General features: G+C 38.3%; 6 protein-coding genes and 1 pseudogene across 10 annotated transcripts; 3 read left to right on the top strand and 4 right to left on the bottom strand.

The window, feature by feature from the left end:
* The first annotated feature begins 8,596 nt into the window (after positions 1-8,596).
* Positions 8,597-13,686, top strand: LOC121314892 (protein MAL2-like). The gene is made up of 4 exons (XM_041248634.1): positions 8,597-8,764; positions 9,315-9,485; positions 11,244-11,453; positions 13,364-13,686. Exons 1-4 carry the CDS (start codon positions 8,654-8,656, stop codon positions 13,433-13,435), a joined length of 564 nt encoding a protein of 187 aa, XP_041104568.1. The 5' UTR covers positions 8,597-8,653; the 3' UTR covers positions 13,436-13,686.
* Positions 13,687-38,540: 24,854 nt separating this feature from the next.
* LOC121314891 (CCN family member 3-like) lies at positions 38,541-43,094 on the top strand. The gene is made up of 5 exons (XM_041248633.1): positions 38,541-38,723; positions 39,159-39,387; positions 40,532-40,783; positions 41,152-41,366; positions 41,975-43,094. The coding sequence occupies exons 1-5, from the start codon at positions 38,667-38,669 to the stop codon at positions 42,266-42,268; spliced, it is 1,047 nt and encodes a 348-aa protein (XP_041104567.1). The 5' UTR covers positions 38,541-38,666; the 3' UTR covers positions 42,269-43,094.
* A 977-nt stretch (positions 43,095-44,071) lies between these two features.
* On the bottom strand, positions 44,072-62,601 carry LOC121314890 (ectonucleotide pyrophosphatase/phosphodiesterase family member 3). The gene is made up of 25 exons (XM_041248631.1): positions 62,521-62,601; positions 61,092-61,179; positions 59,877-60,011; positions 59,273-59,398; positions 58,659-58,719; positions 57,918-58,015; positions 57,486-57,565; positions 55,885-56,004; positions 54,328-54,437; positions 54,177-54,242; positions 52,893-52,965; positions 51,977-52,085; positions 51,640-51,768; positions 50,881-50,912; positions 50,503-50,630; positions 49,977-50,046; positions 48,602-48,689; positions 48,335-48,507; positions 47,844-47,889; positions 47,581-47,735; positions 46,932-47,067; positions 46,569-46,646; positions 45,860-45,992; positions 45,246-45,402; positions 44,072-44,586 (listed from the first exon to the last, which is right to left on the bottom strand). Exons 1-25 carry the CDS (start codon positions 62,572-62,574, stop codon positions 44,413-44,415), a joined length of 2,619 nt encoding a protein of 872 aa, XP_041104565.1. The 5' UTR covers positions 62,575-62,601; the 3' UTR covers positions 44,072-44,412.
* Positions 62,602-78,624: 16,023 nt separating this feature from the next.
* Positions 78,625-105,944, bottom strand: LOC121314889 (ectonucleotide pyrophosphatase/phosphodiesterase family member 2-like). Its single transcript, XM_041248630.1, has 25 exons — positions 105,633-105,944; positions 105,265-105,379; positions 103,349-103,516; positions 102,578-102,691; positions 100,758-100,818; positions 100,337-100,434; positions 99,754-99,833; positions 99,262-99,381; positions 98,191-98,246; positions 97,500-97,565; positions 92,133-92,205; positions 90,655-90,763; positions 90,354-90,479; positions 90,199-90,230; positions 89,645-89,772; positions 88,604-88,688; positions 88,213-88,300; positions 87,600-87,769; positions 87,295-87,343; positions 86,104-86,243; positions 84,635-84,770; positions 84,285-84,362; positions 79,929-80,061; positions 79,386-79,539; positions 78,625-78,914 (listed from the first exon to the last, which is right to left on the bottom strand). The coding sequence occupies exons 1-25, from the start codon at positions 105,663-105,665 to the stop codon at positions 78,744-78,746; spliced, it is 2,583 nt and encodes an 860-aa protein (XP_041104564.1). The 5' UTR covers positions 105,666-105,944; the 3' UTR covers positions 78,625-78,743.
* An 18,840-nt stretch (positions 105,945-124,784) lies between these two features.
* LOC121313975 lies at positions 124,785-166,471 on the bottom strand (annotated as a pseudogene).
* Positions 166,472-171,487: 5,016 nt separating this feature from the next.
* Positions 171,488-181,272, bottom strand: dscc1 (DNA replication and sister chromatid cohesion 1). Of its 2 annotated transcripts, none has more exons than XM_041248628.1 (9): positions 180,808-181,272; positions 180,023-180,191; positions 178,773-178,907; positions 176,810-176,900; positions 176,521-176,659; positions 174,430-174,482; positions 173,816-173,976; positions 172,179-172,327; positions 171,488-171,877 (listed from the first exon to the last, which is right to left on the bottom strand). In XM_041248628.1, exons 1-9 carry the CDS (start codon positions 180,975-180,977, stop codon positions 171,766-171,768), a joined length of 1,179 nt encoding a protein of 392 aa, XP_041104562.1. In that variant the 5' UTR covers positions 180,978-181,272; the 3' UTR covers positions 171,488-171,765. The 2 variants fall into 2 exon arrangements, with proteins under 2 accessions (XP_041104562.1, XP_041104563.1); XM_041248629.1 differs by having other exon boundaries at positions 173,816-173,973.
* An 8,010-nt stretch (positions 181,273-189,282) lies between these two features.
* LOC121314887 (DEP domain-containing mTOR-interacting protein-like) lies at positions 189,283-266,079 on the top strand. Of its 4 annotated transcripts, none has more exons than XM_041248626.1 (12): positions 189,283-189,403; positions 189,902-189,953; positions 190,334-190,449; positions 209,247-209,378; positions 210,027-210,205; positions 210,951-211,074; positions 222,235-222,413; positions 230,950-231,132; positions 240,052-240,189; positions 246,214-246,284; positions 247,174-247,278; positions 251,584-251,780. In XM_041248626.1, exons 3-12 carry the CDS (start codon positions 190,364-190,366, stop codon positions 251,599-251,601), a joined length of 1,215 nt encoding a protein of 404 aa, XP_041104560.1. In that variant the 5' UTR covers positions 189,283-189,403; positions 189,902-189,953; positions 190,334-190,363; the 3' UTR covers positions 251,602-251,780. The 4 variants fall into 4 exon arrangements, with proteins under 4 accessions (XP_041104560.1, XP_041104558.1, XP_041104561.1 ...); XM_041248624.1 differs by lacking the exon at positions 251,584-251,780 and adding an exon at positions 264,610-266,079 and having other exon boundaries at positions 189,284-189,403; XM_041248627.1 differs by lacking the exons at positions 209,247-209,378; positions 251,584-251,780 and adding an exon at positions 264,610-266,079 and having other exon boundaries at positions 189,285-189,403.
* The last annotated feature ends 1,115 nt before the right edge of the window (positions 266,080-267,194 follow it).

Below are 267,194 nucleotides of genomic sequence, written 5' to 3'. Positions count from 1 at the left end.
TATTAGTTGAGGACTTGCCATAACAAGATTGATTCAGTCTCCCCAGGAGCTCATTTCCTGACAGGGAGGTTTTTAAAAGGAGCTTGGTGGCTTCGGTCACCTATGAAGGACATTGTCCCTCGTTGGAGGCTTAATGTGGTGCTTGAAGCACTTATGAAGCCCTCTTTTGAGCCCTTGCATTCAGCTGAGCTAAAATACTTATTGCTGAAAGTGGCCTTCTTGCTTGCAATCACGTCCGCTTAGCAGGTGGGTGAGATGCAAGCATTTATGATTGCAAATGCCTGCTTACCTTTTGCAGAAGCCAGGACAAAGGTTACGCTTTGTACTAATCCTGCTTTTTTGCCAAAAAACCATCTCTTTTTAAAATGTCTGCTCTAGTGCACTGAGGTTTGAGTTCGGTCTTCTAAATCACTGCAGGAAGAGCGATAATAAAATTTAAAACATAAAATGTGATCTTGCTTTTCTGTTCCGTACCACATCATGGATCGTTATTGCTGTGTTACCTGTTTGACAATGTGGGCAATAATCCTTGCACTTATCAGTGCAGTACAGGAAACATTTTGAAAAGAGCTTTAAAAACAGACTTTAAAGTTATACGTGTAAAAAGGTGTCAGAATTTTAGCAATGAAAAGAAAAATGACAGGTACACTATTTAAACAGTTGTAGCAACATGTGGAGACGTATAATGCTATATTTTTTGGAACCCCGCCATTTAATTGCTGCAACAGGTAGATATATCTAGGTAATCAGTACTAAGAAAGCAAATGAGTTGGATCGGAATCATATCCATCAACGTTTAGAATTGAACCTTATTCTTTGTATGTAATTGTTTGAATTAACATATTTTTCATATATAATCTGTTGACAACTCACTGACAGTTCCAGCTGGTATGATTAAAATTCTGTCAAAAAATATAGAACATGTCTAAAATATTTGTAATACCGGTACTGTATTATAATGCTTACTTCTATGCATCTGTTCATTTTAAAGCACTATATTTCATAATATCATTCAATCAACTCTATGTTTTAATATTAGACTGAAAGGTATTTATTTTTCAGTTAATCTGGATATCAGGGTTTCCCTTGTCTTTGGTTCCCTCTAGTGCTAGTTTAGGCTTATTGCTTTTCAAGAATCTTTTAATTTATTATTATTAATTTATTTTCCCACCAGGTTTAGTGTACAGTGGTGTTTCGTCACCTCTGATGCAGGTCACTGGATGCGACCTGATCCCTCGAATTGTCTCGTTACACCCAAGTGCTTGACACATATTAGCAGGCTCCTCTCAGCAGGCCAAGGAAAAAAAGACAGGCCAAGACAAATGTTTTTTTCTCAAGCTAATCTTGATGAAAAAAGTCGTACGCACAGGTAATCATGAAATACGTGTTTTCGATGTCACAAAAGTGCTTTTCTTTTGCTCCGATTAACAGATTACTCGGACCGATTAATCAACTAAAGAGTTGGTTACAGATTTTCTTTTTTTTTTTTTTTTTTTTTTTTTTACAATTTAAATCGGGCGATTTAAATTGGCTGGGCATTGTGAACATTGTTGAAGCTGACACCCTGGGATCCTTCAAGAAGCTGCTTGATGAGATTTTGGGATCAATAAGCTACTAACAACCAAACAAGCAAGATGGGCCGAATGGCTTCCTCTCGTTTGTAAACTTTCTTATGTTCTTATGTTCTAACTCCATTTCCCAACATCCCCTGCTGGGAAGGATTCCGGCGCCAGTTCGTATCTGGTTTGTTGTTGTTGCTTGTGGCAAAGTGGTGAATACGTGCAGGTGAGTGGAGTGCAGAGTGGATAAATGACACAGACGATGATGTACAGGTGCAAGGGTGTTTATTAAATTAATTCTATGTCCACAGCCTTATAGCCAACCTGCAAATAATAATAATGTTGGAAGTGGTACAGCGGCGTGTATCACTTCTGATTATAATCCCACGCGTTTGACCCGTAACCCAAAGTCCAGTCCTTTCACCAACACAAAACACAAAACACTGACACAATTCCGACAGTGCGTGATTTTAGTGCTCCTGGTGCAAAAGACAGTTCCTGTAGTGGAAATGGTGAGTGGTGATATCCGGGTTTTACGCTTGCCTGCGTATCGTGCTCAGTATTCTTGGTGAGAAATGACACACAAGACAAGCAGAACACTCACAGTTTTCGTATAAACAAGACGGGCTCCTTCTTGGTTATTTGGCTTTTTGGCTTAACCGTATGCAAAGGAACAGATCACAAAGCGACGCCCCCCTATTTATACCCTCGCCCATAACCCCTAGGTTAACGAGTGCATCCGCTCCTCCAATCCTACGCCATTTACCGTCCGGGTCAGTGAGCTTGGGTGCCGTAGCTCCGCCCCTTTCCTAAATGGTCGACTTCCACCTACCCTTCGGAATAAATTGTCTTGCCATTTGTTTAAAGTTACTCTGTTCCTTCTTTCTAGTGCCCTCACCGGTCGGGAAGGAGATCTAACACCAAGCGTCATTCGATCTCTGTCACATTGCTACACACACACACACACGTCCATTACATTTTCTGCCACATCCAGAGCAATTATTTTCTGCTGCCAGCTTGGAAAAATCAGTCTGCATTTACTACCATTAGAGCAGATTTTATTCATTTTAAAACTGTGTTGGTGAAAAGGGAGTTTTTACGTTTAAGTTGGATGCACAAAGTTCATTTCAGTGGAGTTGACTGTGTAGTGCAGCATTTATTTTTCACGATTCCTTTATTTGGCCTGGCATAGTTGAAGGTGAGAGTAAATCCTTTTACTATTGATGTTAGTACTGTTAATATTACATTAGTGTGCAAGTTGTCCATGTATACTGATTTTTACTACTTTATATTGTGGAACATGAGTAGGAGAGTTGTTTTAACTGATGTTTAACTGTTTTGTGGTCCTGATTTTTTATTTATTTATTTATTTATTTTTGTAGTGCCGAAAACCCTAAACATAACGTAAAATATACTTTGCTATTAAACTTTCATGGATTGACATTGTTCTGTGAAAATGTGTTATACTTACTAAAATAAAAACTCTTTTAAAACGACCAAATTCCCATTCGGCTTATTCTATTTTAGATTCTGTTGATTTTATTTTTATGTATTACTGTGCAGGACAGCCACTATAAGATCTTTACCTTCCTTAAATTACCAACTGGACCAAAAGATACTTTCCAAGTATTACAATCCCTTTCTTTCAGGTTCCCTTCACACAGTCTCTCCTCAGGCCTTACTTACCATGAACCAGACCAAACATTTCGACCTGCCTGCAAATTATAGGCATTTGTGCATAACTGAATTAGAGCCAAGTGATCATGATCCTGGATCAATGAAACAATGAAACAATTAAATAAAATCCATTAAACACAAGGCTGTGTTAAAACAGCCACAAAACACACATTCCCTAGTGTGCAGCACGCACTGGCATTCCACAGCCCTGCACGCTGTAAAGCAATACCAATTAGTCTTTTCTAGGTATTCTTAATCCCTTATTTGTGGCTTTGACAGCCAGCCTGCCCCCACTGACTCTTAGGAAGTGTAGTCTTAATGGTCTCTTCGAACTACATAGGACAGAAATTATGGGTGATTCTTGGACCCACGTACCTCCCTTCTATCTCGCTCCCATACGCTCTGCCACATATCGTCCCCCTCAGCTCAAACGCCCTAGGCGGAGCAACCTGTAAGAAAAGAGTGTGTGCAAGAGAGAGAGTCTGCATTTCCTTGTTTACACCCGCTCTGTGCTCGATTGTGAAGCTAAAAGACTGTACTCAAAAACCACCTGCTGACCCGTGCATTCCTCTCCTTATTTTGTTGCATCCAACTCAACGGTGCATGATCGGTAATTAACTTAAAATGTCTTCCCAAGATGAGTCTAAGGCCCATTTAGTGAGTATAGGGCTCACTTAATCTCTAAACACTCTTTTTCCACCGTGGCGTAATTTTTCTCTTATGGTTTGAGTTTCCAAATGACAAACAGGACTGGGTGTTCTTCACCTCGTATTTCCTGTGATAAGACAGCTCCTAAACCCACCTCAGATGTGTCTCTCTGTAGAATAAATTCTCTAGAAAAGTCAGTGGTGATTAACACAGGTTGATTAGACAAGGCTGTTTTGTAATCGTGCAGTTATATTTTTGTAAATAAAATAAAATCAACCAATAGAAGATCTGTATTTTCTCCACAGCAGTCCAATCATAAATGAGTGGAGGCGGGACATAAACAGTTGAAGGTCTTTGGTAGGTTTATCCAATGGGAGAGTCAAAGAAAGTGATCTTTAATATGCCAGCAAGCCATCACAACAAAATGAAACAGAGCAATGACCTATGATCTGTCTATTTTTTTAATCTAAATACCAGTAGTGACTCCTTACTTTAATAGGTAGTGAGGCTATATATATATATATATATATATATATATATTATTATAAGATATATATAGTATATATAATATATATATATATATATATATATATATATATATATATATATATATGATATATATATATATATATATATATATATATATATATATATATATATATATATATAAAGATATGTAATATAAGAAATGTAATATAGTATAAGCATCACATAAGGCAGGCAACAGAATATAAGAATATAAGAAAGTTTACAAACGAGAGGAGGCCATTCAGCCCATCTTGCTCGTTTAGTTGTTAGTAACTTATTGATCCCAAAATCTCATCAAGTAGCTTCTTGAACGATCATAGGGTTTCAGCTTCAACAAAATTACTGGAGTTGGTTCCAGATACCCACAATTACCTGTGTAAACAAGTGCCTTCTATTTACTGTTCTGTTCGTGACCCCTGGTCCTTGTTTCGTTTTTTCAGGTCGAAAAAGTCCCTTGGGTCGACATTGTCAATACCTTTTAGAATTGTGAATGCTTGAATCAGATTGCCGCGAACTGCAGGCAGGCCCATGGAGAACGCAAGGGAGCTCTGGGAGCTGACATCAACCCGCTTGGCCAGGAGAGCATACTGCAGTGAAGACAGCAGCTTAATCCGCTGCATCGCGCTAGACGCATTCTAGAACCTGCAGAACTACGCTACCAGATCCCTGCCACTCTGGATGAGGCCATCAACTGTACAACCACCATCGAGGCTGTACCCTTGGACCAGCCCTCCGAACACCACACTACCAGCCTCCCAGCCTTCAGGACTGTTGGAGGACCAGGGTGAAATGCAACAGGTTCCGGGACTCCATAGAGGGGAAGACGCAGACCCCACTTACCGATTCCCCAAATGCTACAGCTGCCGCCGTGGGACACACTGGAGAGGGAGCTTTCTTATACACACCGGTCAAGATCGAAGGCGTGTCGTGTACTGCTCTCATTGACACAGGCTCGTCCATCACCGTCGTCCACCGTGATGTCATCTACCAAGCCCGCACTGACTGGAAGACCTGGGTAACCGACACCCTGGTCGAGCTGTGACTGATGAGCTCACCTTAATAGAAGGAAGAGGCCATCTAGGGATTGAGCACGTAGGCTGCCTCTACCATCACTCGGTCCAAGATGCCTGTATCCTCGTCTGGATGTCCTCCAGTGTGTAGGCTTGTTGTTAGACCTGCAATACGGCAACATCAGTCAGTACTGCCCGAGGCCTGGTAAAAACCCTCTTCAAGTTCCTGTCACCACCTCTTCTACTGCTGAAACTGTGACCAGAGCTGACACACCTCCTTGCCCACCAGTGCGCCCCCCCTGTACCGGCCCTGAAGACGCCACTTGTCCCCAAGAACAAGTCCGCGGTGGAGAGTGCCTGGGAACAGAGCTGTGAAGGGCTAGATGGCAGTCAATGTGACCAGCTGCGGCAGCTATTAACGGAGTTTCCAGACATCTTCACCTTCCAGTCAGAATAGACAGGATGCACTCACCTTGTGCAGCACTCAATCGATACAGAGAACGCCATACCCATTCGTCAACCTTCACATCAAGAAGTTGCAGACCGGATCCAAAACAAGATGCTGGCCGCTGATGTGATCCAGCCCTCCAGCAGTCCTTGCGTATCCATGGCTGTTCTGGTTAAAAAAAAAAGACCGGGTGGAGGTTTTGTGCTGACTACTGCCACCTCAACGACCAAAAAAGACTCTTATCCACTGCCCCAAATTTGACAGCCCCTGGGTCGGCCCTTGCTTGGTCCTGGAGCAGGTAGGCGGGATGGTCTACCGGGTCCAATTGCCTTTCCCCGGTCGGAAGGTAGTGCTGTAACAGGATCGCTTAGCTCCCTACCTAGGCAAACAGTCAGCAAGAGCCGAGGCTGGTGCAGGTGAACCTGGGGAGAGCTGCCCCTCACCTCCCTCCACCTCAACAGCCCCAAGTTCATGTCACCAGGGGTCCACTCCTGCCTCTGTCCCCCCTGCACCTTCCCCGTCCGGTCTATACTCCACACCAGAGAGAGAGGGACAACGCATGACATCACCTACCAATCAGCCCCCAATGGCTGGGGAGTTGCCTAGCCCACGGATCATCACCAGATGCCTAGTAAGGCAGCACCGCTTGCCCCTTTGCTACCGGACTGAAGCAGGTTCTTCCCGGGCCAGGAAGTGTTTAAGCGGGGGGCAGTGTAGCATCGAGTCTCGCGGACCCACTGAAGAGAATTTGTTGCTGTTGCAGTCTGGTTCCAACGAGGCTCGCTCTTTGCCGCCTGTGGACCCTATATAAAGCCGCAATCTGCGCGCTGACATTTTTCAAGCTAAACCAACGGCACTTATAAGAGCCATTTCATTCCAAAATAAACGGCCTTCCAGCGCCAAAAGAATCTTTCGAAGTGTTTCCTTTCCTCCCACTGGAACCCGCATCATGCCGCTACCACAATACTTTTAATTCCAAAAACATTTAAATAAATATTTACTTGATTAAATATGTTATAGCATCTACAATGCAACCCTCTGACTGGTGCGGTGGAAGTATTATTGGCGATCCAATTAAAATAACCAATAAAGCCCAAATAAAGTATCCGCCTATTATGCTGTATAGCCTAGGTTAAGATGTGAGCTGTAATTAATTTTTTTTTTTAAATACAAAAATAAAATAAAAAACCCTTAACTTTTTAATTGAGAGCTGTTTTATACATTATTTTTCCAACATATATTATAGAACATATCTGTTTGAAAAAGCATCTAAAGTTTGGAATAAGCATGATTGATACATAATTAATTTCAGTTATTTCCCTTTAATAAAGGCTGTTTTATTTGAGGCTTCAGATAGCAGTGCTGAGAGCAAGAGTTCCTGGTTCTGATTGATTTATGTTTACGTAAAGGCATATTTTCAAAGCTTTCATTATTTTGTGTATTTTTAAAGGAACAATCCATTTTGCAAAACTGTAAATTTGTCATATTTTATGAAGTCAAGTTTGCAAATTGAAAGATAAAACACAATACCTTTGCATTGTCTATATAATATTTTTTCTGTTAAATTGTTTTCAAAAAGTATACTGAGCATCAAAAGAAATGTATCACTTGTATTTGAGCATCAAAAGAAACTGATCACTTATATTTGGATAAAATTCCTTAAATGTGATCGAAAAAATGACAAACGCTGTTTTAGTGCATGTGTAGTAACTTTTTAGTGTGCTGATTAACAATTGGCATTTTACTGTCTAAAGTTATCGGGGGACTGTGAAAGTCACAGGCTAGTAGCGTGTGTGGCCACCGTTGGAAGCAATACCAGCAGAGCATCTGTGAGGCATGCTTTGCACCAGGTTTCGGATGTTGTCTTGTGGAATCCTGGCCCATTCCTCTTGTAGTGTCTGGATAAACATCTATCTGTTCAGTGGTCTCCGAGTCCTAGAAGCCACGTGTCTCCCAGTTCGTGGCCTGTCATTGACAGACTTAGCTATACCGTCTCGCCAGGTTTGAAATTGGCATATTGGTGTTTTTCTCTGATTTTCTTTATTGCCTTTATTCAAGCTTGCAATTCAACAGCTGAAATCTCTCCATATCCAGTGTCAATCAACTGTCTCACTGATTAGGTTTTTAAATGCTTCAGTCATAGTCACTCAAGCCTGTCATGGTCAAGGATGAATGATCAAGTGATTAAAAAGAAACCAAAAACATTTCGTCAATGTCCATCATTTACATACCTTATTTATTTTCGGAAATAAATGTGTCATAACAGAGATGTTTCTTTTGATGCTCAGTATATTTCAATCTTTAAATAACATAGCAGTCTAGATTTTATTATATTCCATCAGTTCATGGTCTTATCACATAGTATGAAACCAGTTTTTCAACTGGCCTACTGCATCAACGTGAATTCCAACCATCTATTGCAGGCAGTGGGATTCCTTACACAGATTCCTTTATGCCTGTAAGTTAACAGAAAACAAATCTTCTGATTTGTGCTAATAAAGCAACTGAACGGAATACCACTATAATTTATTTGTTTTGATTTTAAATGTATCATGCAGGTATGTAAAGAACTGTATTAATGGACCTTAAACTCGAATTGATAACGTCAGTAACAGTGAATACCATTTTTCTTCAGCTGAGCTGTCTGCGTATAACTGCAACCAACAGAGTTCGTTAGAATAGGGGAGTGGTTGCGCACCTGCCCTGGTATTAGGATCACGTGATTCACAAGGAATTCATTTGACATTTTCATCTCACGACTGAAAAGACAGGGACACACTACAATGTCTGCACCTGCAACTCCTGCTTTGGCGTTCTCAGTTCCCAAGATAGGTTTGCCTACGGGATTCGACGTTTTGAGAACGTATTCAGGAGCATTCGTTTTCTTGGAGATAGTAAGTGGAGATTTATTCTTAATAATAATAATACATCTTCAGAAAGTGATGGACATCTTTAACCTATGTAGCCTAGGATACGGGGAGCTGTCAACAGTTCACTTTAAAAGCTACAAACTCGCCCTGTTACTCGTTGCAGTTGCGAGGGGAATGTAGGTCAGCGCATGTACTTAACGCATTAGAAAGTTTTGTGCTTCCTGATTTGTATACTGTCTGTAGTATGCTTGTTGTTGTAAAATAGTACACCTGCCTCGGCTGTATACGGTAGTTAATACTGTACTGTACTTTGCCCGGTTATTTTATCGTTAGAAAGATTTCGTTAGTGATTACGGGAACTGTTATTAGGGTATGCAGTGATTGGTGTTTTTTTTTTGTTTGTTTGTTGTTTTTTTTTTTTTTTTTTTTTATCTAGCAATAAAAATAAATACAAAAAACTACCTACTACTTTTTAAAAAGATCGAATCGTGTCTTTTTCGTAAATGTTATACATTTTCTCTAACCACAAAAAAAAAAAAAAAAAAAAAAAACATTTTTTGTCTATCTTTTGCAGCTTTTTGGCGGTCTAGTATGGATTTTGGTAGCCGCTTCAAATGTCCCAGTGCCCCTCATGCAGGGTTGGGTTATGTTTGTATCGGTTACCATGTTTATCTTTTCAACTGTGTACCTAGTTTGTTTTCTGTGTGGCTTTGCTGATAGAATAAACACAGACTGGAATTTCTTGGTAAGTAGTTCAACCTGTTTTGTTGTTTGATCTTTGTTATAATAAATGTCACTCATGTCAACGACTGCATTAGTTTTTAAAGGTATGTGTGTACGTAGGACCCGCATCCCTATCCTGTACATTCAGAAAACTACGGTGGCCGAAAAGTGCAAATCTGTGTCAGAGAGGTGGCGAATAAATTAAAACGTATGACGTTTTTTTTTTTATTTCCGTCATGCATTTCTGTATTCGCCACTCTTTTAAGATGCTGTTAGTTTTTTTTCTGTCATACGTTCTTCTGTATTCGCCACCTCTGTGAATTCGGCATGCATTTTTGTAGATTCGCATGCACTTTTTAAGATGCCACTGACTTGCACTTTGTGGGCCACCGTAGAAAACACCTGTTGCCCTAGCACCACACTGATTTCATGCGATCAAGGGGATGTGAGCGATATCGCTAGTAGTTAGAGCAGCATTTTTACAGGATATCCATGCTCACCAGGTAAACATTGCACTGAGCCTTTAAACAGATCTTAACTTCTTTTGTTTTACTATTGTAGGAAACAGTTGTGTACACTATTGCTGTTATTTCTTAACAAGAAGCACAGCTTAATCACATTATATACTCTGTAACACATTACAGTAGAACAGAAATGTAGATTAAATGTTTACTGTTTGTTTTATTTATGGCATTCCTTAAGTTCAGTTTCTTTCCACTAAATGGCAGTAGTTTATAGCGTGTTCTTACTTTAACATGCATTTTCTTGACAAACCCCCAAGAGGTACTATTGAAATGGCTATTGTTTAGGATATAGACTGATCAAGTACTGTTATCCATATTTGATATATATATATATATATATATATATATATATATATATATATATATATATATATATATATATATATAATGCATTCTACACTAGTACTCCTCAAGTACTATAAGGAGTTGAAAAGTGGTTTTTACTTACAGTAGTCAAGAGAATCCATTCTTCTACCCTAAAGCAGCTGTCCAGTCATCTTTTGAAACAACAACAACAGTATATGTTGATGACATTAATAACATTTTTTGCAATGTTTCTTGTATCTACACTGTTTTGATTTTGTGTGTTGAACTTTCCATGTGATTTTTTTTTTTTTTTTCTTGAAAATGTTACTGCAATTAGTTGATTCACAAGCAGTGGGGGGAAAAAAAAAACAAACAAACAAAAAAAAAAAAATTTGCCTGAAAGAGGCCTTGTGTTTCGTGGCACCCTGGACACAGCCCCTGAGTGGTGTTTCTGAGTTTCCCATGGCTTTGTAAGTTTTCATTTTAATAGGCAAGGGGTAAGACTAGCCTAATTGGGGGCCACACTCAACATTGATGTATGTTGTGTTTCCTTTTTTTTTTTACTAATTCAAAAAGGTGCTTGAGTCATTTTGGAGCTGTTATTAACTATACAGCTTTTATCGTAATTTAACCAAATGTTCTATTTATAAACATCACTTTTTAAATCAGATTTAAACTCCAGCTAATAAAAGAAGCAGCCAAGTGTTTCTGTACATTATGATGTCATTGTAGAATTTTTGTAATTATTATCTGTGCACATTATTTTATAAGTTGTGTTTTCTTCCTTTCTTGTAAAGATTAAATTTAAAATACAGTACTGTAGTTCAGAACATGTTTTACCTGAGTTATGAATAGAACTCTGAACAGTATTACAGATATAAAACGAAAAGCAAGAAAAGGGTAACACATATAAGCTATTTACTTTTTTTTTATATATATATTTTTTTTAGGACTTTAGTTACCATTTCATTGCCTTGTTGTTCTACTTTGGCGCCTCCCTTCTTGAAGCTGCAACAACCGCAGCTGCTGGTACTATAGTACCAGGGAATTCCTCCGCCAACCTCAGCAACACCAATGGAGCATGTACTCTGGTGCTGCCAAAAGGGAATGTTGTCACCTTCTTAGATTATCGTCAGTATAGCATAAACGTTGCAGCTACTGTAAGTATTATATATCTTATCACTCTTATATTACTTATTTCCCTTCCATTTGCATATTCACTTAATAGGATATTGTACAGCATCAAACAAGTTAGAAATCAAATAAGGAACATATAGATGATAGACGATATAATTAGGGCTTCTGTTATTTGGTGTTTATTAATTTTATTTTCTGTGTTTATCTTTAGCAATTTTTGAGTTTTATGTAGGTACTCTGAATTCATTTTTGGGGGTTTTCGCTTTTTATATTCTGTATGAGATTATTGTTTTCAGTTACTTCCAAAAATTATTTTTCTTTTTTTTTTTCCTGGCACAATATGTATAGTAATTCGACAGTACTTACATGTGTAGTACCTTCTTTCCTTTGCTGTCTTCCACAATGAAATGATTATAGTCAGTGGCATATTCTTCTGGGGGTGTTTCAAATCTTGCAAACGTGTACAATCCTCTGTCTGCAGGGTCTCTATCCTTGTATTATTTGCTAAATATTTTTTTGACTGATACATTTATTATAAACATATTATACACGTATTTATATAATATATACACATTTTCCTGTAGAACCGTAGCTTAATCAATTCTGATCCTCATAGTCTATGAACTGAGCTAAATACCAGCACTTTAGGTTAATGATATAAAAACCATCTAGTCATAATCTACAATAAATCTACAATAGGCTACCCTTCTCGCCCACATTTCCCACTACATAATATTCTTATAATAATACTACTATACAAATCAATAAATCTCATCCATGGTGGATTCTCTGTGCTGAATAAGGGGTCCTGTGAATATGTTAAAACTAAAAACAGGCAGTTATCACCTTTTCACCTTGCATTGCACTCTTCTGGTGATCTGCCCCAAATAATAGGCCTACAACAATAGTAGTGCCTGGTATGAAAGTTTAGGAAAACATAAATTGTCAGGCCTGACAATGACCGTGTTATTTTTAACATTCTTCCCTCAAGAGCCTTGACTGGCTTGTTTGGTGTTTACTTGGATGAATAATAATGTAATCATGTTTAAACACGCCAGATCAGATAACACCCTTTGTCCACTTTCAAGCAGGTTGGATTATGTCAGCTATACAAAGGAATGAAGTACTTAGACAAGTATTTTGCAATAACTAGTATTTCCAGTTTAGAAAATTCAAGGTCTGTGTTGCATGCCATCTTGGTGTAGGGTGCCATCATTTGCAAACAGAACAAAAAATAAAAATTGTGAACATACTTTTTATTGTAGTTAAATAATTAAAGGCTGGATACCACTTAGCCATAGCTTGCTAATTTATTGATTTGATTGAGAGGTTGTACTGAACAACTTTGGTATTTTGGGAAAGAAGACACTTCCAGGCAAATGAAATGGCCTCTTTGCCCAATAATACTAACTGACATAACCACTGTTGGAGTTCAGGGGAAAGCATATATTATTATTACTATCTACATTATTCTCTAATACATCTCGTTGTTACTACGTTGATGAAGACAAACTGCATGATTCTGTTAATATAATTGAGTATAACAGTAGATAGTCTCTGTAAAACCGCTCTCTATACAGGACCAAACTTTGTGAAAACTAGGCTATCGAGACAACTGTCCCAGTTGTATAAATCGCATCCTACTTATGTCTCTGTATAGACCTAGACACTCAAACACCACATACAAACACTATTTTACTCTGTTGATAGATTAGCAAAAATATGAAATACACCCCAAAAATGAAAATTTCTAGTTATTTTAAAGTTTACTTTCAATTTCTGCATGCCAGTATTGCTGTGTCGTTACATAGATCTTACTAAATGATTACATTGATTTACGAAAGTAGCATATTTACAACTGGTTTCCAAAATCGAAACCAATTTATCTTGACAAATGCTTGCTGAACAACTGTTCTTTTTTGATGTATTTCAGATATTCGCATTTGCCGTGACAGCATGTTATGCCTGCAGTATGTGGCTGGGATTCAGAAGATGGAGAGGGTAGTACTGCACGACTCTTGCTGCACGTATTCTATACAAAATATAGTATACCTGGAAAAATATGCAATGGACAAATCGTCTTTCCTTTTTTTGTTTTTTTACCACTATTGAAGCCTCCCACTGTCATCTTACATATTCATCAGAAATAACCAGGAACAAGACATCTTGGTCAAAATAATGTAACTGCTTTTCCTGTTTTGTGTGTTACATTTTCAGTATTTTTATTTGAAGATCTGCTTGTTTTTCAGTTGTGTAAATAATGAAAAAACTAAAATAAATAATCTTTTCTTTGACATGTGGTTCTGATCTTTTTGTAAGTCATTTTGAATTATCTTTAAATGACAAGTGGCACAATACAGACTTAACGAAGGTGTTGGTGTCTTTTAAATAATTAAACAAGTCTTTAAATTGTATTGATATCTAAATTTAGTTTAACTTTCAGATATGTTGAAATAATGATGTGTATTCTAACATAAACCTTTAAGAATAATCTTACAAACATATATATTTAATGAAAAAAAAAATTACATTTCAAAATATAACAGAAGTACTACTATTATGGCTTCATGTAGACTTTTGCAATATAATTTTGTGGTTTCTTTGATTACATGATATATATATATATATATAAACCACTGCTTGGAAAAATAACAACCTCTGATTGGTTAAACAGCATCACAAGGTGTTCATCATCTAGTCTGCAAGGGCTTTTAAATGTTCCAGGCAATACATGGCTATTACTCAATGGCTACTGTTTTTAATTCTAATAATTTAATTATACTATTGCCTTCCAGATGGCTTTGAATTGTAAAGTTTCTGTCAATTATCAGCTGAGCAAAGCTCTTGAAAGCAAGTTCAAAGTATTCCAAACCCAAACACATGCTATGGTCTATAGAAGTAGTAATTGAATGTATCTAACCAGTAGATGGCAACCTTGTCTTAAAATAGCAAGTTTTTAAGTGTATGAAAACCTTTAAACATGTATGTACATCTAGCACATCAATGTCAACATTAATGTACATAAATTATCAGGGAGTTTAAACATATTGCAGATTATTTATTTTCTGCTGAATTAATACATTGTGTTGTACTGCTGTAGGATAAAAAAAAAAAAATGTTAGCCAAGTTTGTCTGAACTGATTTAATAAGCGTTAAAGTGAAATTTCAATATATTGTTGGTGTTTTAGTTGTTCAGTGTTGCCAACTTTGTGCAATGTTGTTTTTTTTTTTTTTTTGTTTTGTTTTTTTTATATATATATGAGTTACACTGACCAAGGTTGCAGTGCTCAGATGTATTTCTTGGTCTTCCTATGAGCCTATATGAGCAATAGTAATCGTTTCCACCAACAGTTAGGTGCAGACTTGCAATTAATAAGAAACATGTTGGAATTGGAAATAATGTTGGACAACCCCCCCGATTATGATTATTATAAGAATGAAGGTTTCTCTTTCCTGCAAAATACTATGAGAATGAAGGCTTCTCCATTGCTTGTTAAACTATGAGAATGATCATTCTCCATTGCTTGTTAAACACTGTGAGAATGAAGGCTTCTCCATTGCTTGTTAAACACTATGAGAATGAAGGCTTCTCCATTGCTTGTTAAACACTATGAGAATGATCCTTCTCCATTGCTTGTTAAACACTATGAGAATGATGCCTCTCTATTGCCTTTGAAACACTTGGTTCTGTTTTGAGCTCTATGTGCTCACAAACCTGCACTTAGAATGCTTTACTTGCCATTCTTGCTGAGACTTGGTTAAACCTGCTTGCAGAGGGGGTGGAGAGCAATCATTGGTACAGCATGCTTATAATAGATGGTGTACAGTTATGGGGTTTGTGGCAGTGGAAGCAAAAATTTCATGTTTGACTGTTGGTTGTACAGAATGGAAGGCACTGCTAATGTATAGACGTAACGTATATCATGGCCAGATGGTGAATCTTCTGTGGAACAGCTACTTACTTCCTTATTTTTATTTATTTATTTTTAAATAAAAAAACTAATGGAGCAAAGAAGGTTGTAACCATTGGTAATCTAATTAACGTATAATACACTTTAAAATGCTTAGGTGTTATCACACATTTTCAGACCTGCTGGAACCCTGCTTCACAGTAATCTGTGAAGACAGGAAATATGTTAGAAATGGAAAAATGTTACTTGTCACAATTCTTCATTTGCACATCTGGCACTGGCCTGGCCATTCTGCTCATGCGAAGCACTGTAGTTCTTTGATGGAAGACGCATTTCACACGTTCAAGTGAAATTACACGTATTTCACAGGATGTAGCTTTGCCACTTGGTGAACTTTTCAGAATGAGTCCTAAAGCAAATGAGTTCAAAGAATGAAGGAATTGATTTTTTACACATTTTGATCTTGATGTAATCTTGTGAGATAGAAAATCAAGTATGGTAAAACATATAAGAAACCAAGTCATACAAGGGGTGTTGTGAATAGTTTTTTTTTTTTTTTTTTTTTAAGTTTTTAAATCCTTAGGTAATCTCTTTGTTTCATATATCCAACTGCAAACAATCTTTTGAAAACTAAAATGTTTGTCAGTTACCAAGTTTTTCCACCATATCTTTTGTTTTCTTTAGTTTTTAATGTTAATTAACTTAAATTCCTAACCCAAACATTTCCCTGTACACAAATCTTATGTTCTTTAAAAAAGGAATCACAATTTCACCAGATGATTGTTTAAATATTTAAAAAATAGTGTATTGTCTCCACCCTACCCCATAGTAAAGATAGGGAAGCAAATAAAGTGATAATGTTCTTCATACTCAAACAAAAACAAAAACTATATATATATATATATATATATATATATATATATATATATACACACACACACACACACACACACATATATATATATATATATATATATATATATATATATATATATATATATATATATATATGGTCTCTGTAGCAATAGCCAATACAGATACTGTTTTAGCCCTGACTGCTGAGGTAATGCACTGTTTATGTTATTTACCCTTAAGAATGTTCTAATTTTTAGTCTACACTTCTATTGTCACATTGGCTGCTAGCGACAAGGATAAGCCCATGTATACCATACCAGTGCTATATACAGTTATATCTTAGAATAGAACAGATTAACATTGCATGCCTTTTCCATGAGTATGACAGCACTAGATGATCCACCCCTCTGTCTGTGACAAATATTATGATAGCCATGTTACACACATGCTGTGTTTCTTAAAAGGGCCCAAACATTTTTCTTGGCAAGGTGATTTGATTTCTATAGAGCCAGCTCTACATGAACAAAAAAGCTTAAGGCTACAGCAATGTGTTTCTTTCAGTCTGTAGCCCGAATCGCCTAAAACATTGTCCTGGCTTTTTGTTTTATGTTTTACATGGCACCAGCAGCTTCCTTGAGCAGTGCAATTTTCCAATAAATCTGAGTGCTTTTTTCACTGCCACTGGAAGGAAGCTGCAGTGTAAATAGCAAATACGAGACTGCTGTAAATTGTGTTGCTGAAAAAACACATTTTTACTGAATGAGGGAAGTGTTTGTCTCCAAGTAGAATCCCACATTCCAAGTTTGTTTCCAATGGATACACAATGGATTAAACACAGATACACAAAACAAGAACACAAGCCTACCACGGAAAGGTGCCATATTCTTAACATCTGGTACTTGAATCCTATTTGAGGAACTGCAGTAGGAGTTCCATAATAGCCCTTATACATTTTACCTGTATATTGTAACACATTATTTTGGAGTTAACCATGCTTTACCCATGCTGGTGCAATTACTGTCCTTTACCCTATGGTTAATCCTTTTTTTTTTTTTTTTTTTTTTTTTTTATTAATAATGACTTAGCATATGGTAGCTCCCAATGATTATCCATTTTGCCTTTTCAAATTGGCCTCACATTTTTTATTATTATTATTTCATTGGAAGTTGTAAGCTGTTGAAAGAAACAAACAAACAAATAAAATCATGCAATTTTCTGTTTTACTAGTATATTTACAGTATTAACGTTTACTTAAAAAAATGTTCTAAAGTAACATTTAGGTTTTTTTTTAGTTATATTTGTAGTCTTTAGTTTTTAACTGTGTATTATTTTCGGCTATGCTATTGGCCTTAATGGTATACACACCAATATACCCTAACACAACTACGTGGTGCCATCTTGCTTGCAGGTCTGTGTTGTTTTGCTTGGTTTATAAAACTTTTGATATTTTGTTGGCTCCTCCTGTTTCAATGTAAAGTATAGAGGTTAAATTTTCAACAAACCAAATACATTAATTTAGAACAGAAAAAAAATGTTGGTTATCTATATTTGTTCATTTATTAATAAATACAGCACTAATATGATTCATATGCTGTGGCTGGGAACAGTTGGTTCTGAATAGAAAGTAATATTTGTGAACATGCCAGTGGAAAATGAACACGATGTTCCTGACCCTGTTTAATGCATTACCCGTTAGAACACACTCACTTGGTTCCACTCAGATTGTGTTGATAACTTAATATTAAGGCATTCACAACCATTGCCATTTTTACAGTGGCTTGCGAAAGTATTGACCCCCCCTTGGCATTTTTCCTATTTTGTTGCCTTACAACCTGGAATTAAAATGGATTTTTTGGGGGTTTGTATCATTTGATTTACACAACATCGCCTACCATTTTGAAGATGCAAAATATTTTTTATTGTGAAACAAACAAGAAATAAGACAAAAAAACAGAAAACTTGAGCGTGCATAAGTATTCACCCCCCCCAAAGTCAATACTTTGTAGAGCCACCTTTTGCAGCAATTACAGCTGCAAGTCTCTTGGGGTATGTATCTATAAGCTTGGCACATCTAGCCACTGGGATTTTTGCCCATTCTTCAAGGCAAAACTGCTCCAGCTCCTTCAAGTTGGATGGGTTCCGCTGGTGTACAGCAATCTTTAAGTCATACCACAGATTCTCAATTGGATTGAGGTCTGGGCTTTGACTAGGCCATTCCAAGACATTTAAATGTTTCCCCTTAAACCACTCGAGTGTTGCTTTAGCAGTATGCTTAGGGTCATTGTCCTGCTGGATGGTGAACCTCCGTCCCAGTCTCAAATCTCTGGAAGACTGAAACAGGTTTCCCTCAAGAATTTCCCTGTATTTAGTGCCATCCATCATTCCTTCAATTCTGACCAGTTTCCCAGTTCCTGCTGATTAAAAACATCCCCACAGCATGATGCTGCCACCACCATGCTTCACTGTGGGGATGGTGTTCTCGGGGTGATGAGAGGTGTTGGGTTTGTGCCAGACATAGTGTTTTCCTTGATGGCCAAAAAGCTCAGTTTTAGTCTCATCTGACCAGAGTACCTTCTTCCATATGTTTGGGGAGTCTCCCACCTGCCCTTTGGCGAACACCAAACATGTTTGCTTATTTTATTCTTTAAACAATGGCTTTTTTCTGGCCACTCTTCCGTAAAGCCCAGCTCTGTGGAGTGTACGGCTTAAAGTGGTCCTATGGACAGATACTCCAATCTCCGCTGTGGAGCTTTGCAGCTCCTTCAGGGTTATCTTTGGTCTCTTTGTTGCCTCCCTGATTAATGCCCTCCTTGCCTGGTCCGTGAGTTTTGGTGGGCGGCCCTCTCTTGCCAGGTTTGTTGTGGTGCCATATTCTTTCCATTTTTTAATAATGGCTTTAATGGTGCTCCGTGGGATGTTCCAAGTTTCGAATATTTTTTTATAACCCAACCCTGATCTGTGCTTCTCCACAACTTTGTCCCTGACCTGTTTGGAGAGCTCCTTGGTCTTCACCGTATTGCTTGCTTGGTGGTGTTGCAGACTCTGGGGCCTTTCAGAACAGGTGTATACTGAGATCATGTGACAGATCATGTGACACATGTGATTGCACACAGGTGGACTTTCTTTAACTAATTATGTGACTTCTGAAGGTAATTGGTTGCACCACATCTTATTTAGAGGCTTAATAGCAAAGGGGGTGAACACATATGCACGCACCACTTTTCCGTTATTAATTTTTTTAGAATTTTTTTAAACAAGTTATTTTTTTCATTTCACTTCACCAATTTGGACTATTTTGTGTATGTCCATTACATGAAATCCAAATAAAAATCAATTTTAATTCCAGGTTGTAAGGCAACAAAATAGGAAAAATGCCAAGGGGGGGGGTCAATACTTTCACAAGCCACTGTACATGGATACCTGAAAAAATGAACAGCAAATGTACTGTAATGTTAAAAAGGGCACAGTAGTACATATTGGAACCAAATATAAGATTTGAGTAGAAAATTAAATGATCAAAATAGAGTAAAAACTTCTATTAACAGTGCTGAGAAATATATTTTATAAAACAAGCAGAAAGATATTGGCACATCGCCAGAGATGATTATATATTGAGATGGACATGTGGTACCTAGAGTCAAAATGCTACCCATTTAATGCTGTGCTGAAGGCGTTACAGAAGTAGAGGTATAGAAAATGGGGAAAGAAAGGAGTCACTGTAATGGATGGAATGTTACGGAAGGGGCCCTTACAGCCTCCACCCAGCTCTGACAGAAATGTGTAATTTACTGCATTTACATTATGACGTTATGTAAATTCAGATGTGATTTAAGGTGGTAACAAGTTGATGTTTGGAGTTACTATTACTCCCTTCCATCTTGGCCTAACAATAAAGCATTGATTGATCTTGTCAATATCTGGTTCCACCTTTTTCTGACTCCCAGTGATCTAGAAAACACCTTTTTATTACATGAGAGCCTAAAAGGAGATAGTAGTGGCGGGGACCAACCAAGATAGAGCTTCGCTGTATATATATATATATATATATATATATATATATATATATATATATATATATATATATATATATATATATATATATGTGCCTTTACTTCTTTTCCTCTGCAAGGTAACATTCAGGGATCAACCAAAGTGTGGCCTCCCAAGCGCCTCATCATGGCAACCGTCTGTAATGTGCTGGGTGGGACACTTGGCAGGAGTCATCAGGCGGGTACCTCCTGTGTCCGTTGTTTCGTCAATTAGCCCATGACACCTCAGGAAGGCTCGACAGTGATGCTGGTGTCTCAGTACCTCCCCTCTGTTCCCCAGGTAACCCAGCTCAGTTTACTTATCTTAGCCATCCATTCCTTTCTCAGTGATGTTAACTTACTCTTTTGAGGTCCCCAATCGGCCTCTTTCCTTCTTAAAACAATCAGCCTCCTCGTAAACAGTCTTGACTATATGCCGCAATTCCTGTCCACTGAATGCAAGACCGCTAAGAAGCTAGGCCATGGGGTGCACCACAAATCCTAGGGGATAAACCCAGAATCACCTCCCCCACTGTTCTGTCTCAGCGGTTAACTGAGCCTGCCCGATTTTTTCCTCTCTCGTGCCTCATCCACGGAATCCTGTCATGGCATTGTTAGCTCCACCAGGAGAACAAGGCATGCTGAGACTGACCACAGGTCAAGAGTGATTATAGCAATCTTAGGTGAGAAAATAAGGTGCTGGCCAATATCTGCCTGAATTCTCCAATCTCTAGCAGCCTCCAGTTGGCCCAGGCGAATTTTAGTTCTATTAACTTTTCATGTTGGCTGCTCTCCTGGATGGAGGAGTGTCTTTTTCTGCGTGCAGCTATTGCTGATATGGGTGGCAAGCTGTTGATCGTATTATGCCTTTTACTGTAATCAACTTCTACTGTTAGGGTTCTTAGATTATATTAACTATTCCAGCACAATTTGCTTCTGAAAAGACCTGTGGCTTATTGTGAGCAGACTGTATTGAGTGTTTTAATGCTGATCAGACATGCTCTGCTAATGTAGCACTTAGAGTAATAATTGTCTTATTACCATTTCAACTAAACCCATAAAGGCCTAACATTTTTCAAATGTAGTTATCACCAAACACATGTCTATAAAGGTTTGCAAGCCTCTGTGCTGCTGAAAGATGGGTGGTGTGTTTCCACCCTAACTATTGGTCTCCTGCTGAGAATTTAACCAGTACAGAATGGAAATACACTGCAACGATTACATTGCATTATGCCCTAACTATTAAAACAAATGATACATCTGAATAAATATATCAACACAGCCAGAAACATTCCAACATGTGACTTAAAAATGTCCATCTCTTCTGTTAAGAAAAACTACTTTCCCAGTTGTGCCAACATTTTCTAGCAATTATACTTGATTTTGTCCCACTTTTTGAATTACACTACTAGTGAAACACTACTAAAAACTAACATAGTGTCCCTTGGTTGCACTTTTTTTTTTAAACATCAATCTTACAATAATTCTATATTATGTCCTCGTTGGCATACAAAATAAGCTGTTTTTGTCATTCAATGTGTTTATTGAATCGTACTACGACAGTTTTGCTTTTGTTAATGTTTATTTGACAATTCAATAGAACAGATAATGTAGGTCATGAAGAGGTGTTTTTTGGCTGAATTCGCCTCAATCTGCCACTGTGGGAAATATCAGTAATAATATAAAATCTGAAAGGAATACCAGCTCTTATACAGGTACATCTATTTACTATTTAATAGACTTTTCTGAGGCACTTTATCTTAGGTCACATTTGTCACCATAGATGAGGTGCACAGTGCATACTGTAATCATGAACTATAGAAAGTTTGATATAAAATAAGCCAAACATTGGATAAGTCTTAGTGGGGTATAAATGTACTTTACAATTACAACATGCACTTATGGGAACATAAAGCCAAACTCTATGTATTCCAATGCCACATCCCATTACTTTCTTTTATTAAAAGTATTTCTTCCCCCATACAGAACATAGAAAATGGGGTGTAAAAGGCCTGTTACTTTATTTCACTTTCTGTAATTAGATCATAAATGTACCTTTTCTCTTAAGTAGTATTTATTTTCATATTTAATATCCTTTAAACTGGAATATTTAACTTAAATGAAGGTCAATTTTCTGTCAGAGCAACACATTGCAAGTTCTTATCATTTTCTATGTCCTGTTAATGTTTACAGTTAAATACTAAGACAAAACTGCCAACGAAATGAAGGTTAGACAAACAGAGGTACACCAGGAGGGTTATTTCTGTTCCTTTGATCAGGGTTGCTTGGACGCAGCCTTGCAGAAAAATGTGGAATCATTTGCCTGTCTTTTTCTGGAGATGTCTGAGAGTTACCTCTCATGAAGTCTGTTTTTGTAGTCAGGCATGGAGCTAAAAATAATATCCATAAATTTTACTTATAAACCCAAACTAACAAAAAATATTGTAAAACTGATACCATGAGGACATTTGAGAATCTTAAGCTGAGCCAGGATTCTGACATTTAATTTTGCATCTTTTTTTTTTTTTTTTTTTTTTTACCACAATTAAGTCAACCACAGTGATCGCTCAAATAAATTATCTTTGGTTAGACTAAACTGAAAGAGTTTTTTTTAAGCAACTATTTACCCAGGATAGTTGAACTCAGATGGTTCTTCGTATTCTGGGGTCAGTCTTATTTGCATTCAGTTTTATAGCAAGGCAGACAGAGGAAAATAAATTGACTTTCAGTTAGTACAGTAGCTGGACTGAGATTCCTTAGCTCCTAGTCTACAGTGTAACTACTGGACTAGACAGCTTGCCGTGTTTTAGTGTTCATAGAGTCATGGTTATTTTACTTGTACTGGGTGTGTATTTCATTGATGAGAAGAGAGTAAACATTAAAGCAATAAAATACTTTATATTTCTAATATATCATATTTATATAACAAAAATACATTATAAAGAGATTGTTTATAGTGTGGAGTGAACAGGATGGCTTGGTGGTGATGTGAGACCAGGAAATGATGGCTACACAACAGGAAGTACGGCGGGGTATGAAACGTTGATGCGAGTTGTGGGAGGGCAGTGATGTGGTGCTTCATATCTATACCAATAGCAGGCAGAGATGTAACGAATTGCAGTTTTAAGCACTAATGTGCGTATTTATTTAGAAAAACTAAAATAAATGTTTCACAAAAGAAAAAGGTGTTGTGTCTTTAAATAAGGCACAACTTCCCAGGCAGAGAAAGGTATTAACACGTTGAATGCTTATTAGCAGGCAAAGCTACAGAGGCTGGGCTGGCAGGCAAGCCTCTCTTGATGTTCTGAAGGTATTTACCAGCGTTCAGTCCAAGAAGAAAAGGGAAAAGGGAAGTTCTTTGCGTGCGTGCGTGCGTGCGTGCGTGCGTGCGTGCGTGCGTGCGTGCGTTTGTTTGTTTGTTTGTTTGTTTGTTTGTTGTGCTCTGATCCTTGCTCATCTGTGGATAGACTTCTCCTTATATACACCTGTGGCTGGGATTAATTGATCATTAATTAGTCAATTAAGTCCCAGCTACAGTCTGCATGTGTATAAACTGGAAGAACAGCAATGTCACAGTGCTTGCGCCATCACAAGCGTATTTATTGAAAATAAATGGTTTTAACAGAAAAAAAAAACACTTATACAAAATAAACAGCACGATGGCCAAAAGAAACAGACACACAAAACAAACAAGTGGCATGCTGGTCGAAATCCAGTACAAGTAGCACTGGTATTTATCTATCTTTGTACATTCACTCACGTCTTGTTCTTACTACCTGAACAACCAAACCCGACCAGCAAAAGCTAAAGGTTTTTATAGATGTGACCATCTCCAGTTTAGCAATAAATTAATCAATCCAGAGAGGGTCACATTCTACATGAGACTTTTTACTCTGCATGGCCGACAGCAAATTTATCAATAATCACCAGCTGCCGACCATGCATGTTCACAAGCTGACTGGCAGACACGAGCTGCTAACAAATCATCCCTACCAGACCACATTTAACTATACAATAACTCACCCCCAAATAAACACCAATACCTTTCAATACAACCACAAGAATATATTCATCAGCAGGGCTCTTCTGCCTTGCCACACATGGGCATTGCTTTAATATCCAGTCTATTATACAATGACATTGAAAAAGATTTCTTAATACAACAGTAGAAACATTCATGTTACAATGTTGGATGTGGTTTGTGAAACCTTGCTGTGTGCAACAGAGATCTTTGGATGGTTATCTCAAAGCACTGTACCAAGCAAAACAATGAGAATCATAGTATAAAACATTTGTATAGAGATCCCAAAGCGTGTCACACACAGAAAAAGAACAATTCAACCATTAATTTAAAAACAGTAATACAAAAGTTGTTGAAAAAAGCAATTAAAAAAAGAAAAAAAATGTGGGTTTAATTGTGAAAAATATAGTTTGTTGCAATAGAGCAAATAAAACAAACATTACACAAATGTAAATGTATGTATGGCACTGTCCAGATAAACTATAAGCAGCTCTGACAAGTAAACAGTTATTTGTTTACAAAGTTTCTTGAATTTTGTATGTGATCCTTTATGAACATTTTTGGGATTGTTTTCCTAAAGTTTTTTCTCAGTTGAAGGGTACCAAATGAATCACTAAAAGCTAAAGTTTTTTTAAAAGAAAATAATGATTTTTTGTTTTCTAATATCGATAGTGCCCAGAACCTACCATGTGGTACCACTGCTCGGTAGAGCCTTCATGGACAGGCACTACTGCTTAAGTAGAAAGCTGCACCAGGTCACAAATGAGATATACACTGCCAATGTCTTGTGAATATATGGTACAGCTATTAACTTGTTACCATGTGAAAATAAATCTAAGCAGTTTCACTAGTCAATCACTGTTTCACATGGTCTACATAAATTCCATTTATATCAAAGTGTGCAGTTTGAATATCATTCAAATGAAATACGGAGAGATTTATAGAATAGACTGTTCGACTCAAAAGAACGCTATGAAAAAATTCTTCATTTTGTTTTTTTACCATCTGTGTGAAATCATAACTCAAATTACCTCAAATGATGTAATCCAGAAAGTCAGCAGGATTCATATGGGTCCAATTTAACAGAAAATATTTTTTGATTGAATGTGTTTCTTCTCATGAATCATTTAATGAATTGGCCTGCAGTGTTAATACCAGTATGACTTTTCATGATATCTACACAGATAGCTAAATCCATATGAACCACAAACCACTTGCACAAAATAGTAGCAATAAAAGTAATAAACCAAAAGTAGTGTAAATAAATGTAGTGTGAATTGTCTCCTTGGAGAGTGTTACCCTGGCATACCCTATGTTGTAGCAGAGGAGACAGCTGCTTTGCAACTCAGCAGCTCAATTGTTTTGCTAATTTTCTAGTTGAGTTGCTTCTAGACGCCAAATTTTCTACATTTAAATACAAGGCATACCTGTGATGCTAAAGACAGGTTCAAACTGTTGGCAGTGCTTTTCTCCAAATGTTCTATGGAGCATACAATGAATTGTCTCCTGGTACCTGTTTCAGACTTGCATCCAGCCACCCTGGATACGCATGTAATTAATCAGTCTAGAGGGATTTATTCTAACCAATATGTAATTGGATTAGCAGTGCAATTCAACAGGAAAATTTGACCACATGCAATCAATGATATAACCAACTATTAACTGAAACACCATGAAAACAGCCAGTGTTGGAAGTTTTATTTTCCTTTATCTTCTTGCCAACTTTACATCTGCAGTACAATGTTTCCCTATTGCAATGCCTTATGTGAGTAATTTAGGCTAAACTGTGAAACTGTCATATTTATATTGTTCCTCGCTACAATTTGAATTGATTAAGCTTTAATTAATTCCATTACAACTAAAGTTGCAATCAAAAGTACAAAGTGTCCAGATGTGGAATCGTAATCAATCAGATCTATTTTTTTTTTTTGGGGGGGGGGGGGGGGGGGGGGGGGGGGGGGGGTTGTCGTGGCCACCAGATAGAGGACAAAAACTGTACAGTGATATGTTTTTGCATGTAAAAGTAAAATATGTTCACTTCATGTGGTAATACATTATTAAGGTGTTACTTGTAATTCATATTGACTAATTTTAACAAAACAGACACATGAGTAATGTGAGTAATTACTTTAAGGCTGTGAATGTAAAGACACTCTGACTGGTTTACCCAAGGTCATTTACTCAGAATATAAACAACACAGTAAGCAGAGAAACTTAACACCTCAAAGGAAGACCGTTTGACAAATTAGGGAATGACCCAGACTTCCTGGTGCCTCAAAGATCTTAGAAGAGCCGATATAACTACAATAAATGGAAAATATATTTAGGAAATTAAACATTTCAGATGAAATAAATAATATAATTTACACAGTATAGACACATAGCAGACCGTGCTTAATACTTTCACTTCAAGGAAAGTGTCAACTCTCTCTCTGGCCTCCTTCGTTCCAAAATCCCATTACACAAGAACTTTGACAAATAAAATGTGTCTTCAAAATAACTGCCAACTTGTTTAGTTGTACCACCTCCTTGTGTTCAAAAATGACTTCCAATTAGTACAGTAACCATGCTCTTCAAATTGCTCAGAGGAGGAACCCAGTCTTGCTGCCTTAAGAAGTTTTCTTTAAGAAGATGCCAACTACACAGAGGAAACTTTACGCAAGTATTACATAAGGTTAATGTTTATTAGTAGAAGAGAGGTGAACCATGATATAGTGTAAAAATACATACATGTACGTAATTAAATAACATATCTTACTTAAATGCTCGTTTAAATACTCTTTAAGAATAATTAAGGTGCATCTTTTGTTAATCTGACTGTATCCAGAACAATTTTATTTGCCCTTATGAACATAGGTATTCATCGTGAATTTCATTTTAGAGAATGTCTTATATATAATACTATAGGTGTTACCTTGGTGCATATTAATGGCGAATATCAGATATGGAATCAGATATTTAAAAAATGAAGCATTACCTTCCAACTCAACTCAACGTGTATTTCTCATTTGTTTTTGCGTATGGTAAACTAAGAAAGAGTTTTCATCGTAACTGCATGCAATTTAGAGTTTTAAGCCAATTGGTTCTGAGAGAACCTCTTACATTTAATTCTATACAAGTTGCTTTGACTAATTACTTGAATGTTATTATTGTTGTTTTATTATGTTGTACAAATAAATTGCAAGCTTGCTTTTATTTATATAAATAATATATATATAATCTCAACCTCAGGCTGGAACTTGACTCAAGGGTGAATCAATAGCCTACTGTTTGTTAGCATGTAAATCTGAATATTTTCAAAGGATAACATTTCAAAGGATAGATATACTGTAATGACTGTAAATTTGTAAATTCCTTAATATTATAACAATATATAATATATATATATCTATATATATATATCATATATATATATTATATATATATAATATATAATATATATATATAACATTTGTCGGAACGCAGCTCGGGTTCGCAAAACCCCTTTAAAGTACACACCCAGACACAATGCAGATGGTTTAGGTGCAGTTGCGCACTTTTATTATTTATAATAATAAAAAAAGAAATAAAACAGAAACAAAAATGTAGCTCACACTGCAGCAATAACTGAACTTTTCAAAACAAAACCCTAAATTAACAAACTGGCCAGCTAAGCTGCTTACCAGTGTCAAAACAATAAACATTTCATGCAGTACCTTTGTTTTCTCACTTTTCACTGTGACAGGCTTGTTTCACAGAGACTAGAGAACGTCTGAAACAAACATTTCTGCGGGTTTATATACTTGCATTCTAATTGCAAGCAGGTGATAATGATTAAAGGCTGGAGCCAGGTGAACCTCATCCTTGCTCCCTCCCGTGGCATTCTGGGGGCTGTAGTCCTGCAGCTCCTTTCTTGGACTCCACCTTTTCTCCCTTCCTCCCCCCAGTCTGTCACAATATATACACACACACCCTACCCCCTATAAATGGTTAAATGGTAAAGCAAAATCCAAGTCAAATTGTTTGTCAACTTGCATCTTTTTTAATATTAATCCATTAGAAATTACCACAGTGAAGCAAGTCATATTTAAATATAAGAAATGTGAAAGAAATCTGGCCATTTGGCCAAATATTGGGTGCTGGGGCTGTGTTTTCCTTGGACATCTGGAACTGAAGGAAGATTTGTTTTCTGCATGGAAAATCTGTGAGTCAAAACCGATGTATGGCAGTATTCGTGGCCCCAGAGCCAGAAGGGGCTGTTCTCCTACGTATATGTGCTCGGTTTCTTAAAAATTCTACATCTACAGTATATCTGTTGCTTAAAGCATTACAAAATACTGTGTGCTTTTGCTGGATGTTGTGCTCTATTGTTACTTTTTCTTAGTTCTGTTATTTGCATTCACATTTGGGAAAAGAATCAACCAATTACCTCTGAACGCATTGCACTAACCCATAATCTGAATTCTATAGTTTTATACTGTAAAGATTTTTGCATGTTTAAGACCTTAAATCGCTTACATTTACAATACAATAACATATAGTACTATTTTACTTCCAGCTCACTAACAGCTCACAGTGGTTGCACTACATTCTCTCATGATGTGCTTACATATTTCGTAATAGTTCCTTGTGGCAGAGCAAAGCTCTGCCCTTTTAAATTGGCAGGGATGGGGTTAACTTCCCCTGCCTGCCTGGGTTTATTATGTTCAGGTGGCTGGGGTTGATTAGTTGATTAGGTTGATTAACGATCAATCAGCGCCCAGCCACCTGATATAAAAGGAGGCCTCAGCTTCTCATTTGGGGAGAGGGAGCTGAGGAAGCAGGTTGGTGTTTGTTTTGTGGTTTTTGAATTTTCTAAATCCAGTGAAGGCATTGCCCAGCCTGGAAACTTTATTTTTGTGAGTTTTGTTTTTGCTTTATTTGTGTTTAAATTGCTTTGTTTTGGCCCTTGTGCCCTTTCATTTTGTGTTTATTTATAATAAAATAGTTATTTTTTTGAACTGCAGTCTGTCTCTGGGCCTCTATCCACTCGCCAGCCTGCCACATTTGGTGTCAGAAGTGGGATAGCGCCACCTAGAGGCTCAGAGCAGTATTTATTTTTTTTTTTTTTTTTTTGGAAAAAAAAAAAAAATGGGAAAGAAGAGCAGACAGCGGCAAAGGCAGGAAAAGCAGCAGCTGAAGAAATGTAAGCTGCTGCAGCCACCGCTGGAGGACCCGGCCAGCCTCTTCCCCTGGTGTTCCTGGTGCGGGAAGGAGGACCATCGTTGGCGGTCCTGCCCAGACGTGCCACCGGCAAACTGGTGTGGCCGGTGTGAGGAGGACGGCCACAACTGGGCAGGATGCCCCTACAACCAGGCCCAGGAAGAGGTGCCTTGTTCACCCCGGGCATCAGGGGCCACCCCACTACCTCCAGCACCACCACCTTCACCACCGTCCCAGGAGATCTGGGACTGGTTGATGCACCCTGAGGCAGACCTCGTCCATGATCTCCCCATAGTTATCAACACGCTGTGGCGTCGAGATGGGGAGAGGTGGGAACAGTGGGAGGAACAGCACCACCCGGCCTCCTTCCCAGAGGTTGCCCTCATGGTGGTTAATTACCTGGCGGTAGACATGGGAGATCCACCGGTCACTCCAATAAAGAGAGGTGAGCCGCCTTCCCGAGAGCCAGAGAGGGGTGAGCCGCCTTCCCAGAGCCAGAGAGGGGTGAGGAGCTGCCGTCGTTCCCAGAGCCAGAGAGGGGTGAGGAGCTGCCGTCGCTCCCAGAGCCAGAGAGGGGTGAGGAGCTGCCGTCGCTCCCAGAGCCAGAGAGGGGTGAGGAGCCTCCGTCGTCCCCAGAGCCAGAGAGGGGTGAGGAGCTGCCGTCGCTCCCAGAGCCAGAGAGGGGTGAGGAGCTGCCGTCGCCCCCAGAGCCAGAGAGGGGTGAGGAGCTGCCGTCGTCCCCAGAGCCAGAGAGGGGTGAGGAGCTGCCGTCGTTCCCAGAGCCAGAGAGGGGTGAGGAGCTGCCGTCGCTCCCAGAGCCAGAGAGGGGAGGAGGAGCTGCCGTCGCTCCCAGAGCCAGAGAGGGGTGAGGAGCTGCCGTCGCTCCCAGAGCCAGAGAGGGGTGAGGAGCTGCCGTCGTCCCCAGAGCCAGAGAGGGGTGAGGAGCTGCCGTCGCTCCCAGAGCCAGAGAGGGAGGAGGATCTGCCGTCGCTCCCAGAGCCAGAGAGGGAGGAGGATCTGCCGTCGCTCCCAGAGCCAGAGAGGGAGGAGGATCTGCCGTCGCTCCCAGAGCCAGAGAGGGAGGAGGATCTGCTGTCGCTCCCAGAGCCAGAGAGGGAGGAGGATCTGCTGTCGCTCCCAGAGCCAGAGAGGGAGGAGGAGCTGCCGTCGCTCCCAGAGCCAGAGAGGGAGGAGGATCTGCTGTTGCTCCCAGAGCCAGAGAGGGAGGAGGATCTGCTGTCGCTCCCAGAGCCAGAGAGGGGAGGAGGATCTGCTGTCGCTCCCAGAGCCAGAGAGGGAGGAGGATCTGCTGTCGCTCCCAGAGCCAGAGAGGGAGGAGGATCTGCCGTCGCTCCCAGAGCCAGAGAGGGAGGAGGATCTGCTGTCGCTCCCAGAGCCAGAGAGGGAGGAGGATCTGCTGTCGCTCCCAGAGCCAGAGAGGGAGGAGGATCTGCTGTCGCTCCCAGAGCCAGAGAGGGAGGAGGATCTGCTGTCGCTCCCAGAGCCAGAGAGGGAGGAGGATCTGCTGTCGCTCCCAGAGCCAGAGAGGGAGGAGGATCTGCCGTCGCTCCCAGAGCCAGAGAGGGAGGAGGATCTGCTGTCGCTCCCAGAGCCAGAGAGGGAGGAGGATCTGCTGTCGCTCCCAGAGCCAGAGAGGGAGGAGGAGCCTCCGTCGCTCCCAGAGCCAGAGAGGGAGGAGGATCCGCCGTCGCTCCCAGAGCCCGAGAGGGGAGGAGCCGCCGCCGCTCTCAGAGCCAGAGGGAGCCGGGCCGCCGCCGCCGCTCTCCAGCACCAGAGGGAGCCGGGCCGCCGCCGCCGCCTCCGCCACCAGAGGGAGCCGGGCCGCCGTCGCCGCCTCCGCCACCAGAGGGAGCCGGGCCGCCGCCGCCGCCTCCGCCACCAGAGGGAGCCGGGCCGCCGCCGCCGCCTCCGCCACCAGAGGGAGCCGGGCCGCCGCCGCCGCCTTTTCCGCCACCAGAGGGAGCCGGGCCGCCGCCGCCGCCTCCGCCACCAGAGGGAGCCGGGCCGCCGCCGCCGCCTCCGCCACCAGAGGGAGCCGGGCCGCCGCCGCCGCCACCAGAGGGAGCCGGGCCGCCGTCGCCGCCTCCGCCACCAGAGGGAGCCGGGCCGCCGTCGCCGCCTCCGCCACCAGAGGGATCTGAATTCTACCTTGGAGATTCGGGGCCCCCTCAACCAAAGAAGGCTTGGGGGCTCCGACATCAACCCCGCCCACCACCACCCACCATAACAGCCCACCCAAGGGACATAATTGGACTCTTTGGGGGGGGGGGGGGGGGGGGGGGACTTCCGGTGTACGTTGTACATGGGGGGAGGTGTGTGGCAGAGCAAAGCTCTGCCCTTTTAAATTGGCAGGGATGGGGTTAACTTCCCCTGCCTGCCTGGGTTTATTATGTTCAGGTGGCTGGGGTTGATTAGTTGATTAGTTGATTAACGATCAATCAGCGCCCAGCCACCTGATATAAAAGGAGGCCTCAGCTTCTCATTTGGGGAGAGGGAGCTGAGGAAGCAGGTTGGTGTTTGTTTTGTGGTTTTTGAATTTTCTAAATCCAGTGAAGGCATTGCCCAGCCTGGAAACTTTATTTTTGTGAGTTTTGTTTTTGCTTTATTTGTGTTTAAATTGCTTTGTTTTGGCCCTTGTGCCCTTTCATTTTGTGTTTATTTATAATAAAATAGTTATTTTTTTGAACTGCAGTCTGTCTCTGGGCCTCTATCCACTCGCCAGCCTGCCACATTCCTACATTACCATAAACTCAAGCAAACTAAACGGAAAGACTATGCCTTCTATTCATTTCTGTGTGTCCACTGGTCATGCATTTTGGGATTATGAGACATTACATTCCTAATAAAGAACACATCTATTAATTTATTAAGTGAATTACAAGGCAGTTTTCATAGATTCTAGCCAAATAAGATATTTAGAATAGTGCTTATTTGAATTAGTACTCTCTTCTTCTAAAATATTTAAGTATGGGCATTACAGTCCACAATCCATTTTGAACCAATCATGGAAAACAGCTACCCCCATCTTTTGTTTTCTCAAGCAGCCAGGAAAAACTTTTCCAACAGGGGTTTCATAGACATCCACTAAATATGAGAACTTCTAACCAGATCTCTCCAGCTCTATCATTAAATTACCTACAACATACAGTTTTTAATTACTGTTTGTCTTTCCTTCTCATGTTCTATTTTTAAAGAAATATGGATATACATGCATTGCATTAGTAACATAGTGTATATATGTATTTGTATACATTCAGAAATGAGAAGGAAAACCATAAATATCCAGGTAATGTGCTACCATACTGTTGAGAAACTTTGGATCGATCAACACAGTAAATCAATCTCTGGATACAATCTTGAGGAATACAGTTGCTATTTTCCCAAATAAAACAATGTAGACAGACCTTAGGGTCCCAAAAGCAAAAGAGAAGCTTAATTGACTTACAGTACAAAGAATATAAATGTATGCAGTTTAGATGTATTGTGGTTTTGTATTATAAAAACTATGGAGCCCTCTTAAACTAATGGGACTATGTTCAGGTTCAAAATATTCTCTTTCATATTTGCTTCATGTTATATTCTGGAATTTACACTGGCAACATCTGTAATCTGGCTATACTCCATATTGTGAACAGATGTTAACAGAATTTTGCTGTATCTGTTAAAATCATTTGGAAACAAGTTTAAATTATACAAAGTAGAGTAATTAAACTAAATACTTCCAGTTCTATGACATCATTAATCACTTGCCCTTCTGTCCAAGACTTCTGCATTTCTACTTAGGTATTGACAATGCCAATGACAATGCAACAATCAAATACTTTTCAGAATGATATGAAGAGACCCCACATATATAATACAATGCATTTTCCAAGGAAAACACCCTATTGCAGCTTTTTGTGACATATCAGCTCACTTGTAAACCCTATGCCTTTACTTGTTCATGGAAAACAGCTTTCTTTTACACAGATTAAATGAAGGTCTGGGATTTAGAAGGGAGGTTTGTTCTCACATTCCTCTCTGTCTCTACAGTATGTCCTTATCCCTGTGGTGATACTGTTTTTAATGACACTTTTTCCTTTTAATGACAGCATAAACAGGTGATTCTCCATGTGGTCTTACTAACTTGTGTCCTGCACTGTAATGTATGAGTACACAACTCAATGTGATAAGATCATGCACTACTTGTAACCATAAGAGCACTTGGAGTCAACAAAGGAATATATTCTCACACTTATTTACTCCAACTTGGCAGTTTTTTACAGAAAGGAAAACCCAGTAAAAGTTAGCAAACCAGAAATAAGCAACCTGACATGTCATTTAGGTGCTTCTAAGTAGTTAAAAGTTGTTTGTTATCTGTTTCTTATCCCTTTTTTGTAAAAATCTGTGCTCATACCAATTTAGAGTAATAGGCTTTGAGTTATCTGACCCATACCATTTGTTAAAGTGCCTTCCAAAAGCTTATCTGAGACTACAGGTTAGAAATAAAACTCATTTGCACTTCTCAAACAAATTTACACCCCTAGGTGTACTGCCAAACTTGTGCTAGCTTCTGGATTGCAGATTTTAAGTACTCTGCCTAATGTTTTTGGAGTTAAACATTACATTGCAGTATATCTTTCCAGCTAGTGGCACTGAAATGTAAGTCAAGCAGACAAGAGTCTGCCTGAACACAATCCAATACTAATATTTCAGGCTGATTACCCATTATTCATTGTGCCGGGAGTGTTTGTGCTGTCTGCAGAGACACGTAACATTCAATAGAAACATTTCACAACTCACATAAATGTGCGTAGGTACGACCCTGACCACTGGAGGCTTCATTAAACAATCATATAGTCACTACTTAGTACTGACTATGAACATTCACGTTTTAAAATGCGTATAAATTATACTGCAATATATCAAAACATTTTAATTCAATTTATGCCTGGCATCCACTCACCTGAAGCCGTGACCTCAAAAATATGTATTCCACGTGACTTTTCATATTTACTTTTGCATGTTTGATTTATCATAAGCCAAACAGGCATTGAATGATTTAATTTATTTTATTTCTTAATTCTGGTATGCATGGTAACACAAAAACATTTTTGGTGTTTTATTGTTCCACGTTGACACAATTATGGATATTTTTAAATTAAACTCACAAAGAATCCTGCCAAAATCTTCTGGTGACATGTGCACTTTGACTCACAATTTACGGTACCCTGGTTGTGTGAAACTCCGAGTACCAGAAAAGACAGCAAACATAGAGCTGCAAAGTCTAACATCGTTCGGCTTCCAGCGTAAAACTATTTGACTAGTTGTGAATCACTCTACTACCATTTCTTCCACACAGTTAAGGTCATTTAAGAACTTGATTCAAGATTCAACAGCTTCTTAGGGACCTCAAATCAGGACTACACTTATTTTGTGTTTTTGCGAACAAGTGGTCAAAGAGTGAGAGTCCCCAATAATTCTTACAATAGTAAAAAAAGAAGCATCAAAACATTCAAATTGAATATTCAATCAATCAATCAATGTCTTTATTTTATACAGCGCCTGTCATAGTGGACCACCATCGCAAAGCGCTTTACAAGATGCAACAACAATCAAATCCATAATACTTTAAATACAGAGAAATGCATAATACATGATACAGTAAAAATAAAAATAATTTTTAAAAAAAGCATAATACATTAAATACAGTGGAAAGTGCATGAAATCAACAAGGAGATAGATTAGAGGTTGATTTTCAGAGGAAAGAAGACCTCCACCCTCACCCCACAAAAAACATAACAAACCCCCCTTCCAACACAGCTTTATTTTAAATACTTTACTTTGTATTAAAACTTGATCTCTTAATTTATCAACTACTAATAAGTAGTGCACATTTTACCTTCAGGATCAGTTGGAGAGGTGGTGCATAGTCATGTAGTCATGTTATTTCTCATCTGAAACTTGTACAAAATGTTGCTTCTAGAGTTTTAACAGTGACAAGAACACATTACCCCTGTGCAGGCATTGCTGCACTGGCTTCCTGTCTGGTTTAGGATAGCTTTTAAGGTGCTGCTTTTAACCTCTGAGGCTTTAAATGGCTGTGCCCCATCTTACTTAATTGATATTTTAACCCCATATGTTCCAAGATGCTCACTCTGATTGCAGGATGCTGGGTTACTTACTATCCCCAAAATTCATTACAAAAAACACAAGTGGTAGAGCATTCAGCTATAAACCCCCTAAATTATGGAATTACCTGCCCAGTCCTGTAAGGAAAGTCCCCACTGTTGCAGCCTTTAACACTAGATTAAAAACATATTTCTACAATTTATATATCTTTTAATGTTTTCTTACCCTTTCTCACTTGTTTTACTTTTTATTGTTTTGTTTTTATTCTGGTGTTCATTTTTACCGTTTATTGTTATTTTTTGTAATATTTATTTAATGTTTGTATCCTTGTAAAGCTGTACAAACCACAAATGTAATATCTCCCACAAATGTAATAACCACCTGTTCACATATACTGTATAATGTCTCCCACAAATGTTGCATCCATGATAATGCCTGTGAATTACTTAGTACAAATGTATTTATGTATTTACATAACAGTTTAACTTATAATTAATCATATTTATTAGTGCCGGTTTTGGATATAAAGATTTTTTTTTTTTTTAATCCATTTGCATACCCCCAATAATGATTACCCAATGATTAAAATATATACTCTTCTAGTTAATTATGACAAATGTTTTTTGGTTTTTTTTTTGTAATAAATAATAACTGAAAGTTGGTAGATGGGTATAACATTTTTGGGAGAGAATATTACATTTGTCTGAGATATTACATTTGTGGTTTGTACAAAGCGCTTTGTGGCGCTCAATTGTGAAAGGTGCTATATAAAAATAAAGACTGATTGATTGAATAGGTTTGCTGTCAGTAGATTTTCTACTAATCATTCAGTTATTTTTTTTTTAAGGTTGAGAATCCTGGGTTAGTGTATCTATAACCATATAACCAGCTGTATTCAATTTGCCAGTTTATATAAGCAAAAACTAGAGTGCATCAGGTGTGCAAGGAGATGATAGTCATCAGATTAGATTAAATCAGAACCCAAGTCTAGATTGGTCTGCTTTCACTATACTGTCAATGGGACTCTCTGTGATGTACGGTTATCCAACCTCCACCATCTTGTGTTACTGTGTTCCCAATGACAGTGAATAGCAAAAGTTTCCATTCTTAAAATAACTAACTAAATAAATAAATCAGAGACTGTGCACCATTCATCTGTTTTCTTCTCATTTATATAAACATGTGCTAAAAACTTGAAATCCTCTCAAATAGAGGGATTTGGGATGTATTAAAAAGACGTGAAATCAAACATCTCATCCGGACAGGATGAATCACAGCTGTAAGCAACTAAAGATTACAAATGTGAAAGAAAGGAATGGCAGCATAAAACTGTGACCCAAGCACAAAAAGATCCAGAGAAGGGAAATGTGATGTCTTTGGCCTTTTGTTGTGGTGGGAAACATTAACTTGCGGCTTAGTGCTGGGGAATGGCTAATACGGCTTGGCTAAGAGAAAAAAGCAGACCTTGAGTCCTGGTGGTCTGAAGGACCTGCCTTCAAGCCACTGTCTTCCAAAGCCATGCAGTGCATGTTATCCTGCTGCACGCAGATGGTTAAGATTCACTGAGTCAGGAGTTTCTTGTCTTTCAAATGACTTATTCTTAATTAATTAGATTGTCTTACAAATGTATGCATGCATCCTCTCCAACCACAAATAAACCTGGATAAAAAACTAAACTGTGCCAAAGCTTCCACATGTTCTGTCAAAGGTTACATGTGGGGCCCCACAGGGCTCGATTCCTGGTCCAATTCTGTATTCTTTGTATAGGCTACTTGTAGTAGTTACAACACACTGCTGAACACATTGAAAATACTGGTAAACAACCAAGGAACACAGACAAAAGGTACTTGTCTTGTCACATGTTGGGTGACTTTTGTTACCATGTCTTTAGAAGATTAAATGAAGTGTTAAATGAGGCTCTAGAACATGTATGTGTATATATATTTTTTCAAAGCCAGACAGTGTTTTAAAATTAAATAAACATGTACTGCAAAACACTGCAAAATCACCCTAAAAGTAGCTGATTAAGTTTATTTAGTCCTAAAGTACAGTTAGTAGAGGCTATAATTTAGCTCAAACTTTTTCCATCTGCAGCCATCTTCAACATATGTGCTACCTTCTACAATCAATAACTCTCTTACTAACACAGCAGCAGCTCCCCCCTTTACCTGCATACAGTACTTTGGTTGACATCAGGTCTCCATTGCATCTACATCCAATCATGGTTGATGTGACCAGATCTATGACAACATATCAGCTATAGCACCAAGCTTCTACCACCGCAGCTCCTATGTCTAGATTCACCAGTCCACTTGTTACCAACTTTTGCCTACATCTGTTCATATTCTGCACTGTCAACAAGGGAATGTGGGTATAAAAGGGCAAGTACCTGCACTGGGATTGCTGCCAGGTTTTTTTTTTTTTTTTTTTTTTTTGCTTTTTTGTTGGTTTTTTTTTTTTGGCACGAGGGTTATTCTGTAATTGGCGTAACTTATAAAAGACTGGTTTAAATTTCTGACACTTACTTTCTGTGAAACTGCTATTCCCTTTTAGCACCATCTTGGGTTTGAGATTTGATCCTGGAACATATAACACAAAGTAAGGATTAAACAGTAAACAAAAAATATGACCGGTGCTTTACACATTTTGTTTGCAGGTTCTGGGAGTTACCTTTTCAGGTTACATATTTATTTAGATTTTTAAAATGCACCATTTTGCTGTACTGTACATTACAATTTGATTGTAAGTTTTTTTTTTCAATAAGGTCAGCTTGATATGGATAGAAAATGCTTGTTACCCTCCCCAATAGATTGTTCCTCGCTAACAGTTAAACTATTTAGTATCAGCAGCTGGGCAGGCCTGGGATGAGACAGCATGCTGTCAAAAACAGTGTTCCACTGCCATCCAATCAGAAATCTGTTAACCTGTGGAGCGAGCCAATATTGTGCAGTACCTTATCCAATCAGCTCACTGCCTCCTAAGAGAGCTTTATAAATTGTTCTGCAGCTTTTTAATATTGTGGAAAAGGAAATGCCAGAAATCTGACCAGCAACAAAAGTAGAAGACAACAGACAGATTGGAGGGAAGTTAATAAACAGAGAGGACAAGATGATAAGACTCCAGGCAAGAATTGTGCAACTATTTTTCTTTTTCGTTTCGATGCTGGTGAGTTGAACATTTCTCTCTAAAATTACCATAAATTAGGAAAGAGTTAGTTATTGTTATTTACCAACAGAAAGTGATTGTGAACATATTAGCTGTTCTTACGGTACTGAGAAACCTGTTTGCTTTTCCTTAATATTTTCCACCATTTAACCATTTGTTTGTAAACTTAACTAACGCGGTTCTGCAATAGAATATTTGCTAATCTAAAAGTATGGAGAACGAACAAAATTGCCTTACAAATACATCAGGTGGAATGTCTTTATAAACGGTTAATCGTGTTATAGTAGAATGTACTTTAAATACCACAGATACATAACACAGATTAAAGCATAGGGAACGAATACAGTAAACCATCGGTGCATCTCAATTTATACACATTTGCAATTGCAAGCCTAATGTACCACCAGTCGCTTACCTGGTATTTCTTTTTCACAGTTCTGGTCCCCAGTGAGTGCCCAGCCATGCCCATCTCAGTGCAAGTGTCCGACCGAGCCTCCTATATGCGCTCCTGGGGTTCAGCTAATGCTGGATGACTGCGCGTGCTGCCTGGTTTGTGGCCGGCAGCAAGGAGAGGCTTGCTCAGAGAGAAACCCGTGCGACACCCGCAAAGCTCTGCGCTGTGATTACAGTGCTGATCCGAGGAAGACAGTAGGAGTCTGCATGGGTGAGAAAAAAATGCTGTTATAATCGGCGCCGCTTTATCGGGACGCCCCTGCAGAAGTACAAATATCCAGAATAAGCGGCTGTCTAAAAACAGGCATTTGCGACGACCTAAGTCACATTTTTCGTTTTTAAATGAAAAGGAAACGAATACAATCACATTATGATTACATGTTAAATACATAATTTAAAATACGAGTCTTTTTTTATTATTCTTAAACAAAATTAATAACTGTTTTTTTTTTTTTTCTACATTAAATGAAAAATAATGAAATCACATCTTATCACAAGGTGAGGCATCTGCGAAGTGGACACGCCCACTTTTTTGCAACGGTAGCCTGAGAAACCACAGGAGACTCCAGCTCCAAGAGTCATAGGGTAAACACGTTACCACTGCACTGTGCTTCGCGAAACTGCCTTGCTCGGAACAGCCATCATTTGAAAATACTGTATCCGAATTAAACGCCACAAATAACATTGGGAAGAACCGTTGTATCCCATTTCAGCAGATATCCCGATTAAGCGGCGCCGACTGTAATATAAAAAATGCCCACAATTAAAATAATCAGGTTCGCGTTTTTTTTTTTTTTGAGAACAGTTTTAAAAACTGCATTTAATGTTCCAGATAAAATGGTTCATTCTTCTTATGCAATTTGTTGAGAAAAAAATGGACAAATGTTACAGTTGCAAACAGCTTGTTGCATTCCCTCTTGTCAGCAAGCTGTGTAGATGACTCTGAACAAGTCAAACTGCTAAGTTTCCCAAGGCATTCGGAAGATGTAATTTGGAAAAGTGAGTCCAGCTTATATCTGCACAACTTGAATGGCTTGCCTACCAAGTTAAACCTGAGTTTACTCGACGAGCACAGAATCAACCATTTATAACTGTTGGTGCAGATGCAATACAGGCTACAATGGTTTATACTTGGTGTGTCATTATGCTAAAGTCAAGCTACACACAAAATGCTGCACTGTGTGTCACATGCTGTAAACGGTTACATGCAACTTACTGCACAATCTTTATTGAGTTACAACATGGTTAGGTTTTATACTCTAGAATTCACTTTTGGAATCAGTTTTTGTAATGAACAAATTAAAAGCAGCTTCTTTAACTGACAACTTTTAACAAAGGCCTCTTGTCTTTTGTAGCCCGGGAAGGAGACATCTGTGTCTTTGATGGCTCTGTCTATCAGAATGGTGAAACATTCCAGCCTAGCTGCAAATACCAGTGTGCCTGCAGGGATGGCCAGATCGGCTGCGTGCCACGCTGCAACCTCGATGTGCTGCTCCCAGGCCCAGACTGCCCCATCCCCAGGAAAGTCCAAGTTCCAGGAGAATGCTGTGAGAAGTGGGTGTGTGACTCCAAGGCAGAATCACCCCTTGGGGGTTTTGCGATGGCTGGTGAGTAAGTGCTTACAGTCATAACATACTGGTCAGGGACTTTCTTAGTGTTATTGTCAAGAAGTTTCACTCAGAAACATTGGACCCTGTTTGATTTTTTAAAAATATGTACTGTATAGGAACAAATTCAAGAAAGAGAGTCTTGGAAGGCAGATTATATGTAGATAAAGCACGACATGCAAAACCCTTAACTACATGTTATTTTCTGTTAAGTATTACATCTGAGTGGCATATAACTGAAATTCCATGCGTCAGGGTATTAGTTTAGCTTTCAAAAGAAGGATGTATCCATTAGGTAAACCAGCTTTTGGGCATTTTTGATGAATGGGACAACTGCTGCCAATAAACTTATTGTTCTTTTTAAACAGCTTACAGACAGGAAGACACCTATGGAGTTGACATCTTTGATCCCAGCATTAACTGCATTGAACAGACAACAGAATGGGGTGCCTGCTCCAAGTCGTGTGGAATGGGGGTGTCCACACGGGTCACCAACAGGAATCGCCGCTGTGAGATGGGCAAGCAGAACCGCCTGTGCATTGTCAGACCATGTGAGAAGGAACATCAGAAGCAGACAAGCAAGGTATGAGGCAGAGAATGGCTTTAATCTTTTGAAAAACAATTTGAATACTAGTCTTTCTGCTTTTGAAACCATGAAGCCTTTTTTTATGGCATAAAGCATTACTTTTATTTTGATCTATTGTCCTTATTCTAAAACCTTCCCACATAACCATTTATTTATCATGACTATAACTGTCAAACAGGATTGGCTAGTATTAAGTTTGTTGCCGCCTTATTGCAGAAGCTTATAAAAAGTAATGCCAAAGGTATATAAACCTTTAAATAATGTTGCTTGACATTTTCATGCCAATGTGAATTAAGGCAGACACACACCAATTAAACTGATTAGTAAATTGTTTTTTTTTTTACCTTGTCATTGAAACACACTTCTAGTCAAATGTCATTTCATTAATGTTCTTGTAGTATTTTTCAATTCTACACTGTTCAGTGTATATGTTTAATTTTAGATGATTGCAACATGTGTTGTCTGTACTGTACATCACTCGAATGTGCTCTGACCATTGCTGGTCCAGTATTCCAAAGAGGAACATTTCATTATGCATTTGTATGGACTAAACTGTTTCTTTTACAAACATAAGCCTGTTTTTTTTTTCTTTCTCTGTGAATCAGAAGGGGAAGAAGTGTTTCAGAACTAAGAAGACTGTGAAGCCAACGCACTTTGAGTTTAAGAACTGCACCAGTGTACATGCCTATAAACCCAGGTACTGCGGCGTGTGCAGTGATGGAAGGTGCTGTACCCCACATAGCACCAAAACTGTGCAGGTGGAATTCCAGTGTCCCAGGGGAAAAACCATCAAGAAGACAATGATGTTCATCAATACCTGTGCCTGCCACAACAACTGCCCAAGGGACAACGCTGTCTTCCAAATGTCAGACCCCATGTTCAGTGGATTTAAAATATAAATAGTGTGGTACTTTTTTTTTCTTTTCTTTCAGGTGATTATTGAATGTGGTTGTCATCATTATAAAGGGACAGTGTATACGAGCACGTTTACATTTTTTAACACAAGTACAGTAATATCAGTCACACATTGTAATTCAGAAACTATTATTGTAATATTCAGAGCCTGTACTCTTGTACTGTATTAGATAATATAGCCAGATAAACACATTGTTACATCAGAAACTTAGTAATCAGGTGCTTTGAAACAATATAAGCTTAAAGGTGCAACGCCCCATATTTATTTTGCTTCTTTAGCTATAACAGAACTTTAGGATTTAATTTATAATCGGATACTGCTGCAAGTATTAGTGACATAATTGGGAGCAAGCATGTGTCCCTCTAGATAAAACCGGCATTGATTTAAACGCTGGACCTCAAGGTTTTCCTTCTGACAAAGTAGAGCTAGAATAATGCAGTAAACATGAGACTCAAGTTTTACACTTTAGTTGTACCATATTGTGAAGAACTGCAGCTTGAAGCAAGATCTAGTAAAAAAAAAAAGCTTTGAGGACACTGTTAATTTAATTTGCACCACTAGACACTACAGACTGCAATGACAAACTAGCATGTTACTAAGACTGTAAATGCTTGCTCTATATGTTTACCCTGTTGGTTATTGTGTGCGTAAGGGAGGGAGGGGAAATCTAATTTCCATGATGCGTAAGGAATTTGTAAATAGAAAATCTATACTGTGTGTATTTCACCCAATGTGTAACATGTATGACAATGACAGGCATGACTGCAGTTCAAAGTTATGTCATTAAAATATGTATTTTTTATAGAAAATGGTTTGTGTGAATATTTCTACCAGGTCTCCATTTCACATGTATTTTATCAGTACAGTACAGTGTCACAATGCCTGGAGTAACAGGAGTACTGGGTGGTGTGAAAAGCCTGGATAACAAACACTCTGAAGTCCAAGACAGAAAACTACTGCAAGCTTGTAGCTATAGGTGTTTCAAAAACACAAACCCTGCCAGTTATGAACCTTTGTAGTCTGAACTGCTGGGCAAATGTCTGTAACTGAATTTCATGCTCTAAATACAAAACAGCTAAACAAGGTATGTTTCTTAAGAAAAAAATAAAATGAAAAAGAACATGGTCAGTAAAAGAGAGTTTAGCATGTAATGTTGGCTGTCTTCAACAGCCTGATATGAAGAGTGAGCATAGGGTTGTTGCTGAATGACTAAAACATTTATAATAATTATTTTATTCCACTCTAAAAATAGGGTTAACCCCTCAAATCTAACACACCAACAACCAGTATAAGCATTTATTTGTACATTTTTAAGAAAAGTAAAATATTAAATAAATGATCCTATCTGACAAGTATTTGTTGTATTCATAATAAAGCCCCAGGGAACTCTGTTTGGAAACACAGAAGACATGCAACTGTGTTTGACCTCATTCTTAAACTTGTTTATTACAAATCACTTATTAATCTTTCCAAGTAAAAGGATGAGTAACACAACGGACTGTACAGCGAGTGTGACTATTGTTAACTGAGTTATAAAAGCATAACTTGATGGGTCAGGACTGGCAGTCACACTGAAATGGCTTACATGTTTCTTCTTTTTTAATGGATGCGGTACATTTTGACTTGTTACCCGCTTTCGTTTCAGTGCAGTATTCAAGTGCACCACCTACTGTACTCCAGGTTACAAATCACAAAATATAATAAAATATATATATATATATATATATATATATATATATATATATATATATATATATATATATATATACATGTGTACTTTAATTGTTTTGTTTTGTAACTGAGATGCTTATAAATAATGTGCATTTAATATAGACTGGTATATTGACTGATGTGGTCCAGGTTATCCATTGCCTTACAAGTAAAAATACAGTTGATTGCTTTGTGTTCGCAAAATAGAGATTACATAATTATACAATGTATTAGAACATGTTATAATAACTTAAGCCTTGACCTGAGTTATTATAACATATTCTGATGCACTACACTGATAGCCCATTTCTTGTGATGAAGCTACTGCTACTAAGAGATCATTACATTGATTGCAGATACTTTGTTATTATTCCTTGAATGCCCAGATCAATTGCTCCAGTGTCTGAAGAATGGACATCAGACCATTCTGTGAATGGCAGACGTAGGTCTGGTCTTCATGCGAAGGAGGTCTGGGACTGGTCTGTTACTGTTTTGGTAGAAATCCAACCCTGTTATCCACTCAACGTCTGTAACTTTACTTTGGTGGAACCACAGAAGGTTTTCAACCCACTTGGACTCATCATCCTGGTTCTGCACAGAAACAAAAATTGGGGGGAAAAAAGGTGTAAATACCTTACAATTTTTCCCCTCTAAAGCAAATAAAGGAATTTACCATTTCTATTGTCAATTGCAATCAATTTCACTAAATAAAAAAAATATATATATAATTGAATCAATTGCAAAGTCTACCCACTTTTCCTCTCCTACTAAGAATGCGTGCACCCATCAACAGGCATAAACTAGGCATAAACCTAACCATAAACCTAACCCTAACCCTAACCCTAACCCTAACTCTAGAGAACCACTAGTTCAGTGGTGCTGAATACATATGTATATCGAGAGAAACTGTTCTCCAGTTGTGATTAAGCTTGAAGGGACATTCTTTACCACAAGTTGTTTATGTTATTATCTAGGAGTATGAAGCCCCTTATTTGTATGTATGCCTTTCAATCAGTATGTGAATTCCATACAGGTACCAAGAAGTGCAAATTCAATTGATAAAATAGATTTGTATTTATAAAAACAGACTTGCAACCCAATTATATTGCTCTGTATACAGTATGCCAGCAAATCAACCAAACCCCACTTGAACACACACCACCACGGACACCCACTAATATGAAAAGATCCTAACTAAGTATTCATTCTCAGGATTAGGAATGTGCAATACATTGTCATTCTCGACTTACATTGCAAATCTCACTGTTGTCTTGTCTGTGGGGCATAATGAAGGAAACTGTCTTCAGTGCTTTTTTACAATCCAACACTGACTGAGATCCATTGTCACAGCTGGTCAGCACCGCAAAATAATGTGTTGGAACTGGTATGTTTGTACCCTTAACAAACCTATGAAGAAATGAAAAACAGAAGCACTTGAAGGGGGTCAATCTAGTTTACAAAAGACAACAAGCTCTTCTGTAACTGCTTACAGCATTTATCAACTGGACTCCGTCCCTCACTGATGATTCTAAACTTTATGTTTCAAAAGTAAATGGGCTACCATATCATAGTCCAAGAAAATTGTGGATATAATACCAAAGGTTCACTGCAGTAAATTGTGATAAAAGCATAGTGAAAATATACTGTGGACATTTTTGGCACCTGAATAAAGAGGCGATAGTAGGGATGGACACAGAAAATGTAATGAAATAACATGGTTAATGCAGTAAGTACCAGAGAAAAAGCATGAATAGATTTAACTACCAGTCTCTTGATCCACAAATATCTTTAAATGTTACACAAACGTTCAATAACTGTCTGTTCTTAATTAATTCTATTACTGTAAAAAGAATAGAGTACTTACCGTCTAAATTGATCAGGAGTATCAACGCGTCCATCGTAGTTAAAATCAAATACTGGGCCAGACACTACGTTCACACCATTGTACTGACTGGCATATTTCTTCAAGAGCATACTGTGGAAGTAGTCCCAGATTCCTAAACACAAAAATAATTGACACCCATTATAAAAGTTTACCATGCACAATATTTGCACGGTAATGGTTTTCTAATGTTTATATAAAACATATCGCTTTGTGATGGTGATCCACTATGAAAGGCGATATATAAAATAAATATTGATTGATTGATTGATTGATTGATTTACCCAGGTATGTTATGTTTATTAATATGCTTCATACTCTTTATAATATCGTACCTATGCTATACCATGCTTTCACTAGGATTTATTATACTTTGCTATGCTTTTACTATGGTAAACTTTTATAATAAACATTCAGTTTGTTTTTTGTGGATTAATTGACTAGAGTTAATGTACAAAATGTACAAATACATTCAATACCACTTTCATGGGGTTTAAAATGATAGAAATCTGTCTTTGTCACTGAATTTCAAAGCTTAAAGTTTAGTCCCCTTTAAATAAAAACATGCCCCTCTGTTCCTGTTGAGCACAGTATCTGCAGAAAGATGACTGGCTATACAGTTTAACTTTGAAAGCATTGCCACCTAGTGGTAATTGTATTGAGTTGTTGTATCTAGTCAACTCTGACTTACTTTTAAAAGCAGGGTACATGGGAACAACATTGCTCATCAAGAGGGCATCATACTGCTCATCTTGTGTTTTGTTCAGATCTAAAGAAAAACGGAAATGGTATTGTTTAACACAGGTTACAAAAAAGAAATGCCCAAAGATGGAAAGTTGGTGCTTTTGTATTCAGTTAGTTAGTTATTTAATTAATTGTAAGTTAGTATTCAAATAGTCTTGTCTGTTTCCCTCCAATTTATAATAAATACATTTTTTAAAAAAAATCTGAAAATATAAAAAAAAGGAACAATTAAAATGGTACTTTAATTAAATGCCATAATATGAAACCTATGATTGTATGTCTTGTATAAAGAAGCAGATTACAGACTTACTTGGTGGATAAAGAAAAGCCTGTGTAATACCGGTATCACCAGCGTTGAAATCACACCGTAGACTTTGGTTTGCTGGAACACGCACATCAGCTCTCAAGCAGTTTGGTATGATGTCTGGCAGTGGGTCAAGATTTGTCTGCAGTGATAAAGTGATAAACAGAACCGTAATAATTAAAGATCCATTCATTTATAGCACAGCTATGATAACTCACAAGGTTAAGTGACTTGCTCAGGGTCACACAGTGAGTCAGTGAGTGAGCTGGGATTTTACTGGGAACCTCCTGGTTACAAGCCCTTTTCTTTAACCACTGGACCACACAGCCTCCTATTACAAGCTCTTATTTATAAATAAGAAAAGTGAGTCCTTGTTTGGTTAATCATTGTACGGCAAAATGAAAGAATGATAAAGCATGAGAAATGTTTTATTATTATTATTATTATTATTATTATTATTATTATTATTATTATTATTATTATTATTATTATTATTATTATTATTATTATTATTATTATTATTATTAGTAGTAGTAGTAGTGGTTAATAATAATAGTATAGATATTCTTCTTATTATTATTATTATTATTGATATTATTATTGTTTTTTAAAAGACTTGGAGCTTTGGCTTAAGCAAATATAATGGGATTCTTACAGGTTTCTCTACAGTGAAGGAAGTCCAGGTTGGCATAAGAGTTTTTTTGTTGTAGGCGCTCACATAACCAAGCTGATACAGCAGACAGTAGTCCTCACTGGAGCGCAGAACTCTGGGTCTTCCGAATGGCATGTGTGTCTGTCCAGAGTTAGTTACTGAGCACACAGACGAGAAGACAGAAGATATAAAAAGTTATAGAGGATGCACTCTCCCACAAGTCATGGCGATACAAAATATGTGTGTAAAATATACCTGTACTTTACCTTCATTAGCTGTCAGGTTGAGCCTTTCATTCTTATTGATCGTGCCCTGGGAAAGACAGGAGAATCAATTGAGTTGGGTCCATAGTTCTTAAAGCAACTAAAATGAATACTTCACTTGCAGCTGGAAGAAGTTAAATAAATGTAAGTTGAATGGTGATGAGTCACAATCCTTTGTGGGAAGCCTGAGGCAGTTGCCCCAAGGTTTCAGTATGTCTCCCTTGGACACTTAAACATCCTGCTTGTATTCCGTGTGTGGCACACTAATGCATACCCAACAAGCATCAGCAGCCACATCCATATCCATGTAGATAACTTGAGCAACACCACAATACAGTGCTAGTATGTTACGCACAAGTTTTACTGTCTGTGTAGAAATATCATCATTTCTATAACTCAAGATACCAATTGGTTGTGGATAGTAATATCATTCACTTTTAACTTATTGAGTATGTAAACATGTGGCTGACTTTTGAATAATCTAAAATGCATACCAATGCAAGACAGGAACAGTTTAATTTGTCATCAGGTGTCAGAGTAATTAAAGGGCATGATCCAGGTTTAGTCATCTCTGTAGGGAATAAAGGAATGAACCACGGCTTTCTCAATAGGTGATTCATACTGCCATGAGTACCATTGTTAGGAGCTGGGTGAACTTCTAACAGATCTGTAAAGAGAAGCATGTTGGTGCTCTTGTCACTTTTAACTGTCTATAAACTTCCTGAAAGATTCTGCAGTTACAGGTACTTATAACAACTTACCACACATGAGGTTATAAACCTCTACATTGGCAAACGGCTCCACTTCTGTTTTATAAAGAAACTTCGGTCCATATGCAATAAATAATGCCTGAAATGCAACAAATCAAATGAGAAAATAAACTGTAGGCTGTTGTTGAAAATGTAACATGGTAAAAATTGATATCAATGCAATCTAACCCAGCATAACTACAGTGTAACATTTATTAGAAAATAATTAATGGGGTCAACAAGGCGCCGTTATCTTTCACATGTTTATTTAGCACTTGTATGTTTTACTGCTATCATTTTGCATGTTGATTTGATTAGTGCGCATTTTATATATTGTTGTCAGATACTTTGTAGTTAATTTGTACTTTCTAGTAGCCTCTTCACTTAGTCCCCTTGATATGCCTTATTGGGTACCAGCTCATTGAATTACTGATAGTTTTATGCACACAAATATAAATAGCCCACTTCTCTTACAAATCCTGGGGGTTTCTACCTCTCTTTTGTCTTGGGATTTTGTTTGTGCAGGAGTGGGAACACAGTGTTGGTGTTTGAAACAAAGAGTAACAGGGGGAAGTGAAGAACGCGTATAAATGAACTTTTCTCATTCATCTTAAGCCGGGTGAATAGTGAAGGTGAGCAAACAAAGTGATTTTAGCCTGCCAGTAGCCGACTGGAATTTATGGTACTGAAATTAAAGTAAAATATTGTGATACTGATTTTTCTCTCTCTGATATTCCCTCTCCTGCACCGACATTGTGTGTGTGCATGTGTGTGTGTGGGTTTTGTTCTTACACTGGCCAGTGTGTTCTCATTAAATAAATCCTCTAGCTTTACTAGATGTACAAAGCTCTTTGTAATGTGAAGAATTGCAGTTTGCACTTTGTTGATAAAATAACTATTTCGACTCATTTTAATCACAACAACTACCTGTCAATGGAAAATCTGTCCTGAATTGAACAAGTGTGACCTTCTATAAGGATCTTGCACAATGTGTTACTGCTACTTTTAAAAGTGCTGTCCAATAAATACATTTCCATTGATGTTGTATTTATTACCTGCATGTTTTTCTTGGTGACACTATTCCCTCTATTTTAGACTTGCTATCGAAATAAATTATTATGTCATAATTTTGTTCTGTGCCTTATTGCACTGAATTGGCATATTCAGGTTACATATTAAAAACAACCCCTGTGTGTCTTAAATATTTCAACCCATTTTTGTACACCCTGTGCTAAAAAGGGTTTGCAAGATTAGCCCTTTCTCCATTTGTTTTGCTATTCCCCTAGGAACAGGTTGGTTAGAAAATCGTTAATAAAAGAAACAAAGCTAACAAAATCGCAACGCCATCGTTCAGTATCTAAAGTCTTCAATTTGTACTTGTACTTACTTGCATGCTAGAATAGTCATTGTCGTATCCATGAGTCCCTCCGTCACAATATGTGTAGGAGTCTTTACCTCTGAAAAAGTAACTAGTGTTATACAGCATTTGCCATGTATGACAAGTTTGAAGATATAGGGTTGCTTTATGAACCACGTACTTTCCCTGTTTTATGAGGCTATTCAATCAATCTTCCAGACACAGAAGTATAGGCCTTGCATGCGCCTTTGTGTTAGCATAAATACAAACAAATGAATGCTGCCATAGAGCTGGATAATATCACATATTTCACACATTTTAGACAGCATACATTTAATACACTAATTTGTTTTTCCTTCGATTTATGTTAATACAGGTTTAGAAGATAACCTTGGCATTTTCACTGCAGCACTAGTCTAGTGTCACTGCATTGACAATGGCAATCATGTGGTAGTGATAGTAAACAAGCCAACAAGCAGTTTCCATCGCCATCAGAGGAAATCTTCTATGTTGTTTGCATGTCAGAAACTGTGAAAGACAATAGAAGCCAGCTTACCTTGCAACTAGCCACTGAGTCTCCACTAGCAAAGTAATGTCTTCGATCCGTCTACTGTTGGCATAGTGGTACCTCTTCGGGGTGTGTTCTTTAAGGAATGGTTTAAATTTCTGTGCTGGCTTTTTGCACTATTTAATAAACAAAAATGTCTTGTTATATTTGATCACAGTTTATTAAGTTCCATGTTCTTATGGCCAATTTTTTGGATAAGTTAGACTTTTCCTTTCTTATATATATAAACTGCAAACTGAAAAGTTTTTATTTATGTTAACGTTCGAAAACACCATTATAAAGATTGTGAATTTGATTAATACTTTGAAGATCTGGAGCCCTTTATTGATTATTCACACAAACCAGCAGAAAATACTGTTAACTTACTGTCAAGTTTGCCACGAGTCCTACTGAATCAACTGAAAATGCAAATATTGTTATTCTGCATATCAAATGGCATTAAAGGTTATTTTCTAAGCATTAAACTGTGTATATTCAACGTGTCAGATGAAAAAGGTGATATTGTCTAAAATAAATAAACAAATAAATAATACAACAAAAAATCTAAATCAGTTAGAGGAGATTGTAAATATATATACAAATTGAAAGCGTGTGACATTATTTGGGAACATAGGGAGACAAGTCACATTACAGGCAAGTAGAATTAATTTGTTCAGCCTACAGAGCCATAAACTATGGGATTGTAAGTTCTTACCAATTGCCATTTTTATTTATAAAGATAAATGCACCTAATAAAGTAATCAAATAAGAAATCTCAGACATCTCAGTCTATTTGTCAACGTGATATTGCTTACATCCACTAGGGGCAGAGTGTTGCAGTGGGACTGGTTAATGGTTTTGCCGTGGTGTTCCTGATGCTCTTAGAGCTTAGACAAGACAGTGAGAGTTTTATTGAGGCCACAGTGGTCCTTTAAATTCACCAGGAAGCAATGGCTGAACAAAATATGTTAGTCAATAAAAACAACAAGAATGCATTAGTTAAGAAGAAGAAGAAGACGAAGAAGAAGAAGACGAAGAAGAAGAAGAAGAAGAAAAAGAAGAAGAAGAAGAAGAAGAAGAAGAAGAAGAAGAAGAAGAAGAAGAAGAAGAAGAAGAAGAAGAAGAAGAAGAAGAAGAAGAACTTACATGTTTGTTGATCTTCAGGCTTTGCAGCTCTAATTCGCCCAAAAGCACCCTGATAAATATAAAGGTCTTTCACATTGCTGATATAATCATTAAGAAACTCCATTCTCTGACAACTAGTTGACTCCATACCTGTAACAAATAAAATAAGTGCTTTAGCAACATACATCCCCCCCTAAAAAATAACAATTCTCAGTGTGTGTAAATGCAAAAATGTAAGTGTGGCAGACAGGTTCACCTATACAGCCACAAATTCTCTCAATTCATTCTGGTAAAGAATGTCCTCACTATTTTGATGATCAGATTTGCGTTAAAATTCAATTAAAGATGCCTCACTTACCATGGTCAGCAACTAGTAAAATGTTAACACATTTATGAAGGTTCAGTTGTTTCAGCCCATTCATTAACTGTCCCATTATCCCATCTACTCCCAGGAGAGCTTCAATTACCTGCAAAGGCAGGGTGTCAAAAAAAAAAAAAAAAAGTACATTTCATTAATAACTCAGATTGCCACGGTAGTAATCTTGGATGCTGAGCATAAACAAATCTGAAATCGGAGGGAGGCTACATTGATGAAGCCATAAATGCTGCAGCTGAGCTCTCTAATCTCAATAAGTGTGCATCTTATGTGCAGTACCTTTCAATGACTACAGCCTGTTTATACTCGCTATTGGTCAAGTGCTCACTTCCATGAGATGGGACACACTGGCTTCAGCAAAGGGTTCTAGATCATTGTTTTGTCTTTTTATCTAAGTTATCACTGCAAGTAGGAAGGATCCCATCTGTCCCAAAATGAGCCCCACGCTAATCATATTTCTACATGGCATCCTCTTCAGCTTGGGATCCTAATTTATATATTCCCAGTGGGGCAGAGTGGTAAACTGACAAAGTGTATCAAAACAATACAGGTCACATTTTCAAAGCGTTTACTACAATCTTTAATTAACTCCTATTGTAAAAAAAAACACTACAATTTCACTAAAAAAACAGAGAACTCTCAGTATGTTTTGTATCTCATTTTTTAACATTATCATTTCTCCTTTCAAAAACTAGTAGTTAATTCAAGAACGAGGAAAATAAGGCCCCAGGGTTGGTTTCACAGCCCCCTATTGACATTAAACTTGGACTATCTCACTTGAGGTAACATTAGGCAAGTGCAGAATTGCACAGGTTTCTTTTAGCATTGCTACATCAACTGACAGGTTTACCTTAGTAACCAATAGACATATTGTAAAGCAGAACACATAAAGACTTACCCCACCACTGACTGGCCCAGAATTGTGACCTGCCTTATCAGGTTCTTCCAAGTACAGGGTATAGAAATGTGGCCTAAAGTAGAAGATAAAATTGCATAGTTTTGTTCACTGAAAACAAATAAAGGTTGTGGCAATGCACGAACAAACAGTAATCTCTGAGGTCTATTGTTTAGTGCTGGGGTGTTCAACGGTGGTGGTGGTGGTGGTGGTGGTGGTGGGGGGGTACATGTACCCCTAGTGGTACTTCTAACAAAGGGTTATTGGAGTACTCAGGACAACTCAGAAATGCAAAAATAAAAATGAAAGTAAACAAAAATGAATGATCTCGAATTTCTTTTTTTTCTTAAACCTGTATTATATGATCTCTAAACCAGGGTGCATAAATATTTCATTTTTGTTGAGCAGCTCAAAGTTTACAATCTGGACTAAAGTTGTTATCCGTCTTTACACATTCTTGCTTTCGATTGAGCATATTTTCATTCTGATAGGCATGGCTGCATTTTGGTAACAGCAATAGCGGCTGGTTCAGTTGTGTTCGGTGTTTAATAGTATTTCCAAATTATTCTGTATATCATTTCTCGAGTCGAAAATTGATTAATTTCTTACTTGCAAAAAAAAAAAAAAAGAAAAGAAAGGAAGAAAACACAGAGTCTATAGAAAGTGCAAAACGACAAAGTTATACCGAGACCCTATGGATAATAAGTTTATCACTGTTATTTATTATAGTTTTATCTTGAGGTAAACACTTTAAATGGCATACATAATTCTGCTGGGATGGGAAGTAAATGGTAATGTGATGAACATCTCCAGTGCAGACTATTTTGCATTATTTATAATAACTTTGCAGAATAGAATATGTGTTTCCAAACAGATTCCCAAATATTGTCTTTTGAGTCTGTCCACCCAAAGACTAGTAATTACAAGTTTTAAGAATTACTGTTTGGTATCTTGACCTAAACCAGCAGTGTGTCAGTACCAAACTGTTGTGACATAAATGATATATTAAATAAACAGGGTGAACAAATAATCAGATTATTCTGCCTTTTATTGCAACTGTGGTGCCATTCAGTAATGCAAACACTGCAAAGGGATTCTTGAGCTGCAACCTTCAGATAGAAGGGGTACCGTTTAAATAAATAAATAAAAAGGCTGAAAACCACTGGTTTAATGTATTATTATTAAATATTACTTCTAATTTTGTACTCACCTGGCAATTGTAGTAGAGACTAGGGTAGTGTAACGGTTGATAAGGGTTTAATAAAAAGGCACAGTCAAGATTATTACCTTTCTTTTTCAGGCAAACTCAACCATTTCAGAAGGGTGTAAACTCTTTCTTCAAAGGGCACTTTTCTGCAATGAAAAATAGATATACATTAAACAGTATATTTTCACATGCCTGACAATTGTTTATTTGCTGATTATTTGGTTCACTTACCCATTATAAGGTGCATACATAGTAGGAAAACTTCCGTTGACTTTAACATCTGATCCAGGCCAGAAAACAGTCCCAGCCTTCAGTTCTTGGTACATCGCAGTGAGCCAGATCTTCAAATATAAACATACTGATTTTAGTAATGTGAAACACACAATTACTAATGCTTGGAAGATGGATGGACCAAATAATGTTAGGATATTAGGTCTACCACCACGGGTCATGATGTCTGTAAGTAACTTTCCAAGGTGGAGGTGATATTGGATCTTCACGTGGATGACAGCGAAATACCTGTGTTGTTGTTAGGTAGTAATAACCAAAGCTTAAAAAATATTTTAACCTCTAGTTAGAATAATAACTTTACTGGAAGTCCCTTGTCATTACTCTGTAGATTGTTAGACTTTGTTATTTGCCTGTGGTGTATACCTGCTTAACCATACAGCAGATTAAACTCTGGTGTTTATTTGAACCCCACCTGAAACATTAAACTCACTTTGCTGAACATTTAAGTGCTTACAACACAGCGTGTGCTAATTAGTTATTATAGCCTTGGTAATTAGCACTTTAACAACACAATTAATTTGAAAATAAATTGATAGGAATGAGTATCCTGATCCAAGTCTTTAAAGACTGCAGCGTCCTTACTGTGCAATCGCCTGAATGATTTGTCTTGTAAATTCATCACATTTCTAAAACTAATAAATTACAGTTTCTCAAGGAGGTATTATCGTCCTTTCCACTAGCACCTTCATTATCATCCTTTCCACTAGCACCTTCATTATCATCCTTTCCACTAGCACCTTCATGATCATCCTTTCCACTAGAACCTTCATGATCTTCCTTTCCACTAGCACCTTCACTATCTTCCTTTCCACTAGCACCTTCACTATCATCCTTTCCACTAGCACCTTCACTATCATCCTTTCCACTAGCATCTTCATGATCATCCTTTCCACTAGCACCTTCATTATCATCCTTTCCACTAGCACCTTCATGATCATCCTTTCCACTAGAACCTTCATGATCTTCCTTTCCACTAGCACCTTCACTATCTTCCTTTCCACTAGCACCTTCACTATCACCCTTTCCACTAGCACCTTCACTATCATCCTTTCCACTAGCATCTTCATGATCATCCTTTCCATCAGCACCTTCATTATCATCCTTTCCACTAGAACCTTCATGATCGTCCTTTCCACTAGCACCTTCATTATCATCCTTTCCACTAGCACCTTCATGATCATCCTTTCCACTAGCACCTTCATTATCATCCTTTCCACTAGAACCTTCATGATTGTCCTTTCCACTAGCACCTTCATTATCCTTTCCAGGCAGAACACAAACAGCCCTGTCTTGTAACCATGACTCCAGGCTAGAATGTTATAAAGGAGGAGCACTGTACAAGTTGTGACCTAATCTCTTGAAAGTGGAACACTACTCTATTTTATTCTTAATAAATAGCCACTGCAGCATTCAGCTTGCAACATGTTTCACTTCCAATCACCTAGGTGTAGGCGCCACTTTTATACTGTAATACGTTTTTTTCAAATTGGTACTTACAGGCTGACCAAGGTACCATCTTGGATTTGACTTTTCACTATTACTCAGGCTGAAAGAGGCTTTGAAAACAGGATCATACATGCTGTTGTCAACCAGTCCATGGGATTCTGGATACATGCCCTTGAGTGAATGAATAAATAATTAATATATACATAGATACATACATACATACATACACATTGTTATTCTCAAGGATATATCCTGGTAGGTAATAAACAGCATAAGATGCAATACAGACTCTTTTATGGTGTAATCTTATACCACGTAGCCAATTACTGATTTTGTTTTTCATATATTTTATAAGAAAATTTTTGTCTGAAAAAAGTGGAGCATCAGAGATTGGCGATGCCATTTTGTTTTTCAGAAAGATTTAATAGTTTGAGTATGATTATTTATAAAATTATTTAAAATAGTTTTAGTTGATTAAAGACCAAATTTAATGGACTTTTAGCTGGGTTTAAAAATGTATGACTGCCTTAAAAAGAGCACAGTGCACTGATAATGCATTAAACAAAACATAATAAAAAATACCAATCCACATTTGCAGTTTATTGCATGAATGTGCATTCCTTGAATTTTTTTAATTTAATTTTTCATTGTAAAACACTAAATAAAATGCTTTTTACAGTTAAAAATAATCTTACAGCAGCTTTTGAGAAATGATTTTAATTTGTAAAAGAGTGAAACATTTTATTTCTTAGAGGATTTATATTCAAAGAAGATTTTGTAGCTTTTTTCTTTAAAATTAAAACATTGCATTTGCTAATAAAAATTCACACATGATTTTCCCTTTTCATAAGCCGTATAACAAGAAAGATTAAGACTTATTCCATCGTTTATCCAGATTAAGTGTGACAAGTTATCAATTGTTATTCCACTGATAGCCTAACTTTGGTATATTGAATGATGTCCTGGGATTGGTTGGTTTCTACTGTTTACTTCACCTGGTTGCAAAGGTGTAAATTACCCCTAGACTGCCTAACAATGTTATTTAAAGTACTGAACTGATAGCCCATTATAGGTTTAAGTTAATGAATTGTGTTGTCCAGTGATTATCAATGAAGCTAATCCATTCAAAAAGTGTATTAACCAGGATCCAGTTAACTGGTTCCCAACATTAGCATAGAGCATTAGAAGAGATTAAGCAGAAATAAAAACAACCATGTAAAAAAGTGCTGAGCACTCATCCCCCAGCCTGCAAATCAGCAGATTGTCTACAAAATCTTCAAGAGCCAACATTTCATGAAATATGTAGCCTGAAATTCACCATTTTTATTTTAAAGTATGTTCTTATAACTAGAATACCTGCACGAGTTGAAGGACGTTCTGATAAACAACCTAGGCCTGTGGATAATGGATCACCTTTGACCCTGGCGTGTGTTACTGCTCTTATAAAATGGCACCTTCCCCTCCCCCCAAAGTGAATTGGTCAATGATACTGCTCCCTCTACTCTTGCCATTGTATAAATGGCTTCACTGATTTGAACGGAGTTGAAAAGCAGACTGTACCTAGTCTGCCTTCCCAAAACAGCTTTCCTTGCATTACAGTATGCATGGTAAAGGTTAAGTAGAATTATATTGTTTCCTTATGCAATACTTACAGTAACAATGGTGTAATGGTTTGGAAAAGTCATGGTAGGAAATGATGCCTGCATATAAGGAGAATGTGTTCCACATGTTTCTGGATAAAACATCAAATAAAATAAAAAGATGTGTGTTTCTTCAGAGAATTAAACATACATTAATGCTACTAGGAATGTTTAAATCTACCAGCACCTTTCATTTCACAACATATTCAATCTTAATACAGGCTCCAGACTGTCCAAAATGTATTTGGCCAGGTAATTTCCAAACCTAGTATTTTATTTTAAAGTAATGCAAGTGAGAATCACATAAACTTACATAAAACACAGCTTCTCTTTTTAAGTATACAGTATACATTCTGTTTATTATATGATAGACAAATGTAAAGACCACCTAATATTCGTCTTTCTAATTGAAGCCACACTTCATGATTTTAACATTGTACTTACTTAGTTTTTCTATCACTGGAATGATTTTGCTCCACGTCAGTAGATAGTCCGCTTGAAATCCATCAAGTGAAATAAGAATCACTGGTTGCTTTGAAAAACTTAATGGCACACAAGACACATAATATATTATTAAGAATCACTGGGGGATTTTTTCAAAGGGTAACTCCTTTAGTTTAAGAAAAAGTAATAAACAAAACGGTTTGTGTCCCTCTAATTTTTCTTGTAAAAATCTTTTTTTTTTTTTTTAAATCATTTTCTTTCTTATTACATCTGTGTATTGAACACATACCAATGTATTTTGTTTGAACATGTTATGATATTCGTTTTTAACTTTCCTTGCTAAATAAACCACCAGAGGGAGCCACAAATGTTAGAGACGGCAATAAGAAAGATCTCATCTTTTGAATAATTGAGCTCTCTCTGGTGGTTGATGTTACGAATGCAGTTTGCCTTTTGAAATATACTCATACAGACAAAGGGTTGGAGAATTTTTTTTTCTTCCCCCCATTAGTAATGATTTTGACTGTAGCTTATCTAGTTTAGGTATATACTGCAGTTTTTATATATGCAATCCCATGAAAGGGTACTGTTTTTTATTTTTACTTGAACCTTTTTTATATTTATCAAATTTGTATACAGTACATCAAAAACTTATTGTAATCCTACATTTTACACATTGCAATTGTGATTACAAATGACACAGCTGTTGTGCAATTAATTTGACTTCCCTTCTCATCTTACCTTGCTGGACACTGAGGAGCAGTTATCTCCTCACATGGATCTTCCACCCACTGGGACTCTCCTAAACAATGGAACAACAAACCTTGAAGTGCACAGTAAAACTACAGTGACAGAGAATTAGTTCACACACACACACAAAGTGTGTACATTAATAGTTTTAATAACAGAAACTGGATGTGGAAGTTGATGAGACCGGTGTTGTTTGTGCAGTGTCTTTGCATGTGCATTAATGCACAGTGTTGGAACTGTGGCACGGGTCTGAAAAAACAAATCAAATATGAAATGTCCTCCCTACTGGTGGTACAGTGGATGATTTATGACAAGACATTGTGCAAGTAAATAACTAGATATTTTATATATCTGTAATATATACTCATGGATGTGGGTTGTGAGACCACGAGGTTTAATCTATCATAAAGATGCAGTAACAACACCACAAGGTGTATGGAAGTGCTGTCGGTTCTGTCGGAACAGATACAAATGTCAATTGATCCTCTTGTTCCTGTCCAACTAAATAACAAACATTTCAATCACTTTCTGTTAGAATCAGTATATTAATCCACAAGCAATACACACAATTAGGCTCATCAACAAATGCTTCACTGATACTTTACCTTGACAAACATTTTTATAGTTTGTGCAGCAGTTGCCAAGAGTGAGGCAGTCTTCTGAGCAATGGCATTTACTCTCTAGAATTGGTTTTTCACCACACCGGGCTTTGGTGCATTCCCATTGTTGAGCTGAGGAGGCAGATATTTTAAAATAACTCTGCAAAGAAGGTATCATTACTTTCAGGCCATTAAACTAAAGAGCTTTTCATTTGGAACAAACTTCTATGCAACTGGAGTCTTATTTTCAATGTCATTTTCCTGTAACATACACCTGGAAACTTTCTTTGATGATATCATATGGGTTTAAATTTTGTGACAGAAATCTGGTAGTACTAAAATAAAGAATTCAGCATTTTGGACTTTAAATTACAGGGCCACAAAACATGGTACAGAAATATAAAGGAACAACCTTTAATTCCACCCTAGGGAATGTACAGTGCTGAATATTGGTACTCACAGAATCATGTCATGGGAAACACAAAAACAGTTAAAGCTCACATCACATGGTTAATGTGATATAATAGTGAACGAATGAGCTGAGGCCTAAACATGAGGCTATTCATAGTTATTTATAAATATATATATTTATATATATATGATGTAGTACCTGGCTGTAGGCAAACAGCTTCAAAGTCCTGGCAGCAATTGTTGCTTTCCACACAGAGCTTGTCACACCTACAAGCTTCAGATCCATCTTCATATAACTCATAGCAACGGTTCTTGCAGGTAGTGGGGACTTCAACTATTATAACAAAAATACAGAATGCTTAGCTATTTCTACCATGCTATCTAAAGAGGGGGAAACAAAATGAGTTTTCATTTTATCAATTTTATATATATATATATATATATATATATATATACACACACACACACACACACACACACACACAGAGCGAGAGAGAGAGATTTTTAAAAAGCATTTTTTATTTATGTTATACAGTACAGTTTCAATGTATGCTTTCAATTTAATTTGTTAAAAACTCCACTCAAAAACAAAATGTACATCTGTACCCAGTCATATTGTATTTTTCAGTTCGGACACAATCATTTCATTTGTTGTCCTATGGAGGTCTGTTTGTAAAGTTATTTAGAGGGTGTTTTAATAAACCTTTGCCCTGGATTGTTAGAGGTAAATTTGGGGTAACCCTTTAAAAGTCTACCGCAGTAAAAGCAAAATAGTGTAATAAAGCATAATGGGAAAAGCATGGACAAACTGAAATGAGTGTGCAAACATACTGTCGTAAACTTTTATAAGGGAACAAAGGCAAGGTGGTTGATACAATTCAGTGAGAGTCCCCAGTTCTGTAAATTGCTATAAATATATAGCTCTGGCTTATCTTGACAAGGGGAGGTGTTCAGCTAGTGTTCTCAACAATTCAAGAATATTGTAATATGAATAATTGGGAATGAAAACTTCAAACTTATTCAATACAAGGTCACCCAATAGAGTGTATTTTACATGTAAACCTTGTCCCAGTCTGGACCCAAAATGAGACTTTCATGCATGTGGTAGACTGAAATGATTTAAAATATGCGGTCCACTTCTAAAAGCCCTTAAAAAAACAAAGCAAATATTTCCTGTTTTTTAAATCATGTGTCAAAATATTTCTAAATATTAATGCAATGATTTTTGTTTGTTATTATTATTTACTTTTTGTAATCATTCATACATTATATTTTATTTATTTATTTATTTATTTTTAAATTGAGAATGCCCTTTGCTTGTTTTTAAGCTAATTTTAATAGAATGTCCCAACATAAAAACCTTAGTACGTGTGTGTTAAAATGTTTCATCTTACCATATCAGTGGCAAACCTACCTTTGTTTTTGCATTTTTCTAGCTGAAGCCCTAGACCAAGTCCAAGTCCAAATATAACAGTTACAATTGAGACGGCAAGAACACAAATCTATATACAAAAAAGGCAGCAAGTTAAAATCTCTACATCATCTGGATTGTGATTTATATATATATATATATATATATATATATATATATATATATATATATATATATATATATATATATATATATATAGTCAAAGGATTGGAAATCAAAAAGAGAGAGACTTTCTGGAGTTCAATGGATTTTATGTGGCTCAAGAGTCCTCCCTTGGGCTGCCCTGGCTTGCTGTAACTGGCAGACTATGTTATGCAGTGTATTGTAATAAGATAAAAACAATTAATAATCAACCATGCTACAAAGGTCAACAGTTTGACAGAGGTTAATTATGACTTCCCAAACCATTCACATTCTTTGCAATAACATACTATCACATCGAGATTGAAGAGTCACATCTTTATAATATTTTATTCATTTCCTTCACTGGGGATATGTATGTCTCTTATGTATCATGGCAATATTATTATTATTATTATTATTATTATTATTATTATTATTATTATTATTATTATGGTACATTTCAGAATAAATTCTTCAAACAAAGTATAGTTTGAAAAATATTCAGACTGAAATAATCAACTAATCCCAAGTGTGAGTTTGGTCTTAATTTGGTATTCGTTTACTTACCATGAATATTGATAAAGAAGTCAACAACAATCCAAAACAGTTTTATAAATAGTACATGTATCTTTAAATAGCTGAATGGGCCCACTCAAGTGTATTATATTATTTCATTACATTGCATTATTTTATATTTTAACCATTACATTTATTTATTATTACCAAACTGTACCATAACATGTATTCTTTATTACCATATAATACCACGCTACTTTGATTTATAGGGTCCTCCTTGTGCAAGCATCTCAGGGTGCTTTACAAAACTACAAAGGGCTTCAAACTGCTTGAACTGAAAAATATTGATTCACTCAGCATTCTGAATAGTGCCTGGAAGTGAGATACAAAGTGATGACACTCAGGAACTACATGTTCTTGTATTATAGGTTGTAAACAAGTTCTTGCGTTATCAAGAGATCATTATTGGTGACTCTCAAAGTACAGACCGATTTGTTAGGAATATAAGTAACTGGTGTATATAACCTATAAGTGTCAATATTTTTAAATCTGTGGTTTACTGGAAACCCAAATAAATGCTTAAACTAGCTTAGTTAAACTTTAAACTAGCTGCAACCTATTCAATGAAGCATCTGGGAACCCAGCAAGCAAGAAATTACAAAGATCAACGCTAGTTTGAGTAAATATGCTACCAGTTCGTTTAACACCTCATACAGCACTATACACTTAAAATAAACTTTAAAATAAAAAAGACCTACTTAACAGTACTTACAATAATAATTCTCCTTGTACTCTGTGCTGGAAACAGAGTTTTTCCAGCACCCATTGTTATGTCTTCTTCCTGTGGCTGCAATACAGAAAAATAGGCAAATATATGGTAAGTTTACTGCTGTAACATGAAGAAAATAATTGATTCAGCCAATCAACAACGAGATCAGTGACCTATGGAACACAAGGTACAAGGTCATATTTTCAGGAACAGGAAAAGGTGCAAAGTAGGCAGATAAGTCTCTCTGGGTGTTTACTAGGGAACAGTAGTTCAGATAGGAAATTAAAAGGTGTCACATGAATGTATAACAGCAAAATTACAATTGTTTGAATGATGTACTGTGGCAGGAAATGGCGTTGCGGTGATGTCAGTACAGAAGGAAGCACACACAGGTCAGGGAGCTGCAGTTTACAAAAGAAGCAACGTGCGCCGTTTATTAAATAACAAAAATAAATAAAATATTTAAACAAAAATAACACTGCGTTCACAGAGCGAAAATACATAATTTAAAACAGATACAAAAGCATGAATATAAAACACTAAGGTCAGGTTGAGCCATCTCCTTCACTGATCCTTAGTTATTTTAAATATCTCTCTCTCTCCTCTCGTTCTCCAGTTCCTCCTTCGAACACCCACCTGGAGTGTAGAGAGCTGCCGGTATTTATGCAGGTGATCAGCTCCCGATTAGTAACAAATTAATCACTTAATTAATTCGGGAGATGGCCACCTTCTGCACAAGTTTTTAATATGGATGGGGCTTCCCATCCACGCTGCAAAACAATAAAGAAAGCACATGGCGGTTCGCCATCATACAATGATTTCCATTACATGAGAGCAGATGTTGAACTTCATGCTGATTTGAACTCGACTCTCGCCAAGATAAGCACCAGCTAAGACGTTGCTTTGCAGTAAACTAATGTGATCCATCTGCATCTCCATCCATTTGCGTTGTTTTCCATCTGATGATGTAGATATCCCTCTGTCTGGTGTTGATTGCTGAAGTGTAATGCTGGCTCCAGGGATCAGCTCATTTTGCCTCCCCAGTGCATCAGCTCACACAACGGCTGCAATGCTGGCTCCGGAGATCAACCCAGTGCGGTCTCCCCAGCTTATCAGCATGACAACCGTCTGGATTGAACTAAGTAGGGTACATCTCTGGGGTCTTCAAGTGGGTACCTTTCATCCTCGGCGTTTCGTGACTAACCCACAACACGTCAAGAGGGCTCAACAGGGACTCTGGAGTCCCAGCATCACCCCCCTCCATCCCCCACTCAGCTCAGCCCAGCTTACTTACCTGTACATCAACGTTGCTTTCTATCTATTGTGCTTGAGATCCCCATCCAGAATTTTTCCGTCTCAACCACAGCCAGTTGCTGCTCCTTTCTGCTGCTTCAGATAAATTTTCACTGTGCGACGCAACTCTTGGCCACTGAACCCAACGTCTCTGGGAAACCGGGTTGTAGAGTGTGTCACAAATCCTCAACAACTCACCTCCACTGGGTAAACTCGGACTCTCCATCCTCGCTGTTCCGCTTCAGCAGCTAGTTGAGCATACCGAGGTTTCTACCTCTCATGCGTCTCATCCACAGCATCCTCCCATGGCCATCCTCCAGTCTCTAGCAGCTTCCAGCTTAAAATACCATCACTATTTAAATATTAAATTTGGAGCAAATATGTCATTTTACTTCTTTAAAAAGACGAAGACATACTACTCTGAACAAAAATATAAACGCAACATGTAAAGTGTTGGTCCCATGTTTCATGAGCTAAAATAAAAGATCCCAGAAATTTTCCATACGCACAAAAAGCTTATTTCTCTCAGATTTTGTGCACAAATTTGGTTACAACCCTGTTAGTGAGCATTTCTCCTCTTCCAAGATAATCCATCCACCTGACAGGTGTGGAATATCAAGAAGTTGATTAAACAGCATGATCATTACACAGGTGCACCTTGTGCTGGGGACAATAAAAGGCCACTCTAAAATGTCACACAACACAATGCCACAGATGTCTCAAGTTTTACGATAGCGTGCAATTGGCATGCTGACTGCAAGAATGTCCACCAGAGCTGTTGCCAATTGAATGTTCATTTCTCTACCATACGCCGCCTCCAACGTTATTTTAGAGAATTTGGCAGTACGTCCAACCGGCCTCACAACCGTAGACCACGTGTAACCACACCAGCCCAGGACCTCCACATCCAGCTTCTTCACCTGCGGGATCATCTGAGACCAGCCACCCGGACAGCTGATGAAACTGTGGGTTTGCACAACCGAAGAACTTCTGCACAAACTGTCAGAAACTGTCTCAGGGAAGCTCATCTGCATGCTTGTCTTCCCCACCTGGGTCTTGACCTGACTGCAGTTCGGTGTCGTAACCGACTTCAGTGGGCAAATGCTCACCTTTATGGCCACTGGCACACTGGATAAGTGTGCTCTTCACGGTTGAATCCCAATTTCAACTGTACCGGGCAGATGGCAGACAGCATGTATGGCGTCATGTAGGCGAGCGGTTTGCTGATGCCAACGTCGTGAACAGAGTCCCCCATGGTGGCGGTGGGGTTATGGTATGGGCAGGCATAAGCTACAGACAATGAACGCAATTGCATTTTATCGATGGCAATTTGAATGCACAGAGACACCGTGACAAGGTACTGAGGCCCATTGTCGTGCCATTCATCGACTGCCATCACCTGGTGTTTCAGCATGATAATGCATGGCCCCATGTTGCAAGGATCTGTACACAATTCCTGGAAGCTGAAAATGTCCCAGTTCTTCCATGGCCTGCATACTCACCAGACATGTCACCCATTGAGCATTTTTGCGATGCTCTGGAGCGACGTGTACGACAGCGTGTTCCAGTTCCCGCCAATATCCAGCAACTTAGCACAGCCATTGAAGAGGAGTGGGACAACATTCCACAGGCCACAATCAACAGCCTGATCAACTCTATGCAAAGGAGATGTATCGCGCTGCATGAAGCAAATGGTGGTCACACCAGATACTGACTGGTGTTCTGATCCACGCCCCTACCTTTTTTTTTTTTTTTTAAGGTATCCATGACCAACAGATGCATATCTGTATTCCCAGTCATGTGAAATCCATAGATTAGGGCCTAATTAATTTATTTCAATTGACTGATTTCCTTATATGAACTTTAACTCAGTAAAATCTTTGAAATTGTTGCATGTTACGTTTAAATTTTTGTTCAGTGTAAAAGGAGACATACGCTGTTCGAGGTTGGTTTTCTCAAAGCCCCCTTGTGGCAATATTGCCCATCCGTGTGTGTATTTCAGTGTTATATGTTGTGTGTTGTGTGTTAATGTTGATGTATAGTCATGGGTACAAAGGATATAAATGGGTCTGTGGAACACAAGTTGTTTAAAATGTATATCTGCAATTGTATATTAGGCACGAAGATTGCACAGCACTTCATGTGTGGTTAAAATGTAATAATATGTGATCACGGGGAATTGCACTATATTAATTCACATGCAGTTGTACTGAGACTCCAATTGAATGATTGATTAGCAATCGAGTATCAGTACAGCTGCATAAAAGCAGCATGTTTTCACTAACTCGGGTTTGTGTGTTCGGTGAGTGGAGAACGGGTTTGGAGACAGAGGTTATAATAATAATAATAATAATAATAATAGTTAAATATCAGCTCACCGTGTTTGTCTGTGTAGTCCGTTTTGTTTGTCTCTTTATTTTGGTGAAAGTGCCGTGTCCTGTGTGTTTTGTCTTTACAACTTTTATTTTTCTGTCTGTTTCATTATTAAATGCTGTACGAAACCAGTCGCTCAGCTTCACCAAACTCCACCTCTCTGTTGTTTATTTCCTGGTTCCTGTTTCTGGTCTGACGTCACCCACTACAGTCGTATTCATGACACCCCTTTATTTATTGACCGAAATGTCAGCTGTATTTATGGTTGTATAAATGTCCTTCACAGACACTAGAACATAGCTAGGATTTAAAATAGCTTTTAGAGTAAAATGTCACAGGGTCAATTCAATTAATCTAAACAGAGGCAGATCTAAATACCAGCATCAGTGAAATAATTAAATAGTGAAATCTGCTGCGGTTTAAATTAATTGAATACACCACTAAGAAACCATATGGTTAACCAGGACTGTGCTTTAAACACTGCAGTCCATAACATGATAACTTCTTTGCATAACCTAGCATAAGAACATATTAGGTTACAAATGAGAGGAGACCATTTGGCCCATCTTGCTCGTTTGGTTGTTAGTAGCTTATTGATCCCAGAATCTCATCAAGCAGCTTCTTGAAGGATCCCAGGGTGTCAGCTTCAACAACATTACTGGGGAGTTGGTTCCAGACTCCCACAGTTGTGTAAAAAAGTGCCTCCTATTTTCTGTTCTGAAACCCCCTTTAATCTCCAATTGTGACCCCTGGTCCTTGTTTCTTTTTTTAGGTCGAAAAAAGTCCCCTGGGTTAACATTGTCAATACCTTTTAGAAGTTTGAATGCTTGAAATCAGATTGCCTTGTAGTCTTTTTACAACTGACTGAATAGAGTCAATTATTTTAGTCTGTCTGCTTAAGATAGCCTTAGCACGAAATTCGGGGGGTGGTAACTGGGCAGCTTAATTAATTAACATCTACCGTCATTATCCTCCTATTTAAACCCCAACCTCACACTCCTTCTCTGTAGTGTTTTGTTTTCTTGCTTATGCTGTGACCCGTTCTCTGCACAAAATTTAAAACTCTTAATTTTCAAGCTTGAACCAACTCCAGTTAAGATAAGGAATCCTCCATGCCGGATTCTTTTGAACAATCTCTCATTCATTTTTCTGATGGAAACTCAGTACAGTCTACTTCTAATGCAGACTTCCATCCAGTAACCAGACCCATTGTCCTGGCATTACAGAGATCAATATGGAGCTCCATTTGTGCCAAAACTATCCAGTCATTAATTTGCTCAGAAAATAGCATTTTACATAATAATTACGTATTGTCATAATTTGCTAATGTTGCCGTTTTCTTCAAAAGGACTTGGGCAAATGTTAAATCTACTTCAAAGGTTTGATGCCTTTTTCTTAACATGGCACAAATTATTGTTAACAGGTGAGGGTCCATGATTACTATAAATGTAGGTGGCATAGGCACAAGTTTGTCATTCCTGAATGTAAGGGAGCAGAAAATAACATAATACTCTTAGTTAAGCAAAGAAAAAAGACATTCTGTAATTACTTAAAAAAATTAAGGTCAATCTTTAAGACAATCGCAATAACTTTGCAAATGTCTGTAACTGCTGTGGCCAAGACCATCAAATGATTTGAAGAATCTCACAAGAGGCCCCAGTGATAAGTCGATCCCAAGAAAAACATATACAGTTTTTGGACAAATCCAAAAAATGTAATTGCATCAGCGCATTACTCTGCAGCAGCAACACCATATAGGTTAAGTGAGTGTGTCATGCATGGGATGTACACAGCTTTCTCGTTGACTGCAATTACCCAAGCTTGCACACCACAATAAGTGCCAGACATGTTACTAGCATTGTCGTAAGTTTGACCGCTGCAGTCCTTTAGATTGGTATTTAGTTTGTCACTTCGGGTTTAATTGATAATATTAAACAGATAAAGACCTGTATGCGATGTAACTGGAACAAAATTCAAAAAGCGTTCCACAGATGTACAGTTATTCAACACGTAATGCACAGTAAATGTCAGCTGATCAGTGTGGCTAATATCCGGTGTGGAATCAACACTAAAGGAAAAGTACTTGGCCAATTTTAGCTCATCCACAATGTCCTGCTTGACCTTGTCAGCTATGAGTTTGATGAACTCTTCACAGATTGCTGATGATAAGAACATAAGAAAGTTTACAAACGAGAGGAGGCCATTCGGCCCATCTTGCTCGTTTGGTTGTTAGTAGCTTATTGATCCCAAAATCTCATCAAGCAGCTTCTTGAAGGATCCCAGGGTGTCAGCTTCAACAACATTACTGGGGAGTTGATTCCAGACCCTCACAATTCTCTGTGTAAAAGTGTCTCCTATTTTCTGTTCTGAATGCCCCTTTTTCTAAACTCCATTTGTGACCCCTGGTCCTTGTTTCTTTTTTCAGGCTGAAAAAGTCCCTTGGGTCGACACTGTCAATACCTTTTAGAATTTTGAATGCTTGAATTAGGTCGCCACGTAGTCTTCTTTGTTCAAGACTGAACAGATTCAATTCTTTTAGCCTGTCTGCATATGACATGCCTTTTAAGCCCGGAATAATTCTGGTCGCTCTTCTTTGCACTCTTTCTAGAGCAGCAATATCTTTTTTATAGCGAGGTGACCAGAACTGCACACAATATTCAAGATGAGGTCTTACAAGTGCATTGTACAGTTTTAACATTACTTCCCTTGATTTAAATTCAACACTTTTCACAATGTATCCGAGCATCTTGTTAGCCTTTTTTATAGCTTCCCCACATTGCCTAGATGAAGACATTTCTGAGTCAACAAAAACTCCTAGGTCTTTTTCATAGATTCCTTCTCCAATTTCAATATCTCCCATATGATATTTATAATGTACATTTTTATTTCCTGCGTGCAGTACCTTACACTTTTCTCTATTAAATGTCATTTGCCATGTATCTGCCCAGTTCTGAATCTTGTCTAGATCATTTTGAATGACCTTTGCTGCTGCAACAGTGTTTGCCACTCCTCCTACTTTTGTGTCGTCTGCAAATTTAACAAGTTTGCTTACTATACCAGAATCTAAATCATTAATGTAGATTAGGAATAGCAGAGGACCTAATACTGATCCCTGTGGTACACCGCTGGTTACCACACTCCATTCTGAGGTTTTTCCTCTAATCAGTACTTTCTGTTTTCTACATGTTAACCACTCCCTAATCCATGTACATGTGTTTCCTTGAATCCCAACTGCGTTCAGTTTGAGAATTAATCTTTTGTGCGGGACTTTGTCAAAAGCTTTCTGGAAATCTGAATAAACCATGTCATATGCTTTGCAATTATCCATTATCGATGTTGCATCCTCAAAAAAATCAAGCAAGTTAGTTAGGCACGATCTCCCTTTCCTAAAACCATGTTGACTGTCTCCCAGTACCCTGTTACCATATAGGTAATTTTCCATTTTGGATCTTATTATAGTTTCCATAAGTTTGCATATAATAGAAGTCAGGCTTACTGGTCTGTAGTTACCTGGTTCAGTTTTGTTTCCCTTTTTGTGGATCGGTATTACGTTTGCAATTTTCCAGTCTGTCGGTACCACCCCTGTGTCAAGAGACTGCTGCATGATCTTGGTTAGCGGTTTGTAAATTACTTACTTCTTTCATTTCTTTGAGTACTACTGGGAGGATCTCATCCGGCCCAGGGGATTTGTTTATTTTAAGAGCTCCTAGTCCCTTTAACACTTCTGCCTCAGTTATGCTAAAGTTATTTAAAACTGGATAGGAACTGGATGACATGTGGGGCATGTTGTCAGTATCTTCCTTTGTAAAAACTTGTGAAAAGTAATCATTTAACATATTTGCTATTTTTTTTTTCTTCCTCTACGATTTTGCCATTTGTATCTCTTAAACATTTAATCTCCTCTTTGAATGTTCTCTTGCTGTTGTAATATTGGAAAAACATTTTGGAATTGGTTTTAGCTCCCTTAGCAATGTTCATTTCTATTTCTCTCTTGGCCTTTCTAACTTCCTTTTTGACTTGCATTTGCAGTTCTGTGTACTCTTTCTGTGTACTTTCTTTTTGGTCCTTTTTTAATGCTCTGTAAAGTGCCTTTTTTCGCTGAATATTTTTTTTAATTGATCTATTAAACCATTTTGGCAATTTAGTTTTACATTTAGATTTGTCTACTTTAGGGATATAATTGTTTTGCGCCTCTAGTACTACATTTTTGAAGAACAACCATCCTTCTTCTGTGGGTGTTTTCTCTATTTTACTCCAATCTACTTCTGTTAGTCTCTGTTTCATACCTTCATAGTTTGCTTTTCTAAAATTGTAAACCTTAGCTTTAGTCTTTACTTTTGAGGATTTAAAAAACACTTCAAATGAGACCATGTTGTGGTCTGAGTTTGCCAGTGGTTCTCTGACCTCTGTTTTAGTTATTCTATCTTCGTTATTTGAAAAGACTAAATCAAGGCATGCCTCCCCTCTAGTGGGTGCCTTCACAAATTGTGTTAGGAAGCAGTCATTTGTCATTTCCACCATTTCTATTTCATCCTTCGCGCTACCCACCGGGTTTTCCCATTTTATTTGGGGGAAGTTGAAATCCCCCATTAGTATGGCTTCTCCTTTGCTACACACATTTCTAATGTCATTGTATAACAGATTATTGTGCTCACCGTCTGAATCTGGCGGTCTATAGCATGCTCCTATTATTATGCCTTTTGAATTTTTGTCTGTTATTCTGACCCATATTGATTCGGTTTTATTTTCTTTGTCCAGGTTTAACACCTGGGCTTCAAGACTGTTTCTTATGTATAGCGCTACCCCTCCTCCTCGTCTGTCCTGCCTGTCTTTCCTATACAGTGTATACCCACAAATATTATATTCGTCCCCATCACTCTCAGATAACCACGTTTCTGTAACACCTATCACATCATAGTTACCTGTTAGTGCAGTAGCTTCAAGTTCTAGAATTTTGTTTCTGATACTTCTAGCATTTAGATAAATACATTTAATGGTTGTCTTACCTGAGTTGTTGTTCTTGTTTTGATGCGGTCTCCCTTCTGTTTTTTTGTTGATTTCTCCCCCCTTCCTTTCTAGTTTAAATGCTTCCGAACCTGCTCGAGGATCTTTTCTCCAAGTAGACTAGTTCCCTTAGATATGATAGATATGATGTTGTGTCATGACCAGCATTCCCATACTTGGTGGGCCAGGAAAGGGTCGTACTCTGCTAAAAACTCTAAGCAGCCAAGGAAGTTGCCATTACTAAGACTGCCAACAGTTTCATTAGTTCCTCTCAGTGCAAGACCTTGTGTTATCATAAATTTTATTGCTGATATGACTTGCTTCAAAACTTCTGTAAAACAGAAGACACAGCCAGTCGATGGTGAGTATATGAGCCAGGGTCTTTCAATAGTTTCACCATTTGGGGACACTTGATTGAAGGTTGTATCACAGAGTTTCCTAAAATCAAAAAGTAAGCAGCTCATAGTGTAGTAGTGAGCAACCTAGAATGTACATTTTTACATTTAGACACAAAAATCTGTAAATCTCATTAGGCAGTGTTCTTAAATCTGTGCTCAGTTGCCTTGTCTTGGCAATGGTGTTATAAATGAACTTAATCCAAAGTATAATTATTTTAATTTTAGAACATAGATCTCCTAGTGCACAAATACTACAGAAAGAATAACAATTCATGTACTGGCATTTTAGAGTTTAGAGTTGTAAAAAAAACCCAAAAAATCCAATGTTATTTGGTGATCTAATTTCATAGTTAATAGTCAGTTTAATAAATATTGTTCATTAAACTATATATATATATATATATATATATATATATATATATATATATATATATATATATATATATATATATATATAGTTTGTTGAACATTGATTCAGCCCAGAGAAAACTGTAAGCCAGGTTATTGAACTAAGTTCAGTGGGTATGTGCAAACTTTGGACTGCCACTCTATTGATTTCCATTGACTTAACTTGTAAACTGTAGAAATATAATTTGTGCTTTCATTTACAGCTATTCAAACTTTTTTTTTTTTTTAGTGCATTGACAAATACCAATTACGTGCGTACAATATCAGTTATAGATAAACGATTCTGCGTAGGTTTCCATTCGTGTATTTAAACCTAATAAAAATGAAAAACAGAATCCCAGTAGATATAACCTTGTTTTTCACTGTACAACTTCCAGAACAGACAGTAAGGTGGACAAACTAACGGCTCTCATTTTGTATTCCCTTCAATTTCACACGTCACACAAGTTTCTCGCAGATCTGCAATTGAATGATTGATTAGCAATCGAGTCTCGGTACAGCTGCATAAAAGCAGCATGTTTTCACTCACTCAGGGTTGTGTGTTCGGTGAGTGGAGAACGGGTTTGGAGACGGAGGTTATAATAATAATAATAATAATAATAGTTCAATATCAGCTCACCATGTTTGTCTGTGTAGTCCGTTTTGTTTGTCTCTTTATTTTGGCGAAAGTGCTGTGTTTTGTCTTTACAGCTTTTATTTTTCTGTCTGTTTCATTATTAAACGCTGTGCGAAACCAGTCGCTCAGCTTCACCAAACTCTTAATTTTCAAGCTTGAACCAACTCCATCCCAGAAGATATAACCTTGTTTTTTCACTGTACAACTTCCAGAACAGACAGTAAGGTGGACAAACTAGCGGCTCTCATTTTTTTTCTCCCTTCAGTTTCACACATCACACAAGTTTGTCGTAGATCTGCAGAAGCCCTTGAACTATTGTCGCACCAATTGTTTACTTCTGTCTAATATTATTGTCATATGATATCTGTAAGTTACACTGAATATATATATATATATATATATATATATATATATATATATATATATATATATATATATATATATATTATATTGTTTTTACAATATATTGTTCTTTCCTTATGTTGTCTTGACAACATTCCATATTTTCCATCGTGGTTTCGGTAGAAATCGGGGCCTGTGTCTATGCAGTGCTGTTGGGTGAAATCATCAACAGTCCACAGGGCAGCATCGGAGGAAGGTAATCGTACCGGTGTGTTTTGAAGCAGCAGGTTATCGTTGTATTGTTTATTTGGCGAAAGGATTTCATCAAATGATACAGCAGCATGTTCTTCAGAGCCATGATCAATGTAGGCTGGACCTGCCGCCATACTAGTATCATCAATTATAGACTCATTAGTAGTATTAGTAACGTCACCAGGAGTCTCTGTGCTGTTATTAATGAAGTAAGTGCTTATGCGACGCAGTTTTGCATTTTAATCTTCAACTTCTGCTTTACGCCTCCGTTTTTGAGCGCCACTTAAATGTTTTTTATCATTATTTTCTTTATCGCTTGGACTTGTTCATTCTCCGAAGACTCCCGCACCAGCAACAGGCTGCGATGCGTGGTTACGCACGTTCGCCGCTGAAAGCGTGATGTCACGCACCTTATTTAATGACTGCAGTGCGGAAATAAAATGTAAACTACAACACAAGACAACATGATTATGTGGCACTTAAGTATGTACACACTTTTCAAATAGTTTGTTTTTAGAAAAGTAGCACCACACTCTTAATATATACACCCATTCTCTATTGAATGTATTGCGATTTGCAATGTGTACACTTAAAAAAACAAAAGAAAATTTAGTCGTTATGGGCCCCTTCCGAGTGTGGGCCTGGCACCATGGAACCACTGTAAACCCGGCTCTGATCATAAAATATATAAAATGATAGTACTTCTTACGTTTGTGATTTTTTTTTTTCAAGTTGGTTTTGTTTGTTGGTTGTTGCATATTTGCTAATATGTAACTTTGGTAAATAACACTGGACTGATGATAGATAGATAGAAAGAAAGAAAAACAGGCCGGAATGCAGGAACAAAAACACAGAGGTAAAGTACTGCAGGGGAAAAGACGCTGCGCGCGCCGTTTTATTAGACAAAAATAAATAATAGGATTAAACACAAAAACACTGCTCACAGAGCACACAAATAAAAGGTTTAAACAAAAATAAATCTCGAACACAAAACTCAGGTCCGGCTGGGCAGTACTAGCCTTCACGGCACTTCCGCGTTTTAGTATAGTTTTAAATATCTCTCCTCTGCACACACCCACCCCGAACATGGTGAGCTGCAGGTGTTTTAAACCGTGGCCGAGGGGTTTAACTAGTTAGTAATTATTCTATTACCCCTCGGCCACAATCTGCACGAGTTTAATTACTAATGTGGATGGGCTTCCCATCTACGCTACAAAACAAAAAACATTTGGCTATGCCGTCAAAACGATAACAAAACACACGGCGCTTCGCTGTCATATATACAAATACATAAATAATTAAAAAAAGAAACAAAATAACACAGGGGCGGAGGGGGAAAACCCCGTTCTCAAACATAAACAACTGTACAGGGCTCCTCGCCCTGTTACAATACACATAGGCAATACACAGATGGATGGTGAAGAAAGATGGTGGGCATTTGTCTACAGAAAAAAAAAACACAGTCATCAGATTAAAGGTTGCCATGACTCAATGCACAACGGTGTGTTTTAATAACCACACCCCAGTACACTAAGCTTTTTATGGCACTGATTTACATATACTGGGCATATTGTCACATTAGTGACTCCAGCCAAGTTTGAAGGAATGCTAAAGCAACCCTATCGTGATTTGTACACAGGACAAAACTTTGTTATTGACATGTGCATTATTAGCTAAAATAGGTTTAGTTGGATGAATTCCATTCAGTTGCCTCCATTAAGAGCAGTGAACTTGATACACTATTGGGAAGCAACCACATACCCAGTACCTGAGAGTGCACTGGCTGCCATATGGTGAATTTTGGGCAGACTTTGGCCAGAGGTTTATTCACCATAACAGTGAGATGAACAACAAAGCTGCAATGTATATTCTGTTTCAATTGAAAGTCCAAGTACCTTATAAACTGCTCAACTTGCTGAATTTAACTAACAGATATTGCCTTGCATAGTTATGGGATTGTAATAAAATACATATTAAATGGTTCAATAATAAATGTACATAGTGTCTTCTTATAAACTAAATTCTATTTACTATACAAAGTGTATGTCAACAGATTGGTATTTCTAAAATATTCTGTTTTAGCTTATGTATATAATGGTCTCATGTTAATCTAGCAAATATTACACCTCTGCTATGTGCACAGATTTAAAAAAAATGTTTTTTATATCTAATTTAAATTTTTTGCCCAAGAAACATCTATGAACATCATTTTACTATTACCTCCTGCTGTCTTTGGTGGCTATGAATACAAGTTCAAAGGCCAAAAATGACTTTTTATTTATTTATTTATTTTTTTTTAGATTCTTTATTACTCTGAAGTATCAGTTCATAAAAAGATCAAACCAACGAATGGACCAGCCATTAAAGCATATTTGCAGTGATTGTCAAGACTACTACAGGTACAAAGACAGTTTTCATAGAGGAATGCTGCTCAACTCCAGTCCTTTAAACTGTAATCCACTAAGTCCTGGAAAATAATAATAAACAAATTATTGAATCAGATAATTAAGCGTGCAACTGGAATGAAAACCAGAAGACCCTGCTGTCTTCCAGGACTGGAGTCTGTCACCCCTGACTTGAAGTTTTCTTTTAAACATACAGTTAAAAATACTTTTTCTTTTCTTTTCAGCTGCCTGGATCACTTGACTGAAATTGGATGCATCACACCTTCTGGAAAATATTCTTCTCTAGCTGCAGGAACAACTATGATACAGAAATGGTTAGATAAGGATTTAAAAGTTGATGGGTACGGAAGATGTATGGTTCTTCAGTCTGGCTTAAGCCAACATGTGGTTCAGCTGGTTAACATGCCATACAATTGTAAATTTGCATGCTCTGGGAATCTGTGCAAGCACATTTTATTTTGCGAGTTTAGTGTTAAAAACAAAGGGCAGATCCATAGATGATATTAGAAAGAACTTGACTAAGGTGATCATAGAGAACAGTGCATGTTATTGATTGTGAAAACTTGTTAGTTTTTATGGAAAATGGCTGCATTCTTGTTGTCAGCATGAAAACTGGTTATTGCTCTTGCAATACAAGCAGTTTTGGGGAGCAGTGTGCTTGTCAACATGTTTTTAAAATTAGAAATGTTGAACAAACTCTACTTGATAACACTAAAAAAAAAAAAAAAAAAAATTGTTCCTGGGTAGTAAGTGTTATTTCCTAATTGCTTATGCCTCAAAAGTATAGAAAATGGCTATTATTACCCACAAACTTTGCTTTTGTGACCAGGACAGTGATATTTCAAAATATCACTATTTCCAATGGGGAAAACGGGCAAATGTGTGTCTTCGTTCACGTAAAGTGAGAAAAAAAACAACATATGAATCCAAATTAACATGTATTTATACTAAAGTAATACAAAGTTGACTACAAAAGATTTAGAAGTGAGTAGTTTTTCGAGATTTACAATTATACTGTAAATACAGTATAATTGTAAATCTCAAAAAACTACTCAAAATGTCCACTCTAGTGCACTGGGGTTTGAGAATTAAAACGATTTAAAAAATAAAAAAGCACAAGAAGTGCTCTGGCTTTTCTGTTCCATACCACATCATGGATCATTATTGTGGTTACCTGTTTGACAATGTGAGCAATAATCCTTACACTAAGTGCACTTTTGAAAAGAGCTTTGAAACAAACTTTAAATGTGGAAGTGTAAAACATTGTCAGGATGTTAACAATGAAAAGAAAAATTACATATTTTTCAGAACCTTGTTTCTTACTCTAAACTGTTGAGTGGTTGGGTCGCAGTGTCCTAACCACCATTTGAAAACCATGATCATACATGTTAGGATTCATATTGTATGTTATTGTATGAGATTGTATGTTATTGTATGCTATTATCACGCTATCCTAATTTAAGCTGGACCCACTAAGCCTGTCTTACTAACAGCTCATTTGCCTCCTCTGCTCTATCCTTACAGCCCCAGAGAACCCCAGTTTCTCCTCTAAAACAATACTTTCTGTTTTCTACATGTTAACCACTCCCTAATCCATGTGCAAGTATTTCCTTGAATTCTTAGTGCGTTCAGTTGGAGAATTAATCTTTTATGCAGGACTTCAAGACACCATCTCTTGATGTGCCTACTTGTCTAGTAATGCGTCTATATAAAAATTCGGAAAATTCCAAAATCCCCAAAACAAAACAATGACATGTAAGAGTTTGAACAGGCAGATAGATTGAACCCAACATGTTTTAGACATTTCAGTTTTACTGTTTTTAAAAACTCATATGGGCTAGGAGAGTAAATGCATAAAACAAAAACATTTATAGCAAAACAAACACATTTGTATTAATTTAAAACATTGTTTATTATATTTGAGATATCGTTGGTCTATGGGGCATAAATAAGTCAATCACACAGTTAATACAAGCATAAATGAAATATTACAAATTTTAAATTCACTGTTGTATGCAGAATAAGATTCAGCAGACTACTAAGTCCCAATCCTGCAGCACCACTCCAAAATGTGGGCTCAAAAAGCCACAGTACTGCAGACATTTAACATAGACACTAAATAAATCCAATTAAAAAGTTAGAGACAATAAAACATCTAAAAACACACATGCTTTTTAGATGAAAAAATGTGAATTTGTCACAAAGGATTAGACTACTAAAAAAACAGCTTTTTAAAAAAAATAATAATAAATTCAGGATTTAGAAATAACACTATGTAACAATTTTTGTTCCTGGGTAGTAAGTGTTATTTTCTAATTGCTTATGCTTCAAAAGTATAGAACATGGCTATTATTCCCCACAAACTTTGCTTTTGTGACCAGGACAGTGATATTTCAAAATATCACTATTTCCCATGGGAAAACGGGCAAATGTGTGTCTTCTCATTCACAAAGTCAGAAAAAAAAACATATGAATCCAAATTAACATGTATTTATACTAAAATAAAGTAATACAAAAATGACTATAAAAGTTAACTTTGTATTTTAATTGGTATGATCTGTCCTGAGATTCTACAGTTCAGTAAAACACAACGATTGGGCATAACCAAATTGTGGACAGGCAAAAATACAAAAACATAACTGCTGAAAATTAATGCTTATAATGGTGCATTTGAAGATATGAATGGAATAATATATCACTCAAACACTCAACTTAGAAGCGAGTAGTTTTGAGATTTACGATTATACTGTATTTCCAGTATAATCGTAAATCTCGAAAAACTACTCGCTTCTAAATCTTTTGTAGTCATTTTTGTATTACTTTAGTATAAATACATGTTAATTTGGATTCATATGTTTTTTTTTCTCACTTTACGTGAACGAAGACACACATTTGCCCGTTTTCCCCATTGGAAATAGTGATATTTCAAAATATCACTGTCCTGGTCACAAAAGCAAAGTTTGTGGGTAATAGCCATTTTTCTATACTTTTGAGGCATAAGCAATTAGGAAATAACACTTACTACCCAGGAAAAAAAAAAAAAAAAAAAAAATTGTTACACTGCGTAATAAATACAAAAAACAGTATAAAAATATACACCTGTGCGTCAAAGATGTACAGATTACAGTTAGCAGGTTATATCTCACTCTCGTAGGTATGCAAGAAAGTCTTTAAAGAAAGAATCTCTATGTAACTTCTGCTGGTTCTGCGGTAGAAATCCAATCCAGTCAAAATTTCAATGTCCCGCACACGTGCTGTATGCATCTTGATGAGGTCTTCAACCCACTTTGATTCCTCCTCTGAACTCTAGATTTGTTTAAAACAAATACATTTTTTTATTTATATTTATATATAAAAGAGGAGTAAAAAGAGGAGTTAACCTTAGGAAAAAAGTCTTGCTATGTTGCATTAATGAAGCAGGGAGAAGTTTAACTAGTAAGTTTGCTGTAAGCACATAATTATTTACTACTCTCTGGGTCCTAGTCAAAGTTTTAACTGAAGCAAGCAACATCAGTCTAATATGGCACTAGGATCCTTTCGTAGAATAGGGCATTTTAGTAACTGAATTATTTATTTTTAACATTTGACGTTTAAGCAAAACATTTGATATGTATTTTTAACCTTTTTTATTGTTACAAAACTAAAAAAAAAAAATTCCATGCATGTCCTTGTTGTAGTAAAAAAAGACACTGGATCTTGAATCCAAAACCTCCTGCTCCAAATCAGTATTTCTATGACCATAATACTGAAGGTTATAGAAACTAAAACACAACTTACATTACAGCTTTCATCGTTATCAGCTCTGTGAGGAAGAATAAAAGAGAACACACTCAGGGGACCGTCACATGTATCTGTTGCCTGAGTATAGTCCAGACAGCTGGTTATAATACTGTAGTAGTGTGTTGGCACTGGAACAGATCCACCAACATACCTACAAAAAGAAACACTGCAACTTACTTTTTAATTAAAAAACAGATTGACATTAAAACCGGTGCTTGGCAGGGTATTCAACAACAATATCTGAATTTACAATCTGTCAGTTGGAAAGTGCATAGATGTTTACGGTGTAGCTGTGTTGAAATGAAGTATAATATAAATTAATAGGTCAAGAGAATTTGAAATTCCACATTCCCTTTAAAAATGTCGACGCAATTTCAACATTCAGCCAACAAGTGGCCTGGTACTATGTAAAAATTTTTTTTAAAATAAATAAATAAATAAATTTAAAAAGAAACACAAAAAAAACCAAACAATTTGCTTAATTCTTTTACAAGTGTACTAATGTATTCCATAAACCATTCAATAAAAATAAAGACTTACTGTTTAATTTTGTCAGACGTATCGTAAAGACTATCATAGTCATAATCAAAGATTGGACCACTTATAACATTGACCCCGTTCCGTTCTGTTGCATAGCGCTTCACAAGAACCCTTTGGAAGTAGTGCCACACTTCTGCAGGGAAAGAAATACACATGCATCAGAATCGTTTACCAGTCACAGGGACCTTTCAAGTTCAAGACTTTCCAGATTGCCAAGCCGAGTCACATAATATACTAAAACTAACTGAAGCCAACAGAGCCAATGTTTGAAAACATTGATTTTCATCATTTCTTTTTTTTTTGCAGGCACAAACAAGACAAACAAGCACAAGGCACAGCCTATATACCCTCGCACTACACATTCTACTGTAGATACTGTACAGCAGTGGTGTCCAACCTTTTCTTGGGCATGAGACACTTAAATTTCAGACTAAAGATACAAGCCACAATAAATTTCACTGCGAGGCTTGTACCATACCTATATTTAGGATGTAAAACAATACCACACACACACACAGCAGAGTACTGAGGAAAACAGTTCAACCTGGTGGACACCAAGAACAGCATGAATACTATGCACTCATCTCAGGAACTTTCAATGCTTGGTGATGGAAGTTTAAGGTTTTTCCATTTTATTTGTTGTTCACGAAGCACCACTAAAATAACTCCACAAGCCCTTTGTATCTGCCTTATATAGTCAATAGTGAATTCAGCGTATTGTAGCAGCCAGCTCTGTGTGTGTGTGTTTATTGTGCAAGCAGAACACCAGTCAACAGAAGTACAGCACCCACACTCACAACCTGCAAACCACCACTCCCGCACCACAGCCAGAAACTGTGACAGAACATTAAAGAGCTATAGAAACACTATAACAAATACAGCATTGTAATACAAATACAATCTTATGAAAACTAGATGATAAAAGTTATGTCTTTTGAAGGAAAAAATTAAAAACTGGGAATATGTTATGAATATTTAGTACACATACATTTTGCCGTTTTGAGTGGTATCTTTGCCACACTTTGCCGTCTTTCTTTACTGTTGAAAGTGAAGTGCCTTTCCACTTGACACATATACCTACGCCCACAACAATGTCTTTATAAGTAATTATAAAACTGTTTGCACACTTGTTTCTACCTGCTAGAAACAGCTTGTATGTTATTGTAAACTCATGGTTGTGATATTTATATACATACAGCACTTGCTAGTTTACTAAAGTAGGCTTGCTCCTTTAAAAAAAAAATATTAATTAATAAATTTCGTGATCCCCCCCCCACAATACAGTGTACTCTGTTGACAATAAATACACCTTTCTCCAAAACTAAACATTGCTAAACAAAATACTTCAGACTGCTGTTGAACATCTTTATTTCCTGCAAACTGTAGGTAAATGAGAAGTTTCTGTTGTCTATTCTTTTTTTCTGAACTACGTTTCTTGGACACTGTAGAGGCGCCAAAATTCGCCCCCACCTCCAGCTTTAAAAGCACAACAACAAACGTTATTAGTAAGTGTCAAAACAACCAGCACTATTGGTGTGTCTGTATGAGACAAAATGTATTCAAATTAGGTTCAGGTTTTTCCAAATACAAACAATTGAGTTACGCATAAACACACGCAATCGACAAACATACAGAGACAGACCCCATACCCTTCAACATTTGAGAGATGAAAATAGGTCCACTTGTGTGGCATTAAGAGAGCAAGTGGCTCAGTGTGGGAGTGAGTGACCTGCTTCCACTGGGGTCTGGGACATGCCCTTCTCAAGAGAATTTTTTTAATGTTAACTTTAAAATATTCTACATTTCCTGCAACCTAGAATGCATAGTTTTACATTTAGATACAACAAAATTTCTTTTTATCCCAGATAATTTCTCAGAGGTCCTCCAATTACAGGACACTGGGACCGTATGTAAAATTTAAAACTCAAGCGTCCCGTGTCTTTTTACTGCTGTGAGAATTGACCATGTCAATGTTATGTTAACATTGATATAGCATCTCCTGGGTATTTGCCTCAAAGCAATACCAGCCTTCACAATAACCCATAAAATAACATTGTAATTGGTATGATCTGTCCTGAGATTCTACAGTTCAGTAAAACACAACGATTGGGCATAACCAAATTGTGGACAGGCAAAAATACAAAAACATAACTGCTGAAAATTAATGCTTATAATGGTGCATTTGAAGATATGTATGGAATAACATATCACTCAAAGGATGAAAAGGGATCTAGGTTAATCTACCTGTTATTTAATTTGTATGTTTCATGACTGCATAGTGTCTCTAAATGGAATTGTGAGGTGAAACAAACAGTTCTTAATAGGGAGTTTGAGTTAATTGCAAATTTGGAGTGTAGTTAATTTTTTACTTGCAGAAACAAAAATCCCCACCCAAAACAAAATCCTGGTTATGCCACTGGTCTTAACCCTGTGCTCAGTTGCCCTGTCCTGGCCCACACTATTTGTTTTTAAAGCAGGTGGTACAACCTGACTTACTCCAAAAGTATCCTTTTTTAATTAAGAATTTAGATCTCTCTTACCCAAGTGCACAATACTGCAGAAGTAATAAATATGTCTGTGCCTGCCTGATATACTGTATACATATTGAATAGAGAGAAAAAAATGACAGATACCATTAGTATTTTTTTTGTTGTTGTTGGGATACATAGGATACAGAGTTCGTTACCAATTTGTACTATAGCTCCTTAATCTGTAATCTGAGTTAGCATGTGACATGAATTTCACTTTGTATAACCAGAAAATAGGTAGACAATTTTTAATGTTGGTTCATTGCATTCCTCTTTATTACCAATAGTGTTTTGCCAGCCATTACATTTTAAAGTTTTTTTTTTTTTTTGTCCCTATACAGACTGCCATTTGGCTATAGTTACAATAACTATAACTGTGAACTTCAATACTTTTTTTAAAAATGTATATATTTAAGTGCTGTAGGCAATTCAAACAACCATTCACAATTTAAAATGTCTTATTATTGATGACTAAATAAATAAAAAAAAAAAATATATAGTAGCACAGCAGAGAGGGGGTTAAATATCATCCCTGCTTATAAAAATAAAAGGTGTGTTTATTGCATTATTATTTGTTAATTTAATTACTGTTTAATTATCACCTGCACTTGGCTATTATTGTAAATTACAGACAGTTGCAGGGTATTAAAAGAAAGCAGTCAGTCTCTTCAGGGCTGCTGACGAAGGAAGAGCCCAGTCATGAACCGTAGAGAGAAAGGTATTTATAAGGTCACGCTTTGCAAACATATATAATTGAATAGATTGCCACTGCCAAACTATACATTTTAGTGTCTTCAATGGGCTCTTGCAAGCAACATCAAACCGCTTCACGAGAAACATGTTGCTCGCGAGCTGTGGGTTGGACACTCCTGCTGTACAGGATCAGCTATACAAATGTAATAAGTAAAGTAAAGTCTGTTGAACCATTTTAAACTGGCTGAACATAAATGACGCAAAAACTGAAAAGCAGAATCCTTTTATGCCTGCATTTTCCAAAATGTCCACGTTTCTGTCAGTTGTACTTTATTTGTTTAAACCGCGGAAGGCTGTTGAGTGCTGCCACTTAGGATTCTAAAAACACACAGAAAGTAGCTCAATGCAAACAAGATATTAATAATAAAATATGAAGCAGAATATTTTCATCCCAATAAAAAGGAGGACCAGCATTGTATAAATAAAAGAGGTAGACAGCATTGTTAGCACTCCATTCCCATTGAATTAAGAATGTTCTGCTTTTAAAATTGAATCCTTTTCTTCCAAAATGTGCATTTACTAAAACAAAAAACATATGCTAGTATTTAAGCCAGTTCTCCCCAGTTAGAATCTTTATTGATTCCTCTCAGGAACACAATAAAATCACATTTCAAATACAAGGGATAATTGGTACCAGCAACTCAAAGTACAACAGCACCACCAAAACACTGTCCTTTTCATGGGCCTTAGTCATTCAGCAAACATCTGCTGTGTTTATTTTTTAGAAAGAACCCTGCAAGTGCTTTTCCATTATTTAGCTCTTTGTACTACCATCATAAAACCTATTTACCATCCATCATAAAAACAAATAATTTATCTACGTCCAGATGCAAATAAAACAATAAAAAAAAAAAACGAATATCCATAATTAACACACACATTTCATGGCTGTTTTGTTCAACTTGTCAGATGCGATGGAAAGTTGGTCCTAGTTTATATATTGTTGTAATCTGTCAAGGATGTTTATATCCAACCCCAAAGGGCACCTTAATTTTAGGATTATCAATTTTAAACAAAACGTCAAATTATGCAGTACTTCATCCATCAGATTTCTATTTACTATAAAGTTACTTACTCTTAAAGGCGGGATACATTGGAACAGCATTTGTTATGAGGAAAGCATCATATCTAGCTTCAGAGGAAGAAGCCAGTTCTGAAAAGAAAAAAATAAAAGAAAAATTTGTTCTGGTAATTTTGATCCACTTAGAACCTTGTAATCTAACCTCATTTCAACAGAGTTCTGGATGCTGGTTGTATATGACTTTCTACAAATTCAACATCAGAGTAAAGAGAATACAAAAGTGATTGTCTTAATGTTTGGTACACAGACAGATTTTAACCTGCAGACCTATAACTTAAATATCTTCTAAATTTCATGCACTTTTAATTACTTTGTTTCTGAATAAATTATTAACCACAGCTTACGTGGAGGGTACAGATACCCATAGGACATCTGCTTGTCTGCTTTGTAGGCAGAGCAGGTTTGACTGTTGGCAGGTGGCACACGAATGTCAGGCCTCATGCAGCTGCTCAGCGAGTCAGGAATATGGGAAACATCAGCCTGAGTAAATATGGTGTGATACATAAGGAGTTAAAATGTGGCGTGGGAGGAATCTTTGTTAATCTCTGTGTGCCTTACCTTACACAATATTTATTTACATAGCGTCTTTTACTTCAAGCACTACAGAAACTCTAAAACAATAATTAGCAGAAAAGCCACCCTCTGTGCCTTTAAAGCCATCAGATTTTGCACAGATGTCAGCTATAGCCCTGTACACAGCCATGAAAGAACATTTTACCACAACTGAAATAGCAGATGCCACTTTAATGACAGCATCAGAAACCATCGTGGAAGGATTAACTCCTGTTTTGCCAACATTCTAATTTCAATTGATGCCCTAAAGGTGGCATTATCTTCACAGCAAAGATTTTCAACATCTGGAATACGGCACACTTATTTGTCCTAACTCCTCTCTGCTGGTAATCAAGAGTTTTGGAAAAATAAAGTAAGTGGCAACTGTCTGAAAAGAAAAAAAAAAATCACTCACAATCACAAACTTTCATCTCGAATGAATTAGTATACAAAACACACAGTTGAATCCCATGTCATGTGTATTATAGGCTTGAGCACGTGTTATAAAAATTAAGAGTCTCTAAATAACTGAAGAGCCTTATGTAATAGGGCCCCATTAAACAATAACAACTTCTTCAAATCCGTGTAACTGCTGCCTACATTCAATATGTGCGATATAAACTTGAGTAGCCTGTTAATGGGCTTGATAAGCAAATTAATGCATTGGACACCTCAAAACAAACCTTATACTTCTGTATTCTACCGCAAAAACATACACGGACCACAGCAATCTGGCAAACTCACCACCACCTGCAACCTGCACTGGGTTGCTATATGGCAGTAAACTTGGACACATGGACAGTAATAAAAGATTATATTAAACTTGTCAGTAAATGCTTCAAAACTATTGCTGTCAGTGAATTTAAAGCTACATTTGTGCTACCTAGATAAATCCTATTTTTAATCAGGCAGACGTGCCAAAGCATCAGAGTCCTGAAACAAGTGTTCATAGTTAGACAAAGTAGACCCCATCACATACAGTTTATATACAGTACACAAGTACTGTGCTTTAATACAAGCACGTACAGTTGACCAGATATATTAGAGGCAAAGCATTTAGTATGAGAGGGTCTGAAGAAACTGTTACATTTACCTGTAGGTAAAACACATATCTTTTTCACAATTGTAATACTTTATAAAATGTAATGTGTAAATATTTGGTTTGAGAAGGAATACATATATACCTTAAATACATAACAACTTTCATAGAGCTGTTTCATAAATAGCAAGATATTTTATTTCACACAGAAATGATACATACCTGTTTAGTAACTGTGTATGATGTCCAAAGAGGCATTGATAAGGTGTCACTGTAACCACTTATAAAGTCGCTATGGTACAGAATGCTGTATTTTGTGCGGAAAAGTACTGCAGGCCTACCATAGGGCAGATGTTTGCTATCTAAAAAAGAAAATAAAAAAACTTAAGGAAATCCTTTTTGTTGAACAAGAGAATTGAAAAATAGAAAATAAGAATAACCCCACACAACAGATTATCTGCAACATATTTGGTTGAACCATCTACTGTTAAGCAATGCTGAATATCAGAGAAAAAAAAAAAACATGTTGCACACTTGTGTATTTGCATTCAAGTTTATTACAGGTCACCCTAACCTTCATTTAGGCAGTATGTCATCTTGAAATATACTTTGGACACTGTTTTGTTGTTTGTTTTGCATAATGCATGACCATAAACCAACAGGGCAATATAAAGGAGTCAAGAGGTAGAGACAGATCTCTTAATTGTATGTGTTTGTGCTCATGAAACCTACAATGCTCCTTTTTCACAATTTACGGAGTTGGCTGGTGGGCGTGTCTCGACGGAGCACACGTATTTAGAAGGAACAGCAAGCAGCTGAGGGAAAAGAAAAATTAGCTCTGCACAGCCTCTGTGAGGAGCAGTGCATGTTACCGGTACGTGTTTGGTTTACGTTTGTTTATTTTTTGTTAATAAATACTGTGCCTTGCGGCAAACGTTTTTAACTCTGTCTCTGTGTCCCCTACTTCTGTTCTCTGCGTGCCTGCCTGCTACTCTGGTCACGCCATTTCTTGTTCGGGAACAAGCCCTTCATAATAATTATATATATATATATATAATATATATATATATATATATATATATCATTTAGTTGCGTTTTATAAAAAGTATGATGAAAGAATCAGATTTCCCATATACTTCACCTTATGGATGGAAATAAACCAGAGTAAACCTGTTTTTCAATTAGAACCCATTAGATTGTTTTGAGATGATTTGTCTGCAAGTCACTGTGGAACTTCCAAACTTAAAACAATGACCAGTCTACCTATTTCCACCATGCTATCTGAAGGCGGAAGGCAATATATTGCAGCTTTTGTTTTAATAGATTTATGGACCAAAAACCCTTGGGAGTTGGGAGTGTATGTAACACTAAAAAATGAGGGGAACAAGAAAGTGAAAAAAGTAAAGTAGTTACCACCCGTTCCCTTGTTGGCCAAGCGTTGGTTCAGCTCATCTCCTTTATTCTACAAAAGAAGATGATAAAAAATAAAAGTATGTACGTTAATAACCAGATGTAAACGGCTTTGACAAATTCCTCAGAACAGAACCAACTTCCTTTTTTTTTTTTATTCTAAATTCTGTGAAATCAAGACAGGCCTTCCTTCCCTCCCAGACTCTCTGTGGTCATACTGGTGATGCAAATGGTTTATAAATAATATAATAGCTTGTGAATGGTGCCATTCATGTGTGTATTAAAAAATGACTAAAAATGCCACTCACCTTCTCATCGCAAGTACAGCCCAATTCATCGACGATAGCAGAAGCAGGTGCAGGATGTAATGGTTTGGCTACTTCATCTGGCATGCTTGGTATGAATGGGGGGCTTTTCAAGAGGTGATTCAGACTCCCATGGGTCCCATTGTTAGGAGCGGGTTTCAGTCCCAAGAGGTCTGAAATATAAAATATCATGGCAAATCTATCAGTATGCATCATTTAAGCAATCACATAGTGAATGCTTAGGCACCTTTGAATTCTGCAGTTATAAGATTCAATAGAGTGACCAACGCCAAGGTCCATGTGAAAACTGGAGTATCCTACTTTCTTAGAAGACTCAAACAAGTATGGGGACCAGCACCTTGGCTGTCCCACTAATACTCTTACTAACAAGACATTTAGACTTGCCAGGGTCAATTCAATTGATCTACACAGTGGCTGATCTGACATTTTACTTGCATTCAAAATACAAAAATATAATGGAGACACAGTTGATGTAAAATGTTGGTTTAACAAACACCCACTAATGAATTTCAGAGACCCAACCATATGAATTGCCAAAGAGCCCCATGCCAGCCATGGCTTATTAATATTCTGTACACAAACACCTAAATCTTACCGCACATGACATTGTAGAGTTCAATGTTTTCAAAGGCTGGAACTTTTGTCTTGTATTTAAAGGTTGGTCCATAACCTAGAAAGATTGTCTGTAAAACAAAATGTTCAGTTTGCAATCAGTTTGACAAAAAAACAAAAACAAAAAAACTCTCTCAATCTATTTCAATCCCCTATCAGCTCCACTGGTTGAGACAGGTGCAACTGCATTTTGGGACATGTAGGCTGCTATAGTTTGAAAGGTAAACTCATCTGTATGTGGTTGAAATGTTTTATTGTCAAAGGAATTTACCACCTTTAAAACTGAAGAAACCCTTGGGAGTTAAATGAATGTGTTTTATACAATAGGTTAATGGTCTTAAAGACGTTAAAAAGAACCAGCTACACCAGCCTACCTGCATGCTATTGATTTTGTTGTCATAACCATGATCGCCAAAGAAACTACATTTTCCAGGATGTTTCCTTCCCTCCCCAGATTTCCTAAAATAAAAAATACAATGTAGTGGTTAGACAGTTTAATCCAAATGCCCATACCTAAAGACTGTGGTGAAATGAACTCCACATGGCTCTACACAGGCCTTGACCCGTTAACCCACTGGTTTACACGAATGAACAGGTGGGAATGTTTGGGTCTTTCCAAAATAGCTTTCATCTGCAGTAGGACTTGCTACTTTCAATATTAAGTCACAAAACCAGTTTACTTCACCTAATGATTTATTCTCTCATTGCATTACCTTAGAGATCTGGCTGCATGGCTGCTCGTGATCTTTCTGCCGAGTGTAAGTGAAGTTACCTGCTACTCTTTTCTTAACAGTCAAGCCAGAAGAAAACCAGCATGTGGTCAGACTGTACAATAGGTCTCAGACTAGGCTCTGCATATTTAAGAAAACATTCAAATGTAATTTTCACTGAGAATACACCTAAAAACCCTAAATATTTTAAAAAGCCAGAAAACTTTCAGATGTTTTATTCAACTGTTAAAATAGTTGAATAGCACATTTTCAAACCATTTTCACAAGCAAGCTGATAAAAACAAAAAATGTTCTAATGTTATTGCTTAAGGTTCTTCATTTGGGGAATATTTCTAGAGAAAATGTCCCAACAGTCAGTTGTTGCTGTGTATGTCATGCGCTTTGCACGAGTGAGCACCTATATTTGGGAGTTTTACTTATTTATCCTCGTAAAAGGACTGCTGTTTTTTTAATCCTGAACCAGAAGCTTGACTATGCTATGTAGTTCAGGCTAGGCTGCAAAAAATGACCAGCCAATTTTCACATCTGATGGCTTGTAAACTGGCCAGCAAAAAAGTCATGATGGGTCTTTCCTGTTACACAACTTTACACAGCTGCTTTTTTCCCCTCTCTGAAGGAAAGCCCCAGTTTTTATTGCAGTTTTTTTTTTTCAGAAGGGCAAGGGATTAAAGAAAAGCATATTACCTCGCAACATGCCACTTCCTCTCCACAAGCAAATGGATGTCTTCAATTCTGCGGTTGTTTGCATAGTGCAGGCGCTTAGGGAGGTGTTGCTTCATGTAAGGCTTAAAGTGCTGATCAGACTTTTTACACTAAAAAAAAAACAAAAAAACAAAGCAAAACACAAAAGTGATTAGAAGTAGAACTATAAATGATCAAATTCTTGCTTCTTTTTTTTCCCCTTTCATTGTAAATAGTCACACACACCTACAGCTGATTTGTGTGTATTTGTGTACCATTTCCTCGCAAATGTAACAAATTCAAACACACATTGCACCCTGGACAACAGGTGATCCAGATGGTTTTGATCAAATATGTTTTTAATAAATGTTCATAAGGAGATTCAACCCTTACATTTTCAACTTCAGGTTTTGCTTTTAATAATTTTATTAATTCATGCTATGGAAAACTACAGCAGAATATATACATTTATTTATATATACATATTCAGATCATAATAGTTAAATGTTTCACTATGGTAAATATCACTAATCAAATTTATCAGAACTTGAACTCACTGTAAGCTCTGCAACAACTGCTTTAGGGTCATCTAAAAAAGGAGAACAAAAAATATGTTTTTAAAGATTGTCAGCATTCAAGGTCTTTTGTGTATGTTAGTATAGTTTGAAATTTACTGCATTAAAACAAAGTCATATTCCACTTTTTCACTCACATTTGGAATTGTTGGGAGATCTTGAACGAATTCTTCCAAGAGATCCAGGTACCAAAATAATATCGTCAATATTAGACAGATAAGAACTTAAGAACTCAGTTCTGTCACAATTTGCCTCCTCCATTCCTATATAGGGATGGGAAAAATTATTGTTTTGCAGGTATAATCTTTTAATTCACAGCCAGCAATCTGATCTGAAATCTGATCTGATAAGCTGATCTTTCACCCTTTAAGTCAGGCAGAAGCAATACTGTGAAGTACAGTTGGGCATGTGTACTGATCTTTTCAAATTCGTCCTTACCATGGTCTCCTACAATCATTAGATTAACACAGCGATGAAGCTTCATCTGTTTTAGGCCATCCATGAACTGGCCAACGATTTGGTCAATCTCTTTTAGAGGATCATTTAACTGTGCAATACAAAAGAAAAACACTGTTATAAAGCGATTTACCGTAAATCATTAAATGAATTACTACATTTGACTGTAAAAGCTTATTTTTTTAAACAAAATCAACGCATGTCCTGTGGCACAGCATAATTCATTGACACATCACTCCATGGATAAAACACAATGTAACAATATGCCAATGCAAACATCAAATTTCACCAAGAGATTGGAATAATGAACCATGTATCAGATTCTTGGAACGATGGAATACATTATGAGATAATGAAAATAAATGAAGGACAGGACTGCTTCTATTCTTGATGTGACTTTTATATACACTATATAAAACTGTTAAAGGGTACAGAAGGACCTTTTTATTTGGCTTTTTACATAAGAGCTAACATCTGTTGCTTAGGGCTCTAAAAAGGTTTTCAGTTATACCCCTTAAAACTTTGAGGGGGGGGGGGGGGGGGGGGATTAGGATTACAAGGTAAATAATCTGTCAAGACATGAACAAATCCAATTTTCTTTTCCCCCTATGTCCTCAATTATCCAACCTGTTGGTCTTTCAAATAACTTTAAAAGGGTACATAAGGACCTTTTTATTTTATTGTGGTACATGTTCCCATGTGTTGCTACAACTGTTTACTGATGGTGTGTGAACTGCTTACATTTTTTTTCCCCATTTTGACCACTTTTTTAAAATTTTTAAATTGCATTCCCTGCCTCAAGATGACTTCATATGTACCTGCATGGACCTCTCAGAACTACATTTCCCATCATCTTACTGCTCACTGGTAAATCTCATCTCAACTACATACTGTATGTGAGCAGGAGGGTGATGGGAAATGTAGTTCTGAGAGGTCCATGCGGGTACATGTGAAGCCATCTTGAGGCAGGGAATGCAATTTAAAAAAAGTGGTCAAAATGAAAAAAATAAAAGAAATAAACAGTTTACACACCTTAGGTAAACAGTTGTAGCAATACATGGGAACATGTAACACAATAAAATAAAAAAAGTCCTTATGTACCCTTTAAGGTTATTTGAAAGACCAACAGGTTGGGTAATTGAGGATATAGGTGGAAAAGAAAATTGGATTTGTTCATGTCTTGACAGATTATTTACCTTGTGATCAATTTTTTTTTCTCCCACCTCGTGAAAAGCCAAATAAAAAATATGATATACTTTTACTGAATAACAGGGATCTGGCTTTATCGTTGTTGATCTTCAAGCTTTTTAAATGTACCGATAACCTCCTGCCTGGGGGTTAAGAATCTAATACAGACCCTGATGAACACAACACTGTTTTTTTATAATATACATCTGCTCAGCATTCGCACTCTGCGGCAGGCGTTTCACATTTCTGTTAAAGTAAAGCTCAATTCTAACCTCATTGCTCAAGGGTCCATGTTTGTGTCCTACGAGATCTGGCTGCTCAGAGTGAAAAGCATAAACATAGGGCCTGAAATGAAAGACATTGATCAATTTATTTAAATGACCCCTATTTTGTGTTTTGTTAAAAGCTGGGTGTGGGGGGCAATGAAACAAGCAGCATTGGTGTTACTTAATCAATCATTTTCCCCATTGCCAAGCCAAAAAAAACACAAACAACCTATTTCCCTCCTCTAAGACAGCCATGGAAGATTCTAGATAACTGCTGCAAAGCAAGGGGTGAAGGCGAGTACTTATTTCAACAGTGCACAAGTAGTATTTCAGGGGCGGAAATAACTTGGTCCAGGTTTTATAGATAGTATTAAACAATTAACAGGTGCTTTTAATTTAGTAATTAGGGTATAGTGGAACATAGGTGGCTCCGGACCTTGAGACCAGCGCACCACTAATTAGAGCTGTCAATTAATCGCAGTGAACTTCCGTGATTAACGCATCAAATTTTTGGGAGATTAATTTTTTTAGCATACATTAAATCATACTGCTGTGTCTTGAGCCTTTCACCATACTTCAGTCCCAGTCACAGCAACATTGAATTGAGTGTCTGAGTGCAGTTATTATTTAAATAGAAAGTCAGTCACTGAACCGCGTAATGGAGCAAAGCACTAAAAATGAATGGGAGGTTCATTTATTTTTTAAAAACGTTCTGATGGCTCACTGATCAGAAAGACACTTACTTGTATACTGTCAAAGTGAGTTCCAGTAATCACACGAGTACATCTAGTCTGCTGTGTGCTAAACATGCCTTTGCATTTCAAAATACACTAGGAGCTCTTCTGCTACAGACAACAACAATACAACAAAGATTGTTAGGTTACTTACTGTAACCCTGCATCCCTGAAAGAGAAGACAACCACCAATGACATTGTTTATGGGATATACCTGCCCATTGGGTCCATGTCCCGTGACAGACAAAGAGCTGGTCAGACTGATGCACTGGGCGGAGGAAATTCAATCTTTCATCCTCAGTTGAAGAAAACGGGAAAGGATGAAAAGGACTCCAGTTCCACAGACAGATTAATGTGGAAGACTGTGATACCTTGGGAAGGAAAGCAGGGTTTTTGCACAGACACAGACTGCTGCAATCTTCCCAAATACGCATGCAGGAGCAGTGCACAGACAGTGCCTGCAGCTCACTGACCCACTTATCGGAAGCGATAGCCACTAGGAAGTCTGTCTTCATAGGCAGATACTTCAACTCTACGGAGTATATGAGCTCAAACGGGGCCTTCGTGAGAACCTTCAGTACAATATCAAGGCTCCATTCAGGGAGAAGGGTCCTCCTGGGAGGGCATAATCTCAGAGAGCTTTTAAGAAAATCAGGTAGCCAAAAAATGTGCACCTGGAGATAACCAAATCTACAGGGGCATGACATGCAGAAATAAACACTAAATACACCTTCAAAAGTGGAAGTTAACCTAACAGCATAAAGCAGTTCTTGCAGAAACTAAAGATAAGCACAGGGCAAGAGATTGGGTCATAGCTTCTAGCCAGATACCAAGCTTAAAAATACTTCCACTTGTAGGTGTACAACGACCTAGTGGAGTCTGCACTAACGTTCTGCAAGGTACCCACAACTGCACCTTGATAGCCCTAGGGGTAACCAGCGGTCCATTTCAGGGGCCAGACCCATAGTTGGAACCAGCCCTATTCCGGATGCCAAAGAGTGCCTTTCGTCTGACTGAGGAGATCCCAGGGCTGACCATCTAACAGCTGGCACAGGGTCAGAAACCAGATTCTCCTGGACCACTAGGAGAACTGATGCCTCCTCTACCCGTACCTTTTCGAGAAAGTGTCGGGAGCAGCAGTATAGGTGGGAAAGCGTACAAAAATGCTTTTGGACATTCGTGCACTAGGGCATCGACACCGAGTGGACCGCCTAAGCAGTGGAGGGAGTACCACAGGGGGCAGTGTGTCGTCTCCACCGAGGCAAAGAGATCGACCTGCACCTGAACCGTTCCCAAATGCGCTCCATTACCCGAGGCTGGAGTCGCCACTCTAACAGAAGGGGACCATCTCTCGAGAGGAGGGCCACTTCCCAGTTCACCACTCCAGGAATGTCTGTTGCCCGCAGGGATAGCAAGTTCCTCTGAGCCAACATCAAAAGCCTGAAGGCAATGCGATGCAACCTCAGGGACCGTAGGCCACCCTGGTGGTTGACATAAGCCACCAACACATACGTACCTCTTAGCACTGAGAGGAATTGGTGGAGAGCAAGGGAAACCATCTGCAGCACAAGCATGTTTATGTTCAGGGATGTTCAGCAGTCCGACCAGGATCTGCCTTCTCAGACTAACCCCCAACTCAAGTTGGAGGCATTGGTCGTCACCACTTGGTGGATGAAAACCACTGCCATATGTACACCCTGGCACAGGTGAGAGGTTGTCCTCCACCAGCGTAGGACTGCCGAGCACATATGAGACATTGTCAGCCGACGGTGTCTTTTGCACTTGGGATGTAGGTGAAATGCAGTGAGCCATGCTTGTACAGGGTGCATGCGAAGTAGACCCAGCTGAATGACCAGTAGGAGGGTGACCTGCAATTCCTGTAGAAACAGGAAGAGGCAACACTGGATAACTGCAACTCTGATCTGACAGGTAAGCGCACATCGTACTGGAGTCCAGACGGAGCCCCAAGTATGTTGTGCACTGCACCGGTGTAAGCCAACTCTTCATCGTTGATGGCAAGGTCCAGCCTCGCCAGATGCTCGGTCATGACCGTCTTGTGGGCCACTGCTCCCTCTCGCGACTGGGAACAGATCAACCAGTCATGGAGAGTTTATTACTCTGAATGGCAGCACAGCAAACTTGTAAACACTACCCTGAAAAGCAAAGCTGAGACGAACGGGAAAGTGAAAGTACTCATCCCATAAGTCCATGGGAGTCAGCATCTGGAGCCTCTTTGCTTAAGAACCCGTTGATGAGCCTCAGGTCTAGGATGGGGGCGAAAGCTGCCATCTTTTTTGGGCACCAGAAAATACCTTGAGTAGTACCCCACTCCGTGGGAGATGTAGTCTTCAAGATGAATGGCTCGCCTGCACAGCAAGGCGGCCACTTCCTTCTGAAGTACCGAGGCCTGAAGAGGGTCTGTCATGAAAGTATTTGTGATACCTCAAAAGGGCAGAGGACCCAAGCAGAACTGAAGTGCGTAACCATTGTGCATGGTGGCAAGCATCCAGGTGGCCGACCTTCAAGCAATAGAAACCCTCGAAATAGAAAGTCAGTAATTCCAGGAAAGTGGCAAACCGTCTTTCAGCATGAATGCAAGGGAAAGGCTCAAAGCTCTTTTCTATCAACACTCTCAGCTAGACATAGAGGTCTTAACTTACTGTCTTGAGAAGAAAAAAGAAAGAGAAATGGCTTCCTCAGGATGATGGTTTTAATCCCTCGGTGGGCGGGACAGAGGGCGCCATCCCAGGATGGGGCACATCAGCAGCTCTGGTATAGAGAACTCTGCAATACCTACCCAATGGGCAAGCCTATCCCATACATAATGTCTTTGGTGGTCATCTCCGAATTGAAAGAAACCAGACAGTTTCAACAGAAATTCAGATTACTGCAAGCCCATGAATATGTATGATAAGTATGACAATATAAGACTATTTATTAAATTTTTAAAGGAGGGCTGCATTGCGGTTTTATTTTTTTGTGTGAGTGTAGTATGTAAAGCCTACCAATTTTTCTTGTTAGTTTTCAGTTTGACATAAGTATGCTCTCTTCACAATTAACATTTAATTTCCTGGAAGTGCTTACTGTACTTACATACATTATACACACACATATATACATTTTATATATATAATTTCAGTCTACAATCACATTTAAAATAGTTATCCTATTTATTCTGTTTTCCGATCTCTGTATCCTGCTGATCAAGCTTGAACCCCACATTGTGTTGGTTGTACACCCTTGCTATAACACCCTTCATTATAATTAAGCTGACCCCTGGACCCCAAATAAATATATAAATAAACAAATACAAAAAAGTTAATAAAACACTGTCAACATCCCAGTCTGTACACACGGGATGCCACTTTCATAGCGAAGTCAACTCTTTTCTCTTAATAAAAACCTTGTACTATGTAACTATGCCTCCGTTGCAACTAATCGTTTGAAAAAAGTATCAACGCAGCCTATCTCGGTCGTGAATATAGGTTGTCAAAAAGCACTTTATCGGCTTGTTCAGCAGCCATGCAGCAAAGCAAAATTGATTAAAGAAAAAACAGCAACAACAAAACTTCAGGATCTGATTAACTTTCATGTTGGGTTGATTTGGAATAAAAACTCAGTTTGGGATTTTTGCATGCTGGATTAAGATTTAGTGCACTTTGATTCATGTCAGATTGATTTTGAATAAATTCAGCTTCACTTCCGGATTGTTGCTTTTTGTACTGTGTTTTAATTCTATAACAAATAGGATAAAGCAAAGGCATAAACTGCATACATGAGACGAACAGGTACATGTAATTATACTTTTATTCACAATCTCATTAAATTTACTACAATAGTTTATCGTTCATTTTGATTGTCCTTTCTCTATAAGAGGGTGTATTGTATTTGCAATTTCTAAATTATTGGCCCTAGTAAAGTTTGGTCCATGATTATTCTATTAGACCAGTTAAACTGGATTATAAAAATAACTTAAATCATTAAAATAATAGCAATTAAATATGTAGTTGAAAGGACCGGCAGGACTTTCTGGTATAAAATCATACCACATGACGCATGCTGCTGCCAAGAAGCTCCTTGGATCACCACAAAAGTTGTTTTCATAATGTATCATTTATCACTATATAGAACATTACGCACTAGATTACAATCACAGCGCACAAGCAGAACCTTTGTCCACCTCCTGTAACTAGAACAGCTGTACTGACCTTGACAAGAAGCCTGTAAGATGTTGGAAAGTCACCTGAGGACTAGGGATAATTCATCTTTTAAATCTTCACACAGAACGAGTATTGTTGTTAGGGGTCAGGTACCAGTTTATGAGTACAGCGGAGACTCCACACTCACACAACCCCCCACTACCCTGCCCAGTTTTCAGATCTAAATCCTAGGTCCTTTGGGATAGACTTGACTGATTTTCCCAAACAGTGTACTCAAATTCATTTTTTGCAAAGACAGTGTGTACTCTATGCAACACTAGCATCTGTCACCAATTTTTTTTCTAGTTTTATCCCAGTTGCTCCTGCCAAATGTTTGAGTTGTGTGTATAATGCAAAAAGAAGCAAGGAAAGCATTATACGAATGAATAAAGAATGGTTACACACAGATATATTAAGACATGCAGTCATATCAAGTTCACCTTTCACTGTCAGGAAGATTAAACCACTGCAGCATAGTCAAGACTCTACGCTCAAGTGGAATGACACTGAAAGAGAAAAAATACAAATGTTAGCCAATTAACCTATCAAAAAGTACTTTATTAAAATGCAGAACAGTTTATGTAAAATGTTCAATAGGAATTGTATGGTGTGTGACTGCTGTCAAATAAAACATCACAAGCTAAATTCTACATGGCCTGTTACTAGAAATGGATTTATTAGTTTTATCCACAGAAATGCAGTAATACTTTCTACCAAAATAATCTACTGGGAGTACATAGTTGTAGTTAAAAGTTTACATACCCCAATGGAAATGTATAATTTCTAGAAATGTCTCAAACAAAGGATTTTAGGGAAAATCTTTTGTAGCAAAAGTTTTGCTTTTGTTGATGAGGGGAAAAAAAAGTTGTCTACAATGATTTATTTAAACAAAATGCCAATTCAAAAGTATTCACACCCTATAATAGTATTGTCTACTGTATTGTCTAATTCTGCAATTTTTTTTTTTTTTTTTTTTTTTAAATACAGTTTGCATATGTACAGTGTTGTCTGGTGTATATTATTACATTAAACATCAGAACGAGAACTGGTGTAATGAAAGTAGCCATGTTTACGGGCAGCCTTTAATAAATGGGAAAACTAAAATTCTGATACTCGAATTTGACAACTTACAATGGCCAGAACAAAGTACCAGCCTTCACCCCTTGCTTTTCGGCAGTTATCCAGATCTAGCAAGAATCAAAAGATGATTAAATTACAATGAGAAACAGCAAGCCAAGTGTATGCTGAATCAATAACTTATTTATCAGAAAACACAACCAAAGCTCCAATGCATTTCTGTTTGAAAAATAACCCTGAAGTGAGTAAACAGGACTATTTGTGGGACCTAATCAGGTAAGAGTTTTATAAAGTAGTTCACGGTTTTAATTTAAAAAGAGCGACACTAGGAAGTACTGCAGAACAGTATATTGCCCATTTTTTTATATATATATATATATATATATATATATATATATATATATATATATATATATATATATATATATATATATATATATTTAATATGTCATATTATCATGTACAACAGTATAATAGTACATGTTGACATCAATTGTAGACCTACAACTTACCCTTTCTTTTCCTTTTTACTCTTTTGGCATAAATGTAGTGAAGACTACAGCTATGGCCAAAAGTTTAGAATCACCCTATAGAATTAACTAATTTTGCTTCATAAAGTCGAATGAAGCCTGCTGAATAATGTTACTTTACCATATTGAATTAAGTACTGCTTTGTAGTATTCCATATACTTCACAAAAATGCGACATTTCAAAATCTAACTATGAAACACTGTACTACTATTATGGCTTCCAGTAGACTTTTGAAAGCACAATGTTAAATAAAATATCTAAATTATATTCATAGTTTTAGTTTTTTATTACATCTCAATCCCCAAATTCTAGGTGATAGAAAACTTTTGGCCATAGCTGTATTTGGAACAAATGCATAATGTTGTGTTGATGTTTCATTACTATCCTCAGCTTTCAGTTATCAGTTGAATTCTCATTCTGTGTTCAAGCCAGGTTTCATTATTTTCATTTGCTGAGCCAAATCAAACAAAGTTGCAAGACACAGAAGCAGGGCCAGATGTCAGAAGATTTCTGTACAAATTGTTCACAGATGCACAGTGCTTTCTTTTTTTTCATGGCACTGGGTCAAGTTACAGAAAAGAACAAAAAACTTACTGGTTGACCTCCCCACCAGCGATGGTTCAATTTCTCTCTACCTCGAAGGTTGAAGTTGGCATCAAACACAGGGTCATGCATAGAATTGCCAACAATTCCGTGTGATTCAGGATAAAGTCCCTTTGCATGAAAAACACCAATACAAAATTGATTTAAACTGGTTTTATAGTATTGTTTTTCTTTTAAAGAAACATCTTTTTTTTTTTTTTTTCAAATGTGTGATGTATGACTTTACAAACAAAATCCGATCCAGCTATTGCAAATCCAATTTTTACAGTAAGGAAATTCTAAAACTCTTACATACAACTCAGCCTGTGGTTTACAATGAACTTTCCCCATATACCTGTTCTGTCATTACTCAATAATATTAACTCAAGAGTTCCATTATTGCCTTGTAACATGGCCCAGCAATACCATTATCTCTTAATCGCAGAATGGCTGACCTTTTATATACAAATTGTCTGTATACGACTTATATACAAAAATACTTACAGTTGCAAGGGTATACAAGTTGGGGAATGTTTTTGTGGGGTACACTGGCCTCATGTATGGTGAGTGAGTGCCGCAGGATCCTGAAAGTTAACAATATAAAATGTGGTTACTGCTGAAATAACTGTACTATACAATAGAAAATGTGTTTTTTGAGAGAGACAACAGCTAACTAAAGAAAACCAAAGAGTACAGTTGTGTTTCAAATATTACAACAATAGCTTTGTGTACTGTCACTACACAGAATGAATCGCATGACCTCAATATAATAGCCCTGTTTGATCAGAGATCAATGTGAAGACCACTAGCTCATTTAGCAAATAGTGTTTATATAACCCTGCAAGTAAGTCACAACTTCAATACGATTGAGGTATGAGGCTTTGACACTGTGGCAGCTTTGCAAAATTTCTGACAGAAAAGAACATATCTATATTTACCATGGCAGCCAAGTTCTGAACAAGTTACAACCTACAAAAGCCCTTTGTTCAAGTTTAACAATTTGCATTCTGGGATCAGCTGAATGCGAGGGTGAGTGACACATTCTGTAGTGCTGTACTGCATCAAGTAACATTTTAAAGGTTCTTACTTAGTTTGTCAATGTTAGGGATGACATTGCTTCCTTTCATCATATATGAGGCACGGAACCCATCAACAGAGATAATCACTAGAGGAGGGCGAACAAAACTGAGACAAAAAAACAAAAAAAAAAAAAATGCAATCATATTATGTCTAAGATGAGTTGTCCCCAGTTAGCTAAATGTACTGATGACTGTGCACTGGAACCCAACTGCTGGTATTCCATTTCCACAATTCCAGATCTTATAATTATGTTTGTTCCTCCTTCCTAATACATTGTACAGTGTTAATTACATTTGTTGCCATTTACTCTTTTACGCAATTACAAATAATCAAATCCTTGTTTGTTTTTTAAACTTACTGTACTTTCTTATTTTCTAATTCTTTCTTTTTTTTTTTTTTTTTTATTGATTTTGGGGGAGGTAACTTACCCAGTTGGACACTCTGGAGATTTTATCTCTTCACATTCGTCTTCCACCCAATGAGTGTCCCCTGCAAGAGATGCGATCACATCAGCAAAGGTGTTCACAAAAATACACACATTTTAGCAGGATAGGAACACAAACATGGTTGGAGTCTCAGGTAAACTTTTCCTATTTTATACATTTCATTGTGTGTGTGTGTGTTATAATTATAAACACACACACATATACACACACATACAGTCACCTCCAAAATTGGCAACCTTGATAGATGAGCAGAAAAGGCTGTATAAAATACACAGGTAATGAGCTATATTATAGTTTTCCAACATGTGGAATATATTTTACTTTATTAATGATTCAAGGGAATCAACCGAAATTACACATTTCTCAAATTATAAATTTATTTCCAAAAAAAAAATAGTGTCACAATTATTGGCACCCTTGTTTTCAATACTTTGTGCACCCTTCCCTTGCAAGGACAACAGCACTGAGCCTTTTTATATAATGTTTTATGAGATTGGAGAACAGATTGGAAGGGATCTTAGACCATTCCTCCATATAGAATCTTTCCAGATCCTTGATATCCTTGCACTTATGGACTGCCCTCTTCAATTCAAACCACAGGTTTTCAATGAGATTCAAGTCCGGAGATTGAGATGGCCATTGCAAAATTGTTTGGGGTCATTGTCTTGCTTGAAAATTCAATTGCGGCCAAGTTTCAGCTTCCTGGCAGAGGCAACCAGGTTTTTGGCTAAAATGTCCTGGTCCTTGGTAGAGTTCATGGTGCCGTTGACCATAATAAGGGGCCCCAAGACCAGTGGAAGCAAAACAGCCCCATAACAAAGATCCACCACCATATTTTACAGTAGGTATGAGGTTCTTTTCTGCATATGCACCCTTCTTTCAACACCAAACCCACCGCTGGTGTGAGTGGCCAAAAAGCTCTATTTTCATCTCATCTGACCATAGCACCCGGTTCCAATCCAAGTGCTATTGCCGTTTAGCAAACTCCAGGCACTTACATTTGTTGGTTGCTCTCAATAAAGGCTTTTTTTCTGGCAACCCTTCCAAATAGGCTATTGACATGGAGGTGGTGTCTAATTGTAGATTTGGAGACTTGGTGACCCAAAGATGCAACCAAGTTCTGTAATTCTCCAACTGTGACCCTTGAATTCTTCTTTGCCTCCCAAACCATCTTCCTCACTGTGCATGGGGGCAAGATGCACTTGCGTCCTCTAACAGGCAGATTTATCACTGTTCCACTGGTTTTGAAATTCTTAATTATTGCCCTAATAGTGGTAAGTGATATATTTATATTTTTAGCTATTTTTTGTACCCATTGCCTGATTTATGAAGGTCAACAACCATTTGCCTCTTCATTTGTGAGTTCTTTGCCTTTCCCCATGGTGATGGATGACAAATGGATTTTATATGCATGTTACCTCATTTTTATACCCCAATGAAACAGGAAGCCATGGAAGGCCACAATACAGTTCCTTAAGACTGAGATATACTTAAAAAAGTAGAGTGTTAATGCAGATTTAATTTTGTTTGATTTTATAAGAATCTTTAGGGGTGCCAATAATTGACACCTATCTTACAAAAAAAATGACTTGTTAAAAATTAACATTTTCTCTGAACAATTGTATTAGTATAAAATAACATAGTTTTCCCATATTTTTTTGATTTTTGAGAATAAAATATAGCTCATTACCTGTATTTATTTCATACAGCCTTTTTTTGCTCATCTTTATAAAGGGTGCCAATATATATTTTAAAAGTTGAATTATGTGGGCTTGAAATTAGGGACACAAGTGCCAACTGACCTTTGCACACTACATGATAATTGGTACAGCAGTCTGCTTTGCCCATGCAGTCTTCAGAGCAATGGCATGCGTTTTCTTCATTCCGAGACTCTCCGCAACGATCTTTAGTGCATTATATATATAATATATATATATATATTATATATATATATATATATATATATATATATATATATATATATATATATATTATATATATATATATATATATATATATATATATATATATATACACACACACACACACACACATTTTTTATGCAAAGGTAACAATAAAGCCTAAAACAAGTAAACATTTACTTGCGACTGAAGTACAAAGCAAATAGTCTGAGTAGGACAATGTAAAGGTGGGGGCAGTTCAGGGTCCTCTTACACTTTAAAATACATTTTAGCCCTCCTCTAGTCTAGTTAATTCTGAACTACATTTCCATTATAATGTTGAGGTGAAACTATTTTTCAGTTGATTTAAAGTTATGGACAAAATAGAATATATGAAAGAAATGCACCACACAATGATGGAATAAAAAATAAAAATAAAACATTATTAAAAATATGCTACGCAAACGATTAGACCAGGAATCAAGTTAAAATCTATTGTGAAATATGACATTTGTATTATATTAGTGACAACTGACACTTTTGGTTGCATAGCCAGGACACAGTGAAAATAATGCATTAAACTTCTGAACTAGCCAGGTAAGATAAGCTTGGGTAGCAATCTCCATAAAACATAAAACCAAATGCTTCTTAACAAAGGATTGAACATCATACTGTACTGAATACCTGTTCTCAAACAATACTCATCAAAATCTGAGCAACAGCTGTCGTAGGTTTTGCACAAGTTGTCACAGCGGCAGCCAGGTGGTTCAGCTTCGTGGAGTTCAAAGCATCTGCCTTTGCAAGATCCTGAAGTGCTAATCCAGGGGGAATCTGAAAGGACTACAATCAGCAGAAACAATAAACATCTGCTGGGGGCACAGCCTGCTGGGTGACCGGCCAAATTTAAATACTTAGCAAGAATTGGAAGTCTTAGTAAGAGAAAGGAAAGTGGGCCGAAGTGCCAGTCCAATTAACCTCTCCAAGATGTTTTTTTCCCTCTGAAGAAGGGTGCATGTGCATGGTTACAAAAATATTTTGTAAAGCCTGGCACTTGGTAATGTAGTTTGCAATCAAGGTCTCATTAACTGAAACTAATCCACTCGTAAGACTTGCAATTGCAACAAACTACAAGGTGTTTCCAAATGAAGAAAATAAACTGTGATAACCTGTATTTAAAACATTAGAATTATAATTGTGCATACTATTTGCTCAATTAATATGAATAGGTAACTTTACTGTCCATATTTGTAAACGTAGACATGCATGCAGGCATGCATGAGTACAGTGTGTTACCACACTTTTATAAAATGTCTTTCATATCTTAGTGGACTTTAACTTTAGAATTGTTTCTTTTGCATACTGTTATTTAAATGGTCTCACTGTGGTAGGTGAATGTGTGACATGCTGTACAATGCATTGTGGTTTGTTCTTTTTTTCTGCTATGTACTGTACAGTTCATTGCGATACTTTTGTATAAAAAGCACTATATAAACTCATGAACATCTATTCAAATGTACACTATTCCAGGATATGCAAATATTATTTCATGCATACATATCCGATTCTAATAAATATTTTCTGTAAATAAAAAGCTATGTTTACCATCTGAAATATAATAACACAATAATGCACACTATCCATTACAAAATGTATTATGTCAACAATCCAAGAATAATTAACAGGGTATTATAACACATCTAATAACTATTCTTAGATGGTCTCTTAATTAGGATCCATCCATAAGCTTACCTTCAAAATATAAAATGTGAAAAATACTTGTTTAGTAGCAGAAATGCAAGGTGAAGGATGTGGATTTTGTATTAATGTTTGACCTGTTTTAAGTGGCATTGGTATAGTCGCCCAAAAGGTTTACTTGCAAGCCAATATACATATTAGCCTTCCAAAACACACTACATATTGACTATTTTTTCTTTTTTGCCAAGTAAAATAAAAAGGCTCATTTAAATATTTTTAGGATTCTTTTGATTAAACCTACCTTTACTCAAAACTCTTTCAAACTATTACTCAACTTGTTTAAATGATAGGTTTGCTTTCATGATATTCCTTTCCATCATATTTCTGTTTATGTATATATAAGCCAATTTCACAGATCAGTTTCATATACCAAATGCATCTCAATATAAAACTATTGTACCAAATTATGTAATTTTATATACTTTACATTATGTTGGTGTAGTAAAAGGCAAAATTAAATACACATGAAACAGCTACTAAGTATTTGACCAAATCCCCAAATATAGCTATATATTCACTATATGTACACACACAGATAGATTATATATGTAGAGTCATTGATAAAACTAAAACTATTTTAATAAATTAGCAACAACAATCTTCAGATATCTTGGTAGAAATAGCTAGGTAAGCTGATGATGTTTTGTTATCTCTCGATAGATACAGACAGACAGACATACATACATACATACATACATACATGCATGCATGCATGCATAATAAAAAAAGCAATAACAGCACCTAATACGTTTCTATACATCCTGTAAATACTTATATTCAAATATGAAATAGCAGACTGAACACCCACATTTAGAATGAAATAAGGGACATACTAGAATATCCTGAGTCTGGGGGAGCTTCATCCCAGTCTTCAGATCTTCTGTGGCGATTGAAAACATATCCCAAACAAACGTTCGCCCCGAAAGCGAAACAGGCGGCGAAAAGCACCTGGAAAACAAGAATGCATGACTTCAAACTAGTTAAACTGTTATTATTTTAACAACATCACAACCTGTCCGAATGAAATAATCTAGAAAAAACAGTCCTTTATTTTCTACTACAAATGCAAAAAAAAAAAAAAGAATCGGTATCCTTCAGCACATTAGAAACCAACATACTGTATGCATTGTAATTATTTAATACAATACGACATCGTTACAAACAATGCGTTAAATAATATGTATATCGTAAATCTACATACCTTGTTTAACGTAAAACAGTTGTATTTGCTCATTTTGACAAGCCCTTACAAGCTCACAGACAATCATCTACCCTTGTTGTCTCCTAAGTGCGAGTCGCTCGTGCTGCTGGGTGACTTTAGTAATTATAACCAATCCCACCTGGTCAGGTTGCCAGACTGCTTTGATTTGACGAGGAGTTCATTTCATCATCTTCTACATAAAAAGTCAGGGAATTGATTGGATGAAAGAAATTTGGAGGAATGCTTAAAAGTTAAAGGCATTTGTGCGGTCTGGTTCGTGTGTAGTTGTAGGCAAGATAGTTATTACCTTGGAAGTGCCATGAGGAAATTCAAACTGCGTCATATTAATAAAAGACGCTTGTGCTAATATGCGCGTGAAATATATAATATATATATATATATATATATATATATATATATATATATATATATATATATATATATATATATATATATATATATATATATATATATATATATAGCTATATATGTATATATATAATATTTACACTAGACATGAAATTATAAATACGATCTCTACTGTCTACATAATTGTTCAATATTAACTGTGCTTTCACAGATCTTTCATCATAAATATTATTACTAATTAGTTTATCTGTAACCAAATCTAGACATTGGTTTAGATTCCTTACAAAAAGCAGTATTTCAGACAATTATTATATTAAATATTATATATCCTCTATTAGATATACGGTGTATATATATATTATATAGACTTATATTTATTATTTATATATAGTAAAATAGTTGCATTGGAGCTGATGTCCAACTTTAGTACATGCCTCAGGGTTAAACCGTGTATGGGAAAATGTCAGCGAGTGGGGGAGGGAACAGGAGATGTGTCAAAATGGATCATTTTCTGTCCCAAATAGCATCACAAATAAGAGAAAACAGACAATTATCGGGTCAGTTTTTAACGAGACAGCGTGCTGAGCTTTGTCAACATCGTTCTTATTCTTAAAATGCATTAGACAAAATGCGCCATGCAAGTATTTTTAAAGCACGGCACTGGTTTATAACAAACCCGAAAATGTTTTTCCTCCAAGTCTCGTTTTATAGTAATAAAGTGTACAGTCGTCGTTTTCAATGAAACTGCTGTGTTTTAAAAGTGCGCAAAGGCTTTCACACGAAACGAATGGTTCTGCTGCCAGCTTCCCGTATCCCAGTTAAGTAAACATTTCACTGTTACATAACTAGTGCTACATTAAACAAATAGCGGTACATGTATTGTTTAGAATCGTTTTACAGTAGCAGCTAGGGACTTTCAATTACTCTTATTTCAGGTCACTGAAAAAAAAAAGAGTAAGGACACAGTTTAGCTCTTTATTTAGAGGGCGTCCATCCGAACACCAGATTTGATACACACTTACAACCTCGAATTAAATCTGATACATTTCACCTGCTTTCCACAAAGAATGAAACTATGTATCAAATAGAAACCAAATGAACATAAACTGCTAAATAATCACCACACTCTTGTGACTGTCAAAGTAGAAATATGTAGCAAAGTTTTAAATAACATGTTTACACAGATAATCACCAATAAACTAAAATAAAGGGGGGTGGCGTCTCGCTTTCATCTTGGCAAATTTGTCAACACCAGCCTGTAGGCCTAGGTATAATGTTTTTACTTTGTTGGAATAGACCAATATTTGTATACGGCGAAACAATGTTTGAAAAATAAATATATTCATGTTCACGTATAACATTCCCCAATCATTTATTTTCATCTTAATGCATACTTAAACAATGTAACATTTTTTTAAAGTAATTATAACTGTACATTTCATACATTTCAACCAAAATGTATCTCATACTGTAGTGTACCAACTTAAATATAATGCTGCCGATCCACTGTGAAAAAGACAGCGGTGAGTTTAGAGCAGCTATGCTTTCAGTATGAAAAATCAGTTGCAATGTGGCGCCATGCTTTTTTTGTGTGTGTATTTAAATTATATTGTGCAAGAACTGCAATTCCGAATACTACTGAGAATTTAATTTACACCGATCAAACAAAGGATATTAATAGTTTGAGTGAATCCCTCCTTGTTGTCTCGCTGCGTTTAATTTCTTCCATTCCCACCTGCTGTGGAAAACATATGCGACATTTCCCTTTCTCATCACGATATCAATAATATTGTATTATTATAGAAATAATTGAATGCCGTATAATTCGGTGTTGTCGACATTGCAAGGGACTGTTGTGGATGAGGCGACGAGCACGGGGTTTCTGGTCAGGGCAGGGCAGGGCCGGCCTCAGGAGGGGCGCGAGGGATGCGACTGCACCCAAGCCCAGGCCCTTCTGGGGCCCATACCAAAGATATTCTACAATATCTTTGCCAATACCATTTTTTTTTCTAAGTCCATTATCGAAAAACAAAAACAAACACAAAAAACTGTTCTCCCGGTGGTTCAGGAAAGTTGAACTGTCAGCCAAAACACACATGATCAAATCAGAGCTACATAGACGGGACTCAGCGTGAAACTTTATAATAGGTAATTGTCGATTAAAAAACAACAGACTGTTCAATTTACGGGTGGGGTGCGGTTGCAATTCTTTCACAGCTGCTGTTTATAAAGATTATAACAAACAGTTTACTAACAAGGTATATAATCACAAATACTTCTGAAAAAAATAAACACATAGGCCTATCTTTAATTCTCTGTGCGAGGTCCTACATCACACCCTCATTTTTCCATAACAGACTTGCCTGGTAAACAAACAAACAAATAAATAAATAAATAAAAGCGCTTGGTGAAAGTAAGCTAACTTTTCCACAGTTGTGGTAATAAGTAAATAACGTAATATCGATGACACAAGTTGGGTTGTTCAAAGCGAAAAGAGCAGAAAATGCTATAAAAAAATAGTTTGCAGTAAATGGTTTCAAAGTGGACCGACAACAGCAGATGGAAATATAGTGCTGCAGCGGAACTGCCAACCTCCTCCTCGCATGAAAAAAAAACAGTTGAGCCAGAGGAAAGACGTGAATCAGAGACATAGGATTGGAATTTTTCCTTATTTTGGATACTCTTCTTAAGGAGGGAGTAAAGGAGGTTGTGAACCCTTTCACAAACCTCAGATAGTACGAAGCGAGACCCAGGAAACTGCAGAGTTGCTTCACGTTGGCTGGGGTGGGCCACTGCTGCACAGTAGTCTCACCCAGGTGCAGCTGCAGTATCCCTCTCCCTCACACCAGTGACAACTGCCCGGTCACCGTCCACTGTTGCACCACACTGTTACATCAGCCTGCGCTCATTTCCTGCAGGTGGCTGGTCGGGTCTGGTCTCAGCTCCTGTCGAGGGTAGCTAGCATGGATGTGGCTGGGTTTACCAGATCCCCAGCAGAAGCAATGGGTGGTTTATGGGTGTGGGACTGACAAGTCAACAAGGCCTGCTGGACAGCCACGCTCTCCTTCAGCATCTCAGCCAGTTGCGTGGTGCCGTTCGGCTTTGCCTCCCTGCCATTTTACTCCCCATACTGCGGGCCGCTGAGTTGTGCTGCGCTCTTCCTGGGTCACATCTTTCCTCTCCTGGGTGAGTCAAAGAGTACTTGTGGAGCTCACCCGACCCCATGGCTTCAACAAACTGGAACTGTGCTTGCTCCTCCAGTTCTCGGGCTGCAGCATCAGTGTAAGCTCGCCGGGTTTCCCTTTTCAGGTCCATCACCAGCCAGGCTAGGCTCTCTCCTGCTACCCTCTCTCGCCTCTGGAATCTGGCTCGCAGCAGCTGTGGTTCTCCAGTACAGCTGAACAGACGTTGGAGGGCAGCAACCTAGGTGCGGTAAATGCCCAACTCTTCTTCGGTCAGTTTCAGCAATGCCATCTAGGCATCCCCTCAGTGCTGCTGTCAGCTGCTGGGCCTTGCCCTCTTCGCTCCAGCTGCACAGTCTGTCCAGCACCACCATTTGGACATGAAATGCCTCCCAGCTAGTGGTACCATCAAAACTGGTCAGCTTCGAGGTCCGCCTACCTGTCACGACAGCGCCACTGTTGGACTGGCTTGCCCAATGCTCCATTCATCCCTCACTGTTATTGTTCTTCTGGGTGGTGCTCTTTAGGACTCACTCGGGCCCTGTGTGCTCCGTCGCTGGCTGATGGTCACTCTGCCTCCCCAGTCTTGGTCTTCATTGCGGCGCTTCCCTGAGCCCAGTCGACTGCTCCCCTGAACCATAGAAAATGATGTCCATTCTATAAAAACCCCAAACATATTTGTGTATGATTACGATATAAAACCAAATATTTTTTATAAGAAATACACTGAGCAAAAATATAAATGCAAAATGTAAAGTGTTGGTCCCATGTTTCATGAGCTGAAATAAAAGATCCCAGAAATTTTCTATATGCACAAAAAGCTTATTTCTCTCAAATTTTGCGCACAAATTTGTTTACATCCCTGTTAGTGAGCATTTCTCCTTCGTCAAGATAATTCATCCACCTGACAAGTGTGGCATATCAAGAAGCTGATTAAACAGCATGATCATTACACAGGTGCACCTTGTGCTGGGGGCAATAAAAGGCCACTCTAAAATGTGTAGTTTTGTCATACAACACAATGCCACAGATGTCTTAAGTTTTGAGGGAGTGTGCAATTGGCATGCTGACTGCAGGAATGTCCACCAGAGCTGTTGCCAGAGAATTGAATATTAATTTCTCTACCACAAGCCGCCTCCAATGTCATTTTAGAGAATTTGGCAGTACGTCCAACCGGCCTCACAACCACAGACCACGTATAACCACTCCAGCCCTGGACCTCCACATCCGGCTTCTTCACCTGAGGGGTTGTCTGAGACCAGCCACTCGGACAGCTGATGAAACTGTGGGTTTGCACAGCTGAAGAATTTCTGCACAAACTGTCAGAAACCATCTCAGAGAAGCTCATCTGCAAGCTTGTCATCCTCACCAGGGTCTTGACCTGACTGCAATTTGGAGTCGTAACCAACTTCAGTGGGCAAATGCTCACCTTTGATGGCCACTGGCATGCTGGAGAAGTGTGCTCTTCACGGATGAATCCTGGTTTCAACTGAACCGGGCAGATGGCAGACAGCAGATAAGGCGTTGTGTGGGCGAGTGGTTTGTTGATGACAATGTTGTGAACAGAGTGCCCCATGGTGGCAGTGGGGTTATGGTATGGGCAGCCATTGAAGAGGAGTGGGACAACATTCACAGGCCAAAATCAACAGCCTGATCAACTTTATGCGAAGGAGATGTGTCGCGCTGCATGAGGCAAATGGTGGTCACACCAGATACTGACTTGTTTTCTGATCCACGCCCCTACCTTTTTTTTTTTAAAGGTATCTGTGACCAACAGATGCATATCTGTATTCCTAGTCATGTGAAATCCATAGATTAGGGCCTAATGAATTTATTTCAATTGATTGATTTCCTTATATGAACTGTAATTCAGTAAAATCTTTGAAATTGTTGCATGTTGCGTTTATATTTTTGTTCAGTATATATAGCAAGGTGTCAGTTGCATTTACAACACTTGGTTTGGATATTCAGTCCCTGTGATCTAAACGAAATTAAAGAATTGATGTTAGAAATTTGAGAAACGGTGCTACCAGATTTATTGTCGAGACATTTGTTTAATTGTATAGCTATGTTTAGTACTAGTCGATGAATTCCATTTAATTTAAGTGTAAGCTTTTACACTTAGCTTTTTTCATTTTTTTAAGTACTATTAGCAGTTACAGGAATTTAAATTGATGCACTTTTTTATGTTGCATTCAGAATTATGTTTAACTCAATGCTTTATTATATAAAAAACAGCCAATTGTATTTAATACTTTGAAAATACACATCAGTGGCTTCTATTCATTTAAGTAAGTAGTTATACCACTTTATATAGACTAAAGAATAACTGGACTAACCTTGTTACAGACCTCTAGGGGGTCGACGTCAGATTATTGTGATCGGTGCAATTGAGAAAACCTACCTGCAGGTTATCTAGAAGATCTCATTGCAATTGAAACAATCCTGCAGACTATCACACTGTACTCTATACTAAGCACAGGATAGTACGCTACTACTTGGTTGCTAATATTACCAATACATACTAAACTATTTGTGTATCAGCTTCATTCCATAAAATTACCAAATACATGTCTAAAGTCAACACAGCTGACTGCAGTCAAGTATAGTAGTTTACTGCCCTTATCCGCAGTGGTGTTTTCTGCTGTGGCCGTTGGTTGCTCGGGAAACGCTGTTATTTCTTTTAAGAGGTTAAAAGGCCATGTGAGGGGGTGAGTGTATGTAGGCAGAGAAGAGTGAACAGAGCTGTAAACAATCCATTCAACCCAAAATTTCATCATCGAATCCTCTACTTGCTAACAGTGAGGGAGAGGAACTGTTCATTTTTCAAATATAATTTAAGAAAGGTATATATATATATATATATATGGCAAGTGGCAAGTGTATGTGCAGCAAGATGGGGGCAGGGGTTTCAAGGTTTCAAGATGGTTAAAACTGACATGAATGCTCTATTCTGCCTTAACTTGATAAGCTACAAGCTGAGGTTGTTAGGTGTAACTTTTTTCACAGTGGAAAAACTTTAATCCAACTTTATCTTGCCTCTTTCGAAAATATGTTACCACTTCACTTTGCTTAACTGATGAACTAACAAAAACAGTGCAGAAAATAAGAAAAATGACACATGGCTCATGGGTTCATTTCAAAATGTGTTTTTCAAATAAATTGATATTTCCAAATAAATGGATATTTCATTGGTTGGACTTTGTATCTACTCTGCACAGAGGGAGCGGAACTAAACATGCCCTTAAGAGAGTTATTTTAATGACCTGTTCTGAGCGGCTCATTTATTTAACATAGGCTTTGCTTAAAATCAGTCTGAGCCAGAGAATCTGTATTTCTCAAATGCAAAAAGGAACCTATTGTGCTTGGCTCAGTTTCAAATTGGCACATCCGAAGCTTCCGTCTATATTTATTCTTGCTATATAGCTTTAATAAAACATAAGCAATTCAAAATTATTAAAATTTTGCAATAAAAATAAGAAGGAATACACAAAAAAAATTATTGTACCGTGCGTGCACAGGGGAAGGCAACAACAGAGTTGGTAAATGATGTAATCACACAAAGACATTAGCCCGATATTCGCTCCTTGCAAAGGAGCCGGCTCTTTTGTACAGCAGAATCGGCGCTATGCTTTAGTGCGAGGGATCCCGGATTTGCGCCTGCCCTTCACCTGTATGTGGCTTGTCTCACTGTGTTGCACATCTGTTAAACTCTTTCGCTATATTGTTGTCAGAAGTGAATGCAGGTACCCCGGCACACTCGTTGGACTGTAGCCTGGTGAGTCCGGGGCGAGATTGAGGCTGGCAAGGGGAGAGTAGCGTGCACGGGGGAAGGCAGTAACAAGGCTGTCAGGGGAGAGTGTAGTGTGCACCGGGGAAAGCAGTAAAAAGGCTGGCAGGGGAGTGTAACGTGCATGGGGGAAGGCAGCATCGGGGTAGGTCCATAACCCTCACTGTATTCGGACTATACTATATATATATATATGTGTATATATATATATATATATATATATATATATATATATATATATAGATAGATAGATAGACTGATGGATCACTTCCAATCTTTGTTGTTTACCTATCTTTCACTGACCCCATAGAATAAACATCCGTTGAACATCCATTGACTTTGTGGTCATTTAGTAGTATTTTGTCAGAAGTAGAAACACATATCTGTTCGATAATCACTTAAATTAAAGTATTAATTTTCTTCCTGGGGAGTAAGTCAGCTGTCTAGATGTTTAAATTTAACAGTTGTCACTCTGAACTACAAAGAAAGACCCTTTTGGATCTTGGTAATCGAGTGTCATATAGCCCAATCAGCTGGAATACACATTTAATTCTTGTAAAACAGTGGGAAGCAAGGAAAGGCACTCATTGAGCTGGATATATCAGTCACTTGGTTTCTTTGTAGTGATGAAGTTTTTATTGGACACGGCAGCGTATCTGTATTAATTTAGTTTAAGGCTATATAGAAGTCAGCTAAGCAATTGTTTCTCTTTATATACAAGCCTACATAAAACTATCAAAATATAACATTATATATAAGAACGACTCTTACTACTTACATAAAGTATTCTTGAGTTTAATAAATCATAATACATCAAATGTTTTTGTCAATAAAAAACAAATCCACATTTAGTAAAGAAATAAAAACAAGTATCTTCCTACCGTACCAGTTTCCCAAATAACATGACTCAGTATTTGATTTGTTCGCTGTGAGAATTCCTTGTTCAAGCTACAGCTGTTTCAATGATCCTTGTGCCCTGTAGTGCGATCTTGTGATGGGCAGTGTGAGGTGCTGATTTCTTTAGTGTCCCTTGTTTGCACTGTTTCGTTTGCTTTCTGGCATGAACCAATGCAGATGAAGCCATTAGATGTCCTTGGGGACAATGCCTCTATTGCCAGATGTCCTTTAAACAGAGTTTGCTTACAGTTCCAGTTTACTCTGACGCTTATGACCTGGCCTTGTAAACGCTAATGAACCACCATGAAGGAAATATACAATCTGCCAGATTTAAATACTTGCTGCCAACATAAAACAGCATGCTTTTGACTTTTTTTTTCTAATATCAGATATTTTCAAAAGCTCAGCCATATGTCATATATACATTTCATTGTTTTTTTGTCATGCAGATGCTTTTATTGTAAACTTTAGTTACAGTCTTTAGACTAGCCTTGTTTATAACTTTTTTCTTTTGCCAACTTACCCCTTTTACGTAATTTACACATACGACTAGTTTCAGAAGCCCCGTTCAGCACTAATTTTGGATTAGCTAATATAATTTTAGACATGCAACTGCCTTTTACGCATTACTATCTATCATTGGTAAATAACCATTTCAATTGTTTTTGTTGATCTCACTCAAATTTTGATAATACACAAAATGTTTTTATTTAAAAGCCCCTGGAAATGAATGTTAATTCTTTGAACTTTAAAGGGTCAATCTATTTGTTCTTGTTGACCCGGAGCAAAGTTCAGGATAATAATTTAACTGACATTGCCAGTAGTTTATTATTATTATTATTATTATTATTATTATTATTATTAGAATGAACCACCAAGAACATACCATGCAGCATTGGAGAGCTCCCATCCAAGTACTGACTATCTCAACTGTGCTTAATGTCAGAGGTCAGAATCCAGGCTGCTGTTATTGGAAGGAAACTAATTGGTCCACTATATGCTTGTTGTGCGATGTATTTATTTATTTTATTGTTGAGAATACTGTTATTTTGAAAGATACCAAACAGTGGAGCAAATAAACCCAGTTTAAGATTGTTCTGTCGAATTCATTAAGCTAAAGAGAGCGGAGTATGCTTTAAACTTTCCCTTGATGGTCTGGAAAACTATAGCAAACAATCTAACAATGATAAGTTTTTATGTAAATGAAAGGTAAGAATAAAAACGTTAATAAATCTTAACTGCTGTGCAATACCATTCACTGTAGGTACTGAATGTGCAGTTTAGAAAGACAGAACATTACATTCACCTGGTATTACATTTGGTAAAAGAAAGGTAGGCCTACCAGTACAGAGTCTGAGATCACACTGACCTTACCTGAATTCTATTCCAACGATCAACTGCACACTTCGCTATGTCTATCATGCTACCCCTCTCATTTTCAACGTGTGTAGACATAGTTCCAAAATCCACTGAAGTGAAGTTGTTAGTTCAACTAACATGTGCATAAAACATTTATAACCTCAATGTTAAGTTGTGAGATGTGAAAATAGTGGCCTGTCCAATTGGTTACAATGGCCCCATAGAAAATTATTGGGTCCCCATAGTCACAGGGAAAACATGGTACCCAGTTCGGGCCTTGACATCGTGATTAAATGTGTCGACTTGGTGTCCACACAGACTTTATGAATGAAAATTTCTTGGTTTCTACCACACTGTAAAGTTATTGTGCCTCCAATGTAGCTCAAGGCCACAATATGCTAGGTACCTGCAGCTTAGCAGTCAGGACATTGCGAACAGCTGTAACAAGTGCAGACAGGCAGAGATTTCACATTTTATTTGCATTTGCAACCGAACATGTTGTACACTTATAAATGATCTTAAAAAGCCCTATTGAGATTAAAAGTAGCTAGGGGCGAGCTGTGATTTGCCAAACAGCCTCTTCTCCTAGCCAACATTTCATATATTTTATGTTCTGCAAATCACTGTAACATTTTTCACGTTTAGAATGAGGCCAAACTGAGGATTCCTCACCTTTCCATTTTTATACAAAAAAAAAGGAATTGCCTAATAAATGCTCAGACACTTAAAGATTCCAAATTGGAAATGAGTAATTTTACCCTTGTAAATTATGTTTATAACATAATTATAGCATTAGGTCTTCAGACTCTTATATTCAGCATTTCCATAAACTTCATCCAAGATACAAAAAATGAGAACTTAGGTTAATAGAAAAGATGAAAAATAAGACATCTTCATTTTGTAGGGGCAGTATATTGAAAATACACAATGGTAATATAATTCTGATAAACAAGATTTGGACCTTTTACTCATTTTATTTAATGATTAGTCCACTTTGGCAATGTACTGTATATTTGAATTAAAATTTAAAGATTATTTTATAGCTTTCTTTTATTACTTGAAGAATGAAACACCAACCTACAGCCAAAACAACATTGAGGAAATTAGACCAAATATCCTGGAAGACATTCCTGGCAGCGCTAGAGAAATATATACAATACAAACTGCACCAGGCATGGATAATTCTTTGTGGTCCTTCAAGCTCTCATTAGAAACCTCTGTAAGTAAAGGCACTGTGTGTGGACTGCAGGATGCACCCTATAGCCTTGAGGTCATCGGTTCGGGTCTAGACTATTCCACTGGCGGCTGTGTACGAGAGTTCACAGGGTGCGGTGCACAATTGGCCGAAGGGCACCCAGGGGAGCCTAGGTCAGCCAGGGTCCCCTCGGCTCACCACGCACCAGCGACCCCTGTAGACTGGCCGGATGCCTGCCTGATAACTCCTGTAGAAGATGTGATATCGTGCAAGTGGTTTAAATGGCAGGATTCAAACTGAAGTTCCATTTGTCAAAGTATCAACCCCCCACAAGCAGTATTGTAGTAGCAGTCTGATACTTTTAATGCATGTTCAAGTTAGAGTTTTGATTTCAGCGGAGTCCAAGCCCTTGAAAACAGTAATCCAAGATCAAATCTATAAATCTTAGATCTATCATAGGTCTACATTGGTGGAATAATTAGGATTTAATTTAACTGAACTATAGAGCTATAGATTAGGTAGGTTGCTATTCAGTTCAGTGTGAAGAATATGGTTTTAAAATGTTTGTTTCTCAAAAAATATTTCCGGATGAAATGTGTTTCAGTTTGCAGCATGGGAAGCCACTTGCTTATGACAAGTGCTGCGAGATGTTACTAGACATGTTAAGCACAAAGTACAATCTACTGAATTCTTTGAAAAAAAAAAAAAAGAAGTCCCAATCAGAACTGAATTATTAAAGTGAAATTAAAAAGATCTGCCCAATTGTGGGAGAACAATATTGGTTTTCAGTATCTTAAAACCAACAATGAAAAATACAAATGATTTTATAAATGATTTTCACTTTCAAAAAACACACACACACTCCCAGGCATTTAAAGAGTAAGTAGTGGGGTTCCAAAAAATATAGCATTATACGTCCCCATGTGTTGATACAACTGTTTAAATAACGTACCTGTAATATCTATTTTCATTGTTAACATCTTGACATTTCACACATAGAAGTTTTTTTTTAATTTGGTAAATCTCCAATTGATTTTACTGTTTTTTTTTCCCCAATTTGAAACGTCCAATTTCATGCTGTCCTCCGAAATGTGTGTTGTCAGCCAACTGTTTCTTTTCACTCTGCAGCCCCGCCATGCAACCAACCCAGAGCTACAGCATCGGAGGACAATGCAGCTCTGGGCAGCTTACAAGCAAGCCTGCTTGTGCCTGGCTGGTCTAAAGGGTTCATTGGTGCACATTGAGTGGAATAGCCTGGACTCGAACAGACGACCTCCAGGCTATAGGGCGCCACGAGGAGTGCATTTACTGGATGCTCCACCTGGGAGCCCCATACACTTATAACTTTAAAGTCTGTTTCAAAGCACTTTTTTTTTTAAATAGATATTTAGTTATCACCAGTGGGGTTTTTTTTGCCCGGTTTTCTCCCCAGTTTGGAATGCCCAATTATTACTTTTATCCCAGTTCACTGCTGCAACCTGGGAAACAAAGGCTGAAACATACGTCCTCTGAAATGTGTTCCTGCCAATCTGTCATTTTTCGCACTCAGGATCCACAGCGAAGCCACCAGACCTATAGTGCCAGAGGACAACACAGATCTGAATGACTCCACTGCAGACCCGCAGGTGCCCTATCAGCCACAGGGTTCTCACATGTACAGTGAACTATGGATGGCCCTGTCAACCTAAGCTTTCCCAACCTGGGCGGCACTCGTGGTTGACAATGACACAGGCTTGATTCAAATCTGCGATCTCCAGGCTATAGGGCGCATCCTGCACTCCACGTGGCATGCATTTACTGGATGCACCCCTCGGGAGCCCCTACTCAAAGCTCTTTTCAAAGATCTGTCCTCTAAATCACTTCATTTATTAACAAAACAAATACAAAACAGGCACAAAATAAAATGTTCAAATAAAAGAATAAATATGTAGGCCGGGCATTAGCCTTTACTACAGAAAGAAAACAATACAAACATCACAGCACAAACACTCATTCCCAAACTCCTTTCTTTTTTTTTTGGCCACTTTTATACATGTGGCTACTCCCCAATTAGCACCAATTACGTAATTTGGGAATGGCCACATCTGTGATTGCAGAAGGAATAGATTTAACCTCATCCTATTTACAGTAGCAGGGCTTTTGCTCTGCCACATTCCTCCCCCTTGTGCAACACATACATGTCTGGAATCGGCCACCTCCCCCCTTAAAACACCAACCCCTCTCCTCCTTGCCCGGTTTTCTCCCTCTGGATTCTTGTGGGTGGTTTGGTGGGCGGGTTGGTCAGCAGTAAGGAAGTTGGCAGCAGCGCGGGGCTCTCCGGCAGTGGTAAGGGCTCCCTCTGGACGTAGACATGCACCTGGCTTTCGACGTGCTCCCCTCAGCAACAGGTGTAGCTGGAGAGAGCAGCAGCTCCTCCCCCTTTTGCACTGGAGGTGGCAAAGGCTCCTCCCCTTTTTGCATTGCAGATGGCAATGGCCCCCTCCGTTCCAGATCTGTAGACGACAGTGGTTCATCGCCCTTTGGCTCTCGGTTAGACAGCGGCTCCTACACCTCTAGCTCTGGAGACGGCAGTGGCTCCTCCCTTTCTGGCACTCGGACAGACAGCACATCCCTCTCTGGTACTCGGGCAGACTGCACCTCCCTCCTCCCCTTTTGTTTTGGGGCAGGCAGTTTGGTCTTCTCCAGCCTTTAGACAGGCAGCTCCTCCTCTTCCTCTTCCTGTGTGCCCGAACTCGGCATGCAAGGCGCTTGGTCCTCGAGTCAACTGAGGAGGTTCTCCAGTCTGCCACCCCACTGGGTTTGGGATGCATCGGGGTTCCAGCAGATCCAATTATCCACTTTTTTTAAAACTGCAGTCCTGCTCTAGGTCACAAGGGGCATCTCATTTCCTGCACCACAGGTGACAGGGTAGTGTCATGGCCCAAGCGGTTACCAGCATGGAAGAGAGAGCAGTTTAAGCACTCGTACACACGTTTGTTAACAAAACAAACACAAAAACAGGAAAAAATTAAACTGCCACAAGGGCCAAAATAAAACATTCAAACAAAAGAATAAATCACTTGTAGGCTGGGCATTAGCCTTCACTACAGATTAATATTATTACTATTATTTATTTCTTAGCAGACGCCCTTACCCAGGATGGCTTACAGTTGTATACAAAAATACATAAAGAATTACAGTTAAGAGCAAGATACAAAATACAATGACTTCAGTCCTAATAAGAGCAAACACAAAACAGTACGATTTGATATCGGGGCATAAGATAATTGTTGATAGTTACATCAGGGTTAGATACAAGTGCAAGTGAAATACAGAATTACAAAATACTACAGATTGGGTTAAGTGCAGGAGTAAATACAGTAACATAGGGAGCAGATAAGTGCAAGTTAAAATGCATTAAAGGCAGAGTGCTATATAGACCAGAAGGGGATTAGTTGAGTTTTACAAGTGTTATACAAAAATACAAGCACTCGCCCCCAAACTCCTATCTCCCAACAACGGATTTCTGTCTCCTTTTATACAAATGGCCAATTACCTAACTGGGGAATGGCACACCTGCGATTGCTGGCAGGGACAGATTTAACCCCCCCCCCCCATTTACAGCAACAGGGCTTCTGCCCTGCCACACAAGTGCTCTGGCTTTTCTGTTCCGTACCACTCCACGGATCGTTATTGCCATTACCTGTTTGACAACGTGGCCAACAATCCTTAGCCCATTCCAGTCCATTTATTCAGCGATTGTCAGGCACGTCAGGTCCAATTTATTTTCACAAGCGCTGTTTATTTTACAAGCGCAGTTTAAAATATATTTTTTCACAGTAAAACAGGTTTAAAATGTACTGAATCACAAAAGGACACTCAGTACTTTATCTACAGCCAAGCCCCACCCCTTGTTCGCTGTATTTTTCACATACAGTGCCTACAGAAAGTCTACACCCCCTATCAAATTTTTCACCTTGTTGCCTTATTACCTGGAATAATATTGAGAAAGATATGTACAACATATCGAAATGTTGGGCAGCTGGCTCTTTGAGCTAATATATATATATATATATATATATATATATATATATATATATATATATATATATATATATACACTTGCTGCTCCATACAAAATATTCTAGAAATTTGTAGAAAATTAATTAAAAATAAAAACTGGAATAGCTTGGTTGGATAAGTGTCCACCCCCACTTGTAATAGCAATCCTAAATTAGCACAGATTTAACTAATCAATCACCTTCAAAATCACACATCAAGTTAAATGACCTCCACTTGTGTTAAATTGTAGTGATTCACATGATTTCAGGATAAATTCAGCAGTTCCTATAGGTTCCCTCTACTGGGTGTGCATTTCAAAGCAAAGACTCAACTATGAGCGCCAAGTTGCTTTCAGAAGAACTCCAGGACAAAGTTGTTGAAATGCACAGATCAAGTGATGGGTATAAAAAAAATATTAAAGGCCTTGAATATCCCTTGGAGCATGGTCAAGATGATTATTAAGAAGTGGAAGGTGTATGGCACCACCAAGCCCCTGCCTAGATCAGGCTGTCCCTCCAAACTGGATGACCAAGCAAGTAGGAGACTGATCAGAGAGGCTACCAAGAGGCCAATGGCAACTTTACAAGAGCTACAGGCTTTTATGGCCAAGACTGGTCAAAGTATGCATGCGACAGCAATATCCCAAGCACTCCACAAATCTGGCCTGTATGGTAGAGTGGCAAGAAGGAAGCCATTACTCAAGAAAGCTCACCTTGAATCCTGTTTGAAGTATGCAAAAAAAAAAAAAAAACACTCAGAAGATTCTGTAGCCATGTGGCAAAAAGTGTTATGGTCTGACGAAACTAAATACAAAGCGTTATGTTTGGCGCAAACCCAACACAGCACATCAATCAAAGAACACCATCCCTACTGTGAAGCACGCTGGTGGCAGCATCATGTTATGGGGATGTTTCTCATCGGCAGGGACTGGGGCACTTGTCAGGATAGAAGGGAAAATGAATGGAGCAAAGTACAGAGAAGTCCTTGAGGAAAACCTGCTGCTCTCTGCAAGAAAGCTGAAACTGGGACGGACGTTCACCTTTCAACATGACAATGACCCAAAGCACACCGCCAAAGCTACACCGGAATGGCTAAGGAACAAAAAGGTAAATGTCCTTGAGTGGCCCAGTCAGAGCCCTGACCTAAATCCCAAAAATTTGTGGCATGACTTGAAGTTTGCTGTCCATCAACCCTCCCCAAGGAACTTGACAGAGCTTGAACAGTTTTGTAAAGAAGAATGGTCAAATATTGCCAAATCTAGGTGTGCAAAGTTGGTAGAGACCTATCCCAACAGACTCACAGCTGTAATTGCTGCCAAATGTGCTTCCACCAAGTATTAACTTAGGGGGTGGAGACTTATCCAATTATGATCTTTCAGTTTTGTATTTTTAATATATAATTTTTTTCTCAATAAAAATGTTTTTCCCGTTCACAGAGTGGAGTATGGTGCGTAGAAAAGTGAAAAACAATCCTCATTTAAATGCATGAAACTGAGGCACTGACACAAAATGTGAAAAAAAGTTAAAGGGGGTGTAGACTTTCTATAGGCACTGTATCTCTTTATAGATGTGCATACTGATAAATTCTCTCCAGATCATCTGTTTTATTACCCAACTCCTCAATAATGCAATTCAAGTCATTATTTTATTACTATAACACTCATGCTACCTCCTTTGTTATGTCCCTGTTATCTCTGTAGTGGGGACCTATATAGTTATGCCCTTATTTATTTATTTATTTATTGGTCTCACCTCAGCCATTGAAAGATTTTCTCTAATTTTTCCAGTGAAAAAAAACGACTAGAGACCTGTGCTTTACGTTTTTTTGATGATGTTGGAGAGGGTCCGACATTGGACGGGAAAGGGTAAATTGTAATGTCGGACCTGGTCCGAGATAGGACTGCAAAAGGTTAGACTACCAGTGCACTAGAACAATATTTTATGGCAACAAATCAAGCAAGCATTTCTGAAAAAAAAGGTTAATGCGAAACCCAAAGGTATTGATTATCTCTAGAAAGAGATGCATAACAAAAATACAATTTGAAGAGTCTTGTCCGATATGTACTTTACTACAAATCGAGATCTGTGTATGAATACATTACCAGAAACCTACTTATTTTACATGTAATCTACATGGAAATGTACTTTAAGAAAATGGGAGAGACTAGAAAATTATGTCTACCCACTTCCTTTTCTGTATATTTTAGCCTGTCAGAGACGGCCGAAGTGGGCGGCATCAGAACCAGGAAGAGGAATGAAATACACAACAGACAAAATGAAATGAAATGATGAAGACACCTGTTGGCGCCGGTTTATTACAAAATAAAAGGTTTAAACAAACACGAAAACACAGGACACGGCACTCTACGCCAAAATAAATAGACAAACAAAAACAGACTAAACTTAACAAACACGGTGAGTTGATAAATTAACAAGTATCGTGCTGGTCCCACCAGCACGCAATAGCAATTGTAATTCTCCTACCCTCTCTCCCGTTCTCCACTCACCGACCACCCAACCGCGAATATGTGACAACGTGCATCTATATATACTGTTGTGCTGATATTCAATTACCTATTAATTATTCACTTGAATCCCAGCATGTGAATTAATAAAGTGCAATTCCCCGTGCTCACATATTACTACATTTTACTTCCATGTGAAGTGCTGTGCAAAACTCGTGCCTAAATAAACATATACATTTTAAACACTCGTGTTACACAGACCCGTTTATATCCCGTGTACCAATGTCTATACACCAACATTTAAACACACCACACGCAACACATAACAGATAATATACACAGGGGCGGGCACTTTGTCACATAGCCCCATATTTATTTTGTGTTACTGAAGCATAAGTTCCATATCTAAAATGATGGCCAATTAAAATATAACACCCATAACTTTAAAACACATCTACAGTCTATGGTATTGTATGGTACAAAGTTAACATTTCAGCTAGTGCCTCCTTCAGTGTACTGTAGTACTTTTACGTCATTTCAATATAACCTTGTGAGATTCTGATAAGTCACTGAGAATTTTCTGGACACATTATAATACAGAATATTATACAGAATACACAATTCTAAAATGTATAAACAAATACTTTATTAGCAGTTTTTCAGTCCTTATATGGATACTAAAAGTTATATACATGGTTACAAAATAAACACTGAAACAATTTGCCTTTCATTTACTTGACAGACTTTTTCAAACAGTTTACCTGCGTTTACAACGTGAAATGAATAATAAAAAAGCATTGTGTTAAAAACAAAAATGGATATACAAAAAGCAAAAGCTACAAATCTATTAACAGCCTAAAAGTACAATAATTAAAACATTGCACTCTACTGAAAAGTTAGATCTAGAAAAAAATACTTGAAGCAAAAAAAAAAACCCCAAACAAGTGCATGTTGGCATTAAACTGTAACACACTTGAGATCTACAAAATATAATACAAAATGTATATGGCTTTACAAGAAATGCTATGTTGAGTTTCTTGCAATTTCTGATATCTGATATTAAACAAGAGAAGAAAGAAAAAGGAACAAACACCAGTACTATTATTATAAAGTTGTTTTTCTTTTTATCTGGTAATTGTATTGTCTGATCTACCGGTAACAGTATGTTGTACAGCTAAGGCTAGTTTATCTGATTAATGTTTTCCAGTTAAATCCAGGTCCATTAATACATTTCCCAAATGAACAATATTAAATATAAATACTGTCATAATGTTTGATTTATATTTTACAAAAAAAAACAAAAAAAAAAAACGTTACTGCTAAAAACAATGCAATAAGGCCATTGGTAAAAAAATAAAATAAAACACTATTTGAATGGTACTGCAATTTATTGGTGGATACATAAACCCCTATATGAAGGAAATTTACACTTTATGATAAAGAAAACAAAAAAGCACAACTTTGAAAAATGGCTAGATGTTATCTATTGCAAAAGCTCTCTTGTAAAATTGTTTGCAAAAAATTACCATTTATCAACTGCAATAAAACTTAATTGAGCCTGCCAGGTCACTTGAGGAACATGATGCGCAGCAAGGTGCCAATAACCTTGTGGACCTGTTAGGAGCAGACCGGCTTATGTAATAAAATAAACAAAAGTAGAAGGAAACAAAGCAGTGGGGTTTTTCATTTGCACGAAAGAGCAGATTCATCTGCAAAACAGACTATTGTCAGAACATCTGGAAGGAGTGACATGCTTTAGGAGCCAGTTCTGTACTTTCACCATTCTCTGTGGATAAGCTCTTAGGTTAGGAAGTTTTCTCTGTGTAGCTTTCCAGTTTCATAGTGGGGGCTCCCTTCAATCTGAAAGAGAGGGCGAATTAACAGAACGTCCCCTGGCCGGGCTGTTGGTAAAAGCCAGGATGTCTCTGACCTTTTCCTTTTCTTTGTCTTTCTCCTTATCCTTGCTCTCGTGCTTGTGTTTATGCTTGTGCTTGTGCTTCTTCTTCTTCTTGTGCACATGGTGGTGGTGGTGATCACTGTGTTTGGAGGACAAGTTTGTTTATTTATTGAATAAGGAGAGTGGAGTTGTTGGCATGGACAGTATAGTGGGTTCTGTGGATGGGGGTTCTTTTCCTGTTTGATAGAAGCAACAAAAATGTTCCTAAAATATGAATACTTACCTTACAAAATGGATGTTTCCCTTTGAGACACCTGAACTGAAAACTCCATACCAAAGATTCTCGCTAGAGCAGGGTGGCGCTGAGGCTCCACCCCACAACCATAAAAACAGGAGCACGCCCTACAAGCATTGCCATTTTCTTCAGAGATTTCGACCATGAATGCCGTGATCCAAAAGTTAATGGTTAATATTCCTATTTCAGGGAACCAGGGTTATGATAATAACCTAACGTTCCCTTTCAAGTAGGGAATATTAACCCTTTGCAGTCCATTTATTCAGCACTTGTCAGACGAGTCAGGTCCAATTTATTTTCACATGCGCTGTTTATTTTACAAGTGCTGATTAAAAATAGGTTTAAAAGCAATTGTATTGCAAAAGAACACTCAATACTGTATCTACAGCCACACCCCATCCCCTGTTGGCTGTATTTTTCATATACCTCTTTATAGACGTGCATACTGATAAATCCTCTCCTGATCATTCGTTTTATCACCGAACTCCTCAATAATGTGATCCAAGTCATTACTTTATTACTATAACATTTCAAAAAGCTTGGCAAATGTCTGTGATATTCTTTGAGTGCTGGGTGCAGAAGCTGCTATCTCCTTTGTTGATATCCGTGTTATCTCTGTTGTGCATGGATAGATCCGTTACGCCCTTTTTTATTGGCTTCATTTGGCTCCTATCGGTCTCACTCGGCCATTGAAAGGTTTTCTCAGCTTTTTCCGGAGGAAAAAAAGACTAGAGACCTGTGCTTTACGTCTTTTTAATGATGTTGGACAAGGTCCGACATCGAACTGGAAAAGGAAAATTATAATGTTGGACCTGGTCTGACATAGGACCACAAAGGGTTAACCATTACAAAATGGGTTGCAAGGACATAGCACACAACCCAATTGCAAGTTAGAACCGCTTGTTTCACAGTAATGTTCCATAATGAAAACATTAAAATGGATTCAGCTCTAATGTTCTCTCATGAGGATGGACTGGGAAGCTGCCCTCGGTACTCTTGTGCCAAAACCAGGATTCTGCGGGTCCACAGCATTCAACTGGGCAAACGTATGGGAGGAAGCCCACACCGCTGCACTGCATATGTCCTGGATAGATGCACCGTGGAACAATTCCAATGAAGAAGTCGTCTGAACCCTAGTGGAATGGCCGGTGAGCTTCTCAGGTGGGGGCAAACAGTTGTTCCGACAGCTTTTAGTCCTCTCCACATAACATGCTAACACCCGTACTGGCCAGAATGTATGGAACTGGCACTCCTTGTCAGATTGGAAAGGAGGGGGATGGAAAGCCTCCAGTTCTAATGACTGATTAATGTGGAAAGCCGAGATGGTCTTCAGCAGGAAAGCTGCATTTCACTCACCCGCTTAGCGGAGGTGATTGCACAAAAATTTGAGCTCAGCTAAATGCATGGGCTCAAATGGAGGTTTTGTCATTGCATTAAGCACTGCATTTAACTTCCAGCGAGGAACTAAATCTTTCACCGGTGGCCTAAGCAGCCAGATGCCTTTCAAAAATTGCCCCACCAGGAAAGGAACTCCTGGGGAGACTGAATTGATTTTTACACGGCACACCGAAATGGTTGCCAATTAGACCACAAGAGTACAGTCTGCAGTTCTAAAACACTGATGTGGTGACCCTCCCACAGGGGTTGCCACACACCTTGTACGCCCCGGCCCTTCCACTCTGCTGAGCTGGACGTGTCTGTGGTGATGACTTATCTCCTGGTGACACTGACCAGCGCTAGGCCTAGGTGTAGATGAGCTACCAGGAGAGCACATGCAGACAGCGATTTGATACTGTCAAGAGCCTGTTGCGGTTCAACACCAGCTGGCAAACTGTGAGACTGAACCAGAGCTGCAGATGGCGCATATGTAGAAGGCCCAGTGGGAGGGTATTCAATGCTACTGCCATCAAACCCAGAAGTCTCTGGAAAGCCACTATTGGAAATGCTCTGCCGAGTCTCAGCAGGCGGTTACTCTCCCCACTCTGTCTTCTGACAAGCTGGCCAACATGAGCTCCGAGTCCAAGCGCACCCCCATATTGGTTACTATCCAGGCAGGCGCTAGTTGACTCTTTGCATCGTTCACTTTCAAGCCTAACTGATGTAGGTGGTTGGTGACAAGTTCTTTGTGCTTGTGCTGGAGACCCTACGCAGATGAGCCAGTCGGACAGACAGTTGAGGACTCTGATGCCTTTGAGTCTTAATGGGGCCGGAATGGCTTCCATGCATTTTGTGAAAACCTGTAGCACCAAAGAGAGGTCGAACGGCAGAACACCAGTTGGCAGAGTAACCAGTTTGCACTGTGTTGAGAACCCAGGGTTCCGTGATGCACTGGTTCCAGTAGTCCAGGTGGCTCCTGGAGAACAAGCTCTGGGCTTGTGGCAGCAATGTCCTAGGGCTGGTGCTTTGCCTGCGGCGCAGCCCGAGTCTGCTGTTTAGGCACAGGGACCTTAAACGCACCCTGCGGAAAGCGGTAGCAGGCTGTCTCCGGACTGGGCCGCCCGAAGAGGCAGTCACCTGTGGCCCTGGTTTCTTCTGCAGCTGTAGTCACAAAATATTCTTCTGTTTATTTAAATGTAAAATACGACAATATTTACAGAAAAATATGTTTTTTTTTTATATACTCCAACTTGTGCGAGTCAGTCTAATGTACTAGGATCCCGGGAAGGAACGGCCAATCTAGCCGCAGGCTTCCCAAGGTACACAAGGCCGTGGTAGGACTTAACCAGCACAGACTAATAACAACAGAAAAACAGCTCAAAATAATATTTTACTGCAGCGATTCTGTAAAAAAATAAATAAAAATAAAAATTATATATACAGTACCAGTCAAAAGTTTGAGTACACCTGCTTGAAACCAGGTTTTTCACGATTATCTATGCTTTTAACTGTATAAACTTATCTATTAAAACTTAATATTTCATTATATGATACATGTATTTATATAAGCTGATAATCACAAGTGAACTGCATTCAAAAATAAAATTTTTAAATGAAAATGTAAATCTTGTCAATTTCAATGAAATGATCACCCAAAGCAAGGGGATTTCAGTCTGAAGCCCAAGTCAGTTAAAAGTTTGAAATGTGTATAACACGGTGTTAGAACACTGGCCTAAGTATAAAAGTGTCTTTGTTAGATGTTCTCTGAGTCAACTATAAACCTAATTAACCTTTTGTCACCAATTACTGTTAACAGGTGAGGGTCCATGATTACTATAAATTTAGGTAGCCTAGGCACAAGTTTGTCATTCCTGAATGTAAGGGAGCAGAAGATGGCAAAATACGCTCAGTTAAGCAAAGAAAAAAGACATTCTGTAATTACTTTAAGAAATGAAGGTCAATCTTTAAGACAAATCACAAGAACTTTGCAAGTGTCTGTAACTGCTGTGGCCAAGACCATCAAACGACTTGAAGAAACTGGCACTCAAGAGGACTGAACAAGGTCAGGCAGGCCAAGGGTGACCTCAGAATCTGAGAACAAGTTCATTCGAGTCACAAGTCTGAGAAACCAGTGATTAACTGCCCCTGAAATACAAGCTCAGCTAGATGCTACTAGAAGTACAGATGTTTCAACATCAACTGTTCAGAGAAGATTGCGTGAAGCTGGCCTAACTGGAAGAATTGCTGCAAAGAAACCATTGTTAACAGTGCAGAATAAGACAAAGAGACTTGCCTGGGCCAAAAAACACAGAAACTGGATGTTTGAGGAGTGGAAGTCGGTCTTATGGACCGATAAGTCAAAATTTGAAATACTTGGGTCCAACCGCCGAGTATATGTAAGACGCAGAGAGCGCATGAGTTCTGCATGTGTGGTTCCCGTTGTCAAGTATGGAGGAGGCAGTGTCATGGTCTGGGGTTGCTTTGGTGGTGACAGAGTTGGTGATCTTTACCAAGTTCATGGCAAGCTCAACCAGCATGGCTATCATAGCATACTTCAGAGGCATACCATTCCAGCAGGATTACAGCTAGTTGGGCAGTCCTTCATTCTTCAGCAAGATAATAACCCAAAACACAGATGTTGTGCAAGAACTATCTGGCGAAGAAGGAAAGTGAAGGACAACTTAATCTAATGACCTGGCCTGCCCAGTCTCCAGAACTCAATCCCATAGAACTTGTATGGGACGAACTGGACAGAAGAGTTAAAGCAAAGCTACCCACAAGTGCCCTACATCTCTGGGAATTGCTGCAGAAGAGCTGGGAAGACATGTCGGGTGATTTCCTGCTGAAACTTGTTAACTGAATGCCTTGTGTTTGTGAGGCTGTTATTAAGGCAAAGGTTGAGGAATCCAAGATTTAGAGACAATTTTCAATTTTCTTGGACATTGCTTTGATACTCCTTATGTTTATTACATTTTGTATATTGTATTTACAGAAACTTATACGACGTTAAACATTGTCAATTATGAAAAAAAACTAGTTTCCAGCAAGTGTACTCAAACTTGTACTGTGTGTGTGTATATACATATATCACTTAAGCGCTAACAAAAGGCATAGAGAACAAAATATACATATATCTGTCTCAGGAGCAGTCGGCACAGCTGAAAAAAGAAAATGGCGACAACTGTAGGGCGCACTGCTGTTTTGTGGTTGCGAGGCGAAGCCTCAGCAGCGCCACCCTGCTTTACCGAGAATCTTTGGTATAGAGTTTTCAGTTCGGGAGTCTTAAAGTGAAACAGCCAATTTGTAATGGTTAATATTCCCTACTTGAAAGGGAATCATCACATTTTCAACAAAGTGAGATCTCTTACTGTCCTTTATGTATCATGCTAGCTGTAATACTTTTTTGTTCAAAATATTACACAATATAATATTCATAATCAAGTATATTGATTTTACAAAAGCACATCTGCATTTACTATGTTCTCTAGCTTTGCAGTTCTCAGTACTTATTGTGAGGCTGCCAAGAAAACCTTTTATTATTTTATCAAATTTAACAGCAAACAAAATGTTCAAGTGTGACCATGTTCTTTTCTTTCACAATATTTCCACCTCTGTATTTGAGTATTAAAACCCACATATGGGTCTTTTTAACAAACTTGTCTACAGTATGACTTGGTTGGGACAGCTACCAAAAATTAATTGGCTGTTGAGCTGCTTGCGGTGCTGATAAATACAAACTCACTGAAACGTTGACAATTTAGCACAATGTAAGTCTCAGTGACCCAATAAAATAATGAACTTAGGCTGCATTTATAAAAATGGACCACAATTAAGACCCAACGGTGTCTATTTCAACTTTTATTTGGGGAATGAAGAAAGAGAATTGCTGGTGTATCCAGATAATGCTGCTTCTTGAAACAATGCTGCTGCTCTGATAGAAATTAGAGATATAGTTTAGGAAAAAAAAAAACAAGAACTGTTGCAGGAGGGAGCAAATTCTGGATATATTTCAATATTTTTTTTTTTCTCCTGGCAAACATACTTCTTGTAAACACAGCAGGATGTTCTACAACAGTCCATCTGGGGTCTGGGGGGTTTTCCTCCAGGGGTGATGTACAGACGACCTTACTAACTGTACTACATGCAAAAACTGAGGTTAAAGACATATCTGGTTTATAACTGTAGGATGACGATATTAACACCCACCACTGTTTACACCAATAATATGGACCCCATAGTTTGATTCTGAAATTTTGATGATTATTATTATTTTTTTTATACTGTTTGTCTCTTACCTGATGTTGATTTCCTTTCAAGCATGTTTAGATGATGATAGATAAATGCTTGACTGTCATGAACTGTGTCCATATCAATATCTTCCGCCTCTTGAGAATTTGAGAACTATGAACAAGAAATACCTTTTACTATACAACAAGTGTTGAGCGCCAGCATTTAATACATTTTTTTGTATGCAATGCTACAGAGTGATTTCGGAATCTGTCTTCACTCAACAACACCATGACTGGGCAAATCACATTGTCACAAATTAGGCTGTGTTGCTAACCTGATACAGGGCTTGCTCTAAGGTAATTCTCAAAATTAATTGGTTTCATTTAGTTTCTAATAACAATATGATTAAAACCACCCTTACCAAGATAAAGTGTAAAAAAAATTAATTATGATGTTGCATGGAAGCATTTAGCAATAAAGTGTTAAATCCACATTTGTAGAAATGTATCTGCAATATTTAAGACCATATTCTATAAGTGTTCTCAGTAGAACAGCATACCCCATAAAACAGAAGAGATATAGAATAGTGTGACTGCAGTATCCATTTAGCTCTAATGACTTGCAGTGTCTTAAGCACTCTAATCTCATTGCAGCTACTCCCGTCTACTAAATCATGGCAATCAACTAAATGTAATCAAGATTTGGAAGTATGTTCTTTGGATTATTCTATGTAAATAAATAGAGAATCATTTTCTCACTAAAACTGCACACAAATAAACAATTAGCATTAAACATCAAGCCTTGTCAATTCTTTACATTTCAGTCCATTTATAGTTTATTTTGCTTTCTAGGTGCCTAGGGAATAGAAAATACTACAGAAAGTTGCACATCAAAATAGTAGGTATGAACCCAATGACAAGACACCCTGTGGTCAAAGGTTCTCCATACTCTGATTTTTAATTTGACTTTACTACTGTCTTCTTCCTTCTCCAGTATTTGACCAGTTTCCAGCAGGGATCCTACTGGGGTCTCCGCTTTTATTTTCATTCCCTGTTGCGGGACTGGCGCACTGCATGGCACGTCAATGGCAAGGTGCTCATCTTCCTGATATAGAAACAAAGAAACCATGCAGCATTAAGGATCATCTGGTATGTTCTTATCTATGATATGTATTCTAACTCTCCCAAGTTTGCCAATATCCTGCACAGGTACAATACACCTGACCTACTCTGCTGGTCTAAACTAGATCTGTCACCTTCAGACTCGATCAAAACCAAACAAATAACCGTAAGTCACAAAGGTCAGGGCAGCAGTGCTGGAGATAAAATGCTACTGGGCTGAGGTAAGAAATAGCTCACCTTTGTAATATTACTAGTTGCACTGCATTTACCTTACATTTTTCTAGTTTTTCTGTTTTCACTGTGCATAATTATACATTTTCTTCACCAATATTTCCTCCTACTTCAGTTATACTATTGGGCAGACATGTACAACTGAATGTACAGACATGTATAATTGAATGTACATCTAGCCAAACGTTTTGCATCACCTAGAATTTTAGGATTGAGACATAATTTAAAAAACATATACACATACATATATAGTGGCTCTCAAAAGAATTCACCCCCCCCATGGACTTTTCCTCATTTTATTGTGTTACAACATGGAATCAAAATGGATTTTTAATTTTGCCACTGATCAACACAAAAAAAGTCCAAAATGTCAAAGTGAAAAATAAATTCTACAAATTGTTCTAAATTTATTAAAAATATAAAACGGAAAATAATTGATTGCATAAGTATTCACCCCCTTTACTATGACACACCTAAATAAGCTCTGGTGCAACCAACTGTCTTTAGAAGTCACACAATTAGTTGAATTGAGTCCACCTGTGTGCAATTAATGTGCTTCACATGATTTCAAGTTAAATACACCTGTCTCTGGGAGGTCCCACAGTTAGTTAGTACATTTCCTAACAAAAAGACGAATCACAAAGACGAAGGAACATTCAAAGCAAATCCGGAATAAGGTTCTTCAAAAGCAACAATCAGGGGTAGGATATAAGAACATTTCCAAGGCACTGAATATCCCCCAGAACACAGTAAAGTCCATTATTAAGAAATGAAGAGAATATGGCACAACTGTGAATCTGTCTAGAACAGGCTGTCCTCAAAAACTGAATATCCTGGCAGGGAGGCCACCAAGAGGCCTATGGCAACTCTAAAGGAGTTACAGTCTTCCACGGCTGAGCTGGGAGACACTGTGCATATGGCAACAACAGCTGGGTGCTTCACAAAACTGGCCTTTATGGGTCAATGGCAAAAAGAAAGCTATTGTTGAAAAAAACACATCAAATCTCGGCTAGAGTTTGCCAGAAGGCATGTGCGAGATGAGACCAAAATAGAGCTTTTTGGCCTCAATGCTAAGCGCTATGTTTGGCGCAAGTCTAATACCGCACATCATCCTGAGAACACCATCCCTACCGTGAAGCACAGTGGTGGCAGCATCATGCTATGGGGATGCTTCTCTGCATCAGGGCCTGGAAAGCTTGTGAAGATAGAGGGCAAAATGGATGCAGCAAAGTACAGAGAAATCCTGGAGGAAAACTTGCTGAAGTCTGCAAGAGACCTGGGACTTGGGAGAAGATTCATTTTCCAGCAGGACAATGAACCCAAACATACAGCCAAAGCCACACTGGAGTGACTTAAAAACAAAAAGGTCAATGTCCTGGTGCGGCCCAGTCAAAGCCCGGACCTCAATCCAATTGAGAATATGTGGAAAGAGTTGAAAATTGCTGTTCACCAAAGGTCTCCATCCAACTTGACGGAGCTTGAGCAATTTTGCAAAGAAGAATGGGCAAAAATTGCAGTGACCAGATGTGCAAAGCTGGTAGAGACTTATTCAAATAGACTCATGGCTGTAATTGCTGCCAAAGGTGCCTCTACCAAATATTGACTCAAGGGGATGAATACTTATGCAAAATCAATTATTTTCTGTTTTGTATTTGTAATTAATTTAAAACAATTTGTAGATTTTATTTTTCACTTTGACATTATGGACTTTTTTTGTGTTGATCAGTGGCAAAAACTCCTAATTAAATCCATTTTGATTCCATGTTGTAACACAATAAAACAGGGGGTGAATACTTTTGAGAGCCACTGTATACACACACTCACTCACACACTCACACACACACACACACACACGGTTGAAGACTATATTTGCACCCTGAGCCATTTAAAAAAAAAAAGCATAACACCACAGTAGTGCTGTCAAAAACTGATAATTCCTCTAGAGGAAAATATACTTGAACTTTGACCCATTTGACTCCGAGACCATCACTTTCAATTCAAACACAAAATGTCTTGTTTTCAATCACTCGATAAAACCCACAGCACAGAAATACTCATTAATGAGCAACAAAATGAGAACACGTTAAAAAAAAATGATGTAAAGCTGGTATATTTGTATCTCAGAGAAACTGGAGAGGAATGGGAAATTAAAATAAGGTAAACGCAAACATCCAAAAAAAGCTGAAGCACTAACGGACAACGACATAGAACGTCTATACAGCACTGAAACACTACATTTAAAAAAACCCAACTATTACTGAACCTCGTCTTCTTTAATATTAGCATCAAAATGGTATCAATGTATTATAAAAAATAATAGATGGGCCTCTTCAGTGAGTTACAGGAAAATAATTCCATCTCGGGTTTCTCTGACAGTCTATAAATGACTCGACCTTCGGTCTCGTAATTTATGACATCACAGAAACCCTAGGTGGAATTATTTTCCTGTAACTCACTGAAGCCCATCTATGATATATAGATATGCACCTAAACACATAATTTCACTTTTTTTTATGATAAGCATATTAAGAAATTCTTACACTGTTTGGAAAGCATATCATATGTCCATGTGTGTTTGGATTGTTTGTCAACTCTGCATTGCTGGCTCCTGGTTCAGTTTTGATGGTCGGGTTAAGCACTGCTTTCTTTTCCTTAAGATTGAGGACTAGCCCGAGCTCAGGCAAAGGCAGGCACGATGGTCTACTGAGGCCAGACAGAGTGTAATGCAGACTGACAGCATCACAGCGAAGTTTCCAATCATGGGAGGTACCTGTAAAGAAATAAGAATTAAAAATCTAGTTCTAGTTACATGGATACAGCGGTCTGGCTCTAGAAGGGGAGAGGCTGCAATATGATCTGATACATCCTGTTAAGCTTTTGAAACACTGAAGTCAAATAAAAACTTTAGGCTTGATAAATAGCCTATCACAAGATGACTTCAATTTAATCTGCCGTGATGAGACACAGATGCCAGCATTTTCTTAGACCCTAAAGTGGAGCTGTAAACTCTGACATATTAAAATTTACGATGTAACAAAAGAAGAACAAGGCTCCTCTGTCAGAAAACACTACAGTTATATAAATTATTCTTTCAATATTTGCCAAAGGTTTTCTACTTCTGGAAAGAAGTGTGCCCAGTAATTAAAAGCAGGTCAAAAGTAAACCTTTGAGTTTACCAAACAACGGCTGTGTTATCCTCCTGTAGGGAAACTACAAAACAAGATTCACTGCAACATAAATGAGGCTACCACCCTGTAGTTCTGTTCCCAGAAGCTGTAATTTAGGTTGAATGAAAACCTAAACAAGGCTGCTCTCACTTACACCAAAACTATGCACAAATCAAAGATAAACACGAATAAAAAGGAAAATATTTCAATTTAGGCCTACACTTAGTTGTTTTAAGAGAAGGACCTAGATTTGAAGTCAAAATCTATACATAATCAGTTATGTTGTTTGAGCAAATGTGCAAAAAATACGATTTGATTTTGATAGAACCAACATAGTGCTTTATTTATTTATATTTGTTTTAATTGATATTTTTCACCAGTTTCCAGATTTGTTGTTGTTGTTTTCCTATTTATGAAACTAAGTTTCTTAAAATGATGTACTGCAGCATACCTAAGTTATTAAAGCAAATTCAGATAAAGGCATTGAGGCAAACAAACTGTAATTTGTTGTCAGCCACCCGCTTCTTTTCACTATGCAGGCCCGCCATGCAGCTACCTCAGAGCTACAGTGTCGGAGGACCAATTGTGCGCTGTCCCCTGGGAACACCCGTCCACATCCGGCCTGGACCCGAACTGGCAACCTCCAGGTCATAGTGCCTTTGACAAGGGGCCACTCGGGAACCCCCACCCAGTACCCAGTTTTTAGATGTTGTTCAACTAAATATGTTTGAAAAAAAACTCCCTTTAAAACGAATAGTAGAAGCTAGATTTTTAAATGTAATGCCACACTTCCTGCTCTTCGTCATCCGTCTCCCTCCTTGGCTTCAGATAACTTTAAATGCGACTTCCGGTTGAAGAGATACATTTTTTTCAATTCTGTATTCAGTAATTTCATGAAAACTTAAAAAAAACATCTGGTTAAGTGAAGCTTCATACTGACTATTTTGTTATTGCATTTGAAACCTAGTAAAAAGTCATCAATAAAAGTTTGGAAAGGGCCAATAAAATTGCTATGGTACTACTAGTGCTATTTGACATGTTGCCGAATTCAAAACACAACCTCTTTGTATTTAACAATTAGAATAGTTGTATGAGTTAAGATTGTACTTTTCATATCACATAGCTGCTCTCAGACCCTTTTGTCATAGTTTTTATTCAACCTTGCAAAACATGTAACAATTGGTCACGTCTACCCAGCTTTGTACATTCAAATGGATGTAAATTAAACTTTTAAAAAATAAATAAACTTTGACAATGTGAAATATAGTTGATGTATTTTATGTTAACTTAAAAAAAAAAAAAAAACCTGTTACGGATAACACTATGTAGCTTTCAACATTTGCAAACCTTAAGACTGCAGCAAGCACTTTCTTTGCTATTTTTTGCTACCGTAATCAAAATGGGAATGCAATATCCTATCATCATTATTATTCTATAAAAGTCTGTGTAACAATAAAAACTAGAGATGACTGGGGTCCAAGTCCAGTTACTTCCAGATCTATTTTGGGAGAAAGTCCCAGTAAGTTTGTAACCAAAGATAGCCCAAAAAATAAAGAAATACCATTAAGGGTCATTCACATTTTCCCCCTATAGCGAACCTCAAATCCTGGACACACCAGTGCTTCGCTTCACCTAGCATCACTTTTTGATATAATGGATTTCTACGAACCCTCACACACTAGGTCGTTTCTTCATGTCGCGTATGTACTCGACCAATAGCAGTCAACTCCTGGGTGATGTCACCAGAAATTAAAAACCGTAGGCTCATCACTTCGGAGATGAACATTCCAGGTGAGTTATTTCTAGGTCTGTAATTACTTTTGGAAATTAAAATGGGGTTTCTGATATAAAACCCATTTTCCTCTTTTCCATTTCTGGCACAGAGAGGATTACATATGTGTATAATCACATACCCGAGTCAGTAACCGTATAGCAGGTATAAAATTGTATTGTATTGTATGTGCTTTGTTTTGCTGATCATCTTTATTAAGCCAAAAATATCAAGATGTACCTGTCAGGTCTTTTGCTGCATAATCAGTCGCTGTACAACTGTGGTCTAGTAATATTATTGATTGTTTACACACAAAATGTATATACAGATAAAAAAAAGTAGACACACACAAATGCATACAAACATGCATGTACAAATATGCATAATCACATACTGCGATTATCTATATCTGTTTAAACAGGCACAGTATCAAAGAGGATTAAAGGCAAAGGTTCTTTATTTTAGAAGGCTACTTAGATTCCCTTTTTAAGAAGTTCAAGTCAAATGGAAAATGATGTTCAAACTTATGTACAGTACGCATCGTTTTTTTTTCATAAACTGCCTTATAAAATACTCTTCTTCCTCCTCGGTTGGTGCCACACTTTACATGTCTCCCCAAAACACAGACATATTTTCTTTTTATTAGTAGATAAGAGCATCAGTGGGGTGAGAGGGTATTTTTTTTCGCTCTAAATTGAATTGTGGCAGAGTAAAGCTCTGCCCTTTATAAATTGGCAGGGAGGGGGTTAAATTCCCCTACCTGCCTGGGTTTATTGTGTTCAGGTGGCTGGGGTTGATTAGTTGATTAGCTTAATTAACGATCAATCAGCGCCCAGCCACCTGACATAAAAGGAGGCCTCTGCTTCCCATTAAGAGGAGGGAGCTGAGGAAGCAAGTTGGTGGTTGTGTTTGCTGGTTTTTGGTTTGGTGAATTTTTTGATCCAGTGAAGGCATTGCCCAGCCTGAAAATCTTTATTTTTTGTAAGTTTTGTTTTGTTATTTGTGTTTAAATACCTTTATTTTTGCCCTTGTGCCCTTTTATTTTGTGTTTATTTATAATAAAACCATTATTTTTTTGAACTTCAGTCTATCTCTGGGCCTCTATCCACTTAATGTAGGGAGCAATATGCCTTTGCCTCACGACATTGTGCTGCCAGATGACATTAAAATAGGTTTTGAATATGTCAATAGGGTCCATTTTTTCCCAGCTCCCTCCTGCTAAAATCTGCAGTCTTGCCGTGTGTGCTGCCCCGAGTCAATATTCGTGCTGCGTTCAGTGTGAACACAAAAAACCTGCTTGCTGCCCGCACCGAGTCCAGTGTCTCACAATCCGCTACATAAGAATGGGTTAACTGATTCAAAGAAATGTATTTGACAAGAAATGGTCAATAAGATTTAATACCTATATTAGTACTATTGCATTGCAAGTACATTTCTTACTATGCATCATTTACCAAATTGTACATAACTGTTATTTTATTTTATTTGCAGCTATGCAAATGATACACTGTGAAATATTTTAGTTAATGCATTTTATTTTAGCGCACCTAAAACCACATCTTCCTAGTGTTACTGCAATGATGCATGGAATACCAATTGTAACATGGTAGCAAAACATCACACAAAAAATATATTTGTTTAATCTATGTCACTGGTTGCAGTAGTTCTTATACACCATCTCATTGATTAAATATTGTGTGAGAGTTCACATGTTTTAGTGGCATCTTCTCCTGCTTTCACCTCAGATGTGCTCTGGAATGCACATGCAGGCACGAAACTGTACACACGGCATGTACCTGTTCTCTTGTGTTTGTTGCATGTTCATGGGAAACAGCAATTTTAAAAAACAAATCATAGACAATGATTCGATGCATTCTGCGCACCCCTCTTCATCATCCTCAATAATATGAAAATGGTTGCACATTATACTCTAAAAACTACGGTACCTAGTGTCCTGATCATTTAAGCCATATAACAACATTTTCATTAAGTTAAAATGTTAACTTTAAATTGCAAGTTGTTTAAGGACACAGCTGGATATTCATATATCATTTACAGTTGTAGCATGTTTACCTGAATTCATCAGTTTCCATAGCTGGTCAACAAGGGCCTCATTGCAAAGAGAAGACTCTGACATCTTAGTAAATGGTGGATTCTTTGCCAACATGCTCAAGATCTTATGTCTGAAATAATACAAAGCAAATAACAGTTTGACAATCATTAGGCGCATTAGCTTATAAAACTTGAAGACTAAAGTCTTTGCAGAAGTGCTAATGCCAGCATATGAAGAACTGACACGGCAATGCTCAATTCATGCCTGTATCGTAGGGAAAAAGTAGATCACGCAAGCTAGTAAGGTAAAAGGAAGGCGCGGCAACTATTTGATTAAAGAGGAAGTTAACTGCATTTTCTGTCTGATCATTTTATTTGCCAGATAGTATGGTAATGTGTTCACATACCTCTTTCTTGGCTTTATTTATTTATTTTATGTCTGTAAAATATGTGCGATGCAAAGTTTTCTGTTATGTCTTTATATTTGGACTAAAGTGTTAAACGTTTGTCAACTTTTTCTGCCGGTGTGTATTTAAAAATGGCGTTGTTAGTCAGATGTAGGCTATACTTGATGTGCGATTGCAAAGATTTATTTACTGTATATTATTAAAAGGCTTTACATGTCAAAATCTTGTCAACCTTTAATCTAAATTAAAATGTTTTAGTAATATATTCTAATGACATACAATCGTATAGTATTATTAGTATTGCTTATATGATTTTGTCAGTAGGCCTAGCGGTAACTATCACAGTTTACAAAGACTAAACGTTATCATCCTAGTTTCAAAGAAAAATAAAAGACTAGAAGAACTCAACATGACAGCTAAATAAGAAAAAACTTCTGAGCTGAAAAAACGTTTGTTAAACAGACATACAAATGACACTTACAAACTTAATTTTAAATTATGTATTTATTGTTAATATATATATATTACGGAATTCTCTTATCTATCGTTATACTGTCAAATACATCTGATCTACTTATTTATGTAAATTTATACTTACAAAATCAAATTAGAAGTATTTTTTTTTGTTAATATATCCAATCTACTTATTCCCTGTGCTCGATCTAATTCCCCACACTTAGCACTAGTACAGAGATCTATGTGTAAATCACAGAAAACAATGGAAACTCCCCTTTAAATTCTAGACTGCGATCAACTTTTTGAATGGTCTACTTTTTCCCCAAGACACCGGTATTGCGGTTTAAAATGTGTTATTATAAGATTATATACCCTTGGATGAAAGGGAAATTTTAATCATTTTATATTTTCTATAAAAAGATAAATCATTTTAATTACTAACCTGATGTAATGTACAGGATCATTCTGCACCATATTATGCAACCACTGAAGTTCCTCGGAACTCCTGTCAACCTGCGATAAAAAGAACAAAGAAACATTACATGATTGCTCTAAAACATAAAACTTTGAGTGGCTTCTAATCTGCACAAGCCTCATCAATTTGAGTAATGGAATTTATATTAGCAGAACAGTTAAAACATTGAATTTAGCTGCTCCTGTGCGGATTCCCAAATCTTTGGAAAAGTGGAAACATACTCTTCCTAAATAAACAGTTCCATTTACACTAAAAGGTCAATTTAAATATCAAGAGTCAAAGCAGCCTGGCAAGGGTGTAATAATGCCTCCAACTGAGCAGTGCTGGGACGAACACAGGATTTTCATGTTTGTATGTCCGCGCATAATCTGATTGGTTAACTTTTGCTGTCTAAAACTTTTAAAGAGGCTCAAGAGCTCTTGTGTTTTTTTTTTTTTTTTTTAAATACACAGTAATATATATATATATATATATATATATATATATAATATATATATATATATATATATATATATACAAACAAACAAACTTCACATTTCCCATGGAGCCCTTTTATTTGCCATTTTTGCAGCTTCTGGTGACGTGGTAAACAGTGCAGGCTATTTTAATAGGAACATTTTCTATTTCAACTGTCTAGGTTTTTTAAAACCAAAACTGGGAGGCATAACAATCTTTGGTATCAATATCAAAATTGGTTACTGCACATCTGTTTACCAAAAATAATAATATATCATAGTGCTTTGTAAAAAAGAAAAAAAAAAAAGTTATTTTTGTTAATTGTAGGGATGGGTAGGTGTAGTCGAATACACGGAAAAAACAAAACAAACAAACAAAAAAAAAAACACACGACCCTAATTAATCATGCAATGCTTGTAAACAGCAACATTCTACAGTAAACATATTCTGCTCGAAATTGTTGCCTTGTTCTCAGCCAATGTTAACAGATGCCCCCTTCCGTCCCCTTGAGTTACCCTGTAATGACTGCACACAGCCGCTGTTGCTAGGCAGTCGTGATAACAACTTCCAGGAGCAAGGCACAGATTAACTTTAAATTTGTAAACAAAGGTACATAGCAGGCGCTAAAAAAGAAGCCTAACATTTAAATTGAAACGCTAATTTCGCTTTATGTTGAACATAAAGGCATACTAACTGCTAAGCAGAACACTGCAGTGACTGAGAAAACAGTGTGGAAGTAGTTTACTGTAGTTCAATGTAAAACATCTACTGTTGACTTTCTGTAAATGGATGGAGTAACGGCAACATTTGCATTAACCATTAAAAGTACAACCAGGTATGTTCCTTGTTTTTAGTTATTTACAAGTTATTGAATAAACCAAGTAATATAAACAAAGAAATCTCATCTTGGACATTGTTTGTGCTCCTCCGAAGAGTGAACTTAAACTTCAGCGGCTTACACTTTTTATGCTGTTTGCTGTAGTACCCGTACGTATTTGCCTTTTAATTGGGTATTCTAATACACGAAAACGTTGGCCCCGTGTATTCAAATAGAAACTATTCAAAATTCCCATCTCTATTTATTTGCAGATCTACAACAATGGCCAAAAGTTTTAAACTTGAAGCAAACCCGCTGAATAATGTTTAAATCTCCCACCTACTTGCTGATCGTATTAAATAGGTTTAAAAAATGAGCTTCCTTCGAGTTAAGGTTGACATCAATTATGTTGATGCAGTTTTAATAAATGTAACAAAAGCAGGACTTCACTTCCCACTTCCCTAGTGCTCTGGTATGGACAGCAGAGTATGCATAGTTTGCAATATTTAAAAAGAACATTTAAGTGAGACCAAAAAATGTATTATGATTTATAAATTTAAAAACCTCATAGGTCAAATGGGAAAAAAATTCGGAGAGCCATGTATTACGGCTTCTGGTAGACTTTTGCAACACTGTTTTTGTAGTTTCTTTGATTACATGTTAAATAAATGATCTAAACTATGATTTATTTATTTATTTTTTGATCATAGCTGTACTGGCACAATATAGATAAAGCAAGTTAAAAAAAAAAAAAAGGCACTGGAGATTAGCATTAGCATAGTGTCTGTAAACCATGGCTTTCATGAAAAACACAAGTACAAATCATGTTTTCGCAACATTAGAAAGAAAAAAGAAAGACAGAAAGAAAGAAAGAAGTCATTTGGACATAGCAACACATTTGGTCCCTTCTACAAACCCCTAAACAAATGCCACCAGTTTTTGAATGGTCAAGTTATGATGTTAGTTAAAAACTACCGTATTATTGAATTATGTTGGTGAATGGAAAATTTGTCTCCTGTGAACTTTTGACATTAGAAACCGAAACCGACACTTTGGCTCCGTATTATGGCGTATATATATATATATATATATATAATATATATATATATATATATATATATATATATATATATATATATATATATATAATTTTCGTTCTCATTCATTCTTCAGATGACTTTGCTCAAATACTGAGTTTTAATGATTTTTTCATGCGACATTGGAAAGCGCTTTCAGCTGTTCTAAAGTGTCAAACTGGGAAATCCAACTTGCCAGAACTACTACTTTCTCTTGGAGTACCTTGTTTCGGCAAGTGATAAAGGACACAATCTCATTGGCCACCAGTAGCGTCCTTAAAAGTTTGATCATTTAGTGGTATTGATTACTTTTTTTTTTTTTTTTTTTTTTTTAAAGTGGAACCTCTACAATTTGTATTGCAGGGTTTACATGTGTAATACCTACCCAATTAATTAATGCGCCAAAGGTCTAAATAAAAAATATGAAAACCGTCCAATAATTTAACGCTAATAATGCAGAAAAAATAAGAACTACAGTTGCTGCTTGTTTTGTTATTTGATGCTTCATAAAAGCAATTCTAAGTATAGTGGTTCCACAATAAATAATTATACATGAAGGTAATAGCATACAATTTGCTGTTTTTATACTTGTTTACTTGTTACATAGAAAAAATGAATTTGACTGTTTTGGGGTTTTTTTTGTCTGTTTTAAATGCTTGAGAGCTGCTCAAATTAGGTAATTTATTTAAAGCTTACTGAAATTAATGAAAAGATAAAGGGATAGCTTTCTTCATAAACAACAGAGTATAGTTTACAAGCAGAAGGCAGACTTCGGTACCTAAAAACGATTTCCTTAAATCTACCAGGCACATTAAAAGTAATGTAATGTAAAGGTGATGAAATGAACTGTTCCACCATATCAATATGTGTGTGTGTGTGTCTGTCAGTAATGGGGTTTTTGGTATTTGCAGGCAATATTCAGCTTCCATTAAGGGTCTGGTAACTAAGACGTTTTGATTTCACTTTGGAGATTTAAACATTGATATAACTGTTCATAACCCTAAAATAATAATATGGGAAGAACAGATCAAGACTAGGCAATCCACCAAATCAGACACAGCAGGAGCCAATAGTAACTGAAGAGGGAGCTAGACAGAGAGCGAAGTCTATTCAAGAGATATAAACTTTACACTCTCTGGTTTACACATTTTTACAGACCAACTGAAAAAGCTCCAGAATCTTGTAACTCCTAACAAAACTGATGGGAAACTATTCTAATAATATCATCAGTGAACACTGATCATTGACTGGCTTAGTCAGCCACAGAGCAAACTTATTTGCAGAAAAGTGCTTTCATAAATTGAACGTCTACGTGAAGTGATTTATTAATTAGAAAACAAATTCCAATGTGTGAAATTAATTTTCCTAGAGAAATTAATCCTTCTAGACTACTGTCTGTCAATAAAATAATGTTCCACACCTAAGCAATGCTATACTGATCCTAACATTTAAGGCGCATTCAGAGATATGTATAGTAGGATTTTAAATTCCCAAATTCTTAACTGAAACAATGCCAAACACCTCTCTAAAATGATTAAAATGGTTGGTTTTATGGCATTATTACAGTACAGAATTTCTCTGAATATCCCTTAGTTGTTTGGAGCAGGGCATAGGTAATCTATACAAAAGGTATCCAGCCGACAGATTTCTGGCTCCTTTGACATGGTTTTAAATTACAATCATCCACAAGTAATGAAGTGGTCACTTTAAATACTCACAGACATTAACAACTGAAGTTAATAAAGCAAACTAGGTTGCAATTAACTCAGGCATTGATGACTATGTTTCTCTTTCCTTCAAATACACTGTTTTTTTATCTCAATAATAATAAAACTAGTAATAATACCATACCAAAAGTCAAATATACAGGCTGTAATTACATGATGGAGTTCTGGGAATATGATAAACCATGATAAGCTATTTTAGCAAAGTTTACCCATAAATGCCATATATCAACAACATCCAAGTGAGCTGTAAACTGTAAGCATACCTTGTGTGTAATCAACAAATTGCTTCCAAGGCAGCAAGACGAACATCCACAAAGTGGCTATACTCGGCATAGGATTTAAAAAGAAATGGATCACTGGGAATGTGGCCATTCTTCTGCAGGATTCGGATAGCTCTCAGGCAACTGGATGTCAAGCAGGTTTATAGAAACCAATAAATAACAGTATTTAAAATGATAATAATCATACAAATATTGAGTGGATCACAACAAATTTAGTTGTCAAAAATATGCAGGGCAAATCTAGATGTAATCCTGTGTATGGCGTAGGCTTATCATATTTTAACCACTTGACTGCCATGCAATGTACGTCTGAAAAAAAAAGGATTTTCTACTCTTAAAAAATGTAATTTCTCTTCAATTAACCTTGACTATTTTATTTCCTTTTTAAAAGGTACTGGTAATTAAGTTTCCTCTGTGCTCCACTCAATTCAGTTGTGGTCATTCTCTCCAGTCAGTTCAACCCTAGCATTGCACTGCTTCTGCGTAAGCAGGGATTGGTAAAGTAAGCGATCTTGTCCGATCAGTGGAAAAATGGTTTTGAAGGAATGAAATGGAAAAATGTAGCTATTCTCATAAAAAGGAAAAAGTTTAGATAAAATCCATGTGCTTTTTTTCAATATGCTTACTGGTGATTGCTTTACACTGCAAACCCCCACCCCATGTGGCTTGGACAGGCAGGAGGTAATGACCGTGATTAACTTCATGAAACGCGCACACAGGTGAATCACTTTGACAATTATAGTCACTTCAGCTGTTAATCAAAAATAAACTGTGTAAAAGAAATCCAACTTTTGGACCTTAAAGGAAAAGATAATATAAAAACCAGAGACAGTCAAGGGGTTAAAAGTTCCAGTAATTTATAAAAAGTAATGGAGACCTTCTTAGCATGGTTTTTCTGATTTACATTATCAATGTGTAATTAAACAGAAACACTGTTAATATTAGTGTGTAAAAAAAAAAAAAAAAAAACATTCATAATTGAGTTTCTGCTTCTATTCCAGCAAAACTGTTTTAACACAATGTACAGGCTTTCAAGGTTATGTTTAAGTTCCTATGAGTTGCATCATTGAAAAAGCAAATGCTGAGTAGTATTCAATGTGATATTTGTACTCATAGTTATTTAAGGTTTTACTGCCTCATCTCCGGTTCTAACCTAGTTAAAACATGAAGGCTATACTCTATGATCTTTGACCATACTACGCAATCCGCCAACAAACAGTAAACTGATATATAGCACAACTCATTTTGCAATGTAAACACAAACAGGATGAATACAGGACAAACCTACAGCAACTCATTTCACGATTAGTCATGGGGTTTGGGAAAAGCCACTGTGAGGGCAAGATTCATTTAATCAAGTCCAAATTGAACATTTGGATTCAATTTAGTCAAGACATTCCCTACTCTATTGGTTGAGTTTGTGCCACTGGCTGAGCTAGCAACACCACATCCTACAGCAGCTATCCAGGTACTAACCAGACCCACAAGTTATGAGTTATGCTTTGTGGAACATGAATATGCTTGCTTTATTCAAGTCCAGATAACATCAGGAAAAGGACATTACCTAACAGTGATAGTGTTCCTGTAGCTTGGCAGAAGCTTCTCTATGTTTAAAAACCTGGTAATCTCCTCTAGAATAAGCCGGACGTCAGCATTTAAATTGTCCAAAGTGCACACTTCGTTGTTTATACTGATGGCAGGTGTCACAGAATTGGCAAGGGCATCAATCAGTTCAACACGATAGTAATTATCAGAAAACTGAGGGTAGAGGGCGATTAACACAATTATTGTGATTACTACTTCATTAGTTTTTTTTTTATTAAATACATGATCACGGTGTGCAATTCTGAATTCCACTGTGGAATTTATTTTACAACGGGTAACACTGTAGGGCATTTCTATTTGTGTTGATTGTTAAGACTTCAGAGAAGCAGGAATTAGTCTTGCACTTGTGACCCAGACTGAAATGAAAAAAAAAAAAGTCATTTCAAAACACACTATTTCGTCTGGGTGTAACGTTTGAAATTGAAACAAAATGATACAAATATGACCTATATGTTTTTGTGGATGTTGAAACCTTATAGTTAGTTAATAAATAAATAAATAAATACATAAAAATAGGCAAGCTAAAGGTCCAGACCCAATTTCTAAAACACATGTAATAATGTGGATTTTGTTGCCTCAGGGCCATGCTGTGTAAATACAACACAAAGCTGCCCCTACCTTGTTCTTCCTGTTGTCATTGTATTTGATTAGATCTAAAAAAAGTTCAACACATCCTTTGGGCAGAGGTTGTGCACATCTCTAAGCAAAGCCATAGCCACTAGCATAGTCTGAAAAGAAAACAAATCTAAAATTAGATGCTGCACAATATACAATTGTGAAATACAGCAGAAAAAAGTTGATTTACCGATCACAACTAATTAACTAAGTGGCATATACATTTTGTTATGGGGGAGGACACACACACACAAAACAAGCACACTCCATGCAGTACCCTGTACAGAAAAGAATACAGTTCTAATTAAAGGTTACTATGAGACATGTTTAAGTGTGGTTCTGTTCACATTCCCTAATATTTGGATTTGAAATGGAATTTGCATCCAATGAATTGCACTAAGTTGACTTGAAATGGTGGTGTTCACTTGAGGGTATCTGTGTAACTCCAAATTGACAAAAAAAAAAAAAAACATTTGACTTCACCTCAAAGTGAACTGGAGTGAACAGAGCCCGCTCCTTCTCCACCCTTGCCCCTCAGTGGTGGAAAGACCTACTCACGGATACCAGGACTGCTTAGTCCCTGACCACCTTCCGGTGCCTCCTCAAGACACACCTGTAAACCTCACAATCCTCGACTACACAGTACTTTTGTGTCAGTACTTGCATCATCTTGCACTTGCACGTAACTGCTCTACACGTTGCTGTATTCTACTACTGCTCTCAATTATAAATATTTGTTGTATTTTGATTTTACTCTTAAAAGGAAGCTGGATTTACATTTTTTGTAATTACTCATTTGAAATCCTTCTTATCCATGTATTGTACTTACTACTTGCTCTTAATGGAATTTACTCTTGTAAGCAAATATCTTTACTTTGAGTTTAACTGCTCTTACTCAAAATCGCTCTTAAATGTAACTTACTTTATTATTTTCTCTTATTTTGAATTCACTCCTATTTACTATTGTATCTTATAACTGCTCTTATCTGTAATGTGATTTTTTGTAACAGTTGTAAGTCGCCCTGGATAAGGGCATCTGCTAAGAAATAAATAATATTAAAGCCTAAGTATTTAAATCCTATTTTTTGAAAGAAGAATATTCTACAATTTGCATATGTAAACTAATTTTTAGACTGGAGTAAAGGCTTTGGCTAATGCCTTTTATCATTTATTTCTGCAGCAAATCCCTGACACCTGCAAGCTCTACTGAATGCCCACACACTTTGTAAACACTTTTGGTTAAGTATGTATAAAAGTTCAATAAATATATAAAAACACAAGTCATGTTTTTTCTAATACAATACAAACATAAAAATGCAAACCTTTTGCAGAAAGTAGCTTTGAAAGGCCATAAAGTTGTTGGTCTTAACAATGTTTGGGCAACTCTTGCAGCAACACATTCTAGTGAAGAGTGACTTCATAGCTGGTGGGCCTGTCCATGTGCTCACCATTGAGTTTGCAATCTGAAAAAAAAAAAAAAAAACAGTAATGAATGTTACGCAGGTGGCAAGGTGTAATACTGGTATACTTTGCCATTAACAAAGCATGCGTCAAAGAACTTTCATCCTTCAAAATTATTATTCTTTAGGAAAATGGTTAATATGGCCAACAGTTTTCCATCACCTAGAGTCTATCAGAAGCCAGAACAGAAGTACGGTATTTCATATTAGATTTCGAAATGTCACATTTTTCAATTTGTCAGTTTTTCGTTAAGTGGAAAACTACAAAGTGGCATGTATATTCAATATGTTAACGTAACATTATTCAGCATTATTTATGAAGCAAAATTTGGTAATTCTATATGGTGATGCAAAACTTTTGGCCATAGCTGTAGGTAAAAGGTTAAACATATTTTTGATTGAACAAACACATCTAAATTTTAACAGAAGGTGATACATAGAACATAACTGGCATGGTAAGGTTATTACCATAAGCCTGGTTCCCTGAAAAGAATGACAACCATTACCGAATGGGAAGAGCCTCTCTGACCTGTCAATCACTGAGCATATATAAAAAAGCTGCCCTATCAGGGCCCTGCTGTGAGCGGGAAGTCCCTCCCACCTCCTGCTGAAGAGGGACGTCCTTACAGTAGCATATCGCCATTTTCAAAATTGAAGGTCAGCTGGGGACACGACCTCGAAGGGTAATGGTTGTCATTCTTTTCAAGGAACCAGGGTTACGAGGGAACCAGGTAACGTTCCTTTCAAGTGGAATGACAACCATTAACTAATGGGAAGCTGTACCAAAGCTGTCGTGGTAAGAGCGCAAAGCCCAGACCGGGCAAAGTGTGTGCTGTCTGCGATCCTCCTCTGACTCATGCGGGGGAGGTCTGAAAGCTTCCTTAAAACCACTGGTTGGTTAATATGGAATGAAGAGACAACCTTTGGCAAAAAGGATGGGTTAGCTCTTAATGTTACCCGTGAGTCATTATCAGTGAAAGCCATACAGGTATCATCGACGGACAGCGCATGAAACTCACTTACTCTTCTGGCAGACACAATGGCTAATAAAAACACCACTTTAAGGGAAACAAAGTGCAGCTCTGCTGAGGCCGTGGGCTCAAATGGGGGACTCGTAAGGACCCCCAGCACCAGCTCCAGATCCCATTTAGGGACCACGCTTTTGGTCCAAGGACGGAGCCTCTGGGGCCCCTTTAAGAAACTGCACTGCCAGGAAGTGTGCCCCAGCGGACACAGAGTCAATTTTATTGTGGCACACTGATATTGCTGCCAAGCAGATCTTCAGAGTAGATCTTCCAGCATCAAAAAGGTGTCATAAGTTCAGAATTGTCTCATTATGGCCAGTCACAGGGTCGTCACTCCCAGCAATGCACCAGTTTTGGAAAACCTTCCATTTACACGAATACTGGGCTCTGGTGCTAGGTGCCCTAGCAGACTGTAGTGTCTCTACCACTGCGTCAGGCAGGGCTCATCTGGACAGACAGCTCCGTTCAATGGCCAAACCCAGAGTTGAAGCTGAGCTGGGTTCGGGTGCCACAATAACCCCCCACCGCTTGGCTCAGGAGGTCCTAGTGGAACGGGAGGTGCCAAGGTTGGCCCCACAACATATTGGAGAGGAGAGCAAACTAGGGGTGCTCGGCCATCTGGGTGCGACCAGCAAAACCTGGGCTTTCTCCACCCTGATCCTTTCTAGTGTCAGGGGCAGTAGCGGTAGCTGGGGGAACGCATACAAAAGCTTCTGTGGCGAGGGGTGAGCTAGCACGTCTATTCCCAGAGGAAGCCCTTCTTCTCCATACAGAACCACAGGGGGCAATGAGTGGACTCGACTGTGGCGAAGAGGTCAACTTGTACTTTACGAAATTTGTTTCCAGTCCGAACCGTCTGAAGCTCCTCTGGACAGGAGGTCTGCTGCTGTGCTGTCCACACCGGAGAGGTAGACCGCCCTTATGGGACGCAAGTTTCTGTGCATCCAAGACAGGAGTCTCTGCGCCGCATGGTGAAGGCCAGGCGAGCGCAGGCCGCCATTGGTGGTTTATGTAGGCGACCAGAGGTGTTGTCCGTCCGGACCAGCACGTGTTTGTGCACTAACTGCTGGCAAAATGAGATAGTGCTAGGGCTACTGCTTGCAGTTCTTGGGCATTCATATGCGCTTGCTGCCAAGGTCCCTTCCACTGACCTTGTATTCCCCTCCCATTCCAGACCACTCCCCAGCCCAGGCTGGAGGCGTCCAGACTCTGGCGTTTCTCCGGAGACGTGGAAAGGGAGCACCTGCGTCTACAAGGGGAAGGTGAGCGGTTCCTCCTCGGCGATCGTCTACCTCCCGGTGAGCGGTGCCGCCTAATATATATATATATATATATATATATATATATATATATATATATATATATATATATATATATATATACACACAGCTCTGGAAAAAATTAAGAGACCACTGCAAAATTATCAGTTTCTCTGGTTTTACTATTTATAGGTATGTGTTTGGGTAAAATGAACATTTTTGTTTTATTCTATAAACTACTGACAACATTTCTCCCAAATTCCAAATAAAAATATTGTCATTTAGAGCATTTATTTGCAGAAAATGACAACTGGTCAAAATAACAAAAAAGATGCAGTGTTGTCAGACCTCGAATAATGCAAAGAAAATAAGTTCAGGTTCATTTTTAAACAACACGATACTAATGTTTTAACTTAGGAAGAATTCAAAAATCAATACTTGGTGGAATAACCCTGATTTTCAAGCACAGCTTTCATGCGTCTTGGCATGCTCTCCACCAGTCTTTCACATTGATGTTGGGTGACTTTATGCCACTCCTGGCGCAAAAATTCAAGCAGCTCGGCTTTGTTTGGTGGCTTGTGACCATCCATCTTCCTCTTGATCACATTCCAGAGGTATTCAATGGGGTTCAGGTCTGGAGATTGGGCTGGCAATGACAGGGTCTTGATCTGGTTGTCCTCCATCCACACCTTGATTGACCTGGTTGAGCATTGTCCTGCTGCAAAAACCAATCCTCAGAGTTGGGGAACATTGTCAGAGCAGAAGGAAGTAAGTTTTCTTCCAGGAAAACCTTGTACTTGGTTTGATTCATGCGCCCTTCACAAAGACAAATCTGCCCGATTCCAGCCTTGCTGAAGCACCCCCAGATGAGTCCAGTTTTCAGCTTTGCCCAACACCTGGTCATCTAATGGTTAGACGGAGACCTGGAGAGGCCTACAAGCCACAGTGTCTCGCACCCACTGTGAAATGTGGTGGAGGATCGGTGATGATCTGGGGGTGCTTCAGCAAGTCTGGAATCGGGCAGCTTTGGCATGAATCAAGCCAAGTACAAGGTTGTCCTGGAAGAAAACTTGCTTCCTTCTGCTCTGACAATGTTCCCCAACTCTGAGGATTGGTTTTTCCAGCAGGACAATGCTCCATGCCACACAGCCAGGTCAATCAAGGTGTGGATGGAGGACCACCAGATCAAGACCCTGTCATGGCCAGCCCAATCTCCAGACCTGAACCCCATTGAAAACCTCTGGAATGTGATCAAGAGGAAGATGGATGGTCACAAGCCATCAAACAAAGCCGAGCTGCTTGAATTTTTGCGCCAGGAGTGGCATAAAGTCACCCAACATCAATGTGAAAGACTGGTGGAGAGCATGCCAAGACACATGAAAGCTGTGCTTGAAAATCAGGGTTATTCCACCAAATATTGATTTCTGAATTCTTCCTAAGTTAAAACATTAGTATTGTGTTGTTTAAAAATGAACCTGAACTTATTTTCTTTGCATTATTCGAGGTCTGACAACACTGCATCTTTTTTTTTATTTTGACCAGTTGTCATTTTCTGCAAATAAATGCTCTAAATGACAATATTTTTATTTGGAATTTGGGAGAAATGTTGTCAGTAGTTTATAGAATAAAACAAAAATGTTCATTTTACCCAAACACATACCTATAAATAGTAAAACCAGAGAAACTGATAATTTTGCAGTGGTCTCTTAATTTTTTCCAGAGCTGTATATATATATATATATAGTAGATATATAGATAATATATAGATATATATATATATATTATATAATATATACGATATATATATATATACATCTATATACACATCTGTACATATGTGTGTGTGTGTGTGTGTGTGTGTGTGTATATATATATATATATATATATATACACACACACACATAAACACACACACGCTACTGTGCTGCACTGAAAAATATTAATAATAAACATCTGCTGCAAAAGGATTACTGTATATCTTGGTAGCTCTTCCATTCTGCAGGCTATTGTTCTATTTAAACAAAAAAAAAAAAAAAACATTTGCCACATTTTAGGCCTGCTTTTCAGTCACATATGTGAACCGTAAATGTGAATGGGTTGATCGCCAGGAACACTGTGGTCTGAGACTGCCCTGGGCCATAACAGTAGTGTGAACGGGGTCTCTCATATAGTCAAGCAATGTTATCTAATTCATCTTTTTTTATTTTTCTTTGCAGTAATTTACCGTAGCAGTCCACAACTTCATGTTTCATTTTCCAAAGCTAACCCAATATGCCAGTCACAGCAGTTGGTCAACCTCCCTCTAACTGGGTAATTGCCATTGGCAGGTCATGGGCAGGAAATGTGCCATTTAAAACAGCTTGGGGTTCTGCTAGGGTTAAAGCAATTAAGGTAAAAAAAAAACCTATTAACGTTCAGTCGTCCTAGGAGTCAACCTTTACACATGAACTCAAATGGAAACAGGATGTAGTTTGATGCAAGCTGCTAAATACACTGATGCGAACCACATAGTAATAACAAAAAATTCAGATGCTTATTGATAAAGAGGTTTTAGTTTGAACAAAAAGACTTAAAACAAGACAATTGGATTCTGGCTGTGTTGCCAAGAATGCTGTAGTTTCACATTGTTAATTAATGCTGGCATCCATCCACCTATTATAAGAAGCTGTTACAGGTCCAGCAGGAGATATGACAATTCAGATTACATCAGCTAGTCTAATTTTTCGCTTTTAATTTGCAAGTTAAAAAAAAGTCTGCACTCCTTTTTGCATAATGAGTTTCACAAAAGATTCCAAGAGTTTATGCCGCTGGCTACATACCTTAACATGCAGATTTTAGTGATAAAAAACAATAGCGTAAATGGTTGTGTTTATACAATACATTGTATTAAAACCTTCAGCACATTTGTATGTCCACAAATGATTAACAAACAGAACACAAATTATACATATCAGGCAGTCCTCGCACTTACAACACAATTGGTTCCTTAAAGTCGCGTTGCAAGGCGAAGCACAGTTTCCCCATAGGAACAATGTTATAAATTGAGGTTACGTTCTTGACTCTTTGGCCAGAAAATATATTTTTACAAAAAAATGACCCTTTATATTGTACTCATACAAACATTTCTTTAACTCTTTAAACTCAGCTCGTTGATTTCAGGGTGCTGGCGCCCCAGTGGTTACGTGCTTATTATTCAGCCACCATAAGAGCCATCTACCTGTGTGGCAGAGCAGAACTCTGCCCTATATAGATTGGCAGGGATGGGGTTAAATTCCCCAACCTGTCTGGATTTATTGTGTTCAGGTGGCTGGGGTTGATTAGAGTAATTAACGATCAATCAGCACCCAGCCACCTGACATAAAAGGAGGCATAAAAGGAGCTTCTCATTAGGAGGAGGGAGCTGAGGAAGCAAGCTAGTGAAAAAAGGTGGACGGCTGATGGCACATTTTGGATGGACGTGTGTTTCCGTCTTTGTCTCTCCTGACTCAGCGTGGCCCAGAGCCCCACAATAACATTGGGTGATATCTACAGCACATCTCTGCAATTCTGTGCAGCACTGTGGACATCTGTGCTATAAGAACATGACCAATTTCTTTTTTTTTAATTTTTTTTATTCCAATTGTCTTTAAAAAAGAAACATACCAAGCTGTCTGGCATAGTAAAATACTAAATACCAAATGTTCAAATCATTCCATGAAAGGAAGTGTGATTTGTTGGTTTTATTTTTGTGAATTACAGTAACTTAAGTCTTTCTGTCTTTCATTTACGTATATGGGTGTGTGTGTGTGTGTATGTATGTGTATATATATATATAGATATATATATATATGTGTGTGTGTGTGTGTGTGTGTGTGTGTGTGTGTGTGTGTGTGTGTATATATATATATATTTTTTTTTTTAACAACCTTTATCATACCATGCAAATTTTATACCGTCCGACGCCTACATCTAACCTTGCAAGCATGATGTCACTACCTCAAATGGTTTCTGAGATAAGGCTCTGACACTGTGGTGGCAGCAGCTTTTCAAAACAACTGCCAGGAAATAAAACTTGAGCTAGACAAATCACAGAATACATCTGTGTACTGAGTATGAAGTCAATACCTCTAAGTGTTAGGTCTTTGTCACCTAGAAACCAAAAATGACATGACCCCAATATTGCAGCCATCTTAGATCACAGATAAAAGTGAAGGGTGATGTTATAATTTGCCAGTAGAGTTTCCACAACATGAAAATGTAAATGTTTCCAGCTTAAACGATTTATTGGCTGCAGTAGATGACGTGGCAGCAGCGGTTTGACAAACTCATACAAGTCGCCTCCCACTCCCCCCTTACAGGGATGCTTAATTATAGGCAACAATTAAACATATGCAGCACCACACAAGTTTCAACAAAAGAGTAATAACAGGATTACGTATGTTCAGAAATGGACTTTAATAATCTACGTTAAAAGATCAAAACTACATAAGTATCTTGTAAACAAGTACTTTAATGTGAATTTAAGGATAATTTGAATACAATATCTCACCTTGGCAAGGCAGAAGCATGCCTCCATTCTGACCTTGTAGAAGCACTGTTCCTGTTCAAGAATGTCCGAGTGCCAAACGAGATGCTGGGGTAGGGAATTTCTCTAAAGCAGCTATGGATTCTTCCTGTGCCACTACATCTCTCTCGTAGCGTAACTGGTACTGCCACATGAAGTCTGCCTGTTCAAACTCTACTTTCCTTAATATCGACATGTCTGGGTCAATCCTTATCCACAACAAAGGGGAATCAGCACTGAAATTTAAGCAAAGTATAGCTGAGGCTTTATGTTAAAAATCCCAAATGCAGTTTGACAGTTGGCTGGTCTGTTAATGGGGGAAAGAAAAAGATTACATGTAGTACGGTTTCTTCCTAGAACTCCACACACAGAGTGAACTCCCAGTCTCCACGTTGCTTGGGTCAGGAGGAAAGCCTATCTATTTCCCAGAGATCTTTCATATAATCCTTTTTTGGCGCCAGTTATTGTTCCTCCTGTATAAAACCCCCCCTTCCTGGAGTATCAATGTCCAAATTTCCAAACCAAACTCAACAAAAAAACAAAAAGAAAAACTAAGAAGGTGAAGAAGGTTGGGATATAGGTGTGTGGAATTCATCATCCTACAAAGAAACCATATTACAGGTAATCTTTGTCTTCTTACCTTGTCTTATGAACTCAACACATCGAGTGAACGCCACCACAGGAAGTGATGAAGGGTGGTAAGTTAGATATTTGTGCCCGAAGCCATAGATAGTACTGAGTGAGCAATGGTTGGCTGAGAAATGACACATTTAAGTTATGTTTTAAGAAGGTCACGGAAAAGGCCCACGTAATGCATTGCAAATGTCTTGAATTGGGACAGATTTTAATTGTGCCCATGTAGTAGCTAGCTAACGCTCTCACTGAGTAGGCATTTTTTACAGGAAAAAAGTAATGATTTGATCTAGATGGAACAGTGTTACCACTTTTAGTAGAAATTGAGGATTAGGTCTGCAGATAATCTTGTCCCTGAAAATAGGGTGCATCAATGACCAGTGTAGCTCACCTATCCTTCTTGCTGATGTTACTGCTACCAAGAATGTGGTCTTCCACGTCAAGAATTTCTGGTTGCATGTTGCCATGGGTTCAAACGGTGGTCCCGTGGGTCTATTCAGTCCTAGACTGATATTCCGTTGTGTAAAGATATGTTTGTTTGGGGGCCTTAAGTGGTTAACCCCCCTGAGAAATCTGGACACCGCAGGGTGAGAACCTACCGGGTGATCTTCCCACCCCGGTAAAATAGTATGCATCTTGATGGAGGACAGCGCAAGACCCTTGTGGAACAGATGGCCCAGGTAAGATAAAAATGTTGTTAGATTTAGTGTGGTACAAAGATTTTGAGTTGCACCAAAGAACGAATTCTTCCATTTCCCTCTATATGCTTTTTGAAGCCAGCAAGATATTGGCTACTTGTTCAGAGCGCCCCTGATCTAGTAATTGTTGCTGTTCAATCTCCAAGCAGCTAGTCGTAACCATGCAGGGTTGTTGTGAAGCATCCTCCCTCTGCAGCATGTAAGTGCACTGACCCCACTTCTGCTATCTCTAATATTTCTGAGAACCAGAACCTCTTCACCCAGTACTACTAGAATGAGACTGGCCTTGTCTCTTTTTACCTTGCTGAGCACACCAGGAATTAATGGCTGGGGAGAATATGCATACATTAAGTTGGTCAACGACGGGATGGACAGTCTGTCTACTACCATGGCTGCTTCTTGTTGGAACCAGGAGCAGAACGGTGGCAGCTGGGTATTCTCTTTTGTGGCAAATAGTTCAACCTGTGGTTGCCCTAGTTTGTGGAATATCCCGTGTAAAACCTGTGGCCGGATTTGCTATTTGTGAGGCAACTGCTCTCTGCTCAGATGGTCTGCAAGGAGTCCGGGTAGGTAAGCTGCCTTTATGTTGAGGTCGTGTCCAGCAGCAATTCCAGATCTTTATGGCCAGACGTGGTGTTGTCGGTAAGAACTAGCATGTGTTCTTGCTTTAAAACTGATGCGAAGTGTTTCAGTGCTAGAAAGATTGCTAAAAGGTCCAGACGGTTTATATGGAAGTGTCTTTGTCTTGGTAACCAGGTTCGCAGGACTTGTCCTTCCGTTAGGTGTGCTCCCCACCCTAGTAGGTGCCATGTACCCCAGAAATTGCTGAAAGGAGTGTGCCATTAGCCTGGCTCCCACGTTGATAGGTCTGCCAGTTGCCGAATAGTGGTCACACTCTCCTCTGTGAAATACATCCTTCCTGAGATCATGTTGAATTGGGCCCCCAGGAAAACTAAAGACTGTACTGGGAAGAGCTTTTTCCATTTACCAACAGGACCAGGTCCTGAAAAAGTTGAAGAGCTAGTTCTGTGTTCTAACAGCCTTTCTTTGAATGGTTGGGGCTCATATCAACAAATTGTTGATGTAAGGGCAAACGTGGATTTAGATATGCAGCACATGCAGGTTTTTTTCCCCCATAGAGCCTCAACGGGCCTCTAGGCCTTACATCTAAGATGCTTAGGAAACCGAAAAAAAGTGTTGGTGGGTATAGTGGGTATTAGTGTTGAGAGATGAAGACATCCTTCTCAAAACCACCTCTGCATTAGTATATACCAGTGAAGTACCGTTTCTAGCTACTGAAACGTCATCATCAGGGCCGGAGTCCATGACGTCATCACCTCCAATGTTGCGTGTGTTAGCAGAGTAGTATTGTTCTTGTGTACTCCAAGCTGCTGTGGTCCATGTATCAGCCACCGAGGCTACTGTTTGTAGAGGTACAGGTTGCCTTGAACTCCTGCAACCACTCAAAAAAAAAAATCCTTAATTACTGGGGGTACTAATTCCTGTGAAGTCGCAGGCTGGGTAGCATCAGCTGGAATCTTGGTATTAATTCCTGTGAAGTTGCAGACTGGGTAGCCTCGTTTGGAATCTCGGTACTAATTCCTGTGAAGTCGCAGGCTTGGTAGTCTCAGTTGGAATCTCGCTATTAATTCCTGTGAAGTTGCAGGCTGGGTAGCCTCAGTTGGAATCTTGGTAATGGCTGTCGCTGTTTTAGCTGGTGCATCTTTCTCCCTGCTGCCGCAGGAATGAGTGGATTTACTCGTTCTCTTCCTAGGGGGGAGACAAGGCGGAGCTCTGGCGCTCTGTGGAACTACTTGCTCTTTTAGTTGATGTTTTATCTGAAGAAGAAGTGCGACACTTATCAGCACGCGAAGCTGGGGGTGAAGGAGTCTTTCCCCTAAGTACTGGTGCGTCTGACATGTCAATACACGTTAGATAAACCTCTCTACCACAAGATGGTGACAGAGGAGAACCACACAGTGAACACACAGAAGGCATGTGCGTGAGAAAGACTGATAGCTCCAGAGAGAAAAAACTAGCAATTGCTAGAAGAAAACGAGAGATATATTATATAATCCCTACTAACGATAAAGAATAATTTATCCTTTTTTTTTTCAAACAAAACAATGAATAATGTAAGTATGTAAACGGCAATACTATACAGAGTCCTTACCCAAGCATACGCAGGAGAAATTTGGACATTGATATTCCAGGAAGGGGGAACTTTATACAGAAGGATGCAATAACTGGTGCCAAAAAATGATTATATCAAGGATCTCTGGGAACGAGATCAGCTTTTCTCCTGACCCAAGTAACATGGAGACTGTGAGTTTACTCTGTGTGTGGAGTTCATCATATGATGCCAGAAGCTAAATTATTGTGAACTCAAGCAAACAATCAATTTTACATGCAATTTAGAGAACTTGGAGTTTCTCATAAAACAGTCTAAACCGTAAGCGCATTACAGCCGTCCTATAAAAAGCATTACACATTGGAAGCACTTCATTCCTTCCTCCACATACATCTAACCACACTTTCAATACTACCTGTTTTGCAGAAAAACTAAAGCATATAAAACTATGGAAGTAACTAAAGTCTTCAAAACCAAATACTTTTTTTTTCCTTTCCAAAATAAGAATGATTGTTTTCCCTAGTTTTTTTTTTTTTTTTTTGTTTAACTTTACCCAAATTCCAAGCCTTCCTTTTCATCTCCGAAGTCAATAGCTGGAAACAGTCAAAATCGGCACTCTAAACTGAAAAGGGCTTGCCGATCTCAGCTAATTATCTTGTTGACGGCACTATCAGCAGTATTAGTACGTTCTGCCTGCGATTGAAGCAGCACATGGATTGAACTGCATTCTCAACATAGCTCCCTCTAGATCAGAGCTGAGGCAAATATTGAGACAGAAAGTCTGAACCTATACTTGCCTGTGCTGCAATTTGTTCTGTGGAAATAAATATAAGTCTTAACTATTAAGCTTACTATTGTTAATAACTTGACAAGCTCTACATAGTTTACACAATCCAGGAGGACCGAACTAGACCTGCCCTGAGATAAACTTAAACTGACCGTGATCAAGACGAATCACTCAACTGCCTACCAAGAGGAAACAGGGGTAGGATATCATCAGTTTCGGGCTTTAAAAAAAAATCTTACTCCATTGCAGACAGATCCATGTCCACTTCTTCTCCATTCATCAATGGGATTTTCTTTTTCTTATTTCTAAAAAAACAAAAACAAAAAACAAACAAAAAAAAAACACATCATAATCTTATCTGCCAGTAATTTGTAAGCATATGGTCTGTATCATTAATTTAGCCCAAGGTATGTTCAACCATCACAATCGAACTTTGTGAATCACATAATACATATGTGTACCAAGTATGAGGCCAATATCTCAAATCATTAGGTCTTTACCATCCAGAAATCAAAAGGTTACATGAAGTTTAATAAAATGTTACACTGTGGCGTCCATCTTACAGGTCAAAATAAATATACGATATTTAAAAGGTATCAAGGCTCAAGAAAGACATCAAGACTGGGGATGAATTCTGGAGCTACTTTTGTTAAACCTTTTACACAATCCAGGGAATTTGTAACAGACTCAAGCTACAATTGCTATGAAATGAGAGCCTTCAATTTTACCCTGCATTATCAACCAATGGAGGTATTTTATTTTTTTACCGTCTGCTCTTTGAGTGGCATGGGATATCATGCTTGAGGCTGTTTTCTTCAATCTGTAAAGTATGGTTGAATGATCCGTCCACTTTGATGGGACCCTGAAAGAGACAAAGAATACATTTATCAAGATGATCTTGAATTAGCATAACCAAAAGAATAACTTTCAGTACTACTGTAAATGGACCCTTACCACATATTTTTGGGTGCCTGGCAAGGTGTAATCCTGTTTTATTTCTAATTCCAGGACATTCCTTTTCCTATTGAAGGCAAAGCTGCCAAAGAACTTTACCACTGAGTTTTGGTCTCTGCAATTGTCAATTATGGTTACTGTGACACAAGAAGTCTTTAAAACTATTACAACTATTATCTCATTTAAATATGTATAGTATATGTAAATTATGGTATGCTTTTACTTAGATGTAAATTCAAGTGATTTCCAGTGTTACCTGGGACAAGTAAATGTTAACAGTAAACATCTAACATTGTTTAGTTTGTTCAGTCTAGCAACTTGATCTCCCTACTTGCACTAGGTTTGAAAGGATACACCCATTGTTTAATTAAGGGGCCGATGTTCTTCCCAGAGACATTGGAGATCGATTTCAGGAACCCAGATGTTGACACAAGCATCTGACTCCACATGTGAGACTGGTACTTCTGAGACGATGCTGTGCTAGCCAGACTCAAAAGCTTGTTAAACACCTTTAAAAAGACAACATTTTTTATTGTTAACTACTTTTAAGACCTAGATACACTAGAAATGTTTAAGGGATGATTGTTGTCATCAGCTGAAGTTGTCTTTGCATTTCACTTGAGACAACATAGCTCTAAGTATTCATTGGTTTATCTGTGTCATTGATTGGTAAAAGAAAACATAACAAAAACATTGAAATCATGTTAATACAAATATGTTTGCCTTAATAATTTAACTATGAAATAGACAGAAATCTAAGAAGAATGATTGGCTGACCTGTAGCATGAACTCCATGCTAATTCTGTTTTCTATCAGTCTCATCACAAGGTGGGCTTTACACTGGAACATCTTGTAATACTCCCAGCACAATGTGTGTGGGTGTTTTATTGAAAAGTGTAGGTGTGGCATGGGGCTGAAAAATGAAAAACAATATTCTGCATTTCACAAAGCACATACTGTAAAAGTGAAACAATTACCTGAAAAGGATTTTACCATATTTTATACAGAAATCATCAAAACCACATGCCTCTTGTTTTTCAGTAAACAAAACTGAATTTAATATTTTGTAACATTTAAAATACACACTTTGTTTTAAAAATTGTTACATGAAGTCAGGCACATTCTTCTTCAGGAGGCATTGAGTGGTTGTCTTGCTGGTTGAACAGAAAGAAACGCACCGTATATTAAAGAGTTCAGCCCTGCGACTCTTAGAAACTGCTGATGTAACCCACTGCCTTGTGATGTTACCGATGAAAAGAAAGGGAAAATAAACCAACGGTGTTGAATTGACATTTCCCTCTTGTTATTATTTCCCTCTCCAAGCTACACTGGTATGTGACCTCACTAATCTTATCTGCGAGCTCAACAGCTTTCAGTTTAAAGTTGTAGGCCCGCCATCCTGATCAAGTTGTATCCACAGAAATAAGCTTCAATGTCCTTCAAATACCATAAAAATAGAAATAAAAATATTGCGCCTTTTGAAAACCATAGTACTTTTAATTACCGCCGTCCCTGAATAAACACCCCAGCTGTTTTTAGCAATTTAAAATAAACGCTGCTTTTTTTAATGAGTTTTAATTTAAATTGTATATTTAACTAAATTGTTTGGTTAGATACCATAGACTCTCCAACTGTTTGATTCAACAATATCTATGGAAAATGAACATTTAAGGGAGGTGAAATATTTTGACAATATAAGCCTTACTTGTCCTTTTCCTTGCTTCCAGCAAATACTGGGTGCAGTAAAACCGCTCCAGTCTTCAACTCATAGTCCACTATTTTGTCCAATTCCTTCAAATTGATCAAAGCAAGGTTGTTAGTTTTTTCAATCCCAACACAACTAGATAAACAGCACAAAATGAGACATTGCACTTTTACCTCTTTGATCCAGTGTCTGTACTCATTAACTCCAAATGTCTTTTTCAAATACAGTCCATAAATGTATCCAGATATCCCTTTCAGAACCCATTCATCAGCCCTATGACAAGCAGGGAACATTAAGGCCATAAAAGCATTAGGAGGCTTCATTACCAGTGATGAAATACATTAGAAATAAAAGGCAAATTCCTTATCTTCATTGGTATACAATTGCAATAATATTGGGAATTACCAGAGATTTTGGACTTTGTCTCTTTACAAGTCTTAATTGTGATAAAGAACACGCCACCACTTAATTCACTTTGATGGACATAATACTGTACACATTATAGAACCAAGATAGCAATTTAATTAGACACAGGTGTTTTTTTTTTGTTTTTTTTTTACACTGTAGCCTTGAAGGTTCTGGCTCTTACAACAGAACTGTACATAGGGGGTGTTTGAGCTGTGTAATTAAAGAGTCTACTGCACTCCTTATTACAAAGGAAACTATATTTTCCTTCCAACTGGAGCTTTATAGTAATCAGTCAAATTGTATTTCAGACTCCTACATCTGACTTATGTTTTGAAGCAAGAGTACACAATGTGTCTATTGTTTTGAATTAGCAAACATCTGGATAAGTTTCTTGCACAATTACAGCAATCTTTGAAAATAATTTCCCCACAAGGCCTTAGGCTTTACTGAATATATCAATGTCATATGCTGATGCTCTACCACTAATATAAAATCTTGGTTATACTTCAAATTATGCCGTCAAACTACTGCATATCACTCCAATTAAGTTTTAATAGGACTCCGATGCAGATTTATCTGATCTTTATAGCTTGCACATGCACATTTGTCTCGGTAACTGTATTATTAAATTACAAATTCATGTCAAAATTGCCATGCTTCACTTTATGCGTTTGCATAACGTTCTCATAAAGGTATTACTTTACATCCCTTACGGAACACAGTTACAAGCTTCTAAGTTCTCCCCCCCTCCCCCCCCCCCCCCCCCCCTCTCACCTCAAGTCCTATTTTCTTGTTTAAGCTGGTTTATGCTGCATCTCAAATTACTCACCAGGACATTCTGGATATAAAGCAGCCAAAGAACTGCTGTGCCAGGGCTTCGGCTAAACACCGTCTGGTCAGGGGGGTCTGATCTGTAATCATGGCACTGTGCAGAAGATTTGTACTGCAAGCAGGGAAATATGAAAACAAGCATTAGGTTTCAAAAGTTTAAAAACAAGGTCAGCATCATTAAAACTGAAATGGCAAAAACAAATTTACAAGGGGTGAAAACACACAACCCTGTATCCTCAAGCTGGAGTTCTTTATTACACTCAGCTTTCTGTGACAACGAGTAGAAACACAAACAAACTCAACTAAACCTTTCAACTACTCAAAGAACATTTGTCATTCAGTAAAAATATATAACTGTTTTTTTTTCCCCCATAAACACAGACTGATATTGCCAGGAGAAACCCTATACCCAAAGTCCAGATGGCTTTACAAAGCTACCAATAGGACTAGTGTTTGATGGCTTTTTACTGCTGCCATCAACCGTTTTTGTTAATCAGGTCAGTATGTATGCATGTCCTTGTACTGCAGAATTTTCAGACTGAACTATTTTCTTTTTTGTTTTCATTTTGTTTAGAAATTTGCAATATGTTGGAAAAAAAAAAAAAAAAGCAAATTACGCATTTTTTGCCAACTTTTACTTCAGAATACCTATTTATTTAAAGTGGTACTCACCTACTATAGTACTACTACTCTTAACTATGTTTCATCAGCTCACATTTTACTGTATGTTAACTGCTTAATTGGGTACAAACTGTGGGAATGAACATGGTCCCTCTTCTGCTGCTACTTGCAAACGGCAAACAAGCATCCAATCAGTACAACTAACTCCCAAGTTCTAAAAATGGAGATTGCTTGGAAGTATTATTATTATTACTACTATTATTTTCATTTGTAGCTGATCCAGACCAGTTACTATTACGTCTTATTTTAAAAATAAATAAACAAATAAACAAAAACAAAACAGCAACTAAACCTGATGTAAAGACTATCATTATTTTAGGCCACGTCTATGTAATTTTATCATTATTTTAGTACCCATTAATGAAATCAACCTCGTAAAACAATTTATATGTAACATACCTCAACTCTCACTTGATGGAAGCATAATGACTCCCTCTAGTGGTCATAGCGCAAGGTATGTTTTGCTATGTATGCCATACATTTTTTTTTTACTGTTCTTTGTTTTGTTTTGTTTTTTATCTATAAATAGGGTTGTAGTATTGTCACTAGCTAAGGGTAGTCAAATTCAAGTTCTGCAGGGCCATTTCACTCTTGGTTAAACATGTAATATAAAATTGGGTCACTCTGTGTCAAATGGTCCCCACCTCATTCTCATTTTGTTTTGATATTGCATATTAATGTACCTGGAAGTGTTTTTCAAAGAATCCCAAAAATATTAGCTCTCATATCTAATTATACTGGACTTGCGAGAATTCCTGAAACATTGTGGTTATCATCTTCTCTGTAGTTTCTCCACATTATCTGACAACAAAGACTATATGCAATGTCAGAATCACAAGGCAATGGGTTACTGAGCTAGGAGCCCTCTAGTTGAAATCAGGCCAGAAATAATATAATAACACAATTATGTGCCAGCAATGTGAGCACATCACGTCTGTGTTAAATATGCTGTGAATTGGTTAAGTTAAACAAACTGCTTCCCCTTTATGGCTGCCTGGATCTCTTTCAACAGGTAAATCAATTAAAGACAGACAGACTTAGGTGAGATTGATTTCTGGTTATATAATCTATTGCAAGTCCTACCAATTCACAGCAGATTTAGCAGGAGCCTGATTGATCACATCACTGGCACAGGCTTATTTTTTAAATATTTTTTCTTTAAATGACTGACTCCTAGAAAGACCTTTCTGTATTGCTTTAGGGACCGGTCTCCTGAAAAGACTGTTAGAAATACAATTTTGCCAAACTGTGTACAATACTGTACATAGGTCAGCTGATAACATTTTACATAGAAACCACATTTTGATGTTCCATCAATTATTTGTTGCCTAGATGCATGTAAGCCTTGCTAAATTGATACTTTCTAATAAAATACCATAAGTAGTGTACAAAAAGCGTGCCATATTTTAGGATAAAGTCATATTTAGGTAGAGGATACAATTAACTAACCTTTTTCGAAGACATCTTTATGGCATCTAGATCTTCTCTCCCTTTTGAGTTGAGGTGCAGAAGGGATGTCATTTCTGGCCTGATATCCACTTTGGGGCTCGTTAATTATTAACCATTTACTCTAGGATACTGACATTGTATAGATAGTTTTTGTTGTTGAAACTACAGAGAATTCAATGGTTCAGGAGTTCCTGCAAGTACAATATACTGGAGCATTTTTATTGGCGTCATTGCACTTGTTTCTATATTTGGCTCCATCGCATTAACATCTATGGCAATACCAATAGGTAATATATTGGCACGTTACTGAACTAGTATCAAGAAGACATCTTTAATATTTTGAAAGACCTGACTTCTCAAACATGGCTCTGTTTTAGTGCTAGTTTTCATTGGTCACATGCCCATAATAAAAAATAAAAAAGAGAGCTAACAGTTCTAGGTACTTCCATATGTGACATCAAAAGAAACTAAAATGGCGAGGTGGGGAAGATCCCTAAATTGAGTCCATGCCCCTCCAAAAAATGTAAGACTTGGGTTCTATATACTGTTTTTCATGGCTGACACTGACCTGAAAATACTTATGGATGCATAAGATGACACTTGCACATAGGTTTCATCCACGAACACCGTCTTAAAGCAGGAATATGTGTATCGACAGGTAAGGATCTCCTCAAAGAATTCAAAAATCTCACGAAGGTAGGACATTGAGTGTTTGAGTAATGGAAGGAGCTGAGGCAAACAGAAGTGTGTGACCTGGAGAAAATAAAACAGGGCACAAAATAATACTGTTTGCTTACTGACACAAAGACAGCACTTTTATGGAGGTACCTGTAGGTGCCCATGGGGGACCCACAAAGCAGGTCAGGTTTGGGTCGTAATGTGAACTTTTTCGTGGTTTGCGGTTTGGGTCAGAAAATTTCATTTTCGGGTTGGACTCGGGTCTGAATTTGAATCGCCAAAAACATTTTCTGTTCTTTCTGCGTACTCGTCTGTAACCCTTTCCCAAATAACATATTAGAAGGCAAATGTACCAGTATTTCCTACACTAAAGCAGGAGGCGATTAGAGAGGTCAGCTGACTCAGAAGTGTTCTCACTTATTTGATACGTCACAATATCCTTTTATCATGTCTGCTTGGTGGCACTAAAAATGTAAGTGGATGAGGTGAAACAAAAGACAGCGCAGGGTTTATATCATGTAGTGGATAATAGTTTGATAGTTTCATCTCACCAGCAATCAATGACCTCTTAGCCTGTCGTTACAGTAAATTACACTGGGCATTTGAGAACTCTAACCCAGATTGTAACTAATTGGTGTAAAAGGTGCACATGGCCCTTAAGAGTTCATTATAAGGTGCAAAACCTTTTTGTTTCATTTCACAGTACATGTAAAGTATAATATATAGGAAAGCATGGGGTACTCGTATTTCTGATGTTTAGTGACATTTCTATACAAGACACTGAAAAATACACCCCCCCCCCCCCCCTCCCTCCCCCCCCAATATCTTTTTTCCATATCACTTGAAACATAGAAATGAAATTACATTAAAAAAAGTCAAAATGAAATATTGATTAATCAACATAGCAAATATGACAACTATTCAAAGTTCCAAATGTATTGTAATATTCAGCTGCTGAGATGGTTGCAGAAAGTATTTCTATTATCAGCACTACTGGTTTTTGAGCTACAGGTGTAGTGCCCCACACATGCTTACTTTCGAGACTGTCACAGCTTCCAAAGAAAGGTGCCCACGGGACAGGGGAGGGGAGGAGGTGGGGAGGTGGATGGACAGACAACCAGGAATTTTGTCTCGGACTTGTTGATTTTTTATTTATTTATTTTTTACAGCTGGAAAAATGTATAAGGAACGCCCGGAACTTCTATTTAGATCACAGTACTGTGGGTTATGACAGGGATATTTAGATCACAGTACTGTGGGTTATGACAGGGATATTTAGATCACAGTACTGTGGGTTATGACAGGGATATTTAGATCACAGTACTGTGGGTTATGACAGGGATATTTAGATCACAGTACTGTGGGTTATGACAGGGATATTTAGATCACAGTACTGTGGGTTATGACAGAGGGATATTTAGATCACAGTACTGTGGGTTATGACAGGGATATTTAGATCACAGTACTGTGGGTTATGACAGGGATATTTAGATCACAGTACTGTGGGTTATGACAGGGATATTTAGATCACAGTACTGTGGGTTATGACAGGGATATTTAGATCACAGTACTGTGGGTTATGACAGGGATATTTAGATCACAGTACTGTGGGTTATGACAGGGATATTTAGATCACAGTACAGTGGGTTATGACAGGGATATTTAGATCACAGTACTGTGGGTTATGACAGGGATATTTAGATCACAGTACAGTGGGTTATGACAGGGATATTTAGATCACAGTACAGTGGGTTATGACAGGGATATTTAGATCACAGTACAGTGGGTTATGACAGGGATATTTAGATCACAGTACTGTGGGTTATGACAGGGATATTTAGATCACAGTACTGTGGGTTATGACAGGGATATTTAGATCACAGTACTGTGGGTTATGACAGGGATGCAACTTTTGTTCCTACAGCCTATCCTACCTCTAGGGAATGTAAACAACCAGGACAAACAGGTCTAATTTCTGATAAAGGCCACAGATGCCTAAATTGTGTGGTTTTAGGTGTACAATTCAACAGAGTTTAGGGTCACTGCATCTGGTATACACACACAGGACACTGAGCTCTACTTACAATGACAGACTTTCGTTGAAAGTTTATGTTGCTGATGCAGACCACCTGGTGGGTTGTACAGGACAAAAAATAAAATAAGCATCGGTAGCAGAAAATATTAACAACTGACACAGCAGCGAAACAATAGTCCCACTATAGAAGTGTCAACATCGTGTGAAATATTAACTCTTTATTTGGTTGCAAAACAACAACAACAACAACAATAATAATAATAATAATAATAATAATAATAATAATAATAATAATAATAATAAATAAGATACATATAATTTGTATGATCGCGGGCTTTCAAACCCCATGTCTCCTTTCTTCCTGTTCATTCTGCCGTCTCTCGATTGTACTACTTATTGTGTGCATTCCTTCAGAATCCCGTGTAAAGCTTTATGTTTCACATTGGTACGGTTCAGTTACTTACTGTACAGACTTGGGGATGTCAAGGAATGAGCGATTACCATCGCAATTCACTCCAAGTATGTTGAACTACTCCTGATCGCCTTCGCATTACAAAATAAACCATAGTTTACTCATAGCTTAAAAAAAACAAAACACACACACACACAATCGAATTGTTAAAATTAGCAAACTATATGATCTCTGCTAATAATACAGTACTTGTTAGGTACTGTTGCAGCTGTTGGCTCCATATTCCGACATTGCTAATAACAAATGTGTCTTGATTACACTTATTATTTTTGCGCAGCACCAAAACAATCCGTTTATGTAAGTATCTTTTAAAATAAATTTAACGTAAATTGTTTATACAATACTCGTTAATAAAGTTATGCATCTACCCTTCCACCTCAACCTCTCATAACAGAATGATCCCTCCAGCCTTGTAACGAGCCATTTTGTTTGTAACTTTTGTTACGGCGTCATTCGATTTGATTTGTTATATACATCTGTGAAGGGGGTTTGTGTTAGCGTTTGCCTTAAAATGTGCAATTTTATAATAACGAAGCAAAATGTTACATAAATGGTTTATTATTAGTGTTGAAAGACATTGAATTTTGAACATCTTTTTTTCTGATACACAATATTTGTTTACCTTACGTTTGAACTGAACAAAAAAAAAGTCAGTGTTGACGCTACGTATATTATAATGGATGGGCTTCAGTGAGTTACAGGAAAATAATTCCATCTTGGGTTTCTGTACCGCCATAAATAATTATAAATTACAGTTCAAAGAGCCAGCTTTTGAAAGAGCCGTTTTTTTTTCTTCATGTATTCGTTTATACATCCTCAGGACGCATTATCTATCAAATAAAAAGGTACCGTAAATTGAATCCACCGATCTATGCTGTGCGTATGATGTGTGTCCATTTGCAGGGCAATCTAGAACTCTACGCTGTACGTGATTTATAGCCTATAATATAGTGTTTGGCATTTGAATTTAAATACTGGACGATTGTGTGATATCTTAATGTGCATAAAATCCCATCCAAAGTGCAATTAATAATATGCATAATTTGCATTGGGAATTTCGAGAATAAAATACTGTATATCAAGAAATGAAAGATAAGTTTTGATCATTTGTTCCAGTCATAACAGACTCAAGACGATTTGTTGTTATAGAATGGACTGTATTATAAAAGGTACAAAGCCAAAATAATATTCTTTAAAATAAACTCCATCACAGGTCACCAAGGGAAACAAGGATACAAATACACACACACACACACACACACACACACACACACACACACAATAGTATTATCTTATAATATCCATATAATATATATAGATATATGTATATATATATATATCGTCACATTATACACAGTGTAATATGTAGTAATTTCATTATAGCTCCTCCATACCATTATATAATATTTAATTAATAATATAATAATAATAATAATAATAATAATAATAATAATAATAATAATAATAATAATAATGCACAGGTTATATTGGAAGATATTTCAAAGTGTAATTACCAAGTAAAAATTCCATGGTCATTTTATAAGGGCTGCAAGGTTCTATCAGAAGATTAAAATGCTTATGTTTATTAAAATTATACATGATTCCAGGGTGATGCAATACAGACATAAGAAATGCAAAGAATAAAGTTTTCATGTGTATAGCCTATATTAAAACACATTTGCAAGCAAATATTGAGAAAAAAGGTCAAATCACAAGCAGCAGACTAATGCAGTCTCTTACTTCACAGGACTAACTTAATCCACTTACTTTTTTGTGACCAGAGGTCTGGTTTAGTACGTTACAATCAGTACTAAAATTGACCTAATTTAACTGAAGATCCCAATGACCTAATCAACTTTTGGGTTGCTGCATCAGGGATTAGCAGTGGTGGTAACTTCAGTCCAAGCAAGTGGATCAAATTCACTTAATCCTGGTTTGGTGCATCAAGTGACCAAATTTGTCACGCTACATTCTACCCATAATGTTATTTCCAGTCACCATACATTTCTTTACTGCATTTCCTGAGTGGTATATTGCTATGAATGTTCACCTTACTCTATTCTCTGGGCATCATATGGGTGCCCCGTTAATGAAATGAGTTACTGTTTGTAATACCTGAGACCCATCAGTTTGCTGCATGGTGTATGCCAATATTCCGTATTGCTTTAAAGCTGTGTCTGTCTGAGCACGCTCTGCTCAACAATATTTGTTTGATTTGTTACTACTTGTTTCCCCAGTAGCAGTTAGATACTGACGCACCAATCATTCAGTAACAGACTCTCGTGCCCCTTACAAGCACATGTTCTTACCTCCACACAAGATGTAACTACCTGTAATTTTACAGCGGATATACACTACAGTACTTACGTGCTGTCCCCTTGATGACCACATGATGAAGTTGCATTCATTGAAATGGGTCTGCACCATAATACACTTCTCCTCCCTTATTAAAACATTAAGCCATGTTCTTATTCAACTTTGAAACAAATTAGGCTGCATGTATATTCATTATACAGATTTCTAGTTATTGCATTTCTACTGTACAAGTGTAACTTATTAATGATCTGTGTGTAAGTTTTGGCATAACAACGTACAAACTGAACAGTGATTGTGCTCTAAATATGGCAAATTAATAGTACCATTGCTGCACCATAAAAAAAAAAAAAAACACAAAATGTAAACTTCTTTAAGATTATATTAAGATATTCAGATTTGACAATAATTAGATATAAAACCTTTTTTTTTATTGAGAGTTATTTTTTGTAACAAAAACATTCAAACAATGTGCTATAACATGACATTGAACATGAATCTTTGGGGTCGTTATTGATGTGAGCATGGGAAGGGTTATTAACTTCATACGACAAGTTACAATATATAAAGAAGTTCAATAAGTAAAATTGTAAGAAGAACATGTGCATACGTGGATACAAAAACAATAGCATAACTACAGATTTAACAACCAAGAGAGACCCTTAAAGATATCCAGAAATATGCACCAGTTGATCTTATTTCTCACTTCTTTTGATGATTAAGTTGCTACTGGTCGTCTAGAATTGTACACTTTCACACCATTTTGCAAGGAAGTACGAGCATACTTAGTAAGAAGAGCTCCAATTGTTTGCTTTTCACCACACAAGTCTCTGTTGGAAAGAAGAGAATTTTTATATTACTTTAACTTGACCAAAAACAGGTTGGCATCAACAAATATTTGCTATTCGGAAAGTACGAAAAAACTTTACTGAAAGAGTGGTGAGGTTACATGTACGTAATGGGTTACTAAGCCACATTACTGCTCCAGTTATGGGATCCTTTAGGAGCCAACTAGTCAGTTTCAACGAACCGGACAAGCATGGTTTTGAAGAATGGCCTCTTGTTCCTTACTTTCCTTATGTTTGTAGATATATTATTAACATTTTTATAAACCTAAATTAAATTAATTACCGTATATAGGGGGCAACAGCCTCTTCGGTCCATTTTTCCCTCATGCCAAATAGACAGTTAAACCTTTCCTGTGTGTCCTCTGGCAAGTCTTCTACTTTGAGCAAGAAGATTGTTTCTGGCCTAGAGGATTGATCCACAAGAGCCAAACCCTGTTTAGAAATAAACAATAAAAGGAGAAATGTCATCACCAATTATTCAAACCAAAACATAGATATTTATTTACTTTCCTGATGCTTAACTGAAAATTCTAAGTTTAGCATGTTATGGGCAAAAGTATGACAAATCAGACGATGCACATTTCATAATTCAGCCTCATAGGGAACTTCTCCAGATTACCCATGTCACTGTTTAATTGTGCTAAAAATAATAACAATATTACAGCTACTGTACAATTACTACCACTAATAATAACAATAAAACTGTTGGATATTTAGGGATGTTCAATAACTCTGATCTACAGATTTTACAAGTCCAACCTTTCTTTTACAATGGAGTTGCCGGACGTCAGGGTGGTAACCTTTTTATCAAAACAAGTCGTGTTTTGTAATGGAACAGCCCATCTCTAGTATGTCCAATAGGAACGCATGGGGAGGGTCATGTTTATTTCCAGTCTTTTGGATCGTTTCCAAGTCATGTCTGGTGTGGACTGACATTCAGCACTCTGTCCAGTGTGGATGCAGCCTTAAACCATTCATAAGTACAATTTAAACATGCCTTCCTCAGCACATATACCCTTGCATTGATTCATATCCCTGAAAAAAACGTAGCTAGGAATATTATTCTGTAGAATGATAGACTAATTGACAAATCCTGTTAATTCCGTCATATCCTAAGATGAACAGTTTTATTTTTGTTTTGTTTTTGTTTTTTGTTTTTTTTAATTTACCCTATTTTAAAGTATAAATTACATTGCTTTAAAAGGGTGCAACTAACTAGGAAAACGTTTCTATATTCATGATTACAAGTTAGTGACACTTTGAGCATGATCTATTTGTTATTATACCTAGTGTGATATAGTACTTTCAAATCTGCAGACCTAACACAACCACTAGAGGGTAGCATAGCCATCTTTATGGCAAATTCTGAATTTCCAGATAAATAGTTTTGATCATGTTTGCCAATTTAGTTTTGGAATATTCAACGTATTGTAGGTTAAAGTCCCTAATTTAGCTTTTTCTAAATACCTGTGAGTTGTGAATAACAGTAATAACATTTTGAATCCCACTTGTGCCAAGTTGGAGATCTTAGCTGGAGACTCAAAGGGAGCACTGCATTGGCCTTTGCTCTCTCACAGGGTTAGGATGGAAACTTGTGCACGGCTACTTTGCCACGTTGCTTAAATATCCCAGGCTGGGTCCTTGCTTTCTGGGTTCAGTAGATTGTAACATTGTAAGACTGTAAGATTGTTAACATTGGTTGCTTAGGTTTGGAGGGTGATAAGAGGTCAGGAATGGAGGTTGTCCATTTATCTTCAATCCTCCAGTTTTATATGTGAATTGAAGGAGAGAGGCTACATTCGAATTGGGCATTTCAAGCTACTAATAAAACATTACACAGTCTTCTAGGATAAGCATTCTATTGGCGATACCTTTCTAAGGTACTATATTATTAGAATGTCTGCCGGGTTTCGTATTTACCTTAAGCTGATCCAGTCTGGTTGTCATGCCCTCAGCAACACTCTGCTGCCACACCTCCTGGAACTCAGACAAGTTAAACTTCACTGCGTTCTGTAACAGCATCTGTGCTGTAGCTCGGCACAGTTTATCTTCATTCAGTGCAAAGTAAATTTCACCTGCTTCTTAAACAACAAAAGAACATTGTTCCTTACTTAGATTACTGCTCTAAAGGTCATTTTCCCTCTGCAAGTCTAACTTTAAAATGATTTATTTGGATTAATTCAACAGCTAATCTATAGGTTACAATTAAGTCAACTGGCATAACAAACAATACAGTTTCTCCTGCTATTTGAACATGAGGTATAACACAAGACTAAAAGGGAAGGAACTGTGCAACAACACCGAAATCCCCTTTTAGAGGACATGTAGAATAATACGCAGACTGTGTGTGTGTGTGTGTTTTTTTTTTTTTTTTTTTTAAGTATACAAAATACACAATTTCCAACCACACTACAAGACTGTTAACTAAGACATTCCCTCCGAATAAACTTCAACAAGGAAAATGATCCCCAAGATGACAGGTAACACATTAAGCAGACCAGCAGTCACTCTAATTTACCAGTAAATAACATTACCTTCCTCTATGTATCGCTTGCCATAGCAGTTCAAGCAGTGTTCAATCATCTCCCTGAAAAAAAGCAGCAAATATTACTCCCAAATCTACATCTATCTATTAAATAGTTATTATACCACTGCATACATAGTGTTGTCTAGTACAATGTCACATGGTAAAACACATTTTATTAATCAGTAGCAATTTATCTTCAATAATAATAGCAGTTATTATTCATTTATTTTCACCTGGGAGGGGGGTGACTGTGTATCAACAGCTTGTGGAACTTTAGGCAAATGGTGTCATCATTTTAAATGGTTTTAAACTTTACTGTTTCTTACTTTATTTATTTGTATTAGAAATGTAGTATGTAAACCAATTCTCACATAAAGTAATGTTTATAAAAACAAATCATAGAAACTTTACTAAATTTGAGAATGTTGCCATTTGTATTACTTTTGTAAAGAGGAAAATTTGAAAGCGTAGTTTATTACTAAATACAGTTCAGATGGTCATTAACCTTGTCCCATTATACCAAATTCATGGTCACACAAAAAGCAGCCAATGACGTGAAACTGTCATCTATAAAGTTTGTTGTCAAACACTGCAGGATACAAATCCATCAAGTAAAGTGATAGAATGGCACTAGCAATGTATTTTTTTCTCTCACATAGGTTCATCAGCTCTTTTTCTGAAAAAAAAAATAATAATTATGTCGAGATACAAGATACATTATCTATATATGCACACAGTGCTCACCCTTTATAACGCTATAGTGGGGAGCCTCTCTCAAGTAGAGACTGAAAACTTTACATAACTATAGAGTGCTTTTGTGAAGTTTGATGTCCACTGACAGCTAGGTTGAGACCTCCAAACTTATTTCACAATGTGACTGGAAATGGACTTAGCATCCACCATATCAAACAGACTATGTTAAGAAATTAATAGTTACCATTTAAATCCTTACAATAGAGCTCTCACTGGCATTTCACATACCGTATTCCTTCGAATTTAAGACGCAGGCCAAATTTACCACCCTCAATTTAAGGAAAAAATACAACATCAAATAAAAACATGCATTTACAAAGATACAACCTCAATTTCGCTGTTGTATCGTACCAAACTGACACGAAACAGTGCTGTAGATTAACCACAGAGATTGTTTACTGTGCTGCGCACTGCATAATACTTAAGATGGCACCTCTGTCTTACACATACCACCACTCACACACACACCACGGCATCAGGCAACACGTAACCACAACAGCATTGAACATTGCTTGGCATGATGAAAAATACAGGGTCTGATCAGCATTTCCAATCTATCCAAGCTGGTCCTGTTTGTTAGAATTCTGAAATTGTGAACGTTTCTCTTGGAATTCCTCGGGAAGCTTGGTTTGTTTTTTTTCTCAGCAGTGTCACGTTGCTGCTTGTGTATTCAGGCAGACGGCTTTGTTGTCATTTTTCGGCAGTCAGTCACGTTGCTGTTTGTGTACTCGGATAGTCACGTCTTTTGTTGGCGATTTTAATACACACATCACTATACTGTACTAGAATTTAAGACTCAGGCTATTTGAGAAGCAAAAAATGGTTAAAAAAAGCATGTCTTAAATTCAAAGGAATCAGTACTTTTAACCATAGAAATACATTAAAGAATCTTGCGTACACTGTTGAGATCCTGTTAAGAACCACTGAATACACTATAATGGTTCAGTGGTTTCTAAAATGAAACACCGTCCATTTAGGTTACAGGACAACAAGTAGCAAGGGACATTTACAAAGATTCAAACATTCCTCAGCAACAGAAGCATTGTAATCAAGTTCACAATCCCCAAAATAGACATTAATAACACAAAATCACTTGTGACTGAGAAAATGTTATCAGGGCAGGTGTTGAGCATGTAAAAGAAGAGCTGTGTATTCATCCCTCACATGTTGAGAAAGTGTCCGAGTGGTCAAGATACATACTTTGATTATCCATTTTCATGTGGAGGATGACCTCTAAATAAATAAAGTAATCTAGGAGATTTATTTCGGCTATTACACCATTAAATGCAAAAGTAAGAAGTCTCAATAGTACTGAAACATTTATATTGAACATTTAGATACTTACTTTGGTTCAAGGGGCCCAAGCTCCTCTAGACAAACACTCAGAGGAACTTTACTGAATGACCAGGATTCTGAATCCACTAGTTGGGTAATATGACCCATAATTTTCATCTCGTAGTCAAACTCCAGAATCCTCCAGTATCCTACAAAAGAAAAAAAGAACATGTCAGCTCACACCAGCCTCACCTCGCAGCAGTGTCTTTACTATGCGAGTCACTGAGGACCCAAAATAAATACTTCTTTAAAACATACCCTTCGTTTAATTATGTTACTTCAATCAGAAGTGCGCCTACCTTCAATCTTGCAGGCATGGATAACCTGAAGCTGGTTTAACAGTTCTTGCTCGCTTGCTTGAATTGTTTCCAACAAGTCATCTGTAGAGTACTAGAAAGGTCAAACAAACATATATGGTGATGAACCATGACAATTATTTTATATTTAAATTCATTCAATACAATCATTTTGTAATGGCACAAAAAAATAACAGAACACCATCTAAGAAAATGTACTCTCTGCAAAAAAGTATGTCAGTACATACGTTCCCTGCCACAGCTGTACATTCCAAATCAGTGCGGACAATATGATGAAAACGTTGATGACCGTGACATATATCAACAGTATGTACAGAATAGGATCCTTATATCCACAGAATCCGATACTCTCTATACCATATACTAAATCAAGTTAAAATCAAGATTCATTACAGTTGGATAAGCGGTTCTCCGGATATCATACACGGATGATGTATGGACAGGCACTGCCACATATTTTCAGAATCAAATATTCTTAGTAACTTATGCTAAATGACGTTATTATGAATTGTCATGATAAATGGATGAGCAGTCCTCCAGATATCTATGCAAAAATGTGTAGCACACTAGTTTCTCTTCCTTTAAAACATATTAGAAACATAAAGTGTGTTTCTAACATCTAACATTATTTGGATGAACGGATATCCTGGACCGGTGTTAAATTGAATTAGTTGGATGACTAGCTAGCTACCAGTTTCTATCTCAGCGAATGAATGGCAGTTGGGGGAATCGGACTCCACACACCAAAACAGATACCATACTTAAGCCCAGGGTAACACAACCTTCGGGGCACAGACTATAAAGTTTGTGAAATTTTAAAGGGGTGGGGGGTGTGCAGTGTGGGGTGCAGCAGTGGCGTAGTGATTAAAAAAAAAAAAAGAAGCTGACAAGAATGAAACTATCATGGCTATTTAATCCAACCAAAACAATACATATATAATTAACAAAATTGATAGGTTACGCTCAATATTTCTATTTCACTTCAAATCTGATAAGAGAATCAATTTGGTGAGCAAAAAATAACTAATTGAAAAACTGTGCAGTTTAATTATAGATTTGAAACTTATTACAATTATACAACGGTTTGCACTAAAAAAATATTCTAGCTAGAAGAAAATCTTCGGGTCCCGATCCAAATCCATTGGGGCATATTGTACTTTTGTGCGCAACTATTCTTTAGCCCTGTTTAAGCTTAATCTGCTTAAGACCTCACCTGTAAAAATCCTGTTTTGCTCTCTGAGTGTGCATAACACCCAGTTCCTCTTTTTTGAGAAGGGAAGTGAAGCCTTGAGCAGGAACTGTGTAGCTACTGGCTTAGCACCCAGGTGTTTTCTAGCAATGCTGTGGGAGGATTAACCCTTTACTGAACACAAACACTACTGTCAGGCTGGTCATTTGCCTGCACTGAACCCCCAAAACAAAGGATTTTGCTTCCCTTATATTCATGTGTCCACGCCATCAACTTACATTCAAAGTGACTGATCTTTATTTAAACCCAGCACCAAAACTTCACACATACACAGAGACACAGAAAGTGACTATTTACATGTGCTTTCGCCCTGTCACAACATCCTTTTTATAACTTGTAACAAACTTGTGCAAATTAATCTTTACACCACTTATTGCATGATGTATACGGTATATGCAGGAGAAATAGGGCGACATTGTTCATTTTCACTGAAATGCATCAGCTAAAAGCATAGAACTCCCATGGCATACACTACTGGTTGGTGGATATACAATGGTCTAGCTGTTAATCCCCAATTAAGCTCAATATTTGCTTCTGCATGTTTCCTTGACCGCTAAAAGTCTACTACTTTCAACAAGATCAATCCAGATAACAATCTGTGTAACCCAACAGTACCATATAAGGATTCTGATTCAGGGGGACAAACTCAAGACATTGGTAACAGACAATTACCTGGGAAAGGGGATCATTCCTTACCATTTGTTCAGTAGAATTCTTCTCATTTTCACCGTCAGGCCCTTCATATGTATTGTCCATCAGAAGTTTTTTTAGTTTCTTTACTTTTGGTCGACATCTCCTCAACTCCCAGTAAGAACTAGAAAACCCTGAGATCTAATGAGAGAAATGTCATTAATACTATTATAATTTTTTTTTAATACATTTCTCTCTGTTTATGTGAAATAATCATTGTAAGAGTTAATTTTGCCATTATTGGGTTATAACAGAGTGACTGACCTCCACAGAAAACAGAGAGCAGTGTCCGGTTGTTGTAGTTTTTAAAAACATGCCTATGTTCTTTTAATTATTAGAATGAGTGTAATGCTATTGCTGGATGAGGGTGTAATGAGGACAGAAGATCACTGGAAAAGACAGTCTTTATGTATAAAGAATGTTACTTTATTGAAAAATAAAATAAAAACAGGAACTCAGCAAAACTGAAGAAACCAAACTGGGAAAAAAATAAATAAATAAGACATAACTGAACCATAATCTCTGGTGGTCAGTTTTGTTCAAAGTAGGCAGCACTGAAGTCTCAGACCCTCTGAGAAAGGCACCAACCTGTCTTTATAGGCATGTCTACAGACCCCTCCCTGTAGACTAAACCAAATTCACAGGTAAAACTAAATTACAATAAATATATTGCAAAATACAATTACTCACCAATAATCAAATCGCATTAATTTACAAATAACACTGGCACATGTCAGGATACATTACTGTTATTTACTAGAATGTTTTCATTTTCAAAGTTAAAAGTTACAGGGTAATTCAGACACAGGCTCCCAAAACAAAAAGCAAAGTAAAACACTGGATTTCAAACTTACAGGTATTAAAATAAATAACCACAGCATTCCAACTAAAAGGATCCCTTTTCAGATTAAATCCCCATGATTATCAACCCCAATACTGTATTTTTTTTGTTTGTTTTATTTTTCTCTTTTAAGGTCACCTTTGATTCTTACATGCTACTAATTCTCCTTTTCCCCCTCCGTGTTCACGTTCTCTCCCAGACTGATTCCAGGCAAACCTCCTAGCACGCAGCGAGTCAGAAAGTTAGGAGTCCAGGCAGGCTCTTTCTACCCTGAGATTATTACATATTCTTTAATTTGTTCCAAGCAAGTTTAATCACAATTGGACAAGTGGTTCTGTGGATACATGCAAAGTGTGACACACGTGCACAGTAGAAAAATAAATGACAGAAAAGTGTAAAAAGATCTGAAAAGTACCTGAGACTGAATGAGATTTTGACAAGGTAAGTCTTCTGGAAAGTGATCTGGTGTTTTACAGTCAGGAATAAAGAGAAGCAGGTTTGAGGTGTCAGCTATCTTGAGGTCATACGTTTTGTCTTCACTGCACAACACAGCATGCTCATCTTTATCACCTCTGATAACTAGACTAGGAAAAAAAAAAGTCATATTTGTGTCAGTGAACACATTGTTCTTTCTAGTCTTGTGTCTGTCTTTTATATTTTCCACGTAAAAGACAGCAAAAAAGGGGACAGAAACAATATTTTCCCCACATGCACAACACAAAGTATCTGTAGGTAGAGGTTTACATTGAACATATTTTCAATGAGAGCAATGCAGGAATAGATATAAGAATCCCAAACTGCATTGTACAGTAATGCAATGCAATTACAGTTCCACCCCTGCTATATGATACCACACTTCCCCCAAATTACACTTGCACTGACTCGCTTGTCTTAAAAAAGGATGAATGTAAAAAAAAGTACAGAATATACACATCAAAGGGAATATATTTTATAACTATATTTAAAACCACCACCAGACAGACATAAAGGTTGCTTCTGAAATGCAAATATTACTTGGTGTAGTGTCCAGTCCTGTCTTTAAGAAAATTAAAAGTTATATATATATATATATATATATATATATATATATATATATATATATATATATATATATATAATATATATCAAATTTTAAGTATCGCTGTTTCTTCAATCAAGGACTACTAACTGACTAACGCTACAATTAACTGTTTCACTTACCTCTTACCAGCTTCAATGTGTTTACAGAGCGTGTCATCTAGCTCCATGAGACAGTAGTCCCCAGACGAGACGTTCTCACCGAATGAGAGACAATGAATGACAGGCTTCAAGTCATCCACGTTCAGTTTAGCAATCTGCAGTGTAGCGAGCACTTCGTCTAGTGTCCTCATTGTTGCGTGTTACACTTTATAGATGCCAGATGGGTTAATGTGCAGGGTTCGGTAAAGAATACACTTTTCTTAAATGCACGAACCTGATAAACACGTTGTATTTTGTTGCACGGAAACCTGCAGTTTCAGATGGTTTTTTTTGTTTGTTTGTTTTTTAATTGTATTTATATAAATAGAATCGGTACCTCAATTGTGTAATCTAGGCTCAGGTACAACAATACGACAAAACGTTACAAATGAATGCATAACACTGAAAATCACTTGCCAGAAATGTCTTCCTTGTTATGTCTTCAACTTTCCCGCAATGTTAGCAGGAAATGCAAGGGCGTTTTGATTGACTGTGGAATTGTCCAATAGAACAGAAACATCTTGTCGCGTTGCTAAACCAATCATACGAAAAGCGCAAAATTGTAAAATAATGGATTATGCGCTACCATAGAGTTGTAGTTGTAACACAGATAGCAGCAGTAAACAGCAACGGTGTTATGAAAACTATATTAATAAGTAGTCAGTAAGTATACGTCACATTAAAATACCTACAGCGGGCAGTTTGGGTTAATATAGCACAACTAAAGTTCAGTAAAAAAATACATTTAAGCTAATACTGTAATTTATTATTATATGCAACCCTTTAAAAATAATTTAGAAAACATGCTCAAACTCTTAAACTATTTTATTGATATACTTACATCCATTCAGCATGATAGCATGTCGGTGTTTTTTTTTTTTTTTTATTATTTATTTATTTATTGTCTATAGGATCATTCTTAATAATATTAGCAGTTTGATATATTGTCCAAACAGTTTCACAAGGCAATTTAGTTATTGGAGATGCCAGGCAATGGATGCATATAACAACAGAATTAAACTCATAACGCACCTTTCACGGCAAGCCTTCCCAATACATCAGTTAAAAATTAACCAGAATGCCTGATTCTAGTTGCATTTTCTGTAGAAATAAGTGATCAATTGCTATGAACTAACTGTAGCGTACTAACTGGGGATTATGGCAAGCCGTTTTAACATTTAATCCTCAATTGCTGATATCAAGAATGGCATTATTAATATCATGATTGACATTTCTGATGTCAAGAATGGCATTTTTGATATCAAGAATGGCTTTTGATATCAGTATTGTAATTGTATTTTTGATATCGACCCCCAGCAGCTCTCCTGTGGTGATGTTGGCAGGGGTGCGGGCTGTGGCAACTGTGGCTCTGGAGACAGCTGGGCCTCTCAGTTGTGCTGGGTTTCGATTGCTAATCATTCATCACAGTCTGCATGTGAACTACTTTGGCAGGGAAGACAATTAACCCTTCCCTGCTGACCTTAAACCACAGCGTCCAAATTCACACACAATAACATCACATAAAACACACACAGGGCTGGGATGTAACCTGCCACAAACTGCAAATATATTTCTAATAAAATAACTATTCAGTATTTTATTTATTTCTTATTTAACTCAATGCTACTCAAGCAATTCAAAGATTAACCCCGGTTTCATGCTTTTTGCATAACAGTAAAATATATCCTTTTACTTTCAGTTTTTCAAAATATACAATTAGCAAATTGCTCACAATATTATGCATTTCAGTTTTATCCAACAGTTTTAATTTAAAAATATAGTCATTAATGCTTTTCGGTTTGCAAAATAACTTCTGAGCATAACAAAACTGCAGCATCAAAGTGTATCTCAAATAAAGACAAATACAGTGGTTAAACCTGACTCCTTATACTTGCATGATGTTTATTTTGGGTTTATTAGAGGTGCACTGCTATCTTTATTTTTGTAACCCGACGGTGTGCTTTTATTTTGTGTCACATTTTTATTTCATTAGCTTATTTTGTATCTGTTTATACCAAATATAGCATCCTCCTTTACGCTGTACTTGTATGACTGCCTCTCCTTAATAAACAATTGGAATATTGAGTAGTATTGTTGATTCCCAAGAAATAAGTCGTGAAAACGCCACACCATTTATTTTGAGAGCAGGTTAAACAATGTTCGTGTTATGCATTGTATCAAGCTGCCTCATCATATCCCTTATGGATATTAACACCCAAGCCTCTTCATCGCTCCAACGGACATAAATGGAGGATGGGCACGGGCTTTGCTCAGACATAAGTAGTGTTCTGCATTTTCGTTTTTTTCTTTAAAAAAATAATTGGGGAATTTTTCGGCGTTTATTTTACATATATTAAAATAGGGATAAAAATCGGTACCAAATAGTTTTATATTGAAACATCGATAAAAATCGGGGCAAAAAATCTCAGAAAAAATACACTTTACATGTTGAATATGATGAGGAGCAGTTCTGGTTTCTGATTAGGTTTAATGTCCCTGACATGTATGATGAAGCAGAATCTGTGCAAGTGGAAGCCACATTTTCCAAAGTTAGCTGGTACTTTGCGAATGTTTGGGCAATCACTGTGCTGACTGAAGTAGTAGCTACAGAAGGTATGAACATGACATCGGCACAAATCAAACCAGGTTTATTCACCTTCGAATCATAAAAGAAAATTGACTGTAACCACTTGAATTCACAAGCCCACAATGCAGTTTATCAAACATTTTTAGTAATAGTTTTAAACAGAAACTTGGTAAATACAATCTGTATGATTGTGACAGGCTGGGGAGTGGTGACGTCAGGCCAGAGTGCAGGAAGGAAAACAAAGAAAAGTACTGTAGTGCAAAAAGCGCACCGTTTATTTTTAAACAAAAATAAATAAAATATTTTAACAAAAAGACACTTGCAGAGCAAAAAAAATCGAACACAAACTAGCCCTTATGGTCCGGCTGGGCAGTAGCCTTTACGGATCCTTTAAGTTCTTTTCTTCTCTGTAGTGACTCCCTCTGCTTTTACTGTGTTTAGGCAGATAACATTTGTGTTCTGCTTCAATAAACTGCCTGAGCGCTCAATGAGCGTGTCAGTGTACCTTTTTCTATTGTCAAATCCATGTCATCGCTTCCAGGGCATCCATGTAAGGGCTGTTCGTTATTCCTGTCTTGTTACAATAACACATTCAGATCTGTGTATGACTAGCGTTATGAAAAGTTCTAGGCAAGACAGAGAAAAAAGTGGGGCTATCGCAACATCAATCTGAGAAACGAAATATTGCAAACAAAACATTAATGGACCATTTTGGACATTTGGACCATGGTAACTTATGTATTCCCATGTGACTTTTAGAGCAGCTTTAGGAAAGGACTTGAATGAGCTAATTAACATTTTCTCTCACAAGTCTTCTCAGATCGCTGGGATTGGGCTTGTTTTTGAGCGTCGCTGGTTTGAATTTACATAAACACCCATATTCTAACATGGGGTTGCTTGTTATGAGCTTGTTTTGAAAGGCAGTGGTTCCTGAACGCCTAATTTTGTTGTTGACATTTGTGCAGGATACAGCTGGCAGTGGCAATTTTGGGAACGAACTAATGCACTTCAGTCTGTTTCATCAGTATCTGCCACCTCCCTTTTAAGTGCCCACTACCCGTATTTGTCCAAGCGTGGTGTTGAATGTTTCCTCAGCAGAGTCAACCAGTCAACCGTCTGGACGAGTAGGGTTTCTAAGCTAGAGTAGTATAGCCAGCATCTCCTGATCCCGTATATGCTGTATTGCCTAAATGAAATGGAAAAATATAAAGTATCCGCCAGTTTTCAGCCATGGTAATCTGCAATACCCGTTGGTCAGTTTCATTTTATACCTCAGAATTTTTAATTTATGAGTTGTATGATAAATTAATTGAAACAGTATTCACTACTGACGACATGACATTTGAAAAACAATTTGGGCAAGAGCAATAAAACACATTATTAACCAACCAGACACAAGGTATTTTGCTTTATTACAGCAGCTTTCACTGGTGTGCCAGTTCTCTGCGCATGGAAACCATATTTTCACAAAAAATTGTGTTAAAGTACATGTTGCAGGGCAACCAAGTCCATTATTGTATCATTTATTAACACATTTTTTTTTTTTTTTATTATTTTGTTTGATTTGATTAATTATTTGGGCATGTTTATTTTTTATATTGTTATTTGCACATTGTGTATATATGTTCACTGTTTTTTGTTGTGTGTTTTTATGATTTGCACTAATTAATGTGTGTTGAGCACTTGTTTTTTTATTGTTTTTTTTTTTTTTTATTAACTTGAGCACAAGGACTGGGCTGCTGATAACTGCCCACAGCTGCGGGACGGACAGTTTATTGGTGTGCAGCTGTTTATAAGTCAAGTTGAAGGAAGTGAGACGAGAGAGGCCTGTCAAGGGAAGAGAAGAGTTTTATCTTATCATTTTACAGGTCAACAAACTATGCATACTGTCTGACGGGTCCAGCTGCGAGTGTCTCTTTGTCCTACACAAACAAATCAAGACCTCTCTGGACCTGGACTGAACTTGGAGAACTGAACTTGATTATTATTTAAATAGTTTTATTTGTGACCTGTTATTGCTTTTGTTAATTTAAATTTGGGAAAGAGCTGTGTTGGGTGTGACCACTTGCAGACACCTTCAGGAGGGCTATTGACCACGTTGAATTGGCGGAAGATGCCAAACGCTTGCTACGTAAACCAGGTGTGGTCCACAATGCAGGGTACGGGGTACAGACAGTATAGGGTCTTTATTGTCTATTTGCACACTTAAAGCACTGTATCTTTGCACAATCGGTGCAACATTAATAAACTTAAAGTAATCCCTGTTGAATGGCTGGGAACACAGTGGCCATCAGACCCAGTAGTTTCTGGCACAACACTAATTGCGCTGTGGACCCTGGTTGAAACAGGACCAGGCAGTTGCGAATAGCAGCTACCCTGTCATCCGACAGGTAGGCTCATATTGTGAAGAAATTGAGCCGGAGACCCAAATAGACTGTACTCTACACCGGTATTAATTGGCTTTTTGCATCATTGAGGGTGAGATATAATTGCTGTGTGGGCCACTGCTTCTTCCTGGGACTGGAAACAAGTTAGCCAGTCATCCAGGTAATTCATCACCTTGATCCCTTGCAGCTGCAAGGGAGCTAGGTTGGCATCCATGCACTTTGAAAATGTGCAGAGGGCTGAGGAGAGATCAAATGGCAGCATGGAGAACTCGAAGCCGCTCCCCTAAAAGACAAAGTGGAGATATTTCTTGTGCGCTGGATGGATAGGAACGTGAAAATACATGTCCTTCAGGTCCATTGTTGTAAACTAGTCACCCATCAGGACAGACTGGAGGATGTAGTGATGTGTGACCATCTGAGGCGTGCTCAATGCACAGGCAGCTCACACACAGGGAGTGTTTGTCCTGCGGGGGCAATTTCCACCTGCAGGACATGCTCAGTCGTTTATCACCAAGGCACCGAAAACACCTTGAGGGGGTCGAGTGTGCTGGGTGAAGCCCTGCAGCTGTCGAAGCGAAGAGGCAGCAAGTCCTCGAGCCACAGAGGGTGTCAAGCACTGAGGTACCAATGCAATGTAGCACGAGGGGCCCGAGGGTCTCTAGGGTACTGGACCTTGAAGCATCAAATCACTGAGGCATACAATCCTTGAGTGCCGAGGGTGTGGAAGCACCGAGACACAGAGGCTATCAAGCGCAGGGGCACCAAGGCCACCGAGGGCGCAATGCACAGAGCTGAAAAGCCTCCAGGGCATTGAAGTGCCGAGGCGTGGAGTCATCGAGGCACCGAGGGCGTCGAAGCACCAAAGTACCGAGGCTCTGGGGCAGCGTGGCACCGAAGGCACTGCTGCACAGGCTCAAAAGCCATGAGGCATCAAAGCTCCAAAGCATATCATTCTTGAGGTACCGAGGGTGTCAAAGTACAGAGGTACTGAGATCTTAGGCTAGCGCAGCAGTGAATGCGTGCTGCACAGGGCTCGAAAAAAACCTTGAGGAGTCAAAATGCCGAGGCGTTTAGCTCTCGAGGTACCGACGATGCTGAAGCATCAAGGCACTGAGGTTGTGGAACGTCGAGGCACCGAGCCCGCTGAGAGTGCCGAAGCTTGGGGCTCGAAAAGCCTTGAGGCATCAAATGCCAAGGCGTGTAGCTCTCAAGGCACTGAGGATGCCGAAGCACTGAGGTACAAAGGCTCTGGGACAGTGTGGCACCGAAGGAACTGACACACAGGGCTCGAAAGGCTTCAAGGCGTTGACCACTGAGGTGTTTAGCTCTCAAAGCACTGAAGATGTCGAAGCACAGAGGCAACGAGGCTATGGAGCATTGAGGCACGAAGCCACCATTGATGGTAAGCACTTGAACACTGTGGGCGGTGAGGCATGGAGGCACTGAGGATTTAATGCACCGAGGGCGCCGAAGCACCGTGGCACTAAGGCTCTGAGCCACCAAGGACCTGAGGGTACTATGGGCATCGAGGCTTTGAAACTGGGGCGCCAAAGCACCGAGCGCCAAGTACCGAAGGCAAAGCATCAATGTACTGGGCTGCGTGGCTGTGTCTGGGCTGCTTGCGGTCACACAACCAGGACAGCGCAAAGCTTGCAGTGGAGTGGTGCACCCAAGATGTCGTCTGGACCATGTGGAGCCCTCAACAGTCATAGCTCTGGAGAAGGGATAAGAACAGACAGAAAAAGAAAGAAACACAGCTGTTTTTTTTTTTTTGTTTTTTTTACACACAAGTGCACTGCTTATGGGTTACTGGTAATGCACACGGTCAGCTCAACAATAAGGCCAAGGAGGAATTGTGCAGTTATCGCGCTAGGCCGTGCACACTGAGTGGGCGTACCGAGGTCGCCCAGAGAACCTCGAGTCAACAGTGGCTGCAGAGCGAGGCTGGACTCGCTGGAGGGTTGTGTTCTCCCTTCTCTCTCTTTTTTTTTTTTTTACAGCTTCAGAAAGCAGAGGAAAATTAAAAAAGGAACATGCAGCAAGCTGCCGAGGTTAGAAAGCAGAGTACAATCACCAAGCGATGTAGGCTGTTGAAGATTTTTTTGTTTTTTTAAACGAAACGCAGTTGCGTAGCGTTAGCTCGGCCTTCAGTTGCTGAGTTTCTGATTCCGGGGAAGTAGCAAGCCTACTTCCAGCAATTAATTGCAAGGGAATTCGAAGAAGAAGCTCTGAAGAGTCAATCACAACTGGAAAAAGTTAGTGATTATACTCACCTACCTTACCTACCTGTCTGTGAAAGGCAAAAGAGACTGACGTCACCACGCAGTGAATTTATTACCTCGGTGAGGTGGGACCCAAGACATAACTCCGCGTAGGGGCCTATCTGCAGTTTTGATATAAAATGCTCAGCGAATACCTGACAAGCAGGCATATCCCAAAAGTATCATTGGCAGTCATCTTCGAATTGAAAGGGAACCCACTTGGCCCCTTTAGGGCCTCTTCAGCCATGAATAACTGTCATGAAAGCTCATGGTGAAGTATTTACATTCATTTAGTACAATGAAAAAATAAAACTGAATCAAACAAAATTAACTTTTACAAACAGAATGTTATTTTAAAAAAAAAAAAAAAAAAAAAAAAGCTAAAACCACTGTTTCTGTCATTTCCTACATTTTCTTTTTTTTTTTTACCATTAATTAAAAATGTATCCAAGCACAAACTAACAAATAAAATAATTCTATACATTCTTGATTCTTTGGTTATCAGTGTTGTTCCCATCTCCATGCTGTGCGGGAAGATAAACTTTAACCTCTGCCCATAGTGACGAAGAATTTTTATTATTTTATTATTGAGGTCACAAGTGCTGGAGACAGTTGTACATTAATTTGTGCATTCATTCTATTGATTTTATGTATCTTTTATTTAGTACTGACATTTTGAATGTCTCAGGATGGTTACAGAATGTTTGGAGGCTTGATGTTTTGGAAACAGCATTCAATGTAGAGCCATTCTCACAGGTCATAGATGAGCCCTTACTAATCGATGTGGCCCTTTGTTGAGGTAACATTACAAACAGCAGAATGTAGCATTTTCAGCACAATACCTTACATCATTTATTCTACAGTTTAGCCTCAAAGTTTTTTTTTTCTTTTTTAAAACTGCACAGTGACATTATAAATACACAATACATAATAATATGTGAGGACACTGTTGTGAAGTCCATAACTATGGAGCATTAACTGTATATAAATGGAGTTTAAAATTCTCCATGACAACACAGTTGGTTCAAATTTCCGTACAGAAGAAAAAGAGTGCATTAACCTGCTAGGCGTGGTAAAACCATAATGGTAAACAAATGTTACACTATAATGTAGTTCTACTATTTTTTCTGAGATCAATAACTACTGTACTCGAGCCCCACCTTATTGGTCAACTCCCCAAATGACGTTCTTAGCTTCCAGTATACTAGGGGATGGCACTCTACACTCGTTTCACGTTGCTGCTGCTGCGGCTGTGTGACTTGGTAAACAAACCCAGACAGGAGCATAGCTATGGCAAAACGGATTGACAAATCCATCTATTTACAAAACTGAAGTAAAAGAAGGTATAGTACTAGTAGAGAGATGTCCTATGCTGTAACTGAATGCATACATAAGTTATATCTGTATTGTAAAATGCAACGGGACGATTTTAAAAACAAAAACATATTACTTATGAACAACATATTTTAAATTGCATAACAGAGAGAGAGAGAGAGAGAGAGAGAGAGAGAGAGAGAGAGAGAGAGAGAGAGAGAGAGAGATTTATCGTTGTAAATTACAAGAAGACTTTACGTGAGTGAACTAGTCTGATCTGCACAGGCAGGCTGTACAGCAAACTGGTTGAATTGCAGAAAAAAAAGATGTCATCGTGCAACTGAATATAATCTGTATTTCATTGCGGAGGTTTGCGTCTGCCACATGCAAAGTTAACGACTGACGACGAATGGATGGACTAAAATTTTTGCAGGGATTTCACCCATTAGGTGTTCCAAAATGATCGTTTTTGTTAGCTTGTTTATTTTGGACTGTATGTAAATCTCTGTACTTATTCTTTATACCAGGGAAGCACGTCGGTGAAAGAAAAAAAATAAAGTACATATATACAATTTGAAGGTGAGTTTTTCAATTTTAGCTAAAATAAAAGGCTGTAGATACAAATATGTAATTGTTAGTGATTTGAGAATATTCTGTTTTAATAATACCGATTTTATTGCATTGTATTTTGAGCTAATGTCATTAATATAATGTATACACTTCGAATTAGTCAAATCAGAGGTTGAGGTTTAGATACAAAAGAGGAAATTGTTGTAAATTGTTATATAATAATAATAATAATAATAATAATAATAATAATAATAATAATAATAATAATAATGCAGCCTTTTACCAACAATTTGACGCGTGTACGCTTTTGTTGTACAAGTAGATTCCATGTGATCAGAACAAAGGGGTCACATATTAACTGTGTTTTTATTTTTACTTATTCCGTTCAGATTCATTTCGCCGACTGCACTACTATAGACATGGAAGGCATCGGTAACACTATGCAGAAGAAGGCAGCTGAGCTGGAGCGCATGGCTGAGGTTCTGATCACTGGGGAGCAGTTAAGGTAGGAGGGGCACTCTTCCTGTTGAACATACTGTACTGCCAGACTAGTGCGGTACACTTCCACGTCTTACGCATTGCACACATTCCTCCCCTGATTATTATTTTTTTTATAATAAATAGGATTCCTAGAGGAACATGTTGCTGTTCTGTTAATTATCATCATATTCACACAGATAATGAACCCTTTGTGTCCAGTATATTTGACATTGAGAAATTAGGCATTAAATAGGTATGGGAACATACGGTAGTAAAGTGTTAGTCCTAAAGTGGGAATGAGTTTGTAAACTGTAAAGCCTTGTCTGTATCATATCTGGTGTAATGTCAGTACACCTGACACAGGAAGTCCCTAAATGAATAAACTGTTTGAATCGGTTTCTCCAACAGCCAAGTTGCCTAATAGCACCTAACAGTTTTGTAATAATGTCATTACGTAATAACATGTGCCAGTTGTCTTATTTTGTAATGAACAATGGGCCTTCATTTAATTTTTGTTTATACTGTAGTAAATCTCGGTATTCCCCCTAGCTTGGAAATTCTAAATCGGTATTGACTTTTGTTTATTGGGAAACAGTCTCTTTATACAACCATAAATCTTTATAGTTAAATGAAGAATGCGTTTTTAAGGAAAAAAAAAAAATATTGCACAGAAATCTTTTATTAGTTGGGAAGCTGAGATGCCAGGAAAATATATTGGAAGGCTGGTATGTAGGTGTTAAATATTGTTTTTTTATATCAATACTTTTAGCACTGGGTTACTGTCAGTTACTGAAAGCTCTGATTTAATAACCACATGCAATGGTAATCCTTTTCATGACAGAGAGCATACAGTGATTTCCAGCCTTGGATTAGATCTTAAAATTAATGAAATTTGTATGGCTCAGATACATCCTCTCGCAATAAAGCAGTGATACCTCAACCAATTGGTTCAAATTCTGGCAAGGAGCAGAGTAAAATGTAACATTTGTTCTTGGTGGTTGTTTATGAACAGTTTTAAATGTATTCTTGTCCCCAGTGTATAACAGTACACTTATGCAGATAACTAGTTAAGAAGTAATGACAAAACTGACATTATGTTGTTACAAGTATCATAATCTGGGGTTATATGAAGCCATTAGTCAGTCTGTGTGCTAAACTGGAGTATTGAAATGTTTACATTAAAATCTCCCAGCCTTTTATTGTGAGGAATATGGAGTTGTGTCACACGGTTGATCATTTCACTTACTTGACAAAGTCATCTTAAAAAAAAAAAACAATAAACACATTATGCTCATTTGCATCAGTGATATTGTCCCCACTGTTGGCATAATTGGAGCCCCTTCTGGTGCCCCTTTGTGTGAGGACTCATACAGTTTCAGTGCATTCTTTAACAATGAAGAAACACTGTCTGGAAGTCTTCACTCTATCTAAAACATTTTTTAACCAGTTTTCTTCTCCTATTTACAAGTGCTGTATTTGCTTCCTTTTTATAATTCAAATTACGTTTATTTATAACTTTTTAAAATCTGGACTCTTAATAGCGGTGGTTGTACAGGGATTGGACAAATAATAGAAACATAATACTTTTGGAAAGCATGGTGGATCGTGACATGCAAAGTATTCTGTAATAAATAAAATAAAAATTGTGCTTCTCTGTTGTAAGTCTGTTTTCAGTCAAGATAGACAGCAGATTTGACAGACCTAATTCATTTGATAATGGTTTGCACATGCTTTTGTGCTTTGTGCATGTCTTTGTCACAGTCCACAATGCTGACATGGCAGATTAGTTCCTCTTGTAAAGGGTGGTGGCTTTCTTCTCTCCTTGAGATGCAGCACCAGCAAACACAAATCAATAATCAGTAATGGAAATAAAGTAGAGTTTTTGTAAATTGTACCCTGTGACAGGATAGCATCATGGCCCAAGCTGTTACAGGCAGGAAGGAGACTCAGAAGCTGGAAAGCTGCAGTTTAATCGCTGTAGGGCATGTTTATTAATCCCACAGAGGGACAAAATAACAATAAATAAACAAAAAGGGCATGAGGGCCAAAATAAAGAGTTAAAAAAAAAAAAACAACGAAGGTACAATATAAGCACAGCAGTGAGGCTGGGCATCGCCTTAACTGACATCTTTACTCCAAGCACTGTCACTAAACAAAGGGTTTTCAATTAGCACACAATCACTGATTAGGGAATGGCCACACTTGTGATTGTTGGCAGGGATAGATTTAACGCTACCCCTGACACTTATCCAATGAAGACTTGTGCAAGCTTTAAGGCATTCATTATATTGAAATGATAAATACACATAAATTGGTCATTAATGTATTTAACAATCACTAATTTGGCAGTCCCAGTACAACATATGCCCAGCACCCAACTATATTAAAAAAAAAAAAAAACCCTCCTGTTAATACACCTGAAATGCTATTTGCACTGACATAAAACGTATACAGTATGTTCATGTACATTTGAAATAATCTTAATGATAGAGCCACAATTCAATAAAGCCACAGAAGCCTTTGAGAAGGTACTCAGTATGTATTCAGCCAATGCAGTGTTCGTTCCTAAGTGGTGGTGTACAGATTTAGTTATTAAGTAGCTTAAGTAATCAGACCAATTTAACCATTGTCTTAAAAAAAGGCTATTAACTCACAAAACATTTTTTTATACCATTCATGTCCTTTATGTGCTGACTTTGCAAACCTGTGTGACCACAACCAGGACAGAGACATGCATTGAATTACAGCCTGTCTCTAGAGACTGCACGAGATGTCTGACAAGAGAGGAGGATTGAAATTCAAAATATATCATAGGTTATTAATACTTTGCAACAAAAATATTTATCCCTTTAATACATATTTTTAAACTTACTATTTGTTCAGAGTTTGTGCTGAACAGTGTTATATGACAGCCTTAAAATATCCATGTGTTAATAGAATAGATCTGTGATTCAAAACTAGAATAAAGAGGCATTTAGAACAACCCCTGTATTTTTTTCAAGTGATTTTTATTACCAGAGTTCGCCTTTATGAACCTCACCAAGACCTTTGATTCTGTAAATCATAAATGGACTACAAAGCTTGCTGACCTTGGGGCCCGTCAGCTCTTCACTGGTGTGATTATTTATTCGGTAAGTAGGCCTCTACGGGACCAGTATTCAGACCTTTTTAAAAACAAAATACAGGAAATCTTTCCCTTTAGTTTTTTTTTTTAAGGGCCTCTAGCAATGGACCCTATATTTTTAAAAAGTAGTTCAGTCTACCACATTCACTCTGCAGCAACCTTTCCAGGTGTAAACTGTGAAGTGTGAATATATCCATTCTGAGAGATGCGGTCCCTTTTCCCCCCTTACCAATATTTAAAAACTAGTTTCTTTAATATTATTAACGTTCCAAGTTTTCATTTTCTTTTTTAATCTTACCAGATTTTCAGTATATTTTACAAACATTAAAATTAAAATAGAGATAAAATAAATAAATAATGTTTTTAATTGAAAACAAATCTGGAAAACAAATTCCCAGTGTACACACTTAACATATAAAACATGATGCATAGCAGTTCTGATTTCTGATTAAGTTTAATGTCCTAGCAAATTTTGCCAGGTAGGAAGCAGAATCTCTACAAGTCAGGGCCACATTTTTCCAAGTTACCTGGTACTTTGTGAACGATTGGGCGATCGCTGTGCTGACAGATTATCTGCAGAAGGTATGAGCGTGACATCAGCACAAAACAAGCCAGGTGTATTCGCCTTGAAATCACAAAAAAAGAAAAAAAATTGACAGAACTGGATGATCCAAGGCATCTGGAGACTTATCCTAAAATCACACTGGACAATATTTCCATCAGTACATTCCATAGGTTTATCAACTAAAGCATCTTTTGTCATTTTCTGTCAACTACTTATGAGTAAGATTGTCGGCAAAAAAACAGTGGCTGTCCAGCAAAGCACAGAGCTCGGACAAACTCATTAACAGTCTTTCTGCACTCTCTTGCTTGAATTGATTGCTTATCTCAGTTCACGTTTTTGTTTTAGTTTAATGTATCGCTTACTTTCAATATGTTCTTTTATTCTGTCCGTTTGTAAGGTTTGTTTACTTCTTAACAATAAGAAGTCAGCCTTCTTCAGGTAACTCAGTCAAAATAGTTTTATTTCAGGAACAAAGCAAATCCAAAAGACAGTACAGAACGTAATCACATGCAGAAGCTGCAGGTCAGATCTTAACTTGTTGCACTTCAACGTCGTTGCTTGTGATGTCATTCCAGAAGGCCTTTTTACCGTGCCTAAGGTTTGTTAAGTCTCGTTCAAAATGCTTGAGGTCAAATGTTTGTATTATATGTTTGGTCCCAGATGTAGGGGGTGCATTACCGTCAGAAGATGAAGGTGGTTATTGTCTCAATGGGTCGGGGGGTGGGGGGGTGGGGGCTGAAGATCTTGGTTTATGTTTCATTTTCTTGCACATTCCTTATAATTATATTACTAAAATCATTGCACTGCCCTTTTGCTTCCTTTTTTTAATGTCTAGCATTTTTTTCTAGCTTATCTTGATGTGCCTGAGAGCTTGCTTTTAATCCGTATACCACAAAAGCCAAGCTTTGCTTTTTGTTTATCTTTCTCATGCGTGGATCAGTTTCAAACAATTCTGCAATATTCCTCTCAGGTTCACATTCTTTCTCCAAATTCTCTATCATGAATTCACATTGATCACCATGTTTTTTTTTTATATATTGCAAAATTCTCATTATTATTTATGACTCAACTTTTCAATTCAACAAACTATTTGTTTAATTAAAGGCGTGCATGTTCTGAATATAACAATTATCATAATCTAAACAGTGGTCTCTGTAGTACGAGGTCCTGTCTTACTCAAACACAGCAATTTATATAAGAGGAATCGAAAATACCCCTATAGGACATATTATTCAAAAATTTTCTCAGCTAAACTAAACACTTCCCCTTTACAGCCTCTCTCAGATCTCAGCGTTGTATTTAAGTACAGTAGCAAGCAACCATGTACTCACACTGTCTGAATGGGTGGTTTACAGTCTGTCTTTTAATCAGGGTGTTTCAGGGCTTGTGTCCTTTAAGTGGGTCTTTCCATTGAAGGACTGCCACTCGGGGTTCAGTTCCACCAGGCTTGGCTCAGACTTTGACTGGACAAACTTTGACTGGAATCAGGTGATAATGTGTTTGTAAAGCAACAGAGAACCAGTTCCTGGAAATGTGGAATGCTAAGTATTATTGATGAATAGCTTAATATAATGTTTAATTCATTTTTTTATTGTTATATATGTTTTGAAAAATGTTAATAAAAATAATTGAAACAGAATTCAGCCCTGTAAAATAAAGTGTTCATTTAAAGCTTAATCAGGGAACCAGTGATGTTTCCTCTGTGTAAATGATCCACTAAATGTGTGCAGGAGTGTGGCAAAGTGGCTAGTGGAGGGGAACAGGTATAACGGTGATGCGATGCAGGAGTGACAGGCAGACAACAGTTTCCAGTGACAAGGTGCTTTTATTTATAATCCAGGTCTGGTGACCGTTAAATAATAAATCCCCGGCTATACACAACAATGTGTAAAGCACGGGGATAGCAATAATACAGACACAGTCCCGAACAAAACGAACACACGGTCACCAGTCCTGGGTGAGTGCAGACGTGCTTGTGGTGGGTGAAGACACTGTATTTCGTGACGGTTCCGTGCAGTGGTGATCCGGATTGTGCTGACCCTGGTCGACAGCTCCGGACAGGTGAGTTAACTGTCTGGTGGTGCAAAACGCAGACAATTACAAACAAACACAACAAAACACAACACGCAGTTCTCTTTACAACGAGAGCTCCTCTCTCGCTCCTTCTCTCTCCAAGCGTTAACCCAAACGAAGGAAAAGACCAGCGTTACCCTGGCCCCTATATGTAATCCCGCATGATATCAAGATAAACGGTTGCAGCTGCCTTATTACTTGCAGCTGCCTCTCGTTTATCTCTCAAATCAATACGGTCTTACAACAGAGTCGCGCTTCCCTCCAGGCTGACCCACTTCCCTGACCCGGAAACGAACTGTCAGGCCAGCCCTTCCAGATGCTTCTCCTCCCGTTCTTTAGCGCCCTCACAGGTTGGGAGGAAGATTTATCACCAGAACTCATCTTTCCGTCACATATCCCACCGCTCAGAGTGGAGCCGAAGGAACACTCGGCTAAATCTACCTTCCCCATTACTCCCCCCTCCCGGGAAAAATAATCCGCATTTTGGTGGTCTTTCCCCGCACGGTGTACCATGTGGTACATGAAGGGCTGCAATGCCAGATACCACCGAGTTATCCGGGCATTGCTGTCCTTCATTGTGCTTAACCACTTGAGTGGGGCGTGGTCTGTGACCAGATCGAATGAGTGTCCCAGCAGGTAGTATCGTAAAGAGTGAGTAGCCCATTTAATGGCCAAACACTCTTTTTCGACTACGGAGTAGTTGCGTTCCCGAGGTAACATTTTTTTACTGAGGTATAATATCGGGTGTTCTACTCCAGCTACTTTTTGGGACAAGACTGCACCCAAACCTACATCCGATGCGTCGGTGTGGAGGATGAATCTCTTGGTGAAATCTGGTGTGATAAGAGTGGGGGCCTGGCAAAGTGTACGCTTAATAGTATCAAACGCTCCCTGACACTCAGCTGACCATTTAATTAAATTTGGAGCACTCTTTTTGGTGAGGTCGACTAACGGGTTAACCACTGTGGCGTACTCGGGGATGAAGCGGCGGTAATAACCGGCTAAGCCCAGTAGTGACCTCACCTGAGTCTTGGTTTTGGGGATCGCTGCATCAACCAAAGCCTGGATTTTGGTGACTACAGGTCTCACCCTTCCATTCCCCATTAAAAATCCCAAATATTGAGTCTCTGTTTTGGCAAACGCACATTTCCTCAAGTTAGCTGTCAGCCGGGCTGCCCTTAGAGACTGAAGAACGGCTGCAACCCTAGCCAAATGCTCTCGCCAGGTGGAGCTGTAAATCACCACGTCATCAATATACGCTGCTGCATATTCATGATGTGGGCGTAAAACCTGGTCCATCAGTCTCTGAAAGGCAGCGGGCGCACCATGTAGCCCAAACGGCATGGTTTTAAAGTGGAACAGCCCTTCTGGTGTTGAAAATGCGGTTTTCTCTCTGGAGCTGCGGGTTAAAGGGATTTGCCAATATCCCTTCGTCAGGTCCAGAGTGGAAATAAACCTCGCTTTTCCCAGTCTGTCTAAAAGTTCGTCGACCCGAGGCATGGGATATGCATCGAACTTAGCAATAGCGTTCACCTTTCTGAAATCCACACAGAAGCGGTTGGTGCCGTCTTTCTTAGCCACTATGACGATCGGACTGCACCACTCGCTCCTGGAAGGCTCAATCACCCCAAGCTCGAGCATATCACATACCTCTTTGCGAACGCCACTTCGTCGACTTTCCGGGATCCGGTACGGTCTCTCTCGCACTGTGACACCTGGTGGAGAGATAATGTCATATTCAACTAAGTTTGTCCTGCCGGGCACGTCAGAAAAAACATCGCTGAACTCCTCAATAAGCTTACGCAGCTCTCTTTGCTGATCCGGAACCAATTGTTCCCCCATAGAAATCGCTCTTGTGCTCGGGGTCTCTGGACAGGGACCTAAATCATCCTCCATATTGCCTGGGGCTATAAATAAGACCTCCCTTGCCTGCCAGGGCTTTAATAAATTGACATGATAAATTTCACGTTCATTTCGGCGATCGGGCTGTCTAATTTCATAATTTACTTTCCCTATAGCCCGAATCACCTCATACGGCCCCTGCCATTTAGCACACAGTTTCGATTCAGATGAGGGAAGTAGCAGCATTACCTTGTCCCCTGGTCGAAAGGTTCGAATCCGTGCATTTTTGTTGTAATGCTGCTGTTGTCGGTGCTGAGCCGATCTGAGGTTGTCTTGGGCCAAACGACCGACCAAATCCAGCCGATCTCGTAGTAGGAGCACATACTTCACTACATTTTTAGACGAGCCTTTGTGCTCCTCCCACCCCTCCCTCAGCAGGTCGAGAATGCCGCGAGGCTGCCGGCCGTACAGGAGCTCAAAGGGGGAGAACCCCGTTGAACTCTGCGGCACTTCTCTCACCGCAAAAAGGAGGTAGGGAAGAAGCGATGCCCAATGTTTCTGCTCCTGTGTTACAAATCGCCTCAGCATCGACTTTAAGGTCTGATTAAAACGTTCAACCAAACCGTCCGATTGTGGATGATAAACGGACGTCCTGATGGGACGTATTTTTAATATTTTGTACACCTGCTGTAACGTATTGGACAAAAAATTGGTTCCGTGATCAGTCAAAATCTCCTTGGGGATCCCTACTCTAGCCATAATCTGCGCTAACTCGGTGGCTATTGCAGCTGCACTAGTGGACCTCAATGGAACTGCCTCTGGGTATCGCGTTGCATAATCCACCACTACTAATATATGCGTATACCCAGAGTCAGAAGGTAGCAAAGGGCCCATTATGTCCATTGCAATGCGCTCGAACGGAGTGGAAATAATCGGCAGTGGGACCAAAGGAGCGGGGCGCACTCGACCTGGCGCTACTCGCTGGCAGTCTGGGCATGTGGCTACATATTTCGACACATCAGTATGAAGACCGAGCCAATAGAATCGAGCCAATATTCGCTCCCTCGTCTTCTCGGCTCCGAGGTGCCCCGCAAAAGGGATATCATGCGCCAGCCTCATGACCTCGGTCCGACAAGACGGGGGAACCAATAATTGTGTTACAGGCTGTCCTGTGCCCGCGGCTAGGTTTACCCTATATAGTAATTGCCCCTTTATACTGAAATGTGGATATACTAGCGGCCCAGCGCCATCAACATCCTTACCTTCAATGGACCGGACCTGCCCCCAAGCGTGCACCAGTGACGGGTCGTTCTTTTGGCCCCACACTAGGTCCGCGCTTGAGTACCACGGGTCCGGTATATTGAGAGGGGCTGGAATAACCTCTGCCCTAGTCGGCCCAGTAACCTCGCTCTCTCGGTCACACTGCGTTCCCACTCCCTTCGACTGGCGTTTGTTACCATTACAGCACTCTCCCACCAGACCCCAGCCTTGTCTCAAAGACGCTCCCTCCCATTTCGCGGTCCGTCTCTCCTTATTTGTTTTTCTAGGACGGAACAGAGGGGAAAACATTTCAGGATGAAAAGGAAACACATCACCAATCCGTTCCTTTTTCCCTTTTTCTGCCACGTTTACGTGTGTGGCTGAGACTGCCATTATTTGCACCAATTCTTTGAATTTTGGCCAGTCTCGGCCCAGAATAACTGGGTGCGGCAACCTTTCCGCCACCCCGACTACAAGGTGACGTTTTATCGGTCCTACCGATAAATATACTTTTAGGGTGGGGTATGCCGCCGTGTCTCCATGGATACAGGAGATGGCCACCTGACCTTGTGGCCGCCACGACACACCGCCCAAGAGAGCTGTCCTAATCAAGGTTTGCTCACACCCTGTGTCCACTAACGCGTGGGTTTTCACATTCCCTAAAACCACGTCAATCAGACAGGGCCCCTCCCAACCGTTTTCCCCCTGCTTACCCGTTCCAGGTGTCCAGTTGCATGCAGCCACGTCACACTCCATAGCAGCGGGGCATGACCTGGCCCTATGTCCTGGCTGGTTACACCTAAAACAGAGTGGAGGGACAGAGGGGGCATAGGTTAAATATCTGTCCCGCTGCTGGTAGGGCAACGGGGCAGGGGCAACACCTCTACCCCAGCTGGGGGCCATCCTCGGTCTCCATGGGGGGGAGGCAAGGGGGCCCAACGGGGTCGGCGGTCTGGGAGGTCTGGGTGCCGGGACCGAGGGTGATGGTGGTGGTGTTGGAGGAGAGGGAGGGAGAGGTTGGTTCCTGAGCAGGGCAGGGGCTGACAGGATCCCGACCCGGGCTGACGTCAAAGAGTCCTCAAAATCTTCGGCCAATTTGACCGCCTCCTCCAGGGTGTCAGGGTTGTGGCGCCGTACCCACGCCTGAGTTTCGGCGCCGACCACATGGCAGAATTGTTCCACCACAATGGCTTCCCCCATTTGTTGAGCGGTCTTCTTCTCTGGGGTCAGCCAATGGACCATGTGGTCGCACAACCGCTGTGCCACCACCCTGGGGCGTGTCTCCGGGGCTCTCCGGTACTCGCGGAACCGCGTCCGGTGGGTCTCCGCGGTGATGTTGAGACGACGGAGGATAGCCTGCTTGACTAGGTCATAGTCAGTGGCGTACTGGTCGCTCAGGGCTTGGTAAGCTGCCTGCGCTTCCCCGATCAGGCAAGGTCCTAGCTGGCTTGCCCAGAACTCCCGAGGCCATCCCGCCGCGGTTGCCAGCCGCTCGAACGCCACCAAAAATGCCTCCGGATCATCCTCCGCCGTCATTTTCATGGCCCGTGCCTTCGGGGCCGACATCAATGATGTTCCGGTAGGGGTCGCTCCTGCAGCAACGATCAGCCCTACCCGTTCAATGAGCGCCGTATAGCGCTCCTCCCTCCGTCTCTCCTCTGCATCCCGTCTGGTCTCCAGTGCCTGCAGCAACTCCGCCAGCGCGTTGCGGTCCATAGTCCCGTGTTCTGACACCACGTGTGGCAAAGTGGCTAGTGGAGGGGAACAGGTATAACGGTGATGCGATGCAGGAGTGACAGGCAGACAACAGTTTCCAGTGAAAAGGTGCTTTTATTTATAATCCAGGTCTGGTGACCGTTAAATAATAAATCCCCGGCTATACACAACAATGTGTAAAGCACGGGGATAGCAATAATACAGACACAGTCCCGAACAAAACGAACACACGGTCACCAGTCCTGGGTGAGTGCAGACGTGCTTGTGGTGGGTGAAGACACTGTATTTCGTGACGGTTCCGTGCAGTGGTGATCCGGATTGTGCTGACCCTGGTCGACAGCTCCGGACAGGTGAGTTAACTGTCTGGTGGTGCAAAACGCAGACAATTACAAACAAACACAACAAAACACAACACGCAGTTCTCTTTACAACGAGAGCTCCTCTCTCGCTCCTTCTCTCTCCAAGCGTTAACCCAAACGAAGGAAAAGACCAGCGTTACCCTGGCCCCTATATGTAATCCCGCATGATATCAAGATAAACGGTTGCAGCTGCCTTATTACTTGCAGCTGCCTCTCGTTTACCTTTCAAATCAATACGGTCTTACAACAGAGTCTCGCTTCTTTCCAGGCTGACCCACTTCCCTGACCCGGAAACGAACTGTCAGGCCAGCCCTTCCAGATACTTCTCCTCCCGTTCTTTAGCGCCCTCACAGGTATCACCAGAAAGATTCATCACCAGAACTCATACATTTAGTCACAAATACAGTGTAGTTTATTGTAATCTTAGTACTAGCCAGAAATGATTCAATATTTATTTATTTATTCATTCATTCTTTAACCAGGAAAATAACATTGAGACCGAGACCTCATTTACAAGAGCGTCCTGGCAAAAATGGCAGTGAATCACTAGTATCACTCTGAAAGACAATATCTTATATTTAATCTGGGTTCAGAAACATTTACACTTCCATAATTCTTGTAATCTACTCATTTAAGTACATTTAATCTTAGACATTTTTCTACTTTTAACTAATACATTTCATTATTTATCTAATGGAAAATCATGACCACTAAGCCAGTGTGTTTTTTGTCCAGGTTTTCATTTTGTACTTGGCAGAGTTTTTCAGCTTGTTTGCTGTATTTTTTTCCCCTTTTAGAAGTCAAACCAAACCGCAAATGTTTTCTAATATACACGTGGTGTAAAAAATCTTTTGAAATCATTTTGACTACTGAAGGGCCTAAGAAGCAGGGCACTCCACACACATGCTAAGGCTTTTGAACTATATTTAGTAAATTGGTTCAGTAGAGCGTAATAGTACTTAATAATGCTGCAGGTGGGATGATCATTTGACTAAAAGGATGCTTTGTTCATGCAAGAGTCATACAGCACCACATATTTAGTTATTAGTACTTTTCAAAAAGTCATTGTTTTTGCTTATTTATTTAAGGTGATGGACTAGTTAAGAAACACTAAGGGTACACTTAATGTAAAGTCAGACACATTGGAAGCAAAATTATCTCATTTTACTGCTAGCCCTCTGCCATTCTTTCACTCAGAACACACAACCCCGAGTGAGTGAAACGTTCACCCTTTTATGCAGTTGTACCGAGACTGGGTTGCTAATCATTCAATTGGAATCTCGGTACATCTGTACATGAACTGGTGTGTGCATTTCCTATGCTTCCATCCAAGTACCCATTTTAATCTGCATGTGGAGTGATTGTGCCATCCTCGTATCTAAATACAAATATACATTTTATAACACTTGTGCTACATAACCCCACTTTATATCCCGTGCACCAGTACATATAAACCAACATTAATACATCACACGCCACATATAAACATAAAATACACACAGGAGTGAGGCACACTGCCACAGAGCTGGAGATAAGCATTGGTAAGTTCTGCAAGTGCTAAGCGCTGAATCACGTGCTAAACGAGACAGAGAAGGTCTACTACTTTGAACCTGCCTGTACCAGGGGAAGCTGTGTCTCCAATTTAAAAGCCTGACTGAAAGCGACTTTTGTTTTGTGTTTAAAGATAAAACTTTGGTCTGTACACTAAAACACATCTCTGTACTAGCATGACACTTTCCTCCCTGCTGACGTAGACACACAGACCCTAATGACTTTAGTTAGAACATAAGCAAACTTTTAAACATATGTCAACAGTGATTTTATTCTGTGCGTCTTCCTTATAAGTGCTTGTTTTCATTCTATCTGATATTGACATCGTTATTCTTTGAAAACAATAGGATCTGGACTTTCTCAAACCAAAACCAGCCAGATATGTTAGGTTTAACTGTACCTCTTCTCTAGTAATAAATAAGTCCACCTGCGGCAATTCATTTTTCCTTTACTTTCTATTAATAAAGTAAGTCAGTAAATATTACTTTAACTCAGATTCTCTCAAATGTTTTAAAACATCACAATGGATGCACACTAACTACATGATGGGTTAGTTAAGAAACACTAATGACACATTTAATGAAAAGTAAGGCAAGTTTGAAGCAAAACCTTTTTAACTTGATGACCTGGTCACTATGCTACAGTTGCTGAATGAAGTTTCATATTGTAAGATTTAGATTTATACAGTAGCTAACTTCAGGGCATGAAGTTAAGGTGAAGAAGGGCAAGGCAATGTTGCCTTCATTGGATGTGAAGATTCAGGGGCACCAAGGCAGATCTAGGGGGTAAAAAGGCAAAACATAAATCCAACCCAAGAGCACCAAGGCAATTTCATACTCATTCATAAAACAACAAAAAAGAAATACAGAGAGTCTATTATGTTGATTAAATGTTAATTCAAACAAACACAAATCTATGTTTTCTGGGTGATTCACACACCAGTTGTTTTTACAAAAATAAAATATAGGTTACTTTTCCATTGTAAAAATAAAATGGTATAAACATATCCAATTTAAAAATAAGCTTTCAGAATGATAAAATACAAAAGGTAATTTGGCAGAAAATAAATATTCAAGGTGTTTTTACTAAAGTCTGTCACCCTGTTAACAAGAGCTAAATATAGTGCTTGTCTGTGTTCTGTAATTAAGGCTTTTTTTTAAAACCCTCTATGCCGTATGTTTCATGATTTAGGGTAAGCAAGTTCAACTGGATTTCATATATCTAGTTGTCCGCTGATGGAGCGAATGCTTAATCAGTGCATTTTTAAATGCTAAAAATAGTATTCTTTCAGAAATTGAGATTTTCATGGACAATTAGCTATTATTATTACACAGCACTGGTTCTGATTCATGGAAATCGTGAAATCCATGCTCAACATGAAAAAAATACAGCCTTAGTGATACTACAGCACAGATAAGAAATATTAGTGAAGGGGAAGTTTTAAAGATAGATTTTCAGGCAAACTGTGAAGATTTACCCATGTCTGGAGTGTAATAACGATAATGGTGAAACGAGTTGTTCAGTCTGCAGTGTGTCTGCGCAACTGTAGTTTGCTAACCGCTGCAACCTGTAAACCTGTACAAACAAACAGCTTTCAAAATGGAGAGTGCTCTGCATCACAACGATGCACAGCTGGATGTACATAATATTAGATATTTACATTTGAGAGACTTTATCTAGTTTCACATTTCTTGAAATTTACAGTTGCAGAGGATTTACAGTATTGTTATGGTGCATTGCTAGACACTTGAGCCAGGAAAAAAAAGCTAAGCAGTTTCAAAGCATACATATTCTAACCCCTTTCATGAAAGCACACATTTTCGCATTTTCAAAATAAATGAAAACAGAAATCGATCCACTTCTCGTGTATTGTTCACTGTTATGTTCTCTCTCCTACTCGTTTCATAACGCAGGGAGCAGCTACTTGAATCGTCATACATAGCTACTTCCTTGTTTTTTTTGTGTGTTTTTTTGGTGTAAGGATTTGAGCAAAATTAACAGTTATCTACCTATTTATGTGTTGATTTTTAGCATTGATGTTTTATGGGTATAACACTGAATTGCAGAACAGCAACACCCATAGAAATGTCAATATAAATTATCAATGTATATTCACTGAAGACATGGAAGGAGTCAGAATGTGTATTGCACCTTTGTAGTATTGCAATTTTAAGCATAGAATCAGATCTCTTTTTACCATATATGATCACAGAATATTTGATTATGTGTCATGTGGTAGGCGTTATATGTGTTTTTTTTTTTTTTTTTTTTTTTTTTTAGTAAGCTGTAAATTAAAAAGGATATGTAGATATAGGTCTACATTATTTGAAGGAAATTCACATGTATGTGAAATAGTGGACAGCGAAGCATCGAAAACAGATTAAATTAAAGCTGCTAAAGAAATGGCCTGAAAGCCCTCTGCTGTTTGATATTTTTTTTGTGAAATGCCTAAATGATCCAAACACAGTGAAAGACTGTACAAGTGGCTCTTAACATGTGAAGGCACAACCAATTTCTGCAGTACTTGATGTATGCTCACATTGATATTATTATTATTGTCTGGGACGAATTGTTGTGCACCCATTTCCTACCTGAACATTTGGTAAATCCTAGAACACTTTGCTGCCGCTTTAGACAGCCTTCTTCCTTCTTTCTTTGTCATGGAGTATTAGTGAAAAGTGAATAGAGAGTGATTTTTTTTTTTATATACAGAGGTTTTTTTATAGAGGGCTCGATGAGCGCTATTTAATTGAAGAGGAAAAAGTGGATAGGAAAGCAAATCTCAATCTCGTGATCGGGAACCTTGGTGACTGAAGGCTGGTCGGATGACCCCTGAGACCTGGAAAATGTAGTGTTAGTCCCCTACTCGCAGGAGAGCCAAGGCGGGGGTTTGGATGCGGATGCAAACCCACAGGGTGGAGGAGAATGTCCCTTACATGACAAGACCGAAAGTACTTGTGATAAAGGCCTTGAAGGAGGAAAATAATATAAAGAGAGGCCCATATGATTACGCAGCAGTGTTACTTAGAGCGGGCTTACATAATTACAAAGTTTGAGAGAGTAGAGGAACTAAAGGTCAGGTATAGATGAAAACATAGCAGAATAGCGCACATAATGCAAAAGGTAAAATGATTGTGGCCGGGGGTCCTGCTGGCTAGAGAGCTTGAATGGCAGATGCCTGACAAGCTAGGTGAAGAGTGATCAGTACACCCGCCCCCCAGAGTATGGATCTCCGGCTCCGGGAAGAAGACTGTGCCCTGCACAACATTATAGAATAGAAGACAAATAGGACAGCATAGAATAGAAGACAAACAGGACATAGTAAGATTAGTAAGACAACCTAGAAGAAAGCCATCCGCACAGTGGAGAGGAAAAAACACCTATATATTTTCTTTTTACTTTTTTAAGGTGGAAACCTCTGGTAGTCCCGGCAGAGAGGATGCCCCTACTCCGGGCAAGCTAGCTAGGGATTGCTGGGCTTAGACAATGTCTGATGCTGAAGTTCGAATGTACTGCTGATGAAGTGCAGTGACCAAGTTTTAATAGTATGTTGATTTAGTCCTGCTCTCACAGCTGAAGTTGCAGCTCTGATTCTACAGGAGTGAGGAGTGAAGAATTGCTGCGGCAGACATGCTTTAGTTGTGAGAGACGACATATGAAATGAAAACCAGTTCCTAGTGACAATGTTCCTTGAGCAGTCGGTGAACAGTGGATTAGAGTGACTGGGTTTCTTGAGAGTGATGAGTTTTGCTAAACAACTGTAGGGGCAAAGGGGAGAGTTCTTCGTTGATAACTGAATGCATTCCAGAACGAAGTTGATTGGTTTTTGGTGTCCTCAAAAACAGTAGGAAGTGGTGGTCTTGATTGCAGGAGAGGTTGCTCACTCTGATTCCTGAAACTAGGAAGCTAGAAAAGGATGCGACCGTGAACTCTGCGCATCTTAGAAACCCGAAGGAGGCAGTTATACAGATTGCTTCGATTATGATGTCGTCTGCTGGACTGAAGCATCCGTGATAGAGGATGAAAACCTTCTTAAGGAGAATGTCCGTCGTGATCGTCATCCTGATAGGAGAAGTAGGTAGGAGAGACTTCTTGATTCTGCGGAGAGTCAGGCAGGCTGCAGGCAGTCAAAGGAGGGTGGGTGCTGGGATGCACTAGAGTCGGTAATCGTATTGAATACCAGACAGATAAGATCTAATGGTAGTGGGTGACAGCTGGAGGATGTCCCAGAGGTGCACGAATAGCTACGTGTATCTACCCCTATCAGATTAATCCTCGAGTTTGAAAAAGACGGCATAATGAACAGGCCAACCTTAAATCCTTTATCCACTTCAGCTTGAATTAGTAAATTGACAACCTATGGTTCAGATGTTGAAGTATGCAGGTTCTTGCACTTGTCCAATAGAAAAGCCAAATTGGAGACCGTTAATTGGATATTTGACAAAGCTGCGGTCATTGTGATTATATAGGGCATCCGTCAGGGCTGGGATGTTGACTGGAGTTGGTACTGTAAGCAGTGCCTGTACTGTGGACCTCAGTCCTGATGTTACTGTCGTTTTGTTGGACAGGTCGCGTGCGAAGGTCTGTCATGAAAACTTTATGACTCTTCCTTTATGGCTCTTGGTTGATGATGATAGGGGGACTGAAGCATGAATCGGGTTTATTGAAATGACTCTGCGTCTAGTTAAAGATGAGTGTGCTTGGTAATACCTTGAATAAGAAGCAGCTTTTGGGCACAAGGTTGTTGAGTAGTGCGCAGTAGGGCAGCAGACTCCTTAGGTGTTAGCTCTTAATCCGCTGAAGATCCTGCTGAACAGGTCCATATCTGGTTCCGCCCAGTTAACAATGACATTGTCAATTTCGAGAACTGATGCAACTTTGGCTGAAAAGCTCTTATGATATTCGTAGAATATTGCCCTCCCTCATATCTGACTGGCAGTTCTGTGAGATACTGGTCTAATTCCTGGTGGTGGTTTGGATAGGCTGAACTTAATGTGTCCCTGATGATCAAGAAAGCTATAATGAATTAGCCAATTGATAAGTTCTTTAGCAGAAGAGGATCGACGCAATCAGCCTAGGAATTTAGAGGACACAATTAATATAGAAACTAAATTTACGTCCTTAGCCTTGATGAACTGTCATCTGATTTGACGGGACACATTTTGGTGGCGGATAGCTGAAGACGGCTGAGAGGTAGATGTTGAAGCCAGGTTGAAGTGGGTAGTGGCTTCTGGATCTGGTTGCGGGAGGCTTATTGGGGGTGCTGGGATGGTGGCTGCAGCTGGCCGTCCCTCGATCATGTCAAACCTTGCTTTTATATCTGATACCACTTCTACCAGCGGCTTAAGTCCCTTCATGTCCTCAAATATCTCCTCGTGGGTGGCTGGCATGGAAGCAGCAGTTGAGATCAGTGACCTCGGGAGACTGTGATGATGCTGGGCGCAGGTCCTGGTAGCGGGAGGTGGAGGGAAAATCGGTTCTGCCGACATTGCCTCACACAGCTGCAGGAACATGGTGCTGCGATCTGACCAAGCTGGGATAGCCATATCTTTATCAAACAGCACCTTCAGGATCTTGTTATTTGGCCAGTCCTTGTAGTAAAGGCGTTCTTCTGTAGCAGGCTGGGTGCAGCTGTCTTCCCACGGCGAGTTTGGTGCGCCGATATCAGGGAAGGATAAGGGCAGTCCTCCTCATTGGAAGGAGAGGAAGCACCGGCTGTTGAAACCATTTCCCATGCAAACAATATAGAGGGGTAATCCAAGAGAACAGTCGAAGGTCCGTAAGCAAAGGTAGTTCCAAGGTAGTCGTCAGCCAGAAATGAGTAGGGATAATCCAAGGAGAATAAATGATAAGCAAAACGGTCAAACCAGGTACAAAACAAGAGTAATCACAAGGAATCGGCAGCAAACAAACAAAGCTCAAAAGGGAGAGATAGAAATAGGAATGTTTTATAGAGTCAGGATAGCTTGGTTAACAAATCAGGTGACAGCACATCACGAAATTGATTGATGTGCTTGTAGAGATCGAGTTACAGATAGAGAAAAGAAGGAGAAGATAAGTCTCACCTTCTCTCCTTGAAATTCAACCTAAAGGTTAACACTTAAACTTTTTTGAGTTAGCACAGAGCTCACAGTGACTGCCAGTGAACACGTGTGATTGAAAATTCCTGGAGGTGCGGTCAAATTGAGCTCAGTCTAACAGCATCCCTCCCTCTGTTTGCCTGTCATTAACCAATGATACATTATGTCTTTCTTGTGGCTTAGTGCTGGGAGGTGCACAGTAAAAAGAATGGCAACAGTAATACATTATGATAATAAGTCATTTTCTCACAGGACAAGATTAGACAGAATTCAGTTGAATTGTGACAGAACGGGCCAGCTGATGCTGAGCAAGTTTGTGAATGGGTTGGAGATCACAGATGTGCTGGTGTTCACGGACACCGGCGGCAATGACAGGTTTTTCCTGTAAGTTTTTTTAAGTTTGAGAGACATTGTGACAAGTGGCTTTGGGCACTGAGCATATTTGGGCATATTTGTTCAATTATAGTAACAAAATATGTATAATAGCCTATATGACCAGTGATTAAGACATTAGAAGAAATGTTTGTTTAATGCCCTTAGCCTACTTGATTTTGTGTGAGATAGAAAACAAACATAAGGGTGGATTAAATCCAATTATTTAGCTCCACAAAAGGTGACATGATGTCAAACCCCATATTTATGACCTCTTTCCCTGTTTTTGGCTGAAGGTAGAGTTCTGATGAAATGTTACACATTAACCAAAGGACAGATGCATATTCTGTCACACCAGCATTCTTTAAACAGGATGACAACAGCATGTTACAGCATATACACCGAGAAAAATCTATTATGGTATTTTGACTTTAAAGATGAATGGGTAATGTCTTCTACATATATCTGGAAGGTCCAACGTCAAAAAACATGCCAGCAGTTTTAGTTATGGGCCTGTGAAGAGATGCCAGCCTCAATTCAATTCAATACTTGGGAGTATGACGATGAAATCTGAGTTGCAGTTATGTGGAATTATTTTGAAAGTGTCTTTCTCTTACTTGGATCTTTTTAACCTGTGCTTTGTCATCCTGTCTCCAATAGACTCCGACTTCATGAAGAAAAAGTAATCAAAGATCGTCGACACCATCTCAGGACCTACCCCAACTGCTTTGTAGCTAAGGAACTGATCGACTGGCTGATCGATCACAAGGAAGCTTCAGACAGAGAAACTGCAATCAAGCTTATGCAAAAGTTATTGGACCAGAGCATCATTCATCATGGTAGGTTTTTATTGGGGTGATTTTGGTGATGAATCATTATGTTGGGGGAGGACTAGTTTTATTTGAGCTATTGGTCAGTTACCTATTTAAAAAAAGTAAATGATGGAAGTTTAATTCAAAACAGGCAACTATGAGGTTTACTGTAATATAAACATAATTAGCTTGTTTATTTACAAGACAGGTCCTGCTGAGGTGAGTGTGATAATTGAGATGTGTGACATACACTACAGGTGCATACAAACAGTATTCTGAATAACATTCAGTATACAATATTCTAAAAACGTAGCCTTGCGTTGCATGCTTTGTGTAATATACAGCTCTTGTACACTACCCTAGCAAAGATATACATTATTCTAACACTGTACACAGAAGTCTTCAGCAATAGGATATCCACACAGCAAATATGAGATTTTTGTATTTTCATAAAACATAAAACAAATCTTTGTACTTATACTGTTTATGATACTCCTCTTGGAAAAGCAACCAGTACTTTTTACTTTGACCTGTGACCTAATATGGGGTCATGTGACTTGTTTGTTTCTGGGATAATAAAGCCCAAACGCTTTTGAGGTTTTGGCTTCATACTTGATATACCGTATATCTTTATTCTATAATTCCCAAGCACAAATGTAGTCTTGGTTGTTACATATGAACATCGTGTGTGTGTTTTTGTTTGTAACTTCATGACAAGGGGAAGACTGTGTTTTTGTGTACACTCTGAAATGTATTATTTGTTTTCTTTCAGTTTGCGATGAGCACAAGGAATTCAAAGATGTCAAACTTTTCTACCGCTTCAGGAAAGATGACGGGACCTTCCCATTGGATAATGAGGCAAAGGTTTTCATGAGAGGTCAAAGGTTATTTGAAAAGTATGTAATCTTTTGTTTCTAGCTTCTCTTGAAATTGTACAGTTCATTATCTCCATATAGTATAAAGGGTTTTTGACTAACAATGTAAAAGGGATATTGTATCATAATGTAATAATCAGAAAGCAATCAGTAAGAGAAGTATACATGGACTTCATAAAATGTATACAACTGCATTCTTAAATAATGTTTCTGAACACTTTTTATCTAATATAAACAATATTATTATAATATATGTATATAGCTGCATGGTGAGTAATTGGTAAATGTACATATCCCACTTTTTCAGAAAAAGAACAAAATACATAGAAATGTTCAGCTGATTTACTTTTGATTTACTGGGCTGTGTTTGGGTGAGTTTGTCCTCCCCTCACTGTATATTTTGTCTCTTTTGATTTACTGGGCTGTGTTAGTGTGAGTTTTTACTCCCCTCACTGTATATTTTGTCTCTTTTGATTTACTGGGCTGTGTTAGTGTGAGTTTTTACTCCCCTCACTGTATATTTTGTCTCTTTTGATTTACTGGGCTGTGTTTGGGTGAGTTTGTACTCCCCTCACTGTATATTTTGTCTCTTTTGATTTACTGGGCTGTGTTTGGATGAATTTGTACTCCCCTGTGGGAGGGTAGTGGGTGGAGCTTTTGGGAAGGACCAGAAATGACAGCACACAGGAGCCGGAAATGGAGATTAGTCCTTAGAGCCCTGTATCATCAATGGTATCAGGGCAGGGTTTTATTTTACAAAAACAATAAAAATAGAACAGTCCAGTATTGCAAAAAATAAACAAGAAAACCACCTGGAATACCAGCAATGGTAAACTCAGGTTTGAAATAAAAAGAGTAAACAAAAATGTCACGGTTACAAAATAAATAACAACAAAGGAAGCACTGGGTTTCGTTGTGGTACTGCGGTGGGTTTCCTCTCACCGCTTCTTAGCTCCCTTTCACAGATTAATGGCCAGTCCTCGGTTCCTCACTCCAGTAATCCAACAGTGTCCAAGATTTTCAAGCTTCTGTGAATAACAGCAGTGAATGAAAGCAACAAAGCAAGCACAGCATGTGTTTTCAGTTCAGCCCAGAGAGCGCGAATGGCAAAACCATACTGCTTAAATACTGCCAAGTCCCACCCCTGCAATCAGCACGCTGCCCCACGTCAGCCAATCAACGAGAACAGCACAGCTGATTGCAATGATGGGACCCGACGGCCGCATGGTTCTACCTTGGGCCAAGATGGCTGCCTGACCCGGAACTTCCTGCATGGTCAGAGTTCAGCCTCCTGATCCAATCACGGTCAACCCTACACAGCGCTGCCGGTGGTCGGGAGGGCAAATTACGACAGGGACTCCTTCCAGTCCTGTCACACATCCCCCCCCTCAGAGTGGAGCCATAGGCACACTCGGCCAACCCTAACTCCCCTAAATCACCACCCTCCCTTGAAAAAAAATCAGCATTTTGATGCTCCTTACCCGAACGATGTTTAACAGTGAAGTTAAAGGGTTGCAGCGCCAGACTCCACCGAGTAATCCGGGCGTTCGTGTCCCTCATCATGTTTAGCCACTTAAGAGGAGCGTGATCTGTGACAAGAGTGAAGGACCGCCCCAGGAGATAATATCGAAGAGAGTTCATGGCCCATTTAATGGCCAGGCACTCCTTCTCAATAACTGAGTAGTTGCGCTCCCTCTGAGCCATTTTCCTGCTAATGTATAGCACGGGGTGCTCTACCCCATCGATCTCCTGGGACAAGACTGCCCCCAGACCGACATCCGAGGCATCTGTCTGGAGGATGAATTCCCTGTCGAAATCTGGTGACACTAGTGCAGGGGCTTGGCAAAGTATCCGCTTTATCATGTCAAATGCTTCCTGACACTCATCTGACCATTTTACAGTGTTTGGGGCGCTCTTCTTAGTTAGGTCAATCAAGGGGCTAACAATGGTGGAAAACTCGGGGATAAAACGGCGATAATAGCCTGCCAGCCCCAAAAGTGACCTCACTTGAGCCTTGGTTCGTGGAACCGGAGTGTCCACCAAGGCCTGGACCTTGGAAGCCACTGGTTTTACCCGACCATTACCCATGCTAAATCCAAGATATTGGGTCTCTTGTTTGCCAAACGCGCATTTACCTAGGTTGACTGTTAGCCCCGCCTCCCTTAGAGACTGCAGGACAGCCGCCAATCTATCAAGGTGCTCCTTCCAGGTAGAGCTAAAAATAACCACGTCATCAATATACGCTGCCGCATACTGATGATGGGGACATAACACCTTGTCCATCAGTCTCTGGAAGGTAGCCGGGGCCCCATGCAACCCAAAGGGCATGGTCTTGAAATGAAACAAGCCATCCGGGGTAGCAAATGCGGTTTTCTCCTTGGAGCTGGGTGTTAATGGGATCTGCCAATATCCCTTCGTCAGGTCCAGAGTGGACAAGAACCTCGCCTTACCCAGTCTGTCAAGGAGCTCATCCACTCGAGGCATGGGGTACGCATCGAACTTGGAGATAGCGTTCACCTTTCTAAAGTCCACACAGAAACGAGTGGAGCCATCCTTCTTAGGTACCATTACCACAGGACTACACCACTCGCTCTGGGAAGGTTGCACTACTCCCAGCTCGAGCATACTGGCCACTTCCCGGCGCATTACACCCCGCCGACTTTCCGGGATCCGGTAAGGCCTCTGACGCACTCGAACACCTGGCGGAGTAATAATGGCATGTTCAATAATGTCAGTTCTACCGGGCAACTCAGAAAAAACATCACTGAATTCCTCAATTAGTTGGCCCAGCTCCTGTTTCTGACAGGGAAGTAACTGTTTCCCCATTGAAATCTTAGTTGTTTGACCAAGTGGCCCCACCTCAGGACCAAAATCCTCTTCGGGGATATCATTAGCAATAAACAGGGCCTCTCTGTCTCTCCAAGGTTTTAACAAATTTACATGATAAATTTGAAGTGGTTTTCGATGGTCCGGCTGCCTGATTTCATAATTGACTCTCCCTATAGCTCGAACCACCTCATAAGGCCCTTGCCACTTGGCAAACAACTTAGACTCAGCTGTGGGAAGAAGCAGCAGTACCTTATCCCCAGTTCGAAAAGTCCGAATTCGTGCTTTTTGATTGTACTGCTGCTGCTGCTGATGCTGAGCATTGCGCAGGTTCTCTTGAGCCAAACGACCGACTAATTCCAAGCGATCTCGTAGCAGTAGTACATATTTGACTACATTTTTAGACGTAGAGGTTTGGTCCTCCCACCCTTCTCGCACGAGATCGAGAATGCCTCGGGGTTGTCTCCCATACAGCAGCTCAAACGGGGAGAACCCAGTTGAGCTCTGTGGCACCTCTCTCACTGCGAACATCAGGAAGGGAAGGAGTTTTGCCCAATGTTTTTGTTCCTGGTTCACAAATCGCCTCAGCATCTGCTTCAGGGTCTGATTAAACCTTTCCACCAGGCCATCTGTCTGCGGATGGTACACAGAGGTCCTGATGGGATGGATTTTCAAAATTTTGTAAACTTCTTTGAGGGTATCGGACATGAAGTTAGTTCCTTGATCTGTCAGAATCTCTTTGGGCACCCCTACTCTAGCAATAATCTTAACTAGTTCTTTAGCAATGGCGACAGCACTAGTGGAGCGCAGTGGCACCACCGCTGGATATCGAGTGGCATAATCCACCATTACTAAAATGTGCGTATATCCAGAGTCGGCGGGCTGCACTGGGCCCACTATGTCCATTGCTGTGCGATCGAAGGGAGTACAAACCAGGGGCAGTGGGACCAGCGGGGCCGGGCGAACCCGTCCCGGCGCTACTCTCTGACAATCGGGACACTCCGCTACATATTTCCTCACATCCATGTGGAGTCCCAGCCAATAAAACCGGGCCAGTATTCGTTCCAAGGTCTTTTCCCGCCCCAGGTGGCCAGAAAAGGGAATATCATGTGCCAACCTCATGACCTCCCGACGGAAAGACCCCGGAACCAATAACTGGGTTACAGGCTGTCCTGTGCCCAGGGCTTGGGATACCCTATACAGCAAATGCCCCATCACGATGAAGTGAGGAAATGTGAGCGGCCCGCAGCCTTCAACTTCCTTCCCCTCGACAGACCGAACCTGCCCCCGGATGTGCACCAGAGTGGGGTCGTTACTTTGCTCCCACTCCAGGTCCACACTCCGGTCCCAGAATTGCGGTATGCCGAGCGGGGCCTCAGTAGCTTCTGCTCTAGGGATCTCAGTAACCCGCTTCCGCTGGTCACACTGGACACCCACACCCTTCTGTGTTCGTTTGACAGGCAAAGCAGATTCCCCCACCAATCCCCAGCCTTGTCTCATTAATGCCCCCTCAAGTTTCTCAGCCCTCCGCTCTCTTTTAGTTTTACGGGGCCAGAACCTGGAAGTAAATATGTCGGCCTGCAAGGGAACGATCCGGCCAATTGGATCCCCCGTTGCGACCACCCCTTCTACAATGGGTGGCCGAGCCGCATTGACCTTAACTTCTGAATAGTAAGGCCAATCTCGACCCAAAATCACTGGGTATGGCACCTTTTTAGCGACGGCCACGACTACATGGCACGTCCGACTTTCCACAGTCATTCTAACTTTAGTGGTAGGATATGCCTTGGTTTCTCCATGAATACACGAGATGGTCACAGACCCCTGTGGCCGCCAAGGCGTACCCTCCAAGAGAGCAGACCGAATTATAGTGTGACTACACCCTGAGTCCACTAATGCGTGGGTACTCATATTACCAACATCTACATTAATAATGCAAGGCCCCTCCCGACCCCTTCCCCTGTACTCACCACCCTCTGCAGCCGGACATCACAAGGCCACGTCACACTCCATCGCGATGGGACAGAATCTCGCGATGTGCCCCACCTCGTAGCACCGGAAGCAGGTAGGGGAAGGCGGCGCTGTGGGAGACGGCTGTTTGTCCCTTGGTCCACTAGGGGGGGTCCAAGGATTCTCTCTAGCCCAGCTGGGAGCTAACCTCTGTCTCCACTTTGGAGGAGAGGTGCTCAAAGGGACGGGGAAAACTGAAGGCCTCATTGCAGTCTTTGGGTGTGCTGGCGAAGGCCGATGCCTCACTGGAGCTGGACTGGGGTCCACCCGAAGCAGTGCGTCCTCGAAGGCCTCCGCCAGCTCGACGGCCGTGTCCATCGTCTCGGGACTGTGGCGAGCGACCCAGGCTCGAGTCTCTGGTTCCAACACCTCCAGGAACTGGTCGACCGCCACAGACTCCATGATTTGTTGGGTGGTCCGTTCAGTGGGACGCAGCCAGCGGGTCAGATGGTCCCAGAGTTGCTGGGCCATGATGCGAGGCCGGGTTCCCTCCAGCCGCTTGTAACTCCAGAAACGCCGGCAATGCGTCTCCGGGGTGATATTAAGGCGCCGGAGGATAGCTGTCTTCACCTGGGAGTAATCTTCCGCCGCCACGTTGCTCAGAGCCTGGTATGCTGCCTGCGCTTCACCAGTTAGACAGGGGGCTAGTTGGGCTGCCCAGCATCCGGCTGGCCACCCTGACACTGTAGCCATCCGCTCAAATGTGGTCAGGAAGGCCTCCGGGTCATCTTCTGGGGTCATCTTTTGCAGACGGATTTTGGGCATTGGCAGCACTGGTCCAGCTGCTACGACCGGGACCTGAGCTTGGGCTTGGGCCACTACCAGGTTCTGAATGGCCAGACACATGGCCGCCATCTTGTCAGCCATCGCAGTCATGTGGGCTGTACGCTCAGCATCCCTCTGAGCATCCCGTTCTTCCCGACGCCGCTCTATACCATCACGGTGTCTCTCCTGATCCTCCAGAACGGCTTGCAGGGTGTGCCGGTCCATGCTCATCCCACTTCTGACACCACCTGTGGGAGGGTAGTGGGTGGAGCTTTTGGGAAGGACCAGAAATGACAGCACACAGGAGCCGGAAATGGAGATTAGTCCTTAGAGCCCTGTATCATCAATGGTATCAGGGCAGGGTTTTATTTTACAAAAACAATAAAAATAGAACAGTCCAGTATTGCAAAAAATAAACAAGAAAACCACCTGGAATACCAGCAATGGTAAACTCAGGTTTGAAATAAAAAGAGTAAACAAAAATGTCACGGTTACAAAATAAATAACAACAAAGGAAGCACTGGGTTTCGTTGTGGTACTGCGGTGGGTTTCCTCTCACCGCTTCTTAGCTCCCTTTCACAGATTAATGGCCAGTCCTCGGTTCCTCACTCCAGTAATCCAACAGTGTCCAAGATTTTCAAGCTTCTGTGAATAACAGCAGTGAATGAAAGCAACAAAGCAAGCACAGCATGTGTTTTCAGTTCAGCCCAGAGAGCGCGAATGGCAAAACCATACTGCTTAAATACTGCCAAGTCCCACCCCTGCAATCAGCACGCTGCCCCACATCAGCCAATCAACGAGAACAGCACAGCTGATTGCAATGATGGGACCCGACGGCCGCATGGTTCTACCTTGGGCCAAGATGGCTGCCTGACCCGGAACTTCCTGCATGGTCAGAGTTCAGCCTCCTGATCCAATCACGGTCAACCCTACACAGCGCTGCCGGTGGTCGGGAGGGCAAATTACGACAGGGACTCCTTCCAGTCCTGTCACAACCCCTCACTGTATATTTTGTCTCTTTTGATTTACTGGGCTGTGTTTGGGTGAGTTTGTACTCCCCTCACTGTATATTTTAAGCAGTTGTTTAATAAGTGCTTTGAAAGTATCAGAATCTGTTCTACTTTCTACAGGTAGCAGAGGTAGGTCAGTGTGACATTTACATTTTATTTATTCTGTTAAAAATGTTGTTTTATTTTGTTTTATTACAGATACACATTAATAAAATAACTTACATGGATGTATAGAAATAAAAACAAAAGTATACATCATGTTATAACTGAAAACATTTTTTTTTATTAAACATTATCCGCCTTTTTAATTTATTTTTTTAAACATTTTTACATAAACAGACCTATCACAGAAAAATAATTTATTTACCATAGTTTCTCATTAGCGGCAGTAACGGTAACGTACAGTCCCCCACTCTTTTTAATGAACTGCCTATTTACAGTAAATACTGCCCATGCCCTCTATAAAAATAAATAAGATATATTATATATATATATATATATATATATATATATATATATATATATATATATATATATATATACACACACACACACACACACACACACACACACACACACACATTAGGAATTGTATTTCAATCCCATTGCACTGAAGAAGGGCTCCAGTATACAACAAGCTTAGAGTTTCTCAGTATTTAAACACTAAGTAAAGCAGATTCATGCATTCAATTAATTGAAAACCAAAACATCATTTGCTCCAGTTCAATGTTTGCACCACTTGAAATAAAACAAAGAATTTGCATACTAATACAAAATACAGTACAAGCAAATGTTTTTATTTTGTTTTATATGTTGCATTTCATTTCTTATTTGTGAAAAACACAGGCTCTATTTATATCCCTTGGCGGGGGATATTGAGAAACTCAGAGCCAGGTTTGGTGTGATCTCCATGCAAAATATCACATGCTTCCTTGTATTCAGATGTTGTTGTGAGCCCCTTCCAGCTGTTGCTGCCACCACATTTATTAAGAAGCATGTTATCAATCTGCCTGTTGGCTAAGATCAGCCTTGCACACATGGTCCTTGGGTGGCATTCCATTTGGCTGGAGATGCTGGAGTGATGTTGCCATCCAAGGAATTAAAACTGAACTGGCAGATTACGCAGCTCAACAGCATTTTAGCAGACTGGGCATCCATAGTCTCTCTCCTTTAAATTACTGTTCTGTGTTGTTTCTTGTGGATTTTGATATGCACTATAGTATCATAATAGTATACATAGAAGTCCTCAGGAATATCAAATCCAAAGAGCAAATATGTGGATTAAAAATCATATATATATTTTTAATGTGTACCAATTTAAGATAGAACTACTGGTAATACAGCTTTTTATTTATTTATTTTTACCAGATCCATGCAGTACCTTGACTACAACGTATCAATGTATTTAATGTATGCTCTTGGTTAACTCTGTCAAAACACTCAAATAAATCAAGTGCAATAATAAAACAGATCACAGAACAAGTAAACAGAACATGCCAACATTTATATACACAAAACTGTGTTTCTCTGCAGAATTTTTTTGCTAAATTCATCTTCTTTAACATTTCAATGTACTTATGAGGACTTTATTAATAACACAGTTATCATTAACCAGTTGGAAGTAATTCAGTGAAATTATTTGTTTATTTAGCAGATGCCTTTATTCAAGGCGATTTGCAGAGACCAGGGTATGTGAACTATACATCAGCTGCAAAGTCACTTACAACAACGTCTCACCCGAAAGACAAAGCACAAGGAGGTGACTTGCTTAGGGTCACACAGAGAGTCAGTGAGTGAGCTGGGAACCTCCTGGTTAGAAGCCCTTTCTTTAACCACTGGACCACGCTGTATGACAGCATTTTTGACATTTTGAGTCTGGTTGGTTGAACAATTCAGCTTAATGAATTTGATTAGCAAATCTACCTTTTGAACAATGTCTTTTTCGCACCTATTTAGTCCAGCCTTAATAATATTATAGTCCGGAAAGTTACTACTCTTGATGCTCTGGGACCCCTCTCTTGGGCTGTAGACGTTCAGGCTCCTGCCCCTCAGGCTGTGGAGGTGAAACCAGCACAGACTCCTCCCTCTTGGGTGGTGGACGCACAGACTCCACCCTTTTTGGCTGCGGAGCTGTGTCACAAAGACGGCCGAAGTGGGCAGCGTCAGAACGGACTAATACTAAACAAAAAATACGGTGAGCAGATATTTTACTGTTCTTATTATAATTACAATTACTACCTCCGTCTCCTATCCCGTTCTCCACTCACCGAACACCCAACTGCGAGTGGGTGAAAACATGTTGTTTTCATGCAGCTGTACCAAGCCTCGATTGCTAATCAGTCATTCAATTGGAGTCTCGGTACAACTGCACGTGAATTAATAAAGTGCAATTCCCCGTGCTCACATATTACATTTTACTTGCACGTGAAGTGCTGTGCAATCCTTGTGCCTAAATACAAATACACATTTTAAACACTCGTGTTACACAGACCCGTTTATATCCCGTGTACCAATGACTATACACCAACATTAAACACACAACATATAACAGATAATATACACAGGGGCGGGCACTTTGTCACAAGCTGGCATTCGCTTCTGCCCCTTTCTGTGGGCTGGTCTCGGGGCCTTCAGGCAAAGTCACTCCTCCACATCCTCCACCTCTCCCCGATCGAGGGCCTTCAAAAAGAGAGGGTCTTCATAGGGGCAAACTTCCCAGAGGTGTACATACTCCATGCAAGAGGCGCGCCATGGAGCACCTCCTTCCTTCAACTCCTCCTGGCAATTACGCCATGGCTGCCTTTCTTCCTCCCAACCCATTTTTTTTTTAAATGAATTTTTCACACGCAGTATCCTTGGTCTGACGCTTGGAGGCGCTGTTATCCCGGTTCTGACACCATATGTAACAGGATGGCGTGTATGGTGACGTTAGACCCGGAAGAAACTGCCAGGTGAAATGTCAAAACAAAGAGATGAAACAAAATGGACTAACACTAAACAAACAGTGGACTAACAGACAAACAAACACGTTGAGTCAAGACAGTTCTAACTATTATTATTATTATTATTATTATTATTATTATTATTATTATTACAATTACCTCCATCTCCAATCCTGTTCTCCACTCACCGAACACACAACCCTGAGTGAGTGAAAACATGCTGCTTTTATGCAGCTGTACCAAGACTTGATTGCTAATCAATCATTCAGTTGGAGTCGCGGTACAATTGCACGTGAATTAATAAAGTGCAATTCCCCGTGCTCACATATTATTACTTTTTACTTGCACGTGAAGTGCTGTGCAATCCTCGTGCCTAAATACAAATATACATTTTAAACACAGACCTGTTTATATCCCGTGTACCAATGACTATACACCAACATTAACACACAACATACAACACAAAATACACACAGGAGCGAGCACTTTGCCACAGCGATACATGAATCTCTTTGTGGTCAGTAGTTGTAAGTCTACAGACGAAGGAAGTCTCTCTCTAATCTTTCTGTTATGTTTCTATGCAAAAATGATCTCTTATCCTCAGGATGCTCCTGGACTGTGTTCAATATTAAAAAATATTTTAATAAATTAAACTCAAGAAAAGCTAGCACAAATCCTAATCTTAAAATAATTTATGCTCAACAAGAATACAAATAAAGACACAAAATAAATGTAACAAGCAAGATTATATATACATTGTAAGTCTTGGCTTTGAGGTTTTTAACACTGCAGTTTTAGCAGTCTGACCCGTTCTGTGTGGCAGCATTCTCTCCCATTTATAATAGGACAGTGAAAAGAGCCTTTTTTGTGGTCACAGAGCTCCGGCACTACATGAATACAATGAAAGCTAGAATGTTCTGGGTGAAAGAATACAAATGTTGCTGCACGGGCAGAAACCCTTTCAGAATTGCTTGCTTTTAAACTTGATTGTGGCCTAACTTAAGCCAAGGAGCTATGTTATGTGTGCCTATTTGTTCCAAAGCAGTGTGCGTTTATACATGGCATGCTAACACATTCTTGATAATTTATTATTCTCTGTACTGTGAAGCAATTCTTTCCACAAATGGAGTAATGCAAAGCATGTAGTTGAGAAAACATGCCAATGCTTATTCACCTTGAACCATTTTATAATCTTTTTTTTTTTCTGAAACTATTTAAAATGCAGACAGAAAAGGGGTGTCCAACAAAGGAGTGACAAACTCAATGTGTACAGTTCTATTAACTCTCATAGACAGTATGTATTTTCCCATGGTCTGTTAACACTATGTAATCCACTTACTTTGTTAGGCCCAGTTTGCCAGAACATACTGATCAACACAATGTAAACACCATTTACATATTTTCCTAAAAGTGTTTCTGTATATTACCAATCAGACACATTTAAACTATTAGGGGACATGTAGGGGACACTTGCAAGTATTTAAGAAACTCTGCAAGCCATACAAATACAGTAATACTAAAACAATTTTTTAAAAAGTGTGTAAAGGGTCTCAGAATCTGCAAATATGATGCCAAAGGGTCAGGAATGCTGACTGGAGCTTTGTGTTTACTCGTTCCAAAACCAACAGGCTGATGAACACAGAAAACTCCCTGGTACAGACGAGAGAGGAGGAGTCCGTCCTGTTCGAGCGGACACTGCTAGGCTGCGAGTTTGTGGATTGGTTGATCCAGGAGGGAGAGGCTTCCACCCGAGAGGAAGCGGAGCAACTCTGCCGGCGGCTGCTGGAGCATGGCATTATCCAGCATGGTGAGGAATGAACCTCTATGTACTAAGCAGGGTTGGCATTTTTTTTTTTTTTTAAAACTGATTTTATTGAATCAGATTTTTTTATTTTAATCGATTTGATTGATTTTTTTTGTTTTAAATTGTGGATTTTTTTTTCATAGTACCATAGTTGTAGCACTACAGTACCTTGTGAATAACTACATACCAAGTTACTCGTGAATGCATAAATAAAGCAAATTATTTATCATTGTGGCATCCTCTAAATTTGAACTACATTATGTGAACTACAAGAATTTCGCGATGGAGTACGCCAGAGAAAAATACCCCTCACTCATCCCAGTCATTATTTTCTTTTACTTTTCTTTCTTTGATTTCCTCTTTCTGTGTCAGTACAAACACACACAGTTGTTACTTAGGACTACTTTGCTTTTTGTAGTGTGTTTAGTTGTTAAAGTTCCTGATTGCGTGTGGCAAAGTGGTTGGTAAGGGGAACAGGTGTAGCGGTGATGCGGTGCAGGAGTGATAAACAGACAACAGTGATTCAGTGAACAAGTGTTTATTTGTGCTGTTTCCAGGTCTGGCGACCGTCAAATAATAAATCCCCGGCAGTACACAACAATGTGTAAAGCGTGGGGATGGTGAAGAACACAGTACAGTCTCACACACAAACAAAGGCACGGTCACCAGTCCTGGGTGATATTCAAACGTGCAGGTGCTCTGTGCAGTGATGCTCCGGATAGTGCTTTACATGGCAACAGCTCCGGAGGTGTGCGTTAACTGTAGTGGTGCGAAAAAGACAGACAATTATAAACAAACAAAGACAACACACAACACGCAATACACTCTGAGAGCTCCTCTCTCAGTCCTTCTCTCCTCACGTTACCCAAACGAAGGAAAAGATCAGCGTTACCCTGGCCCCTATATGTAATCCCGCATGATATCTAGGTAAACGGTTGCAGCTGCCTTATTACTTGCAGCTGCCTCTCGTTTACCTTTCAAATCAATACGGTCTTACAACAGAGTCTCGCTTCTTTCCAGGCTGACCCACTTCCCTAACCCAGAAACGAACTGTCAGGCCAGCCCTTCCAGATACCTCTCCTCTCGTTCTTTAGCGCCCTCACAGGTCGGGGGGAAGATTCATCACCAGAACTCATGTTTCCGTCACATTGCAACACTAAATAAGCCTGGTTTCAGCGGGTCTTAACACAGAGCTCAGTTGTCTATCTGGGACCCCACTGCACTTCAGAATCGCTTCAGCGTATATGTTAATGATGGGGCAGGCACTCTATAAAGTTTTAGTTTATAGACAGTAAGAGTTTAAGATGTTTGTCATAATTAAAGGTTTATAAACTATATAAAATAGGTAGTAAATGAAAACATGATTTAAATCAATGATATATATTTTTTAAATGAAGTGATTTAAATCAGTGATTTAAATCAGCCAACTCTGGTACTACGTCTAACACACTTTTTCCACTGGCATAAGCAACCCCCGGCCCACACTTTGCACTGTGGTTCCACTGCCATTTTAGCAAGGTCGTCTGTTAAATGTATAACATGGACCAGGCTTTGTGCTGAAGCTTACTATTAATCATGTTAAATAAATGTAAAGAAAATGTAATGTAAAGAAATTCAAGTACGGAATCTCTTTTATCAGAATAATGATGTGTGGATGCTTGAACTTTCACCAAACCAACTCATGAATTCAGCTTGTGTCAAGTCCTGAATCATTTTTTTAAAATGTTGCACTGGTTGACTTAGAGTTGATAATCATTAAATACAGGAGGGGGTCTTTGGTGGGGGGGAGTGTAGGAGGGCACTGGGGACTCAGTAATGGCAGCATAGCACTACCTTTTTTAGTCACCAATTATTTTTATTATTTTCTCACAATTTAGAATATCCAGTTATTTTAAGGCTCAGCTCACAGCTACCAAACCCGCACTGACTTGGGAGCGGCAAAGACGAACACACGCTGTCCTCCGAAGCGTGTGCCATCAGCCGACCGCTTCTTTTCACACTGCAGACTCGCCATGCAGCCACGTCAGAGCTACAGTGTTGCAGGACAACTCAGCTCTGGGCAGCTTACAGGCAAGCCCGCAGGTGTCTGGCCACACTACAGGGGTCGCTGGTGTGTGGTGAGGTGAGGACACTTTGACTGACCTAAGCCCCACCGCCCGGGGCGGTGCTCGGCCAATTGTGCGCCACCCCCTGGGAGCTCCCGTCCACGGTCAGCAGGTGAATAGCCTGGATTCGAACCGGCGACGTCCAGGCTATAGGGCACATCCTGCACTCCATGCAGAACTCGGGAGCCCAGCACTACCTTTTTAAAACTAAATGAACATTTGGCACCAAAGCAATCACAAACCCCAGAAACATATATAGTAAATGTCAGTGAAATGTATAGAATAATTTAATTAACTTTACCAGTTTATGCTTTCTCCAGTGTTAGGTCTTGTGTTACTGATGAAACTGAATCTAAAACATTTCCTATGGGACTGTAAAGGCCTGCTGGCATGTGCATGAATAGCTTTTTCTAGGTCAGAAACCAATTTCACTCACAATCCAGACTCCCTGGAAACCTTCACTGTTCAGAGAAATTTGCATATTAAAGATCTCCTGATCTGCCATTTGTAAAATGTGAATGATGCCTGAACTTGGCTTGAACCGTGATGCACTGGGGGGAGTTAGACCACCCCTTTGCAGCAACTGTGGAAAACTTTAAAGTTTAAAGTTTAATTTCACTTGTATTTACTCTTTGGCTGCCACTGTTTAATTTTTGTTTATTAAAGAAATGCAGGGGGTCTTGAATTGAGGTTGTATTTTCGTGAGAAGAAAGTAGGATGTGTTTCCCTTCATAAGTACAAATAAAAGTCCTTCTAACTACCACTTGTCTTATTTTGATAATAAATATGTATAGGAATTAAACTACTGTACATATCTGAATTTGTTAAGATATGCTATTCTACATACATGTTACAGATACCTATGATAAGTGATTTAGATCCTTAGCAGGGAATATGTATGTTACAGACCATGTTATTTTTCAGAAATAGTTGACGTTTGTAATAATTTGGGGACATATTACTTAAGTACAGATGTTTAGAGTAAAAATAAAATAACGAAACCGTGAGAAACATTAAAGCAGAACCCATTCATTGCTTTTTGATTACAAAAGGATTTGTTAACATTTTCCTTCAGAATCCAAAAGTTTTATCCACGAGGGATGAGGGGGCCCTTAAACAAAGGAAGCAACAGCTAGTGCTGTCATACACCCCAAATCTATTGACGATGCAGCAATTCTTTTTGAGAAACGAGGTTTGTATCCTTTAAGTAATTGAGATTGGGTAAGAAGGCACAAAGTTAAGCCAAATATCCTCTATGCTATTATTCCATATAGCACATATCATTAGAACATACCAATAATTAAATGTGCAATACATTAAAATGGGTGATTACAACAATTTTAGAATTATATTATAGAAACGTTTCAATTTTATTTAACATCGTGGCCATCCAAGTTTACAATAGCTATAACTGGAGCATTCTCCTGGTCATGTTCAAGGTTGGTTAAATGTAATTATTAGTTAAATGTTTCTATTAGGATTCCCTCATAGCACAAAAGATATTCCTTAATGTGCTATGCTAAAGTTGTGCCCTCATGCTACTGCGACCTTATATGTAATAAGAAGAACTTTAAAATAATAATAACAATAAGGTTTGGTAGATGACAATCCAGACGCATGTGGTGAGCTGTACGTCAGCAAGCTCTTCCTGTGTTCGAGAGACAAATGTTGGCATTATCTGAAAAAGAACAAGTTTTAAAAAAATTAATTACCACAAAATCAGGAAGCAAGAGAGCAACAGTTAAACAATGAGACGATGCAACTGATAAAACTAAAGCAGAAAGCTTACAAATCAAAGCATACAAAACGTACCTGTACTCACCTAACATCTTTGCACCTATGAAATTACTGGAACAATGAGGCACACTTATAAGCTTAATATCCAATCCAGTCGGCTAAAGACAATATCCACCTCCATGATTTCAGTTTAGTGACATTGGAGTGACTAATAAAAGCCTCTCGTTATCGGGTTTTATTTAATTATATTTCATGCCTTATTAAAAATTGAAAGTGCTGAATCTGATTTCTATATATTTGATATTTGTTTTAGTAATGGTTTCATTTCAGAAAACATGGCTTTAATGAGGTTTCTGATTTTAACTTCAGTTAGTACGGTAGCTCTTCTACTCAGTCTAAGGAGCTTGATGGTTTAATTTAGTACCGTATATCAGGAACATCTAGGGGGCAGCAGTCAGCATCTGGAGTTTGTTGCAATGGGAAACATGCTTTATACACACCTGGGGAAGTTCTTGCTTTGTTGCAATTGATGGTAACTAGTGTACTAGTTTAGTACAGTATAGTCCTGAAGTACTAACCACAGGATCATGCACAGGTTTTTGTTTGTTTCAATTGACCCGATATATACCATTGACTAAAATCTGTTTTAAATGACACATTCCTTTAATGTCCAAGAAAAATAAGTATATTGCAACAAGGAGTAATAGGTTGTGCGGCAGCGCGAAAGCTCTAAATGTAAATAGTGTGTCTGTGGGAATGTAGGTTTTGCTGTCAGGGATAGGTTTAACCCCAACCCTGCCAGCAATCACAGGTGTGGCCATTCCCCAGTTAGGTAATTGATGCTAACTGGGGAGTGGCCACATGTATATAAGGAAGGAGAAAGCCTTTGTGTGGTGGAAAAGTTGTGTACTGTTTTGAAACAGTGAAGGAGAAGCCAGCCTGGGCAGTGACTCTACCCTGTCACAGGTAGTAACAGTGTTTACATGGTTGAACTATAATATGTACAGTTATAGATATTAGGGAATAACTTTCAGAATATTTTTTTTGTACATGTTCATTCAGCAGAACAATTTCAGTTGCACCTAAGGCTTGCTTTATTATTGAGACAGAGTACTTGTCTTGGCATGACCCGATACTGACAGATAAGCACAATAGGAACAATTAATTGCTCAACAAGTTTTAACTTGAAGTAGAAAATCAAGTTTTTGTTTGATAAAACCCATTGACTCATATCATTGTAACCTTTAGATAAAATGCATAAATAAAACATGAATATATTGGCTCGACCAATAACGTTTCTTCTTGACAGGAATGTGTCAACTGTAGTTACACATTTATTTAATGTAAAAAAAAAAAAAAAAAAAAGCTTTAGCAATTTAGTGCAAAGTAGCCTTTTTTTTAAGAATGTATTGCAATATATTTTGATGAAATCCAAAATATATTTTAGTATTTTGCCATCTATAAAATATATCTTGTAGAAAAGTACTGCAATATATTTTGAATGTTTTCTGAAATGTTTGAGAATATATTTAAAATATATATTGCACTATACAGCATATATTTAGGAAAGAGATGACACAATATTGCCATGTATTTTAAATCTATTTGCTTTGACGTGTACTATATTAATATATGTAATATATTTTTTTCTATATGAAGAATTTCTCTCCCTAAAAGAAAACTACACGTAAATTGGCCAAAAGATACTACCAGAATAACATCAGAAAGATGACACATTTTTTTTATTTCTGCATGCAAACCAAGCCAATGTGTCTATGTTCCCATTTTTTATGGAAGTCTTTTTTATGGAGGGCTAGTGTACATTCTTTAGTTCTTCTGTACCTCCATTGGCACTGAATAGATGGTAACATAAAGCATTTTGTCTCTGTAAAAGTAGCTTTGTTTCCACCATGTATCTTCTTTTACATTCACTAAGGTTTTTGTAAAGCAAAGTTAGTTCAGTTCTTTTGAGATACAATGTTGTTGCTTTTTTAAAAAAATAAATAATTTACATCAGATGCTTTCCTGCAAATTTTCATCACTGCTTTCCCTTGAAATGTCCTACAAATGTTTTTAGCTGATTGCATAATGCATCTGTCCTGCTTCTGCAATGTTAATGGGCATAAGTCCAAGTTCTTTTCAATCCATGCTCAAGGATGAATGTAAGATTGTTATAGCCCTGTTTACAGAGAGCTTTTAAACATATCCCCGCGGGGAGCCTTTCAGCAAGTAGAAAACAGGAAAGATAAATGCAGTACTAATTTCAAGAGTTGACTATGCTGATTGAAGCCAATAAATGTACCAGTGTGCCCTTTCTCTGTAAAATTTTATACTGGTATAAATTGATTTCTGTCACTTCTTGCTGGGTACTCGCATAAATACTTCCTTCTCTTTGAAAATGTGATGTGTCTGTATTTATTTGTTTTCTTTACATTCAGGGCTATTTCTATTAATATTTCTATAAAAAAAAAACATGCAGATGCAAGTAAAAAGACAAACAAACAATGTTTAGGTTGTAGTATTTTGAATGCTCCGATTTGCATCAAATGTGTAGTTAGTTTATGGTTACCAAAGTAAGCTGCAATAAAACCTGGTGAAACGTTTTCTATTATCTGCTGGCAAGCCTGTGTTCTGGATCGTGTTCAATAGTGCTACAACAATTTATCGTTTGATTAAATTCTGACAGCTTTTGTAATAATTTATTCATATTTTCACAAATCATTAATCAGAAAGCACCCTCCCTTCTCTTTATTGACAGAATATGTCCAGTCAAGTTGATCAAACTTAACTTCCATTTGAATTACATTTTAACACAAACATATCACAGACATATATATATATATATATATATATATATATATATATATATATATATATATATATATATAATATATATGGTACATAAAAGCCTAACAGATGTCTTGATAATCTTACTTCTGTTATAGAACTTGTGCTTTAGACCTAACCAATAAAGCCTAAAATATACCTGAAGGCATAAATGCAGAATCAAAAACCTGTTCTGACCTGTCTTTTGTTGAAATAGCAACAGGGCTTGGAATCCCAGTCAGCAGTATTTCTGGTCTCCATTATAATGATTAATTTATATACTGCTGATTTACCAATACTGTCATAAGTTTGAAGGACTGAGAGATCTGCTCTTGATGCATCTGTACAAGTTGTCAGTTGACAGTTGTAACGGCTGCTGTAAGTGGGGTGCCAGGTAGACAATTTTAGAACTACCAAAAAATAAAAAAATAAAATGTAGGTGCAACTCATTACTAAGACTCGGCAACATGAAATAACATTAATAGGCCAAACACTACACAAGGCAATTCCAAACCAAGGTAAATGGAGAAAAAAAATACAGAGCTTATGTGCTTCTGTTATTTTACACAGACAGCAGCAAAGTTAAAGATCATCCTTAAAATAGAAAACAGTGTAAATGTTTCAAAAGCAGATATTCTGTTTCTCAAAGCATCAGAAACAACAACCATATATACTGTATTTGCAAAATAACAACTACAAAAAAATCAGCCACACAGTTAATAACCTTTAAGTTAAATCTAAAAATCTGGTTTAAGCAAGGGTGGTTTAACATAAAAAAAACAAAAACCTCAAACTAGTAAATAGTAAGTATAACAGATGCCCACCAAACTCAGTTAAATCAGATCTTGCGAACTGAGTCATTGCTTTCAGCTTGCTTTCTTCCTTTTCCTGAAACAGGAGTTTACTTAAATCCAGATTAATAACTGGGTCATCTAGTTTGCAGCAAGGGCTTGGCTCAACACATTTATATTTTCCTGACATTTTAGATAAATGATATTTTCATATGATGGATTGAAGAACTATTGGGTGCATTTTGTTCAAGGTAAGGTGATTAGAAACTTGTTTAATTCTATACTGTGTTGCTCTCAATCTGGAATATGACAGAGTACACTTCTCACAGGGAAACATCATTGTAAAAAAAAAATTAATAAAGTATGTACTAGAGATCTTAGATTTAAAGTTGAAAAATGGAATTACTATTAACCTCGAGACAAGAACATCATGTGTCTTCATGGCTTAATCACAACAGCCTGAAAGCTTCACTAGACAGCATGTCTTCAAATAAATTGTGAGAGCTTCTTGAGACCAATACTGTCTCAGTGTGCATATAACAGGAGTTATATTTGAATCAACTAAACAGTGCCAGACCATCTGCCCTAAAATAAGTAAACCTACTCTGGATATCTTTCCACAAAACTTTCAGTTAGTTTGGAGAGGTCATATGAAGGATTAAAATAGATTTAAAGGGTGACGGTGTACTGTATAAATCTGCCACTGTTTTAAAATACTTTATTCACATGTGTTATATGCTTAATGGACAATGTATTCATATTTTATGGCAACACTTTAAGGATCTGTTACAAGTTATCATATATGTGAATTGAATGTAGCCATCATAAATAAACTAAAACAAAACTTCAAATGTCTATTGCCACTCAGTGTTACCTTTTCAAATCATAACCTAGAACATCGTTATCAACATGTTTATAAATTCAATATAACTACTTATATAGCTGAAAATGAAGCGTTTTCAGTCAACAGCATGAATATGTGTGTGTATAAATATTTAAATATAAATACTGCTGTAAAGTATGTCATTGTCTCCCCTACATTTTGTCATTTGAACCAAGCCTTTGATGTTGTTTCCCCAGTCTCCAATAAGCACCACTTTGTGGACAGCAACCTCCTGTACCAGTTCAGAATGAATTTCCGTCGAAGGAGACGGCTGCTGGAGCTGCTGAGTGAGAGATGCCAATCGATCCCTGAGAGCCACGACAGCCCTTTCTGCCTGCGCAAACAGAACACGGACAGTGGAAACACCAGCTTTCTCTCAGGTAACACCTCACAGCTTGTTTACCCCCTACATCTTGTTAGGTTGTTAATGTGCTAAAGACATGCTTTGAAAAATGAGACTCCTTTATTGTGAAAGCCAATGGAACAGACAGTGCACTGAAAGACAGGATGTTGTTAAGAAACCTCAGGTATTATATTTCCTTGCTTTACATTTTTCAGATATACTTTACATATGTTACTGTCATAATATTATTAACCTATTACAGTTGACTCAATCAGTGCAAAAATTGATATGGTCCACGTTTTTGAAACCTATAATCTAGAATAAATAATAGTATCTAAATATTTATAGTGGGTTTACAGAGCACACTCCACAGGGCAGTGTGCTAGCACCAATTCTCTTCAAACCTGACCACCCCATACAGCGCAATACGAGGAGCTTCATATATGCCGATGATCTATGCATCATGTCGCAGGAGAAGGACTTTGCCACTGTCGAGAACAGACTGACATGTGCACTGGGCAACCACTCAGCTTTGCACCAACCCTACCAAGACACAGGTGATGGCCTTTCACCTACACCACCGAGAAGCCAAGTGGAAACAAAACATCACCTGGGGTGGAATCCCTCCAGCTACTCACTCGAACCCTGTTTACTTGGGGGTGGCATTGGACTGAACAATTTCCTTAAAAGCACATGTAGAGAAGACAAAAGGGAAAGTCAGCGCCCACAACAACATCCTCTGAAAGTTGGTCACCTCAAAGTGGGGAGCCAACCCAGCTACTTTGCTAAACACTGCCATTGCCTTGTGCTACTCCACAGCGGAGTATGCATGTTTAGTGTGGGAACAATCCGTCCATGCCATGAAACTAGACCCTGTTCTAAACGAGACCTGTCATGGATTAACAGGATGTCTAAAGCCAACACCAAAGAATAGTTTGTACTTACAGGCTGGCATTGCACCACCTGATATCAGGAGGAAGGTAGCACGCCAGGGGGAAACATCTTGGCAGACAGATGACCCAAGGCATCCACTATATGGTCGCACAGGAGTAACCAAGTACCTTAAATCACAAAACAGTTTTATGACCAATGTAGCGCCTTTGGATACGACAGCTGACAAGGCACGACTGAGGTTATGGACACATTGAAATAGATCTGGAACCCCAGGAGGACCTTCCGAAGGGGTTGACACAGACTGGTCAACATGGCAGTGCCTGAACCGCCTGCACACACAAACTGGCAGATCAAAGACTAACATGATGAAATAGGGCTGCTCTAATGACACAAATACATATGAGTGCAGTGAAGTGCAGACCATGGAGCACCTGCTTGTTTGCCGACTCCTTGGGGAGACCTGTACGAAGGAGGACCTCGCTGCAACGACGGAAAGAGCCACCGCTTGTGCACGGTTCTGGAAAAACATCTAGTTTGTGACAAGGACATGAGGAGAAGTGGTTCTTATGGCAGTTACTGAAATACTGTGTGTGGTTATTTTGTTACTTTTTTATATAGTGTTGCTAAAATGCTTTTACCCACTTTGTCAGTTTTAGTTTAGTTTCATAGAAATCTGTAACATTTAACTATATCAATTAAAGTGTATATTAGTAAGAACCAGCGCTATCTAATATACAGCTGTCTATTGCCAACAATACAAAGGAAACTTGATCTAAAGTAGAAAATCACTATCACTGGTCACCCTTTATTATCTGTTGAAATTATTTGGGTCTTTATTTTTTATACTTAAAGTAGTTTATCCTTTAATTAGGAATATGCAGACAAACATGGGGTTTCCATGCGGGTCAATTTACACGTGAAATGGCGATGCGTGTGCACATTTGGGAGGATTAGTCAGGTAAATCAGGTTTGTGGCTGAAAAAAACGGCCAAAGAGAGCGATAGGATAAATCTCATTTATTCATGTAAATAATGAAACATGGAAACCCGCATTTCACGTGTAAATGTTAATGAGCATGTTTATTCTGAACTATAAATATTGCAAGGCAGCAGGTCAGCTGTTACTGTGGATTCCAAGACGGCAGAAAGCAGTGGCTGATGGGCGATTTTATGGTTAGCAGTGGTGTAGTTCACCTTAATGATAATGCAGGCGGCTTTTTTTTTATTATTGTGTTTTGCTGTGTTTGATCTGTCATGTTCTATATCTCGTGTGGGTTTACAGTTCTGTATAAAACCGCTTGCCATGAACTGTGTTATGCCCGTGTTATAGTATTAATGCAGCTGTGTGAGAATACCCTTCACAGTTGCCAAGTCCACTTATAATAAGCAGAATTGGGCTTGTTTTTGAGAGTCACTGTTTGGAACTTGCAGGAACACCCATACTCTAACATGGGTTCGCTTGTTTTGGGTTTGTTTTGAAAGGAAGTGTTGCTTTTTTTTCACGTGAGACTTGGCAACACTGGTAACCTTCTCCGTCTGTCTCACAGCTGGCAGTGCCAATTTTGGAAACAAGCTAATGCTGCACTTCAGTCCATTTCACCAGTATCTGCCACCTCCCTTTCAAGTGCCCACTATCCATATTTGCCCAAGCGTGGTGTTGAATGCTTCCTCAGCAGCTGTCAGCCGTCTAGACAGGTAGGGTTTCTAAGCCAGGGTAATATACGCAACATCACCTGATCCCCTATATGCTGTATTGCCTGAAACGTCTCCACTGGTTTTCAGCCTTGGTGATCTGCAATACCTGCTGGTCAGTTTCATTTTATACCTCTGAGTTTATTTTTAATTAATGAGTCATAAGATACATTAGTTGAAACAGTATTCACTACTAATGACATTTGAAAAACAATTTGGGCAAGAGTGGTAAATCACATTTTGTAAAACACAACCAGCCAGGCAATAGGTAACACAAGACATTTTTCTCGTGTAAATGTCTCGAGTTAAAAAAAAAAAAAAAAAAAAAAAAAAACTTGCATGAAAACTCCTTGAAAGATGAGAATGGAAGTAACAAACATTGGTACTTCCTGTGCTGCAGGTCAGCCTTCCTCTAATAGTCTAGCAGCAATAAGGCCATGTGACACTGCAGAGGAAGTGATTGTATATATATATATATATATATATAATATATATATATATAATAATATATATATATATATATATATATATATAATCGTATTCAGCATTAAACTTAATTTATTAAAAAATAATAACACACAAAGTGGTCTTATAACTGCATACCTAGGGGTGTGTTATTGTGCTTATAAAACGTCTCCACCCAACATCACCCTAGTCAAAGGGATTTGTAATATCCTCTATTATTGTATAGAAAAAGTATGAAAACAACTGATCGTCAACACAAAAAAGATTGACTAGTGAAAATGCTGCTTATAAAAGCTAAGAAATTACAAATAAAAACTTCTTAAGCAGCCAAAAAGATTTACAACAATATTAATAAAAATTAATAAAAATAAAAAGTTCATTTTTTTATTTCCTATTTATCAATTTCTAAAAACATTTCCATTCATTTTTATCATCGAGTTTTGTTTGGGACTGTAGTACCCTGTAGCTGTTAAATGTCAACCATTGGTGTGTTTCATTTGTTTTAATCTTGTGTGTTTTAGTTTCTACAAAGTGAGCCAAAAACATTTTTTCAACTTCTGTTTACATTAGAAGTGTGTTGAGGATTATTTGCTTTAAAATATTTACTTTTAACAGTTGAGAGAACACTGGCACTGATCGCCCGGTAATGCTAACTAAACAAAGGGTTATATTGTCTTCACCCAGTGCTGGCTGTTAGTGGTGCAATATAAATATAGTATAGATATGCCTTTTGCAGAACAAATGTATTAAGTCGTATGAGAGACCATCTCTTCACACAAAACTGTGAACCACGTCCAGGGTTGGGGTCAATTAAAATTTTATTTCCAATTCAGATTCCCTTTTAATCAAGTATGTCTCTAAAATATCAATTCCAATTCTAATTCTTTGGAAGGAATTGTAGTTGGAATTTTAAAAAAAAGATTGACTCCAAGCCTGACCATGTATTATTGTGTTGCCATTTATGTAAATATCTACTTACATATATGAACTAATGGAAAACCAGCCAAGGGCTTTACATATGAACTCCCAAAATTAATCCTAAAAGGCTCTGTAGCTGCATGGGTCTGTATTTAGCATCAGTGGTGTTACTATGGTAACTTTCCAGTTTTGTTCTGACACAGAACGGCACATTCAAGAATTGATATTGAAATGTAGGTCCTATGGGAATCAAAGTACTATACAGTGACCAGTGTGCACACAGGAGAACAAATAATCAGGCTTTGATATTTGCTTTTCTGTTTCACTGGATACATTTTCCATTCTTGTTGGTGAGAGCTTGTGATAGGATTTCAGTCCTGATTTATAATGCATCATATAACAAAACAACACATCTGGCAGTGTATTGCAGGTTAACTTTTGAAGCAACAGACTAGAGATTAAATGCATTGGTCAGATGGGAGGACGTTATTGTAGGGCAAGCAAGTCTCAAGTATATCTGCCCCAGATATACTCTGATTAGCTCCTTCATTGCTTTACCTCCCCAGAGCTAATGTATGCTGTCAAATTCAGATTATTAGATCACAGTAGCTATGGACTGCTGCTTTTCTGCATTAATTGAAGCAGTTCTGAACTGACAATGCTGATTGCACTTTGTGGGTGATTAATTAAATATTATGGGGAAAACAGTTAATCATTAACCTCTTTTTTAAAGAACATTCTCAGGTCTCTTTGGTTCTGGCCTAACCCTTGTTGCTAAAATCTTGTCAGATTTAAAAAATGATATCCTAATCTGAATTTCATTAATCATCTGGCTTCTAAAGGAATCTCTTGATATCCAAGAGATATCCAACACAGTCCTAACCAGTGATGGAGTTCTTCATTATATAAACCAGAGGGATATTGTTATTCCATCATAGCTCACAAAATCGTTTCCTCGGCTCCGATTAACCCAAAGCAACGGGCTTGCTTGCCCTACAATAACGTCCTCCCATTTAGCCAATGAATTTAAATTATTTCTGTGTCTGTAAATCCTCTATGTTTTCTTTTCAGTTAAAGGCTCAATCCATTTAACATTTAGCTGGTAAATAAAATAAAATAGGAAAATATAAAAACAATAAAAATACAATACAAGTTAATGAAGAACAATATTAACACACCATTGATAGTGAATCTAAAACAAAATGAAACAGCGCAATTAAATGTTTTTGCTGTTTTTTTTTATATTTCACAAGGAAGTGGACAATAATAATGCTAAGAGAAAAACAAAACATTTATAAAATATGGATTGGAGCAGTGTTGCCATTATGATGTAATGTTAATGTGCGTGACACCATGTGATGGGAGATAATTATTTACAGTGCCACCGTGCCCTGGTCTAACCTGTTTCTTTTCTCGGGTTACAACTTGTGCTTTTGAGGAATTGCTGTCTTGGTACTCAAAATCAATATGGAGAACTGAGTTTCCTGGGATTTTGTTTTTAACTAACACTGTTACCAGTTTGTATATATAGTGTTTATTGAGTCAAAGTTGGCTTTGTGTTTTCCTGTGTTTAGATTAGTTATGCCCACAGAGCTTGAACTTTGTGATCTTTGGAAAAGGAACCATACTGAGAACTAGTCCAAGTAGTAAACTTGTGATTTCTTGCTGTTTTAAGCCTAAGGGAATCTCCATGTGCTTGTATTAATTTGCTTGCTGTTTTCCACCAAGAAGCCATGTATGAGTAAATAACATTATTTAAAGTAGAATATAACATTACCACATTTCTAAACCCAGTCTATATTTTTAATCTCATCGGGCTCGATTTTCTGAAGGGTATAAACAAATAAAGAAACAACTTCAGACTACTCTCAAGTGCCTAAGTTAAATGTATGAGTATATTTCTGGTCAAAAAAAGTCATCTTGTTTTAATAAAATGTTATTTAATAAAAACAATCTATAATTTTGTCCATGTGAAAGAAATGGGAAGTCAAATAGTAGGCCTACTGTTTGTTTTTGTTTAAGTTAGCCTGATACTGTGCCTCTGTACTTTAATAGTACTATTGAGTTTTTTTTTTTTTTATACGTGCATACTTATTTGTTATAAAGTCAACTCAAATGTTTATTTTATAGCCTATATACCAACTTCAAAATGTCTTTCAAATGTCTGTTCAACTCTAAAAGCCAGGAGTCATGATAACTTTAATAACTTTTATGGGTGGTGTTGGTGGTTGGCATTTTATGTCATCATGTAACACTGAAAGTGAACAACAAAAAGTACTTCCATCAAACTTGTTGCATTGTGGCGGCATGAAAGTAAAGTATGGAAGACAACAGGAAAACATAAGTATTCTTTCAAAAATGTTGTTATGCTAATTCAAGGTTATTAAAACTTTAATTGAGAGACCCCTGCTCTCTTAAAGACTGTATCACTGGATGTAGCGGAGACTGCAAACCCTCCTATAGCTGTTTAGCTTAGCTTAACTTAGCTTCATTATCTCTAGTGAATGTTCCATTCAGTGCAAGCACCTCCCGCTCAGCCACTGTAATCCAGGTAATGTTTGCTTTATGGGTTTCCATTAGCATTTGATAGCTAAATATAATAAAGATAACCATTGCCTAAAGGCAGAAAGCGGTTCTTGGTATACATAATATGGAGCACATAACTGCATGTAAGTACTGTCTGTGTGTGTGCATATAGATAGATCCAAATCTGTATATGATTCCCAATAATCAATGCAATAAAAATACAGTAATACAGGTCCTTGTTAGAGAAGAAGATTTTAACGGTGGCACTATTTCAATCCACTGCTGTTATTGAAAATAGAAGAAGATTCAACGGGCAAGCATTATACTTTGCATTTGATTGTAATGGCACAAGTGGGTGCTGTTCAGAAAGCTTAACTCAGGTATGATTTAAATAATGTTTTTTCAAAGTCTGTTTTTATAAATATCAAAATGTGATATTCACGAAACCATTGCTGCTTGATATAAAAATAAAAAAAGAAAGGGCCCCATATTGCAGATTCATGTTTTCAAAAAGGGAAGGGTCCCCATATTACAGATTCATGTTGTCATACCTCTTTATGTTTATTGTCTGTCTTGTTCCTGCAGTAGTGCTTTAAGTATACTCCAGGTTGTTTTATTCATATGGTGTTCTTCACACTTGAGTGTGTTTTGTATTTGACACTTTTAAAAGTTTATTAACATAACGGAACACTTTAAATGTGTGGGTAATTATTGGATGTTTAATGTAGATGCAATGTAAAGTAAATAAATACAGAACATGTTAAGATATTTTATAAAAAACAAACACATTTTAAAAAACAGTGATGCTTCAGCTCCCATATGTTGCTTTCAAAGACCCCCTTTAATGGTGACGTCCGCTAATGATGAGGACTTGACAGTGTTCCAGGTGTAAAAGCCATACTACAGGTGCTGACATCCTAACACTGCCTTGTTGCTTGGGAAACTATAACTGGGATACAACTGATGCTTATCTGAAGCAAAACTATCAAAAGTCAAGCAAACAGCTGTGAAGTTGCAGAAACACTTTTTTTTTTTTTTTTTTTTTAGGATGCTCTGTATAGTTTTTCTTGGAAGGATGAAATACCTTTATCCCCTTTTTTTTTGGAGGACATCACCCACAGAAATTATAGTGTGTACATTTTTTTCCAACCCTTAATTTCAAGTTGATTGGTTACTTGTGTAATAGTTTTTATTTTAATGAGAAACCACTCTGTTCAGTTTGACAGTGAATATTGTTTTTAAAAGTGTAGTGCTTATTTCCCTTTTTTCCAAGCATAGCATTTCTAGAAAGCCTGTGATACTGCCTAATAGCTACACCATCTGGGAAAGGCAGAACTCAAGCAGTTGCAAGTTCACCTTCAGCTGCTACAGTGCTCTGGCAGCTTGTGCTTCTGGCTCGGCCACAGCAGGATATCTCAAGTTCCAGGTTTTCTTCGCTTGACTCCCACTAGAGACAGCTCTCTCAGCCATTCCGAATAAATGTTGGCACCATGCCATCCCAGATTTAAACTGAATACTGTGCCTTGCAGTTCTGTGGGTTTGAAACAATAAATCTTGTTGGTTTAAACCAGTTTTTCCCTCCTTCAGAGGATGCATGTGGTGGAGAGGCCCCTACGTTTACATTTGGTCTCTTATTTAAAAATCCAATATGTATTAAACTTGGTAGAGACATTCATCAGCAAACATTGTTGAGATCTTAATCCCACAAGCATGTCTTCCTTATTAAAGTCTTTTTTGAAGAGGGGGTGATTATCTATTAAGGCATACCACGATATCTAGTAAACAAGGGTTCTTAGTGGAGGTTAATGGGCAATACATTTCCCATCATTTTTTGTTTGTCATTCCTAGACTTTTTTTTAGGGTATCATTGCTCGTGAGAGTGCTTGCTCTTGAAAATGCCTTATTGTGTGGTCTAGGAGAGCATATACTGTACATATGTGTGAAGGGTTCTCCTTTTGCATTCATTATTAAGCAACATGAAATATGAAAAATATATTTATACGGCATTACAGAGAATAGAGAAAAAAAGGCTTTATGCTTTATGAGCCCGATAAGAAAAATATTTTAAAGAGACAGTAATGGACTTTAAAAAAAAAAAAAAAATCTAGAATCCTTTCACCTTTCACTGGCCTTCTATTGTAAAACTGGTCAAATAAATTGTCATCGAAAGGAAGTTTCAATTTTCTTTGCTGGTTTTCACTTGTTTAAGTCGAATGTGCTTTTTAAATGTGACATTATTTCTTCAAACATATGGGCAGTATGGTGTTATTCTGCTATAAGTAGGAAGAGGAAAGATGTAGTCCTGGGGTTAATGCAGGACTACAGCCCCCAGAATGCCGTGGGGTTGTAATTAGCCAGGATGGGAAACATTTGGCTCTACAAGTTAAATAGGGACACACTGTATATAAAGCAGGCCAAATATTTTCCAGTATGCAGTTGTAACCATGTCTCAATTTTCATAGTGAGCCCTTCAAAGGAGATCAAGATCATCTCGGCTGTGAGGAGAAGTAGCATGAGCAGCAGCTGTGGTAGCAGCGGGTACTACAGTAGTAGCCCTATCCTCAGTAGCAGCCCTCCAGTGCTCTGCAATCCGAAGTCTGGTAAGAATTGTTTTTTTCTATTTATAAAGTCTTATAGCCAACTGCAACTCCTAACAGACGCAAAAGTAAACGAGAGAGCCCCTCGGAAACGTTCTGAACTGCCAAGGGAAACTGCACAACTTTGCAATACGAATCAATTTGACGATTTACGATTCTTCACAAATTCAAATGTCTGAAAATGTAATTTACATTTGTGAAAGTGATGGACGCAAACCAGCAACCTTCAGAACCAGGGTTTAATTCAATTTTCTCAATACTACGAGCTCTGGCTTTTCAGTGGCCGAGGATGGGGAGGGGTTAGATTTGAGGGAGGGTGTGAAAAATGGGAGGCAGGGTTAAGAATTGAAATACTCAAAAAATATACAACGATACTATATTAAATAACATATTATACAGCACCTTTTGTTGCAGTCATCCCAAAGCACTGTACACGGGCTGTATTACTATTAGTAGCAAATTGTCAATAAGAACTACAGTGGCTTGCGAAAGTATTCACCCCCCTTGGCATTTTTCTTATTTTGTTGCCTTACAACCTGGAATTAAAATGGATTTTTTGGGGGTTTGTATCATTTGATTTACACAACATGCCTACCATTTTGAAGATGCAAAATATTTTTTATTGTGAAACAAACAAGAAATAACACCAGAAAACAGAAAACTTGAGTGTGCATGACTATTCACCCCCCCAAAGTCAATACTTTGTAGAGCCACCTTTTGCAGTAATTACAGCTGCAAGTCTCTTGGGGTATGTATCTATAAGCTTGGCACATCTAACCACTGCGATTTTTGCCCATTCTTCAAGGCAAAACTGCTCCAGCTCCTTCAAGTTGGATGGGTTCCGCTGGTGTACAGCAATCTTTAAGTCATACCACAGATTCTCAATTGGATTGAGGTCTGGGCTTTGACTAGGCCATTCCAAGACATTTAAATGTTTCCCCTTAAACCACTCGAGTGTTGCTTTAGCAGTATGCTTAGGGTCATTGTCCTGCTGGAAGGTGAACCTCTGTCCCAGTCTCAAATCTCTGGAAGACTGAAACAGGTTTCCCTCAAGAATTTCCCTGTATTTAGTGCCATCCATCATTCCTTCAATACTGACCAGTTTCCCAGTCCCTGCCGATGAAAAACATCCCCACAGCATGATGCTGCCACCACCATGCTTCACTGTGGGGATGGTGTTCTCGGGGGGATGAGAGGTGTTGGGTTTGTGCCAGACATAGTGTTTTCCTTGATGGCCAAAAAGCTCAATTTTAGTCTCATCTGACCAGAGCACCTTCTTCCATATGTTTGGGGAGTCTCCCACATGCCTTTTGGTGAACACCAAACATGTTTGCTTATTTTTTTCTTTAAGCAATAGCTTTTTTCTGGCCACTCTTCCATAAAGCCCAGCTCTGTGGAGTGTACGGCTTAAAGTGGTCCTATGGACAGATACTCCAATCTCCGCTGTGGAGCTTTGCAGCTCCTTCAGGGTTATCTTTGGTCTCTTTGTTGCCTCTCTGATTAATGCCCTCCTTGCCTGGTCCATGAGTTTTGGTGGGCGGCCCTCTCTTGCCAGGTTTGTTGTGGTGCCATATTCTTTCCATTTTTTAATAATGGCTTTAATGGTGCTCCGTGGGATGTTCAAAGTTTCGGATATTTTTTTATAACCCAACCCTGATCTGTACTTCTCCACAACTTTGTCCCTGACCCACATGGTGCCGCTTGCTTGGTGGTGCCCCTTGCTTAGTTGTTGCCTCTGGGCCTTTCAGAACTGTATATATACTGAGATCATGTGACACTTAGATTGAGGTGGCTAATTATGTGACTTCTGAAGGTAATTGGTTGCACCAGATCTTATTTAGAGGCTTAATAGCAAAGGGAGTGAATACATATGCACGCACCACTTTTCCGTTATTTATTTTTTAGAATTTTTTGAAACTAGTTATTTTTTTCATTTCACTTCACCAATTTGGACTATTTTGTGTATGTCCATTACATGAAATCCAAATAAAAATCCATTTTAATTCCAGGTTGTAAGGCAACAAAATAGGAAAAATGCCAAGGAGGTGAATACTTTCGCAAGCCACTGTATGATAAAAGCAGCACTTTTTAAAATAAATGAATACATTTATATAATTATAGCCTCAGTTTGCTTCAGAGGCAAATCGGCAGCCATTCTGCAGAATAGCCTGTTAGATAGTTATAATTTGTTTGACTGTTCTTTGTGAATTATCTTGAAAATGTACACACCTGTCAACCGAGCACCTACTATCAGCCCAATGTGAAAGTCTATATTATGTCTTGCCCCCTGAGACACAAACTGACTTGCAACAGTGAGATACAGCCTCAATGCATATGTACATCTATACTGCTCTTTGATAACAAATTAATCAGTCAGAAGTACAGACCATAAGTGAAAGTGTGGTCTGCAGTTCCAGGTACCAATAAGTTCAAGGTGCCAGTTCATCCCAGAAAAAAGGACAGAACTTGTATACAGATCACCATGTAACTGTATGTTACCCAGACAGGCAAAGACTCTCTGATTGTGGTGGGGAAATACGTCATATACAGATTGTCATGGAAGCAAAACAGTTTACCAAATTGGTTCAGAGCAGATTTGCTCACTCCTGGCACCTGGTCTGGATTTTCTCAAAAGAGGACACAAATTGTGAAAAATAAAAAGAATAGGATGGTGTTGCTAGCAGTAGTAAAGAACATCAGTTTGATGCCAGAGGCTGAGTTTTCATTCAGTTGTGCTGCACTGTCTGAATGCAGTCTCTCTAATTCAAATTGAGAACACCTTGAAGAAGTCCAGTTAACTTACATGTAGCGTGCACGGTATGGTATGTAAATTAGCCAACTACTGTGCACGTAAATTAATGTGTTCTCTGTTAGTAAATGGAGAGGTAAATTTAGATTTATCGCAGTACTTTATGTGAGCGCTAACTCCAAATTGAGTGCCCTTTTGTAAATGCGGCTCTAAATGTGTTTTCTTGGTGTCTGTTTTCTACACTCTTCCATTGTTCAAACTACTGTTTCAATTGGAAGGGGGGGAAATTCGATATTCTATTGAATGTTTTGTTTTGGATCCCGACAAGTCTAACCGTACCTCATTATCACTTCCTCCATCATTGTGACTGGGCAGGAGTCTGTATTCTCGTACTCAGACCTCCAATTCGATGCATGCTGATATTGCTCTGTAGAGTACGGAAACTACCAGGATTCCATTGACATATACTGGTTTAAGAATATTGGCTTTATTTGCAAGGACAAAGGCAAATTACCTGAAAGGAATAAAACCATTTTAATAGTATAAAACTAGCAAGGAACAACTTATTTGCAGCTAAGAGCAGGACCGGTAGCTATTCCTTGCTAGTTTTAACTGCGTGTGAGTTATATACTTCACAAGAAAAGTGGAAAATGTGTATTTCATACGGCAGCAAATAAACTGAGAACTAAAAGGGTTACATTGTTTGTTTGTTTTTTTTTTCTCTACAAGCATTTGGAATGTGTGTTTGTGGGGAGGGTGGGTGACGAAATAGATACATTTCAGATTTTAAGACTTCCAGCATCAGCAGCCTCATGCTCTGGTAACATTAGAATAACATTTCAACATTCTTGAAAATGCTGGCAAGTGGAAAGATGGTGTATATGCTTCTAACAAAACCAATAGCAAAGAAAGGAGCTGTGCCAGGAAAAAATGTTACACCCTGCCAAAGAGCAGAATACCCCTTTTGTAATCTGTTGTAAAGAGAAATCATTGTGTGATGCCAGAAATAAAGATCATTGTGATAATAAACCGGGGACTTGTTAAAGAACAATTGATCTTTCAAATGAACAATTTGAAAGAGGATTATGACAGTGGTCCTTAGGAATGCATGTCAAAACTCGAGGGCTGATGCACCATTTGCTGTACTGCAATTTTCAATGAGAAGGAGAAGTAAAAGAGACTGCAATATATTGACTGAAAATAGACAGTAGTTTTATAGATGCACTGTATCATCTACTGGGACAATCATTCTGACATTTTTATAAGTTGAGCTTGTAAGACCTGTTAAGTCATATGGAAGAAACACAGGAAAATGACCGCCACTCGTGCAGAAATGATTGCATAACCCAGCTTTCTTGCCTGGAGGAACATTTCAGTATCAATCTGGGGATTCATGTCATGGAAATTAGGCCTTGTCAATAGTCAAATTTGAATTTATGAAGGACCACATGAATAACAGATAAAAAAGCTAGACAGGTTGCCCCAGCTGTTTTACATTGCACCTTTTTATTGAGTATAAAGGCACATTAAGAATGTTAGTGGATACTTAACAAAATAGTTGCTTGCAGAATCTTTGGCCAACCCCCTTGTTTTTTTCTTGTAAGACAGACAGAGTTAGGAACATTTTAGATGTTTGCTTTATAGTCTACACACATATCTGAAAGACTAAGAGCATTTGTTTCCCCCTGAAGAATTTAATCGGAAGACTTTATAGCTTTTTTTGTTGTTGTTGTTGCATCTGTTTGATACATGTCCTTTTATCGGGAGCAAATGCTTTGTCTATATCTGCAATTAAAAGGAGATGTGCTTCATTTTAGCCTACAGCTGTTTCATGCATCGATTGAAAGAGGTTGCATAGAATAAATGTAGCTATATGAATTACTGTCCCCTACTAGGTACAGCAGTATGCCTATAATCAGCCAGACTTTTTCACAACAAGGTGGATGTATATGGCTGGCAAAGTAGGTTGGTGATTCCTGGTAGCATTCAGTAACAACATCCAGCACTTCAAATGTTCATCTGTTGTCAAGGTATTAATGTTTGAATAGTCCCTCTGGGGAACTGAATAACACTTTTTCAATATTTAAAGTAAGGATTAAGTTAAAGGTTTGGGGTAAAATTGTGATATAATGTTAATTTTATCTGTTGATGCTCCTGTAAGGATGGATGTTGATGGAGCATTGGGCTGCTGACAAAGCAATACATGCACCCATGTACAGTTTTATAAAAGTTAAATGTGCAATTAAAAGTTGAACAAATTCTGCCGCTCTCTATATACTCGCCACATCCCAAAGCCGTTATCATGCTTAAAATGCATTATTCTATTAAGTATTTAAGCGCAAATCTTTCTAGGTCATTTTCTGAAATTGTGTGAGGGACCAGTCCAAAACAATAGGCTCTATAATGGTTCATTTACCCATACTAGAAATCATTTTGTGTGACTCATTTACTCAACCATGTATGGTTTGCTAGTTGTTTTATATTTCACAATATTTGACAAATTGTTATTGTGTATTGTTATACCATGCAGTATTGATATACCTTTCAAATATAAAATGTACCAAGTTAATATGTTGTGTTACATGTCGGGCCATATTAGTTTATATACTGTACGTGTAGGTACATGTATTCTAGGCAACCTATCACAATCAAAGCATGACGTAACTATAGTTATTATATCAATATGTTGTGTTACATGTTTGGCCATGTTGCTGTTAAGTTACTTTTTAACTGGTAATACTTTCTATAACAATGACTTATTCTGTTCAATGTTGTACATATTCTACAAATATCCAGTGTGACATAATGTCAGCCTATTGTATCCCTTTCTTAGTCCACAGTGCACAGTATCAGGTATAGGTACAGAAGGACAGGCCAATGTAAAACTGAACTACATTCTTTCAACTAGGGTTAGGGTAAGGGTTAGGGTTAGGGTTAGGGTTAGGGTTAGGGTTAGGGTTAGGGTTAGGCTAAATTATCTCAGCGGGCCAATAACTGAAAAGCCTGGCCCTTTCTACGCCTATGCCCAATATCAAATTGTTAAAATGCAGATAAGGCTTTAACAGTTTTTAAAATACAAGCATACTGTTTTGTTTTATTTTAAATGTGGTTATCAGTAGCTTCATGATACAGTGGGGTCACCCTGGTTCCAGACTCTCTTGGTTCATTAGGTATTAGGATTGAGCTCAACAAACAATGATTTAAAAAAAATAATAACTTCTATAACTCCTGAGAGCTGTGTGGATGGTAACAGTGTGCTGTTCTATTTCTGTCTGCAGTGTTGAAGAGACCTGTGAATTCAGAACAGCTGCAGAGCCCTGGAGGCCCATACATGAAGAAGACTTTCACAGTAGGTCCACTGTTTCAGTCCAGCACAGAGGCAAAGGCTTTGAACAATATTTGACACAAGTCCCTGTACAGCCTCTAAAAATAGCTGACAAAGTAGTGCTCATCTCATGGCAGTGTAGATGTATGTGGATTGACTATTAGTTATAATTTACATGGTTTGCAAGCATCATTCAATTCAATTCATATGAGTTACAGTCCTTAATGTAGTGTTGTCAATTTTTAATAAACATCACGCACAATATTCGTAACAAAGGCCTTATTTTTAATTATGTTAATTCTCATCTAACCCAAGTTAGTTTGGAAAGTAATGTACATTTGTGAGTATCCCACCCTGCTTTTTCAGCCGTTTCTGCAACGTGAATTTGTTGTACAGTACAACGTCAAATAACTGGACAGAACTGATTTTGACTCAGTCAAGACTGAAAACTGCTGCAGGCACCTAGCTTGTGTGCTTTGAAAGCACAGCACTGCAAGTTATGGACCTTTTGTAGACAGCATTAAAGGGTAAAATTAGTTTTAAAAAATAAGGTATTTTTCATTGGATTCAGGTAATGATCCAGTTAATTGACAATCTGGTTAATTGACTTCTGGATAACCAACTCTACAATGTGCTTGGCTGTAGTTTACTGCACATTTACTTGTAACATTTTAGTACCTGTTAAGTAAAATGTGATTTCATATAGACTCCTTATGGACAACAGGATAAATAAATAGCTTGCCCTGTCTTGGTACATTATGATCCGGCTGTGTTAAACTTGTTGGGTACATAGTGGTTAATTAATTGGTGTGAACTGAACTACAACATGTGTTGATATATTGAGGTGCTGCTCTGTTTATAGATATTAATTATATTCTGCCAAGTCATGATCAAATCCAGGTTTTGTTTTCAGATTGTTGGTGATGCAGTGGGCTGGGGGTTTGTGGTGCGAGGCAATAAACCATGTCACATCCAGGCAGTCGACCCCAGCGGTCCTGCGGCTGCTGCTGGAATGAAGGTAAGCTTCTTCCCCTTCTAAACAACGGTTACACGAGTCGAGACTTCTGGGCAGCGCAGGAAGGTATCGGGGGGTTGTGAAATTACCACATCAAAAGCAGATCTACTGTACCAAATTTCAAAAGCAGATCTACTGTATGTAATTTCAAAAGCAGATCTACTGTACTTAATTTCAAAAGCAGATCTACTGTATGTAATTTCAAAAGCAGATCTACTGTACTTAATTTCAAAAGCAGATCTACTGTATGTAATTTCAAAAGCAGATCTACTGTACTTAATTTCAAAAGCAGATCTACTGTATGTAATTTCTTCAGAGCAATACAGCAGGTGATCTATTGAAAAGAGACACAAATGTCTATATGTATTTCCTGTTTATACCAAATTGAGATTAAATATTTCTGTCATATTAGCAAATGGCTTTTCTCAATGGGGGGATCTTGCCAAACTAAAGTCCCATGACAGGGACAAAAAGTTTGAGAACCATTAAAATATCAGTGTATTTGCCAACAGCAGCTCAAGGAACTGGAACAAATATTGCACAGTGGTACTGAAGTTGTACCGAAGTTGTACCATAGAACTGCAGTGGCAGTTATGGCTTTTTCCAATGCCACTAACCCCTCGGCATTAGTAAATAAAAGCCTGCAGCTCTCTGCACTCTGGATAGGTGTTCGGAGGAGTGAACGAGAGCGAGAGAGGAAAGCAGCTGGAAAGCAAAACTAAAAGATACACAGGATCAGTAAAAGCGATCTGCCCAGCCTGACCTGTGTGTGTAGTTTTTTTGAGTTTGTGATTATTTCAGTGAACCTGTTTTATTTTTGCTCTGCGTGTTTATTTTTGTTAAATCTTTTATTTTATTTTTGTTTGTGTTTAATAAAACGACGCTGCTGCGTCTTGCTCCGCAGTACTGCCTTGGTTATTATTCCTGCTTCTGGCCTGACCTCACCCCACACCCATCCTGTCACAGGGCAGCTCTCTTGGAAATAATTCAGCACGCCTACTCATGTGCTTTGCATAGCTGCTGCTGTTCCATCGGCTGTCAAGCCACACAGGTTGTCAAAGCTAATTTGGCATTTCTCCGTTCTGGCTTAAACAGACTCAAAAACTTGGCCAATCACAAAGGGTTACCAAACCTAAAACTCTCTCACAAAAACAATGGTCATCACAATCAAAAAATCAAACATTACCTATTACCTATTATTACCTGGGCATTCTTTGTGACATCACTGCTCTCATCAAGACACAGGCTGTAGAAAGGGCTGCAAATTACTTTTTCGGCTGTTTCACGTTAGATTAACTCAGACAAAACTTGTGTGCTCCTCTGTAATGTGTCGTTGCTCTGTGGTGCAGCTCTGATAAGGATATTGTCAGGCTGTACAACCAGAACAATTTATTTTCACGAGTTCTCCATTGCTGAAAGGTTTTCTGCTTTGCCCAAAAAGAAAAGGAACTTTAAAAGGAGCCACCTGTATTTGACCCGTCTTACTTAAAAAATCTCTGAGTTGGCTTTTTTGTTTTTGCATTATGGTTCTTCCTCTATTTAACAGCTTACGTCTCTGAATGCCATTATGGTAGTTCTTTGCAACTTCACCCGCATGTGTGTTATAATGATGCTGCATTACATACATGTTGATGAGAAAAATTTCCTTGCAGACAGCGCACACAGCAACTTGCTCACTGATTTATCGAAAAACATACTGTTTTTTTTTTTGTGTAGCTCGAGCAAAGCCTTCTATCCCCTTAACTTTACGTGCACTACTTTTTAAAAATGTTTAAACATTTCCCACATCACATTGAAAAAACTGATATTTCATGATGTTTCTCCCAATGTACTCGCGCTGCATTTTCAGCGTAATCTCATCTGCTTTGCATTGCCCCCTAAGTCCACTGGAAGGTAAATATTGTACACGTTGAAAAACACAGCACTACACTGTATTATGTGCAGCTACTGAGTATATTTTTTGTGCTACAGAACACATCTCACGGGATGATTTCACTTTCCTGTATAGTGATTTTCACTGCAGTGAATCAGGGAGGGCACTAAGTACCATAACTACGCTGATTAAGGATTTTATGGTGGGCTACTCAGGAGCTGCATTGGCTGCACAAAATCACACTGGTGGCTGCGTTTGAGAAACATTGATATAGGTGCATATGCAGTAGTACTACACACATTTAAAACCTCTGTTATGGAATAATAGTATTGGGTGTAATAACAGTAAACTACAAGTGTATTTATATTTATGGCGTTATATTTTGGAAAGTATGCTTGGAATGTGTGTAGTACTATAATACTTCAAAGACATGGTTACAATTGCCATTTATAAAATTGCTTTGTCCCTCTCTTCCAGTTCATGTCTTCAATGATATTTAGGTTGGCTTGCAGGTAAAACTATATATTTTTTTTAATTCACTTGTGTCTCACACACATTTTCCAGGATATTGTGAAAACATTGCCTTGGATGGAGAAGTACTCAGCTGGCATATATATGTGTGAAAAGCTGTCTAACCATTGGTGATCGTGGCTGTCTTAATGCAGGGGCCATAGTAATATAGCGTGACTATAAGTTTGATATAACAGCAAATGACAAGTTGGACATTTATGTGTTATTTATAACACATGTCCAGTGAAGCTTCTCCACTTCAGGCCTCTTAGCCCCGTTTCCTTCAAAACTCTAAATTGTACATTTTATAGCGCTCTAATGCCCACAGTCTTGTAAATCAGACAAAGGTGCAGTGTGACTTCATTTTTAGGAGCAGCATATTGCTAATCACTTTTTAAAATAAATCCCATTTCTTGACAGCAACATGGAAAGCATTTTGCTTTGCTAATCCTTTGCAGTCATGGAAAGAACACCAGCAAACCTATCATTACAATGGCAGTGCAAAATGAAACGTGAGGGCCCCTCTACCTATTGTTTATACTAAAATCACTTCCTTGGCAGGGCACTCCAAGAGCTGCAGCTCAACCCAACTTTCTGTGCAGGCAGAATTATTTAGCTATCGCAAAAAAATATTATGTTATCTGCAGCGCTTCTTTACGGATTGAAAAATGATGAATTGTGTATGATATTTAAATTGAATGCATAAACAATACATATAGCAATTTTGCTGCAAAGCTTGAGTTTGCATGTTATCAAGCTCTCTGGTGTCTCAATGGTCATACTGAATATACTGCAAGCAGTAGCTAGTGGTTGTAGGTATGAAGTAGCCGCTCTTCATCTCGAGGACCATGTATGATGTTCCTCTGAAATTTCTAGTAACCTCTCAGGACAGTGAAGAATATCTTTGACCTGAATGTCACTTGTTCCTGGTTCTTGTGCTGCTGGACAAAACTCTTTTGAAAAATGTAATTGGGTTGTTTCCAATTTGTGCACTTGTGTTGTTGGAAAACCATGGTATTCTATGGTGATAAGCATAACTCTTATCCTCTTGATCAGATTGTTCTGTCCTCTACTGTCATTCTGTTTGTTGAGCTCAGAATTCTTTTTTTGGTCTTGGCTTCCTCGGTCCACTGGATTCTGCTGTCTACAGAGTTTTTGGTTAACAGGTAAGACATTAACTGACATCACAAGATTTCTGGGTAACACTGAAATGTGTACCACTAGCTTCAGGCTGGATGTTGTAGATAGGCCTTTCCCCAATCCTCTGTATGCTGTGTACAGTTTGCTGCCAATAAGACCTCAGGTCCTCCCCTTTCTGAGCGTTTCCTTACTAGAACTCTGTCTCCTGGTTGGAGAGTTACTCCTTTCACTCCTCTGTCATAGTACCTTTTCCCTTTTGCTGATGACTCTTGGCTGTTTTCCAATGCAATTGTATGCTTCCTGCATCTTGTCCGCCCATTTCTGTGTGAACAACTGATGAGAAGTTATATTATCCAGGCTTTTCAAGTCAAACATCAGATCGTTGGGTAGTCAAGGGTGCCTCTCATATAAAAGAATGATGAATAGCCAGTAACCTCATGACGGGTACAGTTATAAGCATACACAACCTGTGGCACATGGTCTTTCCATTCAGTTTTATTCTCAGAGTGCGAAGCATCTGAAGTAAGATTTGGTTAAAACATTTGACTGGATTGCCCTGGGGGTGATACGGTATCATGTGGGAGAGTGCCATTCTGTTTAGTTGCTGGAAGAGGTTATTCTGAAATTCTTGACCTTGCTCTTGATGGAGCTTTGCAGAGTACCCAAAGCAGTGAATGAAATCATGGAATGTATTTTCTGCTACTGTCTTTCCAGGTTTGTTTTTTGCAAGTGAAATGGTCCTCAAAAACTAAAATATACTCCTAACCTCCCTCACTGACCTCTAGGTGAAAGTAGTCTACTGACAAGCTGAAAAGGAGCGCTTGTGCTGGGTGAGCAAATCCATCACTTCATACAGAACATATTACCTCCTCCAACGCCACAACTCAACTGAGCTTCAGAAAGCCATGCTTTAATGTTTCTGCCATTCTTTGTAAAGATTATTTGCTTCAAATGAGTTTGTACAAATAAAAATGTATTAAGCACCAAATTCCACCAAACTGCACAATCTAAAATTGGGGTAGAGATCAGTTGTGTTGGATCTTACCAACAAAGGGACCACGTATGACAATAATAATAATAATAATAATAATAATAATAATAATAATAATAATAATAATAATAATAATAATAATTTCAAGAATGTAGTATACAAAGTTAAATACATTACAGTAATTGCAGACATCAGTGTGTATTATAATGCAGTGAGCAGTTTTGTTCATGTTGACTGGTGTTACATTTATTTGTTTATTGCATTTATATAGCGGTTTTTATACAAAAGCATCACAAAGCACTGTACAGTACATAGCAGAAAAAAAGAACAAACCACAATACATTTGTATAGCATGTCACACATACAACTGCCACAGTCAGACCATTTAAATAACAGCATACACATAATAATACAAAAGCAGCAATTTTAAAGTAACATTAAAACCCACTAAGATAAGAAAGCCATTTTATAAAAGTGCGTTATAGTCTTGACTTGAAAACTGTAACGGTCCCAGCTTCCCTGACAAATGAAGGTAGAACATTTCATAATTTAGGAGCTCTACAAGAAAAAGGCATACCTCCTGTCTTGCTTTTGTTGACCCTCGGAATAACCAGCAGTCTCACATCCTGTGATCTCAGAGTATGGTTTGGAAGATATGGGGTCAGTAACTCTTGCAAATAACTAGGTGCTAATCCATTCAGGTCCTTGTAAGTTAATAGCAAAATCTTAAAATCGGTTCTATACTGCACAGGGAGCCAGTGTAAAGAGGCCAAAACAGGGGTAATATGTTCACTTTTCCTGGTTTTAGTCAGAATTCTAGCAGCAGTATTCTGAACAAGCTGCAAGCAGGATACCACATGTTTTGGAACACCAGAAAAAAATTCTGGATGAAACAATGGCATTGTGGCAATTTGGTTGGTGATTGTGAACAGGTGTAGAGGTGATGCAGTGCAGAAGAAATCACAAACAATTGTAATCCGGTAGGAAACGGGGGGTTTTAATTATAATCCGGGTCTGGTGACCAACAAAAGAAAAACAATGTGTAATGTGTGGAGCCAAACAAACAGGTTTACAGTCCCAAACAATAAACATTATCTGCCTCACAATACTAAAACACAGTCACCAATCCTGGGTGCGTGTAGTAGTGCTCGTGGTGGGTGATAGCAGGTTATTTGGTGACAGTTCGTGCAGTGCAGTTCTGGCTTGTGCTGGCCCAAAAGTGACACCTTCGGAACGTGTTTAGCCATCTAGTGATACAATAAACAAGACAATTACTAACACTCAAAACAAACAAACACTCACAGACATTCCTCGGCAGTTTCTACTGCAGTTCTCAGTCCTTCCAGGTGTACGTATACAACCCAAGCGAAGGAAAAGATTAGCATTTCTCTGGCCCCTTTTATGCTACCCCATATGATCCCTTGGTAAATGATTTCAGCTGCGTCTATAGCTTGCAGCTGCTACCTCGTTTACCTTCCGGGTCAATACTTTCCTGCAACAGTCTCGCTTCCATCCAAGCTGACTGACTTCAAGACCTCGGAAACGAACTGACAGGCCAGCCCGTCCAGATACTTTTCCTTTCGCTATTTAGCACCCTCACAGGTCGAGAGGGAGATTTACAACCAGAACGGATTGTATTTCTGTCACAGGCATGCATTAGTCTCTCGGCCTCAGATACGGAAAGAATCGGTCTGTGTTTGGCGATATTTCTCAAATGGTAAAAAGATACTTTAGTAACTTACCTTATATGACTCTCAAATTATACATTAGTATCAAAGATTAGTATAGACTGCAAAAGCTGAGCTCATGCAATCCCACATATCCTTTCAGTTGGTTTTGTGATCCCACTAGCATAACCTCTATTTTATCTGAATTCAACATTAGAACATTCTGTGACATCCAGTGCTTGATGTCTGTAAGGCAAGTAGCTAATAACCCAGGCAGAAGAAATTTCTGGCTTTAGGGACAAATATAGCTGGGTATCATCAGCATAGAAATGGAAGTTCACTCTGTGTCTATAGTTCACATTCCTCACTGACTGTCTGGGAGACTCTGGAGAAGTTAAACTCTTGGAAAGCAGATAGCGTGTTTGGAGGAACTGTACTAGAGAAACAGTGATTCACACCAGTGTATAAAACATGTAAATAGACAAGTTATTATATTTTCTCAAACTGCACTTAAAAAAATAACCTTGAATATCTAAAACAAAAAATATTCACTCAGCAGCTATATGTTTTTCCAGCAAATTTGTAGCTTCTAAAGACTATGTATATGAACTATTTTGCACTGGAAAAAACTAAAGCGCAGTAACCCACTCCAGGGTGTACAGTAAGACACACATCTTACATGTGTCTTACCTTACGCCCTGTTGTGGGTTATTACTTATATATATGTGCAAAAGTTTTAGGCAGGTGTGAAAAAATGCTGTAAAGTAAGAATGCTTTCTACATAGCTTTTGTCCAAAACATCCTTTTTGTAATAATTTAAAACCTTTGTGTACATAAAAAAAACATTTCTCTCTCTCTCTCTCTCTCTCTCTCTCTCTCTCTCTCTCTCTCTCTCTCTCTCTCTCTCTCTCTCTCTATATATATATATATATATATATATATATATATATATATATATATATTACACACACACACCTACACTGGATCTCCAAGATATAGGATTACAAATGTTGTACAGTAGATTGTTTGAGAATTAATTTCATTTAGGGCAAATGCAGGGGACATTTTCTGCTTGCACACCTTACAGCTTCAGTTGTTTGTGAAAAACAGTAGTATGTAACCAGTATATCACCTTCTCTCTACCAAGATAAATATTACAGGAAATGGTATTCTTGGCAATGTACCATGGACCATTAGAGTAACTGCCCCTCAGCATATAGTAGCAAATTATTAGATTCCAGGATAAAAAGCAGATTAGTCCTTAAAGAGGAAGTAGCTTACATGTAATTTCAATGATTTTATTGTATTTTATTTAACTTTTCCATTACTGTTTGATGGTGTCTGGAATAATTGCGAGTGCTTCTGGATTCTGCTGCTTGGGTTTTTAGTTATTGTTTTTCTCTAGTGATTATCATTGTTTTGCCAGTGCTAATAGGAGTCTTTAAATTGTACTTGAAATCATTCATCTTCACTTCTTTAATATGGAAAGCTCCGTACAACTCACATGTTTTCAGTGTCTCTGCATTCCTTTAAAGCAACCTCTTGCAGTAAAATGTGGGGACATGGTGGAAACAGCCGAACTGAAATAACTTGAAGGAAAGATTAGTAAATATTCCTTTGTACCATATTAAACCGTAACGAATGCGTCTTTTATATAATGTGAGACCTATAAAAGGATATTATGAAATGGCTTGGATAAATTAAGTGCTGTGATTGGCTGAACAAGATCACATGACCGTGCGGCAGTAATTGTCTTACCACACGGCTATGACATCATAAACTAATGTACTTACATGATCTATTAATATTACTATGCCTTAATAGCAACAATTATCTAAACAGTGTTTCTGTAGCTAAAAAATGTCAACATACAACTGAAACAGCATTTAAATCACTCAACAATCTGTTTTTTTTTCATCTCTGTTACTAAGAATTACAGAAAAAGTGGCAAATATACTATGGTATTTATTTAGTCAGAGAACAGAACAAAGAAAACTAAGAGGCAAGCAGTAGCAATAACATTATTCAAAAGCCACCTGAGAAATCACCACGCAAGTCTCACTCTGCATATAATATATTGTATATGCAGCAGCTGCATCTACTTACTAAACTAAATAGCGCCTTATAAAACTGACTAGCGAGTATGCAATATTTAAACTTGACACAACAGATATATCTCACCACTAACCACCGATTTCAGAAACATATTTAAAACAAAATTCAAATGTCTCCTTCTCTCTGCTGACACAGCCGTTGGCCTTTTAAACAAGATAAGGTTCGGAATAGAATTCTGTTGTGCTCGCCACGGACGGGAAGGACTGCGGCACTGCGCAAACTGACACGGAAGTCGTTTAGTCCACATATCATTTAATGCTGGTTTAAAATCTAGGGAAATTATGCAGGTTATCAGTATCGGTGTGAAAACAGCCTCATAAAGTATTCGTCAGCTTCTCTTGAAGACTGCAAAGCCTGAATAGGATAATTTCTTATGAGAAAAAACACTTGGAAGCCCCTCCCTCCAGTGACATTGCAGTGCAGTGTTTGGCTGTTCCTTGAATCCTCCCTCAGAAGTGGGAAATCAGTCTGCTTTCAATTCACAAAAGTCATTATGCTTACGAGACTTCAAAAATACTAATAATGAAGCCCTTTACACTTACTTTCATTATCTTTGTGATTGGTCATCAGCTGATTGCTTTAGCCTAGACTTTTTTGTCCCTTAGCAATAAGATGCAATTCATTGTAAACCTGCTTTAAGTAGAATGCTTTATCTATGAAGGGAAATTAATTGTCACGTCTGTACCAAAATATGTATATTAACGTAGCTGTGTTATTTGTTGAGCTTGTATGGACTACCAATTTATACTGATTTACCTAACAACAATAACTATATACCAATTCTACTGGCAAGAACCTTGCACAGTCACTGCGAGATTCAGATTCAGGTATTACTTGTTGTTGTTATTATTAATATTGTAGCGTGCCGGGGGTATACGCTTCTTGCAATGGAGCTGGCTCTTTTGTACAATAGTATTGGTGCTATGCTTTAGTGAGAGAGGTCCCGGGTTTCGCCCGCCCTCCACCCTTGTGTGGATTGCCTCGCCCTATGTTGCACCTGCCTGCGGGAACCGAGATCGCTACAATATTATTATAAGAATAATATTTATTGAAACACTGGGTGAGTAGGGTAGTCTGATTTACTACCAATATCTGAACATTATGACTGAATAATTTTTATATCATTAACCTAAAGCGCTGGTATTTTAGCCCAGTTAGCAGACTATAAGGATCAGATTTGCTGAAGCTACGATTCTGTAGAAAAACGTGTGTGTGTGTGTGTGTGTGTGTGTGTGTGTGTGTGTGTGTGTGTGTGTGTGTGTGTGTGTGTGTGTGTGTGTGTGTGTGTGTGTATGTATGTACATATATTGTAATAGGGCAGGGAAGGGCTTAAGTTTTCCCTGCCCAAAAACATGGGCGAATGCACATTTGTTTGTTTAATTGTTTTAATTGTTTAGTTATTAGTTATCCCCTGCACCTGGTGTGTATTGTAAATTAGAGGTATTTAAAGAGAGCAGACAGTCTGTTCAGGGCTGTATTGTGAAGAGCCCGGTTGTGAGAGTGTGTAACTGTTAATAAGGTACTGTGAATAAAGGTTTGTATGTTTGGTTTTTGTTATTTTTAAAACTGGTAAATGGCCTAGCTGTCCTGCATTATAGTTAGGTTCCTGATTGTGTAGTTAGTGTTTTGTTTATTTTGTGTTTTGTATAAATATTAAAAATAGCACGCAAGCGCTGCTTAAAAACTTCCATTTTCACGTCATGGGTCCTGGTTTAAAGGGTCAACGAAAGAGTGGGAGTTGCAATCGTTTTACTATATATATGTGTGTGTGTGTGTGTTAGTATATCCTTCGGATGTGACGTGTGACTCTGCAGTTGCATAGTTCACCCCTAGTCTCTGTCGCTAGGATAAGAGTGTCAGCTAAATGACTAAATAGTAATAATAATGTATATGCAGTCAAAAATGTTTAGCAAATAATACACGGATAGTACACAGCACTTTCCTAATGGATGCTTCTTTATTATTATTTATATAACACTATGTCTGCTTTTTTTTTTTTTTGGTGGCCAAATCAGGCAGACTGCACTTGCTGGAACACATCCTAATAAAGCTGTACAATATAAGAAGCCATGCAATACCAAATAGGAAGTCAGACACAAACATTTAAATATAGCGTCTCGCATTGTAGGTTATTTACATTTGGAACGAACATTTCTCTGGCTAAAACTTAAAGAAAAGTACATGGAAACACACACAACTGGAAAGTACTACCAAAATAGAGTGAGAAGAAGGTGAGACTTGTTTCTTTTTCCATGGAAATTGCCCCATGTACATCCTATGGGTGCGAAGAAACCACTTGAGGTGTTTTTAATTGTTACACAATCATAAACTGTTGTTAATTCTCAATTTTAAAAGGAACTGCTAGATATTGTACATTGCACAACTGTACAAAGGTCCAAACACGAGTACTGAAAGATAAGTGTTCAGGACAAACTTGTTAAACATTTTCATATGTTTGCCAACTACTGTTTTTAGCAGCAGTTATTTTAAACATTCACAAACTGCACAGATTCATTTACAAACTAACTGTGTGTTACATACTGTATGGCACTTTTTATTTGGTTTAACTGATATTTTAACACATGGGTGGAAATTATCACAACAATACAGAACAGTCCAGAAAAAGCTGGTTCATTGAAAACGCGTTGAGCTAAACTGGGAACACTTATCTGTGTAATTCAACTCTAACCTTATGTACTATTACATTTCAGGGAATTACATTCTGTACATTCTCTTGTTGTGATTGAACAGATTTCATATTGCGCTAAAGGACTGCTTGTTTTTTTGTTTTGTTTTTATTTGATGTTTGTTTTTAATGTACTATTTCATAACATATTTAAATAGTTAATGCTATGGTTTAGCATTTGTTAAAGGTCCGGTGACATTTCAACAGAGGTATCTTATAGTCAGGGCTTGAAGATTTCAGGTTTTATTTTTGATCACATGATGTCCCTTTTAAAGTTATTTTGAGCTGATTCTGTTTCCTAATTAAACTCAGAAAAAGCTGTTAATTGCAAAAACATGTCACTTATTTTTACCTTCATGTCTTGACTGAGCCTGATTCTGTTTTGCTTCATTTTTATTTCTAACAGACGTGACAAATTACATTAATTGCTCATCGATGATCCTAATTGCATTTCATTCTTGCAGTTGCCTGGTTTATCGTTGTGCTTTTGTTATTTTCACTCGTTCAATAGTTGTCCTGACAGATTAAATTTTTACCCAATATGGAGTGTATGCTGAAAGCAAGTTCATTATTTAACATCTTGATTTGTGGCAAAGAATTATCTTAAACCCAGTCTTTAAACAGTTTTCTATTTATTAGGATGACCATTTTGTGAAATTATTATTTCACAGAATGGTCACTTTTGTGTTAAGAACGATAAAAGGTGGGAAATTTGTCTCCTGAAATGCTGAAAAGCTATTAAGATATTTATTTTGGCATATAAACATGATAAACAGACATATGTAGGGGTCATTTGAGAATAGTCCCCATTGATAAAACATGTTTTATACTGTTCATTTATATGGTATGTTTGAGTGTAGCACACACCATTTTGTAAACTCTGAGAATTCCGTATGAGAGAATTTTGGTAGAAGGTTGTGTGTTTATATACAAGTCGCACAGTACAACAAGGGTATAGAATTCTGTTTAGTATATTGGGATGATTTTGCAGGTATAAGGTGTGCATTATGCAAGACATACTGTACACACAAAAAGGGATGTAATCCAAGACTTGTTTTAAATATGGACCCTGATTTATAGAACTTAGTAAGTGGATTTGAGAAAACAAATAAACTTTTTATCAATTTAAAAATTTTAAATCTTAGCCTAAATTGTATGTCCCTTATTGCTCATAGAACTGTTGCCAATAAAATTAGGCCTATACTGTGTTACATTTAAAAAAAATGCAATCTACTTACTTAGTTTAGTGCTGGCTTGTAGCAGCAGCTCTGGATAAAAAAATAACAAACAGTACAATTAGAACCGACAAAACAAACACTAAACACTCACCGTAATATTTCACTTGTCCTTTAGCGTTCTCATAACCATAAACAAAGGAACAGATCACCTAGCCACATCCCCTGTTTGTACCTTCAGTCATTCCCCCTTGGTTAGTGAGTGCAGCCGTTTCTCCTCCAATCCGCAGTTGCCACATCGCTTTCCCTATGGGGCAATGGCTTAATGTACTGCAGCTGTGCTCCCTTTCTATATGGCCGATTTCCACCTAACCCTGGGAATGAATTGTCAGACCATCCTGTCCAGGGCACTCTGTTCCCTGTACACTGCATCCTCAGAGGTCAGGAGGGAGATTTGTCAGATTTTACTTCATGATGTGACAGTTCAGTCTTTTCTTTTTCATTGAAAGGAGGAGGCTAGAAATCCTAAGTAGAAGGCAGGGGGGTATGGGCATCATCCCCCAGTGTGGGTGCAGGGGGGTATGGGGGTCCTCCCCCTGTGCGGTTGCTGGGGGGTGCAGGGGGGTATGGGGGTTCTCCCTTACCAATGGTGCAGAGGGATATGGGGGTAATCCCCCAGCAATGATCAACAACATTATTGGGGAGTTGGTTCCAGGCCCACACAATTCTCTGTGTAAAAAAGTGCCTCCTATTTTCTGTCCATTCTCCATTTGTGACCCCTGGTCCTTGTTGGTTTTTTTTAGGTCGAAAAAGTCAGTTGGGTCGAGATTGTCAATACCTTTTAGAATTTTGAATGCTTGAATCAGATCACCACATAGTCGTCTTTGTTCAAGACTGAATAAATTCCATTCTTTAAGCCTGTCTGCACATGTCATGCCTTTTAAACCAGGAATAATTCTGGTTGCTCTCTTTGCATTCTTTCTAGAGCAGCAATATCCTTTTTGTAGTGAGGTGACTTTTTCATAGATTCCTTCTTCAATTTCAGTATCTCCCATGTGGTATTTATAATGCACATTTGTATTGCCTCCATGCAGTACCTTACACTTTTCTCTATTCAATGTAATTTACCATGTGTCAGTCCAGTTCTGAATGCTGTCTAGATCATTTTGAATGACCTTTGCTGCTGCAACACTATTTTTGTGTTGTCTGCAAATTTAACAAGTTTGCTTACTATACCAGAATCCAAGTCATTAATGTAGATTAGGAATAGCAGAGCACCTAATACTGATCCATGTGGTACTCCACTGGTTACCTCGCTCCGTTCCGGGTTTCTCCCCTAATCAGTACTTTCTGTTTTCTACATGTTAACCACTCTCTAATCCATTTGCTTGCATTTCCTTGAATCCCTACTGCATTCAGTTTGAGGATTAATCTTTTATGTGGGATTTTGTCAAAAGCTTTCTGGAAATCTAAATAAACCATGTCATATGCTTTGCAGTTGTCCGTTGTCGATGTTGCATGCTCAAAAAAATCAAGCAGAATAGTTATACACGATCTCCCTTTCCTAAAACCATACTGACTGTCTCCCAGGATACTGTTACCATGTAGGTGATTTTTTGCATTTTGGATCTTATTATAGTTTCCATATAACAGAAGTCAGGCTTTTTGGTCTGTAGTTACCTGGTTCAGTTTTGTCTCCCTTTTTGTAACGTCTGCCAGTCCTTCTCAGTTTATTTACAGAAACCAAAGCGAAGGAATGGATTATAATTCTCCGTCCCCTTTTATGCTGTCACACATGACCCCTTGGTAATCGAGTGCAACCGTCTCTCCAATCTGCGGCTGCCTCTTCGTTTCCCTTCAGGGACAATGCATTATTGCAACTGTTTCACCCCCTTCCAGGCTGGCCAACTTTCCTTGAACCCGGGGAAAGGACTTTCAGACCAGCCCGTCCACGGAACTCTATTCTCGCTGATTAATGCCCTCACAGGTCGAGAGGGAGATTTACAACCAAGAATCCTTGTATTTCTGTCACAGGTTTGCATATCAAATACCTCCCTTGCATATATTACGTCATATTTTGTGACATAATTTCCATACCACCCATCAACATTTCGACGCACTAGGTTGCCTGTCACTGGTTAGTGAATATAGCAGGTGTGCAAAACATGCAGTAAAGGGGCTTACTGCGTGCAAAACACGTTACCGCTGTTTAAAGAATGAGGCCCACAGATTTTCAAATTGTAGGCATATATATTAGTTTTGAATTGATTCACACCGCATAAATTAAAAGTGAAAGTTAAACTGTTTTTAAATAAAAAAAAAAACATCCACTGAAATACCCTGGTGCCAGTCTGTATTGTTCGTATTGTTTAGAAAGAAATTGTCAGGAGCTGTTCTGGAGCATTGGGAATCATGCATTGTGTGAAATGTTATTTGATTGAATGTCACTGAATGTTAGGTCACTGAATAAGCTGCCTATCAATCTGGTGTTATTTTGTGTATCTGCAAGGCTTGGATAACACGATTTAAAGAACACTGCAAGGTAACAGCATGTGTTGTGTCATGTGCACTGAATGAGTGACTAAGCTCCCTTGAAAAGTAATTAATATACATTGCAAACATGCTGGACTATTGCCCATTAGACACCCTTCTGTCAGTCACCACTGTCAGTGGTTAGTAAACCAAACAGGCAGCTGTACTTGTTTTTTCTTTGTCTATAATAGAATAGCATTGTTATAATTCCCTACTGGTGGAAACAATATAATATTGTTGTACTATATATGTAGTAATCTGTGGGATTTGACCTTCACAGTCATAGGAGGCCCTTGTTGTACAACTGTGCCCTCTTGTTTTCCAGCTTCCATTTAATAAATGTAACCCCATTACCGCAAAGAACCTTACAATAATGATTTATGTGATACCCAAACTGACATATTTACTTTTTCATTTATGATACAGCTATAATATTTATAGTGTCCTTTTTATTGTCAATTTTTGATCAATTATTGTATCCCAATTTTTCTTCCGAATTTTAAATGTATTTTTAAATATCATTTTATTGTGTAGCTTGCTCTTAATTGTACTGTTAATTGTTGATTTAATTGTAAGAAATTAAGTTAGACCATAAGTGAGGTAGCTCTTACATTTGCTTTAAATTGGAGTGGAGTGGGAAAATATTTTTCACATTTTTATTAGAGAGCCGAATATTTTTCTGTTTACCAGTACATTTTTTTTCAGTGCCTGAAAAATATTTCACAGTCAGTTTATAGTAATTTATAGTAAGTAATAATTTGGTGTAATGAATGGACCTACACTATACCTTCAGGACAGTTTTTCATGGAAAGAAAACCCCAGGTGCATTTTATCTATAATGTGATGTTATGCTTAAGATTTTTAAACAAGGCCATGTTTATATTGTGCATGAATCAGCTCTCCTATTAGGCAATTGCAATTTATAATAAAAACATAAATAAGTACCTTTTATAATCCACAACCCTCCTTAGAATGTACCACTCTAATACAAGTCTGCAATTATTAAATATTAAATTTAAATATTAATATTTAAATTGAATATATTAAATATTAATATTACATTTTAAATCTACACTGGCATATATCAGTGCTGTGAAATTACTCTTATCCTTTTAAATAATATTTGCTATACGTGTGCTTCTTAAAATCTGGAATTCTGGCTCAATGGTTTCCTTTAAACCAGACTCAATGAAACATATCTGTTTGATCTTGCAAAGCGTTTATTTCTTTAATTGTACAATTACTCTGGGATGGTGCTAAATAGTAAAATGAATGTGCTTCTTTTAACTTTAATACAGGAACATGATACATTAAATGTTTCAGTTGCTTCCCGGTAACTGTGTTATAACTCAAGGTCAAAAGGAGAGCAAAAGAAATAAATAAAACAGTCCACAACACCTTCCCCATTCAGTCGAATGATTAAAACCTCAAATGCTGCCAAAATAATATAATAAATTCAATATTATTGTGTTTTATTGGTAAAATAAGAGCAAAAGTATCTTTCTGATTTTATTATTTGGAATTAAAAATAATGTATAGCTCTGCTGAAAACTATATTACTTTATATCTACTGTAGCAACTATGCAATACAATGAGGCATACTAATCACTGTAAGTAACCTAATGACTATGAAGATTATTATGGGAGTCACAGTCAAGAAGATTTAATATACCCAATACGGGTAGGATGACTAATGCAAATGATCTCACCTGAGGCTTTTATTGGTAGTATTAACTCGTACAAATATGTATTTAGCATACCTTTAGGTGTTTGAATAGTGATATCCTTTATAGTTGACAAGTTTTATACAATTTGATTTGCAGACTGTTTCAGGCTTTCATCAAAGTAAATATCAGAGCAGAAAACTTGACCGTGAACAGATTGTCCTCTGTGTGCTGAAATGTGTAGACAGAGGGCAACACAGTTGAAATCTAAGTCATTGTGAAATTCATGTTTGGAAATAAATCTTGTCAGTTTTTTTCTTTTAGTACATACTGGAAATTATGAATAGTAATGCCTTCCTAACTGATTAATTTGTCACTAATCTCAAAATATAGGGGCTCTGAAACGTGTGCTGTTTATCTAAATATTTCCATGTTTTATTTAAGGCAAGCACATTATTCTTCATTCACAACTGCCAAGAGCCATACGATATTTAAAAATTTAGCACTGATATCGACAAGCCGGATTCTTTGCAGCCTGGAAGCTGTGATTGGACTTATGCTAATAAGTATTTGGAAGAGAAATTGAGAAGGATTGGACTTACAATCTCATTCATTGTTTTTTTTTGCTTAACCTAAGGACCTCACTATAATTCACTTACTATGTGTTTTCTTACCATTTGTTTGCATGAGCCACACACCCCTTTCCTGTGCCAAAGATCCATTAAACTCTGTATTAATTTACAGCTGCAGGTCTTTTTTTAGATACATAATAGATTAGCTGTTGCTGTTGCTCCACAGTACATGTTTTGTAGCGCCAGTAGTCAAACTGGAGTCACTGGAGGTCTCTAAATGCCATTCCTAAAATGTAACCCAGACATTCTAAAGACAGGAAATATAATGGGTTTGCATAAAACAATCTGAGTCAGAAAAAAAAATCATTTTTAATGTCATAATTAATTAATTAATCAATTTTACTTTCAGGTCTGTCAGTTTGTTGTTTCTGTGAATGGACTGAATGTTCTTCACTTGGACTATCGAACAGTCAGCAGCCTAATTCTGACAGGCCCACGCACCATTGTCATGGAAGTCATGGAGGAAATTGAATGCTGAAACAGGAAGCAATGGAGCTGCATCCTACCTACCAGGACATATCTGAAGAACCAAAGAAACACAGACAACTAAAATAACCATCTCCTCTCAGAAAATCTCAAGCAACTCACACTTCCAAGTTGTATTCTTCACATAGCATTCAACAAGATGATTGTATGTATACTGTATATAAAGTCTACCATACAGTTTGCCTTCTATATACCACAGATAAGGGAGCCAGGCTTTGTGTGATGCACAGAAGGGTAGGTCATGAATAGGACATCCCAAATGAAGATTCAACCATTTATCAGATTCTTTGAACATTTCTGTTTCTTATCAGGTTAGAAAAATTTAAACAAGATGCCATTTTGACCACTTTATAGAGATATGGGCAGTTAATCACAGCTCCCTTCTGATACATGAGTATAAATAACAGCTGTTACTTCAAAAAGGAAGGAGTTGGCTGCTTCTTTTTTTTGCACCATTATTGAAGGGGTTAATGTGCTGGGAGTTGATGTGCAACAGCCTGACTGTAGAGCTAGTAGTGCATTAAAACAGAGCCTTTTAAATTAGGGTGCAGTCTATATACATATACATTTAAAAAAAGCACTTGCTATCCCGTGAAACTGATTTTAAGTAAAAGTTGATATTGATTTCCTTGGTCCTACTGTGTAATCAATATTTTCCTTCACAATCACAAAAAGCACTTATGTATGCTAACTTAATTTCAAAATCATAAACACTTAACATATAACATGTGAATCTCTAAAAATATGACAAATAGAAGAAGTGATGGATGTAATTTAAAAGGAGAGAATGTTTGTGTGTAAATGTTTAGTTAACTCCTGTAACTCAGCACTTACAAAAATTGTAAACAGAGTGCAATTTATATTACAGAGGAGTGAAAATAGCTGTGGCTGAAAGGAGATAAATTCTTGCATATGTGTTTGTCAGAACAGATTATTTTGTTGGTTAAGTGGTTGGTTGGTGCTCAAGAAGTTCATTACTGCCAATTTGTTTAGTGCGCAGACTTGGGTATTTCATATTCTGCTAACTGAGCCACTCCTTTATTCCCTGCAAATTTCACTTTGCTTACATGAGATGAAGAAGAACATAGTGTTCTTTTACTATTATACTTTAATTTTACATGAGGCATTTCAGTGCCATTAAAAAAAAAAAAAGATATTCTCAAAATATCTGGACACTCAGGCTGATGAAAATTCAATACTGTGAGTGCTATGATGTAGTTCATAAGGTTGTTGGTTTATGACCTTATGACCCAGATTGTAAATTGATTTGGAATTGCTGAATACAGCATCTTGTTTACTGTAGAAGCGTGAGCTAATTTAAGGGGGGCTGTTTTGAATTTCTGCATCATTGTATTTTTTCTAAAAGGGAAGTATGAAGTCTGCCACATAGTTTTGTTGGGTTTTGCTATTAATATTAGTTATGCTTGATTATTTTTACTTACACTGCTGGTTTCACAGACCTTGTTAGCACCACTCTTGGACTGCCTTACCTAAGATAACTTTAGGTACATGATTAGAGCTAATCTGGTTCTTCTAGAGTAACAGCTTTGTTTAAACATATTTTTTATCCGTTTTTTTAAGCTCTTGTAAAATGGATTATAGCATATTATTTTAATATCCAAAATTATTATTTATCTAATCTTTAGATGGAATTTGTGTAAGTCAAAGCCAATTTAGTAGATTGAAGAGCAGCATGCATATTTTTGAATGTCCTGTTATGGAGACAAGCTAAAAAAGCTACAATAAACCACAATTCATTGAGGTACTGCTAATTGTAATTTAAGACTTTGTACTTTTACCTTACACTTTTCTGTATTAAATGTCATTTGTCATGTGTCTGCCCAATTCTGAATGCTGTCTAGAACAGTTTGAATGATTTTTGCTGCTGCAATGGTGTTTGCCACTCCTCCTATTTTTGTGTCATATGCAAGTTTGCTTACTATACCAGACTCTAAGTCATTAAAATAGAATAGGAAGAGCAAAAAAACTAATACTGATCCTTGTGTTTCTCCACTGGTTACCTCGCTCCATTTTGAGGTTTCTCCTCTAATCAGTACTTTCTGTTATTTACATGTTAACTACTCCCTAATCTATGTACATGCATTTCCTTGAATCCCTATTGCGTTCAGTTTGAGAATTCATCTGTATGCAGGACAAAAGCTTTCTGGAAATCTAAATAAACCATGTCATATGCTTTGCAATTATCCATTATCGATGTTGCATCGTCAAAGGTTAGTTAGACCCTTTCCTAAAACCATGCTGAATGTCTCCCAGGATACTGTTACCATATAGGTAATTTTTTGCATTTTGGATCTTATTATAGTTTCCATAATTTACATATAATAGGAATCAGGCTTATTGGTCTGTTGTTACCTGGTTTTGTTTTGTCTCCCTTTTTTTGGATCGGTATTCTGTTTGCAATTCTCCAGTCTGTCGGTACAACCCCTG

This window comes from Polyodon spathula, chromosome 4 (assembly GCF_017654505.1).
Source record: "Polyodon spathula isolate WHYD16114869_AA chromosome 4, ASM1765450v1, whole genome shotgun sequence".
In the NCBI taxonomy this organism is placed as follows: domain Eukaryota; kingdom Metazoa; phylum Chordata; class Actinopteri; order Acipenseriformes; family Polyodontidae; genus Polyodon; species Polyodon spathula.
This window is presented reverse-complemented; position numbering and strand designations above follow the sequence as displayed.

What these genes read in the sequence shown, in the direction of transcription:
- LOC121314892 (XM_041248634.1), top strand. Translation starts at nt 8,654, where the DNA reads ATGTCTGCACCTGCAACTCCTGCTTTGGCGTTCTCAGTTCCCAAGATA. An exon ending in CATTCGTTTTCTTGGAGATA is followed by an intron (nt 8,765 to 9,314) that starts GTAAGTGGAGAT and finishes TATCTTTTGCAG; the next exon opens with CTTTTTGGCGGTCTAGTATG. An exon ending in GCATAAACGTTGCAGCTACT is followed by an intron (nt 11,454 to 13,363) that starts GTAAGTATTATA and finishes GATGTATTTCAG; the next exon opens with ATATTCGCATTTGCCGTGAC.
- LOC121314891 (XM_041248633.1), top strand. Translation starts at nt 38,667, where the DNA reads ATGATAAGACTCCAGGCAAGAATTGTGCAACTATTTTTCTTTTTCGTT. An exon ending in TCTTTTTCGTTTCGATGCTG is followed by an intron (nt 38,724 to 39,158) that starts GTGAGTTGAACA and finishes TCTTTTTCACAG; the next exon opens with TTCTGGTCCCCAGTGAGTGC. An exon ending in GACAGTAGGAGTCTGCATGG is followed by an intron (nt 39,388 to 40,531) that starts GTGAGAAAAAAA and finishes TGTCTTTTGTAG; the next exon opens with CCCGGGAAGGAGACATCTGT.
- LOC121314890 (XM_041248631.1), bottom strand. Translation starts at nt 62,574, where the DNA reads ATGGGTGCTGGAAAAACTCTGTTTCCAGCACAGAGTACAAGGAGAATT. An exon ending in CCTTCACTGTAGAGAAACCT is followed by an intron (nt 47,068 to 47,580) that starts GTAAGAATCCCA and finishes TTATCACTGCAG; the next exon opens with ACAAATCTTGACCCACTGCC. An exon ending in GGCTTTTCTTTATCCACCAA is followed by an intron (nt 46,647 to 46,931) that starts GTAAGTCTGTAA and finishes GTTTTTCTTTAG; the next exon opens with ATCTGAACAAAACACAAGAT.
- LOC121314889 (XM_041248630.1), bottom strand. Translation starts at nt 105,665, where the DNA reads ATGAGCAAATACAACTGTTTTACGTTAAACAAG. An exon ending in CCCTAACATTGACAAACTAA is followed by an intron (nt 99,834 to 100,336) that starts GTAAGAACCTTT and finishes GTTAACTTTCAG; the next exon opens with GATCCTGCGGCACTCACTCA. An exon ending in CAGTTGTTGCAGAGCTTACA is followed by an intron (nt 89,773 to 90,198) that starts GTGAGTTCAAGT and finishes TTTTTTTTTTAG; the next exon opens with TGTAAAAAGTCTGATCAGCA.
- dscc1 (XM_041248628.1), bottom strand. Translation starts at nt 180,977, where the DNA reads ATGAGGACACTAGACGAAGTGCTCGCTACACTGCAGATTGCTAAACTG. An exon ending in AAAATCTCATTCAGTCTCAG is followed by an intron (nt 178,908 to 180,022) that starts GTACTTTTCAGA and finishes TTCTCTCATTAG; the next exon opens with ATCTCAGGGTTTTCTAGTTC. An exon ending in CAAGCGATACATAGAGGAAG is followed by an intron (nt 173,977 to 174,429) that starts GTAATGTTATTT and finishes TTGTTGTTTAAG; the next exon opens with AAGCAGGTGAAATTTACTTT.
- LOC121314887 (XM_041248624.1), top strand. Translation starts at nt 190,364, where the DNA reads ATGGAAGGCATCGGTAACACTATGCAGAAGAAGGCAGCTGAGCTGGAG. An exon ending in GGTCAAAGGTTATTTGAAAA is followed by an intron (nt 211,075 to 222,234) that starts GTATGTAATCTT and finishes CAAAACCAACAG; the next exon opens with GCTGATGAACACAGAAAACT. An exon ending in GCATGGCATTATCCAGCATG is followed by an intron (nt 222,414 to 230,949) that starts GTGAGGAATGAA and finishes TTGTTTCCCCAG; the next exon opens with TCTCCAATAAGCACCACTTT.